The 214,621-nt window shown below is 28.7% G+C and overlaps 25 protein-coding genes across 51 annotated transcripts; 12 read left to right on the top strand and 13 right to left on the bottom strand.

The window, feature by feature from the left end:
* Positions 1 to 5,432: 5,432 nt before the first annotated feature.
* Positions 5,433 to 8,620, bottom strand: LOC112688383 (DNA primase small subunit). Its single transcript, XM_025561547.1, has 8 exons — positions 8,388 to 8,620; positions 6,943 to 7,099; positions 6,728 to 6,859; positions 6,404 to 6,628; positions 6,122 to 6,329; positions 5,850 to 6,055; positions 5,598 to 5,782; positions 5,433 to 5,467 (listed from the first exon to the last, which is right to left on the bottom strand). Exons 1-8 carry the CDS (start codon positions 8,479 to 8,481, stop codon positions 5,448 to 5,450), a joined length of 1,227 nt encoding a protein of 408 aa, XP_025417332.1. The 5' UTR covers positions 8,482 to 8,620; the 3' UTR covers positions 5,433 to 5,447.
* A 375-nt stretch (positions 8,621 to 8,995) lies between these two features.
* On the top strand, positions 8,996 to 14,354 carry LOC112688384 (bax inhibitor 1). The gene is made up of 5 exons (XM_025561548.1): positions 8,996 to 9,045; positions 13,457 to 13,686; positions 13,748 to 13,974; positions 14,039 to 14,209; positions 14,274 to 14,354. The coding sequence occupies exons 1-5, from the start codon at positions 8,996 to 8,998 to the stop codon at positions 14,301 to 14,303; spliced, it is 708 nt and encodes a 235-aa protein (XP_025417333.1). The 3' UTR covers positions 14,304 to 14,354.
* A 2,720-nt stretch (positions 14,355 to 17,074) lies between these two features.
* LOC112688313 (RNA-binding protein cabeza-like) lies at positions 17,075 to 26,286 on the bottom strand. Of its 2 annotated transcripts, XM_025561451.1 has the most exons (10): positions 26,105 to 26,286; positions 25,155 to 25,358; positions 24,803 to 24,946; positions 24,460 to 24,496; positions 20,272 to 20,300; positions 18,445 to 18,575; positions 18,256 to 18,385; positions 17,980 to 18,180; positions 17,456 to 17,912; positions 17,075 to 17,377 (listed from the first exon to the last, which is right to left on the bottom strand). In XM_025561451.1, exons 1-10 carry the CDS (start codon positions 26,115 to 26,117, stop codon positions 17,344 to 17,346), a joined length of 1,380 nt encoding a protein of 459 aa, XP_025417236.1. In that variant the 5' UTR covers positions 26,118 to 26,286; the 3' UTR covers positions 17,075 to 17,343. The 2 variants fall into 2 exon arrangements, with proteins under 2 accessions (XP_025417236.1, XP_025417237.1); XM_025561452.1 differs by lacking the exon at positions 20,272 to 20,300.
* A 3,444-nt stretch (positions 26,287 to 29,730) lies between these two features.
* On the top strand, positions 29,731 to 30,387 carry LOC112688366 (piggyBac transposable element-derived protein 4-like). The gene has a single exon (XM_025561532.1). The coding sequence runs from the start codon at positions 29,731 to 29,733 to the stop codon at positions 30,385 to 30,387; it is 657 nt and encodes a 218-aa protein (XP_025417317.1).
* A 3,046-nt stretch (positions 30,388 to 33,433) lies between these two features.
* On the top strand, positions 33,434 to 36,993 carry LOC112688444 (phosphatidylinositol N-acetylglucosaminyltransferase subunit A). Of its 4 annotated transcripts, none has more exons than XM_025561619.1 (12): positions 33,435 to 33,711; positions 33,828 to 33,951; positions 34,558 to 34,714; positions 34,782 to 34,961; positions 35,049 to 35,167; positions 35,237 to 35,352; positions 35,414 to 35,505; positions 35,571 to 35,776; positions 35,845 to 35,930; positions 35,992 to 36,175; positions 36,240 to 36,330; positions 36,763 to 36,993. In XM_025561619.1, exons 2-12 carry the CDS (start codon positions 33,935 to 33,937, stop codon positions 36,838 to 36,840), a joined length of 1,326 nt encoding a protein of 441 aa, XP_025417404.1. In that variant the 5' UTR covers positions 33,435 to 33,711; positions 33,828 to 33,934; the 3' UTR covers positions 36,841 to 36,993. The 4 variants fall into 4 exon arrangements, with proteins under 4 accessions (XP_025417405.1, XP_025417404.1, XP_025417402.1 ...); XM_025561617.1 differs by having other exon boundaries at positions 33,814 to 33,951; XM_025561620.1 differs by lacking the exon at positions 33,828 to 33,951 and having other exon boundaries at positions 33,434 to 33,711.
* On the bottom strand, positions 36,848 to 40,273 carry LOC112688445 (TNF receptor-associated factor 6-A-like). Of its 2 annotated transcripts, XM_025561622.1 has the most exons (8): positions 40,096 to 40,273; positions 39,885 to 40,031; positions 39,293 to 39,420; positions 38,622 to 38,808; positions 38,226 to 38,342; positions 38,035 to 38,165; positions 37,422 to 37,721; positions 36,848 to 37,337 (listed from the first exon to the last, which is right to left on the bottom strand). In XM_025561622.1, the coding sequence occupies exons 3-8, from the start codon at positions 39,409 to 39,411 to the stop codon at positions 36,989 to 36,991; spliced, it is 1,203 nt and encodes a 400-aa protein (XP_025417407.1). In that variant the 5' UTR covers positions 39,412 to 39,420; positions 39,885 to 40,031; positions 40,096 to 40,273; the 3' UTR covers positions 36,848 to 36,988. The 2 variants fall into 2 exon arrangements, with proteins under 2 accessions (XP_025417407.1, XP_025417406.1); XM_025561621.1 differs by having other exon boundaries at positions 39,885 to 40,273.
* A 573-nt stretch (positions 40,274 to 40,846) lies between these two features.
* Positions 40,847 to 46,535, top strand: LOC112688443 (armadillo segment polarity protein-like). 2 transcript variants are annotated; one of them, XM_025561614.1, is made up of 13 exons: positions 40,847 to 41,270; positions 41,367 to 41,396; positions 41,472 to 41,696; positions 41,754 to 42,061; positions 42,130 to 42,284; positions 42,396 to 42,715; positions 42,808 to 42,953; positions 44,065 to 44,274; positions 44,340 to 44,594; positions 44,680 to 44,977; positions 45,046 to 45,188; positions 45,556 to 45,646; positions 46,380 to 46,535. In XM_025561614.1, the coding sequence occupies exons 2-13, from the start codon at positions 41,375 to 41,377 to the stop codon at positions 46,472 to 46,474; spliced, it is 2,268 nt and encodes a 755-aa protein (XP_025417399.1). In that variant the 5' UTR covers positions 40,847 to 41,270; positions 41,367 to 41,374; the 3' UTR covers positions 46,475 to 46,535. The 2 variants fall into 2 exon arrangements, with proteins under 2 accessions (XP_025417399.1, XP_025417401.1); XM_025561616.1 differs by lacking the exon at positions 45,556 to 45,646 and having other exon boundaries at positions 46,380 to 46,497.
* Positions 46,536 to 50,824: 4,289 nt separating this feature from the next.
* LOC112688277 lies at positions 50,825 to 68,663 on the bottom strand. Of its 2 annotated transcripts, none has more exons than XM_025561390.1 (2): positions 68,486 to 68,663; positions 50,825 to 50,984 (listed from the first exon to the last, which is right to left on the bottom strand). In XM_025561390.1, the coding sequence occupies exons 1-2, from the start codon at positions 68,625 to 68,627 to the stop codon at positions 50,863 to 50,865; spliced, it is 264 nt and encodes an 87-aa protein (XP_025417175.1). In that variant the 5' UTR covers positions 68,628 to 68,663; the 3' UTR covers positions 50,825 to 50,862. The 2 variants fall into 2 exon arrangements, 1 of the variants encoding a protein (XP_025417175.1); XR_003149058.1 differs by lacking the exon at positions 68,486 to 68,663 and adding an exon at positions 51,360 to 51,543 and having other exon boundaries at positions 50,900 to 50,984.
* On the top strand, positions 54,504 to 62,725 carry LOC112688275 (armadillo segment polarity protein). 4 transcript variants are annotated; one of them, XM_025561386.1, is made up of 14 exons: positions 54,505 to 54,785; positions 55,139 to 55,170; positions 55,256 to 55,456; positions 55,521 to 55,708; positions 56,740 to 56,889; positions 56,961 to 57,115; positions 57,201 to 57,502; positions 57,590 to 57,735; positions 58,556 to 58,765; positions 58,827 to 59,081; positions 59,169 to 59,502; positions 59,586 to 59,737; positions 60,033 to 60,120; positions 62,113 to 62,723. In XM_025561386.1, the coding sequence occupies exons 2-14, from the start codon at positions 55,149 to 55,151 to the stop codon at positions 62,298 to 62,300; spliced, it is 2,391 nt and encodes a 796-aa protein (XP_025417171.1). In that variant the 5' UTR covers positions 54,505 to 54,785; positions 55,139 to 55,148; the 3' UTR covers positions 62,301 to 62,723. The 4 variants fall into 4 exon arrangements, with proteins under 4 accessions (XP_025417174.1, XP_025417173.1, XP_025417171.1 ...); XM_025561389.1 differs by lacking the exon at positions 60,033 to 60,120 and having other exon boundaries at positions 54,504 to 54,785; positions 62,113 to 62,236; XM_025561388.1 differs by lacking the exons at positions 60,033 to 60,120; positions 62,113 to 62,723 and adding an exon at positions 59,798 to 59,822 and having other exon boundaries at positions 54,504 to 54,785.
* A 2,969-nt stretch (positions 68,664 to 71,632) lies between the features above and the next one.
* On the bottom strand, positions 71,633 to 75,574 carry LOC112688418 (probable 60S ribosomal protein L37-A). The gene is made up of 4 exons (XM_025561586.1): positions 75,464 to 75,574; positions 75,166 to 75,301; positions 74,921 to 75,005; positions 71,633 to 71,736 (listed from the first exon to the last, which is right to left on the bottom strand). Exons 1-4 carry the CDS (start codon positions 75,464 to 75,466, stop codon positions 71,685 to 71,687), a joined length of 276 nt encoding a protein of 91 aa, XP_025417371.1. The 5' UTR covers positions 75,467 to 75,574; the 3' UTR covers positions 71,633 to 71,684.
* Positions 75,575 to 75,706: 132 nt separating this feature from the next.
* Positions 75,707 to 80,002, top strand: LOC112688417 (protein aurora borealis). The gene is made up of 6 exons (XM_025561585.1): positions 75,707 to 76,466; positions 76,552 to 76,685; positions 76,742 to 76,824; positions 76,893 to 76,999; positions 77,062 to 77,243; positions 79,579 to 80,002. The coding sequence occupies exons 1-6, from the start codon at positions 76,054 to 76,056 to the stop codon at positions 79,785 to 79,787; spliced, it is 1,128 nt and encodes a 375-aa protein (XP_025417370.1). The 5' UTR covers positions 75,707 to 76,053; the 3' UTR covers positions 79,788 to 80,002.
* A 350-nt stretch (positions 80,003 to 80,352) lies between these two features.
* Positions 80,353 to 108,627, bottom strand: LOC112688458 (sorting nexin-7-like). 6 transcript variants are annotated; one of them, XM_025561644.1, is made up of 10 exons: positions 94,094 to 94,487; positions 82,354 to 82,482; positions 82,143 to 82,280; positions 81,975 to 82,085; positions 81,755 to 81,919; positions 81,430 to 81,625; positions 81,204 to 81,367; positions 81,021 to 81,146; positions 80,711 to 80,959; positions 80,353 to 80,652 (listed from the first exon to the last, which is right to left on the bottom strand). In XM_025561644.1, the coding sequence occupies exons 1-10, from the start codon at positions 94,124 to 94,126 to the stop codon at positions 80,605 to 80,607; spliced, it is 1,359 nt and encodes a 452-aa protein (XP_025417429.1). In that variant the 5' UTR covers positions 94,127 to 94,487; the 3' UTR covers positions 80,353 to 80,604. The 6 variants fall into 6 exon arrangements, with proteins under 6 accessions (XP_025417429.1, XP_025417427.1, XP_025417432.1 ...); XM_025561642.1 differs by lacking the exon at positions 94,094 to 94,487 and adding an exon at positions 85,279 to 85,453; XM_025561647.1 differs by lacking the exon at positions 94,094 to 94,487 and adding an exon at positions 108,231 to 108,627 and having other exon boundaries at positions 80,354 to 80,652.
* On the top strand, positions 92,587 to 100,544 carry LOC112688457 (pancreatic triacylglycerol lipase-like). Of its 2 annotated transcripts, XM_025561640.1 has the most exons (11): positions 92,587 to 92,942; positions 93,494 to 93,652; positions 93,795 to 93,917; positions 94,545 to 94,813; positions 95,713 to 95,956; positions 96,033 to 96,263; positions 96,694 to 96,864; positions 99,294 to 99,386; positions 99,458 to 99,575; positions 99,731 to 99,928; positions 100,055 to 100,544. In XM_025561640.1, the coding sequence occupies exons 2-11, from the start codon at positions 93,556 to 93,558 to the stop codon at positions 100,146 to 100,148; spliced, it is 1,638 nt and encodes a 545-aa protein (XP_025417425.1). In that variant the 5' UTR covers positions 92,587 to 92,942; positions 93,494 to 93,555; the 3' UTR covers positions 100,149 to 100,544. The 2 variants fall into 2 exon arrangements, with proteins under 2 accessions (XP_025417425.1, XP_025417426.1); XM_025561641.1 differs by lacking the exon at positions 93,494 to 93,652 and having other exon boundaries at positions 92,588 to 92,942.
* Positions 105,663 to 144,598, top strand: LOC112688455 (rho GTPase-activating protein 100F-like). Of its 3 annotated transcripts, none has more exons than XM_025561635.1 (16): positions 105,663 to 106,126; positions 138,484 to 138,600; positions 138,665 to 138,850; positions 138,928 to 139,086; positions 139,159 to 139,433; positions 139,705 to 139,864; positions 139,945 to 140,218; positions 140,756 to 140,959; positions 141,025 to 141,145; positions 141,253 to 141,797; positions 141,865 to 142,002; positions 142,079 to 142,465; positions 142,553 to 142,822; positions 142,883 to 143,043; positions 143,115 to 143,313; positions 143,792 to 144,598. In XM_025561635.1, the coding sequence occupies exons 1-16, from the start codon at positions 106,019 to 106,021 to the stop codon at positions 144,319 to 144,321; spliced, it is 3,834 nt and encodes a 1,277-aa protein (XP_025417420.1). In that variant the 5' UTR covers positions 105,663 to 106,018; the 3' UTR covers positions 144,322 to 144,598. The 3 variants fall into 3 exon arrangements, with proteins under 3 accessions (XP_025417420.1, XP_025417422.1, XP_025417421.1); XM_025561637.1 differs by having other exon boundaries at positions 143,788 to 144,025; XM_025561636.1 differs by lacking the exon at positions 105,663 to 106,126 and adding an exon at positions 137,814 to 138,052.
* Positions 128,125 to 130,897, bottom strand: LOC112688456 (palmitoyltransferase Hip14). The gene is made up of 3 exons (XM_025561638.1): positions 130,312 to 130,897; positions 128,865 to 130,195; positions 128,125 to 128,805 (listed from the first exon to the last, which is right to left on the bottom strand). The coding sequence occupies exons 2-3, from the start codon at positions 130,184 to 130,186 to the stop codon at positions 128,256 to 128,258; spliced, it is 1,872 nt and encodes a 623-aa protein (XP_025417423.1). The 5' UTR covers positions 130,187 to 130,195; positions 130,312 to 130,897; the 3' UTR covers positions 128,125 to 128,255.
* A 5,512-nt stretch (positions 144,599 to 150,110) lies between the features above and the next one.
* On the top strand, positions 150,111 to 152,647 carry LOC112688365. Its single transcript, XM_025561531.1, has 5 exons — positions 150,111 to 150,122; positions 151,568 to 151,709; positions 151,794 to 151,863; positions 151,963 to 152,090; positions 152,148 to 152,647. The coding sequence occupies exons 1-5, from the start codon at positions 150,111 to 150,113 to the stop codon at positions 152,645 to 152,647; spliced, it is 852 nt and encodes a 283-aa protein (XP_025417316.1).
* Positions 152,648 to 159,382: 6,735 nt separating this feature from the next.
* LOC112688281 (DNA-directed RNA polymerase II subunit RPB3-like) lies at positions 159,383 to 160,415 on the top strand. Its single transcript, XM_025561396.1, has one exon. The coding sequence runs from the start codon at positions 159,530 to 159,532 to the stop codon at positions 160,349 to 160,351; it is 822 nt and encodes a 273-aa protein (XP_025417181.1). The 5' UTR covers positions 159,383 to 159,529; the 3' UTR covers positions 160,352 to 160,415.
* A 5,525-nt stretch (positions 160,416 to 165,940) lies between these two features.
* On the top strand, positions 165,941 to 168,966 carry LOC112688280 (methionine aminopeptidase 2). 2 transcript variants are annotated; one of them, XM_025561395.1, is made up of 9 exons: positions 165,941 to 166,034; positions 166,151 to 166,376; positions 166,445 to 166,657; positions 167,470 to 167,612; positions 167,681 to 167,918; positions 167,978 to 168,072; positions 168,141 to 168,282; positions 168,341 to 168,646; positions 168,718 to 168,966. In XM_025561395.1, the coding sequence occupies exons 2-9, from the start codon at positions 166,226 to 166,228 to the stop codon at positions 168,837 to 168,839; spliced, it is 1,410 nt and encodes a 469-aa protein (XP_025417180.1). In that variant the 5' UTR covers positions 165,941 to 166,034; positions 166,151 to 166,225; the 3' UTR covers positions 168,840 to 168,966. The 2 variants fall into 2 exon arrangements, with proteins under 2 accessions (XP_025417180.1, XP_025417179.1); XM_025561394.1 differs by lacking the exon at positions 165,941 to 166,034 and having other exon boundaries at positions 166,086 to 166,376.
* Positions 168,967 to 169,041: 75 nt separating this feature from the next.
* LOC112688279 (ubiquitin-like protein 4A) lies at positions 169,042 to 171,559 on the bottom strand. The gene is made up of 3 exons (XM_025561393.1): positions 171,263 to 171,559; positions 169,473 to 169,578; positions 169,042 to 169,383 (listed from the first exon to the last, which is right to left on the bottom strand). Exons 1-3 carry the CDS (start codon positions 171,308 to 171,310, stop codon positions 169,115 to 169,117), a joined length of 423 nt encoding a protein of 140 aa, XP_025417178.1. The 5' UTR covers positions 171,311 to 171,559; the 3' UTR covers positions 169,042 to 169,114.
* Positions 169,910 to 171,266, bottom strand: LOC112688278 (presenilin homolog). The gene has a single exon (XM_025561392.1). It carries the CDS (start codon positions 171,137 to 171,139, stop codon positions 169,970 to 169,972), a length of 1,170 nt encoding a protein of 389 aa, XP_025417177.1. The 5' UTR covers positions 171,140 to 171,266; the 3' UTR covers positions 169,910 to 169,969.
* A 3,518-nt stretch (positions 171,560 to 175,077) lies between the features above and the next one.
* On the bottom strand, positions 175,078 to 181,943 carry LOC112688364. Its single transcript, XM_025561530.1, has 5 exons — positions 181,850 to 181,943; positions 180,061 to 180,071; positions 179,345 to 179,497; positions 178,573 to 178,773; positions 175,078 to 175,207 (listed from the first exon to the last, which is right to left on the bottom strand). Exons 1-5 carry the CDS (start codon positions 181,941 to 181,943, stop codon positions 175,118 to 175,120), a joined length of 549 nt encoding a protein of 182 aa, XP_025417315.1. The 3' UTR covers positions 175,078 to 175,117.
* Positions 181,944 to 182,654: 711 nt separating this feature from the next.
* Positions 182,655 to 183,221, bottom strand: LOC112688363 (histone-lysine N-methyltransferase SETMAR-like). The gene has a single exon (XM_025561529.1). It carries the CDS (start codon positions 183,219 to 183,221, stop codon positions 182,655 to 182,657), a length of 567 nt encoding a protein of 188 aa, XP_025417314.1.
* Positions 183,222 to 184,113: 892 nt separating this feature from the next.
* LOC112688297 (protein brunelleschi) lies at positions 184,114 to 192,222 on the bottom strand. Of its 4 annotated transcripts, none has more exons than XM_025561425.1 (20): positions 192,181 to 192,222; positions 191,999 to 192,125; positions 191,731 to 191,922; positions 191,386 to 191,666; positions 191,102 to 191,318; positions 190,287 to 190,401; positions 190,090 to 190,225; positions 188,790 to 188,930; positions 188,260 to 188,729; positions 187,976 to 188,201; positions 187,616 to 187,917; positions 187,326 to 187,552; positions 186,752 to 186,866; positions 186,620 to 186,689; positions 186,083 to 186,225; positions 185,868 to 186,024; positions 185,608 to 185,800; positions 185,306 to 185,550; positions 185,143 to 185,241; positions 184,114 to 184,218 (listed from the first exon to the last, which is right to left on the bottom strand). In XM_025561425.1, the coding sequence occupies exons 2-20, from the start codon at positions 192,117 to 192,119 to the stop codon at positions 184,156 to 184,158; spliced, it is 3,513 nt and encodes a 1,170-aa protein (XP_025417210.1). In that variant the 5' UTR covers positions 192,120 to 192,125; positions 192,181 to 192,222; the 3' UTR covers positions 184,114 to 184,155. The 4 variants fall into 4 exon arrangements, with proteins under 4 accessions (XP_025417210.1, XP_025417211.1, XP_025417212.1 ...); XM_025561427.1 differs by having other exon boundaries at positions 184,133 to 184,218; positions 185,086 to 185,241; XM_025561428.1 differs by lacking the exon at positions 184,114 to 184,218 and adding an exon at positions 184,647 to 184,663 and having other exon boundaries at positions 185,086 to 185,241.
* Positions 192,223 to 192,543: 321 nt separating this feature from the next.
* On the top strand, positions 192,544 to 195,167 carry LOC112688296. Of its 2 annotated transcripts, XM_025561423.1 has the most exons (3): positions 192,544 to 192,679; positions 192,746 to 192,990; positions 194,256 to 195,167. In XM_025561423.1, the coding sequence occupies exons 2-3, from the start codon at positions 192,762 to 192,764 to the stop codon at positions 195,074 to 195,076; spliced, it is 1,050 nt and encodes a 349-aa protein (XP_025417208.1). In that variant the 5' UTR covers positions 192,544 to 192,679; positions 192,746 to 192,761; the 3' UTR covers positions 195,077 to 195,167. The 2 variants fall into 2 exon arrangements, with proteins under 2 accessions (XP_025417208.1, XP_025417209.1); XM_025561424.1 differs by lacking the exon at positions 192,544 to 192,679 and having other exon boundaries at positions 192,686 to 192,990.
* A 7,078-nt stretch (positions 195,168 to 202,245) lies between these two features.
* LOC112688295 (protein toll-like) lies at positions 202,246 to 212,425 on the bottom strand. 4 transcript variants are annotated; one of them, XM_025561419.1, is made up of 6 exons: positions 211,676 to 212,425; positions 206,636 to 206,753; positions 205,932 to 206,009; positions 203,812 to 205,822; positions 203,098 to 203,253; positions 202,246 to 202,954 (listed from the first exon to the last, which is right to left on the bottom strand). In XM_025561419.1, exons 4-6 carry the CDS (start codon positions 205,819 to 205,821, stop codon positions 202,277 to 202,279), a joined length of 2,844 nt encoding a protein of 947 aa, XP_025417204.1. In that variant the 5' UTR covers position 205,822; positions 205,932 to 206,009; positions 206,636 to 206,753; positions 211,676 to 212,425; the 3' UTR covers positions 202,246 to 202,276. The 4 variants fall into 4 exon arrangements, with proteins under 4 accessions (XP_025417204.1, XP_025417206.1, XP_025417205.1 ...); XM_025561421.1 differs by having other exon boundaries at positions 206,636 to 206,722; XM_025561420.1 differs by lacking the exon at positions 211,676 to 212,425 and adding an exon at positions 206,858 to 207,219.
* Positions 212,426 to 214,621: the final 2,196 nt, after the last annotated feature.

The following is a 214,621-nucleotide window of genomic DNA, read 5'->3' as shown; positions in this document are numbered from 1 at the left end:
TGGCCTGATTTTTTGGGATTTGGGCCTATTAGTCGCATCACTTTTTTTTTGAATAATTATTTAGTTTATAAAAGCAGTTTTTATTTTTCAAAAGTTGTCTAAAACAGATAATAAAATTTCAAAGTAATACCCATAACCGCCAATAAAATAAAAATAGAATATAAGTTGAATAAACAAATAAATATAAAATTGTTGTATTATTTACAACGGTGCGTCTATTAGAAGGTAATATGGGTATTTTGGGATAGGTATAGAAAAGCATTTTTATTATTGTGTATGTTTCGTCGACACGAACGAGAGACGGGGGTGCTGAGAAATTAAGTCATGTATAATAGTTGTAGAAACTGTGTACTGTGTTGTTATAAGTTATTGATAAAATAAAATGTATATAGTTACACTTATCAAGTCTTAATAGTTGCTTATAATTATTTATTATGTCTTTTTGCCATATGTGACCAGGGTAATAAATTTTCCCAGCCTGAATTTTTCTCCCAGGCCGTCCCTACACTTACTTTACGTTACATTATAGAGAAATTCTTTAAATATAGAATGAATGGATTGTACTGTGTAAGGAGTAACATCAATTAGATTGTTATAATCAGTATTCACTAATATTGGATACAATTTTCATAATGGTACCTATGAACTTAAAAATACTTATAAATGTTATTAGTAAAAAATAACCAAGTACCTAATTATAATATATTTTCTGGTACCTGTCTGGAGATAAAAGGTGTAAAATGTTTCAGTTCGAGTGCATGGTCAAAATTAACAAAAAAAAAAAAAAAAATGAAAATGGTTACAATTATTATACAAAAAAATTATAAATTGTAAAACTAAAACTCGTTACTTAAAAGCTGAAGCGTTTTAAATTAGAATAATTTTTCTCCGAATTAATTTTCACCAAGCAAAGTACACAAAATTTCAGCATTAAATTAATTTATAATTAAATATACATTACAAAAAATGTAGGTACGTACTTTCATGAATTGGTTCAGAGGTTAGCCAAACATAAGGCAACTCAAGACACAATTTTTTTGCATATGGGATAAATTATTTTTTTACTATCTTAAGATTGCTGTAATTTACCGGACATTAATGCACATGCCGGAGGGTTGAACCTGCATTTAAAATGTGTGAAAAGTAAAGTGTAAAAAAATTGGTGGGTGGGTACTTATTTAAGGTAGTTGCATCATAGGAAAAAAAAGTTCACGCCACTACAGCGTTTACTATATAATCAATAATTTTTTTTATAGCTTGTATCGAAAAAATATTTATCTGACTATTATTTTTTTTTGTGAAAATACAATAACTAAAAATGATTTGTATTGCTAAACAATAGGTGTGATATTTAAATTATATAATCAATACATTATTACAATCATTTAAGAACCTATACCTGCGTTGAGGATGAAATATTCAATCATTTTTGAAAAATTGTAGGTAGGTACATAGATTTTTAATTTTTTAAGTCATGTCCATTTCACAATCATTTTGATTCTGAATGGAATGAAAGCTAGTTAGGTACACAATTATCATTTTATTCTTTTTCTGTGGATTTATCTGTAGAATATTTTTATATTGTTGTATAGTCATAGCATAGGCGTGCACAGACCAGTATGTCAAGAGGTGCCTATAAAGTCCCCCATACACGGTCAGTCTTGAATTACAATCAACGTGATTGACAGTCGAAACTAATCATTGACTGACGATTGATATCTTCCATACACAATCAATCAAGAATGACAATCGTTCAATTTTTTTGTCAGTTCAAAAGTGTACACTTTACGAATAAGTACTTATTCGTGCTGTTTTGTATTGTTTTGTGCTGTGTACATTTAATTAATTTTTTTATATACCTATATTTATTTATAGGTATTTTTATAAATATTTTTGAGTTTGTCAATTTATTAAAATGGATAAAGATGCACTTATTGGTATTGCCATTTATCTCGCGTGTGATGATGCAAAGAAACCCAAAAAGAGAAAGAAAAGATTCTGGGTTAAAGAATGGTTGACGAAAAAAAACTCATTCTCTGATCATAATTTACGACAAAAAAAGACAAAACAAGACTCGACTGCTCCACACAATTCGACTAGATCGACTGATAAATTATACATTCATAGACATACACGGTCAATCATGAATGTCAATCATCTTGACTGATGATAAAAATTCAAACATGTTTGAATTTCATCAGTCATAAAATTTGACTGTCAGTCATTATCAGTCATATACATATACGGTCAGTCATGAATGTCAATCACGTTGATTGTCATTCAAAACTGACCGTGTATGGGGGCCTTAATACTTATGGGCCCTATCTTAACAAAACGCGTCGATATATTTAATAAATCAAAATGTATAAATAATGAAATAAACATAACTTTAATTTTATATTGAATATTGTGGTATATTAGTCCCAACGAACATGTTTTCTCGAATAGCTTAATCTATTTATGATTTGTAATTTTACAGTCAATTTTAGCTGTTATATTATCATAAAAAATGTTTGCACGAAAATTTAGGACATTTTGTTTTATTGTTTCTATTGCGAAATATTGTTTACTCTTTACCAAATGATTTAGAATAAATTACATTTAATTTGAGCCAAATCAGTTAAAATACGGGCCCTTTATAGTTTAAGACTTAAATTATAGGGTCTCGTGTAGAACGTTTCGGAAGGTGCCCGGGAACAACCGGCATCCCCCGTGCGCACGCCTATAATTCATAGTAAATTGATATATAATTTTTCTTTTTAAGGCCTTTGAGATCATCTTGCCATAGAACAAATCCTTTCCCATTCTTCTCTATTCTCCACTACCTCCTTCCAGTCCATGTGATCATATTCCGCTCCACCAGTACTTAGGAAATCTTTTTTAATTCCATCTTCCCAGCGTAGCCTTGGTCTACCCAGTGGTCTTTTCCTCTTTGGTTTTTCTTGGAGTACCCTTTGAACCATTGAATCTTGCTTCCTAACTGCGTGTCCTGCTCATTCCAACTTACTCCGTTTGATCTCATTTATAATATTTGGTCTATTGAAAAGCTCCATCAGTTCTTGATTATGCCTTTTTCTTCATCCTTGAAGCACTTGATCATATATAGGTCCATATATTTTACGAAGTACCTTCCTCTCAAAAACTGCTAATCTTTTCTCCTCAGTCTTTCGTAACGTCCAACATTGTGAACCATACATGACTATTGGTCGTATGATTGTCAAATACAGCTGAGTTTTAACCTCTTTTGACAGGACTTTCGAGCTTAGTAGTTTGCCTAGTGCATAGAAGCATTTATTTCCCATTTTTATTCTTTGTTGAATTTCAATTTGACATTCATTTTTCTGTGTTACAATCGTGCCCAGGTATTTGAAATCTTCTACTTTTCTGAACTCGTACTGACCAACTGTTATGGTTTCGGTTTCCTGAAGGTTATCTAGTTCCCTACTAACTTTCATGTACTGCGTTTTCTCTATGTTAAGATGTAGCCCTACCTTCTTTGCCGATTCTATTAACCTGCCACTTTTTGTTCATCTTCTCCTAGCAAGACTATATTGTCTGCATAGGCGAGTAGACTAAAGCAAGTTCTATCCATTCTTACTCCTTCATCTCTTCCAATATTTATTTCTCGGATCACCTTCTCTAATACTAAATTAAAAAGTACTGGCGACAAGACATCCCCCTGTCTAAGTCCGGTTCTTAACTCCACCATCCTCGACGTCGCGTTTCCTACTTTGACTTTAGTTTGTATTATACTAGCTTCAACTAAATGTACTATTTTCCTTGGGAAATGGAAATGTTTCAAAATTTTTTGGTTATGCTAGTTCTATCTATACTGTCATACGCCTTTTGAAAATCAACGAAGATAACATGGAGTTCCTTATTATATTCCCAGCTTTTCTTGAATAACTGTCTGATTATAAATATCTGATCTGTCGTTGACTTATTTTGCCTGAATCCACATTGATAGTCCCCCACCACTTGTTCGGCCAGAGGTTTGATTCTATCCAGGATGCAATATGATAATACCTTATATGTTGTATCTATCTTAAATTGATATAATAGTGTTTTATAATTTTTATCAGACGATTTTAAAACGCATTATGATCTCTTTTAACTTGTAGCACAGAGCTATAGCCCTCCTCTTGACCCAATCCTGTTAATATAAACCAGAGAGAAATGGTAGATTCAGACCTGGTAAAGAATATACTAATTTTGACCACAATTGATAAATATATATAGATAAGCTGTAGTCAACAAAAACGGGTCTTAAATTCTTTATTACACATTTCTACACATTAACAAATACAAACTACAAATATTTATTACTTCATAAGAACATAAAAAAATATAATTTTAATATGTCCTAATTTGGTATTTTTAAAAACTGGTGACCGAAACAAAGATTAAATTATAAAATTAGTTTTTGCAGTCTAACTTGTATCCAATGCTAAGTTAAATAATGTCGTAAGAACAAAAGTAGTAAAATTGATTATAAAGTAAATAAATACTAATATTCTATAATAAATAACAGTACCAAATAGGGTTTTAAAAATATTTTAACTTTATACTAAAGAAGTTTAATCACTTGTTAGAATTATTTTGTTATTCCATACCACAAGATATTAGATTTGTCTGGGTACCAGGACACAATAATATTATTAGAAATGAAATAGTAGATGAAATGGCTAAAAAGGCAACCAAAGAACCTATTAAATTATGGAACCTAATAACTTTTCTTAACATAGAACTAATAAATATAAACCCAAGTCAAATATGTCAATAAGAATGGAGACTAGTAAAAAACAAATAACTTGAAGAAATTAAATCAACCACTCTTCCATGGTTACATGACGTATTACTCCCATGCCAACACTAAACCACAATCAACAGATTAAGGATTGGCCACACCCTATATACTCATGAACATCTAATAACCAAAGGAAAACAACAAAAATGCACCTCTTGCAATGCCACGGTATCAGTGGAACACCTATCTATCAACTGAATCCTTCCAGACAAAAGACTCCAGAAATAGACCGTTCCTATCCTACAATCTTTGCCAATAACTTACACCAAACCAAGAGATGAAATTAATTCTAATTTAATTTCTCAAGGACACAAATTTTTTTCAAGAAATATGACAAAAACACTAGATTATATCACACATATTTGATAAAAAAAAATTATAAGTTTTCATGTACTACATTTAAGTTATTTCTTAAAATTACATTTTAATCAAATATTTGAATAATCAAATTTTCAAATTAGGCTTAAACACTCAAATATATTTTTAATTATAGCTTCTTTTTGAATAATATTACATAAAATAAATATTTGACACATTTATACGTACAGTTTTAATAATAAATAATAAATGATAATACAATAATTATAGTGTTATATGAATGATTCCATAATTACACATTTTACTTAAAGGTGTCAATATTTTAAAATTCCATTTGTATATCTGAAAACAAATTATAGTCTATATTATAGAATTTTTGAAATACAAATATAAAATATACATAATATTTCCATTATAAAAAGTACTAATATTTATATCTAAATAATATTACATTAATTCACTTTTAACTTACCACTATTTTTAATTCTGTTTCCTTTCCAAGTATATTCTAAATTTCTTAAAAATTCTTCAAAAATATTTACACTTTTCAGTAATGAAGTTTTTTTATAATCTTTTAAGCGATTTGTATTCACATTTGCATCATTGATAATTTCTTTTTGTTTTTTCTCATATTCATTAACTTCATCTATTAAAACACTGTTAGAAAAATGTATTATTTACCCATCACATATTAACTAAAAATAAATAATTCAAAATAATTTACTTGATGGTAGGTACAGTGTTTGGATTAAATTTGTCAATAATTTTTGGATTGATTGGTACACAAACTTTTCCAGTTTTTGGGTGAACACAGAATGGAGATTTTAACAAGTGATTTAATCCTTTTGTTACATTTACATCTAACCTTGGATATGCTAAGTATAGCAATATATCTTCCAGACAATACTTAGTCTTAAAATTTAACAGCCCCTGTTATAATATTAATAGATACTCATTAAAATAAACATTTACAATTGATAGTTAAATAATTTTTACTCTTTTAAAATGATTATCAATAACTAATGTAAGTGCTTCCCAACGCTGAATGCTGCTTTGGTACTTAATAAATTGTAAATTAATTTGTTCCTTTAGTTTTTCATCAGCTATAAAAGATAAAACTTTATTACATCGTTCTGTTGTTCCCAAAAAATCTTGTTCTGAAATCAGTTGTTTGAACTCATCTTTTATGATAGAAATACTACGCCTGATAAAATAAGAATTATACAATGATATAATAATAAATTGAAATTATTATAAATTTAATTTATTGTAACTAACTTTAACAATGGATGGTTCACATTACATCTTTTTGAATCTCCAGCAGTTAATACAGCTAAATAATCAATAACTGTTCCACGTTCAGAAGGAGAAAGTTTTCTAGCAGATTCATCACATATCCAACAATGGATACCTCGACGACCAGAGAATACCCACAATAAATGTTGCCAACCAAAATCATCCCGAAGCGCTCGTTCCAAAATTTTTACAGCAATAACCATAAATCTACAACATATACAAAAAGTTTAATGATTCTCATAAGTATAAATTAAAAAGAATATCGTAACAACATTTTGTTATTATTATTGTTATTATGTATTTCACCTCCAACATTTTTGGCATACTTCAGCACCTGAACAACATGTACGGATTGAATCATAGTCAGTCATATCAATATCAATCACTAATTCTTTTTCCCTAGGATGAAACTGAGGATAATTTCGACAGATTTTAGGACTATAAAAAATAAAAATAATAAATTTTTTTATTAAAAACATAAAATACCTTTTGTAATTTAATAATAAAAATAAAATACAAACCTCATATTGAAAACAGCTCCAATATCTATTTTAAAAGGGCATCTAGTTTGAACTTCTTTTTCAAATTCTTGTAATGTATTAAAAGATTGATATCTTATATAAATATCTTCATGTAGAGTGAACGAAAATTCTCTATTTATAAAGTTTTCTGGTTTTACTGAAAAAAAAAATACATGCACATAACTATAAAAACATTGATTTAATAACAAAATTTGCCTCATCATTTATATTTATATGAATAAAACGTGATCAGTTTTGAAATTAAGTAAATTTATACGAAATGATTAGGTATAATTTAGTGTTTAATTTGTTGGGACCAACTTTCAGTGATGTATAAACATTCTCTCATTCAAACTCCCCTCAAAAACCAACAAAATAATAGATGACTCAACAAACATTTGAGTATACAATAAACATGGGTGGATTGGCCCCTCCGGAGATTTGAGTTCTCTTGATGAACTGCATTGTTCCGTAAACATGGTCATTAATAACAATCATGTACTGATCTGTTTACTATTTTCACATACTGAAATATTTTCCTAATCCACCCCTTATAATAAATATGATATTTAAACACTTTTGAAAGACTAAACATCCTACAGAAAAATTGAAAATACATTGGGCTTGTACTATAATTCACTTTAATTTAGAATATTAATGCAATAATAGGAACATATACATAAAAAAAAGTAGTTTGAGATGGGCAAGTCATATCAAAAGGTGATAAAAAGCTCCGATGTTTATAAAATTACATATTTTTTTTTCATCCAATTGAATGCAGGCCAGAATACAAGTTTCATTAATATTTTACTAAATCAATTACTACAATTTTTACTTAGCATATTTTTGTACAATTCAACACATTTTTAAAAATAATTTAAATTGACAGGTAAATAAATGATAAATTATCAATCCATATAATTGTACTTATCTTAATATATTTTTAAATTCAAGTTGGACCAAATGAAAAAAACCATTAAATCACAGAGTAACGCTCATAGTGTAAATAAAAATATAATATTAAAAAATAAAAAAAAAAACTAATAAAAATGAAATACTTAAAAATTATACAACATTTTTAATTTTTAATACTAAAGGTGAAACATATCTTATTCTGCACATTTTGACGTTTTTTTTTTAGCTATAATTTATATTGTTTTTTTTAGTGCATATTTTAAATGAATATTTGGTCATTTTATAGAGCATCATAATACATATTATATAACAATAATTTAAAGTGTATAAACATCCAAGCCCTAGTGATTTTAAGTTGCAATAAAAAATTTCAACTTTTCTACTACGTTTGTTACTGAATTTTCTGCATTAATTAAGAATATAAAAACTATGATTGTTGAGAAAAACTTGTAACTACATAGACTATAACCTAACCCAGTTCAACGCAGAAGTATATATAAGATTTCAAAAACAAATGCATCGTTACTCACTGTTGCCATAGGACAGCCATTTGTGAAATTGTGAGTACGGAAATAATTTTTTGTAGTAAACATTGAGATAGTCTGGAAACTGGTCATCAACCATTTTTACACAAATTTACAAAATACTTAAAATAGATAGTTCTATTTACGATGAGCAATAGTGTAAGCCTACAGGAATCGAAATAAATTAAAATATTCTTAGTAATGCATAAACTGAAATATGAAGTTTTTGTATATTTTTATCTACACGTTAATTTTATGATAATAAAAGGCGGGAAAACGATATTCGTGGTAAATAGAAGTTTTGTAAACTCTTTGTGTGGTCGGTTGACGATAGTTCCGTTCAAGGTCAGAATTGAATGACGTCATTAGATTTTTATTTACGTGTTTTTCTAGTATTTTCGTCACACAGCAACAGCCAATAATACTTGACAGTAATCTTGTATGCAGGGGAATTACATACTTTCAAGAATAACTACGATCAACATTATTTAATACGAATCCGCTGACAGAATACCTGTTTTTCAATTTAATTTACGTGAAAATAACTTTGACTTTGATTTTTAACCAGAGCCGATTGCGAGTTTGATCCCGGCAATAAATCGCAGACCCGAACAATGTCGACTGCAGGGATCCGATCGTTTGCCCGCTCGTTCGGGATGAAAATGTGAGTAATTACGTAGCACAAAATTTTTATTACTTATTACTATTGAGTTGTCTACCAATTTAGTGTTTTCGGTGATTGATATTCGGTTTTTTACTTGTCCATCGGATGTAACGGGTTCTCTAGTATCTAGTTGTCACCTCATCAGTGAGAATTTAATAGGGTTACTACTATTGTGATTCGATCTCAATCATTAACTTTTCTCGCTTTAGTATATTTGGTTCACATATGGGACAGTCACGCAACGGCGACAGCAAAATTGATCACACTTGTCCTGTTCGTTCATAGTTTAATAATTTCAATTGCATAAGTTTAATTGATTATAATTATATCCTTGAAAACTTTAAACAAAAAACAGCTACTCGTTTAATCCAATAAGACCTATTCTATAGCATACTAATTATTAATGCTAATTAAAAGCATTATGCATGTAATAAATTATTCAAAATATTTATTACTGATTCCAACAAATTAGATGACTATTAAAATCATGATTTAGTTATGTATTTTTATCAAATGGGATGTTTTTAAAATATCTTTAATTTAAATTACTCATAAAAAAAAGTAATTCACTATGTAATAGATTTTATTAATCATATTTTTATTATATAGGTATACTTTATTGTAAATTTCTACTTTTATTTGAACTAGTTTCTAATATTTTTAACCATATTATTTTTTTATTGATACAAGGTACAGTTATTCTTAATATTATTGAATTAGTCTCATAAATAAACTTAAATTTTAGACTTTTGTTTAATTTATGATTTTATAATTGTTTATTGTCAATTTGTTTAATATTGGGCAATCGAGATTTTTCAAGGGAAACATGTTTTTTCTGTTTTGAAAAGAATTATCTTTTATAAATTATTTACTAAAACTAGAAAAAATAAATTAAAGGTAAACATTGAAAGTTACAATAATTTTATAATTATTTAGCCTTAAATTTTTATTTGTAATTTTATTAAATTTATTTATTCTTTTTTCTTTTTTATCAATGAATTGAGCTTGATAAAATTAAAAAATGTTCATTTACTAGAAAATTTCATATTTTTAATATTTTCTTCCTATAATTCTTTTTTTTTATGATTTATTGTTTTGGGGTTTAATCGTCATGTTTATTACTTTTATGAATCAAATGTATTATGTATTGTACATTATCTATGTTAATTTGTATTTTTAATGAAGAAATATTGTTATATATATTACAATAATCTAGAAAAATTGGGGTTTTATGTGATGTTTCATATGTCATATGTTTATTTTATTATTTACATTTGGTTCTAAGACACACATTTAAAGTATGTACTTAATTTTCCTCTCCTATTAAATATGGTTATTATTATTTACTATATTTTTTATTTTTATGATCCAATAATGAAGAATTTCATAATATTAAATGTCCTAATAGTTTACTACAAGAATATGTGTCTAGTTGCATTTTCATATAATTGATAAGCCCACTTATTTTTTTTAAATAAGTAATATTTAAAAATATAGATTAATGTATTTTTATACAATCATAATTTTATCATCTAAAGTTATTAGTCATTACTATTTTATATAATTTTATTTTAACTTGATACTATTGTACAATTTTAGTGTAATAAATATTTAATAATGATTCAATTATGAATTAGGTATGAATTCAAAATATGTTGACTATTAGGATGTAAATATCAGAATTAACTATTATAACATGTGATATAAGTAATAATTACTGTGGCACTAAATTATTAAATCATATAATTTAATAATTTAACTAATATATTTGTATTTTACCCTTGATAAATTAATAATGTTGTAGTAATATATAATTAAGAGATTTATTATGAATTGTCATCACTGTTGGTGAAACGTAAGTATTTTATTGGTTTTTCAGCCATTATACAACAAGTTTCCTAGTCCTGTTGTTAGATAGTAATGATAAATGTAATATTACCCTGTGTATGTGAAAATGATCAGACTCACTTTTAACAGCTGTCACAAATAATGAATAAATTATGTAATAACTATGTAAAATGTAATTAAATTAAATTATTTATGAAAGATGTTTAAAATATTATTAAACTTTACAATTTACACAAACGCAAATAATAAAAAATTATAAGTCATACGTAGTAAGTATATAATAAAAGCTCTATTTGCAGTGCCACTGTTTAAACATCTACATTAGATAAAATTCAACTAAAGTGTAGCTAGTTTACTTATAACTGCAATAAAACAATTAAATTTTCAAAGCACCTTATTTACATTAATAAAAATATTGGCCATTAGTTTTACCTTTAGTAGATTTCCTCAAAAAAAAATTTACTAGATTTGCATCAAAAACTGCATTTACTGTTCAAAAAAATATTCCAGGTATCCAAGAAAAATTTGATATGACAAAATAATTGTTAACTATATAGTTGTAAGTAAGTCCACAATAGTTTTACAAAATATTAATTTTTATTCCATTTTTGGATCATTTTTTAGATACATTTAATAAAAGGTTTTTATCTCACCAGTGTGTTTAAAGTAATTTTCTTTATATTTTAGGCATTATAGCAATGTTCCAAGAAATTATTGATAATTGCCCTGATTTAAATATAAATAATTCTGTTTTAAATGGGGTATTAAACAGGTGGTGTACCATCACCTATGTAAATTGAAAAAACTAATGCTATTGATTTCTACTTCAATATAAACTCTGATGTTTTCCCAATAATACAGACTTGTTCAAATATTTATAACTAGGACTAGAAACTTTATACCCTTAAAAAACTTGAAATATGCATACATTAATACCCTGAAGAACCAATAAATATGCTATTAAAATATGCATTTAAAAAAGTTTTAATATAACTTATTATTATAATTATTACATAAATAAAAAAATTAAATTAATAAATAATAATATTTTTAGTTACGATATGATAGATATATCATATCTATGATGATCTGAGATAATTATTTTATTTTTTTCAGATTTGTTTTTATCTTATATTGAGTTTTTGTCTAAATTTAATAAATATATTTTTTCTATTTTAGTATAGTATTAATTATCTTGATCATTAGATTGGACTATAAGATTTGAATGACCTGTTATCAGCGAAAATATTTTTATAATTAGAAAAGAAACATTCCACTTATACAGAAATTATTAGTGTGAATTTAAAAAAATGGTAGGTCACTACTACTAATATCATTTTGTCCATTTAAAATGTTCAATATTTTTTGTAATTCATCACATCCAACATCTTTCTTCAAAACTTTTTTAATTTTGTCATCAATTTCTTTAGCTTATGCAAATCCTTCAATTTTTGCAGAATATACGTGTTCTTTTGTAGTTTAAATAATTTTATTGGATTCAGTTAGAAATAAATAAATAAATTTATTTTTTTTATAAAATTAAAAAACTTATTCTTTCATATAAATAATTATCAAATATGCACTTATAAATGAGAAATGGTCAAACATGCAAAATATGCAACTATAAATTTTAAATATAAACTTGTATTGCTATGAAACAAATTTCTATATTACTTAGCTATGTTTTTTATAATTATTTTAAACATATAAACCTGTATCAACTGCAAAGGAAGAATGGTCATTCTCCTTACTATATAATTTAAAAACATATTTAAAAAATTCAATGGGCCAAAATCATTCAAATGGTATTGCGTAATTAAACGTATGTTGGGATATGAATATGAAAACTAACAATGTCATCAATGTGCTAGAGAAAACATAGAATAGAAAAATTAAAATAGTTAATAAATTAGTTCTATATTTTTAAAATTACTATTTATTATATTACCTACAAACTACACTTTTTTACCCATCTCCCACCGTAAAAAAATAACTGGATATGTGATTGATTCAGAAATGTAAAAATATTAATTATTAATAAACTTGTTAAAGAATTACTTAATACAATTAATGTCTTGAACTACAATTTCTTAATAATCAAATAAAAACAAAAACGCTACTTTATAATTAATTAAGTATGTTTATTGTTAAATAATTTACAAACAATAAGAAAATAAGTACTTTATGTAACTCATAACATCAATTAAATTACATAAACTTACATTTATGTTATATTAATAAATAATATATAACATAAATATAATTATATATTTAATCAATGCTCATACCAATGGTTTTTTCTAATGTTTGTTTATTATGTCTAAAAGTAAATTGGCATATATTTTATAATAAGTATTTTTTTTATTATTTATATAGCTACTATTAATACTATGGTAGCCCAACAATTACAAAACTATATACACTTAAAGCATTATTCCTGGCTTTATTATTTTGTTTTATTGTATATGAACCAATAAATAAATATTATTTATAATGATATAATTTATTGAGAATGCTATATCATTTATTTTTTGTCCTTTTAATTATTATTATTATTTTTTAGTGAAAAACCAGTCCGTACACATTTAGTTAATGTTTATGCTTGCTTAACTCTATCCATGGTAGCAGCTGCAGTTGGAGCTTATATTCATGTATTCACTAACTTTCTAAGTGCCGGAATAATTACAGCTCTGGGTGCTACTGGATTACTACTGGCACTTATGTATACACAAGACAATGGAAAAAATCACACCCTTAGAATAAGTTATTTAGTTGGATTTGCTTTCTTTACAGGTTAGTTTCTAATTCTTTATTAATTTGATTATTAAGTATTTTTAATATTATTATATTTTAGGTCTCGGAATTGGTCCAATTTTAGAATATGTCATCCATGTAGATCCTAGTATCATACCAACAGCATTTTTGGCATCAACATTAGTATTCACATCATTCAGTCTTTCTGCCATATTTGCAAATCGTGGAAAATGGCTCTACCTAGGTGGTACTTTAATGTCATTACTATCTGTACTTATGGTAATGTCTCTGGCTAACTTGTTCCTTGGCTCAGATCTTATATTTAAAGTATGTGTGATCATTTTTATACTAAGCTAATTGTTATATATAATCTTTTGATTTTTTTTTTCAGAGCTATCTTTACCTTGGTCTTGCACTCATGAGTGGTTTTGTTTTGTATGACACACAATTAATTATGGAAAAAAGGAGAGCTGGAGACAAGGATTTTATTGCACATTCTGTTGATCTTTTTGTAGACTTTATTGGCATATTCAGAAGGCTGCTTATCATTTTGGCTCAAAAAGTATCTAAATAAAAATATAATGTAATTCAACTAAAGATCTGTAATTTATATTGTACTATTTTAGGAACAAGGATCAAAGAAGCGCAAAGACTGAATGGAAGTGCATCCTTTTATTTTTTAAAAATAAATAATATTACCAACTGAATATCATCTGTGTACCAAATATTTAAAATTATATTTAAGAAAAATTAATAGCGGGTTTTAAATTTTAGTTTGATATATTGATGCATATAAGTATTCTGTAAATTGTATAATATTTAAGATATTAATTAGTCTGTCTAAAGGTATCTAATGTCTAAATTGATCTGTTGGTTTGAGCATACAACATGTTTTATTTAGGTTTGATTTCATCAAATAGCATTATATATAATATTTTACATTGTAATAATGGTTTTTCTTATATTAAAAGGCTACATTTGTTACTTTAACCGTATATTTTTTTAATTTTTTTTTTTATGATATTTGGTGCATTCAGCAATCTTATAATTATCTCATTCTCAATAAACAGTTATTTTTAATATGTATAATCCAAGGTTAAATATATTATATTTTTTTAATATAAATTTTACCAAAAGCTTATTTTTTGTTATAAAATATATTAAGTATCAAGTTAAATTTTAATTTAAATATTAAAAGTAGATTTATCTTAACTATGAGGATTACTAATTATCTGACCATAATGACCTTACCTGATCTAATATAACCTTGTTATGTAGACTACTATCACAAGTAACTATTACTATCACAACTAATGTTTTCATTGCATACTTAAAACATTGTTAACCTATAGGTAGTGTATAGTTTATATTGTAGTAATATTGTACCACTATACATTATCATTTATCTAATTTTTTTCTAATAGGGCTTTCAATTACAAAATTTTATTACTAGAACTTGTTTAAAAAAAACAATTAGAAAATTTTTTTTGCTATCACTAGTGGCACATGAAAAACCTTTCTAATACTGACCATGAAGCTTATAGGATTACTAGTTATATCTGGTTATAGGTTAAGACTATTTTTACTGCTGGTATGTGATCATATAAGGAAGTAATAATGATAGCAGCAGAGCTCGAAATTGGTGGGATACGGTAGGATGGCATCCCTCTACTTGTTTTGTATAGAATAACGCATTCCTCCTGATACTTATATTTTTAAATGATATGCTTATCATTTATATACAAGACTTTTTTTCAGTGAAAATATTTGTTTTTAACATTCAGGCCCGGGCGCCCGGCTGATCATGTTTAGTATAAGCCGTTTTGTAACTCGTATTATACCCGTATTTAGAGCCACGGACTAAGATAATATACTTTATGTGAACTATAAAAAAAAAATATAAATAGGTACGCAAGGTCTGAAGGATATTATGATGATATCAGGAAATCTGAATTATAAGGCATCCCTCCACTTATCTTGAGCCATTTCGACCTCTGCTTAGCAGTATATGGTAAATACAGTGATGTACGGAAAATGAAATGGAATGCAACAGAAGAGATTTCTGAGTAAAATTGCTAAAAATATTCAAATAAAAATAAATACTTTAAAATGGGCATCATGTAATGAATGGATACATTTAGAATTTTTTGAAATGCAATCAACCCAAGCCGAAATCCTCGAAATTGGCCTGTGCATAACAGGTTGAATAACGTTGTCATAAGTATCTAGAAGAAACACACAAGATATTGTTATTGTATAATATCCTTTAATGTAGATATCAATAAATAATGAGATCAATTTTTACAACTTTTATAGGGTCATCTGAATCAGTATTCTGTTAACCAGAAACCCAAAAAATGGAGCTTGCTTTATTTTTTTAAAGTTTTCATTATACAATTATAAAACCAATAATTCGAATAGTACTAATAATTATTAGAAATTGTCAAATGTAAAATTCGAAACTGGAAAAATATTTAATTATAGATATAATTAAGTTTTTAAATTATTGAAACAAAGAGAATCACTTTTCTTCAAACTAGCAAACCAAGAATTGAAAAAGATTTAGTTAAAATTCTTTTTTGAAGAAACTTTCCAAGCACAGATTAAATTACAACAACCCTTAACTTTTTTATTTGGAGTTCATATTTCTTTACACAAGGATATGACTTCGGTTAGGTTGGGGGTGATATCAATAAAAACTTTAACATTGTTCTAGTAAATTAAGATCATAAGTTATTAGTTTCTTAAGCAAAATAATGTTCTCTTAAAAATAGGGATGGGTAGTTTATGAACTAGTAAACTCTTAAAAATTAATTGTAGGAGTTGAATCAGTGTTTCAGTAATCGGTGGCTCAGTTCAATCAACTTATCAAATTCAATTCACAAATCAGTAATCACAAAACTCACCAATTGCTGAACTGATGTACAACTATTATCAACTTCTTATCGGATTTCGAGGATTGTTGATAACCACAGATATATTAATATAATCGAGTTGATATCAGATTTAAAATCTAAACGTATATTTTATTATAGGTACTCGTGTGGTATAAAGTAATAAATCATATTGAATATTTCAAACAATTTCAGAGTAAAAATCCATGACAATGGATAATCATAAATAGTTTCATAACGAGATTGCAATAGACTAAAACAATAAAATTAGGACATGGATTTGCAAGTCAACCTAAGACTCTAAATTCCGAATACTGATACAGATTGATTCAAGTCATTAAACTGAGGAGAGTTGAAAGTTTTGATTTACAAAAAGAGTTAAAATTCTCATTTCTACAATTAATAAATACATGATATTCAAAATTGTTGGTTATTATTTTAAATTACAAAAAAAAATTTGCAAAAATAATTAAACTCAATACAATTTTATTAAGAAAAATTAAATTGAGGTCACACATGTTGCTCTAATGAAAAAAAAAATTACGATTTTCATTATATTTAGAATAGAAAACAAATACATGGTTACAGAAATCTTGTTCATCACATCATATGAGTACCTTATTATTTACAAAAAAGAAAAACTAATAATAATTGATGAACTCATGGACTTCTGAATTATTCTACTTAGTCTAGGTATCTAGCTACAAATACACAAGGCATATTTTGTCAATAAAAGAATGTATAAAAAAAATATTAGATAGCTAAAAATTTGAGTTTTTGTTTAATATGTATTAAAATTATATTAATAAGGACGGTTTCTGTCTCCTCTTCTATCACTAGAAAATAAATAGTAAATAAATTAGAATTTGCATTATTATGAAACTAAATGATAAATAAATAAAATGTATATTTACTCTCTCATTGGTCCACCACCACGTCCACCACCACCTCGGCCACCAGGTCCTCCTCTTCCGCCGCCAAAACCTCTTCCACCAGCACCTGGACCTCCACGACCACCACCCATACCAGGTCCTCCACGACCACCACCCATTCCACCACCACGTCCGCCACGCATTGGTGGGCCTCCACGTCCACCTCCCATACCTCCTCCACGTCTGCCACCACTATCACCAAATCCTTCTGGTCTTGGCTCATTGCATCTATTGCAGTTTTGACGCCAAGAGAAATTTGTGTTGGCACAAGTTGGATTAGAACATTTCCAATCACCATCGCGGCCACCTGAATCATTACCACCACCGCGGCCACCTCCTCTACCACCACCACCACCCATACGATCATCTCTTCTACGATCTGGGGGTGGTCCACGATCATCTCTACCACCACCACGACCTCTTCCACCACCTCTGCCACCTGAAAATTAAAATTTTATTTTTTAAAAATATTATAATTCTTTAAATAGTATAAATATAATTTATACCTCTAGGGCCACCATAGAACCCTCCATCTGATGGATCATCTGATACAGGATCATCCATTTGATATCCACCATATCCACCACGGCCTCTACCAGATCCTCCACGACCACCTCCGCCACCACTACCACCTCCACGTCCACCTTGCCAATTATCCCTCTTTGTAGCCAATTGAACACTTATTGTGGATCCATTAAATGATTTTCCTAAATTCAATTACACTCAATAAGATGTTTGATTTAGCAAAATATAACAATACTTAAAAATTATTAAATACAAACCATTAAACCATGAGATGGCACTATTAGCAGAATGAGCATCATCATATGTAACAGTTGCTTCTCCTTTTGGCCTTCCAGTTGATTTATCATTATACATCCAAATTTTAGGTTTTCCAGTTTTTTTATCCATCTAAATAAATAAATGTAATGTTAAAATATATTATTAATTTAATTAAGTTATTTAATAACCTTTATAATGCCAATTGAACCAAAATGTTGTTCAATATCAGCTTCAGAAGTATTAGTAGACATTCCCGAAACAAATATTGTGTCTTCTTGGATAATAAAATCACCACTACGATCATTGGGAGGTCCACTACCTAAACAAAAACAACAAATTATTTAAAATTATAAAATTTAATTTAATTTAATAGAAAAACCAAGACTATCAGATACTTCTGTAAACCATGAAAATATATCTTTATTTTATTTCAATTAAAATTTCAATATTAATAAAAGTTTGGTAACTATATCATTGTCTTCAAAAAGTATGGAACTTAAGTCATTTTCAAATATTGTTGAGTTGCAAATAAAATAATATTAAGCAAATATAACAACACTTTTGGGGAGGACTCAGGTAACGGAAAATACTTTATATACAAACTGAAATAAAACCATGGGCCACTCGCTCCATTATGTAAAATAAAATATTGTTTTTAACTACTAATCAACAAAAACTGCACCAGACAGTCAGTGGCGTGCATTTTTGAGGCGCAGTTAACACATTTAACCAATACACACTCTTTTATTAAAGATAAATTTTACTTAATATAAAATATACATTTTATTAATAACCTGTGAATAAAACCATTACTAGAGTATAATGAACCTTCCAACATTAACCCAATAATTGGTGTAAGAAAAAATGACATAATGATCATTATCTTACTTAATTATAAATATACATTGCAATAACTATAAGACCAAAAATAAAAAAAAAAAAAAAACCATTTGCCATCAATTTACTAGATGAACTAATTACAATAACCAATAACTACAAAAACTGACCACAATATGTAGTTATTTAATAAATCCTGTCTACCAATTTTCACTTTAATATTTTAAACCCAAGTATTTTACAAACTGGTAAACTATTTAATCCAAACTACGAATGGTAATTATGATTTTTTTTACAAGGTCCTAATTTTGTACATTTAAATTTTGAAATTTCATAAGATTATTAACCCTATAATTATAATAAAATATATTTAAAAAACGAATTATAGAACATATTTTATATCATAAAATTGTTTATTAGTAACTATTTATTAATTTAATTATACATTTACAAAATAGATTTTATTTAAATTAAAAGGTTTATGATAACCTAATAATTTATAATATTAATCAGTATAAATATTTAGTACTCCGGAAATAAAAGATGTTTATGAACCACATTAAAATAAAATCCATCTTTAATATACTTTATCTAGTAGGTAGTAGATAACTGAAGACTATATGTAATATAAAATCAATTTACAGTACACATACATTTTTAAACAAACCATTATTTAAACTTTTTAATTTATTCTAGATTATTTTTAGGTAAATAATGTGTTAATATATAAGACAACACATTGTAATATTAAAGTAAAATCATTCAACTAGAAGAAAATTTTAATTTGATAAAGGAACAATTTTAAGGATATATTGATTTATATAAATATTTATAAATATTTCACCACACTAAAGTATAACAGACTAGATCCCTATAATTCACAATATTTAAATTACATATTAAATAACTGTGAGAAACTGCTAACCACTTTGCACGCCACTTTTTTTTTTATTTAGAAAAATGGAATAAAATATCATAAATACCGTTCAATAGTATATAAATATGACGAAGAGTTGCTAAATACAGGTTAGAAATATTACCTTGACAAGATAACTAACTTATCTTGTATCAGCATTTGAGGATATATATACTTAAATAGTTAACAGACTTATTTGAGCGCCTATGAACCATTTACTTAAAATGTATATAAAGCACCACTTGAATACGGTGCTATTTACCTTTGTTAAAACCACCCCTGCCGCCAGAGCTAGAACAAAATAAATCGCATACACAATCAAACACGATTAAATTTATAAGTTGATAATTAAATAAATAATTTATTTATAGAAAAAAAAAAAAAAAAAATAATTAAAAAAAAATTACAGAGAATTATAATAATTTATATGAGCATATTAAATTAAATATTTATTATTTATGAAAATAGTTTAATAATTAACTAAATTTTAATTACCTTCTATTAAGAAATAATATTTAAACATAAATAACTTAAAATAACTAAGTTTATCCCCAAACACTAGTTTATAAACAGAAATAAAAAGTTGCACTATATTATTTTAAAATAAAAATAATTGTCAAAATATTATGAAAAAATTATTAATAAAATAAACCTTTACTTAAATACCTAACTAAATTTTGTAAACATATAAATGTATTAAATATAAGGTGACTCATATTCACAGAACAAGTACGAGAAAAAAAACCTACACAAATAACACAAGTGTTTAGCAAGATTTAAGTACATACACACTATGAACAATTTATAAGAGTAAATCTTTTTTTTTTTAAACATTAAATATACTAAATGCACTAATTATAGAAACATATACATGTTACATGGCATTAATCAAAATAAATATTTTGATTAACCAACACATACTCAATATTATAAACATTTTATTTTTAAATTTATATTTATATATTAAGCTTAAATCACTAATGCATTCTAAAACCCAATATATTGCACAACATAGTAATATTAGATATTTACTTTTACACCACAAGAAAGGTGAACGCAAATACCCTAAAAACATTAGTCATCAGTGTAATTCTTTATAATTGAAAACAATATTTTAAACTTTCAACCAAGTAGACTTAAAACAGATAATACTTTATTTTAGGTTAACATTGGATTATATTTTAATTTTCCCTACCATATTTTAAATTTAGTGTAAAAATATATTACACACAAGTACCTAGATATTTCACTCACAATAATAACATATACTAACATTTCTTAAAATAAATAATGTGATTACTACTCAAAATTGTCTTATTTATTCATATATGGTTTAATTATGGAACATAACATTTCAAACAAGAAAATTTTACAATATATGCAAATATCTATATTATTATATAAATAATAAAATAGAATTTTTATTTAAATGTTATACTATTAAGTTGAAATTTTCTTTTTAATGTATTTCACCTATATTGATATTTACACTTTTTATTTTATTTAAATAATACACCTATGTAGAATCATATTTAGAATTGGATGGGAAAATGTAATAAATAATGATGTGGAGGAGCTAGGAGCAACAGATTGGAAGATGCTAGCAACTGACCAGGATGGTCCTAGAGGGCCATAATACCAATATAAAAAAATCATGTATTTAGTGTAAAATGTATAAGAAAATCATTCTAATATTCAGTTCTCAATATTAAAGGGCCTCTCAACAGCTCATTTATGATTGAAAATAACAATATCTAAATTTAACCGTACTCCAAAATACATTAGTTTTGAAAACTGATTTAAATTTTTCAATACTTGGTTTATACATCAGTTGGAATATATTTTTAATTATTGTGGTCAATATAACTTTAAAAATGATAACAAATTTTTCAAGTAGAAATAATTAAACTATCTAAAATATTCATTGAATTGTATCACAAGAGATGGTACAATGATGGGCATCTGGCGACCCACATCCAACATAAATACTTTTATTTCTGTTCTATCCTATATTTTCAAATCACTTCATCACATTTTAGAGTTTATTAATATTTAATTTTATCACGTTGATCATATAATGTAGATATTATATTTTCTCTAGCATTGAACTCCAGCTAAATCATTAAATGACTAAGTGTGATATATATATATATATATATATTAATAATTAATATATATATATATATATATATATATATATATATTAATAATTATGACTAACATAGCTATAGGTTTTAGACACTTATTTTATTGTAATGGTTCATTCTTAAAATTAAATAGTTGAAAGTGAAAGCTAATGGTCAATTTCAATGAACTTTTTTCATTTTTTTTTATTATGGCTCGCTAGATTTTTAAGTTCTAAAAATTGGCTCTCTTATTACTTTGAGTTGCTCATATCCATATATATATATATATATATATATATATATATATATATCACTTAGAAAATTTTATTAAGAATTTATATATTATTTTAAAACTAAAATCTGGGTAATCTAGGTAATTAGAAATGTACTGTTAAAAGTAGAATTGTATCCTAAAGATGAAAATTTCACTTTTTATTTGTTACTAATAAGTTGATGAACTCAACCATATTGTCATCGTCACTCAACGCAGCACAAGCAAACAGTTTACAAAGATATTATTATAAGATATCTGATAATTTGTTTCAACTGTGGAGTGTGAGCTATGCCGAGATCACACTATAGAGAAGATTCTCTACACCGAGGCAAACTTACAATTCAATACATACAATTATCCTATAACCTTATTAGTTATTCTTATTATATAATCAATATTAGATTGTCAAAATACAATTGTGAACTGTAATGATCTGTTAATAATACATGTTTAAATACTAACTGTTCTACCATCTAATGAATTTTTTATAAATTATTAAATTGGGAACAACAATTTCTAAAATGAGAACAAGTATAAACTTAAGTATAGAAAGCTATTTTCCACAAAAGGAAAAATAAAGGTATTTACTTAAACTATGTAAGATTCACTGTGTTCATTGATTATTCACTATTCTAATAAATACGGGGTTATAGTAAATTATTTTTTAGCTACAAGACGTTTAAGTGGCTTCAGTAGCATATTTATAGGGGAATATGGAAGGTGAAACCACCTTGACCTCTTTTTGGGTTTATTTTACATTTCAAGAAAACGTATGTTCATAAATTAAAAATAAATATAATTAAATATGCATAATTATTTAGTGTCAGATGATATTATGATTATCAGACCACCAAAACAATAAGCAATTACATTATAATCAGTAACAAATTACATGTTAATCCTCACTTTTTTGTTTTAGTGGTCATAATGTCATGCAACATATGAAGACCATCTAAATTGACTTACTAACACTAATGTTAACTTACAAGATACAATAACTAACCACATAATATTTTAAGAAATTGCCTATATAATGTACTTTTTAAAAACTAGTGTTGAGGCCCCTCAAGTACTGGAACATAAGATTATACTACACCATATCATATTTTTCAATTTGTTTATAAATATCTATGTTACTACTATGAAGGTAATTTGAATAATAAAATAAAATCATATTGTTGCACATATGAATATAACCAACTTAATATCATATTTGACATTTATTGTTGATATCAATACTGTATGATAGTATATACATATATACATATATATATATATATTATAAATGTAACATTTACTCTAAAGATAACTTAATTTATATAATTAAAATACATTTGAATGACATTTATTAATCATTTTATATCAATATAAAATACCACCAATCAGGTTTTCACATTTTCTTAACTGAAATTTTTTCAACAAAAAAAAAAAAAAAAACAAATTAAATTTACCAAATATGTAAATAATGCATGTATCCATTTCAGAATAAATATTTTTAAGAACTATTTTATAGGTCATAAAAATATTTGCCAAAAAATAAAAATTATCAACAACAATTTACACTATAAATAAAATTACTTAAAAATAAACCTAAATATATCATCCACTATAAGTTTTTGTTTAATAAATGCTCAAATATAGTAAAAGGGCACCACAGATATTTTACCATAATTATTAAAGTTGTACAATATCAATTGAATCAATAAAATGCTGTATTATTTGTCAAATCCACGATGTTTTTTTTAATAATTATGAATACAGAAAATATACATAAACAAAGGTTTAATATTAAAGGTAGGAATTCACAAGTCCTTTATTAAAGCATTCAATACTTAAATATTATTTAATTTCAGAAGATAATATTAAATATATCTATGAAATTTTATATTTTATACTCTATAAATAAGACACCAAGCATATACATATATATAAATGTATGGTAAAATAACTGTAGTCATCTGAACAAAATATTAAACTAATTAAAGATTATTTTCGCTTAATTTAAAAATTAACACTTAAACATAAGAAAAACATATAAAATAATACTTACTCATATCCACCACCGCTACCACGATCTGGTCTACTACCTTAATAATAAAAAAAAAAGGAATAAAATTAGTATAAGAAAATATATAACTAATAATATTTGTTAAGCAGTAGTATGATTATATTTTTTTGAATACTGTACTCGTGAAAATACTTATAGCAGATAAATCATCGATTTGATACTTATGAAGTAACTCATTTTATATTGTTTAAGTATAAATTAATAAAATCTAATATGTTATAATATTTGATTGTAATCATAACAATAATACAATTTAATACTTCAGCAGAAATTTGAGTATTGGGTGAAAAAATATACTACTACCAAATCAACATTTTTAAATTACCTCCAAAGCTGCCAGGTCCACCATATCCACTTGAAGGAGGTCCACCATAACCATTACCTCCGCTTGAACCATTGAAAGATCCTTGTTGGCTTCCTTGCTGTCTAAAACTTGGTGGAGGTTGTTCATAAGCAGGATATCCACCACCTATTTTTGAACATTTAATATAACAAATTAGGGTAGTTATAAGATCTGAAATATTAACTCTTTAAAAATAAAATATGGATTTAAGATTTAAAATACCAATGAAATAAAAAGAGTCATAATATACACATCAATTAAATTAAATAACAAAAAAATGTCTATTGATTGTTATTTGATAGTCTTTCATCAATATTAAATTCAAAGTGAATACCTTGATTTGAAGCTGTAGGCGGTGGTGGTGGTTGGTTCCAGCCACCAGTTCCTGGGTAGCCTTGAGGTTGTTGAGTTTGTTGTGACTGCGGAGCACCAGCTTGTTGATAACCAGGGGGGCCTGGAGGAGGAACACCATATGCTGGATATCCACCATATCCACCAGCTACACCACCGCCACCACCATATTGACCAGTAGAATATTCTAATAACATAAATTAATAAGAATGAAATATCTTGTAACGGCTTGCCTTCAATTTAATAAAACTTTTGAATTACAATTTGTATTATCATCAAGTATCTTTCAAAAATAAACTAAATATGAAAAATTTAAAAATCTTTGATAGTTGTTATAATACATTACAGTAGGTTTTAAGAACATTTAAAAGCAATCCATGATATCAATGGGATACTTAATTAAATTACTCAGCTAACTAAATACATTAAATCATAGAATCAATGAAATTTACTAATAAACCGAACAAGAGTTATGGCGGTTGATTACAAAACGGGCCAAAGAATTTCAGTAAAGAACGATGACAAGGTAAAGGAAAATACTGTAGATTGCCCAAAAACTCCGTATTCAACTAAACGTAACGAATATCAAGATAACAGTACTTCAAAGATGTCAACACATAGACGGGGAGAACTATTCCATAGTCAATATTTGATCAGGGAAAGACACGATTTTAGTCGCAGGCGAAATTAATTTTTGATTCCATTAATAATCAATTTAAGGCACAGTGAACGATTTGTTCACCATTTAAAAAGAAGTTCAAAACGATCGAGAACAAAAAATAAAAACACTTATAGTGGATGGTAATACAACTAACCGGCCGGCCAGCCGGCCAGTGGGCAAACAAGCGGACGATCGCCTCTGTAGATGACGGTTGGCGCGTCAAACAACGTAAAAACGTGCGTGATGCGTATGATACCAAAAATAGTACTTACGTGGATTCGCCATAACGCGACGAAGATTTACAGAATTCGAAGAGCAAAACTAGGTAACAAGCGTTACTAACACACGAGTATGGATAACCAAATTCAATGGCGGCTGACAATCGTATTATGTTGGTTTGTCGAGAGCGTCCGTTGCACGGCTGTGTATGTTCGTCGTATACTTATATGTGTGTGTGTGTATAGTATTAGTATAATGTTTAGATGGCAATTGGTGGGTGGTGTCTACCAAGTACCTGGTCAGTAATCGTCTCAAAATGGCGTTTGTTTGCGGCGTGCCATCTCACGCCAAACAAGTGACGCCGACCGTGTTTGACCGAACCAACGGGAAATTTTGCGTTCAGTATACTGGCACCTTGACAATGAACGAGCTTTGTCGAACCACAGACAGATAGGGTACCAGATTTTATTTTTCAGAACCCGGGACTTTTTGAATGGATAAATATTAAACATATATAATATTATAAATATATATAATATATATATATATATATATCTCGCTATATAAAAAAAAATATATATATATATTTTTTTTAATGAATTATGTATAGAAATAATATAATAATAATAATAATCATAATAATTCATTTTCTAAGTCTTCGGATCTTTTGGGGTTCAAAATTTCTTCTGTTGATTATATTACATATTTGACTGATCCACAAACTTGTTTTAATAAAGACTCGTTTCCCAAACTTTGGTCGTAAAATTCTTCATAAGATGTATTATTGCATGTTATTATTTGAAGCTCGTTTTTATAATATACCGTTTTTACATCTATAGTTATTATCTTATATTAATCCATGTGCTGTTCATCAGTGCATTTGAACCCGACAAAACAAAAATAAATTTAACAACTTTTAACAGCTCAGAAAATGCATGATTGTTATCAGTAAATATTTTGAAAGTATATATCCAATTTTTTTCTATTTTTTGACAATATCACTCGTCATTTCGTGGATTAATTTTTTCAAATATTTTGAATTGTTCGAAAAACATTTATTCATCAAAATTAAGATTGTTTGACATTAGAGCTTTTATAAAGATTACTGATTTTTTAACATTTTCCCAATTTTCTATTATCTTTGGGGCTAATGTTATCGATAACATTGATTTTAAATGAGTTACATGTTGATTTGAATTGTTCCATTTTTTTAAATAGTTGTAAAAAAATACATCAAATTCATCAAATTGACTTACAAAATTAGTTTTATTGATAATTCCTCGTTCTCAAGTTTTGTTACGAGATTTTCAATTTCTACCGTGAAAAGCCGATCTTTTCTGTCGTTTTCAATTTTCTTGATATTTTATTGAGTAAAATTTTGAAACCGGGATAAATCGCTGTCCCGAAACACTTTCTCGGGACACCGGGACACTTGGTTAAAAACCGGTAGTGTCCCGGTAAAACCGGGACGTATGGCAACCCTAGCTATAGATAATATGGTTGCAAAACAATTATAAAAATGTTAAGCTCAAAAGGTATATTGGTTATCACTTCAGCATACAATGCTCTCTCTAATTGATATTAATTAGGTACATTGGATATCTACACATAGACCTTATACCATAGAAAATAAATAATAAAGTAAAGGTGGTCCCACACGATTCGCAGACTCGCTGAATAATCGTCAATCCTGATACTTTACGAGTCGTGTAGCAGGTGTTTAATCGTCAAGTAAAACGATTATTTTTACTCGCCTAGTCACTCGTGGTTTCTCATCGACTGTCGGTAAGCGCGTAACGAGTCAAAGAAATTAAAAATAATCGTGAGTAAATCGTGGAAGTTCCCCCACAACTCGTCATTGCTCGCCTCTTGCCAATACGCATTTTATTATTTTATATCCCGAGTTTATGCGTAGTGGCGTGTTAAAACAATAATAATATGATTTAAAAAATAAATTATTAAATAAACTATTTTACTAATTTAATAATACTATCCAGTATTACGTGTTTAATGATTTAGGAGTTTTCGAAAAAAGAAAAAATGAAGATTTACAAAGACTTTGTAATAAACCGAACATTTGTAAATTTCTTAATAGCAAAAGACTAGAATGGAAATGCAAATTATCATAATGTTAATAATTTATTTAAACAAATCTTATTATAATAATTTATGTACAGTAAAAATGTAATAGTGATTAATTATGAAGTAGGTGCTTAATTTACGTAACCAATTTCTCGATGTGTTCAACATAGGTTAGGTTCCGCAATCATATTATCTAATAGATAATATCAATAGCCGTGTGTCGAACCGATGCATGTCTGATATTTTATCTAGTGATGGGCATAATCAAATAATTATAGTAATCGTGACATTTTCTTAATCGAGTATTGATGCGAGTTTCAACTCAATTTAATGATTCAATTTAATTAACTCTTTGCGGCATGGTGGGACACGTTATGTCCCACCAAAAAAATAAGCATTTCTTCACGGTGGTACGAAAAATAACCCACCTTTTCTTTTATTTTTAATTTTTTCCCGATCAAATATTTCTTTCATTAATAACTTGACATTAATATTGTTGTACATTCTTAAGGCCTTGATATAAAAATAAACAGACTATGGGTAATTTGTGCGAGTTTATTATGAATTTCTTCTCTCCTTATTTTTGTCCACGTGATCAGTTTACTATAATTATTTCTATTTTGAATTACTCAGTATTTTGTCGACCGATTTGTTCATTTTTTTTTTCATTGGACGTAAATATTAGTGAACATTTTTATGATATCAAAATAAATCAATTCGTATTTCTGGGACCTGTGTAATATTGATAAATGTGACCGTCCAATAAATAACCCACCGTGCGGTACCGAGAACAGTCATTTCTTGTTAGTATAGTAGTTATAGTGAATATCATTCGTGTAGTACACTCGTGTCTTATATTTTTTCTTCGTTGTTTTTAATTATTTACTAACTTTTTAACTATATTACGTTATTTAATTATTAAGCAATCAACATGAATATAAACGACCGTGAAATATGTGATGTATTGTTTGAAAGTATACCTTCAGATGACGATAGCCTTACTTCAATTGACGATACAGATGAAGACGAAGACTATACTCCTAAAACTAAAAACGCAAATTTTATAGTTGAAGAATCAAGTGATTCGTCGAATTGTGAGGTAGGAAGTGATGTAGAAATTTTAAATTTAGATGATAATATTACGTACATAATGCCAAGTCCTATAAAACCGTCTTCAAGTATTCGGAAAATTCGAAACAAACCTCGTAGTCACCGAAATATTTTTCCAAATACTATTTCACATGATATAACGTCTAATCAAAAACACCTATTAGCCCAACCACTTTCCGAAGAACTTAATATTTCAGTCGAAAATGTAAATGTTTCTGAAAATAATACAGCGGTTGTTGATGAGTTTAATTTTGTTGAACCTGTTTGGTCTACATCGACAAATTTCACCTTGTCAACTCCTCCGTTTACTCACTTAGAAGGTCCTACTGATGAAACTGATATCATAATAGAGTGTACACCATTTTCCATTTTTAAATTACTGATTACAAATTAAGTTATTGAGCATATAACTTTTCATACTAACTTGTATAGTCAACAAATATATCAACAAAAGGGAATAATATATAAACCCACAACGTTTGATGAAATGAGTTTATTTATTGGTATAAACATCTTAATGGGAATTAAAAAACAATGTAGCTATCGTGACTATTGGTCATCTGCACCTGACTTGAACGATGCGTATATTAGCAGTCTAATGCCAGTCAATAGATTTAGTTGGTTATTATCTCATTTGCATGTCAATGACAATTCAGTCATGCCCAAAAAAGGTGATGAACATTATGACAAACTTTATAGAATAAGGCCATTTCTTGATTTTATTTTAAAAAATAGTCAACGTTTATACAATCCAAATAAAATAATTGCCATTGACGAATCATTGATTAAATTCAAAGGGCGGCATAGCGCAAAGCAATACTTACCAAAAAAACCTATTAAAAGGGGTTATAAAGTATGGGCCCTTGCCGATAAAAATGGTTACCTTTGGAACTTTGAGATTTATACTGGAAAATCTGGAGATCTAGCTGAGAAAAATTTAGGCGCTCGCGTTATTAAAAAATTATCCCAGCCCTCACAAAACAAAAATCATCATCTGTACTTTGACAATTATTTCACTAGCTATCCATTAATGACTTTTTTAAAATCAAAAAATATTCATGCTTGTGGAACTGTAAATATGACGAGGAAATATTTACCTACATTAAAATTAGACAAAGAATTAAAAACAGGAGAATATGATTGACGTATTGACCAGTACTCAACTTCCATTGTAAAATGGAAAGACAAAAGAACAGTAAGCTTACTTTCTAACTTTCATGACCCCAAAAATGAAGAAACAGTTCAGCGAAAAGCTAAAGATGGGACACTTTCATATGTTCCTTGCCCTAGTGTATTAAAAGATTACAATCAAAATATGAATTGTGTCGATAGGTTCGACCAAAATAAAAAAACTTGCCAAATCGATAGAAAAAGCAAGAAGTGGTGGCATCGTATTTTTTTTCATTTTATCGATGTCGCTATTGTAAACGCGCATGTGATATACACTCAAAAAACTGGAACTAAAATGAAAATGAAGGACTTTCGCAGAGAAATTTCATCAGAATTAGTGAGAAAAAAAATGTTAGAAAAACGTCGAAAGATGAATCAAACTTCAGAATCACCTCCAGTTCAACTCAAAAAAAATAAGCCGTTAGTTCCAAAAAATATTAGACTTGATCAATCTGCACACCAGCCAATAAGATCTAGTCGAAGAAGATGCGGAAATTGCAGTACTAAAGTAAAGGAAGTAAGAACTGAATGGATATGCTCAATGTGTAACATACCTTTGTGTTTAAATAAAAACAAAAACTGTTTTACTGATTACCATAATTAATTAGTGTAAGTTGTACAATTTTTTTTTTAATTTTCACAAAAGTAATTAATTTAATTTTTAATTGTTAGTAAGATTTTTTTTGTTGTACGAAATTAAAATTTGTTACTTTTTTATTTAATAATACTATTCTTAGTAATAACCCACATAACTTATATATGAAATAAAATGGTTTATTATGAAATTTATAACTTGCTGTAATTATAAATAAAAAAAAATTTGAAATTCTAAACTCGATACTATACATACTCATAAAATAACCTCTCAAAGTACACGGTGGGATACATGTGATCCCACCTATAGTTAACACATCATTCAATTCATATATATTTTTTTTTACTTTATAATAATTGTATGTAATGGATTAAAAAGAAATTACATTAAAAGCTATGACAGTTAAAGTAAAATTTAATAGGTTGTGCAACAACGGGGTAGAAAAATCTGAAAAACACGTGCCGCAAAGAGTTAACTCAGTTAATTTCAGTGATTTGATTTAATGAGTCAACTCCTAATTCAATAAGGTCTTAATAACTATATGTTTCATTTTAGTTAGCAATGAATTCACCAATTCAGTGAACTACATAGTTCAACTGACACAACTCACAAGCTGACAAGGGCGCCCATATGGGGGCAAGGGAGGGACATGTCCCCCCCTGGAAAATGTCAAAAATCTTGAAAAATTGTTAACTATGATCAGAATCTATTTATTTAAATATAATTTAAAAATTTAATTTAATATAGTATGAATGTTTGTAATCTGTTGATGAAAAATCGGTTTATTTAGTTTGGCAAATCAGGTTATCAGCTATAAATAACAACAGGCTTTTTCCTTTCTATTCTATGAATAGTTATCAATTCTTAAAATATTGTGTATTTCCAGAAATACGGTATGTATATGTGTGTGTACACAACCATAATATTTATATAATATTTGTAAATTAATATTTTAATAAATATAAGTAATGTTTTAAATGTCCAATTTATATTATTAATTAAATAAAAATTTCAATAAATTACTTTTATAGTAAATTGGTTAAATAATTATTATTATTTTATAGTCTTCCAGTTTGATATATATAATGTAAAATTGTAAACCTCTTCCTATATCGTAGGTTATTCCTATTTATGAATAAATTGATAAATTAAAATGTTGTCCCCCCCTTGAGAATTTTTCTATGGGCGCTCTTGCAAGCTGACAAAATAATAACATTAAACTTATAAAACTGATAAGAACTAGGAAGTAACACAAAGACTACTTAATAAGTGATGAGTAATAACTCTGTAAGGCCTCATATTATTTTATATATATATACTGAATGTTAAAAACAGATATATCAAACATCGAGTATTTGAATCATTGAATGGCACTTGTCCCCCCCACAATTACGCCACTGCACTGATTCAATTAATTTAGTTCACCGAAAAGAGTCGACTATTTAAAATCAACTCACTCGCAAACTACTCAACCCTATAATTAAGTAAATCTCTCGAAAAATTACTCGAAATTGAAATAATTTATTAATTTGATAAAAATAATTAACAATTTTTCCTAACCGAGATAAATATCCAAAGTCAAATAATTTTTGTATTAAAGGTATTATGTATATAATATATATTTATATATTTTTATAATTTATAATTATCATACATAAATATTCTTTTTATAAATATTATATATATATATATTCTTTTTATGTATTTTTATAACCTTTTTATATAGCAGTGGTCTCAAACTCAAATTACCAGCGGGCTATATATATTTACGTCAAAGGTTCATGGGTAAAACCCCTTTTTTATTTTTACTAATTTTTATATTAAATCAAAAACCAAGAAATTCAATGGATGGATGACCTCTTCACCCAAGTCCCCTGACCTGAAACGATGTAAATAATTGTGATTTAACTTGGCTGTTTGTTACATTATCCATTATTTTGTCTTTTCTGTATTAACTCCCTCTTTACTTGTGCTTATTGTAAACCTTACTTTATAGATTGTATAATTCTCTAGATTAAAAAAAAAAAAAAATGGAAAATAAACAAAATATATTCAGACAAAATGTATTTCTTTTATTGATTATAATTATGACAAAAATGGACATTGTACTGTATATTGTTTTTTTTTAAATAATAATAATTTTTTTTTTTCAAGCAGCACTTGATACTTGACAACTCTTATTTTCTACTAGACTGTCAAAATATAAAATATTTTATAAAACAAAAAAAATCAAAACTTTTGAAGAAATAATAAATAATCAAAGTTTTTAATAAATTTAAGTATTAACTTCGGAAGAATAAAATAAAATACACCATACTTATCCGTTTGATAAGGATAGAGGGTACCCAATTAAGTTGATTCCCCCTTTATTTTTTCATACTTCTAGAACAACACAACAAACAATAAGTCTTTTCTCCATAGTAATCATTAGGCGACTGCGCATACTATAATCCCGGATTCAGTCGTGAAATCAAACCTGATACGAAACCGAGTGCGTGTGAAAAATTTTCATTCGTTTCCGACGGCTACCGTAAACGAATTGAGTACTCGCCGAACCGTGTGAAACCGGCCTATCAGTGAGGTTAGTGATTACTGATTCGTGAATTGAATTTGATAAGTTGGTTGAACTGAGTCACTGAGTCGCCGATTCTTGAAACACAAATTCAACTCCTACAGTTCATTTTAATGATTCAATTCTTCAAGGTAACTTGCTCATTATCTACAAATTTCTTGTATTTTTAGTCATTGATCATTGTACTTAGTTCAAGATATTATAATTCAAAAATAATTTATGCATTATAATAGGTATTTTTTTTAAGATACGTCACTATATAATTACTCATTAAACTAATGAGTCCACCATTTGAATAAATAGTTTGGTATTTGGTAAACCTATTCCAACCAGGTTTTGAGCTTGTATCGCAAAATGAAACATAAAATTTGGTATGTGCATTTCTGAATCATATAATAATAGCTATTTTTTAATTTTGTTGTTACACATAATTTTTTACAAAACTTTAGTTACACCAAAATTTAATTATATTTCGAGATCAACTTTGTTCAAATGTAATACTTATCTGATCATCAGTCAATAATCTTATATAATGAAAAATATAATAGAGTATTAATATTCAAAAAAATATAACCAGCTTCTTCAATGCATTTTTAAAAGTAACAGAAATACTACAAATATCAAATTATAGTTTTTTACTAAAACTACATATTTTACTACCTACGAGTAGTTTGTATTTGAGACAAGACTGGCAATTAAAGTTTTAATAAATACATTTCTTAATTGCATTTTATTCTTTCTTCTATACCTAATTAATAATATGTACTAATTGGAAGCAGTATAGATTTACTTAAATGATCTTATAAGTTTAAAAATCTATCTAAAAATTTTAATAATTTTATATATAATACATTTAAAGAAATATTTAGTAACTTGATGTTTGAATAGTTTTTGTACTATACACATAATTAAACGTCAAATATAAGTATATGTATTTAAAATTTTGTTTTGTAATTTTTGAATACAAATTAATTTAGTATGGCATCTGATTTTTTCTATCCAAACATGGGTGGCGTGGAAGAGCATATATTCAATTTATCTCAATGTCTTTTAATGAAAGGATATAAAATAATTGTCTTAACTCATTCATATCAGGATAGAGTTGGAGTACGTTATATGACAAATGGATTAAAAGTAATTTATAATTTGTAATATACTTTGCTAATGATATGTACAAATAATAAAATATTAATTTCTCTAGGTATATTACTTGCCCATCAAACCATTTTATAACCAATGTGTTTTACCTTCAATGGTTTCTTCTTTACCATTGATAAGATATGTGTTAGTCAGAGAACAAATAACTATAATACATGGACATTCAGCATTTTCAACTTTAGCTCATGAAACAATGATGATTGGTCGTTTGCTAGGGATTCGAGTAATATTGATATAAACAATTCAGTAGCTTATTATATATTTATATATTATGTTCATATATTTATAAATACATAAATATTGTTTGTAGACTGTATTTACAGATCATTCTCTTTTTGGATTTGCTGATACATCAGCTATCATAACAAATAAGTTTTTGGAAATATCATTAGCTGATTGTAACCATTGTATCTGTGTATCACATATTGGGTAAATTATTATTTTATTGTTAGTTAATTTATAAAAATACAAAATACAATATAAAGTTATCTCTTTTAGGAAAGAAAATACTGTATTACGTGCACGTGTCAATCATCATAGAGTTTCAGTTATACCAAATGCTGTTGATACAACTGCATTTATTCCTAAATTAGAATTAAGAACTAAAAACAAAAGTAAAATACTCCCACATTCTGTTAAATGAAAAAAATTGAAATTTATTAATTTTAATTATAGTTACAATTGTGGTGGTTAGCCGTTTAGTTTATAGAAAAGGGGTAGATTTATTAGCTCAAATTATTGCTGATGTATGCTTAAAACATCCAAAGGTATAACGCACTTATAAAAATATTTTAATGCGTGTAAATAAGTTAACTTGACTAATTTATTTTAGGTACAATTTATTATTGGAGGGGATGGTCCAAAACGTGAACTACTAGAAGACATTCGTACTAATTTGAATATAGAAGAACAAGTTACTTTACTTGGTAGCTTAGAACATTCACAAGTATGTAATGTTCTTAATCGCGGACATATTTTTTTAAATACGTCCTTAACAGAAGCATATTGTATGGCTATTGTTGAAGCTGCTTCTTGTGGGTATGATTTTTCTATTTGTATAGAAATATTGAAATAATTAAAAATATCAATTCATAATTAATATCAAGATTGAAGATTGTAAGTACAAGAGTAGGTGGCATACCAGAAGTATTACCTCCAGAATTGATAGTTTTAACTGAACCCAATGTTCCATGTAAGATACATTTATTTATTTGTTATAAGAGTAGTTATGAAAATTTTAATATTTACTTTAGCTATTCTCCAAGGATTATATAAAGCTATTGATCAAGTTAATACTGATAATGGAGTACCTCCAATTGAATGCCATCAAAAAGTGCAATCCTTGTACAACTGGATGAATATTGCCAAAAGAACAGAGATTGTGTACAATATGGTTTCTTTAGAACCACCAAAAAGTTTAGGAAAACAATTACGAAGGTTAGATAATTAACAAATTAAATTAAAGTACTTTATTTTTATTTTAGCTATATTTAAATTTTAGTTACAAATCAACTGGAGTATATCCATTTTTATTGGTAGTATCATTTATGCACATACTACTACAAATTTTAGATTGGTGGATTCCTCGTTCAGTGAGTAAATAATTACTTAAGAACATGTTGACTGTCGTACAGCTGCCAACAGTTGTATTATTATTTATTATTATGACATAATCAGTTATAATGAGTGGGATTCCTGAAACGCTTTAGTTTAACATAATAATTGATAGTATAGGTAATTATTTCAGTAATAAAGACAACATTTTAATGTTGTAAAAAGGTAATTGTCAGTTCTATGCTATGGTACAGTTATATAAAACATAACTACAGCGCCAAAATATTTATACCAATTTAAAATAATACATGACATGCTGCAGCCTTACAGGAATAATAAGTTATGGCAGTCGGCATTCTAAAATTCATCATTCAAAACGATTAAATTATGGCCGCCAGCGGCTGTATGACAGTCAACATGTTTATATAGTTCTATAATAATATTGAATTTTATAAAAATAATATTTCTAGGAGATAGATCTGGCTAAAGATTACATAACTGAAAATAATCATCTTGATTCTATTCAATCGGTTACCAAAAATCAATAACACAACATTTGAAAATTTATTGTTATTTATTCAGTAAATGTTATTTTAAATATAGTTCTAATATAAGCTTTGTATGGACGGATGTAATTACATATAATATTTTAATAAATTTGGTAATATAATATAAAAATAAATTAGAGATCAAAAATTAAATACATTCAACAATTATTTTAATCACAATTGTGTCATTTTTAATATATCCATTTTGAAGGACTTCATCAACAGTAATAAATTCTGTATAGCCAAAAGCTCTTGGATTTATTGGAGGAACCTCAATACCATTATTTCCAAAAGAACATCTTCTGAAGGCTTCAGATTCAGGTGATGATTGCATTTTTAAACAAGTATTTTGTATTGGATTTGTAGGATGGATTAAAGATAATGTAATTTGACCAGAAAATGGCCAAATTAAAGTATCATCATAATCACCACGCATCATGTGAATAAATAAAGAAAGATTACGATTATCTGTTGAGATATTTATTCGACCACATACTCTAAAATTTAAATAACAAAAACACAATTTCAAATTAATAAATAAATATTTGATACATTTTTGGTATAAAAACTCTAATAATTACTTATATCCTGCTGAAGATGTATAGAATCCTGGAGTGTAATATCGAGTTTGTAATGGTTTTTCTTTCATTAGTTTTAATGACTCTGTAAAATTTTCAAATCTCCAGACATATACACCATTGCATGTAACTAATGATATTGCATTTTGAGTCTGTCCAAGTTCTATGATTAGATTATTAACTGTTTGACTAAGCTGTTCTATATCTTTATCCTTCATAGCATTGTTTTGATTTAAACGTTCTATATCTTTATCTTTTTCAATATTAATTTGTTCCAATACGACTATTCTTTCATATAAATTACTAATATGAAATATAAAAATGTTGTCATTAAGTTATGAACATTTGTAAAATATAGTAAATAGATGTGACACTCTTCTTGGAATAAGATAATTGTATTAATTTGTATGAAAAATCAAATGTTAAAAATTGATATGAAAACTAATTAGGTTTAGCAAAATTACATATTAAAATACTTTTATAATTTTTAATAACTACATTGACACAATATTATTTTTCATCAAAATGAGTAAAACATAATATTACTGAAAATATTTAGCTATTAGTTTTATTTATTAAATTTTACAAAGAAACTACAAAATTAATATTTGCATACCTCATTAATGCTTTTTCTGAATTAGGATCTTTGTTGGCATCCCACAATTGAGTAGCTTCTAAAGCTTTCGAATGAGCATTATCTTTATTTTGTATTTTGTTCATAAGATCAATATGAGACTTGGAGAGTAACTAAAGTATGAAAAACATTTAAAATTACTCGTGTAAAAAAAATTAAGTGTATTAACTTACGGTTACATGTCGATGCACACCCATAACAAGGTGGTTTAATAACTCATTTTTATTCTTTACAATATCTTTACATCCAATTAAATGAAACGGACAGATATTATCTGATATTCCATTAATCTATAGAATATAACAAAAATTTAACAGATTTGATAAGATTAAAGAAGTAAATATACTGTAATAATAAAATTTAAACAAATTATGCAACTACTTTTCATTAAATTGATCTTTAACATTATTGTACAATTAGTATATTAAATAAAATATATAATTTTAAAACTCTTGTGCAGGTATAGAAACAGGTTAATTTAACATCTTTGATAAAAAGTATTAAGTATCAAAAAAAAAAAAAAAACATACTTGAAGATTAAATATACATACTGGACTCATAAGACTTACAGGGTTTTTATTGAATTTACATGAGGTATAATGTTCATCAACTTCTAATAAAGGTACTACTGCATCACAGCCATTGTTTAAACAAGTAACTGTTTGCTCATAAATTTCACGTTTTGTATAGTTATCAGGAAATAAACCATCAATAGAAAGCGGTAAAGAATCAATTGGGCAACTTTGACTTTGACGTCTAAAATAATAATAATACATAAAATAGTTTTAAAATATAATTATTTCTCTAACTAATGCTTATGACAAAGGCAAAAAAAATAAAATATGATTAATGATTCTAATATAGGGTATTTTTTATTTTTAATTAAATAAAATAGTGATGTTAATTTAAAGAAAACTGAATGAAATCAATAATAAATTATTATTGTTTAAAAATAACTCAGAGATCAAGGTAATATGTCTAAAATAGTTTAATTTTGTTAAAAAGGATGTGATTCTATATTTATTTTAGTAATTTATCTCAGAACTTTTGAAAAATTTAAAACGGTCATATCTCTTAAAGATATTATTAGTACTTAAATTATAATCCATATTTAGAAGTACATCAAATTTTTTACTTTTCTTAAGTATTAGTAAAAAAGAAAACTACTCTTGAATAAAAAATAAATTAAAATAATAAAATCTTAAATTATATTTAGTGTTAAGGGTTAAATTTTACTAACTTAAGCCACTCGTGTATACATTCATAACAAAAACGATGTCCACATCGTGTTAGCATAGGATCTTTAAGACAATTAAGACATATAGAACATTCAAATCGAGGATTTATCACCGATAGCATTTTTTTAAACTGAAACAATAAAAATATTGAATTAATCACAACACATTAAAGAATAAAACAATATATAAAAAAATATTTCCAAACATTTTTTTAACTTAAAGTTAGTAAATCTAAAATAATAAAGTAATAATTAGAGGTAGAACTTAATATGTTCACTCAAAATTATGTTCGTGTTTCAATTTTTAACATAATTGGGGGAAATATTACCTCACAAAAGTTTAAAATACAATTTTTATTATTAATTTTTAAACACGTAATATTTATCAATAATTAATTCTAGTTGAATTTGTATATACAATTTGTAAATTGTTTCTATTACAAACTTAGAACTTGGTCCCATAAAATAGTACTAAGGACAGTACTATACAGACGGATACATGTTAGTAACATGATGTTACTATGAATTATTACAACAAAATTGTATCAAATACTAATCATTATTCATGAATAGAAAGTACACAACGTATACATACCAATTCCAATTGCAAGTATAAAACAAAACGAATAAGGCGTTGGATGACGGACTAGTGACGGTCTGAGCAACCGCAGTTTTTATCGGTTATATATATAATTATTATAATTAATATATCACAACAATAACTTATCTATTTTTAAATAGCCTAGAAGATAATATAACATTTTATCATTAAAATATTTATTATAGTTACGTTATCGGTGTATTACACGTGAAAATGAATGTATCAATTAAGATGATGGCCGATACGTTGTAATCACTATTTACCGCCACGAGTTAATAAACTTATAAAGTTAACAATGTGACAACCACTTGCAAACTAGCAAGGTGCATTACATCTATACATTTACAACGAACTTGGTGATAATAATAATAATAATAATAATAATAATATTGTTTATTATTTATTATGATGATTACGATTTGTTGACCTCTAGGAGTACCAACACAGTTCACCACGCTCTGCAACTGGCCCAGGAAAATCGATGTTACTTATCTCTTGTCTTTTCCCTATTCAGAAAAATCATAATATTAGCATCCGACTTACACTCCGAGTGCGAGGCATGTGTTTAATTGTTCGTAACGAAATCAAAATTTTTAGACCTAATATCTGGAAAAGATAAAATATCTCCTTGGTCGAGCCGAGAATTTAATATATCCTGTGGTCAAGCGACATCACGCGTGCTAAATGCAGACTATAAACATTTAAAGATATCTTAAATATTTATAAATATCTATCTTTATAAATCTATGATGCAGACATAAATCTGCACAGACCAAATAATCAAAATTATTATTCTACGGACGAAACATGATCGCGGCATTGTCGATGACGTGGGAGGGAGATGAGTGAAATACATTTTCAACGGTCCAACGCATTTTGAGAACCCATCGACGCTTCACACACACACATACACACACAAGAATATATGCGCGCGCACACGTACGCTATGGATTACACACATTATACGCACACACGTACACTGTATATGTATATGCATCCTTGTTGGGTCAGTTAATCGCCCCCACTTGTGTAGCGGTCTGGAATGTGAACCTGCATCCTGCCTAGCAGCGAGTACCAGGCTGCCACCGTCCACAAAGGATCCTTAGACCCTCGGAGTCTGCGAGTGATGTGAAAAAAAAAATTAAAAACGTCTCGAGCGCCATTTTGTATAAATAAGTGCGTGTTGCGATTTTTTTTCTCTTCTTTCGGGCAAAAATCCGCTTACACCGAGTCCTCGTGTTGTGAAGTGCCACTATTGATACCCGTTAACGAATTGTCTGTACAACCGATCGACGTCATTTATTTTTGTTTCGTTCGGCCGTTGTTCCGTTCTTGTCAACAGCTTACTGACAGTCGTCAGCCTCGACTTCGCGTGCCCAGGTAAGTGTAATGGTCAAGAACACATCATTGTCCAATATTTTAAACTTTTTATATCGCAGTCTATTTTAACTGTGCTTATGATTGTATTAATTTCAGATTAAACAATGAGCTATCAATCTCGAGGAAGTAAGATTTTTTTTTTTTTGTTCGTGTTTTTTAAACGGGTTATATTAATTTATTTCATAATTACCGTTTTTTTAGTGCCCAGTAACATGGTGAACCCGATCAACGAGACAATGGATATCAAAGATCCGTCTCTGGTATGGCAACAAAGTGGCCAGTATTTACCAGATTCCGGTATACAGTCTGGAGGAAGCACCCAGACTCATTCTATAACTACCAAGGAAGATGACATGGAAAGAGACAGACTTTTGTTTGATCTTGACCAAGGGTTTCCACAATCTTTTCCTCAGGAACAAGTTGATGGTATTTTATATATTATACACAATTAAACGCTTAACTTTAACACTAATAATATTCCAGGTATGAATCAACATTTAGGCCAGACGTGTGGTGAAAATTTAGATGATGAAGTTGAAATGCCTGCTCAATTTAATGTAAACAGTGCGGCAAATGTACAAAATATGACTGGACCAAGCCAAATGTTAAAATATGCTGTTGTCAATTTGATCAATTATCAAGATAACGCTGAACTTGCAACCTGGGCTATTCCAGAGTTAATTAAATTATTGAATGATGAGGATCAAGTTGTTGTATCACAAGCTGCTGTTATGGTTTATCAGCTTTCTAACAGAGAAGCTGCCTTGCATGCAATTATAAATAGCCCACAAGTAATAATATATTATTATATTTTATTAATTATAAAATAATTTTATTTACTATATTATTGTTATTATAGATGATTGCTACCTTAGTGAAATCCATATCTAATAGCAATGATTTAGAAACCACTATTGGTGCTGTTGGAACATTACGTAACTTGTCTAATCACCGGCATGGTCTATTAGCAATTTTCAAGAGTGGAGGAATACCAGCTTTAGTTAAATTAATGAGGTGAATTAACTAATTTTTAACTGCCTAATAATTATTGTTCGGTATTAAATATATAGGTTTTTTTTTATTACAATTAATTTATAATTAATTTTGAATTTTGAATTGTTATAGTTCTCCAGTTGTATCTATTTTACGAGATGCTGTGATTACTATTCATAATTTACTTTTGCATCAAGACGGTTCGAAAATGGCTGTTCGTGTTGCGGGTGGTTTGCAAAAGATGATATCTTTATTAACATTCAAGTCAAATAGTCATTCTATTACTGTAAAGTTTTTAACAATTATAACTGACTGTCTACATATATTAGCTTGTGGTAATCAAGAAAGTAAATTAATAATATTGGCTGCACAAGGACATGTTGAGCTTGTGCGTATTATGCGTTCATTTAATTATGAAAAATTACTGTGGCTTACTTGTCGAGTTCTTAAAGGTATAAGATATCAACTTATTTTTATTTATTTTAAGTATTAAATCATTTTAAAGATTAGTCTAATATTTATATTATGTGTTATATATTTATAGTCCTATCAGTATGCTCACGTAACAAACCAGCTATTGTAGAAGCAGGTGGAATGCAAGCTTTAGCAATGCATCTTCAACATGATAGTCAGCAATTAGTGTACAATGTATTGTGGACTTTGAGAAACTTGTCAGATGCTGGAACAAAGGTAAAAGTTTTTAGTGATTCATGAGTTTGCTATACATACATAATACAGTACATATGAAGGCTCAACTTCATTATTCACAACTGACATGCTTACTGGTTTAAAAAAACTGCTAATCTTTGGTTGTCTTCCTTTCATAGTGATTTTTTTAATGATTAACTCGCAAAGATGCCTTAGATCAGGGGTTTCCAACCTTTTTATCATCGAGTACCATCAAGACACTTATAATCAATACCTCCTTAATTCTAAGACTTAATTAAGAGTCACCATTTATTTAACATTTATTTTTATTATTTATTGATGTATTAACATTGTCTATTATTTGAAATTTATGAAAGTAAAAAAATCTTAATTTTTTAATTTAATATATTTGTTGTTATTTATTTTATACATAAACATCGATATCAGACTGAATAAATAATAATAAAAATAAATTGCTACAATTATAAACCCAATTTCATCAATATTTATAAAATTAGATTATATCAAATAAACTAAAATAAATAATATTGAATACAAATAGTATTAAAAATAATTATACCAAAACATTTCTTCTGTATACCATTGGTTGGGAACCCTTGTCTTAGATGTTCATGATATGCAGATATGTTTTCATTGTTGTTATCTTCTACGTATTTAAGCATAATTTTTAGATAGTTTAGATAAACTAGCGTAATTTACATATTATAAACGGCTGTCCAGATTAAGCGAAGTCCAGATTAATGAGGTTCTACTGTAGATTTAACTATGTTCATGTGGTAATTAAATACTTCAAATGTATTTTTTTTCAATATAAAACGTGTTATTTGAATGTAAGATGTTTTGATTTTGTTTATTCTACTAGTAGATTTATAATTATATTTATTTACAATTTACAATTTTTAGTCAAATTGTCCTCTCTTATATTAATGGGATAAAATTGAATCCCACTTGTGTTGTTATTAAGGCATATAATTAGATTCATTTTTAATCCTAAGTATTTTATTAAATCTGATAAATTGAAATTATTTTAACTTATTAAATATTCCCAGTTTGTGTAAAAGTGCAATTAATACTAAGTACAAATATATTATCTAATGAAGTATAGATGATAATAAAAATTTAAAAATTTTAGGTTGATGGATTAGAACAACTTCTGCAATCTTTAGTAGCAGCATTAGGCCATTCAAATATTAATATTGTAACATGTGCTGCTGGTATATTATCAAATTTAACATGTAATAATCAAAGAAATAAATTGACTGTGTATCAATTTGGAGGTGTTGAAGCTCTTGTTCGTGCAATTATGAATGCTGAAGATAACGAAGAGATTACTAAACCTGCTGTAAATTTGAAATCATTAATAATTTATTTCCATCAATATAATAATGAACATTATTTTTATTTCAGGTTTGTGCTCTGAGACATATAACATCAGGGCATGCTGAGGTTGAAAACTCTCAGAATTCATTTTGTCGAACAGGTGGTATTCAAGTCATAGCCAAGCTTTTGCAACCATCTTCACATTGGCCTCTTATTAAAGCTGTAATTGGTTTAATAAAAAATATAGCTCAATGTAAAGCAACACACGGACTTCTTCGTGAACACAATGCCATACATAATTTAGCTGGACTTTTAATGCGTGCTTTCCAAGATCTTCAAAATGTAATAATTCAGTTAAATCTATTAAATTAATACATATATATATATATATATATATATATACTAATGGTGTAATTAATTTTTACAGCATTCAAATACTAGTGTGAAACCTGAAGAAGTCAGAATGGAAGAAGTTATTGAATGTGTTACAGGAACTTTACATATATTAGCTAAAGAATCACAAAGTCGATCAATAATGCGTTCTCAACAAGGATTTATGTCTGTATTAATACAGTTATTATTTAATAACTTTGAAAATATACGACGTTTGGCAGCCGATACATTAAATGAATTAGCTGCGGATAAAGAAGGTGCTGATATGATAGAAGCTGAAGGTGGAACCGCTTCTCTTAATGAATTATTACATTGTGGAAATGAAGCTCTTGGTTAGTGTTTTATTTTTCATTCATGATAATATTTAAATAGTTGTATAATATTTTATTAATTTGTATAGCTACATGTGCAGCTGCTATACTATCCAGGGTTTCTGAACATAAATTACAAAAATGTCTTTCCATGGAACTTACTAGCTCATTGTTTAGTGAAGATCAAAATTTATGGCCATCTGGTGACCTTGGTATAGCACCAGATTTGCAGGTACAAATTTAATTACATTTTTTATTAGATTAGTATTTGATAATATATTAGATCCAGATAAACATCTCATAATTTTATCTATGGACATTCTTTTTTGGTAAGTTAATTCAGTTAGATTCGTAGTGCAAATTTATTCATTTTCAAATTGTATTATATTGTAATATATCCTGCACATTTATTAATTCAAATGTCATTTTATGTACATCCTTATTATAGTTCTGCTTGATACAATGTTTTGTATTATTATTTATTAGTAAATACTAAATAATTAAAGTATAAAGTAGTGTTTATATTTTTAGTTAGATATGATGTTAGAAATATGCACAGTATGTATTGTTTGAGCTTAGTGTGTTTTTTCCACCAACAGGACATGATAGGTGTGAACGAGTATGATATATATGGTCAAGGATTGAGCACTGTCTACAGTGGTGTAGGGTCACCCAAACACAGTGCTTCAGGTACACTTTTAAATATAAAAACAATTGCATGAAAGTACTTTTTTTAGTTAGATTGTATATTGCTTTAGCTCGCTAACTTTTAATTTGGTCGCAATGCTTGGGATTTGGTAAGTTATAGTACCACAAAATAATAACACTAATATATTTTAAGTTGTTTTAATTACTAACATGTTATAATTGGTATGATAAATTACTTATTACTATTTTGATAAATGTTTATGTACATCTAAATAGTATATACTTTATATAAATTCATTACTTTAGTCATTATAAATAAAGTAGACCTGAGTAAATTAGTTATATTAAGAGCTTGTTCTATTTTATAATTGTAAAAAAACAAATATTTTGAATTTTCCACAAGTCAATAAAATATTTCTTTAGAATATTTAATTAATTTAAATGAAAGGGCTATAATTTATATATATATATATATATATTGCTTTATGTTAGAAATTACTTTCAATTTGTATTGGTACTGCATTATATTCTATGAGTCGGTGGCATAGGTCAGGTATTTCATAATTGAAATGCTTCTATATTTTTGACGTTAACAATAATAATCAATCAATATATTTTGTTATAATTTAATATTATTAATATAATTTAATTATTAAATACAATTAAATATTACTAAAATACTAAATATTAACCTTATTATTATGTTTACTAACTATCAAAAAGTTAATAGTAGGAACCATAAGACTTTAAGTACATTATTTGATTTATTTTTCAGGGTATGACACGCTACCCTTAGATTCAATGGAAGGATTAGAAATTTGTCCTCCACAAGATTCCAGTTATGGTTCTACAGTTCATTTATTTGAATGAAACAAAAATGTATTTGTATGAATAATGTAATAATAAAAATAATCTAAAATTTTGTTTGAAATTCTGACACATCAAGTTATTTTAAAAATTTGAAGTAGGTAAGGAAAAATTAGATAGTTAAAATATTTAATTTTTTTTATTTCTTTTTAGTCAGATTTTAAATAGGTGCAGTAATACTCAGACTGAGGTTTATATATAAAACTTGAACAATGATTGAACAAAAAATAAAAAAATAAAAATTACTGTGAAATGTAAATTTTTGTAACAACTATTTTATAATATTTTAGATAATATATTAAAAGTAATGTCCTTATGTTTTTATGTATTGTAAATGTATGGACTGTATAATTAAAGCTTCTAAAACTTGAGTTTGAATCATTTCGTCCATAAACTGTAATTATGTTTCTGTATGCATCTATCATTTTTGTTTGGGAAGCAGGTACGTAGTCAAGGGGTGGGTCCATGGGGTCTGGACCCCCCTCCCCCCAAAATTTTTTAATTTTAGCACAAAAATTAGATGGTACCTTGATTTTGTACCAATTACGTTTTGAAAGTGGCGATAAAAAATCAATGGTTCCATTGATATCTCAAGAATTTATGGAATATTATATTACATATAGTTCGTTATCGGCGCTTGTCCCGTTGTTTGTCTGACGGCATCACAGTTATGTATAATTAGATTATAATATTATTGCTGTAATGTAAACTAAGGCAAAATAAATTAAAAAAAAAAGTAGATCATAATATTTATATATATATATATCTGTGGGAGGCAGGGCCTATTTTTGTGTGTAATACGAAATCATACACTGTGTATGGTGTTTATGCCTTTACGGCTAATAAATTTCATTTTTGTATTTATTATAATTTGTTATTTTACTTTTCTGTAAATAACCCTCGTGTGTAATAATAGCTATAATGATAATAACATTTAACAAGCACGATTATAGATAACACGATCTTTACCAAACGGAGTTCCATATTCTACATTGTTTGGCTAAATCCGCATTTATTTTGTGGTAAATGTATTTTTTCACTGGAATCAATTGTAAAATGATATGTTGTAATTACGGAAAATCTATGACTGCGATTGAGCATGAATCATGATAACAATATTATTATTATTTTTAAATTAATTATGTAGTTACTACTAATTAACTATTATATACCTATTTGTTCAGACGACATTGAGTTTCATTATATTTTATTGTAATATTTATGTTATAATATAGTTAGTGTTTTAATTATTAGGTAAGTTTTGATTTTTATATATTGTCGTTATGGATAAGTGGCTAACACGTTCATCAAACATTAACCGTATGTATTATTATGTCTAGAATTTTTATACATAATTTAAAACTAGATTCCAAAATTTTATGAATCGTACAGTTTTTGAATTTCTTAAAATATTGTAGATAGGTTTACCAATTGTAAATTGTTTTCTAATGAACGGTATTGAGTTTATGACTTACGTATAGTTTTATATTATTATATTTTAAGTGCAGTAGCACACATCATATAGACACTATTCATAAACCATATTAACATAATCTATTTTAATTATATTACATTTATTATAAAATAATAATTTATAAATTGAAATGTTAACATAAAATTTATTCCATTAATATATGAAAATAAAAAAACAATAAGTTATTGCAATATTAATATTATATTATAAAGCTGTGTATAGGTATAATACATTTAATTGAGGTGATGTATTTAAAATAAATAAAAACTAAATTTATTTTTGAAATATTTATTTAAAATTTTACTATTTATATATAATATTATACCTTTTACTTTTCCGCCATCATATATTTAATAAAACTATAACACCTACCTATCTCATTGGTTGTTTTATTTCGATAGATTTTTTGAATTATAATAAAGTGTTATGCTTAATGTTCTGAGATATTAAAATTAAATTATCTATTTAAATATTACTTAAATTTGTTTTCTAAATTTAGGTTGTAGTAATGTTATAATTAAAAATGAAGAAAGTATTGAAAACAATTCTGAACAAGTAATTAATTTTGATCTAACTCAACTGGAATGTAGTAAAAATATTTATTCATATAATAATGAGGTAGAAGAATTTGGAGATGTTAATGATAAAAAATGGGTAAGATTAAACATAGATAAATGTTTTGAAAAAATAATACCATTAAAAAGAAAAGTAGACAATTTCTAAGGTGTAATATATGCTTCAGAAACCCTAAAATTGTAATGATGCATTTGATACAAAAGAATCATTTACCCGCCATTTGTTCTGAAGGAGGAACATTACCAAGAGCTACTATTCTTAAAAATTATTTGAACTCCAGAGTGCATATTGATAGTTGTAAAGTTGATAAGCTTAAAAAATTTTCTGATTCCAAATTAGTTCATAATGCTCCATTAAATAAAATTATTTCTTCACAAAATCAAAAATTATCACAAAAAATTGGAGGGATTATGTGTACAATATATAACGATGCAAAACGAGGTATCTTAAGTGCATGGTCTTGGCCTTCTCGTGAAATTACATTGATGAAATTGAAAAATCTGAACATTAATAATTTACCTTGCCCTTTTGAACCGAACGATGGAGATTTATAATATATTACACCAATTAATCATAAGGATTTTTTGAGATGTATATTTAAGTTTGATTTAAAAAGATTAAGAGAATTATTTGATAATTGTCTGGCGTTGTCATTAAAAGTGGATGGATCAGTAGATAGGATGCAAATTAATAACATTCATTTACTATCAAAAGTAGTTTTAAGTGATGGTGACGTAAGATCATGTTTTATTGGTTTTGAAGAACCGGAAGAGAGCACTTGGATACTATAAAGCTATTAAGGCAGTTGATTCAATTCTTACATGGTCAAATTTTTCATCAAAGATGTCTTCAGTTGTTACTGTTGGTGCAGCTATAAACACTGGTCACAAAGGTGGATTATGGGGTATGATAGAAAGTGAACAGCAAACAAATTCATGTGACAATAATATGCCACTATTTAAAAAAATGGTGAGCTGTATACAGAATTGCTTTAGTTTAGGAAAATTTAACTTCCAATGTTATTGAATTAAAAAATTAATTGAAATTTGTTCTTCTATTTCAACATATTTTCATAAATCAGGTTTACGAACAAATGAATTAAATAAAATAGCAAAAAATAATAATTTGAATATTGTTCATTTACCAAAATATTTTGAAATCAGATGACAGAGTTTACATATGATTTGCTATAAATTGGTATGGTTTGGTATTATATTTTACTCAAGAAAAAAATGATCGTACATGTGCTGGATTTTTAAAATTATTGACTGTATTGAGTGTACTATTAATACATAAGATTCATTGTGAACATTTACGGGTAAAGGAATAATTGTATACAATATAAAATCGTAATTAATAACTAATGGAATCTCCATGATAAAAATAAGAACTTTTTCAACAAAAATTACGTTAGTAGTGATAAGTCGGAATAGTTCCGACAAGCTAGAGTTTTCTATATCAATGGGTATGCTTTCCCATACGGGTAGTTGTGTTTTAATATCATTAATTTGTTTTTTTTAAAGTCTTTATATCAAGTATACTAGAATGAACTAGTGCCTGAAGTGCCATGTTTATGATGTTTACTAAATTTTCCATTTCGAAAGCATACTGTGTAAGAATTATGTTTAGTAACGACACTCGCTCTTCTTGTGCTGTATTGAATTCTAATATACCTATTTGTATCTTTTCTACTTGTATTTCTTTGAGTAAATAGTTGTATTTATCGGATAGTTTTGTTTGACTTTCCCCTATTTCCAATAGTAAGGAATTCACATTAGAAATAGTGGATTGCATAATTTGTGTCTGCTTATCAGTTAATTGGGCTATTCGGGATTTAGAAAATTCCTGTTCCCGCATTTTATTATAGAAATATTCAGCGTCGGTACTGTCACAAGCACCATATGAAACGTTAGCTATTTTGCCTACTATATTTATTAAACCCCTTTTGGCGCGATAACTACTCTTGGGTGTTTCTATCATTTTCATTACATGTTCCCTATTACATAGCATCTAGTCTTCCACGGTACTTAGACTTCATTGATGCTAAGACAGAAAATTATGTTTCATACAAATACGTAGTTGCAAATGGGATTAGTATTCTCATGACTTTTTTCAAATAATATCGGGCACTCTTTTTTTACACTTATGTAATTCGCCATAGGTACGTGAAAAATAGAAAGTAAGATTTTATGTAAAATAAATGATGTTACCCACCCTATACACTTTTAGGTATCCTAGAAAAAATATAAAATTGTATGTAATAACTTGTAAATGTAACATATGATTATAAAAACAATATACTGAAACTTAATTAGTATAAGCATTATATTATTTCTTTCAATCACCTACCTATAAAACACCCCAAAAGTATTTGATATTGTTTTGAATATAATGTGTTGTTTGGGAAATAATAGTTAGACTTGTATGCATGCCAACTATTATCCATGTATTCCGATTCGCCATCTATAAAACAAATAATTGCATAAAAATAATATTCTTAAAGTGCGTCCAGACCGAGCAGTTTTTGCCGCACGGCATGTGTGAATACATGAATACATTTTCCGCGGCTTTTTTAATGCCGCGCGGCATAATTTCCGATCAGCCTAGTGAGCGGTCTACATAAAAAAAAAAGCCGCGCGGAGTGTGTCGCTCGCCTATGCCGTGTGTGTGTGAACGTATTTTCGGCAAAGCCGCGCGGCATCAGAACTTATTTTTTAGTAGGTATTTAAATTATTTTTTAAGTAATTAGTAACAGAACAAACTTTTTTCACTGAGGTAAAACTAATTTTTGTAATAATCTCCAGAATACACAATTTAAACAAAATATAGATTACTTACTGATCTCGTGCATTTCGTTGCCCATTAAAAATGACACAACTCTATAGTATTTATGAATAATATATTATTATTATAGTTTTAAAACAAATCGGGAAATAAATGCCGCACCATGTGGACGCGTATTTGACGCGCGGCAAAAGCTGCTCCGTCTGGATGCGCCTTTAGAGTAACATTCATTGTTATTTTCACTGTAATTTTTTTTTATCACAGTAGCAATATCACAGTGTGATAAATATTTCTCACAGTTTAACATCACTATAGTAGTGTTTTTTAGTTTATTTATTTATTTTTTTTTTTATTTAAAATATAATTACAATCTATACAACAATTTAGTACAATAAGTAATTTAGATATAGTATTTACATATCGAGAATAACAGATGAGAGAGGGCACTCAGTAGTGTCACCCGACAGATTAAATTAGAAGGTCTCTAGGCCAGGAGCGTTTTAAACGTCTCTGGGGGTTATCAGGGATTATTAGAGAAGATATGCGTTTTATTAATGGATTGTAGTGTTGGATTAACTTGGAATGAAAGGAGACGTAGTGATACTTTGTTAATTGAGTGAGCGATGAAATATTTAGATCTTTGTGGAGATTATTATTTGTGATAAACCATGGAGCAGAAACAATTTGCCTCAGACAGATAGACTGGAATGCCTGGATTGTTCTCGTGTTGGAGGGTTTGGCAGAGCCCCAAATCTGGATGCCATAAGACCAAACAGGTCTGATGATGGTTTTGTATATTAATAGTTTATTTTTTAATGATGTCTTGGATCTAAGAAGTGGGCGGAATAAATTGAGTCTGGAGTTGATTGTTTTTCTTTTTATTTTAAGGTGTTGGGCCAATGTGAGGCGCCTGTCAAAGATCAAACCTAGGTATCTTATTGTCGGGGTGATTGGGATTTGGTTATTATTAAACGATACAGAGGGGCAGTCGCCTGGTCTAATAGAGAAAGTGATAAAGGATGATTTAGCTTCATTAATTTTGATCTTTCAGCGGTTTGACCATAGTTGAATCGAGTTGAGATGATTTTGTAGCCGGAGAGATACTACCTGGGGGTCATGGTTTGAAGCCAGGATTATCGTGTCGTCAGCATATGTACCCAGTGATGTATGAGGAGAGGTCGGAGTGTCGTGGGCGAATATAGAGTATAAAAAGGGAGCTATGTCGCATCCTTGGGGGACTTCAGCTAGTATTTGGAAGTTTGACGATAGCTGTTGTTAACGCGAACACAGAAGGTGCGATTTTCGAGGTATGATTTTAGGAGAAGGTAGTAGGGGGCAGGAAGGAATTTTTTGAGTTTGAAGAGAAGTCCTTCATGCCACACCTTGTCAAAGGCCTGAGCCACGTCAAGGAGTACAGCCGCACTGTAAAGTTTTGATTCCATGCTGGTAGAGATTAAGTCGACAGTGCGGTGGATTTGGTGGATGGTGGAGTGCTTGGACCTGAATCCAAATTGGTGGTTTAGGATGATGTTGAATTTGTCCGATAGTGGAAGTTGCCTTTTGAGGAGTATTTTTTCAAAAATTGCGAATGTGGGAAGGAGAGAGATTGGTCTATAGGAAGACGGGATATCAGGAGGTTTGTCCGGTTTTAGAATTAGGATTATGTTTGAATGTTTCCAGGCTGTAGGAAAGTAGGATAAACGAAACATAAAGTTGAAAATTAGTGCTAAAAGAACGATAGATTTTTCAGGGAGGTGTTTGACAACTAAGTTGCTTATTAGGTCGTGCCCAGGGGCTTTTTTGGTTGGGAGTTTTCGGATGATGTATTGAATTTCACCCGGGCTAGCATTTTTAGCGGGGAGGGCCATGGTGAGAGGGGATTCAAGAAATCTAGTAATATTTAGAGTATTTTATTTGGGATGATGTTATGTGGTTTGAAAACGTTAGCTAAGTGTTCGGCGAAAATGCTGACTTTATCGGAGTCAGAGGAAGCCCACGAATTTTATCGGTTTTTTCGAAGTTTATCGGCGAGTTAGAGCATGATATGGACAGGAATATTAGTATTATTCCAGGGTGGAGGATGGTTACTCGAGGCAGCGGAGGCAGAATTTTGAATAGTGGAAGTTAAGGAAAGGATAGCGCTGTCGATTTCAGAGGTAGTTTTTAGGGAGAGTTTAAGGTTTATGTTGATGGTTACTAATTTTTTGAATTTAGGCCAGTTTACTCTGCCAGAAGTAAGGGAAGGTATAATTTGTTTAGTAGCCCAGGCACCCACCTCAAGATAAATTGGGGTGTGGTCAGAGGAGAGATCGTTTAAGTTTGATATGGTTGAGTGAATGTGGTTTGGAATTTTGGAAACGAATATATCAAGGATATCAAGAAGTCTGTTACAGTGAGAAGGCCAGTAAGTAGGAGAAGGGGGAGATTACTGAGTAGTTCATAGTGTCTAAGACAGATTTAAGTGCACGGCCTCTGGTATTAGCGGAGCGATTTCCTCAGTAGGGGTGTTTTGAATTGAAATCACCTCCAACTATGAATTTTTGACCTAAGGTAGAAAAAAAGGTTTGAAATTCGACAGACGAAATTTTGGGTCCAGGGGGACAGTAGATTGCAGAAACGGCAATGGGGGTAGAGTTGTTAAAGTTGACTTGGATTGTAGTGGCTTGTACGTAGGGTTCAGAGTGTGGGGCTAATTAATGATGGGATAAATTGTTTTTAATGTAGATAGCGGTACTAGCGCTTAGTTTATTTAAAACCATTTTTTCATAAAATTTTGTTGAATCCATGAAATATGCATATAAATGTTCTTAAATCCAAAATATTGGAATTGGTACAAAAAGTAACAAAATATGCAAAATTATGCAACAAAAATTTTTAAATCTGAAACACATACTATGAATCGAATTTATATCGAATCAGAATTTCAACATGTACTTTCTAGACAAATATGCAAATGCTTAAAGTTCCGAGCCTTGCTAATCACGTATCTCGATTATTAATATTTCGAGACATCTCTCGATTATATAAATGTCTCGAATACTAATAATTCGATTATGCCCATCATTAGTTATAACTCTATGGTATGCTATACGTTGTACATTGTGAATAGGTGTTCAATAATATCGCTATAATGGTCACACTGGCTAACTGATGAAGGCAGGGCAGGGCACACAATAGTGAATAGCTACGCGGAAAAATATATATCGACCGTAGCCCATGAGTAACACTTCCGTCCATTCGTCCCCACTACTCGAGCATTCCAATCATAAGTTGACTCATTGTTTTTATTATTTTGATTAAAAGCATTTGCCATTTTTATATTCGTTTCTGCGGTTTAGGTATCTTGGTGTTAAGTGAACCAGTTTTAAAATTGATAGCACAACTTTTCCGTTTGAACTGCTCTGTATGTGATTTTTTTTTATCGTCTTTATTATCTTCGGATTATTGTGGCGCCGAGTATTTGATTACCGTTCAGAAGCTGTAAGTCTTTTATTCGTTTTGATATTCAGTATTGATGACTAGCCACGATTATGAAATAATTGTTTTACTGTAAACTGGATTACAAGTAGATGACAGTTGGGTTTTTTGAATTTTATCTTATACCTCTCTTATTTTCTTAGATGGGTGCAAAATGGAATAGGTAGTTTTCTTTTTTTCTTGTACACAATCAGTAAGAATGTATTATCTAAGAATTCATTTGAGAAAGAATGACTAAACGTATTATGAGTCATAGTCTTAATAACTTTCCTTAATAGAAATAATAATTTATTGTTACAGACCATGTACTTATGATTAATTTTTAAATTTGGTTGTTTTATTTCTTTTTTGTGCAGTTTCAACAGAATGTATCAATCAAGTAGAGTATGTAAGTAGAACCTTCTGTCCAGCTATTTAACAAAAAGTTATATTATTTATTATTATTATATTATTTAATATGTATTAAATTTCAGTACCAAGTAATACAGGTTATTCTAAAGATACAGCTATGATGTGGCAACAAGGACAATATTTGCCAGAATCCGGTATCCATTCGGGTGGAACTACTCAAGCTCATTCTATTACTGATAAAGAAGATGATTTAGAACGTGATCAATTGATCTATGAACTTAATCAAGGATTTTCACATGGGTTTACTCAAGATCAAGTTGATGGTAAATATTTGATTTATAAAAAAGCGTAAAATTTAGGTATTCATAAACTACACTCCTTTTTAAGAAATGAATCAGCAGTTGAGTCAATCGCGTACTCAAAGAGTACGAGCAGCAATGTTTCCTGAAACGCTCGAGGAAGGTATTGAAATCCCTTCTACACAATTTAATCAAGGGCAGTTGACAGCTGTTCAACGATTAGCTGAGCCAAGTCAAATGTTAAAACATGCTGTCGTTAACTTAATTAATTATCAGGTAAATTTAATAATTTTAAAGTTGCTTATAGAACAGTTCCATGATACCCAATACAATTGGTAACAGTCCAATATGCGACCTACACAGATTTATAAATAAATGTAAAATACAAATAATTTGAACTAACCTTTTTTTTATTCCTCTTCTCAGTGTCATCAATAACTTCATTGTTTCAGTCCATATTGTTATGAAATGTCTTTTTCATATCGGTCAAAAAGTTATCAAAAACGGTTTTTGGATTTTGACACAATTGTCACTACTCTTCTTGGAGTTGTCTATCTAGTAAAGGAGACACCCTATTATTTTTAATATTATATTTGGATTTTATAATTTTCCATAAGTCTTCAATTTGTTGAGTGTGTGGTCCTGTTACTGGATCAATAAAAAATTCAAAATGGTTAACTATTTGATGAATATATCCATGATTACTTAATGTTAAGTACACTCTCCATTAGTCACTATAAATTGTCGTTCCAGTTTTTATTTCATTTTTAATAATTTGTAAAAAAGGTTCTTGGTCCCAAAATACATAAATAATATTCCCATAAATAGAATAAAATGCCAATAATGACAATAACCAAGATAATGAAACATTTAGATCAACACATTCTTATTGGTAGGTCGAGTAACATTTATAGGTTGCATATTGAACTGTTACTTTTTTAAGAAGAAAATTAATTTTTCATGTAAAGTGCTGTATATTTATAATAATTTTTTTTCATTATTCAAGAATCTAATGCTAACATTTTTTTTTTTCATTGTTCACAAGGAACAGTCATATTGCTGCCATTACTTAACTTACAAATCATAGGTTATATTCTTTTTTTTCATTCAAAAAAATACAATATACTATTATTTAATATTTATTAGATCAATTTTAAACTTTTAAAATAATGATATAAATATAATATATTCAGTTGTTCAGTAATACTGTAATTTATTAATAAACCATTATATGAACCTTTTAAATGTATTTACTGTATTCGTATAATATAATATAAGATAAATTTAATTTAATATTATTTATGTAGGATGATGCTGATTTAGCGACCAGAGCTATACCTGAATTGATTAAATTATTAAATGATGAAGATCAGGTTGTTGTATCACAAGCTGCTATGATGGTGCATCAATTATCCAAAAAAGAAGCATCAAGACATGCCATCATGAATAGTCCTCAGGTAAATATCTTATTTTATTTTAGTATAATTATTTTTATTAGTTGTATTTGAATGAATGATTTTACTTATAGATGGTTGCAGCTTTGGTAAAAGCATTAACTAATAGCAATGATTTAGAAATGACCAAAGGTGCTGTTGGTACCCTTCATAACTTATCACATCATCGCCAAGGACTTTTAGCTATATTTAAAAGTGGAGGGATACCAGCTCTTGTTAAATTACTAAGGTAATAAATAATCATTTTAATTAACTATTGTAATATTTTATTTAGTCAAATTATTAAATAATAAATTTTTTTCAACTAAATATAGTTCTCCTGTTGAGTCCATCTTGTATTATGCTATAACAACCTTACATAATTTGTTGCTTCATCAAGAGGGCTCAAAAATGGCAGTTCGTCTTGCTGGAGGTTTACAGAAAATGGTAGCACTTTTGCAACGTAATAACGTTAAATTTTTGACAATTATAACTGATTGCTTACAAATAATGGCGTATGGTAATCAAGAAAGTAAATTAATTATACTTGCTTCACAAGGGCCAATTGAACTTGTACGTATTATGCGCTCATATGACTATGAGAAGCTTTTATGGACAACATCCAGAGTTTTAAAAGGTTACTATAAAACTATAATAGTATAATATAATTTACTATAAATTACTATTAGGTAGTTTTTCTTTATTAAATTTTTTTTTTCTTTAGTTTTATCAGTATGTTCAAGTAATAAGCCAGCAATTGTTGAAGCTGGTGGCATGCAAGCTCTTGCAATGCATTTACAACATGGAAGTCAACGTTTAGTTCAAAATGCATTATGGACTTTACGTAATTTGTCAGATGCTGGAACTAAGGTACAATTGGCTGGGGTATAATTAAGGGATCATGGATGAATAGATCCCTCCTCCAGAAACTTATTTTACTAATTTTTTGCAATTATTTATATTTTATACTAGTATTTTAATTGCATACATCACTACCTATATGTACATGTATATAAATATGAATTGCTAGTCCATGATATTGGGATTATGTACAGTGTAATTTTGTGAAGCATTTTTCAAAATTCTTTAGTTTAAACAATACCTAGTACCATTACTTAATATAGTCGTGCATTTTTTTTTTTTTTTTTTATATATTATATAAAATGGAAATTAAAAATAAATACAAAAGTTTTGACAAAAGAATAAATCTAGCAATTAACATCATCTGAAAAATTCTAGAATGTACCATACAAGCATATATTAGATAAGCGCTGTATTTTCGTTATCTTAAATTATTTTAAATTACTAACTACATAAATTAGTTACTGCTAGAATTAATTAGAATTTTAGAATCATTAGAAAAAAAATGACAAAAAAAAAACTGTATGCTCCTAAACAAAATACTGTTCTTCTATCAGATATTGTAAATAGCACTATTTGTTTAATAGTAAAAACACTTAAATGACTATGTGCAACACAATGTTTTTAGAAGTGATAAAAAGTTAATAGATTTTTACTTAAAAATTTTAATCCCCTCAAGGCAAATTCCTATTTTATGTAAATATTGGGCATTAATATTTTTACTTTTATCAAGCTTAGTAAAAATTATATTAAACATTTATATATGTGTTTTATATATTATGCACATTTGTATTAGTCAATTTTATTTATATATTTTATATACTTTTAGGTTGATGGATTAGAACAGCTATTGCAATCATTAGTATTAGCACTAAGCCATTCAGATGTAAATGTAGTAACATGTGCTGCTGGAATTTTATCAAATTTGACTTGCAATAATCAACGTAATAAAGTTACTGTTGTTCAAGTAGGCGGTGTTGAAGCATTAGTACAGACAATAATGAATGCTGGAGATCGTGAAGAAATTACTGAACCTGCTGTGAGCTCAATCAATAAATTTCATTTTGTTCTTATTCAAAATAATTATTATTATATTTTAGGTCTGTGCTTTGAGGCATTTGACTTCTAGACATATTGAATCAGATAGTGCACAAAATGCTATAAGACACATTGGTGGTATTCAAGTTATAGTGAAATTATTACAACCTCCTTCTCGTTGGCCACTTGTTAAAGCTGCAATTGGACTAATTAGAAATGTAGCTCAGTGTCAAGGAAATCATATACCATTAAGAGAACATGGGGCCATACACCATTTAATACGATTATTAATGAGAGCATTTCAAGATATTCAAAGAGTATGATATTATTGAATGTTAATTATTATATTAACTATTTTAATTAATGATTAAGTCATTAATTTTAATTGTATTATGATATTATAGACATCTACTAACAGTAGTGTAGCAGGATCAGGTAGATCACAATCAGGTGGTGTATATGCAGATGGAGTACGTATGGAAGAAATTGTTGAAGGTACTACAGGTGCATTGCATATTCTGGCACGAGAATCACACAATCGAGTACTTATGCGTTCCCAACAAGGGTTGATTGCTGTATTAGTTCAGTTGTTATTTAATGATATTGAAAATGTTCAACGAGTGGCTGCTGGTGCTTTGTGCGAGTTAGCTATTGATAAAGATGGAGCAGATATGATTGAAGCAGAAGGTGCCACAGCACCTCTTACAGAACTGTTACATTCCCGTAATGAAGGAGTTGGTAATGAGAATATTTTTTTATTTAAGCAATGGTTTTTTAAAAAAAAAAATTAACGACAATTTTTTTTATTATTTTGTATAAAGCAACATATGCTGCAGCAGTGTTATTCAGAATGTCAGAAGATAAACCAAATGATTACAAAAAACGATTATCTGCAGAATTGAGTAATTCATTATGCCGAGAAGACCAAAATACATGGCCACCTAATGATCTTGGAATGGGACCTGATCTTCAGGTAATTAAAAGTTATAAGACTTATTGCTAAGTCTAATTTAATATAAAATGTTTGAATTAGCCAGAGGCATACATCGTTTGTTGAGGTATGTTTTGTAATCAAATTATTGTTATTGCTTTTTTCCGAATATTGCATAAATACACAATTTTCTAAGTTCATGCATGGTGTTTGGTACACCTAGACTAGGCATAAACAGTTTTATTTTATTTTTATAATTATAATTATTATTATTATTATTTTTTTTTGTATTATATTTTTTGTACAGTAGCTAGACTTTTTTTATTTTTGTAAACAGGACGCATACGATTTGTATGGTCATGGACTTGGTAGCGTGCACAATGGAATGGGCTCAATACGACATAGCAACTACCACCAACAATCAGGTATATATTGATGTATATATTATAGATATAGATGCTAAATTTACTTAACTGTTCTAATTTTGTTGTGCTTATTTTGCATGCAATTCTTCACTAACAGTAAGTATTAAGTAATTACATTTTTATTAAAAATTTATTTAAGTGTATACAATATTTGGTGGTTTGGTTATAATATGTATTACCTTATACATTTTAATTGACTTTTAATTAATGTGTTTTTTTATTTTGATTAAACAAGGACAATTAAATTTCTAGAGAATCTAAAATTGCTATAGTTGAAGACATTAAACTTAACCATTTTATTATTAATATGTAATAACTAGAGAATGCATTTTTATGTTCTTAAAATATTTAAATATTTAATTATTTCTTAAGCTAAAAAAATATGGGTTTTTATTTAAAATAATTTATAATTCTCTGAATGAACAAGTTACATTAAAAAATATGTATAGTCAATGTACATTCAATTTAAGGTACTTGTGTGTTAACGCGACTAACTTGATTTTGAACGCATTATTGTACCCAACATATTTTTAATACATTTATAATAATACAAAACTACCCAAAGCTAAAAGACAATGTAGTTGGTAAGTTCCACAGATCTATTGCCAAATAATCGTAACTGTATAACAAATTATTACTACTATAGTGTGGTTGTGACTACATGTCTACAAAAGTCCAAAAGTCCTAAAAGTTACCCAACCAGCAGTGGCGTAAACTGGGTGGTACAAATGTGGCACTTACAACACCAGATCTAAAATGTAGTAGTGCAATGATATGTTTTTACACCACCAAAAAATCATTGAAATTTGTATACCTATATTATTTTTAAGATTCAAGGAAATCAGCATACTACAAACAAAATTTGATTGTTTTTTTTTTTATTAATATTTTAATAATAAAGGTTTTAATGCTAAAATAATTCAAAATTTATTTTTTATTTAAAGAAATATTAGGAAGAATTTTTTTTTTTGAAATTGGAAAATTGGTGTGTTGGAAATTGTAAGTTGAGAATATGCCTCTGCCCCACCAGAAATTGGATCCAATTTACGCCACTGCCAGCCAGTCTATAAAAATTGTGATAAGTGCAATTGTAACGACATTGGAAAAAATTGAATTAGAAATAGAATCGCGTATAAAACGGCTTCGCTATAACCCATAATATGAGGTAGTCGCGATAATGAATATGTGTTACGCGGTAAGCGCGATAACACATAAGTACCCAATTTAATAATATTTATTTTTAATATACATTCATTGCATCTCATGTTAATGCTTAGTTTGAAAATAATCAGTTACCTTAAAAATATAGTAATGAAGTCAATTGTATAGTTGTAACTTCAAAGAAAAACAGTGACCACTCAGGGATGGGCAAACTACTCAAAAAAAAGGTCATTAATTACAAATTACAAAATTAAATTACTTGCAATTGCAAATTACAATTTAAAAAAAGTTGATAAACATGAAAAAAATTAACATAAAAAAGTAAATTAGAAGTTCTTGTATTATAATTAAAATTTTAAATAAATAAATAATAAATAAGTTGAATATAAAAAATAGAACAGTTGAAATATTTTTAGGCGCCATAATTATAACTTTCTTTTAAAAAAACAAACATTTAAAATTTCTTATCATATAGTCTTGAAAAGGTAGGTGCCTTTATTAACTAGCAAAAGAAGGATCAGAATTATATTAAATAAATATTTTTAAGCAACTGGTATTTTTATCATTATAAAATTGCAACAGTTGTAAATCAATATTGCTTTGAGTAGTATTTATAGAAGATTGGCTGAATTTTGGAGCATACTTACTAAAAAATTGTCATTGTCATCTAATGATATATTGAAACTCATTTTGTCACTATCAAGAATAACAATTAATTTTTATTCGTTAAATGTCCGATAATTTATGTTAATTTAACATACTTATTTATATGGAAGGTACAACTGTCAACTATATGTAATGAATAACTATATATTTTTTAATAATTTTTAGGGTATGACACGTTACCAATAGATTCTATGCAAGGCCTAGAAATATGTTCTCAACAAGAATCTAATTGTAGTCCATTGGACGTTGTGACAGCTAATGATATTGATTTTGGGCGTCTAGGAGATTTACCTTTACCTGAACCTCCTCAAGACAACAATCAAGTAGCTGCTTGGTATGATACTGACTTATAAAGTTTGTTAATATAATAAATTAACAAGTATTAAATATAAATAGATTACTTTTTTATTCTGTAAAATAAATTATAAAACATGGAAGTTTATTTAACTTGATAAGTATTCAAGCCTATGCTTGTTCAGTTAATACTATCTAGTTATTTGGTGAAAATGAGAACTAAGAGGTTATAAATAACAATAATGATATTAATATTTATATTGGTTGAGTTTGTAAAGAAGTTAAGAAAAACAATTACACCATGATACCTATTAACTAATAACATCATTATTATTAAATCTTACACTATTTTTGAATATTAATATCTATAATTTATTTTATGTATTGTAATTTTTAGTAATGTATAGTAGAGTGCATTAGTTTAAGTAGTTTAATATTTATAATGTTTTCAAACCCAAAGTTCATCAAACTCTTATTAATATTTATACTAATTAAAAGTTATTGATCTCTGTTATTTTTTGTTTTCTGTTAACAATTTCTTCAATGTTCTTGTATTGGCGATTTATATTAATGAGTGAATAATATAATTATATGAATTTGTAATTTAAATTAATTATAAATTTAATAGTTTATGCGTTTGCTGTCTTTAATTATTTAATATACAACGTTTAAATTGTAATATCCTAAACTATTTTGTGTTTAATAGTTCTAGATTTATCATTTAAATTATTTCATTTTATATTATATTTATATATATATACATATTATGTACCAACATTATGTATTTTAAGTTTTATTAAAAACATTATTTTATACACCTACTGTCATCAATTATATATTATTATAGATTATAGATAGCTCACTGTTATAGAAAATATGTTGCGCAGGAGTTGAGTCAATTGAATTGGCAGTCACCAACAGGTAGGGGCAATGCGACCTTTAATTCAACCTTTTTAACATTGCGGCACACTTCATCACCAACAAAATGTTCACGGCACACCAATACATATATTATGTGAACCATGTTAAATATATGACTATATGTGTGTATACTGTTTACAGTCTACTCTATTAGATGCAGTGCTCGAATTGGGAAAAATTAAGTAAATGTGCTCAGTCCAACAATTTGAAAACTGCGTTCCATGTGCGCAATTATTTAATTCAGTCCCGTAGGGGGTTTTGTCCCTGCTCTGACCCCCCTCCCCTCCGCCAACCTAACATATATTTTGAATGCCACTTTACAGCTAAATATTCAAATTCCAAATATAATATATTTTAATAGCAATACCAACATCCTACATGTTACAATAGAAAATAAAAATAAAATAATAATTAACATAATTGTAGGCGATCAGGCAGTCTCATAAATCGAATAATATAATCATATATTTGGTTTTTGTTTTTATTTATTTTTAATCTTTAGTGCGGGCCACGGCCTTAGAATATTAGTTGTGGTGCGGGCATTTATTTTTTCCCGAAATGACGATATTGTCGATCGCCAATATTACGAGTAACAAACCGTACAATGTATAAAGCAGTGGTTCTCGACCTGTGCACCTAGGGGCACCACCGAGCACTTCTTAAGGGCACCGTGGCCTACGGTTCATAACAAATAGTTTAAAATGTATAGAATATTTTTTCCTTATTCTCGTAAAAACGTTATAGAGAATAATGTAATATTTTCTATCGTATATTCGGACATTTTCATTTTAACCTTATAATATTTTTATGTGATAATTATGATCATAATAACAATAATTTTTATTTATTTATTTTTTAAGTTTAAAAAACCATTAATTTATAATTTAGTTAAATTTTAATAAAATTGGTTATCTGTGAGTATTTTTGTTTTGTTCTGTCTTTCATGTTATTCATAGCAGGGCACCGTGGCTAAATTGGTCCAAAAAAAGACACCGCGGAAAAAAAGTTTGGGAACCGCCAGTATAAAGTATAATACACCAAATTCACAGACATTGCTATTTATATTTCCTCAGAAATGATAACGTTCTCCCTTATCATAACCACCATATAATCTTTAATTATGAAAATAGTTTTAATATTATAAATCGTAAAATTCGTTTTCAAATTGACGTAAATTGAAATTTACATAAAAATTATTTTGGACATCAATTAGGATGAACGTGGCGTCCCCCCTTCCTATGAAAAAATATAGTTGGGGTACGGAAAAAAAAAAATAGTAGAGCTGCGCACCCCTCCCAATTCAAGCACTGATTAGAGGGTTATTTATTGTTAAATTTAAAAATACAATCGATCGACTAAGACGGCTGAAACGGCCATACTTACAATAAATAATATATGTATTCGCGATTAGTTCGATCAGTTTTCATCGAATATCGATAATAACCTGGTAATTACATCCTTATAAAACAATTTATAGATTTATCACAGCACACTTCAAGGACGTTCGCGTAACATCAGTTGGGAACCACGGGTTTATATATTGCAATTTATTCAAAACAACCTATAACACGCAATTTTATACTACATTACTATATATCAGGTGTAGGCGGCCGGCAAGCCATTTTTATTGAGCCAGTGTTATATTTTCAAGTTAAATCATACAATTTTAAAGTTTTCGTCTATAATCTTATCGATATAATAATTTTTATCTAGTATTAGACAGATCTAAATGTTGACCTTGTAGCATTTGCATATTTTTTTTTGCACCATCATAAAAATAGCATAGTACGAAACAAATACGTTTCACGTTTCCACAAAGCCAGTTTTGAAATTTTATTGTGCGAAATGCATATTTTGCGTATTTTTGGTTTTTAGTACATATTTTTTCCACTTTATACTTTTAAAAGCATATTTTAAATAACTTATCATTTTATCAATATTTTTTCGTGAACGTTTTGATTTATTTATTTATACGACTAAAATAACATTGAATTTAAAATTATTTTAAATTTTGATCATAATATTAATATGGTTTTTGACTTTTCTCAGACTCATCATAGTTTTTCTAACGCCTGTAGTCGATATCGGATATATTCATATTTCAGTAAACGCTGTTTCTCAACATTTGACGGTCGAATTCCAAAAGCGGGGCTTGCCACCCGCGCACAATGTATTAGCCAAAGGTCGCTGAAGATGTAGATCAACTGATTCGAGCCAAGATACCCAACCCAGACACCGAGAGAAAACTCTACATCATGGTGATCAACATGATGCACAGACCTTGCGGAGTTCAGAACCCAGCGTGCACCTGCATGGCAGACGGGAAATTTCAGAAAGATTTTCCCATAGCTTTCAACGACGAAATGCAATTTAAGAGAGCTGGAGGTTATCCTGCCTACAGACGTAGAGACAACGGCCGCGCAGCTTCAGTGAGAAATAGAGAGCTCTTAAAACAATTCCGTTGTGCCGTACAACCCTCGATTACAAAATCATTATTCAGATAAAAAAACTCATAAAATAAACCCAATTAATTAATTGTAAGTTTTAAGTTGTTAAATAAAGTATATTCATTATAATAAGTACCTACAGAAAAATTCTTATTTTTTATTAAAAAAAATTCATTTTAAAAGCATATTTTGTACATTTAAGTGCATATTTGATGAATATGTATGCCCAGGACACATTATTTACACGCCATGTCTTAACATGACGTTCGTGAAGTTGACCCCCCCCCACTTTGTCCTATTGACTTCAAACCTTTACCAATATTTTGGAACTAATTTGGAATCAATTTTTCATAATTTGGAACTTTACCCTTTTCTCGGAATAAAAGTTTTTCGGTTGGAGGGTCCAACTTCAATAAGCCCCCTCCTCCACTTTGTCCTATCGACTTTAAACCTTTACCAATATTTCGGAACTAATTTGGAACTATTTAGAACTAAGTTTTCAGAATTTGGAACTTCACCCTTTTCCCCGTATAAGAGTTTTTCGATCGGGGGAGTACAAATCCACGCAGCCCCTCCCACCACCCACTTTGTCCTATCGACTTCATTCATCAACATTTTGAATCTTATTTGAAATTAATTAGAATCTAGTTTTCTGAAACACCTATATTAAATATAGGTTACAGATTTAAAAACAAATAGTAATAATAAATTAAAATTGTGAGATTTAAAATTAGTTATTGCTTTAAAAAAGGAAAATTAGTTATCTTAAAGAAAACAAATCTAAAAATTGCAAAGTTGAAATTTCAAAATTATATTTCTTAGTACATACTTAAAATATTGTTTTTAGAAATCTGTTTCTCAATTTGATAAATTTGGTAATTAATTTGCATTACTAGTATCTATAATTGTTATATAATACCATAGAACATTTTAAAATATATCTTTATGATTAGCAGATAATTTTTTTTTACTATTAAAATATAATATTTAAACTCCGGACCATATGTGCCCTTAATATATTGCTATGCTCATAGGAGAGAGATTTCGGCGTATCTAAAATTGACATTTTGAAACTAGGAAGCATAATTTTTGTAGTTGTCAAAATTTTGCTATCTGTGTAAATATTTACAACACATAAACAATTATTGGCAACTTGAAAAAGTTATATCCTTCACCCAGGCATTATCAATTCAATGAGGACAATTTTTTTGTTCCTTGTAACTTTATATGGCATTAAACTTTAACATAACTATTTTAAACTGTCAATATTATTAGAAATTTTTGAAAACTGTATTAAAACCAACTAAATATCTATGAACGTATAAAATATAACAGTAAATATACTTCAATATTTTCGAACACAAACTACATTGTATAAGATAAAATTAATATAAATCATATTATTATTGATTTTCCTTATCTTGTCATATAATTTGATACTATTTTGAACACAATACATTCAGGCAATTATTATTGGACAAGTCCATAAAGTGTTATTTTTATGAATTTATATTTAAATGGTTCAGTATACATATAATTTTATACGTAAGATATATTTAGAATACTTCAAAAGTATTCCGAATACTTTTAACATACTTCTAGTTTTCATACTACAGTGAAACCTCGGTATCTCGAAGTCGTAAGGGACCAAAAAAAAAAAAATTCGACATATCGAAACTTCGAGTTAGAGAGGGAATTTAAAACATAAATAAAATTTGAAATAAAAATGTTAAATTATTGGGAAAAATGTGTATTTATAATATAGAATGTATTTATACATTGAATACATATTATGTATTAGTATTCGTCATTTGGATAAGTATACATTATTTTCTATGAAAGTAGAAAATCTGACATTTTTGTTTGTTTTTGTTTAGTATTAAAAGTATTTTCAATAAAACTACCTAAAATATTAAGTGCAGAAAAAATATTGTCAGAAACTCCTGACTGTTATTGAACGTATCTTTGAAGTTCATGTATATAGTTTTCAGCTTGGGCACCACGTATGAAAGATTTAACAACAGCAATTTCTTCCTCGTCGATTGCTTCATCGACAGAATCTATCTCTGGCTCACTGACTTATATAATGACTTAATGACTTCGACTTATAGAAATATTCGGCATATGGAAATTCGATATAAGGAAATAACTGAGTACGTAAGTCCAATACTGAATGATCGGGACTGAAAAAAAAATCGACCTACAGAAACTTCAAGATACCGGAGTTCGAGATACCGAGGTTTCACTGTATCAAAATAATAAATGTAAAGTTCCAAATTCTGAAAACTTGGTTCCAAGTAGTTCCAAATTAGTTCCAAAATATTGGTAAAGGTTTAAAGTCGATAGGACAAAATGGGGGGGGGGGGGGGGGGGGGGGTGCGTGAAGTTTTCTTCCCAACCGAAAAACTCTTATTCCGGGAAAAGGGTAAAATTCCAAATTATGAAAACTTGGTTTCAAATTAGTTCCGAAATATTGGTGAAGGTTTGAAGTCGATAGGACAAAGTGGGGGGGGCCAACTTTACGGACGTCTTAACATGACTTTATATCATGCCGGGGTAAGACGTGCGAGGCGGCGCTGTACACATTAATACAACGCGTATGGTAGCATAGTATGCTAAACATATTTAGGTTGCACACTTTGCACACTAATTTTTGTCAGTCAGCACCATTTAAAAAAAGAAAATAATAAAAAAAAACATTAAAAATTGTTCTTTATACTTCATATATAGGTACACTAAATAAAAACATTCCTAATAAACATTTATTTTTCGTATTATGTATAACTCCTTAAGAAGTATAGGTATGACACGAATAATATGTGAACTTGCAAGTTAGTATTCCTTATTATAAATTATTAAAAACTTAAATATCTTACCTGATATTTGTAAATTTGCACCAATCTCTTCCCATGCCTCTTCATGAATGTTATTATCTTTATAGTCGACAGAAAAAATGTCGTATAAAGATTTATGTTCCCGGATATTTTCAATTAATGACTCCTCCTCAAATGAAGACATTTTAAAAAGATAGGAAAACAAACAGCATCGGCTGATATCTGGAGTAAAATTATCGTATTTTAAATAATAGGTACGATATTATCACGTCACACGTTTTTCAAAATTATATGAAATGCGTGGCGTGGAATTGAGTGGGAATGCATTGCGTATTATAAATATGATCACAAAATCGAATAATATTTAAAAATAAACGCGTTAACACGCGATTTATAATTATCGGTGTGTTAACGCATGACGTGTGAATAGTGTATCCCTAGCATAAGAGCTGCAAGTCTTTAGCCTTAGTCATATGTATGTATACGTATAGCTTTCAACTAGTGATGGGAATAATCGAAAAAAAAAATAATCATATAATCGAAAACAAAATCAAATGATTCATGATTTAACTGCTTGTATAAATAATCAAATGATTATCTGTTACATAACCTGATGCATGAAAGTGAAATGCATTTTCAATCCAAATATTTATACGTATTAAACCAATTAATGTGACGATTACCGATACTGGGAATTATACCAATGATTAAAAATGAAATAAATAATAATACAACGGTGATGGACAGTCGATTAAAACATAATTTTTTCGAATAATTCAATTAATTTGGTTTTGATAAATAACATGTCAGGTAACATGGTTTAACATATATCTTAAACCATGGTCTGGTACCATTATTTGGATTATTTAAATCATTCGATTATTTTGATAATCGAATGATTCTATTATTTCAAATAATTGAATCATTTTATTATTCCCATTACTACTTTCAACCATAGCTGTTTATATCGAACTATTAACTATATCAGTTTCTTTGTATCATTCGTGTTGTCATGTGTTGAATTTATTATTTCCATGTATATAAATGTTATTTAAAATTAATATTTTGAATAATATTTTTGTTTTGTATTCTTTGGCCCTCTAGATTTTAATTTTCTAAAAATAGAAACTCTAGTAACTTTGAGTTGTCCGTCCCTGATAAATATAATAAAGTAATTTTCTTCGTCTTTTACCCAATTATTTGGGGTCTGCCACCCTTGTCTTAAACCTCCATTCGTCACAATTTTCTATTACCCATACGCACACACCAACGGCCCTCATATAATTTTCAACGATCTCTTTTCCCTTTAACGTTTATTATTATAACAATTAACTGCTTTTGTTTCCTCTTGCTCATTATATGCTCAAATTAACTCGGTCCATTTTCTCTCATCTTGTCCATTACCGATGTTACACCAACATAACTTCTCACATTTTTGTTTCTATATTCTATCTTCTTTTGACATTCCTTTCTTACATGTAAGCATTCTCATTCCCGCAACACTAATACTCTGTCCTATTCTCCTATTAACCTCCAAACACTGAACCATAGTTGGTCTCACTACACTCCCGTAAAATTTATCTTTTAGCAAAATTCGCCCGACGTTTCTTTTAATTTCATCCAACTTCACTTAATCCTGTTTTACATCGATGCCAAAACCCTCGTCCTATCTCTACTAACACCTTATTAAAAATATCTTTCAACTATCTGATGCTTACATCACTTAAAATTGTCCATTTCTCTAGTCACTCGGTCCTACCGGTTTTTTCTTTGTCGTCACCTTCACCGCAACTTTCTCGCTTTTTCCTCACTAACTAAATCAATTAATCATTCCATGAAATACTCTCTAAAGCTTATTTTGGATACTCCTAATTCAGTAATTTCTTAAAATATTTTTTTGATTTCTATTATTTGGTAACACCCTTTTATTCTCATTTTATATACACCAATTATTTTGAGTCTTTAGATCGTTTTTCTCAAACCTTAGCCTGTCAATACATTTATTTTTCTCCTTCCCGTGTTCCTAGTCTCTCATATAACTCATCATACCTATTAAGCATCGCCTTGCTTACTACACTCTTCACTATTTTACATTTTTATATTCTATCCTATATTCCATAATCCTGCTTCTTTATCATAACTTAAATTGTTTTTCTTACTTGTAATTACTCTCTGAATCTCCTCATTCCTCAATCACGTTTCTTTGTTTTCTGGCGTACTATTGACTCCATCCACAACTTCTTTTGCTATATTCTTAATACAAGTTGCCATTATTTTTCAAACTTCATTTATATTTCCCTCAAAAATTCCATACAGCTTTTACTTTGTTTCCTATTAATTTGCACCACCGAATTCTCAATTTCGTTTACTACTTATTATATTCACTTTTTTTCCATCACACCATACCTCAATTATCAACCCATGTTGTGTTATTAGACCCTCTCTGGGAATTACTATATAATATTTTACTCTTTTTATACTGTTTCTCCCTTCCACATAAAGTAAACAATCTACGATTTATTTCTTCCACTCCGTCCAGTTTATGTGTCTTATAATAATATTATAGTAGCCAACGAAAAATTAATTTACAATTTATTGGTGCCAATCAATGTAAATCCTCTATATTAAGTTTACAAAACAGTAATAATACTATAAAATTGAAAATTGTATCTCTAAATATATTTTCGATTGACATAACGTCAAAATATTTTCATACCTTTGAATCACCACCAAAAGCCTGATAAAACTAACAAAGTATTCTGAATTCAAGTCATATTTTTAAATTAATCCGTACAAGTCATTTGCAACACAATGCCCAATTTGTATGGATATAATGTAAAAAATATGACTTGAATTCCAAATAATTTGTTAGGTTTATCAGTATTTTGGTGGTGATTCAAAGGTATGAAAATACATTTAACTATTTTTTTACTTAACACGACCCAGGTATGTCGTTGTATGTACTTTATTCTTCTAACTGCGTGTCTTCTTTGTGTTATATGCATAACTTATGATTTTTAATCAAAATATTTAATTCTTTGTTATTTTTGACATATTTTTTACCACGGATATTATGTACTAAAAAAATTAAAAGCAGGATAATTGAACAAATTTTTGATGATAAAAAATTGATAATATAATCAAGTAAAGTTAGGTTAATTTGTAAATAAAATAAACAAACAATATTTACAAAGATATTTGTATATTTTTAAATGGTTATTCAAGATAAAAGAAAACATTATTAACTTTGCCTATTTCTGGGCTTAGCCTGAGTGCCTTCACGGAAACCATTTCTGAAAAATAAATAAAATAAAAATAAATTTGAATCGTTAAATATTAATTAAATTACTTTGTATCAAAATAGTGCTCAGAGAGGGCAAGTATTACCCATTTTAAATTCAGTCGTATTAGCGTATATTAATAAAATTTAACATCATTGCACAATTTATCAACCAAAATAACTTCATAATTTCAAATAAACAATTTAATTTTAATTAATTTTCATAAAATCTCTCTCAATCATATATTATCTTATGGGGATACCTATGCATATTTGCACTTGCAATAATTAAGTAAGCCGCATTAACACCGAGAAGTACATGGGAATCCGACAAGTGTTTTTGTTAACAACCTAGAAAACGACTGATTTGTGACGTCGCTAGTGAGATCAGAAAAAAGCATGCATTTATTGCATTAAGACAAGCATTAGATGAAAGTGAATTTAATGTTGAAACACAAGTTGAATTGAACTTTGAAGTAAAAAACCCATGAGTGTAAACATACTTATATATTACCTATCAAACTAAGTGACAAATGGAATTAATATGTGTTATTTAATTTTTTTTATTCATAAATACATTAAAATTAATAACGAATAATTTATTCAAGTTGTTTTTTTTTAAAAATTAAAAATCCTTTAAAATGCATGTATAAGTATATCACTACATTGATATATAATATAAATTTTTTTATATAATTTATACATTTTTGATACATACTTACAACAAACATTTATACATTATTTTTGGTTGAATCACATGACAGTCAAGCAAATTTTAATAAAGTTTACTGTATGACATTTTAATTGACCATGAAAGCTATTCAGAATAAGATTTTTCAGATAATGAAATAAATTTAAAAAACTAATTTGGGAGAAAGTAAATTCTACATCTACGAAGGTAAAATAACTATATGAAAACAGAAAGAGTATATAACTACAAAAATGTATTATAATAAATTATATATGTATTTTTGAATAAATAATTATTATAATTTAAATAAAAAAATCGATGTGAATGCACTGTTAATTTATTACTGTCAATATTATGACGGTAGTAAAATTTACAATGTACTTCCATTTTAGTTTTAGATAATGGTGTAACCGCTTAGAGGTTAATAGTAAAAACACGAGTTCAAATAAAACTCAGTATTTTGTATTTTGTTTTAGTAGTATTGTGGATACAATTAAGACATCTATAAAATTTTATTTTGTTCTAATTATGAGAAGCAAGAATTTTGATGGCCTTAATATAAATTATTAAATTTACTTGACCAAACAATGTTCAAAAATAATTGTATAAAAAATAAATAAAACTAGAAATAATAGAAATATTATTAATATGTCAAACTTTAAATTAGTTGAATTGAAACATTACTACTAAAGCACAGATTTGTATGAATTTTTTTATTTACTCTGGTTGATATATGCTAAGTGAGCACAACATTTGTTTCATAACATAACAATTTAAAAAATGAAACTCTTTTAGCGTATATTTTTGCATATTTTGACATTTTTCTATTTCAAGGGCTTATTTTACAATATTAATAGCGTATTCCATATTTCAAGTTTTTTTTTTTTTTAGACATTTTCGAAATATAAGAAAAAAAATACTATAATTTTACAGTTTCCATTTATATTAAAATAAATAAATAGGTATACTTGTAGGTATAAACGATTTTCCTAAATATAACCTTTGATCAATAATCAGGGAAATAAAATACATAGGTACACTAAGATAAGATTTAAATAGGGAACAGATTTATATTTAAATACATATTTTTATTAAAACGAGATATTTATGATTTGATAAGAAATATTCACAATTTAAATCATTCCTATTAATATGATGCTACTTTTATTTTACATATTTTTGTATAATTACATATTTATACATATTTCACTAATTAATAAATATTTTTAAATATATTTTATCATTTCATCATTCATACGTCTTCTCTATAAAAAAGTACAAAAAATTATTTCAAATTTAGATCTAGTAACTTCTGTCGCTATTAGAAAAGCTCAAAATATTATGCAAAATAAAACATTTAAGACAAATTTAATTATCATCCCAGTGAATTTTAGTTTTATTGCACATACATTTACAAAATTAGAAACAAAAATATGTCCTTAAATGAAAGTATGCAAATTGTTTAATCAATGATTGCAAAATGAAAACTCATAAGGAGACCAATAGAAGATGTAAGAAAAAAAATTCATACTGTTACAGAAAAAAATTCTAGGCTATATTGATTTTAAATTAATCAATGACATAATGAGTGGCAGACACCCTTCTAAAAATTTGAAATTATCGCCTTCTGATATTATGCTTAGCCGTTTTAAAATTATTTTCAGATCTAATAGGCAACATAACATATTTGATAATTTAATACCTAATTATATATATATATATTTTATTTAATTTAATTTTTTTCCTACATATTTGGATGTTTTTAGCACATATTTTATAAATTAAACTTACATATATATATATATATACATATATCTGTATTTTTATTACATATAAATCCGTTCCCTAGATATAAGATTTTCTTAGCTTATATTTTTATTTTTCGTGTATAATTTAACATTTTAGTACATACATTTATGAATATTTAAGGTTTTTTTTTAAAACATATTTGATTGGTTTTTAATGCATATAAATCCATGCTTTAAACATTACAAATGCTTCTGTTAATGGGTTCAACAATTTTGTATTTATTTTATAAATCAATATTCCCCTTGCTTAATAACATAAATTAAAGAATTTCTAAGGAAAAATTTAGATAATCCAAAACTAGATGGACAATCATTTGAATAAAGATAAAGAACACATGAAGCCAAAGAAATAATATTTCTTAAGTGATCAATTACCTATAAGGTTATTTTTTGATAAAAAAAAACCATAATTTAATAAATTTTTTAACAGATGCAAATAAAAAGTAACATTCAGAAAGTGCAAATATTTTTAATTCGGTTATACTAGAATATAATTATTAAGACCAATGTAATTTCATAACTAGTAATTGTCAATATCAGATATTACCTATGTAAACCAAACAATGCTCAGAGAGGGCAAGAAATACCCATTTTAAAAACAGTCGTATTAGCGTATATTAATGATTTGTCTACATCACCGCATGTTTCTTTAACTAAGTTTAACACAACAACTTAATGATGACAATTGACAAACATACCTGAATTTCCTACGAACAATCTTCAGATGTCTGAGACGGCCAGTTCCAGTAGTCTTTCTGCGTTGAGCTTTCACACTCCAATTGTCTATAAATGAAAATAAAACGATTTAAAACACCATCTAACAACGAAGAAAAGTGATGGGAATGAAATCCGGATTTGAAATTCAGATTACGGATTTCGAATTTCATGAATTCGGATTTTCGAACTTCGGTAAATCCAGATTTTTCCCAACACTTATACTTACAATGACGCAGTTTCTTGCATGGGTAACCGCACTGGGCGCACTTGGACTTTTGAATGTGATACGAAGACCGTCCACAACGACGACACAATGTGTGCGTCTTATTGTGACGTTTACCAAAACTCGAAGTACCTTTCGTCTGAAAAACGCACAGAATTTATAAACAAATGGTCGGATGGCCTGGAGAAAGGCTATCGGTGGCTCGTCAACCGAACAATTGACAGTCAAGCAACGGGCGAAACCGAAGGATCATCTGAATAAAGTTAGATAAAAAATTAAAAATGAACAAAATTGTACATACCATTTTCCCGAGGACGAAATCCCAAAATGAAAACAACCAACCACTGAAGTGGTCATACAAATTATAGAGTTAACCTAACAATCTATGATGAGATGTGTAGGGAAGTACGAGTACAGTGCAGTCATGGTAACGTAAAAATTATCCATGTCAGAAAATACTCACGAGCTCCATGGAATTAACGGCGATGGTGGCGGTACTGATTACATGTTTTTGGTGATGGTGTTGGTTCGTTGACCATTTACTAGAGTCGTTGCCTTCTTGAACAACCGTTAAAAATTTAAACACTTTAAATATAATAAGACGTTTAAAAAAATGTTCGATCTCAATATTATCCTAAATTATCGACTGTTACATTGTTGTTGTACTAGTTTTGTTATAAATTTCTCTCTAGTTTCAACGATCCCATTAAGTTATGTTTAATTGTTTTTATTTTATCGAAAAAATAAAATATATAATCATTCGGTTTTCGTCTATATAGTACACTTGATGTATTTTGTTTTCATTAATTTTAACTAGTGTTAAAAGTGTTCCTACTTGTTAGATATAACATAAATTTTTTTTTTTATCCTCGTTTTGAAATTAGTGCGATTATGGCGATCAGAGGAGAAGTAGAGTATATGGATATTTCGTTAAATTCAGAGACCAATGATACAACATCATATAGGAAAATATTTCACATAAACCGATCTCCAACTCCCGTTAAACCACCTCGTCACTGGTGCATGTCCACTGAACTTTTGCGCTCTCAGTACAAGACCCATAATGGACAAAAACCAAAAGTATATAATCCTTTTAACGATAATTTAATGCAACGGCTTGGTGAGACAACAATTAGCCCTACAGTGTTTGCAAATGCTATTAGTCCTGGCCAAGAAAACCATTTTGGTTGGAATATAGATGATCTTTCCAAAATAAATCCAGCACATATAGAAGATGAATGTATGGTTGATGAGGACCATCTTGATGATGAAACAGAATCCAAGTTACAAGAAACCATTGACAAGTATAGATTATTCTATTGTACTAAAATATTAAGTATTTTAATATTAATATTTTTATTGCTTTTGATTTTTTTCACTTTTATATAGATATTTTTGTTCTACACATAAAGTTCCTAGCCCATGGAATAATCAAATTGTTGATTGGGAATCTCATACTAATTCTTCATCTACTCCTGCATCAATAAAAAAAAAACCAAAATCTATTATCAATTGTCGTGAAGGTGAAATCATTTATATTTACTAAACTTTAAAATGTTTAATTTTTCAAAATTTTCAGTTTCAACACAAACAAACTTAAGTTTTCCTTACAAGTTACCTGATCATATTGAAGAAATACTGAAACCATATTTCTTGAACTCGGTAAAATATTTTTGTGCATACAATTTTATAAAAAAAATTAATAAGTAAAAATATTTTGGATTATGTAGACTGAAACAAATGTCAGTGAAATAAGTCCTACCAAAGATAATTCAACTTTACGACGAAAATTATTTTTTATGAATGACAAAGATGACCCAATTTCTCCAGTAGAAATGTAAGTGAAAATACTTTAAAAGTAAATCAATTACTTTATAATATAATTATGTTATATTGTAGGCATAAAAATCAATGTATTAGTCCAATTAAGAGTCGTTTTATCAATTCCACCAATGCTAAAGGTCCTGTATTTGGAAATCACTTAGGCATACAAGAATTACCAAAAGACTGCCATATCCCTGTTGATATATCCCCAATAATTAATAATTGTAATATGAACAATACTCCGCCAAAGACTAAAAGTAAGTAATTAAAAATTATAATTTTCTTATATTTTAAATAATATTCATAATTTTTTGGTGTTTATTAATTTTTTTTTTAACATTCATGAAATAAATACACGATCTAAAATTACTTTAGATTTATAATAGGTGATGTTAATGGTGGTATAACATAGCTTGAGTGACTTGGGTTAGGAAATTACCCATTGGAGGCATTACAGGGCAGGATTTTTTTTTTTGGATATTAATTTTGAATAAGTTAACCTTCCGGTGGGCGCGCTATTATTCGAAACCAGAATGATTGCACATTGTAAATTTTACAACAGTCGTAATATGTTATGATAATAGTACATATTATATCTAATAATAAAATAAGCAATAGATACATTCACCAATTTGTTTTTATTTAAATATTTTTATATTTATTAAAAATTCAATATATTTTATTACATAAAAATTTTAAACTGTAAATATATCTTATAATAAAATAAATAATAGAAAAATTCAGAAAGTTGTTTTTATTTAAATATTATTAATACATAAAAAATTAAAATTATTTTTACTATTTGTTTTCAGTAAGAAAGCAATAAATTATTCATAAATTAATAGGTACACGGAATGGTGTGTGTTGTATTTTGCGACAATACTATAAGTACTTGGTTGATTGTCAGCAATTAAGTTAACTGAAAAACTTCAAAAATTATTTAAAACATAGATCATAACATTTTAGAGGAATACCTTTGATCGCCGATAAGATAAAAATAGAATATAATTTGAATAAACAAATAAATATGAAACAGTTGTATTATTTATAATAGTGCGCCCATTGAAATGTTAAGAGATGAGAAAAAGGTTTCGATAATGAGGGGAAAATATAAGAATTTAGGATAATAAATTATGACATCAAGTTTGTTTTAGACTTCTGGGGTCACCTGAAATAGTATAAATAGATAGTTAAAAAATCAGGGAGTTTCGATGATTGTGGAAATTAGAGTGTTGATGTTTAAAACTTTTTTAATACTTGGGATAGAAAGATCTCTATGAAGTGTCATTAAATAGGTAATATGGAGCTTTGGATACTTGGTGAAGACGAGATATGCATGGACCAGCTTGGACTGGGCCGTGGCATAATAAAAATATTGCAAGTTGGTTGTGGGTGGCTGGAATTATAGTATTTTTCTTTGGACCATCAAAATAAAAACTACTTTATATAATATAAGAGTATAATAGTAATACCAAGTATTTGTGTTAGATAAGGATATGTTCTATAAAAGCAAATAGGGTAGGGCTTGGAGGTGTTAAGCCTCCAGTTTTATTATCATTTTAGATCATATAAATTTATTATTTATATGATTGTGTTTCTTTATTTTTTTATTTCATTAAGATTTTATCTTACAACATACAGCTCTTATTTTTTATAACTAATAATAATAATTTAATGATTATTTTTGATCAAGTATGGGGATAAAACCCCAATTTATAATCAGTTAAAATTGATAGGGCTGAAGACCCTCCCTCTATTGAAATTCCCTATTTGCGCCTATGAAATGTTCTCAAACTGATGGAATAGGTTTATCGCAAATCATAATAAAAAATGTATATATTATTTGTCTATATGATATTTATAAATAGATCACTGATAAAAACAAATAATACATTTTACGAATGAGCCTGGGCAGATTGGGACTAAAAAAAAAATAAGGACTTGGCTTGAGCGAGGGCATATTGTAAGTTTAAATTTCGGGCCTGATCGGGTCGGAAAAAACTGCCCATGTAAATCTCTAGTGGAGACATTTAGATTGGAATGTTTGAATTTTTGTTTAAGTTAAAGGGATTAGCTGCTCCCCATAGTTGAATAACTTTAGCCTAGATCGGTTTATATAAAGAACTTTGTTTTTAAATTTATATGTTGTGATGTGGTTATGGGTTGCTCAAGTTAGTCGGTGATCTAAGTGTAGATGTAGATTAGGAAGGTGTTATTTATGAAATTATATTTTATAATATATAATTTTATAATATCTTTATAATAAAAAAGTAATTTATTAAAATACACTTTAAGGTAATAAAAACTGAACTTGTAAGAATCATATTACTTCTCAGACTTAAAATATGTTATTTTAAATTTATAAATTAAGTATAATATAAGACTTTATCAAAAAAATTGAAATAATAATTTCTTTATTTCTTAAAAGTTTAAAATAATTAATCTTCTGTTATTATGAATTACCTAATACTATTTATTTATTTGAGGGCAAAGAAGGTTTTATTAAGTTTTTTTTAGAAATATTTAATATTAAATGTATCCTGCTCTAAATTTTTGTTTTAATGATGCATGTATGTTTATTTTTATTTATAGGTGGAGATTTTATTTTCACTACCCCTGTGTCAACTTTGTCAATGCCCAAACGACGTCGTATTAATAAAACCAGCTTAATGATGGAAAGTAGCTCAGATACTGGATATCAAACTATGACTATGAGCATTAAGGACACGTCCAGTATGACATCGTTTGGACAAAATTCCAAAAATGTTATGTTTATTGCATCTACACCCACTGAACGATGACATTCAAATAATGGTATCAATTTTTTTTTTTTAAATCGTTCATTTGCAATACTTAATATTAGGTACAAATATTTTAATTTATAATTTTTAATTCAGTGGACAATTTTCAAGTCAACTGTTAATATGGCTATATTTCTATCCCTAATAAAATATTATTGTAATTATTTTACTTTTATATAAGGGGATCAAAATTATAATCCTATTTATTTTGTTTTTTAAGCATTTAAATAAGAATTTAAAAAACCTTCACGCTATTATAACAAACTGAGTTAATTTTTTTCATAGAAGACAATCAATAATTGTTATATATTAGATTTTACTATGTGTTATTTAGCTAATTTTTTTTTTTTTTATAATTTTTGTAATGTGATAACTAGAAATGAAATTATCATTTGTTAAAAATGCACATATAATACACTAGTTATTTATTATGCAAATACGAGTTTTTTAATGAAACAAATGCTTTTTTTATTTCATGAAAACATTTTTTAATAAATAAATGCTATATGATTTATATTAAACAATAAAACAAAAAAAAAAACAAATATATATATATATAGTTTGGTAAAGTGAATAGCTTAAAAAACATGGAATGATGTCAACAAAGTACAATGAATGATATATAACAAAAAATATATATATATATATTATTTAATGTTAATATAAATCCCTAACTCCAATGGTATATCTTATTTACATTGGATCATTAATGAATTTCTGTCTGGAGATAAATCTGATCAATATTATCACAATAATAGAAAATATACCTTGTCTAAATTTGCTTTTTGTTGTTTACTAAAAAATTAAGCTCGGTATTTTATTCAGATGCCATTCGTTTGAATACCAAATCCCATGATGTAACACACTGTAACAACATTTTATATTAACAGTATGGTAAAAATGGGTCTATGAAACATACTCACATTTTGGTAATACTGAATATGGCTTTCTGCCAAGGCAGTTAACATATTTTTTAAATCTGATTTTTTTTGGTATTTCCACAACCCAAACTCTTGTCTGAAAACATTGCTACAAACATCCAACCGTTCTTGATTAGCTTCAACTACTGACACTAATTTAGGGATAACTTGGCTCATTCTTTCAATTTTTTCCTCTTTGTCCGTTTCTGTTTTTGACCAGAATGACATTATTGGCTTATCATTGTTAGCAACCTAATAATTATTCTAAAGATATAAAACTATTTTTACAACAAGGTAAAAGGGTAACTTTCACCTTATCTTTATCAGCCTTTTTTTTCTCCAAATCAATCAGAGACTGTTCGTATTGTATTTGCAATGCATCTCTTTTACCAAGTGTTTCACGGACACATTCTATATAGCTAACATAATCCTTGAGTGGCTATCAAAAAACATATTGATTTATATCTGTAAAAATTATTATTTTAATTTTAATTACTTGGGCCCAGTCACTAATAAAATTAGATATTAAATTATGACGTAAAGCAGAACTATTGGCAGTGATTGTATGGCCAATACGAGACAGTGCAGCAGAGACAGATTGTTCATTAGAAGACCACTCAATAAATGCTGCTCCAAGTTGATGAGATTCCACACACAGTTCTAAATACACACAAGAATGTATACAAAATATTTTTAATTCAAAAAGCTATTATATAACTTACCTTTTCTTTCTTTATGGATTCTCTGAGCTACTTTTTCTAACATGGCCAACTTTTCAGATAATCCTTGGAGATGATTCCTAATGGGATCAAACTCAAAATCTATCTGTCTTGAGTTATATGATACAGAAATAGTATTCAGACTGTTTGACATGCGTCTTAATAAGCCTGTACCACGTTTTTTATAAGAAGCGAACTCCTAAATTAAAATTATAAAATAAACACACAATTTATTATTAAAAATATTTTCTAAATTTTGTACTAAATATACAATATAATCTAATTAAACCACATCTTTTTATTTTTGTCTCCAACTATAAATGCATACCGTAGCATTTGCAGTTAAAAAAACACGAAGGTGTTTATCTTCTGTCAGAATGGGATGAGCAACCAAACGTGACAAAAATCTTTCCAATAACAACATTCGACATGTTACAAACTCTTTTGAATATCTATCTAATTGGCCAAGAATTGTATGTTTTGCTGGTAAAGGCTGTAAATAATAATGTTAATACAAATAGTGCAATACTTTCAAATAAACTACTCACAGGTACAATGCGATCAGGATATTCTGCAGCAATGTTTTGTCTTAGCCATATGAAATCATTGTAACGTCGGCGAATCACATATTCTTTATGAGGATAATCTATTCTATCCGCCTAAAAAAAAAAAACTAGTCCAAATACATTGTCCAATTCATGAATGATTAACATTACCTTTGTAGACACTCTGTATGTAATGTATGTTTCAAGTGGTTCGACTATCTTTTGTGGATTTTCTACACGTACTTGAATGTCATGTCTAAAATTTAATTTGAGATGAAAGTCGTTGGTGTTCATGGGGAAGGATACTAACTGAAAACATTAGAATATTTGGAATAACATTAATATCAATAACACTATTGTGCAATGAAATTCAATGAATTACATTTACCGTGGGCGTATCATTCAGAAGAATCTGCGGCATAGGAGTGATACCTTTTTCTTCGACTGACACTTCAAGTACTGCCGAACTCTGATCTGTCATCATTCCATTAAGTTCACGACTTTTAGATAACTGAAATTCATAATCGTATTAATTTTTTTTTCACCATCACACGAACCAGCCGAAAAGAAAACGTCCAACATTCCCGGGAGTAACTACTATCGTCGTTACCGAAAACGTATTTTGAAAAACCCGTCGGACCTTAACAACTCCGCGACTTGACATCATTTTTCCAAACGAAGTTATTTACATACAATTTAAACATAACCTTGAAAGCGTTATTAACTAGACTTGCATTATCAATCGTAAATCCACTTAATCACCGTCGGCTACGATGATAACCCTCTTCCCAAAAGCCACTCACTACATGTGAACGCCGGGGGGGAGGGGATTGTAGTTCGTAGAGATTTTGTCATGTATCGCGTATATTTTTCAAAATCGTTGAATTATGTTATTGGGAAGTGAAAAAATATTAAAAAATCGTAGTCGACAAGCACATGGGCGTTGTTCTAGGTGTGTATAAAATGATATACAGAGTGATCCTTGTAATGGAAATCGTTAGGATAAGTTAAGTAGTATTGTTTGTTTGGAATTAAGACATTTTTCATATGCTACTATTATTCCACTATTAATATATTAATTTAATATTAAATATAAATATTAATATATAAATTTAATATACTTTTAATATATACTTTATGGTTCTAAATTAAAATGTAATGTATCTTTTGATTTTCAAATAGCAACTAATATACATTTTTAGTACAAAAATTGTTTTAAACATATATTTGAGGACAGATTAGATTGTTTTTCTGATTTTTTTAACAACTTACTTCTCGGATAAAAATTATATTATTTTATTCCGTGATTGATTTGCGTTGCGTTATATTATAATATAGGTACTACGTATAGGCCTATTGTCTGTTAATAGGGTTCGATAGTTCTTATTGTTCAAAATTCAGACTTGGGCTGCAAGTAAAAAGTTAAAAAAAAAAAAACTAAAATTTTTAAATATTTTCTGCATTTACCCTTTAAACTCGCATTGAAGTAATCACTCTGTAGGCACACACGTAACTGTGACCACTTAAACACGTCGTCATTACAGCTGCTGTAACAGCTAACAACATTACCATTGGTATAACGACTATTTGTTAATTATTATTATTATAATCGCGCATACTAGATAATATTTTATATATGGTCGTTAAATGACGATTAGGTGACGACATTTGACGACGGATGGAATTGTTTACCGTTGTGAGGAGGATGTAGGTAGGCATGGGATCAACATCTTTTTAGACTTGTACAAAACCGTGAGGCAGAAATAAATTTGTAAAACAATTATATTTCGTTAACGTGCTTAATATAAAGTATTATATTTTATATCTATTGCGAAGCTATAAGCCTACTCGATATGATTGTATATTCACTTTAATCATTAATAATGATTATTTTTCTAAAATATTGATTGTTGCTAAAATAGTTATTGTTTGACAAAAATTCATGAATATAAAGTTCCTTATATATAAATATAACTAATAATTATAGCCCATATTTATATGCATTTGCATGTTTGTACTAAGTGTATGCACGTCTATGGAGGTTTAAAATGTCCACGATTCATATCACACCGAATTTAAATACAAAATTTTATATTGCATATTTTGCACATTTCAAGGATTATTGCAAATATTTTCATAAATGCATGTTTAATGGGTTTTTAATAAATTAAAAATGTTTGTATTTTTTTTAAGTTTTCTATTCGTCTTTTGAGAGTAGGTAACTTTAAATGATCTAAAATATTCATAAAACCTAAAAAAAAATTATAAAGTTTCTTAAAAGTTTTATATTGATTTAAATGATTTGAAATATAAAGTGGATATTATCATTTTTTTGTTTTTGATAAAATATTTAGAATTTTATTTGGTATAAAAGTGTGGTTTTTTTAAAAAAAAAACACATTTTATAAAGTGCAACATAATGCATATAATTGCATATTTAGCCACTTTTTCTTTACATATTTGCATCATATTTGACACTTTTTAAATGCATATAAATCCGGGCTCTAGTTATTATTATTGATATAATGATTCATTATATTATTACTAAAAACGCATATACATTATAATGTAGATATGTAGACGACAACAAAAGATCCTATCAAGTGTAGGTACTATACAAGATGTATATTTATGTAAAATCAGTGGTTACACGACGATACATATATTTCGCATAAATTCAATACTAACCGCGTATCTATATAATAGACACAGCCTGTAAAATAACGATGCACGTAGGAATGTGAAAAACTTAGTGTGACACAAGCACGTATGTGATGTATATATTATTATCATTGTGTAACTTTAGTATAAGGTAATTTAAGTGTTTTACTAGTGCATTTGACGTCAGTTTTTTTTTTACTTCATCAATAATTAATACGTGGACTATGCTATGTTGTATGTAGAACCGGATTAAAAGAGTGACAGGAGGAGCATCTACCCCTGGGTACAAGATTTTAAAGGAGCACATTTTTTAAAGAATATTTTATTAAAGGTCAAAAACTATTTTCGATTTACTCTTTCAAAATAAAAATAAAATCAATTTGCTGTTTTTATATTGAAAATATCTTACTTAAATCTATTTCATAGGATGAATGTATTGACCAATTTTGAATATTAGAGAGCTTTAAACATACTTATGCCCCGGGACACAAAATATCTTAATCCGGCCCTGATTGTATATTATAATAGTATACAAATAACGTTTTCCATTTTGCGCGTTGTTTTGTAGCGCAATTAATTCGTTTTATTGAAAAGACGCGATGTAATATGTGTGTGAGTGTACTTAAACTATAAATAAATGTTTTACCTGCGTGTCGCGAGATTTACAACGGAAGTGCGTGTGTATATTGTATCTCCCACACATTTATTCTTTAAGCATAACCTCCCGGAGATACAGTGCAAGTCGCGGTAATACTATTACATTTAATGTCGTTCCACTATGTACGTAAGTTCCATCGGGTGATTCGAGTTTTTAGTCTATATTCAATCGATACTGCGGTAAATATTACTAAACGTATACATACGCTCTAGCGTCCTATTTCGTGAACGACTTCCGGAAGGAGCGAAAATTCATATTTTTCACTGTTTTCCTACGCATAAGCGTGTACGGAAATCGTTCGTACAAAAAAAAAAAAAAACCTCGAGGATGCCTGGTGAAACTATAACTACAACTGTGTTATCCGAAGGTATAGTGCTGCAGTGTACCATCTCTGAAAACAACAATAAATAATTATTTATTTCCGTTTTTCGTTTTCCTTCGATCGATATTGATTTTCCTATTTTCTAGTCGTTAAGATGCGTTGTGCGTGCATGAAGTCAAACTTTTGTAACATTCCGGTGAAAGTAAAAATATAGATGCTATGAAGGTAGTGCAAAACGTCATTGTGTATAAAATCAAAAAAACATACTTTTGCACGGACGGCGAGGTCTTAAAACGACCACTTTCGCAATGTGTTGATAAACGTATTTGATTTGCATTACTAATTTCAATTTATCCTGTTGTATGTTCAACGCAATGTGTTAAACACGTGTACAACAGTTGACGTTTATAGGTTTACGTGAATTGTACCTGTTATGTGTAAATGCATGTGAGCTCATTAAATTAATGAATTACGACTGCAGTGGGCAATGTCCTTTTCCACCAAATGAGATATTGACTACGTTTTTATCAAAAAAATTGTATACTACGCTTAAATTAAAAGTTATAGCACAGAAATAATTTTGTTTAACATATACTATTAATTCAATAAATGTAAAGTCATTGTATAATATATACAATATATGTTGGAAAATGTTAAATTTTATTTATAAAAATGGTCAGATATAAAAAGGTGAGAAAAATTATATATTATGGTATACGATACCTTAGTTACCTATGTAAATTATAACTATATATATATATGTATAATTAGTTGATATTTGTTAACTGATCCAATAACAAATTTAAAGTTGTTTAGTTTTAGTGTTTTATTTCCACGTTTACTTTCAATTAACTTTAGCCATCATAGAATTATACATTTTAAAATGTACGTTTTATTTTAACACACTCACAGTTGTAATGCACTATTTGAACTGTGCCATCTTTTCACTTGTTCATAAAGTATTTGATTATTTAGATATTATCATGGTTAATGTTATGAGTACCTACATGCATAAGTACGATAACGGTTTAACATACAATTAAAGACAATAAATGTACAATATAAATTGATTATATTGTGTGTATATTTATATATATTTTACATCAATCCGAAAAACTCATGAAAAGTACAGGTATTCTATCTCATTTGGTGGAAAAGGGAAAGATACACTTTTGGTGGAAACGTGTTACGCCCATTGCAGTATAAATAATGCGAATTAAGGTATATTATACATACAGATGAATTTAATTCACTTACATAATTACGGCAAATCACGTAAGCGCGAAAAAAAATCGAAATCATAGTATTATAATGTATTTTGTGAAAATTCGATGATATTTTTAACCACGATGTTACGATTAACGCTCTACACAAGAGAAAGGTGAAAATAATTTAAACTGTTGGACATCTTCCAATAAAAAATATAAAAATAATTAAAATTCCGACAACAGTAAAACGATTACAGTAATAAATAGATACCCGACAAGTACATTAAACGTACTACATTATTACTAAGTAGAAGATATTATGTTTAAATCGAAGCGAACACTAAAATACATACATATTATACCGACTTTCCACCCACGTACATACAGATTAGAATACATATAAAAACGTGAGTCTAATTAAAACTAATAATTAATACTCCAAATATAAAATCGATACGTCCTAAAAATATTGATTTTGTTGTTAAGTGTATGTGTACTGTACTCGAGCAAATTACGAAATATATAACGCTATGATTAGACATTGATGAAGTATTATGATAAACATTTTCCGTTAAATCTGATATTTTGGTCAATTTACAATGAAGATTTCATGTTGTACAACTCTATTAGATACACTACTATGATTACCTCTCTCAAACGAGAAAATAGACCTAGGAAAAAAAAGGTTTTATTATATTTCAAAGGGAAGAATGTGGTTATCGATGATTTTGCTGATCGCAAAATATCGTGTCATAATAGTTGTATTCAAATGAAGAGGTATATTCTTGGTTCTAACCGTGGTATACGATTGAAAAATTCACAAGTAGATAATGGTGCAAGCGGAACAGTGTTCGAGTACATCTGAATGCCAAAAATAAAAATAAAAATAAGCCGTAAAAAATATAAGTAAAAGGGTAAAAAAGGTTAGCAAAATTAATATTTCTATGTATATAAATGTGTTATGTGTACGGATATTTTAGACCACGATACATCGTTAAAAATAGTTTTAGAAAAAATTTATCCATCCTCGTTTCCTTTTATTTTCGAGCCCAAGGACTTATAATAAAAAAATGTTCCCGCAAATATAATAAATAACTTCAGGCACACCTCATTAAGATAATCGCTAACCCCCCGTATAGAACTTAATAGTAACGCAAATGCATCCTATATTACCTTACTAACTTATACATCGACTAATCCATGTATTGATGTGTTTTATATTGACGCGGTAACCGAACAAGAACTGTAAATATCTATGCATACTGCAGAAGTGTTTTTATTTCCAACAGTATAAGCACGCGTAATTTGGTTACATATGTTATAAATCGAAAATAGAATACTATCCATGTGCTGAACGAATGACGCAATCATATAGCAATCAATCGTATAGTTATACGCATTTTGTTTAGGTAAATATGAGTATATACATTGCATCTCTACCGGGTGTTTCAATATGAATTGATAAATGCAATAATTTTTCTTCCATTTCTCTCTTTTACTTTTTTTAAATTTAATATTGAAACACAAAGCTATGTTTTTATAATAAAATAAAACTATTTCAGCTTGAAATTAAAAAATAACATTTTATTCTACCATTAAAAAAAATTAAAAAAATAGTTATTTTATAAATTCGACTTTTGATAAATGTTTGACACCTATAGTCTTAACAAAGGACAATACGGTAATTTTCTGCAATTTTTTTTAAAGTTTGTGAAAATTCGATAATTTTCCATGTGTTCATTGATTGCAGTAAAACGACCGATTAAAAATTGAAAACCGTGTTTAAATCTAGACTTAATTAAGACAATCAAACGAACGTTGTCAAAAAGTTTGAAAAATCATAACAAACAAATTGCTTGATAGTTCAAGACATTATTCTAAAAATAAGGTTTACAATATTGCTATTTTATTTTTTGTGCATAAAATAATAGATTTGAATTTCAAGATAAAAAAAAAAAATATATTTTTGTTGTAAAACATTTTTATTAAATATTATTATAATAAAAAAGTTTAATTGATGAACTGCTCAAAATTTAATACGTTTATTAAATGTTACTGAAACACTCTGTATATATACAGGTATGTACTTACCTGAAAACAATATAATATGTGACATTGTATATACTTAACATTTAATCGGTGTTGCACCGAATCCCTTCTCCGTGTTCCTCAAAAATCTTAATTGAGAATTGTTTTTATTCATTCGTTAACTATATGATGAGGTGAATAGGATGCTATTCGCATGCATTTTAAATGTTCTTCCTTATGATAAATCAGTAAGACTAATATTATTCTATCGTAATCACAATAATTTTAAACTTTCATCCAAAAGGATAATAATTATTTTATATGGTTTTTATCATTTATAATATTATAATTAAACCATTTTTTTATTTTGTTACAATAAAAAGTATGGGAAATGTTATTTATTTATCTATGTTATGTATTAAAAGAACAAGAAGATTTTTTTAAAAATATAATATAATACTTTTTTAATTCAATGCTGAATCACAATGTCCCATACTTGGCACACTTTCTTCTTTCTAAAATAATAACGCTTACACCACTAGAATAGTATCAGAGAATTTAAACAACATGTATACAAACATTTATAGTTTTATTATGAAATCTATAAAAGTATGACCAAAATGATTCAAAATTGGAGAATTTTGTTTTTAGAGTACATATCACGACTGTGATTAATTCAACGGGATGAAGCATGCAATTTGGCCGCTCTATATCCGTAAAAAACAGTGTCAATATATACTAGTCCTGCATCTACTATTTATATCTTTGGAATACTCGCGGCCCTTGACTGATGCCGTGAGTCAATTTCCTTTTTTACGGTAAACGTAAATTTATAAGAACGAATCGTTGACTGTGAAGGCGGGTAGTTGTGCGCTTAGTAAATATATCTACAAAACTATGATACCTATATTCATGTTTTTCGAAAACCAATGATATAATTGAATGTCGTTCTCGATTTAATGACAAGCGTGCTACATATAGTATAAAATAGACCGTATAATTTTGACGAGCGCAATATCGGGCTAATACACGTCCTTCGTGCTCAATAAAATATCCTTGACATATAGTTTCTCAACAATCTAATTTGCAATTGGAGTGTAATATACTTCCTACACGGTGAGTCTTCGTCAAAATCCTACACAGTTGCAGCAGTCCCCTACAATCGCCGCGGATATGACCGGAAAACGTGTGCGACTTTTCTCGATTAAAACTCTACGTACCAAAGCTGGACACGCCTGGAGTCATGGTCGTACGAAATATCAAGAATGACTCGTGTAAGAGCTTTTGCCGCCAAAAGCTTTTAGTTCCGTTAAACATCATACACTTAAGACAATACCCGTGTTCGTTTTCAAGAATAGCGAATATTTACAATGTTAAGGACACTATTCAAATAGGAACATGTAGCATGTATGTGCGGCATCTAAAAGGAGCATTTAAGGGTGCCAAGTATGAAGTGTGTCTGTTATTGTAATTATATTTTTTTTCAAGTGTTTTTTTTTTATACATTTAGCTACGTTAATAAAGAATACTTAATTTTTAAGTATAACCTTTTGCATACGTTTCGTCTGCCATTTTGCGAAATATTCTATTAACATTAGAAATAGAATAATAATAAATAACCCCCCCTATGGAAAACTATGTACTACGTGGATTCTATAAAATATACTTTTTCTATGTATCTGTTTTCACTGTATTAATGAATCGAGTAATCAAATCAAAAGATTTTTTATAAAAGCACAACAGAAGTCAACGTTTATTAATAAAGTTTTTCACATTATATTTAGTACATATGAAATATTTTGAAAAAAAAATTCTTTTAAGATTATTATATTTTCTAATTCCAAAATTTGTGAGTTAAAAATTTTAAAAATCTCTTGCTAATTAAAAATTGACTAGTTTTAACAAAAATAATAAATTACCCTCTGTTTAAACAGTATTATGGAGCGTTATTAACATTTAAATATTTAATTATGAGTATTATTCTACAGCAACAAAATTTTTAAAATAAACATATAATTACATATATAATTCATTCGGAAAGATTATTAATTGACACATAACAATAAATAACTATTTTGACAAGACGGATAATATTCATTACAATACAAATATATGGTCAGCAATGCCTAATTCAGCAAACAATAAACTCAAGGCTGCTGCCTAATGTCTTTGACTTATAAAAATATTATTATGAATACACGTACTCTGCGTAAGTTGTTCGATTTTTAAATATCAATTGCAACCAATCAATGTCATTAATACATTTGAAAATAAAAACGTTAACTATTTACAAAAAATAAGCATATAATATAGAATAGATTTGGACACTTAGTATGAAAAACAATAACACATTATTAGTGATTTCGAGACGCATAAAAAGACAATAATAATTTATTGATATCCAATAATCATTCAAAGTACATGTATTACCTATAACATTTATTTAGCAACACTCGTATATTATGTAATCCAATGAATATATTTTAACCATGTACTGAGTTATCATTTGAATCACTGCCTTTTATATAAATTATACACAAATATATGAGAGTTACAAATTAAATAAAAACTTTCTGTTAACCCGGTGATGCCCAACCCGCGGCCCGCGGCCACATGTAGCCCGCGAAGGTATTCTATGTGGCACATTACGAATTTTCTAATATAAAAAAAAAAATTTAAAAATGCATTAAACAATTTTTAAATTATTTATTATCATATATTATTTTTATTTAAATTTATGAATTCGTTTAAATAATTATTCCAAAAAATACAATTATGTATACCTCAATTCATAATATTTTCAATAGACAATAAAAGATAAGAAAACAAGTTCAATATATAAGATTATTTTTGTACTCTTTTACTTTGTGGCCCCCTTGAAGATAATTGTTTACCAAAATGGCCCGCCAAAGGAAAAATGTTGGGCATAACTGTGTTAACCCTCCCAAAGGGGAAGTGTTGTTTGATCCCAATTCAAGTTTGTATAAAGTGTCATGGAAGTACAGAATGCTTTTATTTATAATTAGATCAGATCCTATAGTATACGAGTATAATGAATTAAAATAGAAATAATTTATAATAAATTATTGGACTTAGCTGTATACATTAAATTATTTATTGATTCCATTAAATCGATTTCTAATGAACGAGAGTCATCATCGACTAAATAATAATGATGAATATAATTTCTAAACCTCAAGACACCGCATGTGGCAATGTATACTAGAATGTATTATAATTTGTAAAAAACGATCAAAATATACTAATTTATTTCTTTACAAAATTAAAAATTATAGTATTGGCCTACAATCCGCGGTAAACATAAACGCTGTACAACCATATTACATATACGTATAGTTAACTTTTTCAATGTTATATATTTTTATTTTTATGAAGATTATATTATATGTGTATAAGTATAGCATAAGAATAAAATATATTAGTATTGGGAAGAAGTAATTATGTCAATGTCTACAAAGTATTTACTACAATCTACTATACTAATAACCTCTATGTTTATGTATATACGCCAATGTACGTGCGGAAATAATATATACCTACATTAAGGACATTAAGGTGATGGTAAGTCCATGTTTTTATATGATTTTCTCATACGTAAGACGCACGCAGTGTACTATATCCATAAAGGACATAATAATACAATACCTACTTGAGATTATACTCCAAGAGGTCGTTATTGCCAGGGGAAGACCCTGGAGATACCTCCACATCCGTATAGTCTTGCCCGTATGAATCGATTGCATTTCAATTTTTTTTTTAACGATAGTCGCTTTTAAAACTACTAAACGAATAACACTATAATTATTTCATCATTCATATATAAAGTCGCGTGTCGGTGTAGTCTTAAATCGTGTTGCAGTTATTTTAATTGTTTGAACATTTTTGTGCAACGTCCAAAAATAGTGATTCCGGTTCGGTGTTAGTACGAATTAATATTGGGCATGATTAGTTCTTGTTTAACCGGACAAATATAACAGTAATTCAATAATTATTATTTATAAACATTCTAAACGTTTTGAACCAACAAATTCTTATATCTTGATTCGTGAACACAAAATTGCCGCTGTGTTTTGGTATGTCTAAACGCGATTTACGCTTTGAATATATATAAGCACACTATAATAAGTATATCGAAATAATATTTTTTTTTATGGTCTATTGTTAGTACGAATATCTATTTTTTTCTTAGCATTAAATAATCTGTTCGGAAAATAAAAATAAATTTTTAGCGTCATTTTTGTACATGCATGCAAATATAATGTGAGCGCGTGCGTAGACGCACGAGTGTGCGCGTGCGCGCGTGCGGGTGTGTGTGTGTGTGTGTGTTTGTGTATGTGTGTAGAGGTACATAACATGTCAACATGTAAATTCTGTACGGCTATATAGGTTTATTAGGAGGTACACATCGAATGTATGTATATCTCTTCGATGTATAGTTGTAGTAGAGTTTGCCTTCGATTGCAGAGTGAAAGTGAAAAAAAAATATAATAATATATAATAACAAGGAACAATAATATGAAATGGTTAACACACTTGACACTGTGCGGCAACGTTATGTAATACATAGTACCTATACAGTATACTCTTAACGTTATAGTTTTATCAGCGTTGATTTTTTAAACAGTCATGTGAGATCTCCGAATCGTAAAACACATAGATCCACGAATATCCCATAAACCGCGTAAAATGTACGTGGAAAATGTCGGCAGGACTCTTTTCACCTTATCCATTGCGGCATATTTGGTTTTAGATCATGTTGGTCTAATAGAAGCAGCGTCCGAAGGTATAATCATAACATAATAATCATCGTAATATTGTCGCGCGTCGATTTGTTGCTAAAGTTTTTTTTTTGTTTTTTCCTTTACCACCGAACAACATCGTTTCTTTACTAATGTACCAATGTACACTATGTTTATAATGTATAGTTTCTAATTATGAATTTTGGCCGTCGAACATATTGGGTAAGCGCGCGATGCAGTTGGTCCGGGATCATCTGTCTAGAAGACAAGAGAGACAAAAGTCACGAACGTCAAAACAAATTTGCTACGGTAAGAATGTGGAACTTTGGAGGGATAATTAAAATACCCTCCACCAATAGTCTAACCGTATATACTTATATAATAACATTATTTAATGTTTTTTGTACGCGTCAATTTAGTGTTTATCGATGTTACAATAACTTAGATTCTAACAAAAAAGCAATATATAATAGGTACTAACTTACGTCCGACATCATAACACTAGAGCCGATGATCATTTTGTATAATTTTAGCTATTCATTTTTTTTTTTTTTTTTACTGAAACAAGAACATTTAAAAACTTAATATTTATTCACATATAACATTGTGGTCGCAGAGAAACTTGCGACCTACGCGCCGGTACGTACTTAAGATGCGTGTGTACTTTGGAGATGTCTCGTTTACATCTGACGAGAATGCTGTAGTAATTCGTTAGCTCGTGTGCTTATTCCAATATATATGTATATATATTTTAACTATTGTTCAGAAATTAGTATTCATTTCGTGCAAACGACTGCAGTAGACGCGTCATGCATATAGTTAGTATATATTTATACCGCGAAAGTCATCCATGTTTACTAATACACGTGTCCATATATTATACATAAGATTTACACTTTTGTCTCTTTCTGTTTTCTCGCCTATTATTATTATAAGATATGGTTGGATGTTTTCCTATACCTCGTACGAGCTATTCGCCACTTATGAAGTCACCTCAATCGCCGGACGCGGTCGACACAAAATTCTTGGTGATGACCCGACACAACCGAAGCGATTTAACATATATCACGTACGGCGACCAACACGTATCGTTGAAGAATTCCAACTTGCGACCGGAACTACCAACTAAGATCATAATCCACGGGTTCAAAGGCAGTGGGCGTGATAAGGTGGCCAGACTCTTGGGCAACGCGCTTTTGGACCTGGTAAGGCGGTAATTTCCGTTTCAATATTTGCATATATGCATTCTGATATAAATTAATGTTCAATTTGTGCGTGTACAAACAGTACAATATATGTATATTGTGAAAAGCTATTCACGGAGTAAAGAATAACAGATACCTTCCCCTCGCTTTGTCATTGGTCGTTTGTAAGATATTACCGCCGTTGCGTTTAAAATGTTAAGCTAAGAATAATTTATTGGTTCTATAATGATTTATGTGTTTTCTTTTAAAGTAATTGTTTCGTCCGTATTACTACAAATTACATCTTCAAATAGCTACTTTTTATAATTAAAACATTTTGCGAGGAAGTCATTTTTCTCAGAAAAATAATTTCCCGAAACGCTGCCAAAAATAAAAACCGTAAAATAAAATACCTGCTCAGCAGATTTTCGAATTTTAAGGTTAATTTCATGTACATAAGTTGTAAATATTCTGTTATTACGGGTTCGATTATGAATTTTTTCCTACTATCATGTAGTACACCGTATTACGTATACTCATTCGTATTTATAATTTAAAAATCATAGAGTACATTTTCTCTTTTTTTATAAATGTCTGTACGATCTGATCTTCCGCGGATTAGCATTTCTTTATTAGAATAATGATCATTATACAAAAATCAAACGGTTTTCACTTCGATGTTAAGTTAAGAAAATGTAATTCTTATGGCATAAAATTCCAAAAAATATTTTAAAATTCGGTAGTAATATTGACCTTAGAGGGATAATAAACGTAAAGATACAGCTTCACATTCTATACAGTATACTCTAGGCTTATCTAACCTAACCCATATATTATGCTTGACGAACGTGCGAGGGCGGATTAATCGTACGTGAAAATTCCGAGGATTTCCATGCGACTTATCGTGCCCCGTTTTATAGGCAGACGTTAACGTGGTATTCGTGGACTGGGAAAAAGGAGCCGCTGGCCCTGCGTACGCACTAGCGGCGGCCAACACACAACTGATCGGCCGACAGTTGGCGATATTGATTGCGGACATGGTGGCGTTGAGCAGCGACCCACAGCACATTCACCTGATTGGGTTCAGTCTGGGCGCACATGTTGCCGGTTTCGCGGGCAAGGCGTTGAAAGCAATTGAAAACGTCTCGATCGGCAGGATAACAGGTGAGAACATATGAACCGAACTCACTCGGTTCAACGTCCGTGAATTCCTGGTGTTCAACACAAGTGTCTCATCCAGGTTTGGATCCGGCGTCCCCATTGTTCAGGCAAATGTTGACAGCTTCGCTCTCATCACTCGGTAAGGATGATGCAGCATTCGTGGACGTAGTGCACACAGACGGCGCCAGGATATGGTCCGAGGGGTTCGGGCTGTTCAACCCGATCGGTGACGTCGACTACTTCCCTAATGGTGGACTGGACCAGCCCGGCTGCGAGCAAATCCGAGGATCGGTGATCGTCAGCCGCTTCGGTAAGTCGTAATCGGTTAACATGTAGTGTTAATCATGTGCAACGAAGTTGTTTTAGAACTGCCTCTAACGTTCCAAGCATATTACGAAAAATTCCTACCCAATTACTTATCGCTTACTTACTAATAAGGTTGAATAAAATCTGAATAATCACGTTAAGCGTAAAACTTTACATCGCTGGCGCAGACGCAGTTCGCCATACGTTCTCAACGCTATTGTAATCGTGGATGTACGCGCGACGCTTAGACCATTTACGTGCGACCGTACCTTAGCGATTTTCAGGTCTACCAATCGGTCAGGCGATTTACGGCGTACACTTCGTAGCCGCTGAAACCTCGCCCCAAGAACACGTCACTATGGTGGCGTTACCGCACACCCTTACATGTAATATGTATACAGTAATTGAACGTTTATTTGTTTTCATGTGCGTAGAGGGTACGACTAACTCGAGTGTGGTGTGCAATCATCTCCGGGCGTTGCAGTTTTTCCTCGAAAATCTCAAAGCTGTGTCCGACCCCGACGCGTGCCAGTTTACCTCGTTCCCGTGCCCCGCAGGATGGTCCGCGTTCCAGAGGGGCGAATGCTTCCCCATGAACTGCACAGGTAACATATCAACCCATCACGTTCATTGACACTTCTTTTGTTGGTATGCGGTACGCAGATTAATATTTCTAAACAACCCCCTCCTCTTTGACGAAACTAACAAATATCAATAACAATGCATAGTATATAACTATATATTGCTGATCTGATCGACAAGCATATGTGTTGTTGTAATCAAGTGTGTTGTTGTGGCGTTTTACACACATTGAAGCATATGTACGTATTAATATATCAGGGCTTAAAACTGTTCCTAATAAAGTCCGATAGAAGCCGAAAATTTTTTAAAAACGATAACCCGTTATCATTTAATTTTGATATTATGATAACCAGTTCTTTAAGGATATTTCAAAAACTATAATAACCGTTAATCATTCAAAATCCGATGATAAGGTTTATTGGGAATCAGTTACCGATTAAAACTGGTTTTTAAAAATCATATTTTTCAATTTTTTAATCATATTTTTAAAACCATTTATTTAGACGATTTGTTAGTTGATAATATAACTTTTATTATTACAAAATCAAAAACTTAATATACTTTAATTTGGTGGATTTCACTCAATTTCAATATTTATTTTTTTAAACTGCTTTAAAGTTTAAAACATATTATGATCAAGATAATGATAATCAAATAACTAAATTGCATAAAAAAATTGTATAGTTATAATTTTATTATTATTTATAACGGTAAAAAACCGAAATTATATATAATTATTTTCTAAAATGACTTTAAGATTGATACATTTTTTTTTTTTTTTTTTTAATTTGCTTTTATTATATAAACATTACAACAAGGCTATTATGATAATAACAAAAAAAAAAAAAAGATTAGACGGACTTATTTACAAATTGATACATTGCCACAGAACTTTTTGGTTATATTGTATATAATACAGTACCCCTTAAAATGGATGAGCAGATATTAAAACGACAATATTAAAATATCATAAATACTATATGGACTCTATTATTATGTTACTCTATTCCACCAACTATTTCGTAATAAGAATCAGCGCACCACGACGACGTTTATGACGGTATTTATAATGTATAGTTTTACTTATATGTATATATGATATTTACAACAGATAAGCAATACTCAACGGCCATTAGTTGGGGCAATTTGGGGTTAATTAATTATAAAAAATATTTAAAAATAGATGGAAAATTAAATTCAACTATAATAGTATATTATAATCATGACATAATTCAAGCATTAATACCGCGAAAAACCGTTAATTATTTTGGTCGGGAATAGGTTTTGGTTATAAAACCGGGATTGAAAATACGAGGTAATCACTTTCATAAGCGTAACTTGGAAATTTATTAAGGAGGAAAAAATATAATTACATATCTAACGAAAAATGTGTCCGAGGCTAAACGCCGCTTAACTACCTACATATTATTATATAAAATTATTCATTTTCTAACATTATGTTAGATAAGCGAAAATGAAGTTTTAAAAAAAAAAATGTTATATTAATAGCTATAACCAGCTATTTTGTACTTATTTTAAAACAAAGTATGTTAAATATCAGAGGGGACAATGCCCCTCCTAATTCATTCTAGGGGGACAATTACCCCCCCTGACCCCCCGAGTTTACGCCTATGATCGCTTTGATGTTAATATTTAGTTATTTACCTTTGATTACCGACAACCAATAATCGCTTTCAGCGTTCCAAAATTAAAAGCGGTTATCGGTTTTCGGTTCTCAAATTCACGGTTTTTTACCAGTTTTCGTTACAAACCAATTACCGGTTTTAAGCCCTGGAATATATCGATGTATTTTTCCCGTATACAACGTTTAATGTTTATCGTAAACGGGACTTGAAATTGATTAAACAAATAAATAGAAGCGAATGATTCCGCGATGAATACTAATTTGGTATACATTATACTCGTATAATCCAAACACAGCTGTAGAATCTTGAAGTCCGAGTGGAGAATAATTCATTCCCGTTATCAGACGAACACAAGTTAAATTCCAACGAGATTACCTTTTCTCTCCTATTTTAAAACTTATTGTAATAGTTTTATTCAACATGTAAAAATAATAGCATTCTATATAATATGATGAGGGTTTCAATTAATACATGGGTCTCAAATATATATTTTTTTTTTAATATTTAGTACCCGGAGGGAAAATAAAAGCTTAACAATAAACTTGAATATTAAAACGTTAATATTTTACGTTATTTTAATTTATTTATTGCGTCCCGTAGGAAATATTGTGTTATACGTAGTTATGAATACAAATAAAGATAATACATAATATATTTTAATTTGATCATTAATAATTATGAATACCATATTAATAAATGAAAGCTGCCGCGAAAAAATATATCCATATATACACGGACATTACCCATGTCAGAAACGTCGGTACCAGTTCGAAACATACATTTTAATTATTGCTTTTCGTAAATAGATTCCAATTGCGTAACAATGGGGTTTGCGGCATCGCAATCGAAACTCCGCGGCCCGTTGTACTTGACAACTAGAGATTCAAGTCCATTTTGTGGTAAGTGCTGTTGTTCTCGTTAATACGAACGGTACGGCGTTATAAGTTAATTATTTCGTATTTAATTGAAGGACGGCAGATGAAAGCGTCTGTTTTACTCTCTCCGAAAACATCAAAACTTCGAGGCTACTTGCAAATATCGTTAGAAGACGGCAACAATACCTCGGCGAACTTTAAACTCCGAACAAAGTCAGTATGATATGATATCGCACTATTGTATTTTGGATAATTTCTCACGACGATATTTGCTAGAGAACATAATGACAACACCCATTGTTCTCTACGCACGCATTCACATATTATTACCTATTACACTAAGTTCGCATTATGTGTTTAACTTTCAGGCATTCCGATTATATTTCTGGTGGAATTCTGGCTGAAGGACTATCGGTTGCTAAGTACGATAAGTCTGTGCCCAGAAATTTGAACGTCGAGTTGAGCTTCCAATCTTTAGCTTATCAAACGGAAAACGAAAAATATGGTATGAATAATATCAACGTACTGGTGGACAGAATATCGATTTTTGACACGGAAGGAAACGTGTAAGTATATTTGCGTCTACAATTTCAACATTTAACGCGATTAACTCTTATGAAAATAATATTCGCTCTCTTATTGTAAGTTATGATAGATGTGAATTTATATTGTTAATTTTTTTGTTGGTGTAGGTGGTCCAATTGCAACGAGAATTCAAATTTAGCGCACGTCAACGGAACAATGATATACGCTAAAACCTATTCGCTTTCATTATATGCTTGTTGACGAGATGACTGAACATCGCCGACACTTATATTTTATTTATTGAGAATACCTATACTTAACGAACGACTGAAATATTTCTACTTATTTGTAGATGATATATATACATATATTTTACTAATCAATTTAATTTTAATAATAAATTTACGGTATTTACATTTTGTACTTATATAATATATTCTAATTTTAATACGAAATCGTTGTATTATATAAAAATTTGCAGTTTACTCCGTCATTGCGTAAATTACGGTAGGTAAAGGCTTAGCTTAGATTGTAGGTTTTGTCCTACAGTAATATTTCATAGACTGAAGCCTGCGGACTGACTTAGGTACATCTAAATTAAACCTTACACATATAAAAGAAAGAATTTTGTAATAAATTATTAATTTAAACGTTTTATTAGTTTCACACTCTTCACATGTACCTACTGTTTCTTTATCAGCTATTCAAAATCATCTCTGCCTTGCAGTAATCTGCGATAATAATTAAATATAATAACATATATTATACACAAATATATGGAGTTACAAATTAAATAAAAAACTTTCTATTAACCCTCCCAAAGGGGAAGTGTTGTTTAATCCCAATTCAAGTTTGTATAAAGTGTCGTAGAAGTACAGAATGCTTTTATTTATAATTAGATCAGATCCTATAGTATACGAGTATAATGAATTAAAATAGAAATAATTTATAATAAATTATTGAACTTAGCTGTATACATTAAATTATTTATTGATTCCATTAAATCGATTTCTAATGAACGAGAGTCATCATCGACTAAATAATAATGATGAATATAATTTCTAAACCTCAAGACACCGCATGTAGCAATGTATACTAGAATGTATTATAGTTTGTAAAAAAACGATCAAAATATACTAATTTATTTCTTTAAAAAATTTAAAAATTATATTATTGACCTACAATCCGCGATAAACATAAACGCTGTACAACCATATTACATGTACGTATAGTTAACTTTTGCAATTATACATTTTATATATATTCACTTCTTATGCGTAGTTGGTAGCTGAAATAATGAATGAAATTTTAGATACAAAAATGAATTTCAGCATATGCTGCCCATTCTGCATTTATAAAACGATCAATTAGTGGTGGGCCCTTAAATCATCGTCCAATTTCCTCGGATAGTAGATAAATGCATATTAATCTCTTCGATAATTTATGATATTGATTACAACTCAATAATCTTTTAAGCTTTACGATTCAAATCTTGATGGCCCGTTTGAAATATGTTGGGCTTATTTGCTGATTATATATATTTCAATATACAATAAATAAAATAAAAGTAAGGAATTTCAGATGGAATAATCTTTTAAAAACTCACCATCTTCATGGCACGTGAAATATATTTCTTATAAAATAACATTTCTGCAGGATATACTCTTGTTCGAATAAAGTAATAAAATTGATACACTCATTAATATTAGAAAACCTTTTATCTTTAAGCTGTTTAAACAATTAATTTTGTAAACCAAAAAATTTCCAATTTGGTCCTAATTGTAATAATACGGTTAATTATGTAAAAAATCTTATTAACTCTGCAGGGATAAATTGTTGTAATTTCATCTTTATAACGAGTCCATTAAACCGCAAAACCGAATTATACAATGCGATGTAGTACATATGTCGTATACAATGTAATTATGTCACGCAATGTAAGTAAAATTATAATTTATAATTTAAATTGCGAAAAGATTTTTTTTTTATTGTTTTAGAGAATATCTACAATCTATAAAAAATGTAAGTACAATAAGCTATTTATATATAATACGTGGCAAGTAATAAGAATTGGGAAATTACTCAGCGGTGACACCCAGGGCGTTTGTTAATTATTGCGAGATATTAAAACAGAAAGTTCTTACACCATTTTCTTTTGAATCATGTTGTGGATTATCGAAGAGCGTGTTCACTAATAGTTTAGTGACAGGTGAATTAATGTGTGATTGAAGTTTACTATAAAATCTGCTGTAATATATTTTTAGATTTGATTCAAGGTTTAGACTTTGTGAAGATCATTGCTTGTAATGTACCCGGGTGCAGATAAAAGTAGACGAAGATAGATGGATTGGAAGGATTGCATTTTTATGATATTTATGAGGGTTTTGACATTCCTCATAATTAGATGCCATATATCCATAATGGTTAAAGAAGGGACTTGTAAATTATTAGTTTATATAAAATTTCCATTTTAGATCCCTAGAGACGCCTTGGTAAATGGAGAAAGATATTCAGAACTTTATATTTATTTTTTAGATGGGTATTGTAGGTGAATTTTTTATCTAAAATAAGGTTATGGTATTTTATTTTAGATCAGACAGGATCGGAATATTATTTATTATAACTGGTTGGTATATTTATTTTTCTAACGTAAATGTTTTGTATGAGAACTTTGATTAATATGTTCTGATTTTTCAAAGCTTTGTATATAAGTGAATAATATTAAGTATCTTAGTTTGTTAATTTAGTGTTTTTGAATCATACTAAAAAACATATGCGTGCGCAGACTTGTGGTGGAATGGGCCAATTTCGAATTAGTACAAGGACATACTTTAGGGGGGGGGCATTAGTAACTCAAGAGTCAATTGTTTTTATAGTTATATCTATTATATTTTAGTTATAAAAATTTAACAAAACATAATTCATAATTCTATTCTCCTTTCTTTAGTGGTTACAGTTTTAAATTACTCACTCACTTCATTTACATTGATATTGTATACTAATTCTTATGCTATAAACATTGTTAAGAGGCCATTTAAACGTTTTGTATGTCAATGCATATCATGTTATTGTACATCGTATCTTTGTTTTTAATGAGCTTAGATTCGAAAACGTTATTTTTCTAGTACAATTAGTTTCAGGAATGGAAACAAATGGTTTTAGTATTTAGAAAAAATTAAAACACATAATTTCACTTCCAAAACAAAGTTATTATAACCATTTAATCTATTTTTCAATAATTACTTTTTAATAATTTAATAATTTCTGTTTTTAGTACATAACTGTTTACATAAAATGTGTCCTTTACTAAATTAATATTGTCATTGCTTATTTGAAGATCCAATACACATTTTATTAGGTCAAATGACTCTTGATCAAATTAAAATAAAGTAGAAAATAATTAACTAGTTATATTTATTCCTTGTGCTGTGGATAGTTTAAATAGAATTAAAGTTCACGCAACAGAAATAAATTTCACAATGAATTCATTTTTTTCTAGTTTTGTTTCGAGTTGGGAAAAATTAACTAACACGATAAAAATCACATTTAAATCTCATTCAGATACTCATTGGCCATAAAAAAAAACATGCTGCTTCTGCATTAAATCAACATATAGGTACTACAAATTTATGAAATTTTAAAATGTATGTTAAATAATGTATTTCTGAGTATAGATACAAAGGTGCTAAATACCTTATCTGTTTTTTTAACTTTAAAATGTTTATCGTGCTGAATATTTGGGACTTAATATTAACACAAATTGATATAGTAAACTGTTTCTTGCAATCAAAAAATCAAACAATAGATACAGTTTCAACTATATTAAAAAGGTTAGTACCTTAATTTTATGAACATAAAAAATAATGTATTTGAAATCTCCATAGTTAATGCAAAAGAAAAATCTTCATCTTTAAATACACCTACCTGCATAATTTGAAAAAAAATCATTTAAGATTTATTAAACGACGTTTCGACGAGTCTCTAGACAATGAAACATTATTAAAAGCCGAACAAGAACTAAAGACAGACTTATTTAGCCATTGACTTGATTTCTAATTTTAGCTGTAGATATAAACAGATGGAAAAATTATTATCAGATTTTGAATTTTTAACTGAAAATAAATTATTCATCATGAAATCGGAATATGTGTGTAAATGGTCAAATCGAACAAATAGTTAATCTTAGCTATGAAATACTCAGAATATCTCAATGAAATTGATTTGTATTCAGAATTAGAATGTTTCAAACATCAAACTAATAACTCGATGAATAATTTTAAATCAGCTACTCCTTTAGATCTACTAAAATAAATTCATTATTATTCTTTTAAAGATGTTTATGCTAATATTGAAGTGACGCTCAGGATATTTTTAACAATACCGATGACAACTAAATGTGAAAGAAGTATTAGTTAATGGATAATAACTAAAAACTATTTAAGATCTACAATTAGTATTTAATAAAAAATTAATAAATATGGGAATAATATCTTATGAATTCACTATAAAAAACTTGAAAAGTAAAATTTTGAAAATGTATATTAGCACTATTATATATTATATTATTTTATAGTAAGTTTATAAATGTTTTTTTATTCCTGATATTCTTAATACTATAGTTTATGGTTATAAATATTTATTAATAAATAAAATAACTATGGGTTCTAAATGTAAAATGTTTGAGCGTGTGAGCGGAGAGATATAAATCTTCAAAATTAGAAATGTATGAAACAGTCAGAGGTGCTTATGAGCCACGACATCCTCGCTCCTTTATATATTAATTTGTTTAAACATTTATTGCATTTATTTGCATTTTATAGGGCAGTCTTGGCAGTCTTGGAGGGTGATAAGAAGGACTAATAAAGTGACACAAAATTGTTCGTCAGTTTTCAATATCACTATTCGGTATTTGATTTTAACCATGGTTGTAGGTCCATATCATAGAGTAATTCTTTGGTTCATATACAATTATGGTTTTCACTGCTTTCCCCCCCACCAAGGATAATTTCTGCGGATAGCCTTGATAACAACATATGATCATTTCAAGAAGATCATAAACAGACGTGTTCATTATAAAGTATAAAATTGTCATGGATGCAATTACAAATAAGCTATTAAGTTCAAAGTGTGGCTCGACTCGCAAGGGGGGCTAACCGACCTCCACGTGCGCACCCGTTTATGCTAGATATTATATCTGGATTTTTTCACGACTACCGTGTTGTCAGCGTAAATCCGTTTTTTTTATAAATACTCATCAATATTATTTTATTAAAAAAATAAAAATACAATACAGTATGTATTTCGCTGTTTTATGATGTTAATTATAATAATAGACATTTTTATGGAATAATCAAAAGACATTTTCTGCACGTTCATAACGCACAATTGCAGTTTTTTTTTAAGTGCATTGAATTCGCAACACCGAATTGATGATGAATGGTGATTGGTAACCACGTGGACGGAAAGCGCCGCGTACGATGGTTTCACCGTTGCATGCGGTGCGCAGAGCCTCCCAGATTACCACCCTTGGTTCATGCGCGTGCATAAGCGAACTTCGCGCGTACTCCGGTGAATGGTTGTGGTGGTGGTGGTGGTGGTGGCGACGATTTCCTTTGCCACCCCCTTCCACGCGCAAATCCACGAGGGGTGCGAAGCGGTTTCGTGTACGGTTATCGATCGGTAAGGTCAGCGCGTAGCATGCCAGCGCTTTTCACTCCAGTCCCGTCAGTATGCCACGCTGACCATAATTATCGTGTGCTCGCGACGCTCTGTAAACATAACACATGCGGGTTTTTTATCAGGGTTCAGCGAACGGATCCCGTAGCTAAACGTTTATATCTATGTAAAAATGTGTACGTAATATAGATACGAGGAAAAAAGATTATTAAAATGTAATACGCGCGTCTATCTGTAAGACTTTGAAAAATTAATTAATAATTAATATTCAATTACGATTCTGCGGTGCATAGATATTTGTTTACATACATATATAAGACATACATAAGACCATCGGTGTTAGCCACTTTTTTTTCTTTTTTTTTTTTTTTACTCGAAAGAGATATGATTTGTTTCGTGTTCGTCAGACCGGGTACCGCGGTTTCGGAGTCGTTTCCCTGTGACATTATGACAAAATGGTAACAACCAGAGGAGTAGGCTCAGCGAAAAAACCATCATCGTCGTCGTCACCATCAACGTCACAGTCGTCATCGTCTGCAATGCTTTGTTGCGCACGGAAGAAGGTAAGAAGATATTCGATTAAGCGCACGAAATCGGTTCGATGTAGTATCAGGTATGGATTCACACGTGTACATGTCATAACATAGCACTACGGCAATTATTGCTAACGTTATGATTATCCGTCGGATCCGTATAAGTATAATATAGTGAATGATACGTTTTGATTTTTAAAATCAATATTACTTTGTACCTACGCAATATTATACACACTTTCCTATATAATATGTTTTGCGTTTATCCAGCTTATCTAGCTTATCGTTAAACTAGCTCTTATCCTACCTCTTTTGCTCAGCTCTCTAAAACGAATTGCATCTAATGCTATAGAAACGAATTTATCGTATATATAAAACAATATATACTTCATTAAAATTATTCGATATTCTTTGTGAAGTAACTTTGTTTAACAGTAGATAATTTATTTTACAAACATTGTGATTTTATGCAAAAAAATAAAATAAAAAAAATTCACTAAAAACAGAACTAAATATTTGACTGTAAATTATTAATTCGGAAAATAAGATAAAGTTAGTACATTCATCAACTTATTGTTTGATAAAAAAATGTAAAAAAATATTGTGGATTTTTAAATAGTTATCAGTTTTTAAATTGTTTCCATTCCAAAAATGTTTTAGTGTGCTTATATTTAATCCACTTGCTTCGAATAGGTTGATAAATTGTTAAAACTTAATTTAAAACGGTTAACTTCGTACAGCTAGAATACCTAGATCTTACAAAATGTTGCAAATAATTTCTAATCAATTCCCGTTTACTCGGCTATAGTACTGTGAATCAGGGCCGCGTTAAAAGGGGGGGGGCACTGGCTACAACTGCCCTGGACGCAAGTTTTTTGGGAGTTTTGTGGTCAGATATTTGCTCACTTGTGAATTATTGAACTTTTAAAATTATTTTGAAATTATTATTTTTTTTTGGTTTTTAATATCATAAATTAATGTTAATGTATTTAATTTATTTATGTATATTTTTAATGTATTTATAGAAATATAGCTATTAGAGATCTAGAATATTATACTTAATATCAGTTCCCAAATTTGTTGTGATAATGTCAATACACATAAGTTATTTATAATAATACGGCGTATTATGTTATCGCATGCGGCGGTGATAGCGTGCCTACTACACAAAAATAGCATTGATTTTAGAATAACTAAAAGGTTCATGAGGATCCATCTCCTATATTTTTCGTGAATAGGGTTTTTAGAAGGGCACCAAATTTTTTTTTTTACGCCGGGGCGCAAAATTACTAAATATGACATTGACTGATAATTATTTTATTTATTGTAATTATTTTACACTTGCCAATTAATAATATTATTTATGAAGTTTACATATCTTAGTTAAAAAATTATATTCGAAATGTCATTCAACAAATTTGCACAATTATATGTGATGAATTCTGATTAAAATATCATACAATGAAAATATTTGTCATCGTTCACAGCTGGTTTTATCATTTATAAGTTAACGAGTGTTGCATATCATGCATCAAATCTGTACATATATAGTATTAAATTATTAAAATATTAAATCCAATATAATCTAATACAATATTATATCCAATACAATCCAATATATTTATATGGTTATATTAATCTAATGGTTGATTATGATTTCTTAATTAATACAATCAAGGCCGTATCTAGAAATTTTTTTCGGGAGGGGTCCAAAACATCTATATTGTAATTTTATTGAATTTAGATTTTAACTTTTGATATTTAGTTAAAAATAAGACAGAAAAAGATTTAATCTTCTTTTATTAAAATTAATATCATATTTTCATATGATATTATGATATAAAATTAAAAGCAGTCAATAATTAATTGGAGATTAAGTCATTTTTAACTGAAAATATTTATGTTGGTATTAAAAATAAATAAGTGTTTTAAACATTTGTAAAATATTGAAGACATCTCGGGGAGATCCAGACACCCTGGACACCCCCCTAAATACGGCCTTGAATACAATTCATTTTGCAGCAAAAAGTCGAGACGGTTTTCAATAACATCACATACATAGCATAATAAAACAATACACCATATTACTACTATATATTAATCATTTAAATAATTATTAAAAATGCATACTTACTTACGTATGAGTAGCGAATTATTATTCATACCAATCTATGTTGATCGTAAAATTTGATATCGAATATTAAACTGACCACTATTTGAATTAACCTTTACAATTTGATGTGTTTGATTAATAATTTTATTAATATCTGTAGCAGAAGAAAACTCTCGTAGGTTTATATACTTGTACACGTATAAATATTAATGAATACCGGGTTATAAATGCATTAAAAATAGATGATAATAAGGCGCGTAAAAATTAAAAAAAACGAACAGTTTCACACAACGAACGCGAAATGATTACAAATACTGCATTTTTACACGTAGAATTACGATCACCGTTGAATCGGTTACAATTTTCATATAACGTTCCAAATCACAAATTGTATGTAATATACAGCTGTTCTAACTTTTATTAGGGTTATGCTGCCATGGTTTTATTGCCAAGATGGATGGATTTTATAGTTATTGCGTTATCTCTGTTATTAAGACAATCATGGCAAAGACATACACAATGTACTAGTCATACAGCCTGCGCACTCATACGGCATTGACAATGTTATTTAAACTACCGTGATAGTGTTTATCTTTACAATACATACAATTAATTTCGGTCGTGTTTGGCTTGCACACAAATCGATTTGTCAATATACGTTGCACACATTGTATAAATCTAACAGCCGACTCGATTTAACTGAAAATAATTATTTCATGGATTACAGTGTTCGAAGATTTAATCAAAATATTTCTAATTAAAGCAAGAAGAATAAATGGTATATGTTTTTCGAATAAAATATCTACAAACTAACCAGTGGCGTCTACATAACTTTTGTACGGGTGGGTGGGGGGGGGGGTATTAATCGCAAATAAATTATTATGGAAGGAAAATTCCTAAACCTATATACCTACACATTTAAATAATAAATAATAAAAGATATATATATTGAATGTGTCAAAATAATAATTTACAATAAATCTTTGCAATATATTTTTGTTTCCTTATAATTTCCTTACATTAAAAACACTATTTTATACAATATTAAAAAGGCCTATGGAGGGGGATCTAACCCCCACATCACCCCTTGTATACGCACCTGCAACTAACAGTTGGCGACTGCATGTAAACCATTATATCGTATACTGAGTCAGCAAATGTTGCTTCTTTTGGTTCATTGCAAAAAATGTTATTAATTATGATTTCAATATTAATCATTAGAAATAATATGTCGTCGAATAATATTATTATTTGATCTTTTAGAGATTTAAACTATTGAAATTGCACTACACAAAAATATATATATATAGGTATATATAATAAATAGACAAAAGATCAACTTAATATTATATGCGATACATGTCCCCATCGATTGTGGTGTGTTTAAATTTCTCTTCTCCTTGCATAATAATTCAATGTATAATATAATTTCGTTGAATGTTCGACATAAAACGAACGCAAATGTGTGCTGAATGAACTATAAAAAAAAAAAAAAAACAAAACTTTCTTTATTTATTTTTATATTTTTTAATTTATTATTTATCTATATAGTATAATGATACTCTACATGGTTACGTTTTCAAACAGTTTTTACGATAACACGAAAGTTTACCTACCCATTATTTATGTATTCATGCAACGGATAAATATAAATATCAGAAACAAACTTCAATAGGTAATACATTTACATGTGTAATTTGTAGACTGCAATTTTTTTACGTACATAGTTTATATTGCTTAAACGTATATCGTGTAAAAGTTTGATGGTAATTTACTGAAATAAAAACGGTTAAATCTCGTTTATGTAAAAAAAATATATTGTATATATTGATGGATGGACCATCTAACCGATTTCTTTTTGAAATTCAACTAGATTTTTTCACCACTTCTTTTCGATAATGATGATCTCGGATTTTTATATATTTTAAATTTTAATATATTATATTAATCTTGATGTAGAAACAATGATTTACTTTTTATTTTTATGTGTAGAACTAGAAAGGCAATTTAAAAATATACAAGCTATATTTTATTTCTAATAAAACCGTAATAATAATATTTTTTCGAAAAATGAATGCAAAAAAATTACAAAAGTACAATATTTCAACACTTAAATATACAAGTAGACTAGTTTATATCATGTTATTCGTATGCATGGATATTTAATAGCTAAAGAGCATATGACAGTATTTTGTAATGGAAACATAAATGGATTTCCTAATTAATAGAAATATCTGTTTGTAATTAATAAATTCATTCCTATATAGGTACTCAACTCTTAATCGAAAGCAAAAAGGGTATGAAGTCTCAGAGGTTTTAAATTAAAAATGTTCCATCCTTTTTTCCATTAAACATAACTTTTAGTAAAAATTACAAATGCATAATTTATTTCACGTGCATGCGTCGAATAATAAACACACCTGTAAGGTAATTTCGAAATAAAATTGGTTAACTCAAAGTGGAGTACAAAACAAAACTGCAAACAACGCTATCAATAATGGTAAGAGAGGCGAAAAAAAACAATTAAAAGCTCAAAAGCGTTGTTATTATTACACAATAATATCTAATATACGACTCAAATACATTCATAATACACATACATAATTTATTGTAATACTTCTCAGATTTCTGCAGAAGAAACGAATAGGTATGAATGCTTAAAGTACGAGCTAAATCAAGTCTAATTGCATTATTATAGATACTACATAAACGATGGAATTGCTTTTCTAAGGTCCTGAATTAAGTAACATGAATATATGTGTGTGTTTTCTTGTAGTTGGTAATATGTGAATTATGAAGTTAAAATGCTTTTACATAATATCCATTACTACTTACGTTATACTACGTTCTCTTTATGGTTGATTCCGTGTGTTATATTCTTTATTAAATAATCTTAAAAATTGATAACAATGCGTGAAACTATAACGTTTTTGGTAGTTTTAACAAAAACGAACCTAAACCTAATTGGCTTGTACTAAAGTTTTGATTAATATTTCGAGCGTTATTTTTTTAAGTATGTTTTTTTCTGACAATTATTCTAAAAATTAGCTCATTTGCACAGAAAAGTAATATTAAGAATAGCAACTAGTTTAATAAACTTAAATACTGACCTTTAATTTACAACCATGCATTGTTAAAACGGAATATTGAAGTTAGGTTATTCTAATTACGTGTTGGGTATAGTTTCTACGTATTAAATAGGTAAATTTAATTTTGTTCCTGTATTTTGTTCCGAGTTGGGTCCCGAGAATTAGGGACTAATCACAGGTAGTTGTATTAGTTAAGCCCCGGATTTTTATAGGTACTACACTAGTTGGGTCCTGAATTATTTTAGGTATTACACTAGTTCCTGAATATTTTTTGGTAAGTACTTCATTATACTAACATTTTCCTGCCCATTTTACCCATTTTAACAGATTTAGGACTGTCTATGATCTATTTAGACGACAGGTATGGTTAAAAATGTTTTTTATAGTTTTTATTTTTTTATTTCTTTCCATTAAAATATAAATTATTACAATTGTGTAGGTAAAAATATTAAAAATGTTAAAAATCAAGTATACAAATACATATTATATAATATAATTATAGCCATGTAAGTAAATTAAAAAATATTAAAAATTTTAAAATCATTATATAATATAAATAAAAATAAATGGAAAAGAAACTAAAAAACAAAAAAAAAACTATGAAATTTTTTTTTAACCATACCTGTGGTCTAAATAGATTATAGACAGTCCTAAGTTTGTTAAAATGGGAAGGAAAATGGTAGTATAATGTAGTACTTACCAAAAAATATTCAAAAACTAATGTATACCTAAAATAATTCAGGACCCAACTAGTGTAGTACTTAAAATAATTCGGGATCCAATTCGGATGCAGCCATGAAATTTGCTAATGCTTACCAAAATTAACAAACCCAAACCCTGCGCGTAGCTATATGTACAAATACTTTAAACATTGTTATTTTATAATTAATTATTTTAAACATAAATTATACCTTTGTTAATTTTTAAGATTAATAAAAACGTAAGTGTTGAATACGATTGAAAATACAGAGCACGAAAGATATAAGAAGTCACTATAATTCCTGCAATTTAATAACTACCTATGACGTAGAAATATGTGTAATAAATTATAGTACTTAACTATATGTGTGTGAATATGTAATATGATGATCAAAGTACACGAGAATAAGTATATACGTTAAAGAATAGGAAAGCGGTGATATACTATATGTGTTAAAAAAAAAAATCTCTTTACTATATCCAATTTTACAAAATACACATTGAATAATCTATCCTTATTGGAGTCGATCACTCTATATACTTTATAAATACAATTCCCCCCCCCCCCCCTCAATGTGTAAGATAAGACCAAGAGAAGAAAACATTATATTGCTACTTACAGATACATGAGTTTATACCTATATGCTTTCAAAGGCTGGGACATTATTACGGTATTATGTTAAACAGACGGCGTGTCGTTGGATGCAGCACAGTGCTATAAAGGTGTTTTAGATTCCTCGGGGACGGCCGTCGTAGTTATGTATATATATGTATAGATGGGTAAGTGTAAGTATGTTACACAAAATACGTGCAAGATTTATATACCAACAGGCTATAAGGCTGTAAGTATATGCAGAGACGTACAAATGAAGGATACGGTTTTTCGGGATAAATCCCTCTTAAGGACTTAAAAAAAAAATCCCGTTTCGAAATGGTCAGAATGAAAAATATGCAAATCATGAATATTATAACGTGTGTATAAAATGTAGTATTTCTCAATTATGATGGAATCACACAAACATCAACTTTTCGTTCGAGGAGGTATAAAAATAGACGTTTGATATTGACATGAAAACTATTATACGAGTATATTATAATTAGGGCTAGGGACTCCATGCCCTTATAAACCTTAAAATATGTATGCATTTATGCCCTAAATAATCAATAAATATGCTATTAAAATATGTATTTATAAAAAATTAATTAGTAATTAATTATAATAATATTTTTATATATGATAGATATGATGATCTAAGATAATTTTTTCTTTTTTTCAAATTTGTTTTTATCTTATATTGAGTTTTTATCTAAAACAAAATATTTAAAATGGTTTTAAAAATAAATTAAATTGAAAACATTTTTTTTATTTTTAATATAGTTATAATTCTTCTAACCTTAAGCATTACATTGGACTATAAGATATTTTCTTAAGTTAGAAAATTTAAGTGACTGCCTGTTATCAGCCAAAATATTTTTATATTTAGAAAAGGAACGTTACACGTCTACGGAACTTATTGGTGCAAACTTAAAAAATCGTAGGTCACTACTACTAATATCTGCAGACAATCCATCTATAGATTCATTTTTCCATTTAAAATATTCGATATTTTTTGTAGTTAGCCTTAGCTTGTGCAGATTCTTCAATTTTTGCAGAATGTATACGTTTTTTGTAGTTTTAATTATTTTAATGCATTCAGTTAGTTCACCGATAAGACACTTAGAGTTCCATGTTACGTGATATATGAAGAAATAAATCATAATTTTTTTTTATAAAATTTAAAAACTTACTTCTCCATATGAATAATTGTCAAATTTGCATTTATAAAATGAAAAATGGTCAAATATGCACTTATAAATGAAAAATGGTCAAATATGCAAAATATGCAACTATAAATTTTAAATATAAACTTGTATTGCAATGAAACAAATTTATATATTACTTAGCTATGTTTTGTATAATTATTTAAAATCATGCAAGTTCCTAGAAGTCCTGAGTCCTAATTATAATATAACCCCCCTCGTAAGTATTGCATTATAGGTTACTGGGTAAATGTATAAAATGTTTATTTTTTACTTTTACAGGCTATTTAGGACCTTAGCATTCAATACTAGTTGCTTTTATTTATAAAATATAATAAATTATACATCATATACACATATATTCATTACGATTTTACATACACAAGCCGTTGAAAGTGAAATTGTGTACAAAGTCGCTCTTCAACAACGATCGAGAGTATAAAATATACACACAAGTAAATATGAGACAATGTTTCAGCTTTTTCCATTCTGACTTTGAGAATGATCTCAGCGAGTGAAATTCCGAATGAAATACCTATTTCGTGTTTTGTAAATGTCACGGAGTTGTAAAAGGATGTATACTTATATTAGTTAAATATTGTATTGTTTTGATTTTTCTTTCTCGAAAAACCAAAACTTACATTGTTATAATGTGTTATACTGGGGCGAATGAAGAGAGGAAGTTGCCTCGAGTAGTCATGTCTATATAGCGAACCTCGACCTATAGGATTTTTCCCCCTTGTTAGTAAGTAATTTAATGTAACCAGCACCAAAGACAGCTGAAGGAACTAAAGCTTTAACAATTATTTTGATGAAAAAGGTTATATTTTTCAGAAGTTTTATATGTAACAATTATTTGTTCAAAAAATTATAATTGACGTTATATGCTCGTTTAACGTTAAAAAAATAAATGTTCGTACAAGATCAATAAATAATTTGATACTGTGGAAATTATTCACTATCAATTCACATACCTTCTGAATTTTATTTTTTTTTTTTATGGTAGATGCGCATACATATATTATTATACTTTCATTATAAAATTGAATAATGCACAAATATGTATATATATAACAAAACATTCTATTGATCTCATCATTATTTGCCTAAAACTATGCTTATACCTACTCCCTATACCCTTGCCAGCATGGTGAAAAAAATACACGCACGATCGTTCTACATAAATTTATCGTTATATATATTTACATAGGTACTCATTGTTGTATAAATTGTTTGGTTTTCTTTTCAAAATATTCGACACTAATATTCATACATATACATGTATATACTATAATTACAACGTTTTTACATTTTGTCTCTAAATACTATACATTCCGTGGCAATATAATACACATCAATTTTTCCTCGGGAATATACGCATATGCGATATTCATAATGAATTAATACACCACAATCTACATATATACATATAAACACACACATACAACTATATTCTCGTTTAACTATCTATATCATATTTAACCTGCGTACAAAAATTAATCTCAATAGGAAATTAGTCAAATAATCAATATACAGTTGTTATCAGTGCTTGAATTGGGAGGGAGCTCCTCTACTATTTTTTTAATTTTTTTGCATACCCCAACTATATTTTTTCACTGGAACGGGAGGGACGCCACGTTCACCCTAACTAATGTCCAAAATATTTTTTAATAATATGTGGATTTCAATTTACGTCAATTTTTTAACGAATATTACGATTTATAATATCAAAACTATTTTTGATGTTTGTTTATTAACATGTTGAGCTCCGCTAATATTATCACTTATCAATGCCCAGAATATGTTAGTCGAAATTACGTTCGATCGACTAGTGAGTAGGTAATACGGTTATAGATAAAACCGTGCTTTGCAGACACGTAGTACCCGTTGACCTGGCGACCCGCGCTTAGCAACATACAAAATATATAATTGGTTGAAAATTAATTTGAATGTATAGTAAATATAATTCTATTTACGATTAGCACCTATTTCGGTACACGAGAAAATATATTTTCATAATACGAAATAATTCTCGTATGGTGATTATGATAAGCGACGGTGATAATGTCTGGTACATACAGTTATAATTTGGTATATACTTTATTCATTGTATGGATTGTAATTAATATTATTGATATTAATATTTGGAATTAAAATATTTGTGTAGCTGAAAAGTGGTATTCAAATTATATTTAAGGTTGGTGGAGGGGAGTGTGAAAGCGAAGCCCCCCACGTGTCTGTGTTAAATAATTGCGCATTGCGCATTGCAATAAATGCAGTTGAACTGAGCTTCTCTACTTAATTTTTCCGAATTCGACCACTGGTGGTTACCACAAAATACAATAATAAGTATGTACCTATAAAATACATATATAATAAATAATAATAATAATAATAATGATTAAAATAATTATTTAATTATTATCTATGTTTAAATTATTCCTTATCATTTTCCATTCTATTTTATTTATTTTATATTTTTTACATTACTTCAAAATATACCCCATGCTGGAAAGAGAACCTTCCTAAGAATTACCTCTCTCTTCTTCAAAAAATACCACGACCCCATGTAAAGTTAATATAGGCGTGTTCTATCCATTATTTTATTATCTATGATTAGAGCGCGGATTTGTATGCATTTAAAAGTATCGAAATATGCCATATAATATGCAGTAAAAATCATGAAAATATGTAAAAAATATGCATGAATTTTTTATTTATTTAAAATTTATAATTCAATTTATAAAAATGAATTAATTAAATACTTAATATAAACAAATTTAGGGAATTTTCTAAATTTAATTTATTTTTAAAATTTTATTTATTATTAAAATAAATAATCATATGCATTTCAAGTTTATCTTCTGTGAAGCTATGTCGTTTATCGGTTAACATATTTTTAAAGACTGAAAAGGAACCTTCAATGTCAACCGAAGTTTTTAGGGCATATTTGAAGCAAGTGGTATGTCGATAATCGACTGACACAGCAAGAGCGATTAAGTTTACGTCACTATCGATTATTTATTTTATAACTAAATATATATATAAATTATTATTTAATGACAATGAAATTTATTTTTAATTTTTCTACTAGACAAAATATTATTTTATACATTTTTTTTTAAATTTTCACTTCAATATGCAATAAATTTTGAATTTTGCCAAAATATGCAAAAATATGCAATAACCTCTAAATATGCAGAAATATGCAAAAAAAAATTTCACCATTAGCTTCAAATTATGATGATTCGTGGAGATAACTGACAAAAATCCAAAAAGGAAAAAAATATGTGATGCATAGAAATCCGTGCTCTATCTATGATATTATACCTACAGAAGCTTTTATCATTGATTACAATATGTGATTCTCTATAAAACATGATTTTCGTTAAACCACTTTATCATTACTAATAATGTAATATGAAAATTAGAATAATATAATAGTGTAATAAAAATGATAAATTAAAATATATGTACTAGAGTTAGTGTAACAAAAAAACATAAAATTAAAATATTAAAAAAAAATCTCTGGAGCGAGGAAATAATGTATCTTTTTCGTCTTAGTTTGACGGCCCATGTTGTATTTACTTGCATATTAGTATATATATATATATAGCACCGATTTATTTTTACAATATAAATAAACGTATATACATAAGTACCGTGGGCGTTGTAATAAAAAAATAAAATAAAATAAAAAAAGCAGTATTAAGCATAACGCGATTTTCCAGCAGACGCCGATGCTATCGCACCACGGTCGTTATAGTTAAAAAGAACATTTCTTCCTTTTTCGCGAGGGAACATTAAAAGTCAGTTGAAAAATAAATACACCAAAAAAGGCATTACTACCAAGGCAAATTCTCTCGACCATTTTAAATTTATCATTTAACATCTCGAACGGGTGGATGGTATTTTATAACATTGTACACTTATATATTGGCAATTCCCCACAACGACCAGCGATACGGTTTTAAAATGAAATCGATAAATTAAAAAAAAAACATTTTATAACACTTTTCCTTTGTAAGTCCGCTGGAACCGTTACTCATATTTACCTGTGATAAATAACATCACCGTAAACACTTGCGCAAAAGAACCTATTGTGTATGACTACCGCATTACCCATTGAAGTACACCGAGTTAGCATTTGACAAGTTTTTTCCTCTGTGCATGAATATCATATTTCAGATTTACTAAAATGTTTGGGATAAATATTTGGGTTGCATAAATACTTTGGTATATATTTGTTAATTTATGATGTTTAAATTGTGTCCCCACACTCGTGTCTAAATTTGTGCTTACTTCCCTCCTTCTTTCGAAATGTTTTCAATTACAGAGCCTTACAGCTCGTATATATGAATAAATATATAAAACGCGTGTGACATAAATATACTTGGACGTTGTATATTATTATAATCTCACGATGTTTATTCCAGCAGTAAAGCAAATCTTTGAGTCAGAAATCGTTCTCTACCATATCGAATCGTCTCTGTATTGCTTTTAAAAACTCTATATAATTCCGCTATATACGCGTATTATAATATATAGGTACATAATACGTGTGTATGCGTATGTTTACATATGTATACACTTACATGCACTTATTGCCTGAGAATATTGTGAACGTTATGCACAAAACACGGTGTATTTTCAAAAGACAAGAAAAAGGATTGGCAATGATTGCAGAATAATATGTATACATGGGAAGGAGGAAAAAAATCGTCTTTTCATCGCATTGGCCAAGATACATTATTTAATACGCGTCTAGACACTATATATAATATAGTATATATGTATGTGTATATACATGCATATACGGACCCTCCAAGCCATTATCATATTATATGTGTACAGTGCGTATTCGATTCTATTTTAATGCGCGTTGGATCGTCCAGAAAATTATTTTAACCATTATTTATCAAAATTTGTCATGCGTTAAACGCACACACATACATACAAACACTATAACCCTCTAAAAATCGTTTGTATCATTAAACATTTTAACGCACCTCATTTTTTTTTGCTTTTGACACTCTGGCAATACAGGATCTGGCAGTCGTATAAATTGTGTATATTCCCGTGAATATCATATGCGTATATAAATACATATTTATTTACATATATAACCAGGACGGGATGTATATGAGAAATAAATCCTCCCCTGCAGCGTATATATCAATGTGAAATATACGCGTATGATGTAGTTTTTTGTACTTCGCATTATACGAATCGTTTGAATTTTGTTTTCGATATAATATTTAAACGTACGGTAAACACATTTCATTATGTGTCTGATAAAAAAATCACATCCGATCACACGCGAAATTAAAAAACCGTCGACCGTTACGTATAGAAACAAAATGAAATCGTTGAAACAGCTAAGTGTCTCCTATAATAAATACGATGTATATTTTTCCACAAATATGAACTATATTGTAATTTTTACTTTTGGATATTTAACGGGACAATGTGTACGTTGTTATATGGTCTTATGCTTTCTTTGTGGCCTCCAATACGAGTGGATTGGTTGTAGGCTACATCAGCTTATAGGTCAGATTTGAAATACACACGTATCAGATGGCTGGTAATCTTTCGTCATCCATGGTATAGGTCAACCCGGGTAGGCATCATACAACCCTAGAGACAAAAGAGAGACTGTCGTACGATTGCAGTGCTATGGTCTATTGTTGGTAAGATTGGACGATAACACATTTTAGCAGAGATATATTCAGCTAAAGACTACGTAAAAGTCGGTGCATTGTTTGTTCTATACACCATGAATCTGCGCAAGTTCTTTAACCGCCAATAATTCATATTAATATGAAAAATATACATAACTAAAAAGTTGTAGTAGAAAAAATGTTAAAGCTTGAATCAAACAAAGAATACAATATATTATTATTATTTATCATTAATTTCTGACCTGCAATAATAATATCGACGTTGTTTAGTACAGATTTCGAATGATAATAATACTTTTAACTTTGTCTTGAAAAAATAAAATAAAAAATGTTCATAAAATTATTATTTACTACGCTACCCATCAAACTTTAGAAAACTAGCTAATAATAAACTGGCTTGATAAGTACGATATTTGATTTTTATAAATTGAAATTTTCAGAAAATGTTTGAAACTGCTCTTAAATATTTAAGGTGTCTTTGAAGCTAAGTAATAACAGATAAATGATACTTTGAAAATATTAAAAATCTGAATTAGTCTGGGATACGTAAGATTATTAAAATTAGAATAAACGCCTAATTAAGTATATTTAGTTATATACATGTATATCACATGGATTTTACATACATGAAAGTTTCATAACCATAGTAATATAATATTGTAATGTTTAGTATGTATTCGTTATATATGTACATAGAAATACGATACTCACTTACGTAATATATACATATATCACGTTTATACATAATACATGTAAGTATTTCCTTCCTTTCGTATAATATACGTATATCGAAACAGTATTCAACTTTACCCGAACTCTTTGTTTAAACCCGTCGTAGTGCGGTAAAATGGAAATGTAGCTCTTGGCACCGGCTGCGTATGTATGGCAGCACATATATATATATATGTGTGCGTGTGTGTATGTGTATTGGTAAATTATATACTTAAATCGACTTTTACGGCAAATCATTCAAATTTTAAATACAACGCAATAATGCGTATACATTCGGTGATCACGCTGCAACTATTGTTGTCAATATTTTGGAATCGGTCTTACGCCTGTATTTCTCAACATACATCAAACTCTGCACGCACAAGTGCAATATAAGCTGCAGCAACCTGCCTAAGAATCTAGTGGTCTCTATACAGTTGAAATATGGCGCTATAGTTCCAGTGACCTGGATAAGTTGATCTTTTCATCGCATGCCTGTGAAATAATATGATGAAAAAATATTTTACTATATAGATGCTGAAAAGGTTTTTAATAAAAAAAAAAGTAAATGTATTCGTCATGAAACACCTGAACTATGTCAAATGCTTTTATGCATACGAATGTAATATTTGGGAACGTCACATGATTAAAAACGAGCATTATTTTATAAATTTTATTGTATTTTCAAAAGTAACAACTCAATTTTTTTAAACCATCATATAATATGCAACGATATCACCTACGGATAATTTCAAAAAAAGAAATTGTAATTACATTCATTAATAATCAAAAGAATATATTTTGCAAAGCTGGGCATTAACGAATTAAAAAGTTAAAGTTAATTTAATTTTAACTTTTTAACTTAACTAGTTACTTTTGGATTTTGTTAACTTAACGATTAACTTATTAAATTTATTTCTTAATTAATGTGAAATTAACGAATTAATTTTTAATTTTAAGAAATAAGTTAAGTTAATTTATTTTGTTTTTAATTTTTTATATTTCACCATTTCAGTCTATTTAGTTTTTATGTAAAAATTATTTACCGTGAATTGTTGAAAATTAAATATTTTATATTTTTCCAATCACTTTGTACTCTAAAGGAACACTCTGTATACATACATCAGAAACTATTTTCTAATAAAAGGTTTTATGTTATAAATTAATAAATTAATAAAATACGAGTATATCTATATGAATAAATGTATATGTTAAAATATTATCCAACTATTACAACTTATTATATTTTCATTTCTTATATGATTTTAAGTTAGTTTGTATATAATGGGTATAAACTATAAATATACCTATATAATTATTAAATTATATAAATTTAAGCTACTAAACTAATTTTAATATTTTAGTACTTTACTAAGTATTAAATACTTAAGTATCTATTTAATAAAATATTTTGTGATTATTAAACAATCAGTAATACTAATAATACTCTATTATAAACGCACACATATAAATAATATTAATTCATTATTTTTAACTATTTAGGTATTAATTATTATTTATAACTTATAACTTATAAAGTTATAAGATAAGTCACTACTGTTCTTTTTTTAAAAATGAAATACAATACACTATATGATAAAATTTGCATTTTTATAAAGTATAATAAACACTATAGTTATAGTTTATAAATTAGTTTTGGGCTTATAAAAAATAAATTTAGTGTTGTACAAAAAAATTAACTTTTTTTTTAACTTAATAAAAAGTTTCAAAAAATGTGTATTAACTTTAATCTTAAATGATTTAACCTATAAAAAAATTAACTTTTAACTTTTAACTTTTTGTTATTGGTGCAAATTAACTTTACTTAATTGAGTTAAAAAAAATCATTAACTTTCCCAGCCATGATATTTTATTTTTTTCAATTTCGTTCAAATATGTGGTGAGATTTTAGGGCTAGTTATTCCAATGGTCAGCTGTGATAAATTTTATTTTCACTGCAGTGTACTAACTTTTTAATAAAAAATATCCGATTTAAAAGTTATATTTATTATAGTTCAATTGGTTGGTATATATTATTTAAGGATTTGATTACAGTCTGAAACTTTTTCCGACATTATCGTGTAACCATGAATTCAAGTTTATTCGACAGAAAATAACTTCAGCTAGATTGTTAAAAAAAAAAATGAAAGTACCTGAGTCTACTCGTATGTGAACAATGTATGTTACATGATGTACTACATACTATGCATGTCAGTACCGTGCCTATCATAATTAGCATCCGGTGCCAAGAATCTTTATTAGCACCTCCACCCTCTCTACCAAATATTTTATACCTATAGGATATAAGGAAACTACATAAGAATAAGGAGTTCTATATAACTACTTATTATGTATCTAATTAATAAAATAAATAATCAATAACGAAAGAACAATATAAGTAATATAACTCAAATTAATCCTTCGACGTTTTAATGTTTTCTCACTCTGGCTTACCTATTTAAACAAGTTATCCCCAAATTTCACCCCTAGATTTAAATTTATTGTTCCTGTCATTCCAAAAAAGTATGATTCAACGATCTTACTCTATCCAGATCCCTCATAATTAAATTTAACCGATTACGCACTGGCCATCATCTCTTACCTCCTCACGTTTACAAATTAAATCTTAACAATTCCCCTCTCTACAAACTACATTTAAAAGAAAAAAATCTGCAATCTATTTCACAATCTCTTTGATTGCCCTTCCCTATGTATCAAACGCAATATCCTAATTAAATCTCTTAAGTCTCTCAAAATCACCTCAATACTCTCAGCATTCTAAATTCCAACTCAAAAGCTACTAACATTCTAATTATTTCTTTCATTCACAAGGCTGGTTTCTATAAATAATTTTTTATTATTTTTAAATTTGTATGGCATATGTTTTATATATTGTATTTTATTATAATTTTCGAGCTTAATAATAAGCTCTATAAATACTAATAATAAAAAAAAACCTCAAACTGTATAGGTATAACTCTACATGTAGATAATAACCAATCATATTAAGCTGGTAGAAATTATTTAATTACAAATCAATTTTATTAGATTGCACAAAAAATAACTTTTGTTTAAATACTTACCGATAAATAATTAGGTACCTATGCAACTTCTTTGTTCATGAACTATGATGTGAACACTATTCAAAATAAAATCGTACAACTCACTCGTTCAAGTAGAAATTCATTTATGTTATTAATCTTATTAAAATAATTATGTCAAATAAAAATAATAATAGAGCATAACTGATACATTATTGTTAATTTGTTATGAACACGTCGTTTCGGGGAAAAATAAATATCAATACTAAAAATAAACTAACACCGTCGAATATTGAACGTTGAACGTATTAAATATTATGAATTAAATAATATGGTTAATTTTCAATAATATTACTTGAATGATGAAAAAGCTTTTGGCACCCCAGGGGTCTCGGCACCCGGTGCACACGCACCCCCTTAGGCACGGTCCCGATATATGTTATAACGATCTATAATCTTAATTTATATTATAAAACTTATAATTATATCTTAATACCTACTAAAGGGTCTTAAGGGCCACAAAAAACCATTTTAGGATCGTCTGAATAAATTGCATACGTATTAATATACCATAAAATATCATACTTAAGTTTTTATTTATCAATACATATTGACAGGGCAGAAATGGTTAGGGTCCAGCCCATTATACCAAATTTAATAGCGACTCTACTCTCTGATCATAGGTGTAATTAATTGGCAGCTATAGGGAGGCTTTGCCGTCAAAATATTTTTTTGCCTTCCAGAGAGGAGGGTCCTAAGGGCAAATTATAAACGAGAGTAATTTATAGTTTATTTGTTATAGAAACTGGAATCTTTTGAGGTTTTTTTATACTTGCTATTTAAGTTCGTTCTTTATACATTGTACTTTGTATCATTGTAGTTCTTTAGAGTATTGTTGAGTAGAAATTATTATTGTGTGTATAAAAGGAAAATTTTAATTCTGTTAATTTTTATTTTTATTCGAATAAAATTATCCATTGCATTTTAAAAGCATCTGTAATTGAAATTTTATATGGACATTATGACATAGGTAGTTAATACCATATACATAATACAATACCATAATACATACCATAATACAATGGTAATATCTTGGTACTATGGCTACCATAATTCTCTTAATATATGCTAAAATCTATAAAAAAATAAATAAAAAAAAATAAAAATAATTTAACTTATTCCAATATATATACTATTTTATGATATACAATTATTCATTGATTTTAATAAAAGCGATGAAAAATATTTATGATCTCTAAGACATTTTGTAAGTCAATCTCTTCTAAAAGTTGTTTTCTGCCGACATCATCATGAAACCCTTCTGATTTATTTGTGTACGTATATACTGTACAATATATTGTGTACGTACCAAAAAAGAAAAAACAAAAAATATCAAATGATAATAATGGCATATCATAATAGGTATAGTATGATCATATAATATATATAAAAAAATTTTATTATAAAATATTGAATAATAATTCAACAAATTATACAAATGTTACATAATATTATGAAGCTTTTGTTAGACATTGAATAATCAATCATTATTTTATTCTAAAGGAGCTTCGATTAATATCTATTAATTAATTAATTAATCTATTAATTAATTAATTAATCTATTAATTCATATAAGTCTACCAAAACTAAAATATCCATCACTGAATAACGGACGAACATTATTGGTTCTCACCTACTATCCAATATGGCACAATTCTTTAAATATTTACATATTACAAATTACATTATATATATATATATACTTATAGGAAGATATGCATAAATAATTTATGGCTTATACGTATAGGAAATATTCACGATATACTGAAAATGTTCGAAAGCTTATTAAATTTTTCTTTATCCATGTTAAATACCATTAATATACATGTTACGTGGCCAGTTTTATAAAGATGGCCTGTAAACCAAGCACCCAAGCGCGGATTTATAACTATAATTTGTGATAAATTTTTCAAAAATACAGTAAAATAATACACAATTAAAAACATTACAAGTAAATTATGAATTAAAATTATAACTTTATTAATTATTGTTGATTTTTAAAATTTAATCTTCTTTATTTTATTATATATTTTAATTTATAAATAAACACGAAAAACCTAATCTTATTGTTTTATTCACTGTATACTAATTGAGTCCCTATACCTGAACGGGGAAAAAATAATATACTAATTGAGTCCCGGGTACAAACGAGACATATACTAATTGAGTCCGTGGTTAGGAAACTAATTGTATACGAATTGAGTCCGAGGATTATTTTGAGTAAAATATGAAATAACCATCCAGAGTCCAGGCACAGCGAAAATTATGAATAATAATAAAAATAATAATAAATAATAATAAATAATAATAATAATAAAAATAATAATAATAATAATTAAAATTATGCTGCACAGCCGCTCCATACGGATATACCTATATATACATATCATTCATATCATTTTTATGACTTTCGTCAGATAATATAGTAACATATCATACTATAGGTCGGGAATTTTAGATTTTATTTCTATCATCGCTTGTATAATAATCACCGTCTACCGATATCATTTTTATCATCACATTCGTCAGATAACATAATATAATACATATTATTTAGGCCGGACATTTTTTTCATTATATTAAACACTCTAGTTTACGAGGTACGCCAAGAATCATGGATGAAGTTATATTAAGTGAGTAGAATTTTTTGTTACAGACAGTCCTAAGTCTGTAAAAATGGGAAGGAAAATGTTTTTTTTTTTTAATTTTACGGGACTCAGTTAGTATTAAAACATGGACTCAATTAGTATTATACCTATAATTTCACTGGACTCAATTGGTTTATACCCTAAAACAACCCGGGACTCAATTCGTCATAAAAGGTTATACTGGGACTCAGTTCGTAAGCAGCCGTTTTATTAGGGGGGTATAACTTCCCTGCAACCGTGCCTGAAAATAGCTATCTATATACTTACTACCTATATTCTACCTATACTATCTTCTATATACAGCTATATTTACAGTCGACGACAAATGTTGTTACGTAGAAAGTAATCTTGAATTCATGTGTCTCAATTAGCTTATTGTACGTTCTAATCTACTTAGATTTAAAGTTCTAATAAACACGAATTAATAACCTTGCGATGTTTACATATAATTTACTGGACATGTAGATAAATTATCATTTCAATCGTCGATTTTTATCAATGGATAAAAAATAAATATTAAGCAGTTTTCCAAATGCATTGATATACCGACACGAAATTATTCAGTATACATTTTACCTATTGATGGTGCTCTAAGAATTCTCTTTTTTCTTCCAAAACATTGTAAATAATAATATCCTTATAAATATTAAAAAAAAAAAAATAAGTATTGTATAACTTGATATGATCAAAAGAACTATATTCAGTTCCATCTTATATGCAAATGTAATGGTTCAATGATAATTAAGTCAATACAAATTATTTTGGACTGGTGTATTTATTATGGAAAATATAATGAAAATATTTGAGAAGGATTTGAAATTATGCAGGATCACTAATGTCTTAGGTTTGAAGTTATTTAAGTATCTTTGGGATCTAAGACTGTTTGGCGATAGAGGTTATCCTTCCTTCTTTGAAGTGTATAGTTTCACCAGGGATACAGAATAAACTTAAAGCAGCTATTGGCAATCAAAAACCTATCACTTTACTATGCAAATAACAAAAACCAAATTTGATTATGATGAACAAAAAATATGAGGTTCATAACAGGTTAACTTATATCATATAAGTAACATATAAAAATGTAACATATAAGTTATAAGTTTCATTTCAGAGAATGAACATATATGTGCATTATATTTACTCTAATTATACAAATATTGTATCAAATAAGACTAAATTGTTAGTACACTCACCAACAGATATTTTTTAACATCATAAATTAATATTAGATTTTATTAAAATAGTACCCTAAGCTAATATATTATTATATCACCTGTGTGCATCAAATTTTACTATATAAACAGAATACTATAACAGGTTACAAAATAATTATATTTGTTAACACATTAATTAATAGATACCTGATTACAACCATGGTTTAAAAAACCTAATTTTTCAAAAATCATATATTAATCATACTGCAATTATTTAGTGTAATAACAATATTTTACTAAACAATTGGTATTTGCTGATTGTTGATTTGTTTTTCATAAGCTAGTAGGTGTAAGCTTTGAATATTATTTTGAATTATTTTTCGAATACATTTATAATTTTAGTGTTGGGTATTTAATATTTCTACTGCCACCAAAAATATAAACTTTATTATAAAAGAATATAACTCAATATCACAATTTATATTACAGTTCAAATTATCTGTACAATATTATGATTAGCACAATTTAATAATTTATATCAGTTAGTTATTACTTACAATACACTAGCCTAGTTGAAGATACACTCTTTAACTATGCCTCTAATAACTATTTTAAATTCAAAAACAATAACTAGTTGTTATATACAAAAATAATAAAACCAATGACTTCAATTAGAGACTAGAGCACTAGACATACATTTATACAGATTATGCCACTTTAAAATTTAATTTAGAATAAAGTTGAAAAAATGCATATAGTATTAATTGCTTCGTAGATAATTAAGTTGATTTAAAATACAATTAATATAAATATTTCTATCAGCTTAACATATGAATTTATATTACATCGCAGACAACATTTCATAACAATAAATTAGTAACAAACTAAATTTTTTTAAACAATTAGAAAAATTAAAACAGAATACATAGTTTTTAGAATTAATCAGTTCTCATACATAATTCAATTTATACACTAAGTCTTACAAAATTTAACATACATAATAAAGTAGTTATGAGAAATAGAGTGCCAAAATTAAATTAGAAAAAATCTTAATATTATTTATATTAAAATCAATAATTAGTAATGTTATGGATTATAAATAGAAATGTTTAACCAATGGTAAAATGCAAATTTATTACTAATTGAAAATTGAATTAAAGCACTTAAACATATTCCAAGTCAGGTTTTACAAAAAGATTCAACTCTTTTTCAGTAAAATAATGAAAATCACAATAATTAAACCACACTTTCTCATTTAAATATCTAATATGAAAACAATGACACTGGATAAAATCTAAAAGATTTTGACACTTGCCACGATTATATGGGCTTTCATAACCTTTTCCATGAGGAATAAAATGTTCATATCGTGCAGCATTAATACGTTCGTTAGTAGTCATTCCAAGCCATATAATTTGATAGATTTGACATCCTAATAGCACTGATACCCACAGTGAATGTAAAATAGCATTTATCATGATCCAGCTAACCCATGAGTCTAATATAAGAACTTGCCAAATTACATTGAAAACATTATAATTATTTGTTTGTTCGTTGAATTGGTATGTCATACTTAAGAATCTTATACTACCATATATAATAAAACCACAGGCCATTAGTAAAGTTATAAGATAACCCACAAAGTGACGATGATTTGAAGCACCAATACAGTTGTTCACCCATGGACAATGATGATCAAACTTTGCCACACATCTATAAATAAAAATTAAATATAAATAATCTGTAAATAAAAACTGATTTGCTTAGCTTACCGGTTACAAATGCTACAGTGTTTTGATCTAATTGGCTTTTTAACCAAACATGTAGTGCAGAACACATCTGAACTGAATTCATAACTCTCAGCCAATTCAATGATAGCAGCATATTGATCGTTTTTAGTGTTTGGCACATAACCTGGATTACCCTTCCAGCTGTACATAAAATTGTACCACAATAGTGATGTGGTAACAAAGAATCCAACTGAACACCAGAAACTTACTACCGGTAGTATCCAAAATATCCAAGTAATGTACATCCAAAATTTTGTTGAAAAATAAACAGATACAGGTAGTGTTTTTGATACTGCTCTATATGTTCGGTTTAATTTATACATAATTAAATATCCAATTATCAAGCAACATAATTTTGCTATATATATCATATGAGAGTCCAATATAAATCCAATTACATAAAAAGTAACAGCAACAAATATGATGGATATTGTTTGTTCATTAAATTTTAGTAAAAAGTTCTTTGGTTTAATTTTGTTGTCCACAATTTCTAAAGTATTCAGGCCTATCCAAACTTCTGTTCTTGACTCGTTGATTAAATTTAAAGCTGTACATCCTATAGAATTTCTTATGGTCAATGGTGAACCTTTCATGACTAGAATACTGATAGCGGTTGGATTCCGACTTATCAAGGCCCAATGCAATGGGGTATTTCTATGGACATCATCTTGTATAGACATAGAAGCACCTAAAGTTATTAAAAGTTTTGTTGGGTCCAGCCCTAATGATTTGAATGAACTCCACATGAGTGCCGTCATTCCATTTTTATCTCTTAAGTCGACATCTACACCTCTAGCAATCAAATATGCTGCGATTGCTGTAAAGCCAAAGTGTGCAGCAATATGTAAGCAGGTGCGACCTTCGATATCATAAAAACATGGATCAGCACCTTTATTCATTAACAAAACTACTGCAGATAAATGGCCTTGCCTAGTGGCCCAATGTAATGGGGTTGCTCGTAAATCTCCACCTACAGCATCTACAATCGCGCCTTTAGAAATATAATACTTAATTAAATCTAACTTATTGTTGATAGCAGCCCAATGTAAGAGATAGATATTTTGAGGATCTGGAGTGTTGACATCGTAACCACTTTCTATGATTTCTATGCACCTGTTTAGTAGTCCATGCTGAGTGGCTTTGACAATGTCGAAGTTTTTCGCTTCTTCATCTGATATGTTAGGTTTTCTTGTATTGGGAGGTTTTTTGGTGAATAAAGGTACAGTATCCACAGTGGTTTTGGCCGAAGATATGGCACCACAACCGTCTTGAATGAGACTGAAGTGACCACATGACGAATGCATTGTGTCGTTCTGTAAAATGTTTACAGTAAAATACCACGTTAATAGTTTTTTTTAATTTTTTTAGCAATCACTCACACTAGGTTTAATAAGTATCGGTATGTTATTAGCAATGAATGCTTACTCACCAAGTGAATTTATGTTTCATACATATTATCGTGTTGTAACTGTTGTTAGTGCTCGAAATATCGGGCGCTACCCCCGCTCGACAACGATAGTTTTTATCCGCTCGTTGGTTCACGCATTTGCCGCAACGGTCGCGTTTCACCCGCAATAACCATGCAATAACAATAATAATAATATGTTTAAGGCGTTATACGCGGACGGGATAAATATTAAGATGCGACGAACGACCGAGATACTAGACCCGACTGATCCCATTTTTTGAACGGAACACGAGCTGCGAAACTGATAATTATGTTGTGCTGATAAGGCAGATCGCGATGCGTCGGAACCGTGGTTACCGTCGAGAGGGCGCGCGTAATATTGATCGTTACGTAGCCCTGACCCAATTTCGGAAGCGCGGCATTTTCGTCTCCGCTATGCAACACTCAACCCCAATCGCTTGACAAACGTAATCATATTCACACATGGGCACCGATCACATGTATAGTACTATGCACTGTTTTTGTTGTAATAGTAGTAGTAATAGTAGTAGTAGTACGTGCCGCATACTAGTGAGTAACGGGTAGTACTTGTAGTAGCGGTAAAACATTTAAAGTAATACACTGGTACAGGGTTGGCAAATCCATGGCACACAAAAAGTTTATCCAAATCATAAGAATAGGCATTGGCTGTTTTAATAATTTTTTTTAAACCTACTCACGCGAGTTATTTATTTTAAAAATTAATTTTATTGAATCCGAATTAAGAAACCTTGCGCACGAAGAGTGTGGAATGTGCCCAGGTCACCCCCCCCCCCCTCAATATGATGTAAATGGCTCCCTATAATTTAAGTCTTAAAGTAAGAGGCCCGTATTTTAACTGATGTTACTCACATTTAATATCATTTATTCTAAAATATTTGGTAAAAACACCTTTGTTTTGTAATAGAAAAAATAAAACTGAATTTTCTAAATTTTTGTGTATAAACTTATTATGATAATGTAACATCTACAGTTGACTAAAAAAATACAAACTATAAATAATTGAAACTATCTGAGAAAAATATACGAGATTCCAGGAAAACATATTCATTGGAACTAATATTAAATAATATTTATAATTTATTTATTTGACTACAATATTAAATTATTAATTAATATTTATTAAATATACCTACACGTTTTGTTGAGATAGGGACCAAAAGTATTGTAGGCACTCCCTGAAATACAGGTCTGTGCACGCCTATGAAATCGACCAACGCATGAATGGAAACAATGCACTGTACACATTGAAAGTTACAAATAAGAAATCGAATATAAACTGATTGATATCAAGTGTACATCGACAAAAATTACATCAAGCAAATTAATTAATATTTAAGTTATGTTATTTTCATAAGTTAAGTTTCCATTTTATATACTAAATAAATATAATAAATACATTTAAATTAATAAATACTTGTATAATATTTCTCGTAATTTAATGACACGCATGAAAACTTAAAATAAAACACGTAATTCTAGCACAGTACGTAGGAAAACTTGGCGCTCCCGCATCAGTAAAATAGTAACAGTATTACAATGGTTAATAAAAACTATAGTTAAAAAAGTATATAGATCTCCTGCTATCTGTTTGTACATCGATAAACAATAGCTACAGTTTTCGAAATATCAATGTTGTGAACATGATTAAAGACAAATCAGGATTCGTAAATCTGCACGTTTAATCTCGATACACGGATAACGGATTAATGTAGGTACTGATAAGTAATAAACCACTCGATAAATTGTTTGGTAACTATTTAAGTTAGTCGGAATTTTTTTCTCATATAGTATATCTTCAATTTCTTCCGACTATACATAGCACCTATGGAAAAGCAGTATTATTGCAAAGATTGGTATTTTATTACAATGTATGAGATGAACAGAGACTACTACAGATACATAGTGTTTAGTACTTATTTAATTTTAAAATATGAACCATGCAAAAGTAAAACTTTATAAGATTGAACATTATAAGTATCTAAATTATTTTGAATTCTGAAGAATTATCCATCGGTTTTTCGTAAACGTTACGTATGGATTATCACAATACAATTTGTTTTTTTATTTATGGTCCAAACCTTGAAATACAAAAATCAGTAACGGCTCGTAGTAAATATTCTGGGGAGACTTAAATTATTTAACCTAAACTCCATACAACAACGAACAAGAAACTCTTTTATTGGAAAATTAATTATACTTAATACTTAATTTAATATTTAGTTAATCTTTTTAACTTAATTTAATACTAAATTTTCTTATCAATTAATTCAATTCTGCGATCTTTTTTTACCTGCGAACCAGTAGTGTAGCCAAAAATCTCTCAAGGGAAGGTCCCACCAAAAATAACACCTTTTACACACATCCGATCCGGGTCCGTTCCGAGTCCTATCCACCAGGGCATCCGTATACTCGGAAATATAAACTTGTTGTTTTCCATTGCATATGTTCACACATGTCCGATCCGAATCCGATCTAACTTTTCCGATCTCTATCCTACGAAAAAAATATTGTCAATGACCGATTGTCGTTCGAGCTTGGTCGGTTTTTGACGAAATAATTCCAGATCGGCATGTATCAACACGTGTCGATTGGTGTGTTCAGCATATTACGAAATAACCTACGTTTTTTGTCAATATTAATTTTATCATACGACACTGCCAAGTACATTTTATCATAGACAATGAAAAATTAATTAAACTAATAAGAAGTCCTATTGAATTGTGCGACTTGAATAATTCTAAGTATAGTTATAGTACTCGGAAAGAAAAACTATTGAAAGGAATTGGAAAATAATTGAATCAAACGGGTAAAAAAATATGTTTTAATTATGTTATTTTATATTTTACTTGAAATAACATGATCATGATTATATGAATTGAATGTATATATATGCTAATTATATTATTAATACTATTATAACTATAAAGCAACTATTAAGTAAAAATGCTATTACAATTAATTCTTCGTCGCTAAATTCAGTTATGATAAAAATTAGAATGCAAAACGACTAGATCAAAATTTGTTTCATTCGAAAACAACATATGAACTGTTTAAAAATAGGTAAAATAATGAACTCGGCTCGGATATAAGTGAAAGGACCTTCATACATTCAAATCAACTGGAATATATAATTATTAAATTATCGAGAAATAGTATTATATATATATATATATATATATAGATAATATAAATGTTCTTCTGGACTATGAAAACTAACATTATCATGTTTGGTTTATCTATAACAAATATAAGATATTTTAATATCAATATTTACAATAGAAGCTAATTTAGAAACATTTTTCATTAATTTTTTGAAAGAGTTATCGGCGTCTTTTGAAATATTTTGTGAGGCATTTTTTTACTTGTATTACGTTAGCCAAAACATTACATACGTATTGTTGCTTATTTTGTAAAATTTTGCTCAGATAGAAAGTATAAGAAAAAGGAACTTTTCGATATTTACAACTCGTTATCGCAAGACAATGTGTTTGTTATTTTTATTTTCGTTTGCAAATAACAAAATCATTATTTTGTCTTACATTATATGATATAATACGAGTAGATATTATTGTAATCAAATGTATTACACGGATAAAGAAGGGCCGAGCTCCTCAGGCCTTCCCTAAATACACCACTGTTGCGAACTTGCAAATAAACGCAGATGACGGCGTACAGCGACTAACGACATATTAGTTATGACTGCGCGGAGACAGGAAAATTAGGTTACAACTCGTTTATGCACATTTACCTTTTTTACAACCCGTTTGCGCAAAAATGCACAACTCAATTGCGCACACATATTTTGGCTACCTGTGACGAAAATCCCTAGTGCTAGAACTCGTTTGCTTATTATCATTGATTATCTTACTCCTCATTTATTAACAATAACACACGCAGGACGTTTTTTATTAGTGCATCTAAAATTTGAACATTCACTCATTAAAACACGGTATTCATTAAGTTTATAATTATCAGTATTAAAACATCGTTTTCCTCACCGAGATTCTAAAGTATTAGAAATTTCTACGCCATGTTAAAGTGTACGTCGTCAACACACAAGTCACCACTGTACCATCCATATTCATAGGCCATACATACTACCATACCTACTTACTAAAAGTTGTTTGGCAAATTCAAATTAATATAACCTACAGTCTACACCAGGGGTCGGCAATAGGCGGCCCGCAGGCTATGTCCGGCCCGGGGAAGGGAAATGACTGGACCGCCAAAAATATTTTTCTAGTTCTCCACTCGTTATAGAAATATGGAGTATAGATAGATAGAATATATAATATAAAGACGACATTTTTATATATTTTGAAATTACAATAGCGTTCATCGTTTTTAATTTGTCATAAAATGTGTTTTCATTACAAAAATAATAACATTCGTTTTTCTTGGCCCTCAACATTTTTTTTTAAAAACTATCTGGACCGCCATAGAAATTAATTGCTGACCCCTGGTCTACACAGTCGATTATAAGATAATATTAAGGTAATATATTTGATAATTTGTACTGCATTTTGTGACGATATATGTAAACACGTGTCATGTATTGAATGTGTCGTGCGTAAACGAGTTACCTATTTTCAGGTAAACGACTGATTTCGTAGTGCGCAAACGAGTCGTCGATTTTCAGGTAAAAAATGTTGAATGTGCATAAACGAGTTGCAACGGGGAAATTATTGTCCTAAACCCAGTTTCAATAACGTCTATAATACGTGGCTTATTCTCCTCGGCCACCTCCGTCTAACAAGCCAAACCATTACATGTTACGATTGTACCTGTCAGGTGTCAGTTTCACCGAAACGACAACCATCGAAGAATGATCAAAATATTATTTCTATCGAAATAACTATTTATAGGTTTTAGATTTACATTATATAATTAATTCCGTTGTAGTGTACTTAATAATATACTGCAAACTGCAGTACATGTATATAAAATATAGATATAATAATAATAATAAAAAATAAATAAATATTGTTTACCTGTGGAATGTATACCTCACAAAATATTTTTTTTAAAAAGTGATAGATATGAAAAACTAAAACTATATTAATTTAATTCAAACAAAATTTTGTGCTGACGTAACCATCAGTTAACTTCAAACAAAACACTTGTTAAATAGGTTAAGTTATTGAAAGGTACCCTTTATCTACCTGTTTCTTTTTTTATTTTATTTTTTTCACTTTCACATAATATGAACGTAAAATTAAAAATTAAAAAAAAAATAGCACATTGTTAATATTTTACTTTATATATTTTACTCTACTACTATGACTCATAATTCAAATGTAAATAAATCGTTCTAATTGTTTAAATAAAAGCGATGTTGGCAATAATGCTTTATTTTCAAATGTATAATTTTAATTTAACTATACAAGTATATTTTAAGTTACATTGTTAATTATAACTTATAGGTATTCAGATTTCAGATTTTTGCAACAAAATAAAAAATACCAGAAATTTTTCTACTATTTTTTTTAATCGTAAGTTAAATCATAACTAACTGTTTACAATAACATTGCTAACAAGCAGCTAAAAATGCTTTATTGCATTATTTTTATTAAACTCGTCTGAAAAAAAATTAAAGTGCCTAACGATTTAATTTGTTAATTTATACGATTACCTAAAAAATCTCTGCTTTATTTTAACAAATACAATATTTAGTATTAAACTTTAACTTAAATGAACACGGGTCACATTTTTAAAAAACAACTTTTAAGTATAGTCATCATATACATAAATACGTTAAATAAAACACAAATTCAATTGCAATTTCAATTGCTCTATCTTTAATACAATAAAATGTTTATGAATAATAATGCAAATACACGTACTCATCTTGAACGATGAGACGCAGTAACATTTAAAGTGGGGGGGGAGATAATTTAACGATACAACAAAATGCAGTATTCATGTTATAAGAGTATACGTATATTAGTATACATCTCTCTAATATCGCACTTCCCGTACCATTTTTTAACGGCAATATATGTATAATCGATTATTATTTACAATAAAATAAAAGTTGAACATCAAAAACGCATATTCACATGTGTAGTAAAACGTCCTATTGATCGCACCCGTACCTTATACCTAACCATCCCTAACCCTCTTTGAAAAGCACACATGCACATACGCATTAGATTGAACCAGTGAGGTAAGCCAATATGCTGTGTTCCGGCCAATTCTTATGAACCAATTATTACAAAAGTTTCTTGGTGGAAAAATGGCAAAGTTTCATGCCAGTCTGCCAACTTTGCGTACGGCCGCAGTATTACAATTTCGTATACACATACATATTATAAATTTATTCGTACAGCCGGTATTTGATAAAATACAAACAGGGTACTTGGTCAAGTGAAATTTAAGTATAAAATATTATCAGTGCTCGACTTGGCAAAATTAAACTCTATTTACTTTTAAAAAAAAGAGCGCCCCCAAAAATTGTTAAGCGTTATAATTATAACATAGTAATAGTAGAGGGACGCTAAAATTTCTAAAAATTAGTTGGGGTACTAACCATCCCCCTGCGTCAATATGACGCGCACATACGTAACGGAAAAATATATAAGGTGCACGTCGCGACTCTTCGGTTTTAATTGATGGACCGTGCAGCTTTTGAATGAAGTTCGCTCTCCCCATTCTTCAGCGCACACGCACGTATTGTACCGGTCTCGTTTTCCGTTGACCCATATTTCCCGTGCGCTGTGCAGAGTATACCATGTACTACGCGCAATCCTCGTACTACATACTACTATACTATCGTATACTATAAACGCTCAACCCGCACCCTACTACCCCCTTAAGTGTACTCGTGTGTACGGTATACACAGGCATATTACATTAGATTCGCATATTATACGCATGGGTCCAAGTACTTTATGCAGACATCGCCGCCAACATTAAAGCGAAATCGCGTATTACATAATCCCTAGTAGATCCACCGGGGGAGGGAGGTTTAAGACCTTCCAAAATCAGGAAACATATATATTAAAAATCAATTATTTTATAAATTTAAAAAATAATAATTTGTATTTCTATTCATACAAGAAAATAGTAGTCTTAGATTTAAATTAATGTATTATATTGCTTACTATTATCTCAATTCATTATCAATCATTGACTGCAATGTTATAAAAATATCCCAAGGGAAAACATTTTTCAACCCCCTCCTCCTTAAAAGAAAATTCTGGATCCGTCACTGTAAAATATTCAAATATATATATATGTGTGCGTGTGTGTGTGTCTGTGTCTGTGTTCGTCCGAGAATCGTATTGAACGAGAATGCTTATATATATGCGTGTACAACAGAGTCGATGTATACATAATACGTGTGCACACTGTATACGTAGGATAAACGCGCGGAATAATAATAATATATTGTACGTATACGATAAATACCGTGCAAGTATCGTATCCGTGTACGCAAGCGTAGACCCCAAATAAAACGGAGCACTTTCAGATGGGCGTCCTGGAAAAATCATTTTTCCACGGCGCGTACACGTTCCCCGGCGACAGGGCGATGGCCAAACGTTTTACATTTTATCCGAGTTCGGAATTAATTCGCCGTTAAAAACAAAAACGAATTTAATAATATAATAAATATTATATTTAACTAACCTCTCCGTAATACACTCGAATACGATTGAATAAAATATCACAAATGTGTGACAGGGACTCGAGTTCAGGATGCTTCTTCATATCAAGAAAGGTTAGTGATACTAATCGTTTTCATATACAAACTTCATCGTGCCACAAACAAATGCCGATTTTGTTATTTTTATAATAGTGATAATGTCTAAAGAACCCACAATATTGACGAATAAAAATCATAAGAAATCATTATAAGAGTTTACATATTTGTACGGTATTTTATACCACAAGTGTATAATCAAACAAAATAAAATGGGGTCAAATAATACTGCCTTCTAATCCACCCCAGTATAGTACCTTTAATTATTAATTGATTTCATTGAATTTAAATACATACTAATCGATTATTTTCGTTTACCCAAAAATTATTAATTTATAACAACTTGATACGAATGAGCGGAAATCAATAATCATAGTTTTGCACTAATGTCTATAAAAATAATTTTTAAATACCTATACGAATACTGTAATCAATTATTACTTGTTTAGGGTCGTGATCGAACTCAAGACTTGTCGACAACATCTAGACATGGACAACAGCCATTACCAACTGGAACAAAAACTAAAGATGCACTGCCAGTTGTGTTACAAAGCGATTTTAGAAAAGTAATTTTGTTTATATAACAAACATGTACTTATATAGAACTATTCTAATATATTTTACTTATAGTTGAGTGGAATCAGTAAAGAAGATTTCCGATTGATAGATACCATTGAAAACGATTATGATGCAACTACAGCAGCAGCACTCGACGCTGTTCAACGTAGAGGTGAAATGGTTGTCCGAATATTGGACCCAAGAATTCATCTCACTAAAACTGCTACTGATGCGGCTAAAAAATTTCTCATGCTTCAAGTGAGTAAATATTTCGATTATTAAATCAACAACTCCTTGATATATATGCACTTTACATGGTCTTAATTGGATTTCAGGATTCCAATCATATAGTAAATCTTGTTGAGATAATAAAGAGACCTGGACAAACCTTAGGATTGTATATTCGAGAAGGGAACGGTATTAATCGCCATGATGGCCTATTTATTTCTAGACTAGCTCTCGAGTCGGCAGTATATAACAGTGGATGTATACAGGTATATATAATAACTAGAAAAATTATATATACACATTATACCGTGGCACGTGTATATAATTTTATCATTTAGGTTGGCGACGAAGTGTTGGCAGTTAACTTAGTGGACGTTACTCGTAAAGCTGTAGACGAGGTTGTGATCATTATGTCAATACCCAGAAGACTTGTGTTAGCTTTGAGGCAAACAAGAGGAATTCATCGAAATACTGCCAATGCATCGTTAGCTTCTGCAATGCCTAGTCATCAACCTCCGGTCGTAGTAATCAAAAAGGATATCAGTAGAGAATCAGATGATCAACACGATGACGATGATGATGACTTGCATATGAAATCATATATGACTACGGGGTATGTAAATTAAATAATCATTGTATAATGCAATAAATATTTAAATAACTTAAATTATAAATGTTGAATAAAAATCAATTTTAAAAACAACCAATTAAAATGCTTAATACGTATTTATCCAAAATAAAATCATATAATTTAGTAGATTTATTTAAAATAATTAACTTAAATCTATATTTATATTAATTTTTTCATCGACTCTTATAAGATTATTCATATTAAGTGGTTAATTGTATACAGTGTATTATTTTATGGTTTTTAAATTTATTAGGCGAGTAAATCAAAGAAATAAAGAAAATATACATGAACAACGTCAAAGAGAATCTAGAGGGCGATCACAATCTCAACTTGCATTAGATTCAAATGGTGATGTTTCAGGAGATTTATTTTACAACTCAAGACCACCTGAATCTAGAAGACAAGCGTCTACTGTGTGTTTATATTTTATCTGAAATTAAATAATTAACTACATTTTTAAACCACTTAATTTTAACTGTTATATTTTGTATAGTTGGATCGACGTAATAATTGGTCATATCAACCTCCTCACCCCCCAGTTTCCAATGAATCATCAAAACCACAACACTTTCAACCATTCGACAAAGCATATCCTAAAACTTTAGAATCGTTGGCCGAAAAAGTACATCCATTTTGTCCGGGTGGTCAGTCTTCATCCGGCAGAAGAATGTCGGCGACAACTACACAACAACAATATCGTCGTAATAATATCCCTAGATCTGGTTCGGACCAATATCTACCTAGATCTGAATATGATTATGGAAGCAGTGAGTTTTTTAAAACGGTTGATCATACTCAGCTCATGCAAATTATATTAAAGCTAAGTTCACATGGAAAGCGTTAAACGCGCGTTTTTAGTCAGTGTTCACATGAATTACAGATTTTGCGCGTTAAGCGCGCGTTTAAATTATAGTAATAACTATAAATAGTAACTATAGTCAGTCGTATTTTAAATTATTTTTATTATTTTATTTAAGTAATCACGACTGGTCATATCCCCTAATCGAGGGCCTTTTTTCGATTTCATCGATGAAAAAATCATTATTGAATTCTTCCATTGTTGACGAAAAAAGGACGTAACGCCTTGATATACACGTTCCAACTGAACACATCAATACAAACCTGTACAATGTTCATACGCGCGTTAACTTGCGCTGACGCGGGTTGACAGGTTTTTTACGTTATCGCGCGTTGCCATCCAACGAGCGTTATCACGTGTACAGTTAATAGCAATTAATAGTAATTGTAAACTCGCGTTTAATGCTCTCCATGTGAACCTACCCTAATAAACCACTTCGTTTTAGGACCCTATCGACAATCGCAAACACTGATGAGATCTGGTCTTAGAAGTAGCACTGGTGCTGGATCCAGTACACGCTTAGTTTCACAATACTCTCAAGGTTCTTCTAGAACCTTACCAAGACATTTAGATTACGCATCAGATACGGAAGCAACGAAAGTAACTTCTACTTCCCCTTACTACTATAGAGGGTCTTCACAGATATCAGGTTTAAAATAAATATATAATAAATATTAATAAATAGATAGTCTTAAGCCATTTTTATATCTACAGGAGTTTCAAATTTATCACGATTAGGAAGTGCTACGATATCTAGGAGTAACTCTTTAAGGTCTAATTCACTGCCAAGAGACATACGTACACCACGAACCCCACTTTCTTCTCTTAATACAAGGTATACAAATATTATGAATTATTATGTTGAAAATAACGTAAAAAATAAATTGGGCAATAAATAGTAGATTTTTTTTTTTAACGATGAATTATATATTTTCTTAATAGCTTGAGAGGTAGTTTAAGGCGGTATAACACACAAGATAATCCGAAGACATCGTCTTCGGTATTAAGTGATCACGAAGACAGTGATGGTAATCTTAGTGCTCCTGAATTTCAAATGCGTCGCAAAAATCGATTAGTCAGCTCCCCGAGTGTATTTACAGCTGATGAATATAGAGCATGGATGAGCAGAGCACCGTCCACAAGTGCTATATATGATCGTATACGTAACGTTTGTGATCCATCACTAAAACAACAAAAAGTACAAAGATTCACATTTAGCGCTGAAAACTTACCAGAAAGAACTAGACATTCAGAGTTGATGAGCTATTCAGGTACTAATGCAGATCTAAGACCATTTAGAGGTCTTGGATCGCCAGCATTACCATCAGCTACTACATCAACATTAGACAGACATACCAGAACATCTTCTTTAAGAAGAATTCGACATCTATTAGAACTCGAAGCAAAACATTTAGGTCGGCGCAGTCCGTCGACAACTTCAGACTTACAAGCCGATAGAGCTAGAGTATTGGAAATTAATCCAGCTGGTAAATAATAATTTGTGAAATTATATTTGTTGTAATGACATTTTATACTATTATTTTATTTATTTAGAGTTTTTAAAATACAAATTTGAAAAGTCTACCGTTGACAATGCTCCACCTATTAGTGGCTTATTATGGGTGCATCTATTAGCTGGTAGAGGCCTCAGAGCAGCTTCCACCACTGTTTTATCTGGCCAGTCGACAAATGGTTAGTACAATAATTTTAAACAGCACAAAAAATAAAATAATAACAAATAAAAATAAAAATACTTTAATAATTTCAGTTATGGCACCAGCTGGAAGCTCAAGAGACTTATACTGCGTCTTAGAATGTGATCGTGTACACAAAGCTAGAACTGTAGTGCGTACTGGAGATCTTGTTTTTGACTGGGATGAAACATTCGAATTGGACTTACTGTCAAATAAAGAATTAGACTTTTTAATATACTCATGGGACCAACAATACAGACACAAGCTCTGTTACAAAGGATCTGTACATTTGGCGTCTTTAGTTAGAGATAGTCCTGTACATCAATTAGCATTAAAAATTGAACCTCGAGGAACATTATATTTACGGTTAAGACACACCGATCCTTATCAAACTTTCATAAGAAAAACTATAAGAACTTCAACCACTCTACCACCAAGAACCAAAACTGCAGGCCTTTTTGGTATGTAAAATACATTTTACACATTTTACATATGTCGACTATAGAAATTATTTTTTAATGAATTTTGAATTGCGTTTTAAAATAAAGGTATTGATCTCGAGTCGGTGGTTACTCGGGAAAGCGGCACAATCTCTAGTTCCTTATCTTCATTAGCACAAGCACCAGCAACAGCGTCTGTACCAGTAATTGTTCGAAGGTGTATTGAAGAAGTTGAACGAAGGGGCTTAGACATTATTGGCCTTTATCGGCTGTGTGGATCTGCTTCTAAAAAACGGATTCTTCGAGAAGCTTTTGAACGCAATCCAAGAACGGTGGATTTATCGCCAGATAATGTTCCTGATATTAACGTAATCACAGGTAATTACAGCAACAATTAAATTTTATAAACATAATTTCTCAAATACTTTTTAATTTTAGGTGTTCTAAAAGACTATTTAAGAGAACTTCCAGAACCACTTTTCACACGCTGTTTGTACCAAATGCTTCTCGATGCTTTAACTGTATTATTGCCTGATGATCCACAGGCAAATGCCAAGTTAATGTTATCGATTTTAGATTGTTTGCCAAAGTTGAATAGAGTATGACATACTTATTTTAATGTAAAAAAAAAAACCATATATAATTACTTAACTTGTTTTCGTTTGTATAGGCAACTTTGACATATATCATGGATCATCTAGCATTAGTTGTGTCACAATCTCCTCGAAATAAGATGTCGGCACAAAATTTATCCATATGCCTAGCTCCAGTGTTAATGGTACAAAGTGAAATGAAAGAAAAACCGATTGATTTCCAACAGCCCGTGAACGTATTACGGTATCTGTTAGAGATTTGGCCGACGAAATCAGGTTAGGACAAGTTTCTTTGAGGGTATTTTTTTCCCCATTAAAAATACCGACATTTCATGCTCGATTACCAAATAATAAAACAAAAATAACTTCACTAATCATAACCACCAACTATTTCGGAGTGTACAAATCTTTAAAGATCGCGGTCCATCCACCATTAAATAATATTTGTTTACGTAAGAAACTATTTTTGCTATTTCACCGGATTAGACTTGATTAGAAATTTTCAAATGTTGTCACACACACTTGCTTTTTTTGTGCTATAAAAATTACGTGAGTAGTATACACACAATTTTATTCTCTGCCATACACGTTTGACCGACGAGTTAATCATTACCGGCGCTGATTGAAAAATTGTAACAACAATAACGTATAGGCATAAAAATTATTTTTTAATAATACTGTGTATGCGGTCCTCGGATGACAACGGTTCGCGCATTGTGTACATTGATGAGCCCCGACCATATTTTCCAGACAGTTCGGGAGTGTTTGCCGCCCTCGGTCGCCAACGGCGTTACTCGGCCCCCGCCGCTGCCCGCGAAGCCATCCTGCGTGCCCGGTGTGCCAACAAGGCGCGGCCCCCCGCCCGTCATAGTGGCGTCACCGACCAGTGACACGGCCACATCAGACGAGAACGACGGCGACAATGATACGTCGGCCATCGAACCGCCGCAGATACCGGCCAGATCTAACGCGCACCGGCTGACCAAGGTGGCGGCGCCGGATCCGCCGGAGGACAACGCGGCAGAGACGCCGAGCTCATCCACGGGCACGGAAGACTCGCAGCGTGACGTGGCTGAGCGCGCCGCGGAAGCGGATGAGGAGAGCTGCGGCGAGGAGCAACTACAAAACGAACGGAGACCTCGGGGACTAATGCAACAGCAGAACGCCTCCGCTACGATGAAGCACAACACCGTCAACGGCACTACTATTAACACTAATACTTCTGCTACTCCTAATCAGAATATAATTAATAGTAATCGCAATAATAATAATAATAACGTTTAACCGATTAAATCGCGAAGGCGGTGCCCTCATATATGTATATAGTAATGTTATATATATATATATACGTATTAGAAAATAATGTGTTTGCCAACTTTCTACCAGGTTTCGTACTTAGCTGTGAACTGTCATGTGGGGAATGATCCCGAAATTTTAGGGGAGCTAAGGTGGAAATATTGACTGTTGTTATTTATTTTCATATTGAGCGAAAAGTTTTTGTCTTCTTTTCTCGTGGTCATATTTTCAAGTAGTAACTCTGCAATAAAAGAACTCGTAGTTTCGTCTGGTGTTATTCCTTTTTTAGATTGAAAATTATAGACGCGTTAGGTATAACAATTTTATACAGATGTTATCATTTGATTTCTTACTAGTTGTAGACGCGTAAAAAATGAGTCTTGAAAGAAAAAAAAAATTGTTGTAATTATACAAGGCGTTAGTTACGTTTTGAATATTTATATAGATCATTTATTTTCATTGTAACCACTGAGTATACTAAATGATGCGGCCATTCTAAAATGTAGGAGAACAATTTAAATTATGGTGTCATTTCCGAGAATAGCTAACGTTAATAATTACAAAAATAATACTATACCTTCTGTGCTCTTATTAGAGGACTATAATACTTTTATAGTATTTTTTTAAACTATATAACATAAAAATATCTAATTTTATAATTTATATGGTTAAAATATAATTAACACATGATAATTGTATTGAAAAATTTTAGTCAAAAACCTCTATGTCAACCGCTCATTTTAATTACGAGTGGGAATAGTGTCGGTCTGATCCACCCGGATACCCAGTGATTGCCGGGGGCCAGAGATTTATTTTTAAAATAGAGATCTAAAGCAACCAACCTAATATTAAAAAATATATTAATTATTTTCCTAAATTCAATTAAAATTGTGTTATTATTATCTTAATCTTGAAATATTGTTGACGTGATGTAATAGAACTAGGTAGAAATAAGTATAACATCTATAGCTTATGCATTTTTTTTCTATGATCAAAATCAAACGAGTATAAATATTTTGAAAAATTAAGATAAATATTATCATTGATTAAATATATTAAAGTATATTTGATCAATGGTATTGTTAATGATCGCATACATGAACACAATGATAGTTTGATAATGTTGGCTTTGGAAAAATATAATAACAATAATAAATTAAATAATAAATAATAAATCAAGTGGAACAAGAAAAATTTTTTTTAGTATGTTGTTATTGAATCCCACTTCAATATTATACTGTTTAAGGGCCTATTGTAAATTTTTTGCTGGAGGCCCAATCATGAGTCAGACCGACACTGGGTGGGAACGATCTATACTGCATATTTTATTACATAGTTTCCATCTATTTTTATTTGCTGATTCTAACAAATAGCTATGTATTATACGAGTATAATATATACATAATCTTAAATCATAAATTATACATGAAAATCTTCAATCACAATTATACTATGTTTTAATGATATGATAAACAACATGTAAAATGAAATAATTGAACCAAAAGCTTGTAAACCGACATTTAAGTGTACTCCATTAATTAAAATATAATTAAGTTACAGGTCAAAGTAAATAATCATAATATAATCAAATATTTTAATAAAAATTTCAAACAATTTAAAAATTACTGAAAGTACTAAAATGACAATAAATTTTTTCTAAATATAAAATAATGATTTATGTTTATATATATAATTATACGCGGTAATAATAATTGAGGAGTTATAAAAATGCTAGGGCACTGTAAAAAATGTAATCAAAATATATGGTTTAATTAATTATTATTTTAAAAGATAATTTTTTAATAACTGCTTAATATAAAAATTATTACATTTTTTATTTATCTAATCTGTGTTTGCCAAAAGTAAAGCGACTAAAATGAATAAATTATTATTTGGGCGTTTTAATGTTATAAGCTCTACATAATATTATTAAAAAAATAATTCACTATACTAAATGGTAGAAATTTGACAAGCACCATTCCACTATACTTTAACCTACGCACAAAAAATATAAATAAATAAATAAAAATGTAGGGAAAAAATTAGGCACGCAAAATTTTAATTGAAAAAAGCTATTGGGTTTAAGCATTTCATAAATTAATGTATGATACATTTTGTACAATAACTTCAAAAAGTTTGTATTAATTAAATAAAGAAAAGTAATTATTTCGTGCACTTATTATATTATAGATTCATATAATTTTGTATTAACAGTTAGAAATGTACTCATAGACATTGTAAACTTAGTCAACAAGAGAACGCTATCGTAACACTTGAGTTATTACAAAAAAAATTTATATATAGACGTTTTGATTTTAAACAATATGTACATGAAATAACTTGTAAATAAAAAATGGTTGTTCCTACCCTTCAATGTAAAACTGAAATCAATAAAAAATAATTTTTTAATTTTTCGTATTAACATAGGTAATCAAATCGATTACTACTATTTGCTATGCACAAATAAAGTGTATTTTATTAAAAAACTTTTTTACAGATATTTATTACGAAAATATTTTTTAAACTCTTGAAGAAATTTTAAAAAATTTTAAATATGTTGAAGTTTAATTCTATCCAATATCATTTATATTAATAGGAAAAAATTTATATTATTCCTTGCTATATAAGTATGTATTTTATTTTTTAAATACAAATATTAAGTACCTGTATTATCTATATATTTATCAAATAAATGTTGACTGTTATTCGGTATATTATTATATTAATACAAATGAATAAATGAGATGATTTCACCACTATATCACTCTTTAAAAAAAACCTTTTCTTAAAATCAATTACATTTTTCAATAAAATCAATGTTTGAAATGCCAAAAACCGATAATCTGATAATTCAAAAGTACTATTAGTAACAATTATGCTTCTATGTTTATTCAATTTTATGTTGATTTTCCAACCATCATGCGTTCTTAAGAAACATTTCTATCGTCGACTAAAACAAACTCAGGCATCTGAGACTTTTAATAAACGGAGAATTAAGATATAATTACTCCTCAATAGCAAAGCCAAAAAAGGTTAATACATAAATTATAGAACTAAAACAGAGGTATTTAAATTCGACTTGAATTACCTATTGATTTGTTGACTCTGACAAGTTCACTACGCTACTAAAAGTAATAAATATATTATACATAATGTGTTATTTAAAATGTATTATTTATTATAAACACTATTTTTGATGTGTTACTTAATTTTTTTATATATCACCTTGTTATGTTTTTTTATAATTTAATTAAAATCAATTATTTAACAGTGTTAAAAACCCTTAAATTATAATGTTAACAGTTAATGAAAACTCGAAATATAAAGATGAATTTATACAAATTATGAATTTAAGTTTTTCCGCAAACAATTTTTATGAAAAATTTAAAATGGTACTATTAAATTAATATTTATTTAAATATTATGATTAAAGTAAACATTACAATAACTACACAGTTATGAATAAGTAGGTCCTACTATATTTATGGCCAAATTAATATAACCCATGATAAGGGAATAATAATATAGTAAATTATAACAATTACCGTTGTTATCTAAATAAATTATTACTTATCATTATTACCTTGTAAAAAGGTTCTTGTTGATGTATTTATTAAACTTACGTAAACAAAGCAGTACAGCACAATAAAATATTGTACGATTTCGTCATTATAAGGTACCTATATCATATTAGGTATAAGTTAAAAATGTAATAAAAATTAAAAATCACTTTTTTATTAAAAGGTGATTTTTAATTTTAAAGATTTTTATGGAAACTTATTTATATAAAATGAGTATATCTGATTTAGTTTCTTTATTACTATGGTTAAAACATTTTTTTTACAAATTTAAAACTATTGTTTTATTGTTGTTTTTATGAATTATTATTTTACAATTTGTTTTTCTTGTTTTATCTTCTCACTATAATAGTGAATTTGTATAATCGAAATGGAATTAGTATTATGACGTGTTTTATTTTATAACTAACTGACCCCAGTAATTTGAGTCCAGTGGTAGATTAAAACGTGAGTAGTTGATGGTGAGTAGAATAACATACGCACTTGATCAAAATTTCCTCGCAACATAAGACACTATAAGAGATTCCACAAATAAATATAAATGAAATTAAAATTATATGTATAATGTAAGAATTAAAATATTTTTCCCAAAATTCCCAAAAACCTTACGTCTTCACTGTATTAATTTATATGTGTAATGCTAAGTTGTTCAAATTAATTTATAAATGAGGTTTATTATTATGTATTATATGCATCCTTTTTCGAAGTTGATAATAATCGATGTATCATATTTTAAAATCATACTATCTCCACATATACAATATTTAATAAACAAGTGTACATATATGTATATATAAATATATTATACTAATATATGTTAAAAATGTAGGTATATATTTATAGGTAGGTAATATATTAGAAATAATACAGAATACATAATTATATATGTACTTGTATTCGATTTGTATTAAATTGTCATATATAATATACATAGAATACCTACGAAAACTGTCATCCATAACTAATAATATAATTATATACATATGTGTATTATTGTTAACATTTGTTTGGTTTGATATTGATAGTCAATAATTTTACAAAAAATAATTATTTCTGGTGTACGTTTTACTGTTACTATTTTGTATATTATCTCTTCACTAAGATTCGTATAAAGTTTATAAATAAAACATCTTATCAAACCTATTGAACCAAAAGTGTATGAGAACCCAAGGCCGCATTTAGAAATTTTTTTCGGGAGGGTCCAAAATATATATATGTATATTATAATTTTATTGAATTTAGATTTTAACTTTTGATATTTGGTTAAAAATAAGACAGAAAAAGATTTAATCTTCTTTTATTATAATTAATATCATATTTTCATATGATATTATGATATAAAACTAAAATCAGTCAATGGTTAATTGGAGCTTAAGTCATTTTTGACTGAAAATATTTATGTTGGTATTAAAAATAAATAATTATTTTAAACATTCGTAAAATATTGAAGACATTTCAGAGGGATCCAGACACCCTTGACCCCCCCCCCCAGGTACGGCCTTGTGAGAACCTAATGAGTATTTATAATGCAGCAGCAGTGGTGTACATTCAATCTTGCTCTGGGGGGGGAGAGGGGGGTTAAAAAAAATAATCGTTAGCTTTTTTTTTTTCGTTGCACAGATAAATAAGATAAATAACTGCTATAAATAGATATTATTTTATACAACTTTTTTACCAATCTACAGTTTAGTTTTACATTACAGTAAATTAATAGCTATTGGAATATAAAAACAGCATAGTTAACAAAACTTTTCAAACACCTATCAATATAATTATTTAATTATCATAATATTTGTATAATTGTATATTTTAAGTTCAAAACGTAATAATGAAATTACAAATATATTACATGTCATCAATAATAAAACAATTTTCTTTTTCTTTTTTGACCCTGGGGGGTTTGATCCCGGAACCCCCCCCCCCAATGCCAACCACCTAGAACTCAATTTAAACTTTTCAATAATACCTTCTAATTGCTGTTAAAAAAATTCCTTAATATCGTATCATTGTCGATAAACATTAATCAGACCTAAACTACTTAACCTTTCATTTCCCATTCTGTTTCTCAGCTACGTCCTTAAACGACGCAATGTACTAAAAATATTATGATAATTTATTTTATAAGAATTAAATAATATACCGAATTAAAATTAGAAATATAATATAGAAAATATTACCTGGAAGATCTTTCTACTGAACATGAAGTTGCAGGTAAAGTAATGGCAATTTGTATAGCCATACATACATACAACTTCACAGAACATAATCTAGAAAAATGTTTCATCGACGTGATGAATCAACGGACAGATAAGATAAACTATAATTGTATAATAATTTATAATACATAGTAGTAAAAATAGATTAAATTGACATTCAATGATTATTCTATATTTAGGATAAAAATTGTCAAAATCAAACTAAAATTTCCATAAGTGTCCGTTATTTAGAGTGTCCGGTATTTAGGGGTTTTCCTATATGAAAGTAGTGAAAAAGTCCCCGTTTCCATAAAAAACGTCCGCTATTCAGAGGTGTCCGCTATTTAGAGGTATCCGTTAAGGGAAGTGTCACTCTATGTATATTAATACAAAAGTACTATAATGATTTAAACTTCTACGACGAGTAAGGATTCGTGAATTTTGTTACTAAGTCGAAAGACTAGGTACAACGGTATTATTAAAGATAAACCAAAATATATAAGTTACTCACTTCTTACTTCATTTCAAACGTCGTTCATTAGTAGGGAACGGATTTATATGTAAATGCATATTTTTATCGAAACGAGATATTTATTTATTTATGGTATATATATATCAACGGGTATCTACCCTTTTACAAATTGTATAAAGAAAACATATCAGACTATAAACTAATTAAGTATGGTAAAAACAAAACAAAAAAAAATTAAAAAAAATAAATAAAATAGGTAAAACAATAAATCAAAATAATTAGTAAATAAATAATTCTGATTTGGTTAAAATATAAACATTTCTCTTCCTCTTTTTTTTTTCTATTTTTTCACCTTTTATCATAATTATCAATATTTTTTAATAATAACATAGATTTTATTTTAAAACAATTTCGAGACAGAAAAAATATGTCTAAATACATACAAATTTTATTAGCTAAAATTAAAGCTCTATGCAGAAAAGAATTGGTATCACTATTCGTTTAAAAATGAGGAACAAAAAATAAATCTGAATTACGTGTAATGAGATATGGTATTCGAAACAGTGGCGTATTTAGGGGGGGGGCCAAGGGAGGCAATTGCCCCGGGCAGCACTTTTTTGGGGGCATCACATTTAACTGAGAACTTTTTTTTTTTAAATAGATGTAAAAATAATGATACAAATGTTTGTTATTTTTTTTCTATAGGGAAATCATTATCAACAAAACGTGTTATTTATATCAACACGACAACACTATTAAACAGCTATTTTGTGAAATTAATCTTCACATTTCATAATAAACGCGCGTGAATTAATTTATTGTTTGTCGTCGGCTTATCAGCTGTTCAAAAACACTGTACTACCACCATAAAACATACTAACATTTTCATGATATTGCGGGCCATGATGTTAGTAACGTGTTAATTACTGCTGTGACGACTGACGGCGTGATAGTGATAGTATGCTATTGAATTTTTTAATTTTCTTCAGAATATTTATTCCTTTTTTTCCGCATCTACCTATCGTTGGGACGTGTTGGATCAATGCTTATCCAAACCTGATAATGTAACTGTTAAAAGATTATCTGATACCAGATGGGCGGCTAGATATGAGGCTTGTTTAAGTTTATCACGTAATTGGAATGAAATTTTAAAGGCTTTAAATATTTTCATTAACAATCCAACTGAAAATTTTAAAACTAAATGTGAGTGTAAAGGACTGTTGAAAAAGATGAAAAGCTTAGAAATGGGTATTCTGGTATCAGTATGGAATGATATTTTAGAGAGGTTCAATATTATAAGTAAGAAACTGCAGAATATTCATATTGATTTGAATATTGTAATAACCCTATATAAATCATTGATAAATTATATAATGGATTTAAGAAACAGCTTTTCACATTATGAAAAACTTGGCATAGAAAAAACTGGAACTATAGAATATAAAGTTTCCCGTACAAAAAAAAGAAAAATGCCTTTTGATGAATCTTCTCAAGGTGATACAACATTCGTAGGTAAAAAATCATTTGAAATAAATACTTTTTTTATTATAATAGATTCTTTACTTACAGAGTTGAGAAAGCGTTTAAACTCTTATGAAAAAATTAATATTTCATTTGGATTTTTGTTTAACATTACTGAGTTGTCAGTATTAGAAGTAAGACAAAAAGCTGAAGAGTTACAAAAACAATATCCTCAAGATCTGGATATATCGTTTATGAATGAATGTATTCATTTTCGTAGTTACTTAAAAGGCTTACCAGAAATCGTGTCCACAAAATCGGTGCTTTATTTATGTAAAGTCATGAAAGATGATAATTTACAAGATGTTTACCCATATGTTAATATTGCATTGCGAATGTTTTTGTGTGTTCCTGCATCAAATACTTTAGCAGAGCGTTCATTTAGTACTCTTAAAAGAGTTAAAACATACCTTAGATCTTCCATGAATGATAATCGTTTAAACTCTTTGGCGATTCTAAATATTGAATCACAGTTGACAAATTCATTAAACTATGATGAAATAATTGAAGATTTTGCAAGATCAAATGCGCGACGAAAAAAAAATTAATTGAATGATATTTTTAACATATTATGAAAATAAATTAAAATAATAAAATAAATTAATACATTTTACAATTGGCTTTAATTTTTTTGTTATCATGGGTACTACTAAGAAAACCTACGATATTCAACATTCTAGGACACTCGATAGATTTTTATACTGCATGATACTATTATTAGCATATCACATGTATTGAAGTTTTTTTAGGATAAGAAAAATTGCTACAACAAAAAAAAATGGTGAGAGGAAAAGGGCATTAAAAAAATGTGCACCCGGGGCAGCAAAATCCTAAATACGCCACTGATTCGAAAACCAATTTCAAACAACAAATCTGGACACACAATATTATAATTAATAAGATCACAGACAAACATAACATCAGTTAATTTGCGTCTAAGTGAAAGAGGAACAAGGCCAATAAAATCTTGAGTTAGATGGAGATAGTCCCTAGATAATGGAATATTTGTCAAATATGAAATCCTTTTTAAAAATTTATATTGAACATTATCCAAATCATTTATGTATGTCAATTATTTACAGGACCAAATTACGGAACCAAAATCCAGATTGGATCTAACTAAAGATGTATATAAAGTTTTTAAACATAACGGATTTCTAAAATCTTTGGTATTCCTATTAATAAAGCCTAACATCTTAAACGATTTTTTAATTATCATTTTATGATTTATTTTAAAAGAAAGATCACTTTCAAAAAAGATGCCATGATCTTTGATTGAATTTACTCTAGTGAGAGGACAATGTTCAATATAATAAAAACAGTTATTGGATTTTTGTTATGTGTAAATGATATGATATGACATTTATCAATATTCAACGGTAATAAATTTAATTTACTCCATAAATGATATTTAATATTCGATAAAAAATGTTCGTGATTTAAATCATTCTTATTAATATGATGATACTTTTATTTTACATATTTCACTAATTTGTAAATATTTTTAAACATATTTTTATCATTTCATCATTCATATGTCTTCTTCATACGAAAATACAAGAAATTATTTAAAAATTAGATCCAGAAACTTCTATCGCTATTGGAAAAGCTCAAAATATACAAAATGAAACATTGAAAAATAATTTAACAAAATTTGAAATAAAAAATATATCCTTAAATAATAGTATGCAAATTGTCGAATCAGCATTTGAAAAATTAAAACTCGTAAGCGGACCAATAGATGTTGTAAAAAAGAAAATTCATACTGTTACAGAAAAAAATTCCAGGCTATATTGATTTTAAAACAATCAATGACATAATGAGTGACAAACACCCTTCTAAAAATTTTGAATTATCGCCTTCTGATAGTATGCGCTTGAAATATGCTTTAAATACATTGGTTGATGTGGAATGATAATTTATCCGTTTTAAAAATATTTTGATACCTAATAGGCGACATTTAACATTTGATAATTTAAAAGATATTGTAATAATTCAATGCAACAAATCATTTTGATAATTTAATAATTATAATTATTATTTTTTTTCCCCCACATATTTGGATGTTTTTAGTACATATTTTATAAATTATACATACATATATATGTACATATTACTATATTTTTATTACATATAAATCCGTTCCCAAATAATAATATATTACATTTTTATTATTTTTATATATTGTAAACTAATTTTATTATTGTTTTTATACCTTGTAATATATACAAATAGTTATTGTTAAATCAAGTTGAATATTAAACACATATTTTTTTTACTTTTAAGTTATATTTATTTAGTATTTAATAAGTATTTTTACAAGGTAGGTCTAATTTAACTTAAGTTTCTGCTGTAATTCCTATATTAAATTTCATATTTACTAGACATTAAAATCTTAATGTCGTTCTTCAGCTAAAAATGTTTTCCTCATTACTAGCATTACCATGTATATATTGTAAAATGAAACTTAACTTGTTTTACTATATGTGGTTAGTTTCTCTAGTCATTCAGTAGGTCTTTAAATTTGAATAGATTTGGTTGATTTTAATTCAATGATACATGGTCTGTTAGATAATCTGATAATTGCTTAGATTTACCTTGACATATACAAAAGTGTTTTATGTATTAATTTATGTATACGTTTATCAGAACATTTAGGAGCGCCTAAACACAGGAATGCACCTTATGCATTCTGCGCATGGGCGTAATTTATTCATCCCTATCATAATGTTACATAGGCGTGCACAGACTTTATTCGCAGGTTATGCAATAAGAAATATAGGGCCCCTCACAAATAAATTTTCTAATCTTCCCTTAATTTATTTGCATTTTCTTTTAACGCATATAAGATTCAAGTCACAATCTAAGTTTTTGCATATATACTACGTAGCTTCTTTACTTCCCTTAAAATCTAAAATTACACATAATTCTACGGTAAAATATTAAACAATGCACTGTAGAAATAAGTAGTTTGAAATTTGATTTATATTTATTAAAAAAAAATTTATTATTTATTTAAGATTAAGTATGTACTATATTGAATGCTTTTAAATAATTTTAATATATTTATAATGTTGTTATTTTATGGAGAGTACTTAAAATCTAAAGTTCAAGTCTTCTTTTTATCGGCACACATGCTTTGAATTCATCTATTACATCTTCAATATTGATTTCTGATGCCATCTTTTGCTCGATAAACATTAACATCAGTGAATCAAGACGTTCTTGTAACATAGTGTTTCTAAGTTTAGACTTTAAAATAGACAATTTAGAAAAATCCCTCTCACACGAGCAGCTTGTCACAGGTATTGTTGCAAATTGTGTTAAAGCTTTATTGAAGTTTAAAAATATTGTTTTCCGGTCGTTTTCTGATAACCAATTCAGCCATACTACAATTGTTTTAGTTGATAACCCTCTAATAGGAGTTCTATCAGACATATTTGTAATGAGCTTAATTTCATACTCAAATGTAGTATTCAAATTAAATTTTTCCTTCAATATTGAAATATCATTACTATCAAGCTTTAATTGATTTAAATTTCCTGTGGCGGTAATTAAATTTAAAGTTTCTTAATTTAATAATAAATATGGGCCCCTCCAGTGGCGTGACAATTTTTAAATAGGGGGGCTAACTACTTTTTTGGATAAGTAAGGTAAGAGAGGATATGAGAATTCAGCCTTACCCCCCTCGCCATCTACCACCAAGTTTCTAAACGTAATTCAAGCATTTTAGTATAGTTTTAAAGATATTTATTAATATATAATTTATAATAATAATAATAATAATAATTTTGGTTTCAGTGTTCAGTCACTTGCTCCACTCTGACAGCTGCATCCTCTTAGGCGAATTTCTGGCAAATTCAGTTATTATTTCACTTTCATCGAATTGCTCTTTTTTATTTATATTAGCCATAGCTAACCCATTCAGTCTGTTTTCCGACATGGTGCTTCTTAAAAAAATTTTTAAGCGATTAAGTGCTGAAAACGTTCTTTCCGGAGTGAAAGAGGTAACTGATAACGTGGCGAATAATTGTAAAAGTATTTTAATGTTAGGTCGAAGATTGGTGTGATGAGAGAGTGAATCAAGAGCAGAATTCGGTTTTGGAATAGTATTTTGACTCCATTGTTGCCTCCATATGAACAGGTTAACTCTGATTGTAGATGAGGTATCATCATGGAGATCTTGGACATATATTTTAGCAGTTTTTATAATATTTTTATCGTCATACATATTTAAATTGGCCGGAATAAGTCCTTCAAGTGGCATAACATTAATAAGCCTTTGATTAAAACGAGCATCCATTGATTCTATTAAATAGTCAAGATACATTATACATATAAACACGGCCCATGGGGGGGCTATAACCCCTTAGCCCCCCCCCCTGGCTACACCCACTGGGCCCCTCACATGAAGCCGCAGACTATGCAGCAGCATACCCTGCATACCCCGTGCGCACGCCTATGTAAAGCTGTTATCAATATATTATATCAAATCACTATAATACGATAATAATATTATTATAATCATATGAGTTTTGAATCAAACTATTGAAAATTTGAACATATTACATACCTTAATTTACATTTTTTTGTGCTTTGAGCATTTCAGTAAATAAATCATTATACATACCAGATACATTTGAAAAAAAATCAAAACAGCAATAACTATCTAATATGTTGAGATGGCTTTTAAAAATGTTTATTTATATCCACATTTACCCAATTACCTATTTGAATATTTCATAAACCAGACTTTACCAACATTTATTACACAAAGGATATTTACTAAATGTTTCATTGAGTATTAACAATACAATTCACAAACATCTTAAATATAAAAATGCATTCCTGTGTTTAGACGCTCCTTATGTAACAGCCTAACATTATGATAGTGGTGAATAAGTTACGCGCATGCGCAGAATGCTTAAGGTGCATTCCTGTGTTTAGACACTCCTGAAAATTTCACCTAAACAGTCATTTTGATCATAAATCATAATACTTTTTTTGTGTTCCTAAAGGGAGAATTATCATGAAATCTATCTCCATATGTACGCCACTGTACTTATAAACAAAAAAAAACATCAAGTCATGTTTATGTGTTGAATACTGCAGTCCCCGAAATTAAATCGATAAAATGTATAAAAAATAGCACGACCTATTTAAAAATAATATTTATTTAATCGGTAGTTGGTACTTGTGAGTACTCATCAGTTCTTTGAATTTCATACATCTTTTATTTCGCTGGATTTGTTAGTAACGTGGATCTACATAGAGTTAATATAATTTCATACTATAATTATAGTATTAATATTATTATTATTCAAAATAAATATGATTATCAATGGAAATTTCTTTTTGTATCTGCAAATTTCAACATGATTAAATTCAAGATATAACGTCGAAATAACAATGAACCTTTGTCACAGGCCCACACCTGTTAAGCCCATATCTTAATACATTTATTTGTCACATCAAATTTTTGAAATTAGCCCTGCAATAGTGGAGCTTACAATCCGCTTAATTGTCCCAACTGATACTTTTAGTCATTTCACAAATCTTGAATACATTTTATTTTATAATAATATTTGAATTGGAAAAATAAATATTTTAGGTTGGTGTCATTACGATGGCAAGATTGGTGGGATTTTTACATTTCGATTTTGGTACTTCTGATTTTTTGATTTTTTTCGTTATCTCGAGGGAACAATTGCATGATGTGTTTTGATGCGTTACTGTGTTTTATGCAAAGGTATGTATAATAAATGTTTATTATACATATCTGTGGTTTTATGATTAGATAGCCGAGCTGCTCAGCTAGGGCTACTGATAATGAATAACATCGTTATTCGTTAACTCAAAACCTTGGTTAAAATGTCAAAACAAAAAATAACATTAACTGTTACTTTAGTAGTAACTGTTATAATTCACTGTAACTGTTAGATTAGGAAAGTTTAGTTAATTTCTGTGAATAGTTCAAATGAACGTAGTTCACTAATTTTATTGATCATACTAATATTGTTTGGCAATAAACTATTCGTATTATCACTACTTAGTAAAGCAGTACACAGTTCAGTAGGGATGTGTAGTTTATGAGCTAGTCGATTCTTAAAAATTAACTGGACGAATCGAATCAGTTTTACAAGAGTTGGCGACTCAGTGACTTAGTTATACTCACAACTCAGAACTGCACTACTGTAGATACACGACTCTCAACTCCCTTAATAAAGGTTTGCGAATCCAAACGGAAAATGTAATACCAACTTAAACAATAGTTCCCCTCGGATTTGGTTATTAATATTTCTATTGTTTCTTAAAACAGAATTTCTGACTTTCTGAAATTCGTAACGTTGTACGCTTATAGTCATAATTAGTTTCATATGCGATAAGCTATTCACAAATATGGACTGTGAACTTGTGAGTCGAATCAACAGTCGAGACTTGAAGAGTTGATTAGAGTAGTGGTAATCTGATTCAAACAAAGAGTTGAAGAGTTGAGAGTCGACTCTTTGATTCAACCATAGATAATAGAAGAAATCTTAAATTAAATTCTTAAGCCGGGTTTACACGACGCGAATCTGATGCGCGAGGAAAGATTCGCGAGACATCTGATTCACCTAAATGTTTACACGATACGTATCTATACACAAAGCAATGTGATTCAGGGCGAGCCACAGTTTATGTGAGTCAACGATGACGGCAATACGTGTACCAGTACCTCCAGTTGCAGCTGCGTCATTTGCCATTATTGCGATACAAATTTTAAATGTTATGGTTATGGTAATCTTTTAATTTTGGATTCCACAAAACTGGATAATTTCGGTATAACTCAATAAATTGAATACATTGATTTTGATCCATGGCGTTACATGGGAGGCAAGACGCTCAAAGAAGTAGTTCACACGACTCGAAACAAATCGACGAACCTCCTTTGACGCGCGCCCAAATACCGACTGAGCTACCGCTCGCCACGAGGCATCCTCGCATGACTCGCTTATCACCCGAGGCAAGTTCAGACGGGTCGAATCATGTCGAATCTTGACTCGCGCATCAGATTCGCGTCGTGTAAACCCGGCTTTATATTATGTATGGATTCAACTCATTACACTGAACTGAGTTGAAAGATTCAGTTCAGCAAAATGAGTTGGAATTCCCATCCCTACAGTTCAGTAGTAGTTCACACTACTTATGGGCAATTAAATATTTGTTATCTAACTGTAAACAGCTGTTTACCATTTACAGGATTTGGAACAACGAATCGAGATAATTTTCAAAGAAGTTCGCAACCTATTTCATTTACACAATGCTACTAATTTTTTTCGAACTGTGAACTGTTAAGTTACAGGTACTGAAACAGTTTAGAATAGTTCAAATGAACTATTCGTTCAAGATCTTAACATCTCTATTTAGTTATTTTCTCCCATCACTATAAAATGCCATACGCTAATCAACCGTCGGTGCACATATCTGAATTAACTACTGAATATATTAAATTTCAAATTGAAGATACTGATCTTAGTGTTGCCAATAGTTTACGCAGAGTGTTCATCGCGGAAACTCCAACATTAGCTATTGATTGGGTACAGTTGGACTCAAATTCCACAGTATTAAGTGATGAGTTTATAGCATCCCGCATTGGTCTCATACCATTGACATCAGATGAAATTGTTGACCGCCTCCAGTACTCTAGAGATTGCACTTGTTCAGATTTCTGTCATGATTGCAGTGTTGAATTCAACCTAAATGTTAAATGTTCAGAAGAAATGACCAGACATGTGACAACTGCTGATTTGGTGAGTAATAATCCACATGTAGTAACTGTTACTTCTAGGAATCAAGACAGTGATATTAATGAATATGGTGAAAAAGATGATATCCTTATTGTGAAATTGCGCAAAGGACAAGAATTGAAAATAAGAGCATTTGCTAAAAAAGGATTTGGAAAAGAGCATGCTAAATGGAACCCAACTACTGGTGTAAGTTTTGAATATGATCCAGATAATACAATAAGACATACACTGTTTCCGAAACCAGATGAATGGCCAAAGAGTGAATATTCAGAACTGAATGAAGATCAGCATGAAGGACAATACAATTGGAGAGCTAAGCCAAATAAGTTTTTTTTTAATGTTGAAAGCTGTGGATCATTAAAGCCTGAAAATATTGTCTTAATGGGAGTTGCAGCTCTTAAAAATAAACTGTCTAATCTCCAAACACAATTCACTCAAGAAATGGATGCATTTGCTATAAATTAATTTGTATATGCGTATGTTTATATTTAATGTTCAGTACATTTTTTTAAGAAATAAAAATATTCAGATTTTGGTATGTTCGTATTTTTAGTAAATTTAATGATAATATGTTAAAATAAATAATAAGTTTGTAAATATAAAAAATGTTTATTTTATTATTTTTGAAAGTTAAATACTTAATTTAATTTCTTAGGTAATTTTGAATGAGCTTTAATTTAGATAATACCAATTTACCTGAAGTAACTGTTACATGTAATATAAGATAAATTAAAAAAGCACTTAAATTATTACAATATGATATACAATAATTAAAATGTATTTTATCAGTTGTTTAATACTTATTACTTCAGAAGTATAAATTCTTTTATTGAAAGTAATTTCCAAGTTAAATCTAAATTTATATAATTTTTAAAAATTTGGGTAAATAATGATTCAACCTTAAATACATTTTTAAGTGATATTGGTTGTGAAAAAATAGAAGTTCTTAGTTACTTTTATTTTAATGTAATAAATTAATTTCAAAGGTGAATGATACGATCCTAGTATATAAAATTCAAATAAAATCAATACTCCCCCAAATATATGTGGTGCCCTGATGTAAGCTACACTCAATACGGCAATATCCCTGACTTTTTATACTACTGAAGATTTCCTAGAACAGAGATTGCTAGTGAAACTTTTACCGTTATTTTAGAAAACAATTGTATAAAGAAATCAAACTTTTAAAATAATATAAAAGAAAATGATCTGGTTACAATATCAATATTTATAGTAAAAAAATAAATACATTTTTATAATAATTTATGACTAATAAAATGCAATACTTTTTATCTAATTATATGAATACATAAGATTGTTGTAGGACTATTTTACACTTATGTTATACAATTAAAATTACAGTTAAGTAAGAGGTATTAGTCAACTTGGTACCATTTTTTAAGGCCATGTAGGCAAAAATAAATACTATATTTATATTACATAAAGTAATTATATTTAAAAATAGAATAATATATCCTACATCCAGTGCCAACCTGGGTACATTTTTTTGATCGGCTGTAATATAAAAGGGCCCCTCACCAATGATGCCAATAGCAAATGGTAATGGGATTTTTTACAGTTATACATTTTTAAACATAACTATATAATTGTTTTAAAGTTCTAAAAACCTTTTCCAAAAAAATGTATATGTACCTAACTATTTTTGTAAGTACCTTATTCTACTTTAGGTTTCATTTAAACTTTTACCCCTTGGGTATAGTGATAAAAATAAATAACAAAATATCTATAATGCTACCTATTCAATATTAGTGTTGATGCATATACTAAAAAATAAAATAAATAGATATTTGTATTATTCTCATTATCGTTACGTAACTGTCGCGTGAAGTCTACTTACTAGATCTTGACGTATTATAGTCCTTATTATAATAAGGACCTGGTGTTCAAATGAGCTATTATATTTGTATCTGGCCACGTCGATATAACCTCCGATGACGTATCGATGGGGGAATTTTTTCGAATTTTATGTCGGCGCACTTTATCGCGCTGGAATTGTTTTCAATTCCAAGGTTAAGCACTTGCAACAAATCAAGCTGGTAGTGCGGATCGGCTGTGCCGACCTTTATTTTGTGCATGTTTGTTTCTTCCTGTTTAAGACTATCACCGCGTAACCGTGCAAACTCCGTACCGTCTCCCACGTTCTTGTCACGAGTGTTCAGTTGGGCCGTGCCGTCGGTCGAATAGTTGTGCCGTAGTCCACCATTTCGTGCGTGTGGCTTGCATTCTTACCTTGTATTTTCCACATCCGCCATTCAGGGTCATCAGGTCGGTAATATTGAATTGAGTCCCGCATACATTTTTGGGTTATCGGAGTTGAGTCCCTTCAGTCTATTAGCGTTACCCAGGAGACAGCACGTGGAGGTTGACTGAGTCTCCCAAAAATTGTGTGTGATTGTTTACAGTATTTATTTATTCTTTTTTTTTTAATCGTTATAAAACACAAATAAGTATAAAATACAATAAGTTAATTAATTAGTTTATAATATAATTTAAGTAGTTGTATATGATTGTTTTGTTTATAGTTTTTTTTTTTTTTTTTTTGATTGTTTTAAAACACAAGTCAGTTAGTATAAGTTACTATAAAATACAAAAACTAATTTAATTTAAAATTAATGTAAAATATAAATATAAAAATAAATTTAAATAGTTGCTGGTAAAAATTTAAAAGATACAGATTTTAAAAACTCAAATCTGCAAATTTGTTTACTACTGTATTTTTTTATTTGTTCCCGTAAAAATTGTTGATGGCCGTATAGAAATATCGTCCACAGCTTTTCTTTTTACAGCGTTACTAATTTTTTATCTATTCAGTATGTTTTCGTCACACTTTTCGTGATTGTGTTCAGTTTTTTAACATAACATTATCAGAAGATAATTTAAAATAACACTTACATGAGTTTTTACAACATGTTCATAGTTGAACCTCGCTTTGCAACATTTATGAAATCTAAACTTATAACCTTTAATAATCAAAATTGTTTTATTTTTTTCACTCGGCATAGACTCCATATTTCAATGTTGTATTCACGAAGTATTTCACTAAGTATTCAGCACGACTGTTTGATTTTCGACGAGTATATCGAACTCAGCCGTCGACGAATATAGAGATTATCGTTTTCAAGATTCGTATCCGGTATAATATAATGTGTGAAGTTCAAGGTCGTCACCGGCTATATAGATGATTTTGATACCTTATATCTATATGGACTCAATTCAAAAACATTAAGATAATACCCGGGACTCAATTCAAATACACTATGAAAATATCCGGGACTCAATTCAACGTCAGCCCATCAGGTAGTGTCACCGTCATCGGGGTTGGTCGTGTCCAATAAGCGGATCCAGATTCTTCGTCATCTGTCGATCTTGGTGGCTGTCGCACGTGATTTGTGTACGGTCGAGTGGGTGCAACCATACAGACCCCAAGACCGTTTGAGGTATTCATGCTCGTAACTAGTGAGGCATAGCGTGATCTGGATTATTTTATTGCTCATAATTTATTATTATAAATATTATTATTTTTTGTTAAGATCATTATTATAACTCTTTTTATTATTATTATTATTAATTCATATTTTCATATTAGTACTTTAGCTCGAGCGCCCATCAATTGTATATTATCATCATCATTATTATTACAAGTTATTCATTTTAGTTCATAAGTTAAGGGTACGATTATTTATGGTATATACTAAATTTGAGGTTACCTCTGTCCCTCATTCCCATTTTTGACTGACGTTACAGTCGGGTTTATATCGAGCGTGGCGAAACCTTCGGATTACTTCTGGCCGACCATTGAGGTTTCGCGTACACCTGGTTTAGTATTTTATTAATATTAATTAGTGTGTACTAAGCTATGTTTCATCAGTGTCTCCCATCGTATTGTTAAATAAAGAACATTTTTTTTACTTTAAATCTTGTATAAAATTAATGTACTGCACTATATACATTTATGACTGTTGTAAAACAAATATCTATTTAAATAAATAACATATAATATTTTATTCAATGTTATAGTAAATAAAAGTAATTAATATAGTCAAATAGTAAAGTATTTTTTTGTAATTCTGAAGACGAATTTGCATAATAGTTTATTATTTCTTATATATTTGGAATTATGTCACTTTCAATATTAGTTAATAGAAGAGGCTCTAATAGTTCTTGATCGAAAGACTATTTTTTACTGATTTTTTGTACTTTTGTTAATAAATTATTTATTTTTTACATTAAGACGCTAAATTTGTATACATTATTTTATATGGTTTTTTTTTTTTTTTATAAATTATAATTTTATTAATTATTATTATTTCATTTTTAAAAGAGTTTTCATCCTTTCGTGTTCCCACAAAAAAAGTCTTAAGTTGAGGTTTGAGGTACGACTTTAAATTTCCAACGAAAAAAGTCGTAAATCTGAAAAAAAGTAGAAATAATAGTAATTTTTTAAAAAATTGATGGAAAATAAAAAATTAATGTATGGTAAAATATATGCTAGATAATTAGTGAATCTTAAAAAAAGAAAAAAAAATTAGAAATCGTCTTTTAATTTTGTTTTGCTCTTGAACAATTGGCAAAATAGAGTTATCACCATTTTCGTTGGATGTATCTTATTGTACTCTTATGTTAATTTTAGGTAGTTTTATTTTTGATCGGCCCATTCTACAGAAAAAAATACTACGGGCCCACCCATAACCAACCCGCAATATTTACATTATGGCACGGCCCGGTCTAAGCCTTGTACGGGCCGGGCTGGGTCGGGCTAGTCCGGCCCGTGCAAATCTCTAGTACCCACTTGCCCATATGGTAAAGACGAAACTGATCATATGTATCCGACCTTCCCTCAAAAAAAGTGGCTGTACCCGTCAATAGCGTTTATATTTGAATTTATATTTAAAATTTTAATACTAAAAAACAAACTTTCCCATTAATGAGTACCTATAAAGTGATAACTGAAAATTGATGAGTGATTACAAATCAGCAGAAAAATTTGTTATTTTAAAATTTAATAGATTTGATTCATTAAGATTTAGGTTCAAACTATAGACCTTATAGTATAGGTCTATGGTCCAAACAGACTTGGTTAAGATATGATTTGACTTATCAATTTTGAGTTGATGAATTGACTCATTTAAGTGAATTGAATTGAGTGAATTGATTCACTAAAGTGAGTCATAATTTCCATCTCTAATTGAAACCCATAAGATCTAGTGCTCAGTTTTAACCACAATGTGATACGGTGCTCATCTATAGACCATTGAAAACATAACCTATAAAAAATATTTACACATTTTTCTATTTAGTTTGGATTACAAAAAATATTTTGATTGTTGATATCACAAGATACAAAAATAACGAAAAACATTTTTGGTACTCACTTGTATTCCGATTTTTTTTACCATTGTTTTCATAATATGGATTTACTCTAATGATGAGCATTATCGAGTAGTATTATCGAACTATTCCATAGTTTTTCAAAATATTTGATTGTTCCAAATTATTAGAAACTATTCGGACCAGTGGCGTATCCAGGGGGGGATTAGGGGGTTATAACACCCCCCCCCCCCCGAAAATGTTTAGTGTATGTATATTGTCTATTGATTATAATAAAAACATACAAAATTAAAAAAAAAATGAATGCTACATTTTTTATAACACCCACCAAAAAAAAAAATTCTGGATACGTCACTGATTCGGACTATCCGATAGTTTTGAATTATTCAATATTATTCAATAGTTCAAATTATTCTAAACTATTCGGGCTATTCGGTAATTTCAAATTATTCAATTATTCGATAATTTATGACTTCTGAATTATATATCATACAAAATCATATTCGACTATAATATTCAATAGTTCATGCTTACTATCGAATACTATTCGATAGTGCCCATCACTAGTTTACTCTTCATTAGTCACAAATAATCATGCCTTACGCTAATCAACAAGCGATAGCAACTTGTTATCAATTTCCGTAACTGTTATGAACTGTTATTGTTACACATAAAATCATATATATATATATATATATATATATGCATAAAATTAACAGAGAAAATAAGTTACTGTTATTGATACTATTACTAGAAAGAAATGTTGCAATCCGCGATGATGTTTTCCAACTGATAACCGGTAAAATAACCTCAATGTTTTATCAAATTCTACAATTTTCTAATTGTAATTTGAAATCAGTCTATCCGATATTCTGATAGATATTAAGTGATTTAACGTTTATTTGTTCTGTTCAGTTTTGTTCCGAACCGCGATATTTAGTAAAAACCGATATTAAACGCAAATTGTTGTGTATACCCCGGTCCAACACGATGTCTGTAGTACAGGACGTTAGCAAGTCCAACGAATCGAAAAAAAATGAAGAAATTGTCGACGAAGAACAAGATGTTGAAGATGTTGAAGATGACTCAACTGTTACAAAAAAGAGGAGAAAGCGAAGAAAGAAGAAGACACAAATGAATAGTAAGTACTTTAATATAGTTTTGTATATTACGATTCAACTAAATGTTTAATGCCATGTGTATTTTCAGCTGATGAAAATGATACAAATGAAAAAGTTGAAGCAGAAGAAGAAGTAACAAGTGGTGTAACTAAAATTAACATGGACGGCGATGTCGAAGGTGATAAAAAAAAACCTAGACGCCGTGCAAAGAAGAAGGAAGTCAAAGAAATAGAACTCGAGACAAAAGAAAAAATGCAAACGGATCCTCCATCTGTGCCGATACATGAACTTTTCCCAACAAGTATTAATTTAATTAAAAAAAAAAAATTTTATCTTACTTTTGGATGGATCTCTAAATTTTTCAAAATACTATTTATTAATTAATTAATAATATATTTATTTTATATATTAATATTTTGTTATGAATAGTAGCTTTTTTTTTGTTTTAATGTACAAATATTTTTCTACTTATAAAAAATAGTAAACCTCTTTGAATACATTACTTTTATTTAAGGCAAGTACAATTTTAATTAAAAAGTTATATAATAAATAAATTGAATGAAATCTTATAAATTAACTTTCTCTATTTATAAACATTTTTATGAATAATATTAAATTTAACAAAATAGTTTTGATAATAATAATATAATATATTATATAATAAATATAATATACTCCTATATATATTTTATAATTCTTTTTATATTATATTTGTTAATAATCATCCTATACAGCAAATGTTATTATTATTACATTTATTAGCTGGTGGTGTGATGTTAGCCATCCAATCATTAACAAATAAAGATAAGATTAATCCATGTTAACGCTACAAAGTGCACAAAAAATATTTTGTAAATTATATTTATAAATTAAAGTTATATAAATTAGTTAGTCATTTGGTAAATATAAAGAAAAAAATTTTGATTGTTGCTATTCATAATACAATTTTTTATTCCAAACCTTAAATTCTATTTAATTCTAACCATTTGTTAAAATGTATCAATTATTATAAACAAAATGTTTACCAGAAATATTTCAAATTATTATTACAACTTCATTTTTTATTAAATTTAAGTTATGTTTGGATTTTTTACTGACAATTTTTTATTTCAGGTGAGTATCCTGTTGGTCAAGAAGTTGAATATGATGGTCGTATGGGTAAACTACGAATAACAAGTGAAGAAAAACGTGCAATAGAACGTTCTAGATATGATGATTACAATGATGCCCGAAGAGCAGCTGAGGCTCATAGACAAGTAACATAAAATTTATAGTTTTTTTTTTAATTCAATAATTTTTAAAATAAACATTAATGTCATATAAGGTACGTAAACATATTCAAAACTGGGTAAAACCAGGTATGACCATGATACAAATCTGTGAAGAGTTAGAACGATGTTCAAGAGCTTTGATTGGAGAAGATGGCCTTAAAGCTGGTTTAGCCTTCCCAACAGGATGTTCAAGAAATAACTGTGCAGCGCATTATACTCCTAATGCGGGTGATCCTACAGTGTTATTATACGATGATGTTACTAAAATTGATTTTGGCACGCACGTAAATGGTAGTATTATTTTTTTTCTTTCAATATTTAATAGATACTAAATTTCAATTTAATTTTAGGCCGTATTATTGATTGTGCATTTACTTTGACTTTTAATCCTAAATATGATAAGCTTGTTGAAGCTGTAAGAAATGCTACTGATACTGGAATAAAAGTAAATTAAATTAATGAGTATTAATTGGGCAGATGAAAGTAATGATTTGGTTATAATTAAATTATTAGGCTGCTGGTATTGATGCTAAGCTTTGTGAAGTTGGTGAAGCCATTCAAGAAGTGATGGAGTCTTATGAAGTAGAGCTTGATGGCAAAACATTTCCTGTAAAATCAATCCGAAATCTCAATGGACATTCTATTGATGCATACAGTAAATACTTAATTATTGTATTAGTTTTTTAATTTATAAAATTGTTTTTCTTGTTTAGGGATACATGCAGGTAAAACAGTGCCAATTGTTAAAGGTGGCGAAGCTACTATGATGGAAGAAAACGAGTTTTATGCTATTGAAACATTCGGCTCCACTGGTCGTGGAATTGTACGTGATGATATGGACACTTCACATTATATGAAAAACTTTGATGCACCATATGTACCACTTCGCCTTCAAGCATCACAAAAGTTACTTGGTACAGTCAATAAAAACTTTGGTACTCTGGCATTCTGTAAACGTTGGCTTGATAGAATAGGAGCTACTAAATATCAAATGGCATTAAAAGACTTATGTGACAAAGGTAAATTTCCATTTAATGTTAAAATATAATGCTTTTTGTTTTAACTATTTATATTTTTTATTTATACACAGGAATTCTAGACGCTTATCCCCCATTATGTGATATTAAAGGCTGCTACACAGCGCAGTTTGAGCATACCATTGTACTTAGACCAACATGCAAGGAAATTATTAGCAAAGGAGATGATTATTAGCTTTGATAAAGTAATTACAAGTCTGTCATAACATAAGTGTATGGAGCCAATAATACAACAATTAAAATCAACATTGATGTTATTTTTGAAATGTTAACTTTTTGATGGTCAATAAATGATTAAATAATTAATTTATCGTATATTTTAAAATCCTATATAAAAAAAATTCTGAACTACAATAATAAATTATGCTAACATAAAATTATGAATAAAAAATAGGCATTGCTTAATTTATTATCCTCATATCTTTTTTTTATATATAATTTAACAATTTATCACTGATTCTTTTGTTGCTCATCATTGGTTAACAATGATTCTGCCATACGTTCATAGTCATCTAAACTGAACTGTGTAAGAGAACGGTCAAACTCCTTCATGAATTCTTTCAATACCTTTACTGTATCTTCGGTACTATAGTGTTCTTGTACATGTTTAGTGATCATTTCTTCTAAATCATCGGTTTTAATTAATGTCTGTTGTTTTACAACTAAATTCAATCTGGTACCATCTTTTATTTGTGGGTAATCAACTAAAGATTTTTCATCTATAAATAGTAAATAAAAATATACATATTAATATTTACTAAAAAATGGTAAACTGATATGTACTGCTAAAAAGTAATCAGATAATTACCACATAAAGGACGGCCGGTAAGTAATAACCTTTGATCTTTAACAGGAACCTTAAATGCTTCGAATACATGATTTTTTAGCTCTGCTACTGTCATCTCATTAGGAACCTAAAAATGAATTGTTTGCATTATAATGCTATGAAAAAATTAACTGAATCACAGAACTAGTAGATAATTGATATTTAAAATTTTATAAATTTAAAATTGATCTTAAATAATATTTTAACTCTGTTCACATCTTTCTATTCTACCGTAAATAATAAGCTTAAAAATAACTCAGTATAATTGTGTAATATTAGGAATAATTTGGTTGTATAAGGTCAATCTCATAAAATATTATATACAAAAATAATTTTTTAGTAATTAATCATTTATTTTAAATTCCATTCTTAATAAACAATGTAAAAATAATAAAAAATAGCATTTAGTGGACAGTATATATTACATATTTTAATTAGGAGATAAATTGTAAAATATAATAAAAATTATTGAGTTATAATCATATAAAAACTTGTTGAGAAGCTAGCATATCTGCAAATGGTTTGACTAGTCCTCGAGTCGCAAAGTAAAACACAAGTCCAAAAGTAATTGATATTGGTAAAGCAGGTAGTGCTCTTCGGAATATAGCCAATAATAATAGTGTCAAACATAATCCAATAAGAATTGCTACAAAGCATGCTAATGTGGTATTCCAGTCTCCATAAGATGATGCTTTACCCACTAACACACTGTAGAATATGAAATCTCCCAATCCAAGTTTTACGCCTTTGTCGTCATCATCTAATAGTCTATTAACTCTAACTTCTTCAGGCTGATGCTGTTGATGCTCTTCAACCCATGTTCTAGTAAATCCATTTTGACTATCTGTAGTACTGTCAATACTATCTGAACGATTTATCATGTATACAACTGTCGATGAATAAATTAGCGCAGGAAATATTTGTTCGTTACGTTCTTCAGCCAATTCAACAAGTATACGTAATGGTCCTCGAGGAGTAAGGACAGCAATCAAATCCCAAATAGAAATAACAAACAGCACAACCCATGTGGTCCATTCAGGCATATATTTTATGAACACAAGTGCCATAAGTGCAGCAATAAATATTAAGTAGGATTGTTGAAGTCGCAATGGACCTTTCCAATGAATACATACCATTCCTAGCACACCGATATTCCATATTATTAAAAAAAAAGTTATATAGTCCATAGGAATATTATAAGTATGTAAAATTTCTTCAATGTAAAGACAAGTGAACATGGACAAGAGCAGCAATGACGACATAATAAGCCATCCATGTATCAATTTATAACACCGATATTTGTATAATGCTATCAGAACTACTGTCATTATAATAACAACAAACATCAAAATCAATGAGTTGGCTACAGCACTCAGTACTTTTGAAGAAGGCTCAGGACTGGTCTCATGAAATGGTGTATACACCAAATATATATCTTTAACATTGTAGAATGATACTGAATTGATTGTAGCAACTACGACCAACATGCACATAGATACAGGAACGAAAAGTTTAATAACATGTTCTGCACCATACTTGAGAGTTTCTTCTTCTTGGGCTGTTAAAGAGTCGCGACGCGATGTTTCCCTTGGAGCTGCCATCAATGGTACTGTTTCTCTACGAGTTGGCGAATTGACGTTCTCGTGCATCAATAAAATACCAATAAGAGGAGATCAAAATGCAAACCCAAATCAAAACACAAATATAACAGTGTTTGCACTCTCTCTACAGCGTAACAAAATAATGTATTGTTAAAAAGCGCCCATACTCACATCGAATGAACTTTCCTGTCCGTTAAGTATTTTGATGTTGATTTTCATTGTTACTGAATGTGTGCGAGAATCACTTCATTTAAACTTTAAAATTGATTCTTGATATTCGTTGATCTCAAACCATTGTCGTATCGTAATAGTTGTTTGATTGAAAATAGGTTGAAGAGGAGCTCGATCAAAATGTCAAATTAATTATTAGGAAATTGAATAATGGGCATTGAAAAATTATTGATATTGAATAAAAAATTAAAAAATTACATACTACTTCGTGAACAGTCTATACACTGCTAACGCAGGTCGCTGTTCATAGACAAATTTAATCGATTATAATACTTAACAAGGAGGTTGTATGAGTTAAATGATTTCAATAAATGGCGGGAAATTCAAATATTTGTATTAAAATCGACAAGTGTTGATAATATTGTATCTAATAATATTATTTTCACACACTTTTGATAATCAGAGTAGTGTTCGGAACTTTCACTTCAAATTTGAACTCATTCACGTTTAAGTTCTATGAAAAATGAACACATTAATTTTTTTTATTTTATACTTATGAATTACTTACCAGTATTTTAAATAAATGGGATCTTTACAAATGTATTAAGTATATCTTATATTATGTTTATAATCTATACTTAAACATATTATAATCAATATTTATTATTTATAAATATATTTTTAAAATTTTAAATAAATTTAAACGCCCCGAAAATTGTTCAAATTAATTTAAAATGTAAACGTCGTTCAGGTTTACGTTCTATTTGAAAAAAGCAAGTTACATTCGCGTGTCGTTCACGAAATATGAACGTGAATGCATAAAAGTGCATTCAAGAATAAAGTCCTTTTAAAAACATTGAATCAGAGTAATATTTAAAAAACCATTTTGTTCAAAATATTATCCTATGCGGAGCTCAAGCACATATTTTGTCTTCTTATCTCTCTTTCATCTTTTTTTTCTTCCCCTTTTTCCCAACTATTTGGAGTCAACCAATATAAAAAACTGATTTCTAACGTGTTCCTCTGAAATTAAGGCCACTTTACGAAACTTAATTACTTTACTAAACTTAACGAAAATTAAATGGTCGTGTTTCAAGTATTATATATCACGAATAACATACGTCTTACCCTATACACTTATCAGTTTGCTCGTTTGAAAATCGCATACCAGGCTACTTGCTTGTTTCCTTTCACAATGAAATCGTATGACGAATGACAAGAATAAACCACGAACACGTTTTTTATCACATTTCAAGAGCGATGGACGTTTACACATATAAGGATATTTGTTTCGTTATTCATACACTTAAGACGAGGTAAATCATGATTAGTTCATTGACAAAAGTTCTTTTGCTTCGGACACGGTCATCGAATGTGTGCCCGAAACACGCATATAGTCTTAACACACATGTATGCATGTACATCGAACCGATAAACGAGACGAAATGTTATCATCTAAATCAGAGTTTCTCAACCTTTGTATTATGGCGACACACTATTAAAATATTTCATACTTTGTTACACACAATAATAAAAATAGGAATCATGGATAATATTAAATATTTATTATTAATTGATAATGTAAACTCAAAAATAACAAAGAAAAATATAACATAAAACAGCATTTTAATGAGAAATTTGTGACTGATATTTCTTACATAATGTATCAGTACGTGGCAAAATCTTCGACAAGACTACTTTTAACTCTTCTTCGACATTAATTCATCTTTTTTTTTTTTGTTTTTAATTTCGTTCAATGTAGAAAAAGCTATCTCGCATAAATATGACGTTGAAAATGGCAATAACACGGAATGTGCCAATTTTGTTAATCTCGGATATTCTTTTTTTGTGTAAATTCAAAATTCGCTCATCAAACTTCATTTAAACAGTGCGATCATTTATTAATTCTGCAAGTTCTTCTTTCCCTTTTAATTAAATATTTGAGGTTTCTAAACTAGGATTAAATGGATTCCTCACCCAATCAAACATTTTAAAATTCCAGTGATGAAAAGTTATCCATTAATAAGACTCTTGGCAATTAAATAAGATTTCTTTTTTTTTGAGCTACCAATTGGGCAATACAAAAAATAGCTTCTTGTGCCTTATCAAAGCCAACGTTTATCAATTAGAATTAGAATAATGATAAAATTGATTTAATGTCAATAGCTGATAATCTATTTTTGTTCATCATAGAAATTATATCTAATAATTTTTAATTTTTGTAATAAATGCCAATAATGTTAGTACATTTTGTGTTATTTAATATTAGTACTTCACGCAACACATTTAGAGTTACCCGGCGACACACCGGTTGAGAAACACTGATCTAAAGACTTAGACCGACTAGCCCGTTTTCAAATCGTTCCTTCAATCTGTTTACTTCAAAACCTCTCAAATCCACGTCCAAGTATACCACAGACAGTAGTCCCACACTCTCCAAAATCTCACACTTCCAGATAATACCATATTTCAAAAAACAAACGAACAGTTCTAACCTCGCGATTCGACTGCCGAATCTTCAGCTATCGTACGGCTTCAAATATGAATTGAGTGTTTTCTCAAAGATAGCTGGTTACCGACGAATTTAGCTCTATAGAATCGAACCTACGTAAATATCGAATTGCTAGCCACCACACGGGACGTATAAGAATAAAGTGTTCGTACTCTTTTCACGTCATGAAAACCGTGTGAAGTTCTATCCCCTCCCCCCAAGAAAATAGCTGAGAAAAAAATTAGATATCAATTCTGTTAATTATCGTAATATTCTAAGCTCGTATGATTTTAAATCGTGTCAGTGGCAGTCAAACGGGGGGGGGGATAGATCCCCCATGACCTTTTTTTAAATATAAAAACTATAGTAAACAAATACACAGAAATGAATACTAAAACGAATGTATATACTAATATTAATTAACTAAAAACAATTTAAAAAAATAAAACCAAGTCTAGCATTTTAAATTTAGATAATATTAATACTGCTACAAATGCCGTTTTTGAAATTTTAGATGCGACAGTTAAATTTTCTAATTTTACAAAACCTATTTCTTTATCAAAGGTAAAAAAAAAATAAAAATACAAAATTGGATTACTGCAGGTCTTATAAAGTCAATTCGAAATAGAGATAAGATGTTTAATAAATTAAATCTACAGCTTTTTAAAATTAATCTTCAACACATTTTTTTAATATATAGAAATATCTTAACTAAAATAATTAAATATTCGAAAAATATTTACTTCTATAAAAAGTTTTTAAATGTGATGGTACCACTAAGGCTATTTAGAAAATTATAAATGAATTTCTAAACCAAAAAAATAAACAAATAAATTCAAATATTCAATAAATAATAAGTAAACAAAATAATCAATCATAATACTATCGCAAATTATTTCAACAATTATTTTACTACAGCTGGAGATAATATTGCAAGTATTATGAATGCTAGTAAAAATTAAAATATTTACACTTGTACTAAATCTATACAAACCCACATGCTATTGTTTTTAAATAGGTATATCTAAAAAATAAATAAAAATTCCAAACTCCTCTAAAAAAAATTCAACAATTCAATTCTAAGAATGCTCCACTACGAGTAGAAGTACGAGTATCTAGAAACTTGAAGAATAAAGATATTTATGTTAGACAATAATCATATTTTTAATACAACGGCTACCGATGTGCGTTTAAGAGTAGGCTGTGTCATACTTTTAACTATTCGCTCCATCACTCATGTACTTGTGAATAAATCAAATCAATCAAAAAAAAAAAAAAAAAATATATAATATATTTTATAGAAAATTGCAGAGACGTCAACAAGTATTATCAATAATAAATAAGACTCCTTCACGACGATCCTTTCATTGTTTGATCAACTTTCCCAGCTGTCCGTACTGGTACATAAGTGACAAATGTGGATGAACCATCAACGGTCCATTCTCTCCGTTCGCCTGTAACAAAAACTATTTTATTTACTAAATACAGAAAGTGTATAAGCACTACAATTCATTATAAAACTTTTTCCATCGGTGTGGATTAGTTATAGAAGTTATGAAAATAAAGATCATACAATTTTATTTATACGTATAAAAAACTCTAATTCTTAATAATTTGTACAACAATTATTATTAATTTAAATAATAAAAATATAAAATAATAAAATCTATTGCTATTTTGTCTAAAAGTCGTTTATTCGTTATTATTGTTTTTTAAACATTAACCAGTCTGTGGAGGATCGAATTAACAGATAGAAAAAATAAAAATTAAGTATAATTTTCAAAATAATTTTTTATTTATCTGTAATTTTAGTTATGCACATATTTCGATTAAAAATACAACGATTTTTAAATGTTATCTCTTGCCTTAATTCTTATTAAAAAATTGCATAAAAAAAAAACAGAAAAAGGGTCCGAATGTCGAATGTTTACTAGAACAAACTTCGAAATGTCTTGAAACTGAAGCAAGAAATTCGTGGTGTTTAAATGAACTTGACGGGGGCAATGTGTTATCCAGTGATGGTAAATTTTATGGAAAGAATAACCGCCTGTAGGGCTAGTAGGGAGGAACATATGTCCAATATTGTCTTTCACTGTTAAACCTTAACTTCTCTTGAAGAGAATGATATATTTATTATGTTTTTTTAAAATAAATAAATTAATAGCAGATTTAAATCCTGCTTTCTTTTTGAAACACTCTATACATCGTCATTATCAGTTTATTATCAACTATTAAATGCTAATAGTTTTGTATAGAATACCGTTTAGTTAGTACCTACCATAGCTACAGTGGCGCCCACGTAGATTACCAAGTGATGCAATTGCACTGATTTTTCGTGGGTCCCGGGGCCTACATACATTTGATGGGCCCCATTCTGGTCGCTGAAGTATATACTATAAATGAATAACAGACTATTTATCTGGTTCTTTAAATAGTTGAATACAACGTAAAGAGTTGACAGTGCCAAATATGCAAACAAACATAAATGTATAATAACTAATATAGATAACTATAATAATGTTGATTGTGTTTGCAGTTTGGATCAGGGCTCAGGAAGCCGCTTCAAAATTGATATGCTATTATCTTAATGTTATGTAAATACTATATAGAAATAAATTATGATGAAATAATAGATAAATGTTTTAAACCAAGTCAGCACATATCCAATGCCTTAAATTAAATCACTGATCAAAACAATTATGTATGTTGTAGTATTATCTTTGAACTGTTTAATAATCAATAAGTAATTGTAATTGAAAAACTGCCCTGAGCAATACTAACCGGTGAAGATTTTTTTTGTAAAATTTTAAATTCAAACCACTATCAAAAAATGTTGTACAGGAAGTTGCAATATTTTTAAATTTATTTAAGATAAACATGTATTTGAAAATGCATTTGGAAAAAAAAGTATTTCAATCAAACAAATATGGTCGTATGGATGTGGACTAAAATAAATATGATGGGCGTATAATTATAACTGCACTGGTACATGGAAAACCTGTGGGCGCCACTGCATGGCTATATATGAATTCAAATAATTTTTTTGTTATCTTATGACTATTCTTATAGTTATATTTCTGATGAGATCCCACGACGTGTGAAGTTCGTCTTTATATCGCACTGCAACACGCGCAGCTCGTTTATCTAATCCCACAGCGCGTTGCTCGGTGCGTTTTATAAAATTTAAATAAAACTTTTTTCTTCGTTCTAAATTCATTAGGGTTGGTTTTCGATAGCAAATGTTGTCTAGTTGGTTCATTGGAGACTAAAGAAGTCATTTTTTGAATTTCTTAAATTTTCCCAATAATTGCGGAAAAGTAATGAAAAATTACAAAAAAAAAAGGCAATATTTACTGAGTGCCGACTTCGATTTTTCTTTTTAAATGTAATTCTAAAAGTAATAACTTAAAATTGAACTTGAAATGTTCACTAAATATTTATATAGATTTTCTTTATAGGTGGTGTAAATTTTTAATGATTTTGGATTTTATCGCAGAAACACTAGATTTCATCGAAATATAATTTTCTAACGCTTATAATATTTTTTGCGCTGCTCCGGTAAACTTTTTTAGTTCGCTGGAAAGAGTAACTTCATTATATTACATTTTTAAATTTTATATAAGTATACATATTAGAATATTTATCAACTTTTAATTACCAAAAATAAGTAGATTTCGTGATTCAGAACCAATACACAATTTTCTCATTAAAACAATCTTGTGTAGAGCTTGAATGTAGTAAACAGGATCACAAATTTATATTGAGTATATTTTATTAATAAAAACACTTGTAGAATAAATTATATAGTTAGGTAAAATAAATAATTTAATATTTAAAATATATAAATATCATTATTAATTCTACAAACATGATTCACAATAAAATATAAAAATTATTATTATTATTGTTATATATTACATCTATGACATATTATATAATATCTAAGTTTCAAAAAAATATTTTCTTCCTAATTTTAGCTATTCGAAATTAACAATAATCTTTTTAATATATATTTCATCAGTACGACCGCTATCAATACTTAATACATCTTCCATTGGTCAAACCCAAAGTTCAACCGGAAAGAGGAAACTGTGTTTAACAGACTCTGCATCGGGCACACCAGAATCACATACGTTTTTCTCAGAGACTAAAATATATACTTTTTCGTACTGCACACTTAAGGATTTTGTCATACACCCTTTTCAAACGTTAACAGTAATGAGTAATACGGTTAAAACAGTTAGTATTTTCGATTTTGCTAATGATACTCGTTCATCTTGAAATTTTAAAAATATGTAAAATAATTTAATAAAAAAAATGTAAAATTAAAATCAAATACCTACTATAATAGGCGAGTATAAAGAATAGAATTACAACAGGCATTTAAATTTCGTACTACACACTTAACATTTCGAATTGCACAAAGTGTGTCATACTGCACACAATTTTAGTCCCTGGTTTTTCTGATGCCCAGAGAGGATCCCCTCACTTATCAAACTTGTGGAACTACGATAACCGTTAATACTTAACAGCCCACTGTTTAAAGTTCAATCTAGAACGTGCTGAACATAAGATATCCTACAATCTAAACACCGCATTTGGACCCAATCATGAAAAAACCCAGATATTAATTTTAAAAAACAAGAAACCTAATTATATAACTTATCATTGTATTTAATCACATAAACTCATATCCTGTTTGTAACTAATGGCCTCTGTTGTCGATGTTATTTTTTGAAATGAATGTGTGATAGCCGATACCCGATAGGTTAGTTAAAGCATTAACCAATTATCATTCTTATATGTTCTTATTATTTACCTGTTTTTCGTATACTTGTTTTTCCTCTTCGGGCATGTTATCCCAACTGTTCGAAACCAATTTTCGAACAGTTTCTGTGGGTAATTCAGGCTGTGTCCAGTGGTATAAATTCATTGTTTTTTTCACGTAAATCCTTTTTGCTTCGCTTTGAAACCAGTTGGACGGGAGGCTAACTTTTCTACTGTACGGTTTAATCGTATACTATTTTTATAAAACACAAAGTAAAAATTAGAGAATTGCTTGAATAATTTAAAATAAATATATTATTCATATAAAATTTAATATTTTTGCGTATAATAGTCTATTAGGCTTTTGGTCGATTTCTACATGATTATGATGATTATACTATTGCAAGCATGGGCGTAGCGAGGGTGGGGCAGAGGGGCACTTGCCCCCCCCTCCTGCACCTCAAACTGGATTCTATTTGTTTATACCAAACGTGTAAGTTATACATTAAAATCAAAAATTAAATAAGATATAAGTCTAAAAATAGTTTAGTGAGACCAAATGTTATCTACACGTGTAATCATTTTGACGTTTTATGTATCTGTAGATTATTTGAATTACGAGTTTAACACTAATCCCTTTATGTTTTTACCCCCTCCTCCTAATTCAAATCTCAGCTACGTCCAATATCGCAAGTATGACATAGCTTTTATAATACACTCGTGTACGAGTAAAATATAACATATTTTGAATAAATATTCGTATTATATTAATATTATTACTAATATTATAATTTACAATAATTTTAAATACACTTTTCTTTTACTTTACGCATGTTTGGTCTAACAGGAAAGTTAGCGAAAGCTATAGACCCAGGAACAAAATTATTTGGTAAGCTAAAATGTATCGAGTCTTCAGACTTCTTGTATGGCAAAAGGTTTTGGAGTTGCTCGGGAGTCATATGGGATGACGGGTAGGCCTGCGAAAATTTTATAATTAAAATGATACATTCATTGTGAAAGACGTATAAAAATATGTTATAAGTACAGTCAGTAATTAATTATTTTCCTAATATTTCTAATATATTCAACCCTTATTATTACGTGCAGTGCCGAATCTAAGAAATTTGATGCCCGGGGCTAATAAGAAAGCAACACCATTATGTAAGGAAAATATGAGTATCTAATGCTCATGACTTTTTTTTATTTTTTATAAACTTAAAAGCGATCTTATACGAAGAGCATTTGGAGCATACTCACTTGCTCCTCTCCGTTCGGAGGGTTTCGGCACCGATTATGAGTAATAGATGCATTTTCCCAGAAATAATGCGATAAAAAAAAAACAAAAAATATATTGTAGGCAGGAGTGTTCCCATAGGGTGTACTACATATATGCCTACATTGATGAAAACATTTGTAGAAAATGTTTTTTACCAATGTATTTAGCTAATTTTTTTAATATTTGTATAGATTGACGAGGTAATGTAAAGAGGATATTTATAAAATCTGATTTCAAATTGTTTCATATTATTGACACACTCACCGGCTTTGCTCCTATAAACCGTATGAAAAATATTTTTATTGTATTAAATTTTTATATTTTTGAATTCGATGACTTAGTATACTCTCAAAAAAATTAATGGGAACACCTCTGATTGTAGGTTGAACGTTTGTATAGAGAAGTATGCATTTGTACATAAATCTAGACGCTTTTAATACAAATCAACGTACATATACAGGTTCAACTTTTTATAATTGAAATATGAATCGTGCATCTGATAATTTTCATCACTACAATAATTATGCACTATAATATTTAAATATTAATATATTATACTTATATAAGTTATATTTATAGTGATTAGTGAATAATAACTCAGGAGCGTATTTAGACTTACTTATAGGGAGGGGCTCAGTTTTTTTCGTTTATTCAGGCTCAACATTTACAAAGTCAAATTTTGGTAATATTTAAATCGGGTGAATCCTTAATATTTGTGGTTTTTTTTTTTTTTTAATCTAATGTCGAAACTACTTAGAATCAACTTTTGTGTAGTTATTTTTTAATACCTGTCTGTGTTTTGAAAGTTACGCTTGTGTTATATTTGATTTTTCACTAAGTATGGACCCGACAAAAAGCCTAATGCAGCATTCACAGCCACACGTGATTTGATTTCATTATAAAATGATCCACATTAAAAAAATTTGAAATGTGTATCTCACATGCTCGTATAATCGATTCCTTAAATACGGATTCAAGGAGGGGGCGATCGCCCTCCCTAAAATACGCCTCTGTAATAACTACATAAGTAACAACTACCTCCTAAACCATCGTTGCGTGACGCTAATGTTATTGTGTAGTTGGAATACATTAATAATTAAAATAGAATATTAATAATATGAAAAAAAAAAAATGACAATATATATGTCTGGGTAAGTACATATTTATAACATTGATTTATATTATCAACCCTTGACAGGTAAATTCAACCATAAAATCATAAATAAGTAATAATTCACTAATATACGAATTACGAGGGTATTAGATACCTACAATAATATTTAATTAGGTATAAGTCGTAAAGGTTCTAAAATTGTATAATTTTATAATAAAAAATATTAGATATAGTGATACTACCATTTCTTCGTTCATTTTGAAATTATTCTTAGTTAGAGGTGGTTGTAGAGGTGAACACAATTTATTTGAGGATCAGCACAGACTACAGCGTAAGAAAACTGTCTTTACAAAAATGATGAGGCAGTATTAGTCAATTATTCATAAAACGATTTATATTATACCATAGAGGTCACAATTTCGCAAGACTTGATGACAGTATGGATTTCTATTCACGATTCACCGATTTACAACAGTTTTATGATTTATTATGTTATTCTATACACATATCCATAGACTTACTAACTAGTTAACTGGCTTATGCATTCATCATTGCACTACAACACTATAGTAAAATATGGATACGGATTTGTCACGTTCTATAACAGAGCTGACGTCTGGTGTTGTGTCATATAACATATTGGATAGCATATTTTAATTTAATCGTCAAGATACTAAAATTAAAATTAAGGTACTGAAATTAAAACCAACTCATACCAAGAAGCGTTATTTTATAACTAAAATTTGATATTTAAATCGATTTTTATTTTCATTTTTATTTTATAATTTTTGGTTTAAAATAGATGTAATCCATAATTATTACGAGGCTTGTCCCAAAAGTAAGGTCTCCATTAATATAAAAAATCGAAAAAGTGCTTTATTAAAAAATGTTTACATGGTCATATTATACTACTCATACACTATTTTTCGACATAATAACCGTTCATATCGAGACATTTTTGTAGTCGATCTGGAAGCTTTTGTATGCCAGCGTCATAGAACTCTCCGTCTACTTCTTTTTCCAAGTACTCCATCACTACAGCAGGGACGCCCACAGAAATGTAGCTCAGGTGGGCAAAAAAATTGTAAGTACCTAAATACTTATAGGAAGATTTACTGCTACATATTTCATCTACTCATATTTTGTATTACTATCATTAATAATTTTTTAAAAATCAAAACTCATTTAAGTTTATATAAAATTACATTATTAGTTATTAGTTTTAATATTTATAAGAAAAAAATATAATAAAGTTTAACCAAAAAACAACTTTATTTGATTGAATTCGCATCATATTTTATTATTTTATTCAAAAAGTAATGACAATCTCCTTTTGTTTGAAGCAAATAAATTAATTAAATCATCATTTGTTGATTAAAAAAAAATGTTAGATACTTGTTAGATACAAGGATTGTCGAATAATCACTGAATACCCAAGATCAGCTTTATGTAAAATAACTTCCAATTTTGTAAGGGACGCGAAAATCTCAGGGGGGGCAATGGCCCCCCCCCCATCCGGGCGTCCCTGCACTACAGTCTTCACTTCTTCGTCTGAATTCAGCCTTTTCCCTCCCAAATGCTTCTTTAGGTTGGTGAATAAGTGATAGTCTGATGGGGCATGGTCTGGGCTGTAGGGAGGGGGGGGGGTGCGGGAGAATGTCCCAACCAAACTTATCCAAAAGCGCTTTTGTGTTGCGTGCCACGTGAGGTCGAGCGTTATCGTGCAAAAGACGCACTCCCTTCGTTAGCATTCCAGGTCGTCGGTTTTTAATGGCTTTACGCAATTTTTCAAGCGTTTCACAATACGATGCCGAATTAATGGTGGTCCCTGTTCAGCTCCTTCTTCAGCGTACAGCTCCAAAACCTCGCAGGAACTTTCGATGCGTTGGCGTTTGTGATCCTCTGTAAGCATCTTTGGCAACCATCTTGCACTACACTTTCGGTATCCCAAATCACTTATGATTCTGTGAATCGAGGACTTGGGTATCTGCAACATTTCTTCAAGTTCTCGAACAGTCACTCGTCGATCTTCACGAAGTTCAGACTCAACTTGTTCTTGGAGATTGTCTGAAACAGATGGCCTTCCACTTCTGGCTTTATCATGGATATTCGTCCTCCCATTTGAAAATTCTCTGTACCACTTCCTCACATTTTTAATTGACATAGACGTCGATCCATAAGAGGTACAAAGTTGTCGATGGATGGCCGCAGGCGTCTCGCCACGCGAATGAAAAAAACGGATTATCGTACGAAGCTCACATTGAGCATGGACAGATAAGGAGGCGGACGCTGACGAGGTTAACACAATCATCTCATTCACGTGTTACGAAGGTACTAAACGTCCGATTCATCTAGTTCAAACTTTCATAGACAGATAAGAAGTTAATGGTTATATCAGTGGTACCAACTTTTAAAAATAAAATTTTCACTGGCCGCTAGAAAATTGGAGACCTTACTTTTGGGACAAGCCTCGTACCAATCCATAATTAGTAAAAAGAAATATGAAATATACTCACTGTAGTCTGAAGGTAATTTAATTTACCAATTGCAATCAGGTATCTTGTTTATTTTAGTTATTATTATTTTTTTATGTAATAAGAGTATATTTAAGTAAAATTGTTTTCTGAAGTAATGTCCTAACTTTTATAATAAATAGATTTCTTAATAATTTAATAACCTAAAGAAATTAAATATTTACCTATAATGAAAAAAAAACAAAGTAAAATGAATCGTATAATGTACACTTTTAACTACACTAAGGATCCAACACTGAAAATGAGAATTTGATTTTAAATATAAAATAGTATATTACATGATATAACAATTGTAATAATATATAATTATTAAATAAAAAATATTAAATTTTAAAATGGAAAATAAATTAAATTTGAACACAATAAATAAAACTTATACAATATAATAACATATATTATTTAACAATAACAAAATTTACTTAAAACTTACTATGTATTATAAATATTTATGTATATAATTCTTGGAACATAGATTACTTTTATCAAGAAGGCATCATTGAGATTTAATACACTAGTAATTTCTATCCACTTAAGTCAAACATTTTAATCAACTTACCATTAATTTATTCTAGAATCATTTACGAAATATTATATATATATATATATCCTATATGGGGTATACAAATAATACATTATACATATTTATGAGTGATAGATATTTGTCTGCATTTAAATACATACAAAATGTTTGAAAAGCTCTTAAAAATAATGTTATTTTTTATTTGCCTTCATATAATATACTGATATTCTTTTTATGCTAACATTATTCAGGATCTAGAAACAAATAACAAAGAATTATAAAATTAAAACCCGCTTTGAACGGTTTACATGGTGTCAAATATTAAACTATGTATAAATTAGTTCTAAATAAATGTCCAATATATATATACAATAATTAGAATAAATAAAAAAAATGAATATAGTTTTAATTTAGAGTACTTATATATATATAACTCAAACCTCGATAACTCGAAAAACTTGACAACTCGAATTGTGTTTTATTCCTCTAGAAAATTCTTCCCATATAAATTAATTAGATATCTCAAATATTACATATCTCGAAGTAAATTTACATCTCCCTTCAACTTCGAGTTATTGCAACTCGACTGTATATATATTTTAAATAATTATTAATTATTACTAATATTTATAAATAATTGAATAATTGACAAAAATAATTAGTAAAAGCATTTACTTTAATGCCTGTATAATAATACTTCTGAAAAACAAATAGAAAATTTCATGAACTTCAAAATATGAGAAAATTAACAAAAGAGAATTAATACATATAATTAATTGTTATATTTTAATATCAATACCTATTTTAAAAATATTGCTGTAAAATATTTAAGAAAATATTATTAAACAAAACTTTTATTTGGAATACTGTGATACTAAATTTTTATTTATTAATACTGCATCCATGAATGTAATTTTTGAGTTGAAACAGCAGTGCTTGAAAAAAGGATTTTTTTTTTTTTTAATGCAAAATAATTTTTAATACAATATAAAGTAATGACACTTCTTGAATTCATAAGGATTTTTAAACTACTATAATAGTAATAATAACCTATTTATTTAAACTTATTTGAAAAAACTTAAGACTTATTTCTTAAGTATAAAATATGAATAAGTATTTACTATTAATATTTATTCAGATGTGATATCTAACTGTAATGGAGGTATTAATTTCCATACATGTTGCTTTAATGTTTGACATTGTAAATTCAACTTATATTGACCTGGATAAAAAAATACTACTCCACATTCATGATATAACCTATCTTGTTCATTCACCTAGAAAAAATATACAATTTGAGTACACAACTAATGTCAAATAAATTATAGTTTATCTACTTACTCTAGCTTTATGTGTCTTAGTTGACCCTGTAGTAGCTAATCTATTTCCTAATTGATTGTTTATAGTTCCATTTAGATAGTCTTGGTAAAAATTCAATTCCAGAGTTACATCATCCAAAGGAGACATTAAAGAATTATGCACCCAAATTTGAAACTTTAATTGCTGACCAACAGGAAATTGAGATGTTTCTGATGATGGTTTTTCATCACACTCACTGACGATTTTTTCTTCGTTTAAATTAATCTCTAATAAATTAAAACATTTATAGATTTATTAAAGAATAATTTACTTAAATATATTACCCCAGTAAATAGGTGACGTGCAAACAATATCTAACATCTGAGGACACAACGTGAGACCATGCAATTTTGCAACACCCCATCTGGGAGGCAAGTCATCACATAAGTTAACGGACCACTTTAATAGAACTTGTTCAGCTATATGTTTATTACATTGTGATACCATCTCAGCTTGACCTTCTTCACCATTACTAACCTAAAATTTACTTTTAATTATATTTTACAAATAATTATTTATTGTTTATAAAATAAATTCATCAAACCTGTTCTAAACTATGAATTAAAAATCTTTCAACGGGTACTGGAATTCGGTAAGATTCTTTTTCCTCCATTAATATACTTTTATTTGTAGCATATTTAAGTTCCATTTCTTGGTTAGTAACATTAACAATATCAAGTACCAAATAAAATTGAGAACCTCTAAAATATAATAGCTTAAGTTATATAAACAATTAAAATAATGAAAAAAAAAACATACGTTTCTGCTTGTAGGACATCCCATCCAGTTATTAGCACAGAATTGAAAATATTTACAGATAATAAACATGAAATTATTCTGCAATAACCAGCAGCCATACCTTCACCACCAGCATATTTTACTTTAACATTAAACTCAATAATCTAAGGTAAAACAATTATACTATTAGTTAATATTTTATATAACTATAAATGATGTACATAAAAATATAATCTTTGCAAAGACCATGATTGACCAGATTGGCACGTGGACATGAACCATACACATAATAGAGGAATGAAAGAATTTGGTATTAACAGAAAAGGGCCTAAATTGTCTATAATGTTTAAAAAATAAATGAATAAAATATAATTATAATTTGATCTTTATGTCAAATAAACAAAAAGTAACACATTTAATCCAAATGAAAGTTAGATCTATACGTTTACGTATATATATATATATATATATATATATATATATTATTTTATAGTCATCTAAATTCATTAATAAATAAATAAATAAATAGACTAAAATAATTTAAATACGAAGTAATACTTTTAAAGAAGTAATATCAGTTGGGCTTCTATATCTGGAACAATTTGAGTTCAAGCTACTTTCCCCTGATCTAAAATTTTTTTAATAATGAATTAGTATATAAAAATATTTAAAAACACAATATAAGCTTACCTAAATGAAGAAGCAGTCATTGGAGAAAATCTTTCATTTTTTTGTCTAGGACTAGGTAATGATGGATATGAACTTGGACCTGATGTAGTTAAACTACTTTTCAAACTATTAAATTCTATAGAAATTAAAAAATAATATTGAATACTAATTTATAGTTATAATTAAGTGACCCGGGGAATATAACCCAGGTTAATAATAAATTAAGTATTAACTTTAGTGGCATATTTACATAAGCTGATCAGCCTCTTGATTTTTTTTTTGCTATAATGATCATTTTTAGAAATATTAAAGTGTATGTTGATGAAGTTATTGATGATATAATAAAAAAATATCCAAAAAAAATTTTTGATTCATAAAAAATGTTACAAAATAATAGAGTTTAACACATAAAATAGTTAAAATAAAATAAAACTAACATGTAATAAATAAAAAAGAATAGAAAAGGAAGGAAGTACTATTTTTTACATTATCGTTTGATAGTTACAAAAATTAGTAAATATGCCACTCAACAACAATGCATTACACTTTAAATGATAAACATAGAAATGTTTTAATTTTAAATAATTTCAGTAACCTGCAAGTGGATATTGATTGTTGGAAAGAAAATTTAATGCTCCAGTTAAATGAACATTCAATACAATTTCTGAATTAGGAAAAATTGGTAAATAATCTTGAATATTTTCTTGGTCAACTTGAATGATGCTATTTTTTAATGATTGTTCAATAGTTGACTCAATTGATACTTCTAATAGATTGATTGGAATTGAGCCTACATTTGTTATTTTTAGTTTATAATCCATACTAAATATTAAAAAACAATAATTATACAATACAAATTATATGATTTATAAAATTCTTACATACCTTTCACCAGCAAATAATGTAATTGAAGAAATATTTTCATTTTTTGAGTCTAAAATTAATGCTTCAATAGAAGGCATTGAAGGAATAACTTGAACATTGTATGTAGATTGTGGTACACTGGGAATATTTTTAAGACGACAATTAGATTTAACTCCTAATGTATGGGTTGAATATCCATTTATTTCAATTTCACCAACTTCTTTAGGTATACCAGTTAACACTACATTCTGATAACAACTTTCAGGTGGTAAGTTAATAGAATATGGAATACTTTCAAAAACAGCACCACTAGTTAATAGAAGCTAAAAAATATACTATTTAACTTCATATTTCAATTAAAAGATAAAATAAAATACTTACAATGTTTGTTACTTCTAATTCAAAGTTCAATGGATTACTAAGTTCAAGTATAACTTCACATGGTTCATTTATAACCCAAACATATTCCATTTTATTACTTTTTATTTTATTCTTTTCCATGGATCCAAACTTTAATGGTGTAAATAAAAATGGACCAAAATCTTCCTTGACTTTTACCAATTTATGTGGTCTCAAGTGCATTTTCAAATTTTGAACAGAAAAATTCCTAAAATGAAGCAAAATACAATGAAGTTCATTTTTTAATCTAAAATGTGTTTGCTTACTCAGGTTGTGGAATATTTAAAAGATTTGCTGGTGGTATTACAAGTCCATTATCTAAAACAAGAGGAACAGGAGATCCTTCACACTGGGCTGACAATACAGACAATTGAGTCGCATAAGCACTTCTCTCTATTTTTTCCATCATCCACCACATAGTTTGTAGTAAAAATGTACAATGCCTAGTAGCTAAACTAGCATTTCCAACTCTCTTTGCAGCTAATACTATTTCATTAACTACTTGCCGTTGTAATTCAGGCCATCCAATTTGACCTCCTGGTACATAGTCATTTGGATCCAAAGATAATTTATGTCCCGGCAACATTTGCAGTAATAGCTGATAGCATTGTTCCCAGGACGTGTGTGGATTACTAGCAGAAACATATCGTTTAGAAGCCAACCATCGAAAAAAAGATGCTTTTCGATGAAAACCAATTTCTGAATATAATTCAGCCAATTTCATTAGGCGTTGTATCTAAACATTAATTTAAAATGTATGTAAAAAAAATAATATGAAAAATGAATAGGCTATTACTTTTTCCTCGTCAGTCAAAGTTAAGTTTATAGGCAATACATTTTGTAAAAAATAATGAACATGTATAAAATGATGATGAACAACTGCTATTCGAGCAGCTTTCAGACTTCCTTCAGTTAAAATAACTCCAGCATTTATATACTAGAATATAAACAAATACATCAAAAATTAATACACCAAAATACTTTAATGAACATAAAGCAATTTGAACAAAACTTAATATTTTTACAAAATGTTTTAAATTTGAATAACATATTTCCATGTTCTATAATTTAAAAATAAATAATTAACTTACTATTTAACCAAATACCCAAATACATTTTTAGTTAAATTTATAATAATATAAAGATTAATAGTTACATTTTATATAGAAAATGAAAAAATAATATCAAGCTCTTTATTAAATGTAGACTATGCATGTCTTTATATATATGTCACTATAAAATCTCTAATCACACAGATTAAGTACAATTAATTATGTAAATTTTATATTAAAATTTAAAACTTAAATTAATTTATTATAAAGGCTCAGAACTTTATGCGCTAAAAAGTACTTAAATATGTGTATACATATGCGTTAAAAAACATCATAATATGCGGTATAAAATTCAGTAAAATTTGTAAAACATGCAGTTTATTGAATAAAATACAATTTACATAAACTGGTCACATGGGAAAAATAATAAATATAAAATTGAATACTGAACACTTGTGTATTATTGTGTCTTCCTGTAAGACAAAATAAACAATCTTTATCAAACTTTAATTATCTTGAGTATAAATGTATAAATACTAATAAAGACTATTTTATATTATGGTATTATGATAATGCTATGGTATATTTTGATAAAAATTAATTCTTCGACGATCACTATTATGATTTCTCAGTACAATAGATATTATAATTTCATTGTTAAGTGCAATAGGAGTAAAAATAAAATAGCTATTAATGAATTAATTTCTTCAAATAATATAAAATGTAGAATTTTGGTTGTCATATATCTAATATTTTTTATTGAACTATAAATTTGTGAGAAAAAAAATTGTTTTGTTAAATCTATGAAATATGCATATAATAGTTCTAAAACCTAAAATATACTAATTCCTATAAAAAATAACGAAATATGCAAAATTATGCAATAAAAATGTTTATGTTTGAAATCTGCGTATAAAGATCAAATTTGTATTGAACTACAATTTCTATATGCACTTTCTTAACATATATGCAAATGCTTAAAGTTCGAGCCTTGCTTATTAATATGTAAAATAATTTCAGAATTTTTTTTTTTTTTTAATTTACCTTACTATAATGCTTAAGACCTTCTCCATAATTTTTATAAATATCATCAATATTAAGCAAATTCTGAGGCATTGTTGATCTAATGGCATTATCATCTAATGATGCAAATCCAGAATTAGTAGATATGGGTCTGAATCTAAAAATTCATTTCCCATAATAATATTGATTAATATTTCAATAAATAAAAAAATAGATACTTGAATCTTGAATGACGTTCTTGAAGTGAAGCATTTCTTTGAAAGTTAGATTTAGTTAATTGATTTTGAGGTTCTAATATCATCAAAGATGTTGCACATAATCCTTCCAAACAACCTTTGAATAAAACAATATTGTTTATCTATTTTTTATAATCACTTTGTTTTTTTTTTTAAACCCACTATACATTTGAAACTTGTAAATACCGTGCTGCTAATTTGGTATGCACTCTCCTGACAAGTTTCTGATTCGGTATGTGCTCCACAATTTATATAGATTGTTTTGACTGGTTTTTATTTTATATTTATATTTTTTATATTTTTTTATATTATTTATGATTTCGTTTTTGTTTTACCGAAATGTGTCTGAGTTTTATCAAAAACGATTTCTATTCACAATTTCAATGTCTAACATGGCGAGAAAAAAGTCTAGACCATATTGATGGTAAAGTTGCCAGCAATAGTGATGAAGATGGGACTGCAAATGATTATGAAGAACACCCCTCATTTTCTTCAATATTTTAATTTTCACATCCATGACCTCTCGCTGTTATGAATGTGGACTCCTCTATTTGCAGATAATTAGAGATTATCAACATTATTAACAGTTGAAAGAAATATCCAACATATTACATAAAACCAAGACAGATAACACATATACAGTAATTGCAATCCAATATCTGGGTACTGAATATAGACCAAGTGTAAAACACCAAAACCGGTAGAGTGCATACCAAATTAGCACTAATACCGTGAGGTAGTACTTCAAATGGCACATGTTAAATTAACTTTAGATTTTGAAATAAATAATAGATTACCTCCTAACCAAAGCCAATCATTACAAGATCGAAGTGTATCTATGGCAGTTTGGTAAAAATTAAGAGCATCATGTAAAAAACCAGTTTGTAAGTTCAGGTCAGCCAAATGTTTAGTTATACGTCCCATGCATCGTTTTTTATTTGCTCTGGACTCCATATCCAAACCAATTATATTACGTTTTTCAAATGGAGCAATTAGCAAGGTAGCTTTATCCAACTAAAAAACAATTTTTATTATTTTTTTTAGCAGTAACAATGAAAATATCTATTAACTTTATCCATACTTTTTCTTTTGATTTTTCCAGACGCTTAGCATCTAATACCCAAAACAAAGACGATAAAAATTCGTTTAAATGCATTTCAATTGAAGGATTAGGATCACCTTCACTAGCATAATATACATCTCTTGATTTAAAATTTGATGGTGTACTTAGTTCTGGACAATTTGAAGCATTTACACCAAATATAATACACCGCGAATCAAATAAGGTACTCTGATACTTAACTTTTAAAGTCTCATGTAATCTACATATTTCATTTAGCTCAATTTGAAGCTTACATTTGGCTAAAAAAATTAAATATAAAAAAAAATAATATATATATAAATATTTGATAAAAATAACACTTACAAATAGTAATAAGACCTAATAGACGTCTGTGAGTTTGAAAATCACCCCAGTCATTATTACCAACTGGATAGTCTTTAATATATCTAGCTTGAACACACCGTTCTGTACCGGTTCCATCCACAACGCGTAATTGATTGATACGACTAATACGTTCAAATAAACGATTGAAGTTTTTTGATGATAATTCTTCACCTTATAACAATAAAAAAATAATAAATAAAATATAAGTAGAATTTCATAGAGTATAAAAAACACATGTAATATTTACCCAGGTGTTTCACCAATATGAGTAGAGTACCATGATCATAAACAGTCATTTCATAGTCTGGGTGAGACATGTTTGGGTCTTGTGTTGGAGTCGACAGAATGGCACTAACTGATGATCGCATTGATTCCTGAAAATGATTAAGTAAAAATAATATTGATACAATTTTTAATAGTAACACTAACCTAGTTTTGAATCTACTTTTAAATTAAAAAAATTGTAACCAGTAAGTACTATACAAATTAATTTAAACAACAAATTTAATATAGTTTAAGACATAAATAATGCATAATCAATTTATTTCTTAAGAAAAACGAAAACAATAGTAGTGACAATCTAAAAAATTCATTTTAGTACTACTCTTAATAGGTATTACATATTGTATTTCAATTTGAAATTATGTAGTTGATAAACTCTTCAACTGCAAGTGATAAGCGATAGCTGATAATGTAATGACGTGCTGTATAGCTGATAATATTGTTTGAATTTGTATTTGATAATAGTGGGATTTCCATGGTTCCCCACCCTAAAAATAGCACATTCTCAACTTGAATGTTTGTCGGTTATGTTAATTTGTAGATATATTCGAAACGTCATGTCTTCCAGCAATCATTTCGTTGTTACAGTTAACCATGTTTTCAAATTTTTTTTTTTTTTCGTATCTACCACCTAAGTTTACGTCAAGTAATATAAGACACTAATTATTTGTGTATTAAAATCATAATTACTAATACAGCATTACATATTCAGAGTCGATGTGTGCACGATGATCCTCCATGATGAATTCCAGCAAAAGCTATACGACCGTGCGGCGTCGTTGTTTCTAAACTTTCCGTTCCATTTTCTCAATGAAATTTCCAAAGAGAACTTCGAACGGTCATGTAACTCTCGCAAAACGGTATTTTATTACTCAAAACGTTTCCCCAACATGTGTACGAGCTCATCGTTTTACGATGATATTATGAACATCGCTGAAATACATGTTAATTATTACCGTAAGTGCCAAAAGCTGCTTCAATAATTAATTAAAATAATAATTAATTAATTTTCTATTATTTGCGTAAGTTGCGTAATTCAAAAAGTTAAATCATGTCCCGGTTGCTTAAATAATGCTTAAATGCATGGTTAACTAGACTATTGATGCATTTCACAAGTTATATTTAACCATGTAATCCTATGGCAGTTCCTTACGGTACTGTGTGGTAGTTAATACTAGTAGTAGGACTAATGCTATGAAATAGTAGCTGTCCTGTGATTTATGTTATATTAGATGTTGGATGATTACCTACAGGAAAATCGTATCTAGGATTGTATAGTGTTTCTATATTGTAGTTTACAAAAGAATGTAAGTAATAGTTAAGAATATATGTTTCATGATGGACTTAAATAATTTTGTTTTTCTGTAAAAGATTTTCTAGTATTTCATATTAATGCAGATTTCTACTAAAATATTTTTTTTTTTTTTTTTTTTATAGGAGAAAATTTATACTTAAATTAAAAATAAGAATATTTGCATTAAAAAAATGAATATTTATCAATATAAAGTAGTAATCACTATTTTCTAAATACAATATCCTCCAAATTTATTGTGATTTGAAATTATATTTTATTTGCAACTAAACATATCTATTTATTTAACAAACTACATTGTAAGTTTTTATCTGACGAAGCCAGGGCGGTTTCAAGATATTTGCTACCTTAAACAAAATTGTTGTGAAACACCTTCATTGTACTATTAACTGATTTATAAACAATGAAGCTTATGAAAAATGTGTGTTTAAGGAATTGAGTACATTTCAGTTCAAAAATAAACAAGGAATTCAAGTATTGTATTCTGACATCATGGAGTAATCAATCACCTGCACTTCTTATACAACTACTGCTGACTAAAACAAAAATTATAAGTCATTACTATAATCTACAAATTAAAAATATTCAATATTTTTTACCACTTTATACCATAATTAAAGTCTATTATTTATATTTTGTGATGTCTAAATTTAGCTGTTCTCAAAAAATCCTGGACACAACTTATTTCATATTACTTAAATATAGGTCTAAATACATACTTAAAATTTTGATTGGTACCTAAATATTTTTCACTTTATTACTATAATTAAAGTGCTTAGGTCATATTATACAAATTAAGGTGATTTTTTCATTATATACAATATCATTCCTTGCTTGTGTATCTCAAATAAACAATCAATAAAAATGTTATATTGTTATATTATAATAGTTTCGTTATTTTAATCAACAGAATCCCGTTGGTTTGATTTTGGTCAACTTTATTCAGAACCATCTTTCAATGAATCTACAGTTCCATGGGTCAATCGTCCTGTTTTACAGCCAATAATCTCACCAAGTACAATTGTTCATAGTGTAAATTATAATTACAATAATAATCAGAAAAATTTTACAAATAATTCATCTTTAAAAGTTCAATTACCTAATAAAGTAGTTACTATTCTAGTTCCAACACCTAGTTCAGTTGAATCATTTTCAGAATCTACTTCACCATTTGATTCTGAAGAGTCTATTACACCAATTAAAACAACAACTAAAAATAATAATGGGTTTAAAAAGTTATCTGAAGAAAATAATAATAAAATAGATATCATGGAGGATGATATTCAAAATGGAAGTATTTTCTCTGATAGTTCTAGGTCTGATATAAGTGATGAAAAAGCTATATCATATGCAGAAATCATCAAATATCCTAAATCTTCAAAACCAAAACAATCTGCAAAAAGTAAACTTAATATTATTGAAGAATCTAAAAGAAGAGAACCAATTAAATTTAATAGAATTCCACCATCTAAGAAGGTATCAATTAAGCTGCCAGACGCTCCATTTCTACCAAATAATCAACATTGTGCATTTTGTAAAAACAATGGAGAAGAAGAATCAGTTTACAGAACACATTTTGTTAAGGATGAATTAGGAAATGTAAGTTGTCCATTTCTATCAAGGTATACATGTCCACATTGCAAAGCAACTGGAACTAAAGCACATACTATTAGTAGATGCCCATTAAGTAATAAAAATAGAATTAATAAATTCCATAAACAACAGTTATAAACATAAGTTCAGTGTTGACATTATTTTATTGTTTTAATATGTTATATATTTTTTAAATATTTTATGATTAATTTATTGTTTCTTTTATCTATTGGAGTAAACATAATTTTTAAAATTTAAATAATTTCATGAACTTGATATTTTTTACATTTTATTCTTTTAGATTTCATTGCAAATATACTACTATTAATTTAAGACAATTTTGTTCTTGTTTAAATCAAGTTTATATACTGTTATATTTTTTAAGATTTAAATGTTTAATATAATTTTATTTAAAGAATAAGGGAGATTATAAATAAAAGGCTATATTAATGCTTTGTTAATAAAATGTTTTAAATTTCTTTTAAGTTATCCTTAATCAAAAATAAATTCTAGTTTTAAGCTGTTTACATAGAAGTTCTATTGTTATTTCTCTGACATATTTCTTAGGTTTACTTTTTTTAATTTAAAAAAATTGTGTAACATTATTTCTTTTAGTTATAATTTTAGTTATATTTTTAAATACTTGAAAATATATTCAGAAAAATTACACTTAAATGAAGAAACATTTAAAGATGAATAATTAATTTTTTTTTTAAAAAAAAAACAGTTAGTATGTAGTTCATAATACTTAGTCACTTATTGCTGACTATATATTTTAGAAGTGTGTATGATCAAATTATAATTTCGAAAATATTGTCTTACATGATCAATAAAAAGTATGAATTTTAAAGTATGAGTGAGAATTATGTGTTTAAAGTTGAATAGTTCTAGTATAGTAGGTTGGATTGATTTAACTCTAGAAAAATTGTTTGTAAAAAAGCAAGATATCAAGAATAAAATTTAGATTGAAAAAGTACAAGAAGGATTAAATATATTATGTGATTAAAAAAAAAAAAAAAAAAAAAACTATGAATTAAAATGTTGAATACTGAATAATAAAACAGGACTGATGATGATTGTAGTACAGGATGGGGCACTGAAACGACCGACCTACTAAGATAAATTTTCTCAGTAGTAATTAAATTAAGAATATTTACTAAATATTAGTTGAAAGATAACATGCCATTTAGTAAACATGGAACAGTGGCGTGGTGAGCAATGTGTTTATGCGATAAAATCGTTTTACAAAAATAATGAGTTATTTAGCTACTGAGTATAGTACACATTTCAAATGGTATACTTTATTTTGAAAGTTATAATATTTACATATTAATTATAATTAATTTATATTTTCAAGAGCTTGTAATTTTTTTTTTTTTTTTCATTAAATCGCTGTAAATGGGTTTTAGTTGGTTAGTATATGTTGTCAGATACCGCGAGTAAATTGAATTTTTCAGATATTGTAGAATTATTTCCTTTCGTGTAAACAGCAACTTTCTTCGTAATGTTTTCCCGCCACTCGTCAGTTTTATTTAATTCATATTTTTATTTTATGACATCTACATGCTGGTATATAAAATACTATTTTTTCTCTGACTTGATCAAATATAGGAATAATACTTCTCATATAAATAACCAATATATTTTAAGTGAATACGATTTGGCACATATTTTAATCGTAAATTATGATACGACTTTAAGCAACCAGTGTATACAAAATGCTACACATTTATTAAATCCTTCAAAAAATCTTTTGTCATGATAATTTTTTTCAAATCGTAATATGGTTCGCTTTCTGTATCTATTCACAATTTATAAAATCAAATCATATCAAATAATCAAAATAATAATAAAAAAAAATAATAAAAATAATAATAAATAATCATAATCAAATCATATTCTAGTTATACATGTTAAAATGGAATTATTGAATAAGATGTAAATAACTTTATTTTATTTAATTTGCCTTTGTTCGCCATTACTGCAAAACTTTTATGTTATTGATAATTATAATATTTTATCGCTACAGAAATTAATTCAGTCTTAGTTTTTGTTTTTAATAAGTGTTTATATAGCGCAATGTAAGCATCTACTGTGTAAAATAATATACCGGCACAAATCCTTGCGCACCAGTCACGCCACGCGTATACGTACGATCAGTGGCATAGTCAGGAATTATTCAAGAGGAGGGTTTATATTTTTGCACTAAAATATATAGTCCCGGTAAAACTGTAAATGGTCCACCGAGCTGTAAGTAAATTGAATAATACATCTTTGATTAGACGAATAATTATAACCTATTTGTAAACGTTATTATTATTGTACAGAGTACACATTTATTAACTTTATATAGATACAATGGTAAAAGTATAAAAAAAAAACTTTATTCAATTGTAGTATAAGTATTAGTATGAATTAAAAATATTTATAAAATATTAGCATTTACATTCTAAGTTAGGTATAATGTATAAGCAGGGTCGGCGTAAGGCTAAATGACGCCCGAGGCCAAAATGCCAACTGGTGCCTTTTTCATACTACCCTTAATATCATTATACTTAGAAAAAATGTTATCGTCTAATTTTTAGTAACGAGTCACGGCGGCTCGACGCGATCCCGATTGAACGATAATAAATATTTGGGAATTATAGCAACATTACGATAAAACATTCTATGCTAAACCATAGTAAATATACTTAAAATACTTAAAATATACTTATGTTATTTTAATATGTGGCTAAACAAAATAACCATAACTATTATCAATATTTCAATATAAAGTTATAGGTATTTTACATTAAAAAATAATAATATTACTGACATATGTGTAAAATTGTAAAAAACAATTTTGGCGCCCTAGGCGATCGCCTGAGTCGCCTTACCCTTACACCGGCCCTGTATATAAATTATAGCAATCTTATTTTTCTTGAGATTTTAGCAAAGTTATCAAGAACTTAATTTGTAGTTGAAATTATTTCACGATGTATATTTACTAATGCTAAACTATTTATTCGATTTTCTCCAGTAGTATTTCTGTGGTATGTTCTAAGTCTTTTTAAGGTAGGAAAATTACCTTTCACTGCTTGCTGTAGTTACGGGAAATGTAGCTAGTATTTGCAGAAGTTTATAAGTTGATGGAAAAATGAGTGGGTTATATGTTAGAAGAGCATCCAAGCATTTTTTGGTTTTTCTGCTCCAACAAACTTTTGTGTCAATGTTAATACGTCTCCAATCAATGAATTAGGACTACATTTTAAATTTTCACAATAATTTTTTGCCAAACTTATAATGGTTTTTTCTTTATTTGGCAAGAGACACCAAAAATTGGCGATCAGATATTTATGTACAATGAATCTATCATGAAGTTGTCTAATAATGTTATTTAAAAATGGAATGAACAATGATATTTTATAGTAATCGTTTGGGCAGGTAGTTTTTACATTAAACTGTTTTTTTCTGTGTTTGTAACATGAGGTAAAGTTATTTCAATATCAAGTGATGTACATTTTTCTTTCACTTCCATGAATATTTTTTCAAATTCTTCATTAGCATTATTTTTGATATTTTTTAACACATTAGAAAAATTATCTGCCAATAACATGGCTTCAACTAAATCAATATTTTGATATTGAAGAAGTTTACTGAGAGGTAAACTTATACTAAATACTTTTGCTAGTAGATATGTTGCTGAAATAAATTCCGGTTGTTTAATAGCACACAAGAGTTGATAAGCTCCTGATGACGAATCTTTGTCTGGCCACATAGAAATGGAAAATTCATCAACAACTGTGTCAAATAATTCCATAAAAGTAATTATGGAGTCATGCCGATTGAACCATCTTGTTGGACAAAGTAATTTTAATTTTGTAATCTGAGATCCAGGACAAACACGTTTTATTGATTCTAACATTACGTTTTGTTGTTTATGGTATTTAAAAAACACGCATACTTTTTGTATATTGCCAGTACAGTTTCGTATGGATTGAATATTACATGTATCAGATATTGCTAAATTTAAATAATGTGAGGTGCAATGAATGTAGTGAGCGAGTGCATATTTTTTATAATAGTTTGTTCTTTTATTTTTTGAATATGTATAGTAGGTATCCATAATAATTACTAACTAGTAAAAACTTAACAGTTAACAGACGAGAGGGTCGCGACAGCAACGTGAGCTAGTTTTTCGGAGCAGTCATCATGACTGATATTAATGATAGTTTCATTATGATCCTGTGTTTGTTATCATTAAATATAATATAAAATCTATAAATAAATACAATACAAAATACATAGTAAAATTATTACTTATTAGGTATTTTATCAATTTAAAATAACCTTCCTTATGTAATATGTTTTATATTATTAGTTAAGAATATTATATCAGGTGCGACGAGAGGGGGGAGGCAGCTGGGGCTGTAGGCCAAGGACCCGGGCTTCAAAAAGAGCCCGGGGCCTGAGCAAGTTCACTATGTCTTGATCATTGTGTCGAGCTATTTATGGATCACTAACATGAATTGTGCTAATAACCTACCCAAATAATTATAGCGTATGCTGTATAGTTATGTAGTGATCGTTGTGCAGAACACTATGATCGGTACCACATTAATTATTTACCGACGTCGCACGTTCGTTGTTATCTTGAGACGTAATGGTGAGAGAGATAGGTAATTTGAATAATTAAACACTTGTATTTTAACACTCGTAAAAATTATTGTTTTTATTAATTTACTATAAGAAAAATAACAAACAATTAAAACAAAATTAAAGGTTAGTTTATTTTGGGTAAAGAATTATGTACTGGCGGTATTGTGACTGTAACAATGTCCACGACGAGTAATAATTTATTTAAAAGGATAATGACCAGTCTAATACTAAATACTAAAAAAAAAATAAAAAAAATAAAAAAAAAAGATACCTGTATTTAAATCTGTCAAAGTGGTGTAATTCTAATATTACTTCCTTCCACTGATAATGTAATAATTTAGCATTATCATGTTAAGAGGTGAAAAACTACTTGTTGTTTTCACCTTTGCCCTGAATGTATTTCGCGTAACATCTTTTTTAATACTTATTTTTTGTTTTTCAATCGGAAGATTAGTTTTTAACAAATGTTTTACAATGAATGGCTTCTCTATTTTTCTCTATCACTCGCCATATTCTTAAGTTCCCTGTAGGAAGTGACTCGTGCACTCTGCATTATTTGGCTAATGTATCTTGTATTTTTAATACTTTAACTATTTTATTTCACATTATTTATATAACATATAATTTTACATAACATTAAATTATTAGATCATGCTGATCATTGGGCTTACTACAGTTATAAAAAGTCTACAATAAAATGAACACTACATTATTGATCTAAAATGTAGAAAAATAACTTTTTCAAAAAAGACCCATAGGCTATAAATAATTATTTTCTTTAGTCTGTGGAATAACCATGACTGCGATTATATTATCTCTTTAGTCAGGGGTGGATAGGCCCATAATGAAAAAGGGATTTTTCCTGTGTGCTCTCGCCTTATATTATGTTGGTGGCCCCTTCGATACTATACATTTTTTCATGGTAATTTATTATTATTTTTTTTTATTATTAAATTAGGATGAGTAAATATAATAAAAATTATGAATTATTATTATTGACACGACTCAAGATGTTTCAGTAACTGATCAGTGTTCGGTAATTATTCGCTACGTCAGTGGTACTACTATTCATGAAAGATTAGTCGGTATCGTCAAATGTACCTCTAGTAAAGAAACTGATTTAGTTGAATTAATTTTGAAAGTCTTCAATAGTATGAATTTGGATCCCAAAAAATGTGTTGGTAATGCTACAGATGGAGCAACAAATATGCGGGGGAAGTATCGTGGATTTTCTGCTCAGCCAAGTAATGTGGTACAAAAACAAATCCCTATATGGCGCTATGTTCATATATTGAACTTGGTAATTGGTGATGTAACGAATACAATTCGAGTCCATTAATTTATTTGAAGCACTTAATGGATATGCATATTTTATTAAAGAATCGCATACGCGTATGGATGTGTGGACTACTAAGAAAAAATATAAATGAATATGCTCTATAGGAAAGATAAGATGGTGGTCTAAAGATTGTGCTTTAACCAAAGTTTTTGATCATTTTAACTGTCCAAAATCTGGTATATTTGTGGAACTTTTAACTACTTATACATTAATTGAAATTAAAAATAGTCATTCTATAACAGCTGATGTTCAATACAAAGCAATAGGTCTTATAGAAGGATTATGCAAATATGAAACTATTTTAACAGCTCAAATTTATTTACGCAGTTTTCAAAAAACTACTCTACATTCTAAGTATTTAAAAGGGTATGGAGTAAATATGATGATATCTTAAAAAGTAGTTCAGGCAACACTTAATGAGCTGAAAATTATGGTACGTGACTTTTCAAGCACCAAGGAAGTAACAGAAAATTTTATTGAATGGGCGAATAATAAATTAGAAGTTGAAGAGAGTGAAGTAAAAGTTAATGATGGTTTCAACAAACTCGAAAAAGAAAAAGAACCAGGCAATTTTCCTATGAATCAGTCGATGATCCACTAGATGACCGTCTGCGTGCATTTGAAATCAATGTTTATAATTTAAATTTGATACAATAATACATGCTGGTAAAGTTTGGTAACGATATTGTATTTATAGATTCAATACATGGAACAAATTTATATGATTTTCATTTAACTATTCTTCTTGTAGTTGACGAGTTTGGGAATGGAATTCCAGTAGCTTTTTGTATATCAAATAAAAAAGATACTGCTACTTGGATTACATTTTTTGAAAAACTACGTGATCGCAGTATATATTCTTCTCTAGCCAAAAGTTTTTATGTCAGATATTCATGATTCGTTTTATAATGCATGGAGAATAGTCATAAAACCTGCTAAGATGAGGCTATTATGTACATGGTATGTGGATAGAGCTTGGAGAACAAACCTATAAGAGAAAATTAAAATTCAAGAAAAGAAAGCCTTAGTATATAAAGGACTAAGAGTTATATTACTAGACTCAAATATCGACCGATTTGTTGAACTTATGGATGGTTATGGTTAAATAAATATTTTGTATATAAATTCAACATGTATGAGATTTTTATTTTCATAATCAACCCAACAAATAATTATAACTATATTTCCTATGATAAATTAAAAAAGAACAAGTCTTAATATAAAATTTTACAATTATAATTCTGTTATTATTACAATGTACAATTTGTATTATACATATACTGACTATATATATATATATATATATACACAATTACAACTAATCTCGCTTTAATTTTAAATTTTATTTTTTTTATTTTCTAATAGTCTTGCCTAAATTTTTTTTTGTTTACTTTATCATGTCGAAGAGCATACTTTAATCTCGCCCAAAAATTAGGATCTCCCCATTCTATATAAGTATGTAAAGACACATATTTCTGAAATTTCGGATCCAAATCTTTCACTGTCAAATTCTCGAAAAATATGATTATATTTTTTTTTCGTTCGTTTACAGTATTTATAAAAGCGGTTTCGAATTCCATACGACACCAATCACTCTCTAAAAAATTTGGCGTCACCAAAATAATAGTTCTATATGATTCTTGAATTGAGCGAATAATTTGATCAGGAATTAATTCTCCAACTTCCCAGTCTCTGTCGTGAACACAAAGTTTAAACGATTGAGCATCTGTTTCCAAATTTGGTATTATATCCTTTTTGACAATATCTCGATCTGCATGAGCAAAACTGACAAATGCACTGTATTTTTTATAGTATCTATGTTTGTCAGGAAATATCGTGGGTAAATAATGATGTAACTGTACAGCGATTTCTGTTTTATATAATGCTAAAATTAAACCTAACCCAATTGCAACAAAGACTAAAAAGATAATCATAATTATCATAAAATAATGGCTTTGACATATATCATCTAAATATAGGGATTCTAGCTTCTTCGATGAGTCAGAGGAGCATGTTACGTTGTCTGAATCATAAATCTATAATAAAAATACGAAATATAATAGTTATCTGGATGATAGGCAACTAAACATTCACCTCAACTAAAATGTACGGTGAGGTGAATGCTTGTGCCTACCCTACAATTTTATTCATTTAAATATTATATAAAAATAAGTTTTACTTTTTTTGAATATTTATGAATAAAGTCAATTGTACTCTTTCCCTTACAATCACACGTCCATGGATTACCGCTCATTGTTAAGAGGTTTAGGTTAGCTGATATATTGTGATTTATATCACTAATATCCACTAAATTATTATGTTCCAAACGTAATTCCTAAATTAACATAAATTTAAAAAAAAATTTAATTTTATGAAAATAATTATTTTCATTGAAACCAGTGACGTTACTTACTCCTGGTAGTTTAATTGAACAGCCTAGAAAATTGGAACATTAAAAAATAATATAAAAACCAAAATTAAGTAAAATAAAATAAATTATTTTTTATATTACTTGGCGAATGTTTTCTATTCGAAATGATATATTTATTCATAGATACTTAAAAAAAATGTTTGAGTATTTGAAAGTGTGGTAAATTGGAAGGGGTAGATAGATCAATCTAAATATTTGTACAGGTAGTTTCAATTTCAATTAGCAACACTGATTGATATATACTATAAAAAATGAATGAATATTGTGAAAAGTAAATTATTTTTCGATCCTTAATGGACTTCTTTTGAAACAAAAATGGATAACCATACATAAAATATCTAATGAACTCAAAGTCTTATAGTAGCTTAATATTACTACTATTATAGAAAAGTTAACTTTTACAATATAAATAAATTCATAGTATAAATTTATATAATAAGAAAAAGATTTTTATCAACTTACCCTAAGACTCACAGGTAACTGCGTCATATGTATAACTTTCAACTTGTTATAGCTCACATCTAACTTTCCAATGGTAAGGTTTTCGTAGTTTGGTAGTTTGACGATTAAATTATTTCTTAAATTGACCTCTGTATAGTTAATATTTTTACTGGAAATTATTTTTTCTGGTGCCGATGTTAAATTCTTGTTAGAACAGTCCATTATTGCAGAATTATCAGAAGGTCGGTAAGCACATATACAGTCTGTACAGTTAGACTTATTTGAATCACGAAATAATTTCCAATCATAGGTTAATCTATCTATATTAATATTTGCAAATTCCAAACCAACACCGTCATCACAAATCATATTGTGTTCAATTTGCAAGTACTTGTAAACTGATTTTGGCATTCTATTGTGAATGAATCTTCCAAATTGATAGTTACGACCATCACATATAAATTGTTCACTAGACACAGTTATTTTCCTAGGATTTTCTTGTTTAGGTTGTACTCTGGCAAATATTTCTAAATGTGATAAATCAATTAATCGTATAGGATTAAAAGTAAAATCGACTGTTAATTGGCTCCCTAAAAATTGAATATCATCTATTCTAATAACATTCAAGCTATTTCCTGAAAAATTTAAATTTTTTAACTTTACTAAATTTAACCAATCATATTGAATCTCAGTTATGTTATTATATGATAAATCTATATATTCAATAGAACTCAAATATTCAAATGAAAATAAAGAATTTTTCGAATATAGGCTGCTGATATTATTCTGACCTAATTTTAAAGATTTTAAAATTGGGTTATTTAAAATTGCCTGATCAATAAAGATTAAATTGTTTTTAGTTAGATCAAGCGCGACCAAATTGGGTAGGAAACTAAACCCATAGTTATTTATTTGAAGTATTAAATTATTCGACAAATTTAACTCTTCCAAATTCTTTAATGGTTTTAGAAACTCGCTTTTTATTTCTTTGATCTGATTTTTAGACAAATCTAATACTTTCATTTTCGAAGAATCTTGAAAAAATGTCTCTGGAATTTCAGTTAAATGGTTTGAAGCTAAAAATAATTCTGTAATATTAGGTGAATTCCAAATCATATCTTCAGGTACCTTATTTATATTTAAGTCAACAAGGTGAACTGATTGCAATTGGTTTAAACTTGATAAGAATCTTCTAGGTACAGTAAAATGGCCATAGTTGAATCTAATTTTCTGCAATGAAGTATTTTGAAATGGTTGATCAGGCATGGTTGTTAAATTGAAATTTTTGTTTAATGATAATCGAAGAAGGTTATTGAGATCCATTTCAATTGATATCAGTCTATTGTTACTTAAATCCAGAGTTTTTAGACTTTGAACATTTAAGCTCCATGTTTTTAAATCATTTGAGTCCAAAAGCAAAGCTTTCAATGAAATACCATAAAATAAATCCTCATCTATTCTGGATATCTTGTTTCCTCCTAAATCCAAAATTACTAATTGAGTAAGATATTTGAACACATCACGAGGTAATTCATCAATATCATTGTGTCTAAGATATAACTCAGTTAAATTTGGAATTCCTTGAAACGACTCATTGGTTAATATTAATTTTTCAATTGTATTACTTATTTCTAATATTGTCACGTAATCTAAATTTGATAAGTAATAACTTTGTAACCTATCAGTGAACGTCACCCATGACAAGGTCAAATTTTTTTTAATATCATTGATACCAAGTGTTGAGATGGTTTGTTTAATTCCTATGTCGAACAAAAAGCAATCTGAGTAAGATAATTCCGTAATATTAATTTTATCAAAAGATTTTTCCCACTGAGTTTGTTCAGAATTACAATCTATATGAATAGTTGATTTCCCCGAATTGGCTTTCACAGTTGATGAGTTACATATTACATTTATTTCTTTATCATTTTCATCACAAGAGCATTTTTCTGTCTTTAAACAGGACCAATTTGATAATACTTGGCTTACGAAGAGTTGGCACATAACAATGTTGATTAATAACCAGTTCATTCTGAAAAAATATTTCAAGTGTCATGTTAAATTTTTAAGTCGTGTTCTGGGATATTATAATAAAGATTTAGTAAAATCATGATTATTCATCATATTTTGTCACACTTTACCTATTTTCTTAATGATATCATATATAAATATAATATTTCACTTCAGTGTACCATAAGCCGATTGAAAAATCCAGGATTCTAAAAAATTAACCAAAACTACTAAGTTTTTAATTTTATTCTTTTTTACTATTATAACGATACCACATATTATTATAATTAATATTATTTATTTTGCATAGTATAAGAAATAACCTAATCATGGATATTTAAATATATGTACGACAATTTATTGATTACGGGAAATTGGAATGTGGTTAGTAAAAGCGGTTTGCATCATTGGCATTGTCAAAGTAACCAAAAACTATATTATATATAGACTAATATCACACGATAATAGTAAGAGATATATTATCGGATCCAAAGATGTGAAGCATAGATGACAAAAGCGCAACAGAACGAAGTATTTGATATTTGAATTAATATAAAAAAATAAATAAAAATTCAATATATTTAAATATTAAACAGAGATGCTCCTAATCTAAAGCTATATAGAAAATCAAAGGATATAACGATTTCGGATATATAATTTATGGAAACAACAATAACATAACCAAAGCAGTCATGTCCTGGAAACTGACAAAGAAGAGATTACGAGGACTTACGATGAGTGGCTGGAATGAGTGAATAATTAGAGAATAATAATTCGGGTTTAATAGAAGTGGTGATATTAATTCTTATTGAGTAGTAGAAAAATAAATATATACCTATAAAAATGTGTTTTATTTTATCCATCTATTCAGTTATTCACCATCATTTTTTCTTGGTCCTGTATCCCGTTGCAGACGGATAATCTATGAGAATATACTGTGCGGTGATCAAAACCTGATTATATTTAATATCATTGATTATAAATGCTTATAAATATTATAAATAATAATAATATATATATATATAAAAGTATTTATAATCAATGGTAATATTTATACAATTGTAGGTAGTTGTTTGTTATCGCCCCGCCGGTACATCGTATAAAATGTATTTCTCCACCACTCTTGTTTGTTATCACTTCGCCATATAGTTATTAATATTACGTTGTTCCTACAAATATTGTGTTTAAGGCTGGGACCACATAAGCGTGCATCGTACGCGCGTTTTAACGTGCGTATATTTTGACACACGTATTAAGCGCGATTCACACTGGTACGACACGACACGACACGGCATGGCACGGCCAGACACGACAATAATGTGTCAAATACACATATGACCGACATCGGCCAAACGGCAACTAGTACTGTCACTACTGTACGACGCGCAATATAATATAAAGACTGTATCTATGTACTACGTCTATAATAATTATAATATCATTGTATAATATAATATAATAATAAATAAATCAAGCGTTCGACGAGTTTGTACGCAATTCACTCTGAAATTTCTCAACAAATTATTATATAGGTACTCAATTATTAATAATAAATATAAATAATAACATATGGGTAATAAAATAATAATTAGATAATAATTATGAGTACATAAAAATATGTATATTTCAACTAGATTCCGACAGTTACCGACAGAGCGACAAAACATTCTTTGCTCAAATGTCTTGTAGTGTCGTGTCGTGTCGTATGGTGACGTTACGGAGCTTGCCGGATCGGTGTGAATCACTGTATTCAATTATATTGATAGAATATTTTGTCGTATCGTACCAGTGTGAATCGCGCTTTAATCAGTTCACACGACCGTAGATTATTTTTGAAAAAATAGTTTCGTACAGATTTTTTGCAGTACAAAACGTAGGTGTAATGGATTCGAACGAAATTGTTACGTTCTCGTGTTTGGTGTACATGTACTTAAAAAACCAGCAGCAAAGAAAATAATTTTGAGTTCACCCTATAAACTTTGAACGTCAATCACGTAGTCATTATTTTTAATTGTATAAGCAACTTCGAAAAAGCAATGTTAAGTTTTTTAATTATTTTCGCATGTCGATAAGTTCATTTGATGAGTTATCGTACATATGAATATATATAAAATTATATAAAACGATAAGATACAAATATGGGAATTTTAATAGTAATGACAAAGCAATTTTAAACCAGGCTAATTTTTTTTTGTTTTTCTCTTTGTAATTTTCATTTGAAGTATCCCATGATAGTGGCCGTTTTTAAAATTCACTATCAATAATAACCAGTCGCGTAGCTAGAAATTTCTAAGGGGGGGGGATGTTATTCAAAATTAATTGACAAAATTATACTCACGAAATTGATTACTTTACGTATACTTAAATTTTTCACATATATATTATTATAATTAATACAAAAAAAAAAAAAAATTAATTAAATTAAATTAACTTAATGTGTCTATTCTTTAAAGCTAGAGTATTTATTATTTCGTCGGTGGTTACGACTAAATCCTCATGAATATTCATAACTGCTAAGCCGTTTAACCGATTTTCACCAGTTGTGTTCCTTAAACATGTTTTTAAACGCCGTAAAGGGGAAAACGATCTTTCACTGCTTGCAGTGGTTACTGGTAAAGTAATCAATATTTTTAAAAGTCGATGAACAGTAGGAAATATTTATTATTCTGTAATGCGGAAAGTACAACAGTCTACGAGTAGCAGACTACAAAGTTTTGTTTCAGAGTTTAAATATACATTTACATCCGATGGATACGTTTTATTTTGCGTACTATGTGGTAATTTTTTTTTTAATGCATATAAATACATATTAAGGTAGCCATATTAAGAAAATAAAAAACGGGACAGATGTTACCCCCCCCATACAAAAAAAAACCCTCATTCATGTATTCCACACATATGCACACAAATCTCGAGAGTCCAAATTTGTCATATTGCAAACAATTATTTTCTTTTTACTTTATCCTTTTTTAGTTAAATAACCTAAATAATAAAATATTTTCTTTTAATTATTCATCAAACAACACAATGTAACATTTCAAAACTATTATAATTTCTTACACAATTAAAAAAATTTAATTTTTAATATAACAATTAAAATATTAAACAGTGTATTGTTACATAAAATGACTCTTATATTTTTTTAATAAGAATTAGGAAAATTATACACTCTTATAGCAATCTTCATTATTTATGAATTTTGTAAGCCTTCTTCTACAAATTTCACTGTTTTCTTGTACTTTTCGGAAAAACTTATTGAATTAAACAATTTCGGATGTTTCAAAAGAAATTCAAAAAATTGTGAACAAGTTAAGTTTTTAAAGTGTTGTTTGGTAATTATTATCGATCTAAGAGTTTTGATATTAAAATACATGATATAATAAATAATATCGAAATAACGGGATTAAAACGGGACAATCTTCTAAAAACAGGAAAAAAGCGTCTCATTCGAATTTTGTGGGGACAACGGGACGTGATGATCAAAAAAGGGACGATCTCGTTTTAAACGGGACGTTTGATCACCCTATTGCATATTATAATGCATATTTTAATGATTTTAGAAGCATATTTGGATGCATATTTGTGTTTTTTTAGAGCTATAAGTCTCTAAGCCTAATAATTACTAATTAATACTGGGTCCCGGCTTTAGTGCTTTACATTATTGTTATCGTAATATATATTTAATTTTGATAAATAAGTGTAAATCACGGCTTATGATGCATCTTTATCTTGATAAAACATATTATGTATACCACGGCTGAGGGGGGAGGGTGTTACTACACCTGTAACACTCCCCCTGGCTACGTACCTGATATTAACCATATTTTATGGAAAATTTATTATAATTTTTGAATTTAAATTTTCCACAAACTACACTCAACACAATGTTATTATACGTCCGTATTATATATAATTGTGCATCCGTATGCAAGGGCGTCCGCAGGAAGGAGTATGTAGGGACATTTTCCCTCCCTTGGCTTTTTCATGGCCTAATTGTCATAACTGTTATGTAGTATAAAATATCACAAAATAAATATTTTTTTAAATTAAAAACAGTTTTTGGTACATTGAGTGCCACGATCAATATTTAGTCGACAAATGTTATGTGGTTCTTTATAGGTGTATACATATTTTTTTCACTGCTGCGCCCTCTTAATTCATCGGTTTTCGATGCACTGTTTCGAATTTTATATGTTAATATTTAAAAATGGTAAATACCAAATAGTTTGGTAATTGGTAATTCTTTATTTATTTTATAGAAGCTAGAAACAATTAACTTTATAAATAACCTAAAATTATCAAATCAATGGTTTTATTTTATTTATATACAAAAAAAAATGGATTTGTTGATTTAAAGTTGCACATTAATTAATTAAAATTAATACTGTAAGATCGTAATAGCGTAAGTTCTAATGTTCTAAGAATACACATAATTAAAAATTTAATTTTTTACCTTTCCTGCTTATATGATAGAAACACGTTAAAAACAAAAAGGTATTTTATCACTAATTGGATAATGAATCAAAAATTAAAAATTTAAATACCTTGCCCCCCCCCCCTTGAAAAATTCCTGCGGGTGTCTTATCCGTATGGCCATTCAAGTACAAAACACCATTTTTTTACAACGTGCGTATAGGTATATGTTTCGACGAGCGTTGTAGCATAATACGTAGATACGAAAATCAACGCCCATTCATACTAATGTACGTTTTGACACATGTCGTTAGTGTGGCCCAATCTATAAACATCAATATAAAATAATTAAAGTAATTTTTAGTAAATAAAAAAAAAAAATTTTAAAAAAAAATAAATAAATAAAAATTAGTAATTCTACAACAGACGTCAAAATTAACGTGCGTTACGACGTACATTATACGCTCGTGTGGTCCCAATCTAACTCATAATAGGTTTATAATCGAGAAGTGATGGGGTTCTGTAATGTGGGGAAATAAAAAGCGTCATGGATTAAAAGAAATTTTTTAAAATCATATTTGGCAGAATTAATACGGAGAACACATCTCGGGGAGTAAGATTTATTTTGTTGTGAATTTGGAAAAAATAAACATTTTCTGCAGGTGCTTGGTGGTGATAAGGAAGTAAGATTAAGTTAGGTTTATGATTAAAATATTTTAATCACAAATTAAACCGTTTAACTTCTATTTAATATTGTGATACCACAAAAAAAAGTATTACACAATCGACTATTGCGAAATCGTATTAGCAAGGTTATTGATGTTTTAAAGTTGAACGGAACGTTACTAAACGTTCCATATTAGCTTGTTTTTATTGTTATCAATTATAATACGAATAATGTTCATATTTCATATCAATCAGCCGTTTCGCGTGTTCAAGATTAACCATTTTTTTTCCTACGTAGAATTTGTAAAATTAAATTTTGAGGGGAGGTTACAACCCCCAAAATCCACCCATAGTTGCACCACTGTTCAAGTCAGCTTAGATTTTATAAAATGAGGACTAGACACATACTCGGTAAAAATGGGAATAAGATCTTTAATGGGTTATTACAACCTCCTAGTCGGCCTTGCGCACGGGCCTGTAATATTGTAAACATGTTGTAACTTTTCAGCGAATGGCGAACCGAACATCCGATAAGTGGGTGGGGGGGGGTTGTTTATAATGTTTTTATTTTAATTTTATTTTATGATACAAGAAAATACACTACGTAAATATAACATGGCACAATACGTGTACGTGAAGAGAGTAATGCAGCAGGTGGATTACGCAATTTAGAAGTCGGCCAATAGTAACACTTAGTTCGAAAAGGTATGAAAATAATGAGAGAATCAAAATCAAAACTGTGAACAGCTTCAACGAGCGACAGCGACCTGACCGATGACCAATGACATTTACGTACGTGTGTACAAGCTTCGGAAGATCCGGTGACGCGGGAATCGACACGCGCATTGACGCGGCATAACGTGGTTTGACCGCGGTGGGAAAACAACACGCGTCGCCGCGGGACGGGCACGAAGCGCGCGGAAAAACCGAACGGGACGTGACACGGAAAACTGCCGGCACAACGACTGCGGTCGACTAGTGTTACTGATATCGCCGCGGGACGGGTTCTGCGTTCGGCAGAATCAGTGGCCGAGATAACGTCGAGCCGGGCGGAAGGTCGGCGCGGCGTTCTGGCGATGCGAAGTGCTGACGGTACTGTCGGACGTTCGAACGCGACGAAAACCCGTAGGCGTATCACTCGAAGTGGCCGCGCGGTCAGTAATTGCGCACCCGGCGTGCCGCCACTCGACGTGTTCTCTTCTTTTTAACGTGCGCGCGCCACCGTCCTAAAAACGCCAGTGTTATGGCATCTTCACACCGTACGATATTGGTTTTTTTTTCCTTCACTGGAACGTTTTAAATTCCGCTCACTTTTAATTTATTATCGCGTTTGGAGTTTCCGTTTGGCGTCAACCTTGGAACCGCATTCGTGATCGTAGTACATGTTCATACCACAAGTACACCACCAATACGAACGCGAACGCATAATACTCTATTCAGATGCGTGCAGAATATCCGTTTTCCAATCGGAGTAGTTGAAAATCGAATCATTGACCTTTTTTAAACTTCTCGCCTTATTCTTACCCGTTATGTAGCTACCAGTTGTAAAATATGTTTAGATACCTACGCGCTGTTTTTATTTATATTTATTGGTTAAATTGTGATTTTATAATTAATTACTTGGCATAATATGTATTACCTAATTATATTTGTCCGCTTTGAAATCGATAGAATACAAATCGGCTGCATCCGAGTTGCGGTCAGAGACGATTTTTGAGATAAGGACACATAACAGTTGCGGTCAGGCGAATTGTAGGTAATATCCTAATTGCTATCATATACCTATTACTTATCTGTAAAATTTGTAAATAAAATAAACAAAATTGTATAGCCTAATAGTAAAGTGGCGTACATATAACTTTTGTATGGGGGGGATCAATTGCAAACAAATTGTTGTTGAAGGAAAATTCCTAAACCAAAGTACTTGCATATTTAAATAATAAATTATAATATATATATATATATATTGAATATATCAAAATAATAATTTACAATAAATCCTTGAAATATTTTTTTGTTTCCTTATAATTTCCTTACATTAAGAACACTATTTTATACAATTTTTAAAAGACCTATGGGTGGATTTGATCCCCACATCATCCCTTGTATACGCCCCTGGAATAGTTGTATAATCACGAACTAGATGATCACCAATCAATGGTACGGCAAAAGGTTAATTACAGTGTTAAACGTAAAGCAGTGGAGCAGTTGAGCGAGCGTCCCTCCAAAATTTTTCATTCTGAGATGTCAAGTACAGTACTCAGTGTACTGGGGTCAAATGGCGTTAAATTGAATAGAAAAAATATACACACTGCAAGAATGAATGATTATTACTAACCCGAAGTTGCCGCGTAACTTTTCACAATTAAATTTGACGCTTCCTAACGTAATTAATAAAATGCAAACCAAAAAATTATTAAAATTGTATTTTTATAAACGATGTTCAGAAAAATATAATATGTCTTACAAATCAGATAAACCTTAATTTTTAAAAACAATGTGATTCAATTTTTATGGATGGTAATTTTTCAAGTTGCCATTTTCCTTTTAAACAATTTTTTGTGATACATGGATATAAAAACAAAAGCAGCTCATATGTACCTTTGTTTTTTTTGTGATTGTCTAGTTAATTGCCTTGTAATACGTACAAGACTGTATTAGATCACCTCAAAGGTTGTTTGTTTGACTATATCCCAAATAGAGTCTTCAGTGATTTCAAACCTACACAATAAAAATAGTGTAGGCAGTCCTAAGTCTGTTTATAAAATGGAAAGGAAAATGTTGAAACTTTTTTATAAATAAAATAGCATAGTATATACCAAATATACTAGATATATATTTTGAGTGACCGCAACTAGTACGTAATTTTTGATTTTGACCGCAACTAGTATACACCGTAGAAATCGCACTTCAATTGTTGCTTTTAATGGTTAATATTTCACGTTCTTTTATGGTTGATTTAAGTAAAATACTAATCCCACATCGATATCTTTATAAAAATGACTGTCAGGTAGGTGGCATTGATGGAAGTACACTTCGAGTGAGGTATTCGCATATTACTTTAGTAGTAGTGTGCAACCCGACGGTTTGGAGTGGTTTGACTTATTTATGCTACTCTAACTATTTGTAGAGATCCATCGTTGATAAAGATATTAAAATCAGTCGACTAAAATGTCGACTAAGGTCTATTTTTACACAGCAGTGACGTGACAGTGAAATGACGGTTCCGGGATTTCGTCGACTGTAATTTGTACTCATAGCATCATAGGCGCAAATAGGGGGGAGGGCTTAGGGGGTATTAGCACCCCCTATTTTACAATTAGCATCCTCAAATAATGTTCGTATTTATGAATCAAAAACTTATTTTTGTTATCAGACATTTGATTAATAGAGTATATAACTGTAATGAAATATAAATGAAAACAATGTTATTCGATAAACGTCAACTCACATTTTTTCGAGTTCACCGAAACCCTAATTTAAATTAATTTTAAAACCGGAACCCTATAGGAACTTTTATTTGTATTTATTTAAAAATTGGCTCATTAAATCCTTATAGTTTTAATATAAATTAAATACCCAATAAATACAGAGCTTAAGCACCTTAAATAATAATTTACAATAACCTAACCCTTAGCATTGTCCCACGGAACCCTAAGGTTCCGCGGAATACAGTTTGGGAAACACTGCTCTAGTCCACTGGCGGTTGCACGTATCGTCCGTCGCTTGGGTCGTTATCAAA

The sequence above is a fragment of the Sipha flava genome, unplaced genomic scaffold, assembly GCF_003268045.1.
Source record: "Sipha flava isolate LNK unplaced genomic scaffold, YSA_version1 38_pilon_pilon, whole genome shotgun sequence".
Taxonomy (NCBI): domain Eukaryota; kingdom Metazoa; phylum Arthropoda; class Insecta; order Hemiptera; family Aphididae; genus Sipha; species Sipha flava.
The sequence above is the reverse complement of the archived record's forward strand: the minus strand, read 5'-3'. Positions and strand labels throughout refer to the sequence as shown.

Coding starts and splice junctions, on each gene's coding strand:
- LOC112688281 (XM_025561396.1), top strand. CDS start 159,530: ATGCCATACGCTAATCAACCGTCGGTGCACATATCTGAATTAACTACT.
- LOC112688296 (XM_025561423.1), top strand. CDS start 192,762: ATGATCCTCCATGATGAATTCCAGCAAAAGCTATACGACCGTGCGGCG. Junction 192,991..194,255: donor AATACATGTTAATTATTACC/GTAAGTGCCAAA, acceptor TTTAATCAACAG/AATCCCGTTGGTTTGATTTT.
- LOC112688384 (XM_025561548.1), top strand. CDS start 8,996: ATGTCGACTGCAGGGATCCGATCGTTTGCCCGCTCGTTCGGGATGAAA. Junction 13,975..14,038: donor GCTCAGATCTTATATTTAAA/GTATGTGTGATC, acceptor TTTTTTTTTCAG/AGCTATCTTTACCTTGGTCT. Junction 14,210..14,273: donor TTATCATTTTGGCTCAAAAA/GTATCTAAATAA, acceptor GTACTATTTTAG/GAACAAGGATCAAAGAAGCG.
- LOC112688275 (XM_025561387.1), top strand. CDS start 55,149: ATGTATCAATCAAGTAGAGTAT. Junction 57,736..58,555: donor TGTCAGATGCTGGAACTAAG/GTACAATTGGCT, acceptor ATATACTTTTAG/GTTGATGGATTAGAACAGCT. Junction 58,766..58,826: donor AAGAAATTACTGAACCTGCT/GTGAGCTCAATC, acceptor ATTATATTTTAG/GTCTGTGCTTTGAGGCATTT.
- LOC112688418 (XM_025561586.1), bottom strand. Junction 75,006..75,165: donor ATGCAAGAAACTGCGTCATT/GTAAGTATAAGT, acceptor TTTCATTTATAG/ACAATTGGAGTGTGAAAGCT. Junction 71,737..74,920: donor ATTGTTCGTAGGAAATTCAG/GTATGTTTGTCA, acceptor TTTATTTTTCAG/AAATGGTTTCCGTGAAGGCA.
- LOC112688364 (XM_025561530.1), bottom strand. CDS start 181,943: ATGGAGTACTTGGAAAAAGAAGTAGACGGAGAGTTCTATGACGCTGGC. Junction 178,774..179,344: donor TTAGACCAAACATGCGTAAA/GTAAAAGAAAAG, acceptor TTATAAAAATAG/TATACGATTAAACCGTACAG. Junction 175,208..178,572: donor AACAAGTATACGAAAAACAG/GTAAATAATAAG, acceptor TTTTTGTTACAG/GCGAACGGAGAGAATGGACC.
- LOC112688365 (XM_025561531.1), top strand. Junction 151,710..151,793: donor GGCTTGTTTAAGTTTATCAC/GTAATTGGAATG, acceptor GTGAGTGTAAAG/GACTGTTGAAAAAGATGAAA. Junction 152,091..152,147: donor AGGTGATACAACATTCGTAG/GTAAAAAATCAT, acceptor CTTTACTTACAG/AGTTGAGAAAGCGTTTAAAC.
- LOC112688445 (XM_025561621.1), bottom strand. CDS start 39,411: ATGCTATCGGTGATAAATCCTCGATTTGAATGTTCTATATGTCTTAAT. Junction 38,809..39,292: donor TGTATACACGAGTGGCTTAA/GTTAGTAAAATT, acceptor TTATTATTTTAG/ACGTCAAAGTCAAAGTTGCC. Junction 38,166..38,225: donor GTGTGCATCGACATGTAACC/GTAAGTTAATAC, acceptor TTCATACTTTAG/TTACTCTCCAAGTCTCATAT.
- LOC112688455 (XM_025561635.1), top strand. CDS start 106,019: ATGGTAACAACCAGAGGAGTAGGCTCAGCGAAAAAACCATCATCGTCG. Junction 140,219..140,755: donor TGAATATGATTATGGAAGCA/GTGAGTTTTTTA, acceptor ACTTCGTTTTAG/GACCCTATCGACAATCGCAA. Junction 143,044..143,114: donor GTTTGCCAAAGTTGAATAGA/GTATGACATACT, acceptor TCGTTTGTATAG/GCAACTTTGACATATATCAT.
- LOC112688295 (XM_025561419.1), bottom strand. CDS start 205,821: ATGAACTGGTTATTAATCAACATTGTTATGTGCCAACTCTTCGTAAGC. Junction 203,254..203,811: donor AGTTACCTGTGAGTCTTAGG/GTAAGTTGATAA, acceptor ATGTTAATTTAG/GAATTACGTTTGGAACATAA. Junction 202,955..203,097: donor TTCATAAATATTCAAAAAAA/GTAAAACTTATT, acceptor TTTTTATTATAG/ATTTATGATTCAGACAACGT.
- LOC112688458 (XM_025561642.1), bottom strand. CDS start 85,335: ATGTGTGGGAGATACAATATACACACGCACTTCCGTTGTAAATCTCGC. Junction 81,147..81,203: donor TTATTAGTGACTGGGCCCAA/GTAATTAAAATT, acceptor GTTTTTTGATAG/CCACTCAAGGATTATGTTAG. Junction 80,653..80,710: donor ATATTCAGTATTACCAAAAT/GTGAGTATGTTT, acceptor ATGTTGTTACAG/TGTGTTACATCATGGGATTT.
- LOC112688363 (XM_025561529.1), bottom strand. CDS start 183,221: ATGATTGTGTTAACCTCGTCAGCGTCCGCCTCCTTATCTGTCCATGCT.
- LOC112688313 (XM_025561451.1), bottom strand. Junction 18,576..20,271: donor CAGGGGTGGTTTTAACAAAG/GTAAATAGCACC, acceptor GTTTTTGTTTAG/GTAGTGGACCTCCCAATGAT. Junction 18,181..18,255: donor TGCCATCTCATGGTTTAATG/GTTTGTATTTAA, acceptor AATTGAATTTAG/GAAAATCATTTAATGGATCC.
- LOC112688280 (XM_025561395.1), top strand. CDS start 166,226: ATGTCTGTAGTACAGGACGTTAGCAAGTCCAACGAATCGAAAAAAAAT. Junction 166,377..166,444: donor GAAGAAGACACAAATGAATA/GTAAGTACTTTA, acceptor GTGTATTTTCAG/CTGATGAAAATGATACAAAT. Junction 168,647..168,717: donor AAAAGACTTATGTGACAAAG/GTAAATTTCCAT, acceptor ATTTATACACAG/GAATTCTAGACGCTTATCCC.
- LOC112688366 (XM_025561532.1), top strand. CDS start 29,731: ATGAGTTTATTTATTGGTATAAACATCTTAATGGGAATTAAAAAACAA.
- LOC112688278 (XM_025561392.1), bottom strand. CDS start 171,139: ATGCACGAGAACGTCAATTCGCCAACTCGTAGAGAAACAGTACCATTG.
- LOC112688383 (XM_025561547.1), bottom strand. CDS start 8,481: ATGGTTGATGACCAGTTTCCAGACTATCTCAATGTTTACTACAAAAAA. Junction 7,100..8,387: donor ATGGCTGTCCTATGGCAACA/GTGAGTAACGAT, acceptor TTTTTTTTTCAG/TAAAACCAGAAAACTTTATA. Junction 6,330..6,403: donor GTGAACCATCCATTGTTAAA/GTTAGTTACAAT, acceptor TTATTTTATCAG/GCGTAGTATTTCTATCATAA.
- LOC112688443 (XM_025561614.1), top strand. CDS start 41,375: ATGAGCTATCAATCTCGAGGAA. Junction 41,397..41,471: donor GAGCTATCAATCTCGAGGAA/GTAAGATTTTTT, acceptor CCGTTTTTTTAG/TGCCCAGTAACATGGTGAAC. Junction 41,697..41,753: donor TCCTCAGGAACAAGTTGATG/GTATTTTATATA, acceptor ATAATATTCCAG/GTATGAATCAACATTTAGGC.
- LOC112688279 (XM_025561393.1), bottom strand. CDS start 171,310: ATGAAAATCAACATCAAAATACTTAACGGACAGGAAAGTTCATTCGAT. Junction 169,579..171,262: donor GACAGGAAAGTTCATTCGAT/GTGAGTATGGGC, acceptor ATTCATTTTTAG/GTTCCTAATGAGATGACAGT. Junction 169,384..169,472: donor TACCGGCCGTCCTTTATGTG/GTAATTATCTGA, acceptor TACTATTTATAG/ATGAAAAATCTTTAGTTGAT.
- LOC112688456 (XM_025561638.1), bottom strand. CDS start 130,186: ATGCATTCGTCATGTGGTCACTTCAGTCTCATTCAAGACGGTTGTGGT. Junction 128,806..128,864: donor CACTGTAGCATTTGTAACCG/GTAAGCTAAGCA, acceptor TTTTATTTATAG/ATGTGTGGCAAAGTTTGATC.
- LOC112688457 (XM_025561640.1), top strand. CDS start 93,556: ATGTACGTGGAAAATGTCGGCAGGACTCTTTTCACCTTATCCATTGCG. Junction 93,918..94,544: donor GTCAAAACAAATTTGCTACG/GTAAGAATGTGG, acceptor TATTATTATAAG/ATATGGTTGGATGTTTTCCT. Junction 99,576..99,730: donor AACTTTAAACTCCGAACAAA/GTCAGTATGATA, acceptor TTTAACTTTCAG/GCATTCCGATTATATTTCTG.
- LOC112688444 (XM_025561619.1), top strand. Junction 34,962..35,048: donor GTCGTTTGCTAGGGATTCGA/GTAATATTGATA, acceptor TATTGTTTGTAG/ACTGTATTTACAGATCATTC. Junction 35,777..35,844: donor GTTGAAGCTGCTTCTTGTGG/GTATGATTTTTC, acceptor ATTAATATCAAG/ATTGAAGATTGTAAGTACAA.
- LOC112688417 (XM_025561585.1), top strand. CDS start 76,054: ATGGCGATCAGAGGAGAAGTAGAGTATATGGATATTTCGTTAAATTCA. Junction 76,467..76,551: donor TTACAAGAAACCATTGACAA/GTATAGATTATT, acceptor ACTTTTATATAG/ATATTTTTGTTCTACACATA. Junction 77,000..77,061: donor CCAATTTCTCCAGTAGAAAT/GTAAGTGAAAAT, acceptor GTTATATTGTAG/GCATAAAAATCAATGTATTA.
- LOC112688297 (XM_025561425.1), bottom strand. CDS start 192,119: ATGCGATCATCAGTTAGTGCCATTCTGTCGACTCCAACACAAGACCCA. Junction 186,226..186,619: donor CTGATATTACTTCTTTAAAA/GTATTACTTCGT, acceptor GTTTTACCTTAG/ATTATTGAGTTTAATGTTAA. Junction 186,025..186,082: donor GATGTCCTACAAGCAGAAAC/GTATGTTTTTTT, acceptor ATTATATTTTAG/AGGTTCTCAATTTTATTTGG.
- LOC112688277 (XM_025561390.1), bottom strand. CDS start 68,627: ATGTCTTCATTTGAGGAGGAGTCATTAATTGAAAATATCCGGGAACAT. Junction 50,985..68,485: donor TGCAAATTTACAAATATCAG/GTAAGATATTTA, acceptor TTTGTTTTATAG/ATGGCGAATCGGAATACATG.